This window comes from Oryza sativa, chromosome 2 (genome assembly GCF_034140825.1).
Source record: "Oryza sativa Japonica Group chromosome 2, ASM3414082v1".
NCBI lineage: Eukaryota > Viridiplantae > Streptophyta > Magnoliopsida > Poales > Poaceae > Oryza > Oryza sativa.
Window position 1 is genome coordinate 5,684,855 of NC_089036.1, and position 282,194 is coordinate 5,967,048.

General features: G+C 41.6%; 26 protein-coding genes and 2 long non-coding RNA genes across 65 annotated transcripts in view; 10 read left to right on the forward strand and 18 right to left on the reverse strand.

The window, feature by feature from the left end:
- Positions 1-14,447: 14,447 nt before the first annotated feature.
- On the forward strand, positions 14,448-15,602 carry LOC4328653 (ethylene-responsive transcription factor WIN1). The gene is made up of 2 exons (NM_001409391.1): positions 14,448-14,768; positions 14,890-15,602. Exons 1-2 carry the CDS (start codon positions 14,686-14,688, stop codon positions 15,422-15,424), a joined length of 618 nt encoding a protein of 205 aa, NP_001396320.1. The 5' UTR covers positions 14,448-14,685; the 3' UTR covers positions 15,425-15,602.
- LOC4328652 (DEAD-box ATP-dependent RNA helicase 41-like) lies at positions 15,315-23,667 on the reverse strand. 5 transcript variants are annotated; one of them, XR_010738992.1, is made up of 5 exons: positions 23,530-23,667; positions 23,064-23,164; positions 20,561-22,385; positions 18,470-18,569; positions 17,375-18,166 (listed from the first exon to the last, which is right to left on the reverse strand). XR_010738992.1 is itself a non-coding variant. In NM_001409392.1 (3 exons), the coding sequence occupies exons 2-3, from the start codon at positions 23,131-23,133 to the stop codon at positions 20,845-20,847; spliced, it is 1,611 nt and encodes a 536-aa protein (NP_001396321.1). In that variant the 5' UTR covers positions 23,134-23,164; positions 23,530-23,667; the 3' UTR covers positions 20,495-20,844. The 5 variants fall into 5 exon arrangements, 1 of the variants encoding a protein (NP_001396321.1); XR_010738991.1 differs by lacking the exons at positions 17,375-18,166; positions 18,470-18,569 and adding an exon at positions 15,315-15,486; XR_001543850.3 differs by lacking the exons at positions 17,375-18,166; positions 18,470-18,569 and adding an exon at positions 15,315-15,489.
- Positions 23,668-32,470: 8,803 nt separating this feature from the next.
- On the forward strand, positions 32,471-34,955 carry LOC4328654 (SPX domain-containing protein 2-like). Its single transcript, NM_001409393.1, has 3 exons — positions 32,471-32,848; positions 32,935-33,052; positions 34,164-34,955. Exons 1-3 carry the CDS (start codon positions 32,549-32,551, stop codon positions 34,586-34,588), a joined length of 843 nt encoding a protein of 280 aa, NP_001396322.1. The 5' UTR covers positions 32,471-32,548; the 3' UTR covers positions 34,589-34,955.
- A 720-nt stretch (positions 34,956-35,675) lies between these two features.
- LOC4328655 (nuclear pore complex protein NUP205) lies at positions 35,676-58,045 on the reverse strand. Of its 2 annotated transcripts, XM_015770532.3 has the most exons (45): positions 57,796-58,045; positions 57,587-57,682; positions 56,487-56,561; positions 56,295-56,399; positions 56,099-56,209; positions 55,294-55,453; positions 55,037-55,119; positions 54,804-54,926; positions 54,459-54,683; positions 53,556-53,645; positions 53,303-53,458; positions 52,345-52,461; positions 52,066-52,272; positions 51,253-51,354; positions 51,045-51,176; positions 50,247-50,377; positions 50,059-50,178; positions 49,672-49,792; positions 47,801-47,998; positions 47,594-47,712; positions 47,321-47,471; positions 47,123-47,235; positions 46,970-47,051; positions 46,801-46,887; positions 46,636-46,713; positions 46,379-46,561; positions 45,397-45,489; positions 45,218-45,331; positions 44,977-45,135; positions 44,836-44,891; positions 44,677-44,749; positions 44,386-44,576; positions 44,148-44,280; positions 44,000-44,077; positions 43,380-43,544; positions 42,485-42,655; positions 42,273-42,407; positions 39,724-39,867; positions 39,529-39,651; positions 39,339-39,431; positions 37,453-37,578; positions 37,156-37,256; positions 36,377-36,496; positions 36,209-36,284; positions 35,676-35,920 (listed from the first exon to the last, which is right to left on the reverse strand). In XM_015770532.3, exons 1-45 carry the CDS (start codon positions 57,943-57,945, stop codon positions 35,837-35,839), a joined length of 5,550 nt encoding a protein of 1,849 aa, XP_015626018.1. In that variant the 5' UTR covers positions 57,946-58,045; the 3' UTR covers positions 35,676-35,836. The 2 variants fall into 2 exon arrangements, with proteins under 2 accessions (XP_015626018.1, XP_066163325.1); XM_066307228.1 differs by lacking the exons at positions 35,676-35,920; positions 36,209-36,284; positions 36,377-36,496; ... (3 more) ...; positions 39,529-39,651; positions 39,724-39,867 and adding an exon at positions 40,923-41,274.
- A 4,307-nt stretch (positions 58,046-62,352) lies between these two features.
- Positions 62,353-64,624, forward strand: LOC4328656 (adenine nucleotide transporter BT1, chloroplastic/amyloplastic/mitochondrial). Of its 3 annotated transcripts, none has more exons than XM_015768435.3 (4): positions 62,353-62,512; positions 62,580-63,209; positions 63,286-63,447; positions 63,821-64,624. In XM_015768435.3, exons 2-4 carry the CDS (start codon positions 62,613-62,615, stop codon positions 64,337-64,339), a joined length of 1,278 nt encoding a protein of 425 aa, XP_015623921.1. In that variant the 5' UTR covers positions 62,353-62,512; positions 62,580-62,612; the 3' UTR covers positions 64,340-64,624. The 3 variants fall into 3 exon arrangements, with proteins under 3 accessions (XP_015623921.1, XP_015623920.1, XP_015623922.1); XM_015768434.3 differs by having other exon boundaries at positions 62,355-62,512; positions 62,583-63,209; XM_015768436.3 differs by having other exon boundaries at positions 62,361-62,512; positions 62,586-63,209.
- A 1,651-nt stretch (positions 64,625-66,275) lies between these two features.
- Positions 66,276-68,329, reverse strand: LOC4328657 (uncharacterized protein At2g34160). The gene is made up of 5 exons (XM_015767927.2): positions 68,015-68,329; positions 67,722-67,770; positions 66,829-66,891; positions 66,686-66,750; positions 66,276-66,594 (listed from the first exon to the last, which is right to left on the reverse strand). Exons 1-5 carry the CDS (start codon positions 68,165-68,167, stop codon positions 66,487-66,489), a joined length of 438 nt encoding a protein of 145 aa, XP_015623413.1. The 5' UTR covers positions 68,168-68,329; the 3' UTR covers positions 66,276-66,486.
- Positions 68,330-70,741: 2,412 nt separating this feature from the next.
- On the reverse strand, positions 70,742-74,000 carry LOC4328658 (uncharacterized). The gene is made up of 8 exons (XM_015767941.3): positions 73,765-74,000; positions 73,445-73,573; positions 72,963-73,078; positions 71,930-72,011; positions 71,720-71,779; positions 71,528-71,635; positions 71,402-71,447; positions 70,742-71,199 (listed from the first exon to the last, which is right to left on the reverse strand). Exons 1-8 carry the CDS (start codon positions 73,861-73,863, stop codon positions 70,982-70,984), a joined length of 858 nt encoding a protein of 285 aa, XP_015623427.1. The 5' UTR covers positions 73,864-74,000; the 3' UTR covers positions 70,742-70,981.
- A 295-nt stretch (positions 74,001-74,295) lies between these two features.
- On the reverse strand, positions 74,296-75,391 carry LOC136351080 (probable serine acetyltransferase 1). The gene has a single exon (XM_066307726.1). The coding sequence runs from the start codon at positions 75,331-75,333 to the stop codon at positions 74,437-74,439; it is 897 nt and encodes a 298-aa protein (XP_066163823.1). The 5' UTR covers positions 75,334-75,391; the 3' UTR covers positions 74,296-74,436.
- Positions 75,392-76,354: 963 nt separating this feature from the next.
- On the reverse strand, positions 76,355-79,507 carry LOC4328660 (protein FAR1-RELATED SEQUENCE 5). The gene is made up of 3 exons (XM_015771248.3): positions 79,177-79,507; positions 77,210-78,794; positions 76,355-77,128 (listed from the first exon to the last, which is right to left on the reverse strand). The coding sequence occupies exons 1-3, from the start codon at positions 79,360-79,362 to the stop codon at positions 76,734-76,736; spliced, it is 2,166 nt and encodes a 721-aa protein (XP_015626734.1). The 5' UTR covers positions 79,363-79,507; the 3' UTR covers positions 76,355-76,733.
- Positions 79,508-80,941: 1,434 nt separating this feature from the next.
- LOC4328661 (F-box/kelch-repeat protein At1g55270) lies at positions 80,942-83,932 on the reverse strand. 2 transcript variants are annotated; one of them, XM_015771250.3, is made up of 2 exons: positions 83,641-83,932; positions 80,942-82,461 (listed from the first exon to the last, which is right to left on the reverse strand). In XM_015771250.3, exon 2 carries the CDS (start codon positions 82,419-82,421, stop codon positions 81,204-81,206), a length of 1,218 nt encoding a protein of 405 aa, XP_015626736.1. In that variant the 5' UTR covers positions 82,422-82,461; positions 83,641-83,932; the 3' UTR covers positions 80,942-81,203. The 2 variants fall into 2 exon arrangements, with proteins under 2 accessions (XP_015626736.1, XP_015626735.1); XM_015771249.3 differs by having other exon boundaries at positions 80,942-82,487.
- Positions 83,933-86,450: 2,518 nt separating this feature from the next.
- On the reverse strand, positions 86,451-88,955 carry LOC4328662 (transcription factor HY5). Its single transcript, XM_015768225.3, has 4 exons — positions 88,776-88,955; positions 88,418-88,607; positions 86,902-87,058; positions 86,451-86,758 (listed from the first exon to the last, which is right to left on the reverse strand). Exons 1-4 carry the CDS (start codon positions 88,858-88,860, stop codon positions 86,693-86,695), a joined length of 498 nt encoding a protein of 165 aa, XP_015623711.2. The 5' UTR covers positions 88,861-88,955; the 3' UTR covers positions 86,451-86,692.
- A 12,558-nt stretch (positions 88,956-101,513) lies between these two features.
- LOC4328664 (cyanidin 3-O-rutinoside 5-O-glucosyltransferase) lies at positions 101,514-103,427 on the forward strand. Its single transcript, XM_015767494.3, has one exon. It carries the CDS (start codon positions 101,722-101,724, stop codon positions 103,225-103,227), a length of 1,506 nt encoding a protein of 501 aa, XP_015622980.1. The 5' UTR covers positions 101,514-101,721; the 3' UTR covers positions 103,228-103,427.
- A 7,372-nt stretch (positions 103,428-110,799) lies between these two features.
- On the reverse strand, positions 110,800-115,042 carry LOC4328665 (uncharacterized). The gene is made up of 2 exons (XM_015771332.3): positions 113,565-115,042; positions 110,800-113,212 (listed from the first exon to the last, which is right to left on the reverse strand). The coding sequence occupies exons 1-2, from the start codon at positions 114,609-114,611 to the stop codon at positions 111,137-111,139; spliced, it is 3,123 nt and encodes a 1,040-aa protein (XP_015626818.1). The 5' UTR covers positions 114,612-115,042; the 3' UTR covers positions 110,800-111,136.
- A 5,918-nt stretch (positions 115,043-120,960) lies between these two features.
- LOC136355115 (uncharacterized) lies at positions 120,961-121,482 on the forward strand. Its single transcript, XR_010739196.1, has 3 exons — positions 120,961-121,153; positions 121,244-121,309; positions 121,400-121,482. It is a non-coding gene; the product is annotated as an uncharacterized lncRNA (long non-coding RNA).
- Positions 121,483-124,764: 3,282 nt separating this feature from the next.
- LOC4328666 (uncharacterized) lies at positions 124,765-132,355 on the reverse strand. Of its 6 annotated transcripts, none has more exons than XM_066307903.1 (5): positions 132,240-132,355; positions 132,062-132,125; positions 126,005-126,431; positions 125,219-125,289; positions 124,765-125,115 (listed from the first exon to the last, which is right to left on the reverse strand). In XM_066307903.1, exons 3-5 carry the CDS (start codon positions 126,418-126,420, stop codon positions 125,102-125,104), a joined length of 501 nt encoding a protein of 166 aa, XP_066164000.1. In that variant the 5' UTR covers positions 126,421-126,431; positions 132,062-132,125; positions 132,240-132,355; the 3' UTR covers positions 124,765-125,101. The 6 variants fall into 6 exon arrangements, with proteins under 6 accessions (XP_066164000.1, XP_015627516.1, XP_015627518.1 ...); XM_015772030.3 differs by having other exon boundaries at positions 125,191-125,289; XM_015772032.2 differs by having other exon boundaries at positions 132,062-132,271.
- A 5,578-nt stretch (positions 132,356-137,933) lies between these two features.
- Positions 137,934-139,335, reverse strand: LOC4328667 (uncharacterized). Of its 2 annotated transcripts, none has more exons than XM_015768638.3 (2): positions 138,571-139,335; positions 137,934-138,239 (listed from the first exon to the last, which is right to left on the reverse strand). In XM_015768638.3, the coding sequence occupies exon 1, from the start codon at positions 139,298-139,300 to the stop codon at positions 138,572-138,574; it is 729 nt and encodes a 242-aa protein (XP_015624124.1). In that variant the 5' UTR covers positions 139,301-139,335; the 3' UTR covers positions 137,934-138,239; position 138,571. The 2 variants fall into 2 exon arrangements, with proteins under 2 accessions (XP_015624124.1, XP_066164114.1); XM_066308017.1 differs by lacking the exon at positions 137,934-138,239 and adding an exon at positions 138,428-138,468.
- Positions 139,336-142,383: 3,048 nt separating this feature from the next.
- Positions 142,384-145,179, reverse strand: LOC9266610 (uncharacterized). Of its 2 annotated transcripts, XM_015768230.3 has the most exons (3): positions 144,427-145,179; positions 144,295-144,327; positions 142,384-142,681 (listed from the first exon to the last, which is right to left on the reverse strand). In XM_015768230.3, the coding sequence occupies exon 1, from the start codon at positions 145,069-145,071 to the stop codon at positions 144,439-144,441; it is 633 nt and encodes a 210-aa protein (XP_015623716.1). In that variant the 5' UTR covers positions 145,072-145,179; the 3' UTR covers positions 142,384-142,681; positions 144,295-144,327; positions 144,427-144,438. The 2 variants fall into 2 exon arrangements, with proteins under 2 accessions (XP_015623716.1, XP_015623715.1); XM_015768229.3 differs by lacking the exon at positions 144,295-144,327.
- Positions 145,180-152,115: 6,936 nt separating this feature from the next.
- On the forward strand, positions 152,116-160,316 carry LOC4328668 (peptidyl-prolyl cis-trans isomerase CYP95). Of its 4 annotated transcripts, none has more exons than NM_001409394.1 (14): positions 152,116-152,306; positions 153,186-153,283; positions 153,575-153,629; positions 154,603-154,691; positions 155,009-155,033; positions 155,487-155,525; positions 156,158-156,275; positions 156,699-156,865; positions 156,997-157,360; positions 157,431-157,543; positions 158,027-158,219; positions 158,303-159,181; positions 159,258-159,341; positions 159,536-160,316. In NM_001409394.1, exons 2-14 carry the CDS (start codon positions 153,206-153,208, stop codon positions 159,876-159,878), a joined length of 2,547 nt encoding a protein of 848 aa, NP_001396323.1. In that variant the 5' UTR covers positions 152,116-152,306; positions 153,186-153,205; the 3' UTR covers positions 159,879-160,316. The 4 variants fall into 4 exon arrangements, with proteins under 4 accessions (NP_001396323.1, XP_015626221.1, XP_066163095.1 ...); XM_015770735.3 differs by having other exon boundaries at positions 152,124-152,306; positions 159,545-160,217; XM_066306998.1 differs by lacking the exons at positions 152,116-152,306; positions 153,186-153,283 and having other exon boundaries at positions 153,606-153,629; positions 154,589-154,691; positions 159,536-160,217.
- An 828-nt stretch (positions 160,317-161,144) lies between these two features.
- Positions 161,145-164,833, forward strand: LOC4328669 ((6-4)DNA photolyase). The gene is made up of 14 exons (NM_001409397.1): positions 161,145-161,703; positions 161,831-161,902; positions 161,982-162,062; positions 162,162-162,332; positions 162,418-162,489; positions 162,645-162,731; positions 162,828-162,926; positions 163,033-163,116; positions 163,193-163,279; positions 163,420-163,491; positions 163,754-163,867; positions 163,969-164,056; positions 164,135-164,230; positions 164,349-164,833. Exons 1-14 carry the CDS (start codon positions 161,359-161,361, stop codon positions 164,534-164,536), a joined length of 1,656 nt encoding a protein of 551 aa, NP_001396326.1. The 5' UTR covers positions 161,145-161,358; the 3' UTR covers positions 164,537-164,833.
- A 2,864-nt stretch (positions 164,834-167,697) lies between these two features.
- On the forward strand, positions 167,698-175,835 carry LOC9266462 (DUF724 domain-containing protein 3). Of its 19 annotated transcripts, none has more exons than XR_010739607.1 (9): positions 167,698-167,822; positions 168,845-169,269; positions 169,541-170,334; positions 171,145-171,258; positions 172,169-172,276; positions 173,897-173,967; positions 174,334-174,496; positions 174,980-175,314; positions 175,384-175,835. XR_010739607.1 is itself a non-coding variant. In XM_066307906.1 (4 exons), exons 2-4 carry the CDS (start codon positions 168,871-168,873, stop codon positions 170,017-170,019), a joined length of 693 nt encoding a protein of 230 aa, XP_066164003.1. In that variant the 5' UTR covers positions 167,698-167,822; positions 168,845-168,870; the 3' UTR covers positions 170,020-170,581. The 19 variants fall into 19 exon arrangements, 4 of the variants coding, with proteins under 4 accessions (XP_066164003.1, XP_066164004.1, XP_066164001.1 ...); XR_010739600.1 differs by having other exon boundaries at positions 168,848-169,269; positions 169,541-170,508; XR_010739598.1 differs by having other exon boundaries at positions 169,541-170,508; positions 171,145-171,254; positions 172,169-174,496.
- Positions 175,836-188,551: 12,716 nt separating this feature from the next.
- LOC9268939 (cytochrome P450 734A2-like) lies at positions 188,552-191,678 on the reverse strand. The gene is made up of 5 exons (NM_001424275.1): positions 191,089-191,678; positions 190,568-190,791; positions 190,209-190,459; positions 189,705-190,122; positions 188,552-189,577 (listed from the first exon to the last, which is right to left on the reverse strand). The coding sequence occupies exons 1-5, from the start codon at positions 191,408-191,410 to the stop codon at positions 189,119-189,121; spliced, it is 1,674 nt and encodes a 557-aa protein (NP_001411204.1). The 5' UTR covers positions 191,411-191,678; the 3' UTR covers positions 188,552-189,118.
- Positions 191,679-233,008: 41,330 nt separating this feature from the next.
- LOC4328671 (large ribosomal subunit protein bL19c) lies at positions 233,009-235,430 on the reverse strand. The gene is made up of 6 exons (XM_015767466.3): positions 235,333-235,430; positions 234,877-235,056; positions 234,574-234,765; positions 234,383-234,469; positions 234,169-234,302; positions 233,009-233,298 (listed from the first exon to the last, which is right to left on the reverse strand). The coding sequence occupies exons 2-6, from the start codon at positions 235,027-235,029 to the stop codon at positions 233,196-233,198; spliced, it is 669 nt and encodes a 222-aa protein (XP_015622952.1). The 5' UTR covers positions 235,030-235,056; positions 235,333-235,430; the 3' UTR covers positions 233,009-233,195.
- A 945-nt stretch (positions 235,431-236,375) lies between these two features.
- Positions 236,376-237,850, forward strand: LOC107278366 (uncharacterized). The gene is made up of 2 exons (XR_001542814.3): positions 236,376-236,481; positions 237,590-237,850. It is a non-coding gene; the product is annotated as an uncharacterized lncRNA (long non-coding RNA).
- Positions 237,851-238,531: 681 nt separating this feature from the next.
- LOC4328673 (BIIDXI-like protein At5g11420) lies at positions 238,532-240,054 on the reverse strand. Its single transcript, XM_015768682.3, has 3 exons — positions 239,871-240,054; positions 239,294-239,794; positions 238,532-239,212 (listed from the first exon to the last, which is right to left on the reverse strand). The coding sequence occupies exons 1-3, from the start codon at positions 239,956-239,958 to the stop codon at positions 238,662-238,664; spliced, it is 1,140 nt and encodes a 379-aa protein (XP_015624168.1). The 5' UTR covers positions 239,959-240,054; the 3' UTR covers positions 238,532-238,661.
- A 4,771-nt stretch (positions 240,055-244,825) lies between these two features.
- Positions 244,826-249,495, reverse strand: LOC4328674 (26S proteasome regulatory subunit 8 homolog A). The gene is made up of 9 exons (XM_015771429.3): positions 249,124-249,495; positions 247,879-247,976; positions 246,994-247,218; positions 246,858-246,920; positions 246,615-246,778; positions 246,327-246,483; positions 246,144-246,242; positions 245,946-246,056; positions 244,826-245,252 (listed from the first exon to the last, which is right to left on the reverse strand). The coding sequence occupies exons 1-9, from the start codon at positions 249,338-249,340 to the stop codon at positions 245,112-245,114; spliced, it is 1,275 nt and encodes a 424-aa protein (XP_015626915.1). The 5' UTR covers positions 249,341-249,495; the 3' UTR covers positions 244,826-245,111.
- Positions 249,496-250,534: 1,039 nt separating this feature from the next.
- Positions 250,535-255,938, forward strand: LOC4328675 (uncharacterized). The gene is made up of 7 exons (XM_015771426.3): positions 250,535-251,006; positions 251,974-252,109; positions 252,673-252,754; positions 253,613-253,788; positions 254,435-254,572; positions 254,658-254,797; positions 255,387-255,938. Exons 1-7 carry the CDS (start codon positions 250,889-250,891, stop codon positions 255,623-255,625), a joined length of 1,029 nt encoding a protein of 342 aa, XP_015626912.1. The 5' UTR covers positions 250,535-250,888; the 3' UTR covers positions 255,626-255,938.
- Positions 255,939-256,137: 199 nt separating this feature from the next.
- On the reverse strand, positions 256,138-258,918 carry LOC4328676 (3-ketoacyl-CoA synthase 11). Of its 2 annotated transcripts, none has more exons than XM_015771423.3 (3): positions 258,812-258,918; positions 256,883-258,198; positions 256,138-256,643 (listed from the first exon to the last, which is right to left on the reverse strand). In XM_015771423.3, the coding sequence occupies exons 2-3, from the start codon at positions 258,190-258,192 to the stop codon at positions 256,394-256,396; spliced, it is 1,560 nt and encodes a 519-aa protein (XP_015626909.1). In that variant the 5' UTR covers positions 258,193-258,198; positions 258,812-258,918; the 3' UTR covers positions 256,138-256,393. The 2 variants fall into 2 exon arrangements, with proteins under 2 accessions (XP_015626909.1, XP_015626910.1); XM_015771424.3 differs by having other exon boundaries at positions 256,864-258,198.
- A 21,918-nt stretch (positions 258,919-280,836) lies between these two features.
- The window catches only part of LOC4328677 (UDP-glycosyltransferase 73C3), a 2,324-nt gene continuing 966 nt past the window's right edge, over positions 280,837-282,194 (reverse strand). The window contains exons 1-2 of the mRNA XM_015767289.3: positions 281,568-282,194; positions 280,837-281,306 (exon numbers count right to left, since the gene is read on the reverse strand). The exon at positions 281,568-282,194 is cut by the window's right edge and continues 966 nt beyond it. Coding sequence (XP_015622775.1) covers positions 281,604-282,194 — 591 coding nt within the window. The 3' untranslated portion in view covers positions 280,837-281,306; positions 281,568-281,603. The remainder of the gene's footprint in view (positions 281,307-281,567) is intronic.

The window sequence follows — 282,194 nt, forward strand, 5'->3', positions numbered from 1 at the left end:
CATGGTTGAGTTTGACTATGGCACTACTGGTTAGAGGACGGCACGAGTCGTGACGGACGGGGGTTAAAATGGAGACATCGGAGTAAAGATGTAAACTGGTTAGATTGCTCGATCCTTGATATGATCTGATTGACAAGAAAATCGACAAAGACGGGAGACGACTAGTCCCTGTGCATGAGAAACTATCCAGAAAGACGGCCGGAACATTTATAGTACGTATATACAGTGCTACCTCCATATTTTAATATATGACGCTGTTGACTTTTTGTCTAATGTTTGACTATTCGTCTTATTAAAAAAAATTATTTAATTATTATTTATTTTATTATGACTTGATTCGTTATCAAATATTCTTTAAGCATGACATAAATATTTTCATATTTACATAAAAAATTTGAATAAAACAAATGGTTAAATGTTTATCGAAAAGTCAACGGCGTCATATATTAAAATAAAAATACGGAGGAAGTACTAATTAAGCCAAGACTCTATGTACAATACTACCTTCGTTCCAAAATTACTTTTACTTTTATATGTGAATCTGGATAAGTGATTAGTTATACTCGTGTGTAAAAGTAAAAAACTTGTTCTGATTCATGTGTAATATATAGCTGAAGAGACAGATGCTGTTGACGAATTCTTCATCATCAAATTACAATCCTATTGAAAATGCATTTGCGTGTACATGACTATATATAGTGTTTATTTTGTAAAACACCAGTAAGAGAAATTAATTTTAAGTACTCCCTCCATTCCATAATATAAGACACAAACCATTTTTCTTAAATGTTCCATAATATAAGACGTGCATGCAAGCATACAATTAACTATGACATCTTCTCTATTAAATTATAATTTAAATCATCTACTCTCATGTTATCTAATCTTATTAGAATGATCTAAACTAATACAAGATAATATAATAATTATTTTTTGATCTTTAGGTTAAGGATGTTTGTGTTTTATATTTTGGAATGGATGGAGTACCTATTTTGTATTTTCCAAACAAGTACTTATTAACGACGTACACATGCCGACAAATCACGTCGACAATACAGGCTGCCTACAACCATGACGTACGTTAACCGAGATTTAACGCATATACGTACCCCTACATCCTACCCCTCCGTTCTAAAAAAAAGTCTAATCCTAGCTACGAACCTGGACACATACGTGTCCAGCTTCATAGTCAGGGTTTGGCTTTTTTTTAGACTAATACATTAATTACTTAATTGATTATCACTCCTACTCATAGGTTGAAAGCGATATGTAGAGAGAGACATGGACTAGACGAAACGCAAGGGCAAATTAATACCACTATAGCTCGCTCGATGTACTAGTGATTAATGCTTGGCTAATTAAGCTAGCTAGATCTCCAAGTTGATTAATTACATATATATCTCAGCTGATATATACGTACGTACAGCGCATAGATCAACCACCGATGGATCGAGGAGACAGCAGTATTAATCGTGTACGTACGTACATTGGGTGCCTGCAGGCTTAGGCCGTAACAGCCTAATTGATCTTGTCTTCATGTACACCCATTTTGATGATCTGCATCAAATTAAACCTATTCCCTCTGTAAACATTTCTACTTTGAGAAATATCTACTACTCCTATTCATTTGATCTGCATCAAATTAAACCTATTCCATCTGTAAACATCAAAGTAGTAGATATTGAAGTTAAAGGGTAAAAAATACTTTGATGCCCCTCGTTAGATGTAGAATGAATAGATGCAAGAGGATAAGTGATACTACTCCCTCCATATATTTTTGATAGTCATATTTCCAAATCTAAAAAATTTATTTTTGATAGACATATTTCAATTCAACAACCTATCATATTAATGATTTTCTTGGATTTAATGCATGACTCTCCATTCTTCCACACAAGATTGGCTATATGGGCATTGAGAAATGTAAACATTAATGAATCGTTTATTTACGAGGAATAACTAGTAGCATATTTAAATGGATGATAAGTAGAATTACTTATTCTTGGTCTATGTGCCAAGATAAAATATGACTATCAAAAGTAGATGGAGAGAGTATTAAGATGGGAAGAAATTTAGATGAGAAATAATATATTATGGAAGAATATTTGGACAACAACGCTATCATTAAGTGCATGCATGCACAAATAAGATATATTCTGATAAAGACTTTTAGTTAATATATACTATATTCTCGCTTTCATAATTCTTAATGTTTTGGATAAAATCGAGTTCAAACTTTTATAACTTTGATTATAAATAACTTTCAAAATATTTAGTTTAAATGCACTAGAATAACATATATAGATTTATCTTACAAAATAATATAATAACAGCAATAATGTATGTGTGTGTATTATAATAGTAAAACATAGTTAAAGATATATTTTGAAGATCAAGTCATTATCTAAAACGTCAAGAATTATAAACCTAGAGGGAGTATCACTTAGAGACTACTCTCTTACAATATTTGAGACAAACATCTTGTTTTATCAAGAACATATAGATGATTTTATATATTGCGGTCCAAACTTACATGTTTTTTAAAAATATATCATAAATATAGGAGGAAAATATATAATAGAAGTATAGAAATTGATCAAACTGCATAGTGATAATAAGAGTTTTTTTTTTCTCCTCTCAAGATTTTTTTTCTTTCTTTAACATGGCCTATTTTTTTTTCCTCAGGACCATGAAGCCACCATCTAGATTGATACGCCACCAAGCTTTTAAAAATTGTAACAACGTTATAATATTTTAAAACTATTCTAAAGACGAGCCTAACCATATCACTTTCAAAAGCTGAATATTTGAAAAGAAATTGATGAACAGAGCTTAAACATATTGGCTGCACGTATTCTAAACTTTACTTATTTGTCACTGAAGGGAGTATAACTTACTACTATCTATTACTCTCCCCGTCTCTCGATATTTGACACCGTTAATTTTTTTAGGCATGTTTGACTGTTCATCTTATTAAAAAAATTTAAGTAATTATTAATTCTTTTTTATCATTTGATTCATTATTAAATATACTTTTATGCTACATATAGTTTAACATATCTCACACAAGTTTTTGAATAAGACGAATGGTTAAATATGTTTAAAAATATTAACGGCGTTAAATATTTAGAGACGGGGGAGTGTATACGTGCTTGGCTACGTACTTAATTTCTCCTCCGACTGCAGCGTACGTAGTGCCGATCGATCGATCGAATTAAGTTAATTAAGTGGATCGGTCCTCCATGTACGCATGACCGAGGCTAGCTTAGGTCACTATCGCTTTAAACACTCCGATCGATCAACCATAATAAATAACGCTCCTTAATTGATTGTTGCATGTGTGTAGAACTAGAATCCAAACGGAGGATCGACACAAGTACTACGCGAGTATATCGGTACGTACGTACGTCGCTTGACACGTGCACTGTCACGATATATGGCACGTCAGGTGCACGGTCGTTTTCATATTGCATTGGTCACGAGCCAGACACATGCGCGCGTCCATCTGCATCCATCCATCCATCCATCGATTCATCAATCGATATCGGCATGACCTGACGCTGACTGCATACCATGCAAGAGCTCTCTATGGAGACCCGGTCCGCAATTCCGATATGTTCTTAATTTCGGTGTGTTTAGAAGAGTTTAAGATTCTAATAAGTAATGGGTTAGTAATAAGTTTCTAAGAATATGGAGAAATAGTTTCTCAGTTTTTGACTTTTAGTTTATTTTCTGGATTCTACAACTATAACTTCTTAGAATCTAAACTAAAAGTAGCTTCTAATTATGAGAGAAGCTGCAACAATTAAAAACTCCTCTGAATAGATCTCCATTAGGATTTACCAAACTATTCGTGAGCCAAAAATCAGAGGCTAATGGTTTTCTTTGGTTTTCACGAAAAACTCTGGTAGAATCAGGTTAAATTTTGTCAAGAATAAAATTTTGTTTGATTTTTTAAAAATATTTGATAGGTAAACGAAGCGATTTGAGTTCTCGAAGTCCGGTTTTATATATGTATAAACCTCTTCATTGTGTCGTCGTCTTCCTCTCGATCGGTCTCTCTTATCCTGTTGAGCTAGCAATCAACGCCGTCGATGGAATCGAGGAACTTATAAACGTAGCCGCCGCAGAGTGCAGTAGCTCATAGCCTCATACAGTACATATTTTGGTTGTTGCATTGGATGCTTCATGCCGGCTGCAATCTGGAGCTGAACGTAGAGGGCAAGTAGTCTAGCTCGGACACGTACTCTCGCAGGATATATGCTATCACTTGTGGAGGTGGAGAAAGGGGCTTTACTCCTGGTTCGTAACCCCCTACCAATCCAGGACTAAATATCACTATCTTTAGTTCCGGGTGAAAAAACCAGGAGTAAAAACCCATTTTTAGTCCCGGTTGGTGAAAGATAAAGCCTTTTTTAGTCCCGGGACTAAAGATAGAGCTAGGCTATCTAGATCCGGTTGTTTTATTATTATTTTCTTTTCTTCATTGTTTTTAATATATTGATTTCACCCCATCCCCATCCCAAAATCCCAAATAAATTAGAGTTAATTTCACTTTGGGCCATGTTTTATTGCCAAAGTTTCACTTCGGACTACCTTTTGTCTAATCTTTTCACTTTGGACTAGGTATCTTTACCTTTGTTGCACAATAAACCACCCCAAACTACATTTTCAGTTCTTCGATGACTTCGAGCAAACTGTTAACGACATGCCAACAAATTTTCATACCTAAATGCTTGCCATACCTTTATTAAAAGAGACGCTAGACATCACTAATGTAAAGAGTTAGGGTGGTCCATTATACAACAAAGGCAAAGTTACCTAGTCCAAAGTGAAAAGATAGTGTAAAGGGTGGTCCGAAGTGAAACTTTAGTAATAAAACATGGCCCAAAGTGTAATTCACTCAATAAATTATCCCCAAATCCTCAAATCCTCAACTCCCCAAATCGATACATCACAGATACATCACAAATTTTACAAAATTCATCATAGATACATCACATTCACATCACACACAAATCAAATACACAAATCCGAATCACAAATTCTAAAAAGAAGAAAAAAAAAAGCTCGTTGCCGCTGCCGCGCCGGCCGCCGCGAGGCCACCCGGCCCTCCGCCGCGCCGCCCGCCACCGCGCCGCCCAGCGCCGCACCGCCCCCAGCCACCGCGCCGTCCGCGAGGCCGCCCGGGCCACCGCGCCGCCGCACCGCCCAGCCACCGCACCGCCGCACCGCCCAGCGCCGCGCCGCCCGCGAGGCCGCCCGGGCCTCCGCGCCGCCACGCCGGCACGCCGCCGGCCACTAGGCCCGTCGGCGCTCGTAGAGGAGAAAGAGAAAAATGAGGAGAGGAGTTAAAGGAGAGAAGTTAAAAGGAGAGGAGGAAGAGGAAGAGATATGGAGGAGGAAGAGATAAGGCCAGGGAGGAGATAGGATATATTAACTGCTCCTCCTCCTCGATTTGGCCTCGTACTCTCTGCCGCCCATATTGCGCATGCCGATCTTTTATTCCGGTTGGTGTTACCAACCGGGACTATAAATAGATCTTTAGTCCTGGTTGGTAACACCAACCGGGACTAAAGATAATAGGGATCTTTTATTCCGGTTGGTGTTAACCGGGACTAAAAATAGATCATTTGTTCCGGTTGGTAATACTAACTGGGATTAAAGATAAAAAAAACTCTAACCTTTTGAACCGGGACTAAAGATATCTTTAGTCCCGATTTTTATTGTAACCGGGACTATTGTGTATTTTGGCCGACCGATTAAAGATGGTTTCTCCACCAGTGTATGTCATTCCCAAGATGGTTTAAGATCAAATTAACTTACTTTAAAATTATCATTAATACTTTTTATGTACTTTGGATTGGAGGTATGGAAATCATAGATTCAAGATTTGTCTTCAACATAGGGAAGCACTGGTAATATGGTGGTGGAGTCGTGGGTGCGTGACTTCATTCACTAGGGTTCAAATCATGATGCCCACGAATATTACGCACATACAGGTGGATTTTAATAGGGCTTCAGTGAGATTAGCTAGAGATGTACTACCGCCGGTTTCCGTCTCTTAGAGCATCCGGGGTGTGAGTGTGCGTGAGTGTGCGTGTGCATTTGCTGTGCAATCTAACTATTATAAAAAAAATATATTGCTTCGTTTACTTTTCTTGGTTTATAAAGCGGCAGCTCAACCAACGAGGGAAACAAGTGTTTGCGACCATCTGAGAGAGGATATACCTAATTATCTACTTCCTCTGTTTCATAATGTAAGTCATTTTAAGATTTTTCATATTTATATCGATGTTAATGAATAGACATATAAATGTGAAAAATGCTAGAATGAGTTATATTGTGAAACGGAGAGAGTATAGAACAATTAATTATTTCCGTCTATCTCTCGTCAATCAAGAAATGGACGGCAGCTAGCAATCGAACTGTCATCCGTCGTTCGGGAATGGATCATACGTTCATACGTCGATTGATCGATCGATAAATCCAATGCAACGCAGCTACCTCCTCTATTCCCTCTAAACTACTCCTAGCTAACTAGTACATGTACTCTTTTTGTCTATAAAAACAAATATAATATGAGATGTGGTAAAAATTGTAATACTATGAATTCGAAGTGAGAATATATACCTAAAAAAAATCCAAAAAGTGCTAACTCTACGTATATATGCTATACGCTGGGACAAGCACATGAACGGCATGCTACGTGTCTCTATATACGTAGTAGCAACCGTGATAAGGTGGAAAAATATACGGTGGAAACTACCTATCACTGGTGGAGAAAGGGGCTTTACTCCCAGTTAGGAACCCCCCCTATAATCCCGGTTATACAACCGGGATTACGAATCCGGGACTAAAAATACCCATCTTTAGTCCCGGGTGAAATAACCGGGACTAAAAATCCAACCGGGACTAAAGATGGTTGAGCCACGTGACTGACGCAGGCATCTTTAGTCCCGGTTGATCTTACCAACCGGCACTAAAGACTTTTTTTTCCTCCTTCGGTTCTTTCTCTTTTATTTTTTTTTCAGTTTTTTCTTTCGTTCATATCGATTCATTCACAGTAAACATATTCATTCACAACATCACAAATACATTCACACAGATTCATTCCCAACATATACATTCACAAAACCATTCACATAAACATTCGCAAACACATTCACAAATCAACATTCAGAAATCAACATCCACAAATCATCAAAAAAGAAAAGAAAAAATCATCCACAGATCTGGGCCCGGGAGGGGTGCGAGGCCGGCCTCCATCCTACCGCCCCTTGCCCAGCCGGCCTCCCATCCCGCCGCCCCGTGCCGGGCCGCCGCTGGCCGGACTCCATTCCGTCGCCCCGCGCCCGGCCGGTGCCGGCCAGCCTCTCATCCCACCACCTCGCGCCGGGCCGCCACCAGCCGGCCTCCATCCCACCGCTGCTTCCGTCGCCGCCCGCCGGAGGGGAGGGGAGGGGAGGGGAGGAGGAGAGGATGAGTGGGGGAGAGGAGAGAAGGAGAGGATCCTCGGCACGTAAGATGGCGAGGAGAAGGGGATCAGAGGAGATGAGAAGAATAGATAGGGTGTGAGGAGAGGAGGAGAGGAGGAGATATTTATCTCGATACGAGTCACGCGTACGCCTCGATCTCTCCGCGCATGCCGATCTTTTTTCCCAGTTGGTAACACCAACCGAGACTAAAGATATTAGAGGGGTCTGACATCACCTATCATTTTTTGAACCGGGACTAAAAATGATCTTTAGTCCCGGTTGGTAACAGATCAAAAAGTAGCTCTAACCTTTTCAACCGGGACTAAAGATAATCTTTAGTCCTGGTTTTTATTGCAACCGGGACTATTGTGGAATTTGGTCGACCGACCAAAGATGGTTTCTCCACCAGTGTACACAGTAGAAACATGAAAACTATTATTGGATTGAAAAGTAGACGTCTAAAATTCATTCCGCACCTTCACAAGTAAAAAAAAATTACTCATGATGATGTGAACGAATGTCAGACTTTCATTTTCAACTCAACGGTAGTTTAAGATCAAACTTACTTTAAAATGATCATTAATAACTTTTATGTACTTTGGATTGGAGGTATGGAAATCATATATACAAGATTTGTCTTCAAAATAGGGAAGCACTATAGTAGTAGTATGGTGGTAGAGTCATGCAGCTCTTGATGCCCACGAATATTACGCGCATATAGGTAGACTTCAATAGGGCTTCAGTGAGATTAGCTAGGGATGTGCCACTCGTTTCCGTCTCTTAAAGCATCCGAGGTGTGAGTGTGCGTGTCCATCTGTTGTGTAATCTAACTATTTAAAAATAATAATATACTCCCTCCGTCCTAAAATATAACTTTTAGCCCTTAGAGCCCTTAGAGCAGGTACAATAGCAGGCTATAAGCCAGCTATAAACATATTTTAAAGAGATAAAGGAAGAGAGAAAAGAGCAGCCAGCTGCAGCACGGATTCTAAGACGTAATGTGTGTGACATATAGGACCAGTTATTAATAGTATAGTAAGCAACTATTGTATGAATTGGCTATTAAATTGGCTATTGATGTTTTGGAGCTATAATATTAAACTCGCTCTTAAGATTTGTCCCAAAATATAACAACTTCTCCACCAACATTCTCTTTCCAACTAATCACAACTCTCCACCATTCACTTTTCTCACCTACCTCCACTACTCATCCAATCATAACCCTCCACCACTCACTTCAACCTACTTTCTTAATAATCGTGTCCGACTCTAAAACTTCTTACTTAATTACCAATAGAACAATTAATTATTTCCGTCTATCTCTAGTCAATCAAGAAATAGACGGCGGCTAGCAATCGAACTGTCATCCGTCATTCGGGAATGAATCATACATTCATTCGTCGATTGAACGATCGATAAATCCAATGCAACGCAGCTACCTCCTCTATTCCCTCTAGGCTACTACTAGCTAACTAGTACATGTACTCTTTTCATTCTATAAAAACAAATATGATATGAGATACGATAAATTCTAATACTAGGAATTCGAAGAGAGAATATATACCAAAAAATCCAAAAAGTGTGAACTCTATGTATGCTATACGCTGGGACAAGCACATGAACGGCATGCTACGTGTCTCTGTATACGTAGCAACCGTGATAAGGAGGGAAAATATACGCTGGAAAGTGGAAACTACCCATGTAGTAGAAATATGATAACTATTGTTGGATTGAAAAATAAACGTTTGAAATTCATCCACGTCATCACAAGTAAAATAATTTACTCATGATGATATGAATAAATCTTCAGACTTTCATTTTCGACCAACGGTAATTTCTAGGTTTCTACTGTATATGTGATTTGCATGTATATTTTCTTGTGATAAGTAACGTAGTATGTGTCCTTATATGTCTTTTATACACTTAGGGCTACTTTAAAACACATGATTAAAAACCAGATGAATAGAAAAAATATACATAATTTTGATGGGAATACATATGTAAAACACATGAAACAAAACTAATAAGAGAGAGAAACAAAGAATATATTTTTCACGAGATTATAGCACTTGCTAACTTTTTACCAACGTGTATACAATGTTGTGCACAATTATGGACGGTACACTCTGAACCTAGTTCTCCCGACTTATATATAGTGAACCACAAAATCTTGCACTCACTACAAGAATCCATAATTTTCATGGCGACCAACTAATTTCTTTGGCGGCCAAAAAAAACAGCCGGCGAGTTTAAATATATTTTTGGCGGTTTCAAGAGTTCATAATCTTCTTAATTTGCTTAGCAGTCCGACCACCAATAAGACATTTCCTTATGGTTAGTCGCCAAGAAATCTTAATATCGTTGACTTTCTAGACTTAGCAGTGTTTACTTGACGGTAGGCTAATGGAATAATTAACCTTGACGGTTTCTTGACCGCTAAGAAAATTATGGATTCTTGTAATGTTTGTAAACTTCCTAATTAACCAAGGGCAAGATACATAATTCAAGACATGACCAAAATGCAGGGCAAATTCGCTTTTGATCTGCATTATATTTGAAATCAATACATAATTTGGCATAGATGGATCAATACGTACGGTTCCAAACATTTCTTCGACGACGAACGTTTGTGATGGCGTGCATGCACGAGAACGGGAAAGCAGTAATTAATTGGAGATCTAGTTAATAATAAGAGTGATTAAAGAGCGTTTTATTGCGTTGTCCCCATATTTGTCCTTTCATCAACTTTAGAACAAACATAGCAGAGCAAGTATGGTACTACAGTACTCAACGGTAGCTAGAAAGCTGCTAGTGGGTACTGTAGTACCAACGCACAGCTGCACTTATCCTACTTACTTCCCCTTTCTATTTCCTTCACCAAACCATATATATACTTTGATGTTCAGATCTTAGCACGGCCAACAGACTAATAACGGCAAGAAGTTATTTTAGGAGTAATTAAGCTAAGAGATTAATTCCTAATGTAAAGTTGGGAAGCATCCAACCACTCGATCAGCCTCATTGCTTATGCTTATCATCCAGAATTTGAATTTCCAACCTTAATTTAAGTTGATTTAAAAAAAAATTTACCGTAGTTTATTTTTCAGTTTTTTGCTTTTAGATCGTTAAGAACACGTATATAAAAGTTGTATTCACAAATTATTTTTCATTTGTAAATATGTCGTTTCGTTTTTTCCTCCGTCATCTGAAACGATGGGGTTGGATGTCCCTCGATCAGGTTCCAAGCTAATGAAATCAGTTTCCTAGCATTAGCTACTAGGTTTCATTTTGAGTGCCAGCATGTAGTAGTATTTTTTTTTCCAAAGCTACTTGGCAGACCTTTTGCTTAAAAGACAAGACATTTTAGGTAGCTAGCTGCTCATAAAACCTCCTCTAAAGGATCCCTTGGAATGTAAAAATTTTATAGGGTGTTCAAGGAATCTTCCTTAAAAAATCTTTCATTTAAGGGCTTGTTTGGTTTAAAGGAAAGTAAAGGATTTGATTTCTTAAGAATTAATTCCTATGAGCTTGATTCAATTTGTAGGAATGAAGTATAGGAAAACCCAAGAAAATTTTTCTTTCCTACAAGTTGTAGATAATAATTAAACGTAGGAAATTTTCCATTCACTCAAATCTTTTAAAAAAATTCCTATGAAGTGCATGCATTTATATTCCTTCATTTTTTTGTTCTATTCCTATGGGTTAAAATTCCTCCAAACCGAACAAAAGCCGAAAGCTAAATGTGACTTATATAATCCTAAAACAAAACGTTCTCCCAAGCACCACCCATTTACTCTACATGTCCGCCCTTTCTTACAGCCCCCGCTTCATTGCAAACTACAGTAACCCTCTCTATATATCCACCACCCTCCTATGCCACATAAGTTCTAACATCTTGCTTTTTAATCTACTACTCCCTTTGTTCCACATTGTAAGGTGTTTTAGTTTTTTTCAAAGTAAAAAATATAAATTAGACCAAGTTTTTAGGAAAATAATAAACACCTATAGTGCCAAATAAATACACTATCAAGATATATTTCATGGTCAATTTTTAATAATCTAATTTGATGTAATATGTGTTGGTGTACTTTCCTATAAGATTGGTCGAATTAGGACAAAACTAAAACACCTTACCCTACAATGGAGGGAGTAATAGTAACAGTTAAGGAGAAGCATGATGCAAGAAAAATGCTGAGACTGAAATTGTAAAGCAAAGAGTGTACGCCATATCACCATACGTAGAGTTGCAGAGTACTTGTGCCGCAGATGGTGACAAATGTATCATCATGATCATAGTCATCGATTGACGAGGTCCACACCAGTTCATCAGACACCTGGTATAGCAGACCAGAGAGCAAGATACACCGGCCGGCCAGCTTCCGATATCCCGCTAAGGTCCAGAATTTTGCCGGGAATAATTCATGGAACGATCATGATCGATAATATATTTCTATCTTGCAAAAAAATATACAAAAAAAATGTTAGAAACAAGATAAAGAAAAATGAAAAATGGCACATGAACACAAGACGTATCTCAGGTACAGAGAAAACTAGAGATAAAATCGCTTGACAAGCTTCAAATGATCAAGTGAGGCCTGTTTAGATCCCACGTCAAATTATTTCACCATATCACATCGAACGTTTGAACACCTACATGAAGAATTAAATATAGGCTAAAAATAACTAATTGCACAGATTGTGACTGAATTGCGAGACGAATATTTTAAGCCTAATTGCACCATGATTTGATAATGTGGTGCTACAGTAATTCGTCTCGCAGTTTACTGACGGATTCTGTAATTAGTTTTTTTATTAGTGCCCGAACACCCATGTGACACCTTATATAATATCTGATGTGACACGCCAAAACTTTACAGCACCCCCTGAATCTAAACACCCCCTTACATTATTACTAGTACATGATCATATTTCTGACTCTGTACTTTTGCTTTAAGTGGTTTGCAGGAGGAAAAGTACTACAGAGTGTCAGAAGAAGATATGAGACAGAAGCTTCTTATCCAGTAAGAACTCTGGCACAGATGTCTGTGGAGCCAAAACAGTAAAACCAATGCTGCACTGTACATACCTGTTCCTCTCATTAATTAATCAGTCGACAGGGGCAACGAACTTCCATCAATCTGAATCACTTTTACAGAACACATCTGTAGCAGCAAAGGACAGTTGATTAGTGAAATATGACGAGCCGCCAATTATTGCAGGCAGACTGTTCAGATACTTCAATGTTGATACGGTGTACGAAGTACTCTTGCCATGAAATGGGACTGCAAGCCTGTAAATAGATCAAAGGTCATAGTCAGGAACACCTCATATCCGTAGAAATACAGAATCCAGGCTGGATCATGTCCATTACAAATTACATACTAGAATTTTCGGACTTACATAAAGGAGTGACATGCATACAGAGAGCATAATTCCTCAAATGTGCGAAGAGAGCAAAAAAAGAAACAGACCACACCTCAAACTTATTACAGTTTATACGTTACACAAATACTTCAATGGCAAACAAGATGCGTGAAACAACATGTAGCTGCCAAACAGAAAAGGTAACAAATATGTTGGGATAGCCACAAAAAGGTGAACTTGCAGACTATACGAAGCACAAGAATTCAGTTATTTGATCAATGAAAGATTATAGGCACAAAGAGTAGAGTGTTACTCTTTGCTCCTACTTCATCTTCCTGATGTCTGCTACTTCTGAATAAAATATATTATCATGTTCTGCACCCAGTAAGGAGTTACTTCTAACTGTATCATGAAGAAATATAAACGTGTCAGAAAATATTAAAAAATATAAATGATTCACCAGCTAAGAGCGTCGAGCAACACTCAGCAGTGAGCACACACCATCATCATAACCAGGCTGTGTACATGGAGCTACCTTAGACAAGCTTAAATGCCAACCAACTCCAAGCAGTCCCAGATCAAAAAGCTCATGACAACGGAAAACTTGAAAAAGAAAAAAAAAACTTTACAAGTCTTAACCAAAAAAACTCTAAATTTACACACACACACACACACACACTAAAGGCAACACATTCTTACACATTTCAAACTCCAGTTCTATAGCGCAAAACAAGACTTGAGTGTTGAAATATGAAGAAAGTTTCCCAATAAGACGAGAGAAAACTGAACACGTCATCACAAATAAAGCACGAGATATTCCCAAACGCAGTTTGCAGCATAAGTCTTGCCATATGAGACGCCTAGTTAAGAACAACGTCCATGCATCCACTGGCACTCAAAGCTCATGACTGGACCATATCCACACCCCACCATAGCTGTGGAAGAATTATGGCCATGGAGTTGATCTGACACAAATGCACAATTGCTTTGCAGAACAACTAGCCTAGCTTATACTAATGCTCTAGGAGCTAATGTGCTAATGTGAATCAACCCGGGGTTGCCCCACAATTAATGTGGCTACCATGGGCGTAGGTGAGAGTGTTAATTACCAATGTCCTAGCAGAGAAGGTGGTTATGCTAATACCCGCACAGTTCACCGACAGCCCCCACTGCGGGCCTTGTGGACTGGACCACCTTCACCTTCAGTTGCCCCTCCCCTGAATTCTCTCTTCACCTCTACTACCTCTGTCCCGAAATAACTTTATTTTTCACCTATCCCGTACATACCAATACAAAGACAAAAATACCATAATGTCCTCTATTTTAACAAATCACAATGCAATTTTACCCCACTTTAACAAACTCCAATGCATTTGTCTCCCACTTCCATAGATTCAATATAATGATTTACTTAAAAGATAAAAGTTATTTTGAGACAAATAAGATGGTAAAAAATGAAGTTATTTTGGGATAGAGGGAAGTATCTCCAGTCCTGCCTTACTTTTATCCCTTGGCACACACCTGCTAGTTGCTACTGCTTGTGAACCCAGCCCTTGGTGATGTTCAGTGAAAACTAGGCCAAACACAATCTCTTTGATTCTCTCTTTCTATCTCTGTATCTCTGATACGTACTATTTGACCACCTATACGTCTCACCACATTTAACGCGGCACTGTAGACGCAAGTACAGGCCGCAGCAGTTTATATTCACTCAAACAAGTGCTTTCCTCCTCCCCCACACCTCCTCCGTTCAGTTCAGAGGCGCCTAGCAATAGCAGCTCATTGCCTCATCTCTGCCTCCCCTGTCCTTCTGGGGGCAGAGAATCTCTCCACTGCTGGAAAAATGGTACAGCCAAAGAAGAAGTTTCGTGGAGTCAGGCAGCGGCACTGGGGCTCCTGGGTCTCTGAGATCAGACACCCCCTCCTGTAAGCTCTTCTATCAACATCCCTCTAATTTTCTGCTAATAATGTTATGTTTTGATGTGTCTAATACTCTAATCTAATAAGTAATAAGTCTCAATGCATATGGTGTTTGCAACTAATGCAGTAAAAGGAGGGTGTGGCTGGGCACCTTTGAGACGGCCGAGGAGGCTGCGCGAGCCTACGATGAGGCTGCTGTGCTGATGAGTGGCCGCAACGCCAAGACCAACTTCCCCGTGCAGAGGAACTCCACCGGTGATCTCGCCACGGCCGCAGACCAGGACGCCCGTAGCAATGGCGGTAGCAGGAACTCCTCCGCGGGCAACCTGTCACAGATTCTCAGTGCTAAGCTCCGCAAGTGCTGCAAGGCGCCATCTCCGTCCTTAACCTGCCTCCGCCTCGACCCCGAGAAGTCCCACATTGGCGTGTGGCAAAAGCGCGCAGGGGCCCGTGCTGACTCCAACTGGGTGATGACGGTGGAGCTCAACAAAGAGGTAGAACCAACTGAACCTGCAGCTCAGCCCACATCAACAGCAACAGCTTCGCAAGTGACAATGGATGATGAGGAAAAGATTGCGCTGCAAATGATCGAGGAGTTGCTGAGCAGGAGCAGTCCAGCTTCACCCTCACATGGAGAGGGAGAGGGTAGCTTTGTCATCTGAAAGGCTTGGATGAAACGACGGCATAACGAAGTCACCACTCTAGACCATGGTTCCAGAATTTCCTGCTGGTACACAGGCAGTTCAGATTACTTCAGTACAATAGAAAATATCTATTACTTCAGACAAGTAACAAGACATATAAGTTTGCAACTATGTGTAGCTATATGTGTTTATGAAAAGCTATATATACGCAGTCTCCATCAACATACTTTGTTACACATCAATGTCAGTTATATAGTTTCTCATAAAGGAAATAAATAGATTGTTATTCTGTGTTAGTGTCCATCTTTTGTTCAGATGCCAATGTTGGACTCTGTCAACAAATCTCAAGAATATGATGAAGGTGATATTTGTGAAAAAGACCCGCTTTAAACGACATAATGATTCAAAAGGACCATGGACTTTTTTATATAACAAAATATATATGAGAAGAAAACACCAATTGCTTTTGTGTATTTATGCCAGCTATATATGCATTTATTGTGAGAAAATACAATTATAAAGCAAATAAGACAAAATAAAAGCAGCTAAAGTGATATAAATGAACACACAGTCCTTCCATTGTCTCAACTAGCATGTCACTTTTTATCAACCAGTAAATGAGTAATTCTAGCCTTTCTAGGCTCTATGAACTTAGATAAATGAATGAAATTCAGTGAGGACAATTAGATGCAAATTAGTTTGCTAAAAGTAAGTCATCTATATTCGATGCTTGGGTCTCTGGTGATACCATTCCATATGCATATCAAGGGCAACACATTCTGAATGACAATGTACCATTCTGCATTACCATAACAGAAATGAGGAAAGATTTCTTTTCCGATACTTCTTTATGCCAATCTTGTGTCCATGTGTTGATATATAATAACATGACCAACATCATGTAACCATCAAATGCTAAACTAAGGGTGTGAACTATGGACTAAATGCATGGACCATCAACAGATTATTTGAGTACAGGTGTACAGCAAACACCTCAAAGGCCTTTAAGTTGTATTTCCCCTCATTCAATAAGGAAATGCAACATGAATGATATCCATGTTAGGCTGCCATCAAGATAATCGAAACATTTGCCTTCAGACAAGGAGCATCTGGTATTAGCCTTGAAATGATAATTATGACATAGACCAAAAGAAAAGGGCAGCTCAAGGCCTCAAGCTCATGTCATTTATGTGCTAAAAAGACAGACATCTAAGAAGCTGAGTCAGTGAAACTAGATTACATACTGGTTAGTGGTTATCATCCCCATTCAGTACTTTGGTAGTTAAGAGCCATTCGGCAATCATTGGCAACTACAAGAAAATACTGAAACGGGTGAACCTTAATATTAATGGTCTGGGATTTTCAGTTGGGATTCTAACTCAAACACTAGCAAGTAAAAGAAAAGTTCATATATACTACATACGTATAGATATTGAAACAGCAAACGATAAGTATAAAGATAGACAATGAGTAATGAAGAGCAAGGTCCCCTACATTTCTTTTCTTTCCAAGCTTCAGAGCAAGAACACATATGAACGACAAAAGAAACAAGTATCAGCACTGTAATTGAGGTTTACAGGTTGGGGGAGCATATCCTATACACACAGGCCCTCGCGTGTACACACCGTGTACACCAACTAAAAATTATCACAAAAAATTCTAGGAAAATTCATACATGTACTTTCAATAGTATTACATCTATGTGCAAAGTCGCATCTTCAAATTCATTCTACATAGAGAATAAAAAAAAGATAAAATTCTGACAAAATTGCAACCTTAAAACTGTCAGATTTTTTGTTTTTTTTGTTACGGCTAAAATATAATGAATTTGACGTTAAGATTTTAACCCTAGGTGTAATACAATTGAAAGTATGTGTATGATTTTTTCTAGATTTTTTGGTGATATTTTTTAGTTGGTGTGCACGTGTGTACACGTGAGGGCCTGTGTGCATAGGATATGTTGCCTACAGGTTGGTGCAAGGCATGCAGTCAATGCATAAGGGCCCAATTCAGTTAGTTGATCAAGCCTAATGTACGACTGTATAAAAAAAACAGAAATAATAAACATAGAAGGAAACTAGCTGCCAACCATAGCTGCTTCACAACAAGTACTAGTGAACAAATGGCATTACATTCATTGTACATAACATGACAAAATAGAATTTGAGTAAAGACCTATATGTCTATGAAATATAGCAAACTTATTGAATTTGGTTTCTTATATTACTTAGGTTGCTCCTTTTTTATCATCACCTCTCTATACCAAATGGAAACTTTTTAACTTGTGTCTGACTGACTCTTGTGCTCTCCCATTTACCCTTAATCATAAATCCATGTTTTATACCGGTTCTGTTTGATGACCTCATTTCATTCGGTAGGCAGTTATTTATGCATTGATAATTTTCAAAAGCTTCTATAATTACTGCCACTGTTTCAAATCTCAGACATATTTGTTGCAACAACCAAAATTTGTAAACCTATTTCTTCAGCCAGTGCAGGTAACATTATTTGCCTTATTTCTAAGTCATTGTTCTATGCTCTGACTAGCAGTGTATTGTCTATGCATAATTCTAGCATCAAGATTTAGAAGTGAGATGAACACCCAAAATTTTCCACTAATCTGCGGTCAATATTTTTTCTGGTACCACATTAGCTGGTCAATGAACTTCCATATTGCGAAAGGATGCAATAAATTTGTCTCGCCTAATAGCTGTTATGGACTTCTGGTCCCCAACATTAACTCCATCCTTTGCTTCAATCCTATTCAAATCAATCAGTGATATCATCTTAATTAAGATAGTAAAGCATACAGTGTTAAGTTACTTGCTCTGTAGCAGTGATAATAGTTATATAATGGATCTACCTGAAAAGATTCAAATAAGCTGACAAATCAAATCACATTTAAAATAAATCATGTTCTAGTTGAAGTATGCTAGAATACAGTTTGCAGCACCAGCAGGTATTGAATTAATTGACAGAATATGTTATAAGTTGTAATGGCTGTAAAGAATCATATTAAAAGAAATACTGTGCACAGCCTTGGTAAATTAGAAAAAAAAGCACCTGACAGCAGTTCCCAAGTCCACAAGACCACAACCCATCAGACCAGGCTCCCCAAATCATGAACTTGGTGTAAAGGAGCAAAGAGAAAGCTATGCAAAGCCTGCAACCAAGCCAATGTTGTCAATGCAGCACAACTGTGGCATAGATAGATGACAGCAGTGTGGAACTGTGGATTCTCATGACAGGTTAAGTAGTAATCAGAGTGATTAGCAGGGAGAAGGGTGGAGGCTGCAGGGTGGTGGTCAGATGAAGTTAGGCAGGTGCAAACCATGTGGTAGTGGTGCATACAAAGATGGGCTGTGGCAACCATCAGCTCCAATGGCAAAATTTCAGCCGATTCAACGGGGGGCTATACATAGCAAATCAATACATGATCCTTCGTGCTGCTACTTAGTCTAAATGCAGGGGTGGCCATGGCCAATGTTGTCCTCTCTAATTCTCCGCCTCTTGTCAGTATATTGAGATTGATATAGGGTTTCCACAGCCCAAAATCTAGGATTACCAACATCAGAGAGTTAGCCACCATCAACACAGCTTACTAGGACCTCATGTCCCATGCTCAGTGTGTCCTCAACAATGCTTGATCGCCACAGGCAGAGCAAGCGTCAAAACTCCATCTCCATATCTGCACATCATGCTACCTTTCCTGCCAGGGCAAACCAGGCGAGTTGAGTGACAATACCACCAGTGTCAGCTTCACTAGATCTGTTGCTAGTGCCACCTTGCCAGACTCAAACCTTAGCCTGCCACATGATTTGGGGGAGGATGTTCTGTGTGAATGTGGGTTGAGGAGGGGGAGACAGATCTTCACAACTTAGTAAGGCTGTGGGCAGGGTTTCTGAAATTTTACATTGAAGTTGGAGAGGAGTAAGCCATCTAGACTTGTGCTGTTCTCCCACAATTGTGCAGCTCACAAGGGATAATTCCATGATTAATCCTAAGTGCCCTACATGATAGTTGCATGTGATATGTTGCTTTTCATATGGGTAGCATGCTTGCGCTTATAACAATCACAACATGCTCCCCACGCATACATCAAATATGCAAGAAGCAAACAGCAAATAATATTTTTAAAAAACTGGAAATTTTCCACAAGGGTTTGAATCAAATGTGAAAAAAAGTCTAGCTAGATTAATCACCTATCCAACATTACGATAGGCACGAGCCGACCCACAAGTCCTCCTTGACCCACTCTAGTTCAACTAAATGAACTAAAATATCATGGATCAGCCTGCGCTCATCCCTATCCAGCAAGTTAAACTGCCATATTTAACACAGCATTCTTTGGTCAGCAACAAGCTCCAGACAGCTTATCAACCTAATCTATACCTTTGGTATGAGTACCACTACCACTAAAGTCTAGGATCCAACCTGCCTCATTCAATAGGGTTCAGTAGTATAATAATGTGGCCCCAGACTTCTGGTATTGTTCAAACTTTGCTAATTATATGTGCAATTAAATTGTTTATTGATGCTTGATTTATCTATATAATGAGATATTTATTGCCCATACTTCTCTTTGGAATTGAATTATTGAACACAAGTAATATTGAACCTGAACAGAATAATCAATACTTAAGGAGCTTTCAATAATTTTTCCAATTCAGTGGAGTCTTCCTTCATTCAAGTTATCAAATGCACTCACTTCCCATTGTTGCTCCAGGACCTTAAATATTAAGACTTCATTTTCAACCCTACTGGACATTTGTCTAGCTGAGTTTGGCGGCAGAAGAATTTATGGGAGATAGTATTCTGCGAGTATATGAGGAAGACGACACCAAAGTTAATTGGCGTTTGACATTAAATTTGCTACTAGAGATTATTTGGAGGGTGGCTAAACTACTCATAAAAGCAGTTAAAACCCCAGCAGAAAAAATTACATAGAATGCTGGAGAACTCTTTATTTAGTAGGTGAAGACATCTGTGCAAATGTAGCATTTAACTTGGCAAATGACCCAGTAAAAAATGATTCAAATGAAAGCATAGAAAGTAAAATACGTGAACCAGAGCCTGAAAGCCATAATGTAAGAATGAACAGTGCAATCAAAGGATATGCAAGCAAATCCATTGGACAGAGCCTTTTTAACTTACAATTTGCTGACATTTACATGTGCCATAGATTCTTTTACATTTGCCACGTACGCTGATTTCATGACTTCATGTACTTGCCCTGAGAAATCGTGTTGGCTCAGGAAAAGCCTGGAAATTTGACAAGATTGAATTCTAGACATATCCAACTTATCCACCAGAGATGATAAGATGCATTTGCATTCCCATGAAGATAAAAACATAGCTAACATTCCAGGTAGGCATACAATTTTTCCATCCTTAAGAAAGATTGACCGCCACTCTGATATTTACCCTGGTCAAGAATGTCACCTAGACTTCAGCTTTCTCTTCTTACCACCACCAAGGGGTATACCGGTTGTGTATTTTGAATTTGCAAGTTCCCTGGGAATTGGAGCACCTGCAGTCTTCAGAATCTGAACAAGCTCTCTGAAAAGATTCCTGTCCTCCTCATTAACAAAGACAATAGCCATACCCTCCACACCCATTCGAGATGCTCTTCCAACTTGGTGAACATATTCATCAATGGAATTTGGCATGTCAAATAATATCACCTGACGAACTTTCAGGAGATCCATTCCACGTCCCAATACCCCAGTACAAACAACAACAGACACTTCTCCTGTGAGAAACCTTCTCAAGCTTTCTCTTCTCTCATTCATTGTCTTATCACCATGAATAGAAACCACCTTCAATCCAGTAGCAACAGTAATTGCTTCGGACAACAGATCAGCGCCAATTCTAGAACTCACAAAAACAACAGCGGGAGGTTTAAAGTGCTGTTTACTTGTCATTATCTCAAAAATTTTCTGCTTCTTCTGCTTAGACTCCACCCAAATGACCACTTGTTTAACTGATTTGTTTGGTCTGCTTGGATTTCCACAAGAAATATGTATCGCATTCTTAGCCAGTGAGTTTGACATCTTCTCAACTTCTGAATTTACAGTTGCCGAAAACATCATAACCTGGGGATGCGAAAGTGCTTGGAAGATTTGCATGACCTGATCTCTGAATCCCCTCTCTAGCAAGCAGTCCACCTCATCCAAAACGAATACATCAACTTTGTTAAGATCAACATTGTGCTTCATGAGTAGATCAATTAGCCTCCCAGGGGTGCCAACAATCAACTCGATGCCATTTTCAATCCTGTAGATTTGCTGAGCCAAGGGATCTCCACCAACAACTAGAGCAGTCTTAAAAGGTAAACCCTTTCCAAGCACTTTTGCTTGTTCTTCCACCTGCAGACATAGCTCTCTAGTTGGAGCAAGGACTATAGCTAATGGCCCTTGCTTGTCTGTGCATCTCTCTGATCGCACGTGTGAACAATGTGCAATTATGGGAACAAGAAAAGAAGCTGTTTTCCCTGAACCAGTATCAGCAGAGACAAGTAAGCTTCTATTACATATTGATGAAGGGATGACTTGCATTTGCACTGGAGTAGGCATTACATATCCCGCAGCCTCAAGATTGAGCACAAGCTTCTCAGGGAGACCAGAGGAAGAAAAACACATGATTGGATCTGGAACATCCTCACCCTTGACACAAATATCAAGTTTGCTTCTCAGTGAAGCAATCTGACCATCGTGCATACTTGGTATTTTAGGAAAATTTTCGTCCCTAATACAGAAGCTCTCGTCGCCAACAGGAAGATTTACACGCTTTGCTGCTTTTACTACTGGCCTTGTTTCAGCAGAAAGTTTGGAAAGAAGAATTGTCTTGCATTCAACACTACATATGTCATCGTCAGTCTGATCACATATGTATTCACCATATCGGCCACAAATAACACAGCGAGGCTCCCCAACAAGGGCTTCTCTCTGCTCAAAACACCTTTCCTTTACAGATGATTCTGTAATAAGGAAGAAAATATATCAGTTCACTGATTGAAATACAAGGAACAGACAGAAGATCTGCAGTTCTTATAACACAAAGGAGGTGCATGTGACACATTCAGCCAGCATGAAACATTTACTCTTTCAAAAGATGGCAGTGGTTGTGACTGCATTTTTTCAATTGGCCCTCAAAGTATTAGCTCAAATTTAGCATGGAAAGGTCCAAGAGGACTGAATTGTCACGCATATAACAAACTGAAAAAAGAACACATTCATTTGATTTGGACAATATTAGAATATGTATGGTTAATTTTTGTTCTTAGAAATGACGGGGCATGTTTTGCAGAGGATGGCATTTTGTTTGTAAGAATAAAGAACAATAGAAGTACATAAATGGATAAACAATATGGCCATCAGCCAATAAAGCAAAAGGAAGAAGAAAAGAACAGTAGGCATAGAACATGAGCTTTTGTGATTGGATTTCTTGAACTAATTCCTGAGACATTTCGTTGAAAACAAACTTGCCTATTTCCTTCTAAAGTTTCTCGAGGTTCATGAAATGCATTTTCTGTAAAGAAAATCCTTTGTCACGTTTTTTTCTGCTATTTATTTCATTATTTGTGCATGAACAATGCATACTCAATTTGTGCGGTTTTTACATCTGTACGAATTGAAGAATAGTACAGCCCAAGTACCTTCCAATTCGTTGCCATTACCAGGTTGAGCAGACAAGTGATCAGCTGAATGATTCTCTTCTTGCTCCATTCTATTGATGTTGGAAGATAAATCCACAAAACTGCACAGAAGAAAAGAAAAAAATTTCAGCTGAGACACCTTAAAGTTGAACCTTGGCAAGGCTGTGCATGCATCATAACCAGCATTTCATTTATTTTCATCAGAAACTAGTAAAAGCGAGTTTGCGCACTGGATGTTTATCAGGGGCGGATCCAACTTGGGACATTGGGGTTTCAGTTGAACCCCCAAACTTTTTGGGGGAACAAACAAACTGTTACTTGTATTAAGGTTAAGGTTCTGAAATTAAGAGAAGAGCTTCTTCCAAATCTATAAGAGAAGCTAGGGTTTACGCAAAGCAAATTCCAGACAAAAGTAGTCCCGATGGGAGAGAGATGAATCAGAAAGAGGATGTGGATGGATGCTCACCAGGATCCCCTCCCCTCCCCTGCTCTGCTCGCCGGATGGAGATCGGCGCCCCTCCCCTGTTCAGCCGCGCGCAACTCGTCTTGGCGCGCAAGGAGCGGAGGAGACGACGAGACGGGAGATTTCTCTTTCTTTTACGCCGAGGGAAGGAAGGGGAAGATACTCCACCGTTTTATCTTAAATTTTTCACTTTAAAACTAGCTTACGTTATCTAATCTTTACAATGATTGTTGGCCCACACGTTAAAAAAATACAAGCTCGGTTAGGAATTGTATCGACGGTAAACAAAACCACCGGCAACCATTAGCTACCGCTCCACACACCATCACTATCGCTCTTTATCCATGAGCCACCATCGTTCCTCATCTCCGCCTTCGTATGCACAGTCATATCCTCTAGCCATCAATATTTGCCTTCTCCTCCTCGTTCGTTATATATGCTATTGTCATGATCGTCGTTGAGGCCAAAGATGTCGGGCTTGCAGGAACTCGAAGAGGCAGGAACCGACACGATGGAGAGCGAACACGCTAGATCTAGGCTCCTTTTTACTGGATCTGGTGGTTCCCCAACTATTGGAGGGAAAAAGAAAAAGGGGAGAGAGAGAGAGAAAAAGGGGAGAGAGAGATAGTGTGCGAAGTTTGTGGCAAAGTCACTGGACTTGCTGGACTTGGAGGTGGAGCGGCGGTGAAGTCATTGGACTTAAAGATGTATAGAATGGGGGTAGTTCGAATTGAAATAAAAATGTAAAGTTAGCTGTCGTTAAATAAACGATGATATAATATGAAAATTTTTAAGTATTTTATTTTTCTGCAGCACAATTAAAGATGAGTTGTCCATATCTAAACAGTATGATTGGACCGTTCTGTCAGGGTTACGGGTTGGGTATACCCTTTACCCTTCGATATACGTTACATATCGATATGGCATACCCACGCTCATGCGGATATTTCCTATATATTCTAAGGAAACATTTCACGGAATCTACAGACGGGAAGAATCCTACTCGGACAGAACTGGGTCGTTGGCGTATCGTATAGGGTCTGATACCTCCGACTTCTACGTGGAGACCTCCAGATCTGCGATATAAAAGGGACCCCCCGGGGAGGGTTTAGGGCATCGAATCTCAGAGCCAACACAACCTACACAGCCTACGAAGCCGGAGCCTACGAGGAGCCAAGTCATCGAGAGCTAGTTGAAACAACTTGACTACAATCTCGCCGGATCCGACAAGTTCCCTTGTTCCCTTTGTAACCTGTGTTTTCTACCATATAATCCCACATCAACTGGATTAGGGTTATTACCTATCAAGGGGCCTGAACCAGTATAATTCTTGTCTTTTGTTTGCTTGATGTCGTACTACGTAGATCCTTGTACCAACGTACCCCAATACCCTCTATATCCGGTCTACGGATATCACCTGTTGACACGTTCTACTTAACTACTACTGATAATCTCATGATATGTTAATATTCGAATACTGATTTCAGCTAATATATAGTTAGATAGAATCGGCTAAAAACATATAATAATAATAATAATAATAATAATAATAATAATAATAATAATAATAATAATAATAATAATAATAATAATAATAACAATTTTGCTCGTGAGAAGCAACAAGTAGCATGCACCCGCGAGCTTACCTTGTACTCCCTCCGTATTTTAATGTATGACGTCGTTGATTTTTCGATCAATGTTTGACTATTCGCTTTATTCAAAATTTTTATGTAAATATAAAAATACTTATGTCATGCTTAAAGAATATTTGATGATGAATCAAGTCACATTAAAATAAATGATAATTACATAATTTTTTTTAATAAGACGAATGGTCAAACGTTGGAAAAAAGACAACGGCGTCCATGAAGGTAGTAATAACCTTGCGCCGTAGCACGCCTACGGACGACCACGAGCCGCCGGCGATGGCGGTGGCGGCGGGTCGGCGAGAGACCCATTAGAAGGCCCAGCTAGGACATGTGGTGAGATTTTGCGAGTTTGGGCTGGAAAATTACTTCCGGGCCGAATAAAATGGGCTTTCTTTTTCAAAAAATGGGCCTGTATACCCGCCCTCCAGTCTATTGGTCGGCCTGCCAAAGAAGGCCTAATTGGGAATTATGCCTAGGCTAGTTCCTATTCTCTTTTTTGTTTTTCAACTTTGCTTTCTGTTTTTTTTTTAATCGGATTCTTTGTCTTTGAGGTTCGTCCAGATTGTACTTTAATTCTTTATTTTTCCTCTCTTCCATCGATAGCAATCGGCGGGGATGTAGAATCGATGGATGCGGTGAACAAGAAGGCACAATTTGCTTTTTTACCATGCTCTTTTCTATGTTACTTTTTGTTTTACTTAATATGGGCATGTTTGGCATAGCTATAGCTTCAGCTCAGACAAACAGTTTTAGTTCCACCTAAAATGGAAGCGGAGCTAGATGAAGCTCTCTCACAAAATAAACTAAAGAGGTAGAGCTAGGTTTAGGCAGCTCTATAACTCTACTCCAGACCCAACTCCTGAAGCTAAATTTAGAAGTTAGAGCTCTACCAAACAGGCTCTATAAATCATATATAAGATGTCATAGGGAGTCTTTGTTAATAATAAAAAACAAGAAAGATTTACCACGCGTGCATATTTCTAGAGTAAATCCAAGAAAGATTCAATGAGCAGATAAGCATGTAACCAGAGATGCAAATACTCCATTCATCCCAAAATATAAGGCATAACCATTCAAAACACAAAGACCAAGAAAATATTTAATCATCTTCTTAGTTGAATCATATTGATGCATGCAAGCAATGTGATTGGGAGGTTTGATGGTATAAGATTTAAAACAAATCAATTTTATAAGACCAAGAGATGATAGTTAATGTATGCATGCATGTACGCTTTATATTACTCCCTCCATTTACTTTTGATAGTCATATTTCTAAATCTGAAAAATTTATTTTTGGTAGGCATATTTCAATTCAACAACCTATCATCTTAATGACTTTCTCGGATTTAATGCATGACTCTTCATTCTTCCACACAAGATTGGCTACATGGGCATCGAGAAATGTAAATATTAATGAATCGCTTGTTTACGATGAATGACTAGTACTCCCTCCATCTATTTTTGATAGACATATTTTCAAATCTAAAAAAATTACTTTTTACAGGTATATTTCAATCCAACCACCTTTCCTCTTAATGACTTTCTCGGATTTAATGTGTGACTCTCCATTCTTCCACACAAGATTGGCTACATGGGCATCGAGAAATGTAAATATTAATGAATTGCTTGTTTACGAGAAATAACTAGTAGCTTGTTTAAATGGATGATAAGTAAAACTACTTATCCTTGGTCATCGTGCCAAGATAAAATATGACTATTAAAAGTAGATGGAGGGAGTAGCATGTTTAAATGAATGATAAGTAGAATTATTTATCCTTGGTCTGTGTGACAAGATGAAATATGACTATCAAAAGTAGATGGAGAGAGTATGAGACATGAGAGAAAAGTGGTTGTGCCTTATATTTTGGAATGGATGAAGTACAGCCTACTGAAGCTAACCCTACAACTTTTCACCATTATAAGCTCTATTTAGAGGCTTAGAGCTGAAGACTCTAACAAGCAGCAGTTTAGTGAGTAGTTAACTGATTAGAATTTAGAGACTTCTAGCTTTTGGTTGTTTTGCGAGAAGACGTCTCTCCACTTCTAGCTTTTGGTTGTTTTGCGCTGAGATTCTCAGAAGCAGTCGATACGTACATCGCCAGTTGGTAAGAGTATGAAAAAGCTAAATATCTCGATTTATGGCTTTTAGTTTTTTTATTTTATAGGTATATTGATTCTCAAAATCTAAGTTAGAATTTATGGCATGTTTGAGGAGTTTCTAGCTGCTACGGTTTCTTCCATAATCATAAGCTCTTCTAAACAGCCTAGCTTTTTATCTAAATTCTGACAAACTATAGCTGTATAATCTAGAAAATTAGCTAGAAACCAGAAATTGAAAAATCTAGTTTTTTAAATAATTAAAAACTAATTACCAACCAGCTGTTTCTCAAAACTTTGAACTCCCTAAACAAATTCTTCGACCCGTTTAGAAGAGCTGGAAATTTTTGAAGGTGTAAGCTTCTCCAAGCAAGGCTTAAAAGTCTACAATTCCACGCTGGAGTCTGTAGATCACACAAGCGATTGGTTACGAAAGGCGACTCTTTGGTTTCAGCTAGAGGGGATGATTCCGGACAGTTACCATTCAGCATTCATCATATATCCCCATGACAATATGCAAGGAGTATTTTTCCGGTTTTATCATAGCTAAGGTTCAGCTGATTCATCAGCAGCTCAGCTGTGGGCGGTCGCTTGCTTCACGGATCGAAAAGCTCTGCGCTGATTGCTCCCAGAGGCTGAGAAAACCAAGCCAACAATCAATCTGATTTGATCTTTTCTATCCATCTGTGACTGACAGGCTGCCAAATGGACTGCATGCATGCAGCATGCTGAGTGTTTATTTTGTTTCTCCCTACTTCTTTTTTCTCCTTTGGCAAAACGTCATATCTTAAATCAATAGCGATTAAGGCAGACGGAAAATGATCGAAAATTGATGAAAATGTTAAAAATGAAACGGGGTGAACCGGTATCTTTCGGTGCTATAAAATAAAAAACGTGAACTTTTGATACTATATGACCAATTTTGCCTCTCCTTTTGTCTTCTTTATGCAAACTTGAGATTTGATTTAGTAGCTGTTTTGAATTTTGTTATGCCTGTGTTCCATAGTTCAAACCAGCTTGTTGTAGGGCTACTTGGCTTGTCAGAATGGTCAAAGGTCTATAATTCAAGCATAAGAAACATTTTGATAAGTAATGTGTGTGGTTTTTAATAATGAACGGAAATCCGACCTTCATATTTATAAGTAGACATGTACGCAACCAAAGTAACACGAGTGCATATTCCTAGTCTCGAACAAAACGAAGACTGTAAATCTAAGGCCGAGTTTAGTTTCAAATTTTTTCTTCAAACTTTCATTTTTTTATCATATCAAAACTTTTCTACACACATAAACTTTCAACTTTTCCGTCACATCGTTCCAATTTCAACCAAACTTTTAATTTTGGCGTAAACTAAACACACCCTAAGCTCCAAGCTTTTCCTCTTGCTTCAAACTTCATAGTATTGCGAGGTTGGAATATATCATATCAATTACTCCATCTATCTCATTTTGATTATCCCCTGAGGATTATGAGATCTTCTCAAAATGATCAACATCTAACAAGTGTCTCTTTGTTTATTTGTGCAAAGAGTAAATGTGCTTCATTCAATGTGTTGCATGCAACTAATAAAGATTAATTTTTATTGGTGTAATGATATGCAATATTTAAAACATGAGCAATCCATGAGGCATAGCGATGAAACACCTTAACCGAAAAGGATTAATTTGATAATAAAAGATATTTTGATGTCCTTGATCTTCCGATATCTAACTTACGTACCGATTCGTAGCCAGAAGTTCGTTTTTTAATGGGACAGAGGGTGTAAGTTTCAAAACACCGTGAAGACAGCAGTTACGTTGACCTCTCTATTAAGCTCCGCCGTTAGACAAAACCTATATTAAAATAGTACCACGATATTGTAGGATTCTCGTATTAGAATCTATTATCCTAAGTGACCGGATATCACCGCTGACCCATCACGTGACAATAATATAATATGTTTTCGTGTGGACCACATAGACTTGACCAATATCAATCTCAGTGCACTTTTCGCCACGACCCACACTACGGGACAACAGAAAACATTATCATAACCCAGTCTCACTCGAGTGACTATAGATCGTCGCACACACACGAGAACTCGCGAGAAAACACACTTCAAAACACCTTCGTTTAAGGAATCTCTTTATAGGGCCCATAATTTATTCAGCCCCCTCACCTCACATGTCACATCACTGTTCCAGCATACAAGAGCACACGATCCAGTCAACGTGTGGCCGGGCCGGTTGACCCGGCTGGGCCCACTCACGGCGTCAGCCCGCCGCGTCTGGCTGACGTGTGGGCCCAGCCCCACCCTCGCGTCGCCGTCATCCACGCCGGCGTCGCGTGGGCCATGGCTTCGACGGGATATCCACCGGCAGGAGAAGCGCAGATGCTTCGTTGATTTTTATTTTCTTCTCTTCTTTTTTTTGGAATTCGTTTGGATTGGATTCATCGGAAGAAGCGAGCGGGATATCCGGCTGGATATTCCTCCACCCGGAAAACGCACCAAGGAATATGCTCCGAATCATCGGCGCCGTACGATGTGCCCAAGTTTTTTTTATTGTTTTTTTTTGTGTACGAGGGAAAAATCGCCAGATTAGCCTCACATCGAGCTTACTACTGTACTAACTACTGTAGCATTTTTGGCATCAGTAGTTATCTGATCTCTCCCGTTGGATTAACGCAGCTAATTACTAATCGAATCGTCTCACTTCTCATAGAGTATAATAACATGTGGTTCCGTTTTTTTTCCACCTTTAAATTATTGTACTGACAGTCTGACAACGGTTAAAAAAATAATAATTACCCCTTCGCGGGAAAAAAAATTAATTCATAATGAATTAATACGGCCGTGTCGTTCTTGTACTGGATAGCTAGCTTGTATAATATTTTCAAATTTGTTAGAGAAAGTCAATGTACAGAAGCACGTTGATTGGATTATGTGAGACGAGTGACATCCATGGTGACACGGCAAATTGCTGGATTTTTTTTTATGTCAGGAGCTTGCTTGATTAACCAGAATAGCATCTGATTAATTTAATTACGAACCTATATATAGAAGAAAAGTTAATATTTAAAATTTTCGTGGTCCACCTACATCGAGTGACCAATCGAAATCGTTGTGATCGTCAACGCCGATGCACGAGAAGGAGAAGATACCACTTCGATTAGTTGTGCGATATCTCGTCAGAATTTAATTAATCTTTGATTAATAAATTACTAGTATATGCTTATTCTAAAGAGTAGAATATTCGATGGGAAAAATTCAACGTCTCGCCACAATAAAAAAAAGGGAGTATTTCTTGTTGCCACTGCAATTTGCAGTTGATAATTTGGACAAAACTTACAGCTAGATACGCAGCTAGTTTTGTTGGATGGGCATAACCGTTTATGCTTCGTTCCTGTGTTAATTAGCTAAATTAACCAGTTGTTAAAAAGAAGGGTAATTTGACAGATTAGGAGGAAATAACTAAACTCGTGGATCAGGATCTAACTAATGGATCTTTGAGGGAATTAATTGGATTTAGCAACTTAGGAGTATTTGGCTTCCTACTAGTTTTGGCCACATCTATTTCAATTCCAATTCCAATTCCAAGTATATGATCATAATTTGCTCCACTCCACTATAAGTAAAAACAACAAAAGTTATTATAAATCTTATGTGCAGGTTACCCCCGATTATTACAGTATTACTTGCTACCATATCTCAAACATCGATGGCTGTATTACTTGTTAAAAAGAAGGGCATCCACAATGTGAAGCAAAGCAATATTATATTCTATTCAGCTACCTATTATCATTGTGCAACTAGTCCATAGAGAAAATAAAAAAAAGGTATCCATAAGCATATGGACTACCCATAAGGAATAAATAATACTCCCTCCATTTCGAAATGTTTGACGCCGTTGACCTTTTTATCACATGTTTGACCGCTCGTCTTATTCAAAAAAATTTAAGTAATTATTAATTCTTTTTCTATCATTTGATTCATTGTTAAATATATTTTTATGTAGGCATATAATTTTACATATCTCACAAAAGTTTTTGAATAAGACGAACGGTCAAACATGTGCTAAAAAGTCAATGGTATCAAACATTTTGAAACGGAGGGAGTACTATCTATCTCTATTTCTCTCTCATCTCCTAATGCTCTATAGTTAAAGTCTCTTTATGTGGGTTCTCATCTATATGGATCATTTTTGCTATATACATTTGTGATGACTTTATATTTATAAGCGAAATGTTTATCACGTTACGTGAGGGTCTGTTCGGATGACTCGATGGACGATGGATTATCATGGCCACACTTCTCAAGCTCATCAAAATAATTTCTCCGACAACTTTGTTGATCACCGTTTACTTGTAACATTTTCCTTTAAAAAAATAGTTTTCAACTTTATAACATTTAATTCTTTTCATACATGCCGTCGAATAATTATCTGAATCGTCCATTATCCATCATTCATTTATCATCTACCAATTTTAAAAAAACAGCATATATTCGATTGGATATAAATGTCGGGTAAAAAAAATCCTTCTCAGAGTTAGAGGAGAAGAAGTCGATGCACGAATCTTGACATAGATCCAATGGTCCAAAATATGTAAGGCCTGGTTTAGTTCCCAACTTTTTCTTTAAACTTTCAATATTTTCATCACATCAAAACTTTCCTACGCACAAACTTCCAACTTTTCCGTCACATCGTTCCAATTTCAATCAAACTTCTAATTTTAGTGTAAACTAAACAATTTCTGTCGAATGATATATATAGTACTACCTCCGTTTTTTAATAGATAACGCTGTTGACTTTTTCTTATATGTTTGACCATTCGTCTTATTCAAAAAATTTACGTAATAATAATTTATTTTGTTATGAGTTGTTTTATCACTTATAGTATTTTAAGTGTGATTTATATCTTTTATATTTGTATAAATTTTTTAAATAAGATAGATGTTCAAACATATGAGAAAAAATCAACGGCGTCATCTATTAAAAAAACGGGGAGGGAGTATTTCCGAAAAAAAAAGCCTCTTCGTTGCACCTACCATTTCCCATCGCAACCCCTCAAAAAAAAACTTCCAACCCGGACGAATTCGTCGGGGAAAGCGGCAGTGCGCCACGCCGCGAGATATCCCCGTCACGAATATTCCTCTTCCTCCTCCTTCTCCCCACTATTTATCGCCATCATCTCCTCCACCTCTCCTCCACCCCCCCTGCAATTTCCATTTCCCCCTCGATCCCACACAATTCGATCCCAATTTCCGGTTTTCGTGTGTGAATCTTTTGGAGAGATCGATGAAGTTCGGCAAGAGCCTGAGCAGCCAGATCGTGGAGATGCAGCCGGAGTGGCGCGACAACTTCCTCTCCTACAAGGACCTCAAGAAGCGCCTCAACCTCATCTCCGGCGGCGCCGCCGGGGAGAGGGCGAGCAAGCGGCGTCGCGTCGGTGGCGCGACGGCGGTGACGGTGACGGCGGCGGCGGCGGGCGGGATGACGCTGGAGCAGGCCGGGTTCGTCGGCCTCCTCGACGCCGAGCTCGACAAGTTCAACTTCTTCTTCCTCGAGAAGGAGGAGGAGTACGTCATCAAGCAGAAGGTAAAAATTCGAATTCCTCCGTGTTCCCCTTCGCGCTTCGCGTTCGTCGCTGTTCCTGATTGGTTCCGACGACGGGGCGCGCGCAGGAGCTCCGGGAGAGGAAGATGGCATCGGCGGAGGAGGTGATGCGCGTGAGGAAGGAGATCGTCGATCTCCACGGCGAGATGGTGCTGCTCGAGAATTACAGCGCGCTCAACTACACCGGTGAGCCGCCCACACTCTGAATTTTTCTCACTGAAATTTGCAGCAGTTTATATAATTTTCAGAGTTTTTGTACTATCCATGCCAGGTGCTATCGCGTACTGTATTCGTGAAATGGCACTTCACATGATATAAACATGGCTAGTTTTACTTTCTTTTTTTTTTCTACTGTAGTTCTTAGGACACATGGGAATTGAAGCTGTTGGGGCCTGCATTTGTGTGGTTTTTGTCACGACGCAGCATTTTTTTGTGTGATTTTTTTTGTCAGGATGTGTGAATAGGTGAAGCTGATAAGTTTTGTGAGTCAGTAGTACAATTTGGAACCCATATAATTCGTCTAAACGGTTAAACGAATTCTAACTTTTCAGACTGAATCCATATAGTCCATAAAATCGGAGTAGGATAGAAACACCAGTAAAAAACCAGGACACGTGGACCCATGGTGGGTGCCGCCTGTCCTTTTCAGAAAGGTCAAGTTTCCTGAAAAGGGGCCAGTCAATTGTTTAATATCATTTTATGGGACATCAAGCGTGCGTGCTGATAAAAATAAGTGTGGTGCCCACTAAACTATGTTAGATAAGACATGTTTTCCATAAAGAAATCTTGGAGTTGAAAACTCGCTGACTTTTATAGGACCACGTGGGCCATGGCACTCTACTTTTTGTAGTTAGATGTTTTTCTATTACTATAAAATGTATAAACTTGTTCTAGCATATTTTTAATGGGAGGGACCAATAAAAAATGTCTTTTCCTTTGTGGGATCTTGGATTCGTCATTTTGTTGTGAGAAACATACTTGCACTCCCTAAGGAAGGAAATATTTATCGCTTCATGCCGTTGAAATGACTTGCACCTATTTCTTTTTAGCTGTTGGAAACGACAGAAAATTGTGACCGGAGGGAGTATAATATTACACTTTCTATAACTTTTACATCTGATGATGCCTATAACAATGTTATAATATTCCGCAGATTTTTGGCTTAAATTACCGGCATTTCTAGCTTGATATGCTTGCTGTTATTTCTGTTTTGTACTCTTATTTCTGGATATGCTTCTACATATAAAAATTCCCTTTTGGTGCAAAGGCTTATGTTACACATGTTCCTCTTGTGCAGGATTGGTTAAAATCCTCAAGAAGTACGACAAGAGAACCGGCTCCATGATCCGTCTCCCCTTCGTCCAGAAGGTGCTGCAGCAACCCTTCTTCACCACCGACCTCCTCTACAAGCTCGTGAAGGAATGCGAGGAGATGCTGGACCAGCTCATGCCGACGAACGAACACTCGGTAGCGAGCGAAGATGGGAAAGATGACAGCGAAGGGGAGGAGAAGGGTTCAAAGCCCAGCTCCTCCTCCTCGGCCAACGGTGGAGCCGTCCCGGGAGAGGCCGAGGCCGAGGATGAGAGGAGCACGGACATGAAGAGCACCGTCACGGCGGCGCTCAGGGCGCTGAGAGAGATCCGGAGCGGGAGCTCGACGGTGAGCGTCTTCTCCCTGCCGCCTCTGCACGGCAGCAATGGGCAGGATGAACCGGGGAGGTGAAAACGAGAATGGGAAAGAAAAGGAAATGATCTTGACGCTGCGTTCGGTATCGTTGTTTCGCCTGCACTTCTGCTCAAATGCTCAGTGATCTTGGCACTTGGTAGGAGTTTGTAACTGGCTATCAGTTCATGTTTCGTTTTAACTTGGGTATTTTTCGTGTAATCTGTTTGTTTCCCACCTGCTGTAAAAATGAGAGGGAAAAATAGATTAGTATAAAGTTCAGGGTAAACATAGATCTCAATGTGCAGCCTGACTACTTTGTCACTTGATGGGATGATTTTTTTTTGTTTATGTGCTTCTGTGTTTGTTAGATGGTTTGTATGGCTGTATATATATATATATTTTTAGTAAATTGCAGTTTGGGTCATCTTTTATTATCAAAGTTTCACTTTGGATCATCCTAAAACTAATCTTTTCACTTTGGATTGGGTAACTTTGCTATTTTTTTTGTTTGGAGCACCCAATTCTCTTAATTATTCATGTGTATCCTTTGTTCTGGTAAAGATATGAGTTGCATATAAACGAGGAAGTTCACCATTGCACCGAAACTGATTTGGTGATGAGCGTTGAAGAAGTTGATTGGGGTGGTCCAAACTGAAAAAATGAAAAAAATGGTAAAGTTACCCAGTCTAAAGTAAATAAAAATTGATTTAAGGGTGGTCCAAAGTGAAACTAGGCAATTCTTTTTTTTATCATGCATTGTACAATGCTGCACGAGTACATTTACGATGCACTGAGACAATTTGGTCAGAAATTGGTTGGTGTGGCTTGTGGTTCCTACATTTACGTCACAGATTCACACTTTGCTGATTAAAAAAAAGAGAATGAGATGCTGGTTCCTCTTGTTTGGTGTTTTGGAGCTGGCAATTTAATCTTTGCACCCGCAGAGTTGTCAAGTTGATGATTTAGGGATCATGTCGTTGTAGATTTTTCCTTATGGAGCAGATAGAACTCAAATATTCTATATTTTATAGGTTTCTCAGGCGCATGATGATAAACCGTACTTGTTAGCTGCAAAGAGTTCAGGGTATGCAATCTTAAGACAAGATCAGCAAGCTGAAGTTAAAAACTGTGATCTCGGTCAGGCTTACCTTCAAAAGATGGAAACTTGCATCTGGCTAAAGCAGTATCATCCAAGTAACATTATATTTCAGTTGTAACCTTATACAACAACAGGGCTCTACAGCTTGAAATCTATGCTACAAAAAACAGTTACATCGTATACATCTTTCAGTCGTTCTTCACAAATCACAATGACATGCTTCTGATGGTCATCTCTTTTAGAGTGGTTACAGATCGGTGAAATAGCTTGAGGCTACGCCCGACCTTGTCCTGCCCAGCCAATTTAAAAAAAAATCATTTTCAGAGCACATTAAATAGAAGCATGAAAGTTTCAAGTATATGAGAAATTTGTTGGTAAACATCTTTAGGCAGAAAATATGGTAATACATCACATTTTACAGGGGTATATCTTTATAATTGCATTTGCATACAATTAATTAAAAATTTATTAGGCCTAACAAAAAAAAAATGCAGATATGCACAAATATGAGAACTCACTAGCTAAGTGAGCAAATGAAAAGACTAGAGCAATCCACAATTTATTTATGAACACTATACCTCCGTAAAATGCTCTAGCCTCTCCAGGATAGGAAGCAACTCATCAGAAAATGAAGAAATATCTTTTGCACAAGACCTACAAAAAGTACAGAAATGCAATAGTTCTTAAGCTTAAGAACAAAAGGACCAAGACAGTAAAACCTCTGCAGAACAAACAATTATTCATACTCGTCTTGAAAATGAACAAGGAGAATAGTGACAGCGCATTCTGCGATTTGGAGTAGAAGGGTTATGAGCTGGCCTCGGTTGCCGGCCATGCAACACAATTCTATCATTGCAATGAACCTCCTGCAAGAGAAAAAATGTTACATGTACTGCAACATGTATAAAAAAACCTTGCATGGAGTAGATGACTATTGCAGCAAGATCTTCCAAAAGGCAAAAAAAAAATCATGTCCATTGGGTCAACCAGGGCACTGTGGCATGCAGCTATTGTATAACGTTAACAGATAAGAAGTTTACCAAGAATTGTTTGGTTATATTCTTATTCTCTTTTTATCGTTAGAGACTGAGGTGGTGCATTTCTCCCAGGATTCTAGACACTCATTTAGTCTCCTATTATCCCAATGGACTAAATGAAGCCATAACCACGCTATCCTGTAGAAACATAATATCGGAGTAGCTATACTCGATTGCTCATGCATGCATGATGCATCACAAGCTGATAAAAGAGATTATTCATGGCTACCACTTAACAATGCATAGTTCAATGCTTAAAATAGTTCGTCTTCAATGGGCTGTTGTTGAGTATTGCCATGCCAAGCAGAATGAGGAAAGGTGGAGGGGTTAGGAAAAAGTTTTACATTGTTAAATATATTTCTGCTTTTTATGTGGTTACAGGTAAGATCAAAGATCAGAGATCAACAAAAAGCAAATGACAATGAAGTCTTCATTATTAACCCAAGAACGTTATGGACAATTGTTGAAAAAATGAAAGCATCAAGTACCTTTTACGGATGTTATCGTTGGGAGAGATACAATCTTGTTTCATGCATAATTTTATTATATCATCAACCTCCTTCCTAGATAACTCATTTAAGTCACGAATCTGTGCAGGATAAAACAGACAGTTAATGCATAGTTGCACTGAAATCATTATGTTCTGCTAAATGTTCAAATGAACTCCTACTGTGGATCAATAATTCAACCTCAAACTTTAGATTTAGCACATACTTTCAAAACTTGAAATTTCCCCAATAATAAAGCATACATAATGAACAGGTAAACATATTCGCATCGGATACCTTATTTAGCAACATATATTTTTCTTCAGCTACTCTTTCCATAGCAACTGTTATTGAGTTTAGAAGATCTGAAATCAGTTGTAGTGTTGGTTGCTGCTGACCTTCAGTAGTATCATCATACGAAATCTGCAAGTTCAAGAAGCTGATTATGCGAACTTGGATATACAAAAATGAAAATATCAACAAACAGTTAACAGAGAAATTGCATGCAGACATAATTTTATATGCAACCCCCACAACCACTTGACAATAAGAGAAATTGCAAAGGTAAATTGGGGGCCATATCACTTGTTTTTGGGCATGAGATCAACAGATAAAAATCACGGAAAATTTTAATGTAGTATATTGAATATATTGCATGAAAATGTATTTGGCGAGACAAGGAAAATAACCAGCAAATTAAAAATTGGAAGTAAAATAAGAAATTAAAGTGTTCTTGTTCTGGTGTACTTTTAGTTTGAAACTGAAATTCAATCAAGGTATATTCTATTAAATACTTAATTACTTTGGTGTAAATTGCATCATAGATTCAAAATCAAATCCAAGAAATTTGAGTATATGGCTAAAGTAAGGTTATCAGATCGTTTTGCTAGCCCCTGTGGAACCACAGGTAGTCATGTATTGTGTGTATGTTAGCTGCTGATGTGGAAACAGTGGAAATACACACAATCACGCTATATGTTTTTAATCTAGCTACAGAGAGCACTTGTTCAAACTATCAGATCTTTACAGCAACAGCTATATGTTTTTAATCTAGCTACAGAGAGCACTTGTTCAAACTATCAGATCTTTACAGCAACAAATCTCATAACATTTAATAAAAAAAATGAAGTTCTATAAAAGATTTGAACACACAAAATAAAATTCATATAACATCTATTTATGCACTCCCTCTGTCCCAAAATATAAGGGATTTTGCCTATCTAGATTTGCAGTACTAGGATGTGTCTCATCCAACCTCCCTTATATTTTGGGATGGAGAGAGTATCTTCTATCTACCATGCCCTGCCAACTGACTCATCATTGGCGGCTGCCGCTGGTAAATAATCATGAATAATTCATGCACATGACAGAGAGCAAACTACTCATCATTTTCCATGTTTATCTGGTGCTCCATCCAAAGTTATTTGAACGATTACACCTAGCTATATGTTAGAAGTTAGCATTACATATCACGTGGTAGATTCTAGTATTAGTAGAGTAAATTGCACTTTGCAATGGGTAATGAACCTCATTTCACAATATTATGATCATGCAGGTTCTTAGCACATTACTATAAGAAGACTATTCAACATGCCTACATAGAATAGCAATTCTACTATCCAAAGTCCCAAGAGCACTGTCTGCAAGCCACAGGTTACCCAGTCAATTGGTGGTCCCAACTTTTTTGTGGTTTTGAAGCAAATGATCAGCACAGATGAATGTATGCCATGGTTTCTACTCCTTACAATTTCAGTCATTCAAAGTTCTCACGTAAGTCAAGTTCAGAAGCTAATCATGTACACATAATGACATAAATGGTTTTTCATAATATAATTTGAGAACCATGGAAAATGATTAATGCATATGTACCTACAGGTATTTAAAACATTCAATTCAATGCTTAAAGATGTAAAGCAAAAAAAGCTGATTCAAATGCTTCTTCACAATTTTAAAATTTTGGAAATATCGATTTGAATCATATGTAGTGTAGCTAACTAAGAATTCACTAACAATTCAAAGTTAACCAAAACAAAATTTTACATTATCGACTATTCAGAAAAGGTCTCCCCCTTTGTTATCATGGCTCATGGCCAAAGCAAGAGCCGGGAGATTTGGAGCAGTGTTACCAGACTATGAAAATATTAATGAAAATTGAATAGGAGCTGCTAGAAAAAATATCTTACTTGAAACCGCATATCCTTCTTTGTAGCCAGAACATATAGGTAGGAGATAAGGCTGAAGCACAAGGCAAACACTATCAATTCTGACTTCTGATTCTGGTAAGAAACAACAGTTGCAAGCATTAGAAAAGTCTCAGGGTGCATGGATATGCATAGTTGTAATGAAACTATGTTAAAGAGAACTAGATTGTACCTCAATCATGTTTGATGATTGCATAAAGTTGAGAGACCCAATATCAAGACTGAAAAGAAATTGCATCATGGAAAATAGATCTTGGACAAAGCTGCATTCATCATTTTCCTCATATGCCCATACCTATAAAGTGGTAGCACTTGTGAAGACACATTACGAAAAAGACCAGAATCAAATGAGAAGCAAATAGCAAACCTTGCCAAGAATAGAGACCACCATATTAAGCCGCTCCAAGTTGAATATATTAGCTCCAGATATACTCTCTCTTAAAATGATATTAAAAACAGGCTGATGCTGCTTGGCGAAGTCTACTAACTCCCGGACAATTTTGTTCTTCACCTGAGGAAAGGATTAAATTAGTATAAAGAAGAATGGCATATAGAGAGATTACAGAACATGGAAATATTGCATTTCAATAAAGCTCATGGCAAGTAATAGCTCCATGTAATTCCCCAACATGGAACAGACAAAAAGTTTACCAATGAGGTAAACTGGTAAAACAATATTATACGGAAGTAATTTTTTTTCTCGAAAAAGCAGGAGAGCTGCATTTCATTTCATTAAGGTGAAGAAAAAACAATACAAAAAACACAACACAAAGAAAAAACAAAGTAGGAGTGCCCGAGCCCTCCTACCAAGACCCACACACACTAGACAACCCGGGGAGCTTAGTTGCCTAGGTTAGCCGTCCCACTAAGGAGCTTTTGAAGGCGAGAAGCTCCAGCAACACCCCAAAGATGGCCCTCATTTTCTATCACTTGCAAGACCGTCGCTACTCTAGGATTGGCGTTATTGAAAACGCAGTCGTTGCGGTGCTTCCAAATCTCCCAAGCTACTAATGTTACCAAGGAGTTAATCCCTTTCCGCACCTCCTTCGGCTGGTTCTTCGTTGCTTGGCTCCACCACCTCAGAAAGCGGTCGGTAGAGGGCTGAGGCGCAGCCTCAGCTAACCCTAGTCTCAAAAAGATTGCCGTCCAAACTTGGCGAGAAAAAACACAGGAGATCAAAATGTGTTGGATGGATTCTTCACTTTGATCACAAAGGGGACAGATCACTGTGTGCTGCAGCCCACGCTTAGCTAGACGATCGGCTGTCCAACACCTATTATTGATGGCCAGCCAAATGAAGAATTTGCACCGGAGGGAAGCCCAACATTTCCAAATACGTTTCCAGGAAGTAATGGAACAAGTCCATTTTACCTCTCTTGACAAAATTATCACCTGAGGCCAAATTTTCATCCTCTAAAAACCTGTCAATTTTCACCAAACTGTTGATAAATGTCATGGCATGGCCAGGACAGCCCTTACAGCTAATTAGCAGGTTAATCATCAAATTAGGAATAAGTCAAATAAAGGTAGGAGATTATCTAGTTAAGACAGATAAAGCTTGTCAGTAAATTAGAGATAGATCAGATTAGTGTCTATAATATTATAGATTTGTTCCTCAGATGTCAAATCAATCCTTCTTATATATAAAGGGAGCCCATGTACCCCATCATTAATTAAGCAGGAAAATCATAAAGTTAGGTTACTTAGGTAGATTGATCAGAGTCTCCTGAACATCGGACAAGCCAATGCCAATGAGAATGATATGGACTTTATCCCAGTCTTCAGACCATTACCCGATCCATGAATCAGCGTCCATAACATAAATCAAGCACAAATCAAACCCAAGCCATGGACAATCAGTTCTAGCTGATGTGGTACCTCCGTAGGCCAGAATCTCATAATACCAGGCCTAGCACAACTACAAAGTTATATGAAATATCAAGTCATGAAATGATAAAATTCAGGATAAAGCAGTATATGCAAATATTTACTTCGCCCTGAGCTAATAGCTAATGATAATGCTCTTTTACAACTGGGTTGATGTAACTATGGAGAACTATAGACATTTTTCATGGGTTCTCACCATACCATATGTTGCATTTATAACCCACAAGCAAACAATGCTTGAAATGTACCGCAGCATTCAATAAAGCTATTATAAGAAAGTATCTATCCAATGCAGCTTGTGAATGATGCTATTCCTTCACACCTGCCTAAAAAACTTACTATCAAGAAAAGCAGGAAAAAGGAAAACACCACACCCAGCAAATAACTTAGCTTTTAACAACATCCTCACTTCCTGCAGGGACTGAGGTGAGACTACCTCAGTCCCTGCAGATCCAATTTGGCCAAAAGTGCTGTGGGGTAATGACAAATTAACAATGATGTAGGTGTAGTGTAGGACCAAAGAGTTGGCCGTACAATGGGCTGGGCAATATGGTGTTTCCTCTAGTAAAATATGGGTTTTAAAAAGTGAAATTCTTCAGTAGGGCGCTCCAAACTCCCGATTATCCAAAATGGCTATGTTTTCATCGTTTCATTATAGAGCAAACAAATTTTGATTTCCAGATGTGCCACGACCCAAGGCCATGACAGGATAACCACCTCAGAGAGATAGCAAGTGGTGTTGGCTCTTGGAGAAGGAATGTAGACTTAGGTTGGGGAGAAGAACATTAGGGGAAGAGATTAGACTAATTGATTTTCATTGCTTAACTCCAAATGAATACAATCCCATCCTTATCTTATTTCCCAATTCCCTAATCTTATCTCCTAATCCGCTGCCACAGTACCCACTGCGCTGTTCATCTGCCCTAGAGTTGGCTCCATGGGCCTTGGCCTCACGGCCCAAATGCCCAATTCCCATGACAAAATGCAAGTGCGATGCAGAAAATATGGAACCTCCAAAAATTGGCTAACCTCAAGAAAATCAGCGGAGTCCACAAGTGAGGTGAAAGATGTGACTATTCTAAGTATCGGTGCAGTAAGTGATCTCCTCTTGTCAATTTCTCCAGCTCGCTCTTTCACTACATTGGAGTTGAGCCTTGAATTTGCCTAAAACATAAAGATATTGTAAGTATTTTTGAAGAGAGGATAAGCACTCACACTGGTAACAGAGAGACAGAGTCAACCTTTTTCTGCGAACCCATCAGGTTGCACGACGAAAGATTATGTAGAGCACCCATGGACAACAGAATCTGGGAGCCATGTTTCCCATAGTGGTGACTGATTCTCAGAAGTAATGACAATTGAGCATCAATAGTGCAAAATCGCTGTGAAGACTCTGATGAGAATGATGCTTCCTAATAAAAATAAAAAAGAAAGTCAATGACAAATGGCAAAGGTATAAACGCAAGAAAGAGGACTGGTAGAATTAATACACTCATTGATATGCTAACTGATAGTACAAAATTACTGCAAATATGGAAACATAAAAGAACAGATTATCACAACAATCTTACTGTGGAGTACCGTCAACCGTCCACCCACATAACTACATATTCAGCACGTGTATTACATGAAAATTAAATGGAAAGATTCATAAAATGATTGTGTGCAGTCTTTCAGGAAAAAAAAAAGGAGCATAACCAAACTTTTTAATTTTCAGAAGAGGTCAACTGGAAACCATCCTTGTCGCCTTGAAGCAACACTGATGGCGTAACAATACTAGCCAATGGGCCAGGCTTTGATGATTTAGCGTTGATCATCCAATAATACCCAGAAAAACACTGAGCAATTTCACCTTTAAATACCCCCCATAACTTTGGCAGTACAAAGCATCCATCAATATCCAGACCACTAAACAATTTCATCTTAAATTCCTAACCTCATACTTTGCACAAAAATGGAAGTTCTCTATAGAGGTCTACAAGCAGAGCCACAGCTCATTTTCAAGTTTTTTTTTTTTGGCAGAGACATTTTCAAGAATATGTAAAAATGTGATTTGCATGACCATGACAAAACAATGCCTTAAAACTATAACAGCAGATTTCTTGGGAAGAAGTAAAAGGGAAATGAAGTCTAGACCTTAGACAAGTAGTTGTTAACATCACTTAGACATGATCTGAGAATTCCTCGACTCTGAATTTGGTTCAAAAAATACTTGTCATGGTCAATACTAATCAGTGAATCAAGAACGTAGAATGAAATTGCTTTCCCTGCTTCACTTCCATGGATCGCATCCTTGGCAACCTGTGATGGAAACAAAATTGATCTCATGTTTGAGTTATAACTGTAGCAATTTCATAGAAAGCAATAATCTCCATTTCAAAATTCATATTAGATCTAGGTTTATGGGGTAACATGAGATCAAATCACACCATTGCAATTTCATATTTTTCAATGGCGTGTTTTGAGCCTTGCACGTGTAGGTGGATAATTGATCTAATGTTCATATACAAATTTAAGATTTGAGGAAAACTTTTTGCATTTTGTTTTGACTAAATGTTTGCACAAGTGCATAAGTAGCTGGATAATCTGTCTCTGATCATATACTCAATTTTAAATTTTAGGATAATTACTCTTATGTTGCAATTTATGTTGTACCCTCAAGTATATTCACATAGACATGCAACACCGCTGCTATAAACATAAGCATTGTGCAAAACATTTCAACTATTTTTTACATAAATAGAAGAATGACATACCAAATCAATAACTGCTTGAGCTTCCTTCCTTATGATAGAGAAGTTGCTGCGTGCTAATTCATTTTGTTCCTTGAGAACCTTTAGAAAGAAAAGGGTAAGGAAAAGGAAATATTCCCATCAAGACACAAAGATAATTAATAGAAAGGACCTTTTGAAGACCAAGTTCATCATCATCTCCCTCTTGTTCTTCAAGTAGTAAGAACCGAAGAACTGGTGGAGGGACATCAGAGTCAAGGGTGCTACGGCAGTACTGAAAATAACTTAACAGTAATGCATATTGGCTGCAAAAGAGAATTTAAAGTCAGCATATATTTTGTATGAAAGAGAACAACGAATGGAACAGAAATGTTTTTAATGATCATAGTCACTAATGATAGGGAAGTTACCGTCTTCTCAAGGTCTCAGAAGATTCATTTCTTAGTATTGCCATCGTGAGTTTGAACAATAATGAAGTGCAGGCTGCATTTGACAACTGCTTTGCTGAAATGATGTCAAGGCAAGTAACTGCATCAGAATCGGCACCGGTTGGGCATATGAATCTTTCATCCCGCAGTTTCGCCATACAAGTCAATGCCACCTTGAAAACATCAACATGCATAAAATTACAAGTTTGCAGTAGGCGAGGAACTTTATTAAGAGGTTAACACTTGATACAAGCCGATAAACAACAAACTTACATTGGTTAAAATATATGCCATTTTCACTGAACAATCTGGAGATGTTGTGGCACTTAATGAAGCGTCAAGGAGCCTGCAGCATGCAATATGCAATCAGTAAAGCTGGTACATTTGTGACAGTAAGAGTTTGTATTCTTAGAGAAGGGAGACAACACTCACTCAAACAATAAATGAGAACGATCTTCAAGTAATGACATCCTTCTAGATACTGCTATCTGTAATTAGAGAAAAATAGCAGCGATCTACATAAAAATTCGCACCCTAAGAAAAGCTAAGCAGACAAACAAACAAAAGACTAACTTCAACAATTTGAGACCAGCCAGTCAACATGTGAAGCTGGGCTGCTTGTTCTTCAAGATTTTTGTTATATCTCCAGGCCCATTTCAGCATCTGATGGAATGATTCTTTTAGCTCGCTTTTCTCAGATTCACTTAATTGTGGGTTCAATAACTGAGACATCTGTAATAAAAGAAGCAATCCATAAAAAAAACCATAGGAAACATAAAAGTGTAATAACAACGAATAAGGCTGAAAAAATGACCTGGAGAAGTTTTTCATGAAATGCATCAAGATCAATCAATCTATCGCCTCGCTCTGAATAATAATATACACCACCAAATTCAGATGTCGCGGAATTCCTTAGGATCTCTTCAATCTATTAGCAGAAAGAATCAGATGATAACTAATCGAACTTAAAAAGTTGATGTTTAAAGGGCAGACCTTTGATTCAAGTCTCAGGTTAGAAAGCATCTGGGGGTATTTAATGGAAGTGTCCGGACATCTGAACTGGACAACTTCAAGCAAATCCAAAACCTGGGTGAAAAAAATAACACATGAGATTTGCAGCACGGAAACATAGTTAACATTGTCTTATTTGCCAAGTGGGATATTTATGGAGTTTGTGATGTCCTGACTCCTGAATGTTGCGCCATCATAATTGCTCCAAAAAGACCTCAACATAGCCATCTAGCCCCTTCATCCCTAATATACGGAGACTGTCTTCTAAAAGTTGGCGCTAGGCACCCCCTATATGGTGCATTAGGTAGCTGAACTTGCTTGGGTGGTATTTAGTTGCTATTTTGGTGTTATATAACTAATTTTCATGTTATGCTTGCTAATTTCTTGGATCTGACTATCCGACCTAGGCACCCACTAGCCGCCGCCTAGGCCTGACTAGCGCCTTCTTGAACCATGAAGGGATCCATTGTGGGAAGGTGGTTGGGGGTAAGATTGGATGAAAATTAAATGAGGGGTGGTTGATTGGGGGAAGTAGGTACTCTAGAATCCCTTATATATTTTGGGACAAAATTTGAATCCTTGGATCCCTGATATTATGGGACAGGGAATAAGATGACCCCACTAGATGCAAGCTTCGTTACACTGACATGCATTTTGGAGTGTTATTAATCATGAGAAACAGAAGTACAGTACTTCCATAATCCAAGTGCTCTGAGTAGATGGGAAAGGCTTCCAGTAACATAAGAAATTGTAGGCCCTGCCCCCAAAAAAAACTTTCTTCACAAGTACACATTTCCCTTAAAGATGGAATGCATTGACTGTGGATTTCCCTTAAAGATTTCTGATCAAAATCTGATAGAAGCACAAAGGAATACAAGCAAAGGCCTGTACAAATAAAACTACATGGCACACCAATAAAGGGCCATATAAAAAAAATAGACAGATAGAAGTTATTAAGCATTACCTTGTTTCCATTCATTGCTAAATTGCTACTGCCAGGAGATTGTAACAGGTTTGCACTCCTTAAGTTCTCAGCACAATGGCCAAAAGTATGACATAGAATAGCCAAACAGGACTCCCGGTATAAGGACGATGATATATCAGATACATGCAATGCCAATGCTAGCATCTTTAGCAACCATGCCCTCTGAAATTAACAAGTTGTAGATTAACAGGATGAAAAATGGGTGGCATCAAGAAGTTTGTGCCTACAAATCATACCTCATGGAGCATGCTAATACGAAGAGATTGATTGTTGTTCCTTCTCGGAAGTGGTGACACACCAATGGTTCCAACATGCTGGGAACAGTAAGCAAGAAAAGAATTATGACTTCCAATTCAACATTTAGCTATTTTAATTTAAAAGAACAAAACAAGAATGTGTACCTTAGAAAAGAACTGGTATTTTGTTGTGCTCAGGAGATCCATGACAGGCCCACAAGTTAAAGGGTCAAGGCATAACTCGTAGAGAAGCTGAATTAAAATGAGTCAAACGTACATTTTGACACTAAAGGATTAAAATAAGGAGGTGGGTTCTATCCCTGAGAAAACAAACCTGAAAACCGAATTCATGCAGTAAAGCATTTATATCTGGCTTTGTCACCTTTTCAAGATTGTCAAGAATTGTCTTTAAACAACTGTGGCACAATATGATAATTCGTCAAACAAACCTTATGGCTATACAAAAAACAAAGAGCCTCGAGCTAACCTGTAGTGTGACTTTGGTTTTAAAACTGTCCGTTCTATGGATCCATTGACATCGAATCTTAGGAGTAGATGTGTAATGTTGGGAGCTGGACGACAAATATTGTCGATAAGTAGCTGCATGACAAAATGGTTATTACAGTTAGAAGATAGGCATATTAAGTACACTACATAAAAGAAACACTAAAGCTGAAATAACGACCTGTAGTATTAGGACACCAACGTCATCTTTTGTGTTCTCTATGGCCTGGAAATCATCAAAGCGGAACTCCAAGCAAGCAGCATAATCCTCAATTACCGATTTAGCAACATCTGCTTTCAGAAGCAACTGGACAAGACCAACTATTCTAGAACTGCATAAAACAAAATGGTGAAAAGATTGGCACATTAATCTTAATTACTCTGATTGCAGGCGTAAACATGGAAAAAGGTAGACTTCACTAAATAGTAATCTGGAACATAAATTTGGATATACCTCAGAATTCCCATAATTTTTATAGAGCACTGTTGAATCTGAGGAAGATAATCATATCGTACAAACTCCAGTAAAGCTATAATATGTCTATGATTCTGAGCTAACACAACATCCAACGGCTGCATAGTGCAAAGAGTAACAGACACATCATTAGATAGAGAGAGGCATGACGAGCAAAAGAAAGATATTGACATAAAGAAAGAAAACCTGGTAGAGTGGACGGAAAACATCAGCAAGCACCAGATCTCTCTCCATCACAAGAATAAATATTTCAAATGATAGATGGACAGTTTTCTCCAGAAGAATCCCATAAGTTTGGGTAGTTCGCTCATTAATAAGAGTGTCCACACCCACTGATACGATGTTCATAATATTCCGGAAAGCAACTTTCCCACTCATGAAATCCTGCATTGGAATTTTACAACCCAATATTTATACAGAACACATAGACACATATAGAAGTTCAAACAAAATATACATATCATTAAACATTATTAGAAACATCAGAATATTAGATGTATCAGTGAGATTGATATACCCCATAAAGCAAGAGCAACCAAGAAATCACATAAGATTCATATAAACTGAATTGATTGTCACGTGTTATCTGAATCTTACAGGATTATGCTTTATTACAGGAATTGCAGACAAAATCACATGTGGGAGGGATAGAGTGCAGGACTTCTAAAAAGAGAAAGTAAAGAGCTATAAGCTCATGTTTATTTTCCTGTGAAATAGAGGCATAAGAAACCAACCCATATTGGTTTTTCCCGATTCTATTCCTTTCTTCCAAAGGCTGCATAAACTTTTCCCAATAAATGAAATCTTCCAAACAACTCTATGAAATTCCTTCAAATCAAAGGAGCCTTAGGGCCTCTTTGTTTAGGCTTAGGCTCATTGGCTTAGACTTTTAAGTTAGCTTTTTGGCTTATATGATTTACAAGGCAATGGATTTGAAATCCTAAGTTTAGTGGTGTAGTTATACCTCTATCTCACATAAGCTAAAAAAGCTTCTCCAACCTAGCTTTTGGCTTAATAGTGTAAGAGTGGCTTATGGCTTTAAAAAAGCCAAACGAAAAAGCCGTTTGTTTGTTTAGGCTTAGACTTTTCGGCTCAAAAGCTGGTTTATAAGCCTAAACAAAGAGGACCTTAATCTGTTGAGAACATGAGCTGAGCAATGCAGAATCAACAGGTAGTAAATTCCTGTCAATTGTTGTTTTTTCAAACTGACAACATTGTTATAAAGGTGGAATACGTGGAAACAAAGCTCATAGGCCACCAATTGACAACTGCGCTCGATGTCCATTTTCCAGCCATAATCCAATGTATAGTAGTACTGTTTCTATTAGGATGCTCAACCTTTCTAGTTATGTAAAGTACACACTAGGTGCGCAGTATGATGTACTAAAGGTGTCCTGGGCCAAATCAAAATGTACTGGATAAACACACAGGACAATGAGTGCAATAAAAAAGAGAAGTATACTATGCCATCAAGTTTGCCTGGTTCCTGCCCCCAAAATTAAATAGAAAATAAATAAAGTTTGCTCCATGTCTGCAATACGACATCAACTCCTCTCTTCCTTCTATAATAATAAGCCATTGCCATCAATTTTGGCACCATTTGTGCAACTCAATGACAATATACACCTTGCCAGGCCTATGAGCGCTCATCGGCAATGAGCTTATCCCCGATAGCTAGAATACTCTGATCAAGCTAAATCTAACTGTGTTTCAATGTTTCTTGATTACAATTGGGCACATGGGTCCATTTAGAGGAAGAGTTCCCCTGCCAGTATGAGGGTACTGCTAATGCACAATATCATTAACATAACACCCTAGTCACTTCCTCTATTTCATTTCCCCAACCCCTCCCTTGCTCACTTGCCAGTATGCTGTGTGTGACTAGACCTCCATGAGGCCATTTTTGGCCATTTGGAAAAGCTAAGGTAGCTAGCAGCAACAGAACAAACTCAGGAACAAAATATTTTTATTGCAAGAAAATTATAGTAAGCTTGCCAATATTCACATTCAGCTTGCTTAAGATGTTAAAGCCACATGAGATCAACAATTGAACATACTTTGAGTAGCTCAAGCACAGGGAGCTGTCTGTCGATTGAGGCATGAGATGTTGTTGAAGGTCCAGATGCGTTAACAGCAGCATAAATATCATCATCCTTGATGTCATACATGCTTAAAACCCTGCACATTATCAATTGGCAATTTTTTTTAGAGCACCGTTGCATTGTATAACACATATGCATAAGTACTGAAGATGGCCTGTTCTCTTTGAGGAAGACATCAAACTAATGGGATGAAAACTCTGAACACTTTGTGTACAACTTGATGTGCATTTCTTTGAATATATTATATCAATAGGGTTCCCAACTATTTGTCATCCAAAAAATGACAAGGTAAAAGAAAAAAAAAAAGCAAGTAATGGAACATATGCCAATCATTATGCTTACATGCGGAAGTGCTCCAAGCAAGCAACTGCCAGTTCCCACTTCTCCCGAGGATCGGCATAGGCTCTTTGAGGGAAAGGCCCAAATACATCTTCGTAAACAAACTTAAATATACCCATAAACCTGTTAACAAAAGAATCTGGATCTTCAAAATGTTTCAAGAGCTAGCAAAAATATAGAATAGTTAGTACCTCCGGCCCTTGTCACTTATGTTTCTTTCTTCTGCAATTAGAGCATTGACTAAGTTGAGAAATGATATTGTGGATGGATAACTCTCCCTCATTGCTTCAACTTCATTCAACTCAAACCTCATGTCATAGATCTGCCAAACACATTCTTCCATCAGCAATTTAGTTTACAGCATTAATCAACCTGCCAAAGTGCCTTCTTTTTCCAAGAACAGCAATGCCTCCTAATTTAAACAGAGTTGCAAGGGATAGACTAATCCCACCTGAGGGTAAGGTAATAACTACTAAACAACTTATCTGATGAGTAATGCAGCCAATGCAAAAGTATCTGAAAGGCATGTGCTCAAAAAGCACAAGATAGGTTGTGTGTGGCAGACAATTTCTGTTAGAACACAATATCCATTTTTAATTTATTTCTCAAAAAACATCTGCCAAAACACTAAAATTTAGAAAGCTGTTCTAGGCTTCTCGCAAAAAAGAATACCAAATTCCACACCAACTATAGTAAACTCTATAAAATTTAACACATTCAGTAGTTTGATATCTGGCATCAGTCACAGCACATAGATTAAGGTCCTCAAATGGCAGAGAAACAAAACAAGGACATGTGTAACTAACAAGATTTATATCCATTTTATATATGTGTTAGTTACAAAAGCATCAAAAAGATCCAATAGTTAAATATCAGAGAAATATTCACTTGGAAATAGGTCTGAAAATTTGTCCCCATAGTACTTGATATCATTCAGAGTTCAGACAAGTTCAAAAGATAAAAGTGTAGCAACACAGCAAACTTGATACCTGTGTTGCATTATGCTGACCAAGTGGAGGCGTAACCACCGGAAGATCATATTGTTCAAGATAACTCCAAATAGCATCCTTCAACAGCGGTGATACTTTGATAAATGCAGTGATCGAATTCCTCAAAGCCCCCTGTTCATGAATTTTAGTATACATGAATTTAAAAGCAAAACCTCAAAATGATATCAAAAGTAAAAAAAAAATGTACCTTCAAAAATGGTGGTACATTTTCATAGCTGAGGAGCTTAAACAAAGGCTCAATATCAGGGAACCATTTCCTTCTTTCAGTAGTATTCCCATTTTCAACAACCTACAGCATATTCATAATTTATGTAATAAAACAAACAGATATATGTGGGTATTGCAGACTATTGCATCATAAAGAACATACCCATGGGCAAAAGAAGAAACAGGAACAGATTATTATGAATATGCATGAATGTTAGAAACAAAAGCGACACAGACCAATTTACGATTGAATGCATCTGAGACAAAAGGTAAACAAGACTGGAGAAAAGTCATCTAGCTAAAATCCAAAATACAGAGAGTAAAACATATGTCAGACCTAAGCACAAATTGGGCCAGAACATGCTAGTTATTAAGAATCCAAAAGCAGAATAAATAGCTAAGATAAATGTTAACAGTTGACAAGAATCCTACCATGATAACCTCTGAGGGAAATAGCATAACCATTTAAGGAGTTACAAGACTAGGTATGATTTCCTAGCTATAGTTTTGAGTACAGTTTCTCTAGCTTTTTTTACTTTACTATATAGTCAGTATTTCTTCACAAGAAGAGTGTTAGGCCATAATTAACTTGTCAGATCAAAATAATGAAATCCACCACAAGAGCACATAAGTAAGGTGAAAATAACCATTGGAATACAATGCTCTTGCTGGGCAAAAAAAAAAAAGCATTGTGTAAAAAAAATAGGTCAAAGTCCTTAAAGATTTCACAGCATTGCTAGAATATGTTTGGATGGAACCAAGATAATATGACAGTATGCTGAGAAGTGAAGACCTTCTGGAGAACAGCTAAATACGAAACAAGTGCCTGTGCATCCGCTTCAGGAAACTCAGGCATCACGCTTGCAGAAGATTGAAGGGATTCTTTGAACTTTTCTTCATAAATAGATAAGCAATCAAACAAAGTGCTCCAACCAAGTGAACGGTAAACTTTTCCCTGGAGCAGTTCGTAGACTTTGGCAGCACCAACTTCACTGGAAGCCTACAAGACCAGATTGTTACAAACGGTGTAAAAGATTGAATGTGCAGCAGTGTTATGCAACATTTTGCATACCAAAGTACTAAGAAGTCCAAGGAATGCCACAAGAGTTAGTGTATTGGTGTGATCTTCTCCTGCAGATATGACAAAGGTCCAAAGTTCCTCGTTTCCATGCACTAGCTCAGGTTCTTTCTGGCGAGAGCACATAAATATCAAATAAGTGATGTCCTTGAAATTAGAGCTTAGTAAAGTGAAAAACATCATGGGAAAGCATACTTGAACGCCTTCTATTTACAGCAATAGACATATTCTGTAATAGAAAAAAGGAAGAAAAAAGAGAACAGTGCGAGCATGTAATGTCCAAAAATTCAGAATTTCGCAACTAGGAAATGCAGATCAAGGTTGTCATAACTCAATAATATAAAAACATCCATCCAGTTCAAAATTACAAGAGTTGATAGCAGCAGCTAGAGAAGAATTTTTTTAATGGTGCGGCACCACTCAAGCTCACATCTTAACTCAACTTAGAATATTTGTGGTATGGCTAAATTACGCAGCAATTGGCAAGAGTCCCTATTTTATGCATTCTACAGATCTTTTAAGCATTATTGTCTAGAAAACTGTCACATGCCACATTTGTGATTTGCCCGGTTGCCCAACATCTACATACAGTTATATCATAGATATATATACCTATGTCAAACTAAAGGTTGCATCTGTTTAGAAGTCAAACTGTGGTTAAGACAGATATGCTCAGAATTGACAGAGCAATTGCCTAGAACTGTGTCGAACTTGTGAAGTTTTCTCCCTAGAACCTGTAGTTTGGAATTGCAGTAGTTTGTTTCATAAGGAAGCACCAAAGCACAATCATACCAGCACAAGTGTTATAGTCTTACAGAAATAAGAGTACACAAATTATACTTAGTGAAACTAAAGGGGTATATAAACTTCCATAGTTCCACGAAAATCAAACTAAATCATGTATGTGCAGTTTGGTTGATACTGTTGAATATATTGATGTAAGAAACAATACCTGGTATATTTCTCTAACTAATTCCAGGAGAGATATGAAAGGCTGATTGGTAGGCTGGCCAATTTGTTCTCCAGTTCTGCTAGGGTCTTCTCTATGATCTCTTATTGACCCATATGGACTGAGGGCATTCATTGTTTTTTCCTTTATTTCCTTTATCTGTTATCAAGGAGACATGTCACTATTGGCACCCATGAACTCAAGAAAGGCATTAAACATCTCGTTATATAGCCGTATTTTGAGCAACTACTCTAACCTTGTCTCTAGAAGTTGGATGGGAAAGAAAGCACATCATCAACTTGTGCATGTAGCCAGTGTACATGTAAACAATGTCCTCATCGTCATTCTGCATCAAATGAGAAAGAAACAGCAATAGCTAGAAAATTATATGATACCTCCATATCTAGATAACAGATGTTTGGAATTCTTGCAAAGAAACTTTGACCAATATAATATATGAAGAGCGTAAAGACAGGCAACAAGAAATACTGAACTCACTTCATGTGTCCAATCTACATACTTATGCATATATTAGTGATCAGAGTTTGCCAAATATGATAGGGAAAAAAATAACAGTTATTGCAGTAGGTGCCGCCAAGAAAGCGGTGATTGCAGGCTGGGATATAGCACCCATAGTGTAGGAAGTTGTATTTGCAACAGATGTCACAGGATATGTATGCTTGGTGTGTCCCTAAAATCAATGCATAGTATGTAGTTCACGTTAATTTCATAGAACACATTATACACACAAATTTAAAAATGTCAATATTTTAGATTATGGTGTGGGAATATGGCGTATGCTATCCAGCAACTACTTGTGCTAACATGGCCAAGCACTTCGTTTTAAGGCATTAAACTAACTGAAAGTACTAATATAGCCATTGTAATCATCTGCAACCATGCAAAATCGCATGCTCTATTTCAACTTACGCTCAAACAAAAGCAGTACACCTTCTGATCTCATGAATCATGATGCAAAATTTCATGAACTCAAATTCCTGGGAAGCAGCAACGTACTTACTTCATACTTACAGGTCAAACAGGCAAAGCCACATTAGAGTGATAGGGAATAACATGATCCATACTTTTATGCACGGTAGCAACATACTTTCTTTAACCCGACAACCCAGGATGCTAGCATAAAGACAGTAATAAATACCTTGTAGGCAGCTGTTTGCATAATACGTTCCTGCAAAAATTGAAAACTATTCTGGCGACAGATTATCTCCAGACATGCCCATATATCTGTCACATCTCTCGAAGAACTAGTGAGAGTATCTCTTGCACTGCTTCGATCTTGAGTTAACATCAAATGAACTGCCCATGCAAGTCGCACAACACCAACAAATCCTTCAATAGTCAAATTGTTATCTGACCTCATCACCTGACATGTTAACAATGAAAGCATGCAATGAGCATGTTTTTTTCCATATGTTCCAACTAAACAAATAATAGGAAAGAACTCATTGGAAATATAGTCAGGTTGGGCATCTGTAAAGATTACCAGCTCATGAAAATCACGCCTGAACGAAGAATCGGAAGATGACAAAGATGGTTTCTCATGGGAAGTACTTAAGGCATCAGAAACAAAAGTTACTACAAGAGAAAAAAGAACGCCATAGGTGATCTGCAACAATAAATGATAGTAAGAGTTGTACAACAACAATAAACAATTCAAATTATACCAATAGCATGTCTACAAATGCAATTTCAAAGTCATTTGTTCAAACTTCAAACCTGAAGCTCCACGCTAGAATTTTCATTAACTTCAGCTGCACAGTCTTTTAACAATGAAAATACATCCTTAACCTCCCTGGGACCTACATAAAGTTCATCATTAGTGATGGTTCTCTATCACTCAGAAAAACTATCAAGCTTCCTATATTTGAATTTCAGGGAAAAATATTGAAATGATGGTCACTCAAGTCACTAAGCGGACACATCAGAAGGTCAAATCAGGTGATATTAGCAACTATACAGAGCATTTAACTTACTCATCAATTTAATAAGTGCAGAAAGAGCAAGGCAGTGGCTCAAACTTAATCTCTCGCGAGAAACAATGGCACGCCTCTCCACAAGAGCCCCTCTGAAATCAAGCACATAATGCTCAGAGCTTGGTTGGCCAACACCAGTTGATTCTTCACGATTAAGTTCCTTTATGGGGAGAAAAGTTAAAACCGTCAATCTTAGTTTCACCCAAAAAAAAAAGATGATATGAAACCTTTCCATATTCACAGCACAATAAATTTTCCCAAATATGATACGCCCTTTGTTATAAGTGATGCCGCAGACATGACACAGCTTCCAACAAGAGTGCAAATATGTCGAAGAATAATAATAAAAGAAACACTATGGTATGTTAAATGTTCATAAAAATCTAGGTACGAACCTAAATAAATATAAATAAATCAAAGCTAAGAAAGTTTACTAGAAGTCTTATAAAATTGCTATATATTTTTCAGTGCTTAATAGTTCCAAAGAAGTGCTGATGGAACGTCATAACTTCAGATTGAACTGCAAACATGATATGAATAGAAAATGTCAGAACAGCACCAATATTTGCTAGTTCCCTACCCACATCAATTGCTTCAACTATTTTTAAGCCTACAAGCTAGAGTTCAAATGCACTCTCCAGTTTTCCACATTTATCACAAAAATAGGTTAAGCCCGTACATTGCATCTGTCAAGAGAAGACTCCAAATCTGCATTAGCCTTCTCATTGTTACTACAGCATTCGTGTTCAACATTGCTCATTAAATAAAACATGAAAGAGAGTACACAAGCTCCATCAAATCTAACCTTTACTAGTGTAATTATACGCTGCCCGAGACCCTCAATAAATAGAGCCTCCATTTGGTTTTGTATTTCATACATCAGATCAGCATCAAGCCCTTGGTCAAGTACAACAGACTGCAGAAGATAAAGAGAACTATTAAATGCATCATTCAAAACTCAGACTAGTTAATAACTGGAATGAGCACGATCAATAGACTACCCGTAACAGAATGTACAAAGAGGTTATAAGATCCCTTCTCTCCATGTACCAAAGGCCAGCTGCGAGCCTATATATTTCCAGTGGCTCTCGGCCATATAGAACCCACTATAAAACCACCACCGCACAAATGGTCAGGTGAAGTAAACATAGATAGTATAGAATTAGAGATAACTATTATACTGAAAAGTGTACCTCCCTGTTGGCGTCAACTAGCAATCGAACACACTCAATCTCATTAAGATTGAGTTCATCACTCAATTTCAGGGCCTGAAAAAATGTATATGAGCTTTGACTTGAGTGAAGAAAACAAAAGGAAGAGCCCTCAAAATAATGTCATTTATCTGGGGACAAATGATGATCAACAAATAAATGATAAATCACGGGGATCTACATTATAGGTGAAAGTGTGCAAACAACAGCCATCCCAGATCTGATCCTTCAATATAAAGAAGCAAATAATGGGTGATGCAACCAAATGGTAATGTTTCCACACTAGCATAGCAGACGTAGTGCACATGTAAAGACTTGTCAGAATAGGTTCAAGAATTCAAACATTGCACTGGATGGGCAGTTGGGCACTAAGGCTTGTTTTCTCTAGCATATATCTTAAGCATAAAAAGAGTGGTGTCATAAGCCATGTTGATGCTTACTGTATTTGAAGCACAACAGTAATTTCTAACGGTTCTTTGGTTGGCCAGTATCAATTAAAAAAATCAACAAGCTCTAGTCTTAATTTTACTTCACTGTGTTAATTAGCATTTGTTTTGAGGGAAATAGGCACCTAAAGCAAGTAGTGTCATATGCGATCTCAGTTAGTCGCCTTAAGATAAGGTCACAGCTCAAGAGTTCACAAATTTGAACAATTGTCCTACCAAAGATACATGTCTGTCATTGATACATTGCATAACAAGCTACCTCCCACCCAAAAAATCACCTCCAGAAACATATTTGACCACAAAGCCACCAGATTTTATAGAAAGCATTTCATTGTAAAACTACAAAGAAACAAAAGCACTAAATCAACTGAATACTCAGGAAGAGATAAAATCGCACTATCTCGCGGGCAAAATTACAGCTCATCTCAACAGACTTGATACTATTTTGCAACTATGACCCCACATAGGATCTCTACCAGAGACTAATCAAAAGTTTCAAGTTTCGCCCAACATCAGGGGTACATAAATCACGTGATGCTCACCTTAAGCAGAAGAATTACGCATTTCTCACATGTTCCAAGCATAACCAGGTAAATGCATAGCGCATCACACCAAATGGTTGGCGAGGGAGCTTACCGTCTGCACGTCGGTGTCATCGAGCGTTATGGGAGGCATGTCCGGGAGCCGCACTTCCTTGGCCTCCACCTGAGTCCGATCCGACGCCTTCGGCCCCTACCAACACAAACCACAGAGACGCCCAAAAACCCAAAACACCCCGAAATCAAAACCGAGCTCCCGGACGAACACCGAACGATTCCTACCGCTAGGGGCGGCGAGGGGCTCACCGGGTAGGAGAGGAGCGCGCGGAATGCGGGGGCGGCATCGCGGACGGCGTGGAGGAGCTCCACGCGCTGCGCCGGCGACGGCGGGGATGGCCCGAGCAGCGCCGCCTCGACGACGGCCAGGAGCTCGCGCGGCGGGGGCGGCGGCGGCATGGCCGGGGTGGAGGTCGCTCGCCGGAACCCTAGGAGGAGAGGTGGCGGAGCAGGTGGTCGGCGGAACGGGGGAGGGAGGGGAGATGGGTTTTAAAACCCTAGGCGAGCTCGCGGCGCGGCTTCCGGGTTTTTGGGGAGCTTTGAGTTGAGGCCATCGTGAGTTGTTCCGCGCGACCAAATTACTAACAGTGGCAAATAATTAAAAGCTCCCTTATAATGTGACCATAAATCTGTCGCTCTGACGGCTCCGTCCAAAATTTGTTGTCGTGATGTTTTATGAGTTTTTTTCCTTTAAGTTCTTTATTTTCTTTTTAGAGGGTTTCTGAATTCTGATGCTACGAGATCCATTGGTGTTTTCAAAAATTACAAAAGTTTGAACTAGTAGAATCTAAAACATCAATCATAATTAAAAATAACACCTAATTATATTATACACTGAAAAAGCGTGCGATCTCCATAATAGGAGTAGCAATCGGTGATGAGACTGTAGGAGAACAAACACTATGTGAAAAAAATAATGGGAAAAGGTAGCCATAGGCTATATGGAGCATGGAAGAATGTGAAGGAGCGCATATAAGTATGTTTGGTTTCGTACAACAAGCTTTACCCTATCCTACAACATATGGCAACATCTTGTTTAGTTCCCTTTTTTTTTGCGAGACATGTCTTTAAACATACAAAATGAAGGTTTTTGCCTTGCGGAAATGAAATTCAAATATGTTTCACCAGCCTACATGATGTAAGCCAAAAAAGGTAGGCAGTGTATGTTGTCTCGGGACAAAACTTATTCGATACAAGTGTATATCCAAGGAAAAAAACGTGGGAGCGAATTTCAAGCTAGGGTTTAAAAAATTCCCTCGTTGGTCACACACCTAAGCATAGGTCTAGGGCCCGGCCTAAATCGCTTGTCGTTCTCACATATGCTACGGTGTCGTTTGTGTAAGAGTGGGCCAAAGGTTCGGAGCTTTTATCTAACAGCTTGAGAAGGTCTTTTTCTTTGCAAAGTGCCCGGGCTTACCCCTCTCAAGTCGAGTTTTTTTTAACTCATATATAACCAACCGTCACAGTTGTTGACGAAAAAATCAAACACACTGGCCTGGGAGATCTGCTTAACTCCTGTGCAGGTCCAAAGGTTGGTGAGATGCGGGCGTGCCAGTCAGTTTGATCCTGCAACTGACAAGATATGCAAATAGTAGATCAAACAGTCGATCAGCTGACAAGCCGACGGAGTAGTTCCAGCCGATAGCCGATAAATAGCCGATGCCGATACCAGCCGATAGCGATAGGGTTTAAGCAATCGGCTATATGTCCAATGTAGATAATGATATAAAGACAATCGGTTGATGATGATGTATATAACAATATGATCCAATATAAACCAATCGGCAAAAAATGATATGATAAATAAGCATCGATTCGAAGGTTAAAGCATACATCAGCTGGAGATCCGATGTTATAAAATCCACAAGATTATATTAAACAATTAAATCTTTATTGCGATCGGCTAAATCCAATATGTATACAATCCTTGTAAGCCGATGCAACGCCTAGATAACTCATCGGCTGAAACCCCGATGAAACCCTTATTGGCAGTCAAAAAACAGGCTAGAGATTATGGTTCTAAGCACGAATTAGTAGATCAAACTTAACTGATGCAGCACTAAGTATGAAAAGAAACACAATATCTAGACAACCAAGCTGTTGACTGATTTTCAGGGTGGTAGATGCCTAAGCTAATCTAATCTAGCAAGGTGATTTAGCCGATACCGGTAGAAACCCTAAAGCGAGAGACAGCCGATAGAGCTAAATTGAGATGCTAGGACTAGATTAACATAGACATATGATAAATAGCCAGGCAAATATATTATCCAAACCAGAGTAATCCGAGAGGTCGAATGTACTGATGCAGCCTTGAACGACGCCGACGTAGATGATACAATTGCCTGGACCGGTGGAACATTGGACTTATCCCTTCGCCGGAGATCGAAGACGATGCAGCCCCGCGTCGGGTTCCAAATTCCGCCGGAACGTAAAAACAAAAGTAGAAGTAAAAAGGGTCGCGATGCGCCAAATTGTATTGATCGTAGCGATAGATTACATAGACCCCGGGTGTACATATACCCATGGGTATAAAAATCCTTGTCGGATAAGAAAGAAACCTTCCTAAAAATAAAAGGAAAAGATAAAGTCTTATAGGACACTAAACACACTTTCCTAAAGATAAAAGGAAACTAACAAACTATTCCTAATTAATAGATAACTTGCCATACTGCATTCTCTTTGAACTCAGTCTCTTCTGGATAAGCTTCCTTTAGTAGATCAATTTCCTTAACTGAATATAGCAAGAATCTGACAACTGACGACTTGAAAACTCTCATCGGCTAATCTCAGGACGTCGAAGCCAACGCTGACTCTAAGCCGATGACTATTCCGGGCTTATCGAATTTCACTGTTAACAACAGTATGGGTATAAAATTAGGATGAGTTTGGTGAAACGGCTAACTCGGAACTAAAGGCATCCTTAGTGACGATGAGCCGGTAACAATACATGACAACACATATAGCATAAAAAAACAGCATAATAGTTAATTACCTTTGAAGTTAAAGGTTGATGTATACGTCACCTTATAGCGTGTAGTTGCGTTGGATCATGACAACGAGAAAAAATTGTGCCAAAGGCGAATCTTTGGTGGCATGAGGATGAAATAAGTTCTAAGTTATTGCATCATCGCCTTTTCGATCTTATGGTCCCATAATAATTTTACATAGAGTTGTGTGCTACTCATTCGTGTATTCATACAAATAGGTCCATCATGTGTTCATCACATTATATCAATAACACTTGAATTTAACATAACAATCCATCACTCATAAAATCAATCCATCCTCTATAAGCATTCGAAGGAAAGACAAGTATAAGTGTTGAGTGAGTTGGAGTGATGATGGTCCTTGTCAGATTCTATCATCGTAGTGGCATAAATGTATGCAATACCCAAAGTTTCAAGTGAGAAAAGAACAAATCTCACATTTTGAGCAGTGGCATATCCACTGTGTGGGTTTTGTCAACCGTACCACTAATAGTTTTTCTATACCAACACTAGTTAAAGACTACGATCGAAATCCTGGTGATAACTATAGCTCCTAATCTAATGGTCGGTTGCTCGTTACTAGTCCAAAGGGATATTTTTTTATCAGTTACGTCTTATTTTCTTACAATATTACTATTTATCATTTCACTTCAGAAGGGGAAAAAAACTCGCCTTCAATTTTGAAATTGTATCACAGAAAATGAGAGTTTTTATTTTTCCATTGTCTGTTAAGACCTTGTAACCAGCTGAATATCATCTTGCTAGGATACCGATACTCTTCTTATTTTTTTTATCGAAACCACTCTTTGAGACCTGTGTGGCCATACACAAGATTACCTAGATGGTGACAACCGATGTGCGATATTTGTCCGCACAATTCATTCACATATATACATTCTGACATAGAGTCTGCATGGATTCACGAAACCAAATCACCTTCCAAAACCGCTATGAAGTCCGTTCCCTCTGCTTTTCACGAAAACCATCTTAAAAACCATTGACTAGCCGTGAAATTCAATTAACTTTTACCAAAACTTTAAAATCTAGTTAAACTCTTTTTTCCTAGCTCGACCAATTTACTGAGCGGTTTTGTGATCTCAACCCAACAAAAAAACCTATTTAAGTTTCCGCGAAAACCAAGTGGTTTCGTAATAAACCATCTGCGCACACGCACAGAAGCCCACAACCTTCCCCGCGCGCGAGTACCAGCCTCGTCGCCGGGCAACCCAAACGTGCCCCCGCGCGTGCGCGCGCGGCTCCGTGCTCCGCTCTCCAGCCACCTATCTATTCTAGCCCCTTACGTTACGGCCTTTTACGTTACTACGTACAGCTAATCTACCAGCTCCGCTTTCCATGAACACCGCCAAAAAGCCCAAAACCTCCCTTGCTCTTTGCAGCTCATGCTCTTTCTTTCTTTGCCCGACGCCAAATTGCCAATGCTTCGATTCACGCCTTCCATTCCATTCCATCCCAGCCTCCTAACAACCAGTAGCACATTGCTTGCATGCCTACCTTCGAAAATCGCAGAGCACATGAATGCACCTGCCCAGGACCACGGCCACTGTCCGTTTCTTCCTCCTCGAGAAGGAGCAACTGATCGAACTGCGCACGCACGCAGTAGCTAGCATCGCATCGCCCGTTTCTGTTGCGAGAAAGAAGCAAGCAAAGCAAAGCGAAGCGCTGATCATGCGCGGCACGGCGCAGCCTGCGGATTCAGTGGCATCGTGCAGCCGGTATTGCAGATGAGACAAGCCGGGAGATGGATGCCGTTGGTGGAGTGCCCGGCGGGGAGCGGGGCTTGCTAGCTGTGTGGGGGGCTTTTCGTCGCGAGGAGTGCACGCCACCGTGCAGGTGGTGGACGGGACGGAATGGCTATAAAATGGGGGCGCCATTGCCAAGAATCCCAAGAACACCAGCCAGGAATCAGAAGCCAGAAGCAGCAACGCTCGCTCTGATTCTTTCTTTCCTCCTCGAGCTAGGTGCGTAGTTGTCATATTTGATCGATCGGTTTTAGTTCTTCTTGTTTAATTTTGATTGCGCTTGTAGCAGCAGGAAGTAGTTTTAATTTTGGTGTGATCGATGGCGGCGATGATGGCGGTGACGACGATGGTGACGAGGAACAACGCCGTCGGCGGCGGCGCGGTGGCGGTGGTGGACAGGAAGGGGTGGTTCGTCCCGGAGGTGTCGTTCCCGTGGAGCTCGGTGGAAGGGGAGTGCATCAACAGCAGCAGCAAGAGGTTGGAGTTCCCTCGCCGGACGGCTGCGCCGCCGCTGTTCGCCAGCGTCGGGCTCAGCTTGCCGTCTGCGGCGAAGGGCCGGGACAACTGCGACGTCGCGCGGCAGCTCGCCGCCGCGGAGGCCGAGGAGGCGGCGGGGAAGAAGAGGCAGGGCAGGAAGATGAAGGGCGGCGGCGGGCTGCTGTCGCTGAGGAAGGTGAGGGTGAAGATCGGGAACCCGCACCTTCGCCGGCTGGTGAGCGGCGCCATCGCCGGCGCCGTGTCGCGCACCTTCGTGGCGCCGCTGGAGACCATCCGCACCCACCTCATGGTCGGCAGCTGCGGCGCCGGCTCCATGGCCGAGGTCTTCCGCTGGATCATGCGCACCGAGGGCTGGACCGGCCTCTTCCGCGGCAACGCCGTCAACGTCCTCCGCGTCGCCCCCAGCAAGGCCATCGAGGCAACCAACTCAACCTCACACCCTCCACTTTGTTTTTCTTTGAATTTCTCGTGATCGAATCCATGGCGTCCTGCAGCATTTCACCTACGACACGGCCAAGAAGTACCTCACCCCGGAGGACGGCGAGCCTGCCAAGATCCCCATCCCCGTCCCCCTCGTCGCCGGCGCCCTCGCCGGTGTCGCCTCCACCCTCTGCACCTACCCCATGGAGCTCGTCAAGACCCGCCTCACCATCGAGGTAAACACAAACACACACAAACCCCCATCAAAACCTTCAAAATCGATCAAACTAATCACGAAAGTGGATTTTTTTCCCCCTCCAGATGACATCCCCTAGTTTTGTGTATGCGATTCAATACATGATATATCTTTTGCAAATATGCAAGTTAAAATTCAACTTATACAATTCGAAACAAAAATAACAAATTTGACCCATAAATTACGCGTTCTACTCGTACAAGTTAAATTTAAATTTGCATGTTTGTGAAGTGACATATCTCTATTCTACTAAAATTTTTTAATGATCTTTTAAGTGACATGTAAAAATGAGGAGATATCCCAAATTGAGTTTTCCAACTAATCACCACCGCCATTGTTGCGTTTTCTTGCAGAAGGACGTGTACGACAACGTGCTGCACGCGTTCGTGAAGATCGTGCGGGAGGGCGGGCCGGGGGAGCTGTACCGCGGCCTGGCGCCGAGCCTGATCGGCGTGGTGCCCTACGCGGCCACCAACTTCTACGCCTACGAGACGCTGCGCCGCCTGTACCGCCGCGCCACGGGGCGCGCCGACGTCGGCCCGGCCGCGACGCTGCTCATCGGGTCGGCGGCGGGCGCCATCGCCAGCACGGCCACCTTCCCGCTCGAGGTCGCCCGCAAGCAGATGCAGGTCGGCGCCGTCGGCGGCCGGCAGGTGTACCGCCACGTGCTCCACGCCATGTACTGCATCCTCCGCGGCGAGGGCGCCGCGGGCCTCTACCGCGGCCTCGGCCCCAGCTGCATCAAGCTCATGCCCGCCGCCGGCATCTCCTTCATGTGCTACGAGGCGCTCAAGAAGGTACTCGTCGAGGAGGAGGCGGCGCCGGAGCTGGAGGCGGAGTGCGCGGAGGAGATCAAGGAGAAGGTTGCGTGAAGTGGTTTGGGCTCGCCGGCGCCGGAGAAGATGGTGGCTGATTGTGCATGGGTGTGATGATGGAAGCATGCAAGAAAAGAAGAAAAAAAAGAAGCAAAAAATGGAGAGAAGTTTGTGGTTGCTGTGGTTTGAAGTTGGATGAATCATCGTAGGATTCGATTTCCTCTGTTCAGGAGGCATATGGTGTGTTTTCAATGAAGTGATGCATTTCAAGTTTGTTTTCAATATATCTATGTATTGCATTTCAAGTTTGTTTTCAATAAAATCTATGTATTTCCAGTTCAATTTAGTTCAACTAGCATGATGGCCCGCGCAGATTGCGCGGCTAGCATCATTATATTTTCTCTCATATAATAGCATATATGTTTTCTCATTATATTATTCAAATATATTAAAATGACAACATAATTTTAAATTTTGCAATAACTTTACAAAACTACTAATGTGTAATATTCATATTGCATTTTATATACGTGTTAGTTATTAATTATTTTTAAGATAAAATTTTAGTTATTTGTAAATTATATATATTCATATATGGACTCTAGACTCGTCTTTTAATATTTCTTTTTTCTGTAAATTGTATTTCTATATAGACTATATGTTCTTCTTCTAATATTATTTATTTTTATTTCTGAAATTTTATTATTTCTAATTGTATTTCTATGTGGACTCTAAACTCATCTTTCAATATTATTTAATTTTTAATTTCGAATTTTAGTTACTTCTAAATTGTATTCCTATATTAGCATTAAACTCTTCTTCCCATTTTTTCTTAATTTCGAATTTTAACTATTTGTAAATTGTATTTTTATACGGACTCTAAACTCTACTTTTAATTTTATTATGTTTATTCCAAATTTTATTATGGACTCTATACTCTACTTCTAATATTCCTTATTTTTAATTCCGAATTTCAGTTATTTCCTAATTGTATTTCTACATGGACTCTATACTCTACTTCTAATATTCCTTATTTTTAATTCCGAATTTCAGTTATTTCCTAATTGTATTTCTATATGGACTCCGGTCTCCTCTTCTAATATTCCTTATTTTTTAATTCCGAATTTCAGCTATTTCCTAATTGTATTTCTATATGGACTCCGGTCTCCTCTTCTAATATTCCTTATTTTTTAATTCCGAATTTAAGCTATTTCTAAATTGTATTTCTATATGGACTCTGCTTTTTCTTTTTCTCCGATTAATGTGAGAATTTCTAGGCCATGAGAGCGAATGTGGAGGCTCCTTTTTCTATTCCTTTAATTATATAATAGATTTCAACTTTTTAGACCGATGTACCTGCGATGTATTGGATGGTATTCTGCATTTGGAGATGGGTTTGTTGTGATTTGGATTTCTCTACCAAATGTTTCAATTTAATTTAAGTATTTGCAGATGGGTTTATGTGTCTGATGAATTAAGGCCCTGTTTGTTTCAGCTTAAGACCTGTTTGTTTCAATTTAAGATTATTATAATCTAGATTATTAAATCTAGATTACTCTAAGCTGGATTATAATAAGCTGACATAAAATAAGCTACGAGTTGTTTATTTTTCTGGATTATTAGAGGCATATAAGGGTAGTGGGTCTTTAGCCACTCAATAATCTAGAAAAAGCATCTCTAGAGGAGATTATTATATTATAGTAATATGGCTTATAGATTATAATAATCTAGCATAATAATCTACTGGTTTGTTTCAGCTTACAGTTTCATCTTACTCATAATAATCCAGATTATAATAATTCTAAACTGAATCAAACAGGGCCCTAAGTTTCGTTCCCAGCACATGATTTCACTATCTGGAGATGCAGCTGTGATGCATCTGATCCCTGTATTTCCAGTTTGATTTCACTTTTAGCGCATGATGGAGAGAAGCATCCATCAACTACACAAAGAACAAGACTTTTAAAGCAATTAGACATCTTCCAAATGTAAATTGGGGCAAATCAAGATGAGCACCGTACTCATACACCTTCACTGTCATAAGTTGGCATCAAAACTTAACCAATCAAGTAAAAGCACACCAAATAAGCTGTGCCACTAATTGATTACACAAGCCCTTGATGTATCAAGGAGTTCCAAATACAACACCTAGCAGCAGAATACTAAAATTAAAGCTACAACAGGAAGCTTTTTGGCTTCTAATATTAGCTTTGCTCCTCGGCCTCAGCCTCCGCTGCCGCGGCCTCCCTCTCTTCCGCGGCTGCTGCCATCAGTTCGTCAAATTTGTCCGTCTTGCCCAGCACTATTTCAATCTGGCCAAGACAATCATAGGATTTCAGGAAACGCTCACTTATACATCTGGAAAAAGTAAAGATCTACGTTAAACATGGGAAGAACATTAACCTTGGCTTTCTGCATAGGGCGACTCCTCGAATCATCTTTGACGTCAACAGTAGATGTCATAATCTCTGCACAAATTTTGGAGTAAGCTACGAGAACAGAAGGAGGATGCAATCAAGTTATCAATTATGAGAAACAAGACTCACTCTTCTCGACAGCAAGGCCATTATTTTTCAGAATTTCAGCAACAGTCACCACAGTTGCAATAGCTGTCAGGGAGAAAGTTAACAGGTAAGGAGAGCATAAAGGAATTCATGTATATGAACAAAGCATAAGTCCAAGGGGGAGAAAAGGGAAAGCACAACGAACCAAGTTCACGTCAACACTTTGTCCGAAACATTAAAATACAGAAAATGTTTCACGCCAACATTAAGGCTTTTTTATATATAAATGGTATACTAAAATCAATGTGAATTGCAATCCTTCGGTGCCAAAAACATGCCATAGCATAAGTAACTTATCACTTTGCCTTATTCAAGTAGACCAGACAATCGTAAATTGCAACAAGAAGCTACAAGGGAGGGCAAAAAAAAAAATAATGGTGAACATGACATTGGTAGTTTCGGATTTGGTCAAAGGATCAACACAGATCATTTTTTTACAGAAACAAAAAATTGCTATGATTTTGCTTGTTAAGAACAAAAATACTGACGATTGGGCACATTATTCCATCCGGGAAGCCTAGGCAGAGTAACCCCAAGAATTTCTACTGTTATAAAAGAAAATACTGATCCATTGGTCAATAATTTGATGCTTTTAGTAATACAGACACTATCTATCTATCTATCTATACTTCTCAAGCTAGTTGGTTTCCATAATAGAAAAGCCTGCAAAATTCCTACATTTGAAAGACCTCTAAAAATACGAACAGTTATAAATTAGCAATCACCCACCAATTTGCAGGTGTTTCTATAACCAAAAGGTAATTCTGATCTACATTTCAACTAATCACTAATGAAGTAGCTTAGTGAGATTAAATCAACAGAACAGGTGCGCCTAAATCAATAAACATGAAAAGCATCCGGAGGAAAGCACATACCCATGCCGAGTGCCGAGAGCTCCACTTCGTTATGCAGCTGCATGTACCTCTGCAACAAAGCAAACATCAAGCACCAAATTAGCTATCTCCGTTTCAAATCCAGCCAAATCCGCAGCCATGAGCCCTACCGCAAGCGGGGTTTATCTAGGGTTTAGATAAACCCCACGGAGAGCAGAGCAAAAACCCATTCCAAATATACACCCTCATAAGCCAAGAAACGCAACAAATCAAAATCCCCACGAAACAAGGCGCTTTTCTTCTCGCCTCTCGATTAATCTTTCTCCCCCACTTACCTTGGCGAGGTTGACGTAGAAGAAGAGCGGCTTCTTGGTGTTGGAGACCTGGATGCGGTTCTTCTTGTGCGCCTCCGCCGCGCCGCCGCCCGCCCCGGCGGCTTCTCCCGCGGCTATGGTGAGGTTGCCGACCGCCTCCGTCACCTCCTCCATGGCCGCCGCCCGACGAGTCCCCGCGGAGCACCGTGCGCGAGTGAAACGGAGAGCGCGAGGCGGCGAAGAAGATGTGGAGGATTTCGGCGGCGACGGAGGTAAGAGGGAGGGGGGAGAGCCCTATCGCCCGCGTGTGTGGGATTTTATACGGGGTAGGGTTACGGTTTGGAGGCTTTCGGTTTTTCCCCATTTCTGTTTTCGGAATCAACTCAGCTCTGTACTCTCCCCCCCCCCCCCCCCCCCCCGTCCCAAAATCTAACCTCATTTATTTTTTAATAGAGTAGTAATGCTATATTTGTGATTATTTTTAGTCTTGTCGACACTCTTATATAATTCAAGTGTATATCTTTACGCATATTAAATACATTTACGTGGCACCACTAATCATATCTTACTGTAAAATTGATACTCACTAACTTATAAAGTTTAACATGCAAGTATATTACATCAGCATCCATCCCTCCACCACATCATTGTACTGCCCATTAATGCTCCTATTCATCTACAACAAAGTCTCCCACTATGTCCTCCCTAAAATATCATGACTGCTTGATGATTTGTGATAAAGAGGAGTCTTTCAAGTTAAAGGTTAAAGAAAGAAGAATGATAACTAGAATGAAAGAGGAGGAAAAGGCAATATAATAATAAAAAAAGACAATAAAGGGTCAAATAAAAGAATAAGTAGTAAGAACTAGTTAGTATAGATTCTTATCCCGTGTGGTTATGGCTCATGTGTTGGATTCAACTCCAGTGGGTAAAACAGTCCAAAGTAACTACGTGGAGGCCAAAACATCAAGATTTTTCATGTAATGGGTCTAAGGCCAATGATTGCAAGTTGCATATAACACCTTGTATTTCTCAAACCAGGAATCAAATATCTCCCGAAACAATGGATCTACGTTAGAGTATATTTCTTTTTATTAGCAAGTGCACAACTAGAACATCTTTAAAATATGGTCCAATTGTTTGATCTACAGTTAATAAGCCATAGTTTATGGGCACAAAATTTATATTTATGTTATTGGAGGTTTAAAGAAAGATAAAACTACGATAAAATCTTGAAATGACATTAGTAAGACAACAAGCAAACAATGAGGAGCGCATACTCTCTTTTTATATCAAAAAATTGAGTGCTTATTGTCTTGTGTAAATGACATATTGGGCCAACTAAGAGCATCTTCAAATCTCATTCTCCAAATGCCTATTCGGTCAGTTTGACAAACCAAATGGTAGTCTAATTTACATTTCACCCCAACAACCTCTATTACACTATCCAAACTAAAAGTGGGTCCCACCTGCCAGCCTCTTTACTATTTCACCCCTTCTCCTTCACCCCTCCTCTCTCTCTTCCTTTTCTCTGTCGCACCACCGGCTGAATCCGCGCAGGGCTGGTGGTGGTGGAGGCCGTGCGGGGGTGGGGGAGTGGAGGTCACTGCCACCGTCCTCATTGTCTCGGGCATAGGCGGTGGAGGCCGCACGTGGATGGGCTAGTGACGAAGCGATGGCGCGGATTCGGGCGAATGGCGGCGACGTGGATTCGGGAGGACGATGACGACGCGGTTTCGGGCGAATGGTTAACGCGAGACCTCCTGCTCGTGTCCGCAAGGGCAGTGGCAACGATAGGCCGACGAACAGCAATGGTGGTCCTGTAGGGCGTGCTGCTTCTTCTCCGACTTCTCCTAAGGGGCACCGCCGCCTCTAGAGATCTCGCTGTTGGCTTGCCAGTCTGAGTGGACCGGGTCCCTTGCCTCCATCGGGTCGTTGGAGATCTCACCATCATCGAGCTTCTGCTACCGGACACTGGCTCTCCCCCTCGGCCACGCTGCTCCCGAATGAAGGAAAAATGAATAGGAGGTGGTGGGACCCATGGATGGCAAGTAGGATGGCCAAGTTTGGCAAGTGAAGGAAGAAGTCGATCATCGGATGGCTTGGAGTGGGATGGAGATGCCGTTGGAGTGTAATTTTTGTTCAAAGTTGCTAAAATTTTGATTTGGAGAGTGGGATGGAGAGGATGTTGGAGATGGCCTAAGTTTCACGCTACTCCCGAACGAAGGAAAAGTGAATAAGAGGTGGTGGGACCCATGGATAGCAAATAGGCTAGCCAAGTTTGGCATGTGAAGGAAGAAGTTTGATCATCTGGATGGCTTAGAGAGTGGGATGGAGATGTTGTTGGAGTGTAATTTTCATTCAAGTTGCTAAATTTTGGTTTGGTGAGTAGGATGAAGAGGCTGTTAGAGATGCTCTAAGTTTCACCAGGCTAAAATAGGAGAACCAGATGATATAAGAGCTCCTTCCGACCGCAAAATATTTACTGGGTTTTAATAGGAATCATCTCAATTTCCGTAAGATTTTAAAAGGTCCTACATTACAAAGAGGCCTAATTTTGGGGGTTTCTCAGGATAATCCTTAGAGATAAAAAGGATTCATAATAGTCCTTAGCCGTGACAGTACTTGACAAACGGAAAAAGTCCAGTTTTTTCATGTATGCTTGAATTTAAACACTTTTCTGACACACCGGGGAATAATTAAGGGACATGTAACAGGTTATACCAGTAGACAGTTGGGGAGAAAAAGTGAAAAAACAAAGTAACGAACTCTATAAGGACTGGTACGATAAAAATCCTTTGTAGAGAAAGGGGATCAACTCAAGTCTACCTTTTCAAGGAGTTGGGCCAGATATCAAAATTTACATAGTGCTTGGATTCAATTACATGATTACAGTTGAGAATCTGACGTTCTACCTGTATAGTGTGTATGACAAACGCATGTCAACATAGAGCAATGCCGAAGTGAAGCAAATCATTTCGAAGGTGGTCATTGCTGGATTTGCTTTGGTTGTTCTTGCTGCTTTTCATAATCCCCAAGCCTCTTCAGCCATCGCAAACCGAGATCACATCCAGCTTCAGCTGCAATTTGAAACTGCTCCTTTGCTAGCTTCACTGGATCCTGCTGTATGGGCCTTTTTCGCATCTTTCCAGTTGATGGACTCTTACCTGAGTTGAACCTGGTAATAACCTCAGGCACTTCAGCACCTGAACAATCACAAAATGAATGAGCTTCGGGATAATACTATTAACATTAACTTTCATAGAATCAGCTAACAAGTTTTTAATGGTGGGATACATAGCTTCACCGCCAGCTTTAGAGAGCCAAATGACCAATATTCCACAACAAATAGTTATATGTGATTTGCTCCTTAGTCATGACGCACTAGAGGGTTACTTTTGTACAAACCTTTTAATAGAAGTGATCCATATGCAATTGCAGCTCCAGAGTGTCCCTGCAGGTGGTGAGCAGAACAAAGAAAATCAAGTTTGAGTTGATATTCTATTCACAAGCAAGTCCAAGAGAAATCCCTACCTTTTCTGATGCTCTGTGGAAACACCACATTGCTGAAGCTATATCCCTCTTAACACAGTCTCCAGTTAAATATACAGCACCTAGAAGATACAAAGCACCAGGGTGCAACTGCAATCAAGCATTAAGTGTAATTGAGAAGATTCAGCAAGAAGCATACATGGAAAGATGTGTTCAAAATTCAGAGAAGCAAACCTGGTCAACAGCTTTCTCAATGTAATAAAAAGCCTGTTGGTCAGAGTGAACGTAGTCATTCTACAAGAGAAACAAAGGTAAACCATCAATTAAAGTAATGCAATGTCTGTGTGAATCAATCTGTATAATGAATTGCTCAATAGCATAACATAAAACTGCATGATTTAATCAATTAAGTGGAAGGGAAAAGTGCGAACAGAGCATGAAAACCTCAATTCTCAAATGGCATCCAAGTTCATACTGTGCATCTGGATCACCCATGTTTGCAGCTTCAACCAACAGAGCAGCACCACTGCACCCATGAAAAGTGAAGAGAGAATTGACTATCGAAAGATACGTGTGCAAATCTATCAACAGTAAGTTCTGTGCTTGCAGCAAATTAAATAATGTTCAACGAGAAGTCCTAGAGAGAGAATTCCTCTAGAACTTAACTACCTACCTGAGCTGATCCATGCAGCACACTTACTAACTATTTTTGTTAAGTCAAGATGCTAATCTCAAATATTTTGTAACCCAGTTTTTGCCAGCTTTAACTGCTGTGGTAGTGAACTTTGATGCAGTCAATTGGATGTGCACCCAATAATGAGTAAATGAGAAACACATTAAACGGAAAATACATGTCAGCATCTTTTCTTTGGGAGCCATATCAACTCCTACAGATTACATAAAAAAAGAAAACAACACCTACTGACATGTTCAATTTGTGTGGGCTCTTATAGAAGGAAGCAGTGGCGGAGCCAGGGCCGGCTACCATGGGCAAATGGCCTAGGCTCCACCAGGAGCATGCAGCAATTCACCAATTGATTAATGCCTAATAACCTTGCTTAGTCACTGGCAAGGCCGTATGAAGAAACAGCACAGCAGAAAACATGCTTAACACAAACTTATACTGCAAATGCTCACGCTAAAATGGTATATGAATTATATAGACTTGTATATACTTCATTTGTTGTTAGTCTTGCCCAGGCTCATGATAAAATTTTAAACCCGCCACTGGAAGGAACTACCTAAACTTAAAAATAATTCTTCAATTACCTCAAAACAACAATACTTAAAAATAATTCTTCAATTACCTCAAAACAACAATAGAAGCAGTGACTAAGCTAGCTTTTGCAATGTGCTTGCAGGTTCTTGGAATAAGAATGAATAGGAAATAAGAAAATGACCACGATGCAACTTGTAAGACATAATAGCAAAGAAAGCTGTGCAATACTAACATTGCCAGAAGTGAAAGTTAACCCACATGGCCTTACAAGCTCCAGGAACATGATACTTGAAATGCATCTTGGCAAGCCATAATCTCGCATGAGTGTTCATATTGTCGATCTCCAGAGCCAGCTCAAAATTTTCCTTTGCACCCTAATGCATAGCATCGAGAAGATTTACACAACAGAACGTAAAAAAAAAACATTGGTCCAAACCAATAGCTGACGCACTACACTATATGCAGGTGGTGTGCAACTTGTAAAGATTAGCAAGACAGTTCGGCACAGAATATCTCCAGACTTCAATTGGCAATGGCAAGAACCAATTGGTACTTGGTACACATTGGCAAATGAACGATTGGAAATAATAAAGGTCCAAACAATCGGGTTAGCTGGTTAAGTACCATTCAACACTGCAACACAAAGTTTCATTTCCTAGACTTAGGGCTTAATTCTAGGGCACTTAGACTATCGTGAATAAATGGAGCAAATGACAAAGACGAATCATCCAGAGCTGTACCCTGAGAAGTGGGATCAGGCGCTTGTCGTTGCGGTCGGCGTAGTCGATGACGCGATCAACCTCCTGCAGGGCGCTCCACCCCTTGGCCACCAACTCCATCGCCTTCTTGTTCCGGTCATGGATCCACCTCTACAAAGCATAATCACGTACAGAAAAAAATCACCCATTATATCGTCAAATCCATCACCGAACGCCCGAGCTACAACGCCAAAAAAAAAAAAACCCCGCTAGGTTTTGCAGCATTCCCGATTGGGGGAGATGAGATTGAAACCAAAAAAGATGGCCAAATCCAAGCCGTGCCATTTGACGCCCAGCCTCACCTGCGGATTCAGCGCGTGGGCGAGCTGGTTGGCGAGCCTGGAATGGGAGGACGACGCGGCGGCGGCGGCCGCCACCCGCCGAGCCGACGCCGCGAGCATCGCGGGCGGTGCCCCTCCCCTTCCTCCGCAAACCCCGGCTGAGCTGCGCCGCCGCTAGGGTTTGTGCTTCGGTTCTCTTCCCCAACTGCTCGGAGGCGGGCGAGGCAGCTCAGTCCGTGGAAGCCGCAGACACTGGCAGGTGGGGCCCAGTGTCAGACTGAGAAATGAAGCTGGATCTGTAGGCCAGGCCTTAGCATAGGCCCAGCTTCCGATGTGAAAACTAGGCCCGGTTTTACAGGCCGGATTCACAGAAGGCCCTACTCGTAAAAGAAAGTCTAAAAATCAAAAGCACATATGCCGAAATTTTAAGGAACTTTTGCGAAATTACAGGTGAATTTTCAGTACATGTGTCGGAAGCAAAAGGTTCACAAAACCGACAGTAACTGCTCGGTTTTCGACCTTATCAACAGGGCGCGTATTGGTATAATTCGATGGGATTCAGCAGAATTGGTAAAATTCGACGAAATTCAGGTGGTTACAAGCTAACTCTGCTTACACACTTGCATTTACAGGCAAGTACAAACACATGGCTAAGGAGTAGTACAAATGTAGTCCGTACGATGCCACTCCTACTCAAATGGTGTAATCCGACCACTCCAGCATGAAGGAGGCATGGTCCATGGATTCACCGGCCGGCGCGCCGCCGCGCTGGTCCCCGCCGAGCAGCAGCCTCGCCGGGTTCCCCACCGCCGTGGCCCCCGGCGGCACGTCGGCGAGCACCAGCGACCCGGCCCCGATCTTGGCGCCGGCGCCGATCCTGACGTTCCCGAGGATGGTCGCGCCGGCGCCGATGAGCACGCCGTCGCCGACCTTGGGGTGCCGGTCGCCGACGGCCTCGCCGGTCCCGCCCAGCGTGACGTGGTGGAGGATGGACACGCCGTCGCCGACGACGGCGGTCTCGCCGATGACCACCCCGGTGGCGTGGTCCAGGAGGACGCCGCTCCCCACGGCGGCGGCCGGGTGGATGTCGACGGCGAAGACCTCGGCGACGCGGGACTGGAGCGCGAGCGCCAGGGCGCGGCGGCCCTGCGCCCAGAGCGCGTGCGCGACGCGGTGGGCCTGGACGGCGAGGAAGCCCTTGTAGTCGAGGAGGCAGTGGGAGAGGCGGCCCGCGCAGGCCGGGTCGCGGGCGCCCGCGGCTAGGAGGTCGGCGGCGGCGGCGGCGCGGAGGTCGGGGCGCGCGGCGTGGGCGGCGGCGAAGAGGTCGTAGAGGAGCGTGGAGGAGAGCAGCGTGGAGGAGGAGGCGAGCTTGTTGGCGAGGTGGAAGGCGAGGGAGCCGGCGAGGGTGGGGTGGGAGAGCACGGTGGCGTACACGAACGACGCCAGCGCCGGCTCGCCGTCGGCGTCGCGGCGCGCCTCGGCCTTGATCTGGGACCACACCCGCGACTCCTCCTCCTCGTCGTCGGCGTCGGCGTCCGGCTCCGGCGGGGACGGGTCATGCTCGTGCTGGAGTGGCTGGGCGGTGGTCATCGCTGAAGTCTCGTCGTCGTCGGCCGGTGACGTCGACGCCGGTGAGGTCGCCGTCGCCGGGCGGGACGCGCGCGGGAAGAGCGAATAAATAGGCGTGGAGACGGACACGTCAGCCAACCAATCAGAGCTCGAAGCTGGTGTGGTGTGGTGTACACGATGACGTGGCACACGGACACGCTTCGACCAAGTGATCCAACGGCGCGAGCTGCACCTAGGCTGAGGGCACGCAGCGGCAGACTCTGGTCAACAGCGACCTTGATAGCCAACAGAAACTAACGGATTTGGATCCGGTGCAACACCTAGTGTGAGCAGTCACACTAGGAACTTTTGATGCAAATCCAAGGGTCTAGAATCTACAAAGTACTGTTCACATCTGAAAAAAACTGCAGAACTACTGTAGCAGCAGCACTATAGCATCAGATCTAGACCGTTCACTGGAAAAATGGATGACTGAGATGATGTGCAGTTCCTAACTCGCAGCCACAGTTAGGACTGCAGTGGATCTCAATTCGAAACTAACACATTGCACATTTTGGAAGATAAATAAATACTCTCTCAGATTTTTTTAATAAATGACACCGTTGACTTTTTTCAAAAGTCACATGTTTGACCATTTGTGGTATTCAAAAAATTTACGTAATTACAATTTATTTTGTTGTGAGTTGTTTTATCACTTAAAGTCTTTTAAGCATGATTTGCATAAAATTTTTAAGTAAAACGAATGATGAAACTGAAACGTATGTTTAAAACTCAATGACATCACCTATTAAAAAACCGAGGGAGTACTGTATATAGGCAGAAAGGCAACAGAGAACCAGAATACTATTTTCATTGTGCAGAGCTACTCCTAAACAAGTTACTGCTCCTACGCACTTGTTCCTTACATGTACTCTTCGTCCTAAAATATAACATATCGGACATTTTTAGAACTATCCTACGCTGCTATATTTTGAGTGCATTTCTAGCGGATCACCAAATTAAGCACAGCAGTTCAAACGCAGATGGCGAAACAACATCGGCAAATCACCGAACTAGAGTTTTATGGACTCTGCCTCGCTTTGGACGAAGACGGAAGTGGTAGGAAGTTAACTCCAAGTAGATGGAGAGCTGATGATATGCCCAGAATTATGTATGATTCATCCCTGAACAAAGAGGAGAAAAAGTTAAGAGAACTACAGCAACTAGAGAATTGGATGCCCTCTATCTATGATGAGACCAACATGATTCTCTTTGAATTTTTTTTCCTTTTTGGAGTAGTGCCTCACACAGTTAAGAACTGAGATTTGAATTTAACATAAACAGAAAATAACAGTTGATTGTAGGTGCCTCTCCTTCTAGCAGTGCATTTCCATTTTCCTCCTTGAGAACACTTTTTTCTAGTATTTTTGCAGGTTAGGCGGTTAGGCCCCTTCGCTGTACATTGATTCTGAATGGCCTAAACTTTCTGCCATTGCACCATTGCAAAAACCAGAAGATTGACCGGTATCATTTCCATTTCCATTTAAGTTTATGTGACTAAGTAAATTTTCTACTTCACATGTCAACTTATCTACCCCACTTTCCAAAAACTGAAGCGCCTTTTCTGACATCGAATATCTTAGAGCAACTGAGTGCATCTTTTGAGATATACGCGCACATCTTAACATCGAACTTCCATTGCCGCTTTGGGAATTGTTTCTGCAGCCAAATAGTCCGGCTTTTGCATATTTTGTCCACCTTTTGTAAACATAGTGTGAGGGGAATGTAAAAATATTGCTGTAGTTAAGGACTCGCAGCGCGTGCTTGCATAGCATACCTACAAAAACATGCAATCTCCGATTATAGCAAGAAAATCAAACTTTTACGTTTTGGAAACATAACCAATATGGTAGCATACCTGTGCACTCATACATCCTGCAAGAACATGATACTGTTGTATCCTCAGAATTAAAAACAACATATGCTTCTTCTTCAGAATTTAAAGGTGTCAATTTGTAAGTACTGATTGTTCTGTCTTGTGATAGCAACGAACAAGACAGAGTGAACAATTTTTTGAATTCTTCTTCAAAATGCGAATACAAATTCCTTGTATAGGACTCAGCAGCCGTCTTCAACATAGGCAAATCAGGAACATAGGGAACCGGACTGGTTTGACGGGAATTATAATCTGCTTCTAGTTCATTTTGGCGGAAACTAGTTATGCACTTCTCATACTCCTCTAAGAATTCTGGAAGGCAGAGTTTCCTCCGAAAATTCTTCAATGCATCACTTGTGCCTTCAGCATTTTGGATTGTCATCATGTCAGCGTAAAATGAGTCACGGGAATACACAGCAGCCCACTTTTCACGCATTGCATATAAATTATTCATCCAATCATTGCCGTCTAGATTATATGCGTTAACCAATTCCTTCCACTTCAAGTCAAAGAACGTTACAGACCTTTCTTCATAGATACGTCTCTTAAAATCAGATAGAAATTCTGGATGGTTGCAAATTACGTGATTCAAATGCTTAACAGCATTATGACAGATATGCCGCAAACACAGGCGGTGACTTGAGTTTGGAAACACTAACCTAACAGACTTTATTATTTCAGCAGAGGGATCTGTGAAAATTGTTGCCGGTTGCTTCCCAGACATTGCCGTAAGGAAGGTTTGAAACAGCCAATTGAAAGACTCTGAAGATTCATCATATATCAGCGAAGCTCCAAACAAAATGGGTTGTTTGTGATGGTTAGTCCCCACAAATGGAGCAAACGGCATTTCAAACTTGTTTGTTTCAAATGTTGTATCAAAAGACACGACATCACCAAAACAAGCATAATCCACAATAGCTTGACAATCTGTCCAGAAGAAGTTTGCTATTCGACCATCATCATTCAGCTGAACTGCATAAAAAAATGAAGGATTTTCTGTTTGTTTGTTCTTCAAATACTCAAGCAATTTCTGTGCATAACTTGGTTGGAGGTACTTTCTCTGAGTATCTTTCTTCAGAAGATGCACATTTTCAGCTCCCCTGGACCATTGCCGAAATACTCTTTGCATATCAGCTGCTGTAATACCTTCTTGCCGCATTTCATTCACTATCTGTTGATATGACGGTGTCAAACGGCGCTGGGACCTTAACATGTGTGACTTATCAGGACTTACGAGATAGTGCTTATGATCGAGCTCAACCTTCTGCACTGTCCAGATACCTTCTCGGGAAATATAGAACTGAAGACGAGCCTTGCAATCAGATCTTGTTGAAGAACGTTTCTTCCGCCCCGGCTGGGTAGTGCTTGCCACCGGCTGCCCTTCATTGCTGCACAGGAAATATTTGGAGCAAAGACTCCCATCCGCCCTAGTATTTGCGTGGTTCTTCCGGATACTAAACCCAACATTTCTAGCATAGGAGTTGTAGAAATCATAAGCTTCGTTCTCTGAATTAAAGGTCATCCCCACTTTTGGCACACAGTTAGGTAAACCACCTTGATCATGATCCTACACAACATGGATGGTAAAATAAAAATAAGAAAGATGTTCACTTTAGGGACAACAAAAATACTAACAATGTTCAAACTGTCAAGGAATAATTTGGTTTGGTGACACCGAAAGATCAAATTCGTGTATATTGAACATAGAAATATCCAGGTACACGTGTCCACTTATTTTTTTAATAAAATACTTCATCCGTTTCACAATATAAGACTTTCTAGCATTGTCCACGATTTATATGAACGTGAACAATGCTAGAAAGTCTTACAATATGAAACGGAGAAAGTACATAATTGCTGCAAGCAAAATCATTCTACTGCTATACCTCAAATGAACAATGAGCAATATCAAGAGGACATCAAAATCAAGCCAAACCAAAGGTCATTACCCCAAGCTGAGGAGTCACCGCGGGGGGCAGCCCGCTAGCGGAGGGCTCACGACCGCCGGCGGGCACCGACGAGGAGGGCGCCGGCGGATCGCTAGCGGCGGCGGAAACGGGGAGCGGGCCAGAGCCAGGGGAGGGCTCGCAGGGCCCTTGAGCCGTCCAGGCGAGGGGAACGACGGGGCCGGACATCGCCGCCGGCCCACTCGCGGTCGGGGGCGCAACGTCGCCGGCGGCGAGCGGTTTAGGGCACGGGCGGAGAGGGAAATCCTGCGGACGCCGACTCGCTTCGCCCCATGGCGTGGCGCGGTTGTTCACTTCCGCTCCTCCGTCAAATGGGCCGAATGAGTTGGTGTGCTGGGAAGATATTGTGCCTGAGATAAGAGCAAGTTTAATAGTATAGCCTACCATGGGCTCCAAATCATCTGCAGGCGATTTAATAGCCAATTCATATAATAGTTACATATAAATATATACTACATAATTAATATCTGGTTCCATCTGTCATACACACATACATCTTGAGTCCGTGCTGCAACTGACTATAAATCTGTAGCCCGTTGCTTATCTCTCTCATCTTTTATCTTCTCGAAATGTGTTTATAGATGGCTTATAGTCTACTATTGTACCTGCTCTAATAAGGATAGATGAGAACCCAACAATGTATATAAATACAGTACATGTAACTAGAATATTACTTGTATGCAATTTTTAAAAATCCCAACGGTATCATGCTATTTCCACGAATCGGAGGTCGTGGGACCGAATCCCTTCACCTATATGCATGTTGTGATTTTCTCTTCCTTATTTGCACGAATCATGAAGCAAATCCAACTATTCAAAATCACACGAAAGTTACATAAAAGTCACGGTGTAATTGTATAAAAGTTACACTACGATTATACTGTAATATTTAGGACAGAATTTATCGATAAATATATAGCAAAATCGAAACTTATTTGGATTACACAAGAAAATTGAAACAACTTTTAGGTTTCTAGACTGTAAAATTAATATAGTTCTTGTTTATAGGGAAGAGCGCGTGTGCGTTTATACAAGCATTTTACGTCTGTGCTTAAAAAAAAAAGCTCTTATAATTTGTATGGTGGTACTAGCAGTTGACATTCTCTCAAATTTAAAATCCGAGGGAGTATTTTTTTTAATTACATGACGGATACACACCACTGCACATGCAAAATTACACTCATACTCCGCATATGCACTTAGGGGTGAAAATGGTCGGAATCGTACCATCTCTTTGGAAACGACATTTGATTTAACCGGTAATTGATCATAATTATCATTTAAACTACTCAATATCGACATCACTATGATTTAGAAAGAAATTAGAAAAAACAAAATTTATATATAGCCAAAAAGGGTAATGGTCGAAAACGGCGCTCGGTCGATTGGGAATTTCCGTGACCATTTTCACCCCTATCCGCTAACACACGGATTTAAATCCTAGTTGGTGGAGTCATGCACCCACGATTTCACCATCATATCATCCCCCAAGGGAGTATTTTTGTTAATGGTTAGAACATTTCGTGCAGTCATTTTCGCACTTCTAGAATACTAGCCGTCGAGACGTCGACGGTGATATGATATCATATGATCCTACGAAAAATCATCCATAGAAGAGTTTCTTCCTCGTCATGTGTCAGTCGCATTCACTGCGTGGTCATGGACTGCAACTGACTTGGAACATCTTGTCAGGTCAGGAGCACATTCACAAACTTGCCTAGTCTTTCCTTGACGATTCAGCAACAACGACCCAAAAGAAACCCAGATCTTTTCATGATTATTTCACCGGACAACTCCCATTTCTGTACGAACTGTACACCGATCAAAGTTCAAGAAACCCCAAAAAAAAAGAGAAAAAATACTGTACATTAATCGGATCATGCTTTGGAGTTCTTCAGCTCAGATGTATTTGCCACAATAGAATGTGCAGAGAACACGAAAAAAAAGAAAAATCTGATTTCTGAACGTTGATGAGAGCAGCAGAATCGATCACTGTGTGAATGTGAAGCTTAGGCCTCGAGGACTTGGCAATGGAGGACGCGGTTCTTGGCGCGGCCGCGGCCGCCGGCGATGGCGGAGAGGAGATTCGCGACGAACGCCTTCATCTGCCCCTTGCCGACGACCGTCTCCCACCGCGGGCTTGCGGCGGCGACGTCGACGACGGAGACGCTCATGTCGTTCCGGACGACGCAGAGCTTCCCGTGGAGGGCGACCATGGCGGCCGCCTCCACCGCGTGGGAGCTCCCCGCGTGCTGCCCGCCGTCGACGCGGCCGCTCCACGCGCCGGCGGCCTCGTCGTAGGCGCGCAGGCGGCACCCGTCCTTGCAGTCGGCGGCGTAGAGGCGGCCGCCGAGCGACGCGCTCGGGCTCCTCCACCCGGTCACCATGGCATCGAGCTCGTGCGCCGCCGACCACGCGTCCGCCTCCGGCGAGTACACCTGGCTCATCACCTGCCGCTGCGCGCCCAGCCCCTTCACGTACCACCTCCCGCCGTGCACCGCGCTGACGAACGGCATCAGCGACGCCGCCATGTCGGACACGAACGACCACCGGTTCTTGGCCGGGTCGAACACCTCCACCGACCTGAGGCCACCACCACCACCGCCGCCAACGCCGCAACCCTCGCCGCCGGCGACGTACAGGCGGTTGCCCATCACGCAGCACCCGAAGCCGTGCCGGCGCCGCAGCATGTCCGGCGCGCGGTGCCACCGGTTGCTCCGGGCGCTGTAGAACACCACCCGCCGCATCGGCCCCCGGCGCGGGTCGCTGCCGCCGAGCAGGTAGAGGTGGCAGCCGCCGAGCACGGCGCAGCCGAACCCGGCGGCGCCGGCGTACTCCCCCGGAACGGGCGGCAGCGCGCGCCACGCCAGCCGCGCCGGGTCGAGCACGTCCCACGACACGCGCCCCTCGCCGTCGCGCTTGACGGCGTACACCCACTGCTCGGCGAGGCCCAGCCGCCGCCGGAGGCCGTAGAAGTAGTTGCCGGCGAGCAGCCGGGACCACCTCCTGCACACCAGCCTCAGCTTCCAGTGATCACCTCGCGGCACGCGGATGAGGCACGCCACGGCGAGGTCGTCGGGGAGACCCGGGATGAGCGGGCACTGCCGGCCGCCGCCGCCACCGGCGCCGCCGCCGCCGCGGTGGTCGCGCCCCGGCGATCTCTTGGGCTTGAGCGGGTGGATGGACGCCCTGAGGCTCGGCTGCGCGCACGCCTTCGCCCTCGGCATCAGCCTCGCCGCGGCGGCGCCGGCGACCGATCTCTCCACTCTGCACAAGCATGCTGAGCTATCAACCTATATCCAATCACAAACACAAGCAAAAGAGAGTTTCAGGTAGCTGAACAAAATATCACAATTTTGCATTTTGTATGCAAGTTTGTAGTGCAAAAATGCCGCGTAAATCTTCTGCGTGTTCGAAAAAGAAAAAAAAAACAATGTGAGGTAGGCAAAATGTTTTTCACACAATGGATGTGTGTGTTATAATTTTTGTGCCATTTGGGGATTTTTTTTTTTTTTGGTTTTGGTACAGTCATACAAACCTGGTAATTTGTTTACATAATTTACATTTTGCAATCACAACTTCACAAGACAAGAAAAGGAGTTCGGGTAGCTACACAAATATTGCAATTTTGCATGCAAATTTGTAGTGCAACAATGTCGCGTATAATCTTTTGCGTGTTTGGAAAGAAAAAAAACAATGTGAGGTAGGCAAAATGTTTTTCAGGCAATGGATGCGTATGTGTCATAATTTTGGTTATTTTCGGGGATGAAAAATCCTGGTTTTTATTTCTTAAAAGTGACTGCTAATTGGTGAATGATACCTAGAATGATGAGACAAGAACATAAGACAGACAATGGTGTCATGAAACAACAGCTACTTACAGAAACAGTTGAACTACCCTGTGGGGGACCATGTCTCTTGTTGTTTCAATTTCTAACCTTCTAATAAATGATTAGCACTCCCAACTATTCCCAAATCTAGTGTTACCATCCTGCTAATTTTGGAGTTTGCACGGCTAATTGAAGAGATTTTCCCTTGAAGAAAAAGAAAGTTGCTTTGATACAATCATGCAAACCCAGTAATTTGTTGACCTAATTAATTTACAATTTGAAGTATGAAATGGATTTTCCTATCCACAAACAGTTCAGGTTCTTTCAATATGCAGTGCTCTGAGGAACTCTATGTGAACTGATCAACCAAAACAACTTCACAGTTCACACTGATGAGCACAAGGCATGGTGTATCTTCTATTCTTCTAACACAAAAACACCAGCCAAGCAAGCTGAAAAATTCAGTCCAACACAGAGCCATGAAACCCTCTAAAATTTCTGACCAAAAAAATCAATCCTAGGATGGCACATCCATGCAGAAACATGCAACAATTTCATGGAGAAAAACACAAAACAAATACAGAGAAGAAAAAAAAAAGAAAGTAAGACTACTCACCGGAGGAGCTTGGTTCCTTCTGTCCATGGCCTGTCCCTGAAGCAAAGTATCAAGAAACCACAGCAGCAAGAACAACTACTCACCACCAATCACCCAGATATATATATACATAATCACACCAAAATCATCACCATGCTTCTACAGCTCCAACACCCATTGCACATGATTCATGAACAGAAGAGGGTAAGAGAACTGCAAAACCTCCCAACCAGAAGCCTCTCCTTTATGCTGGTTGATCATCAGGAGGAGGAAGAAGAAGAAGAAGAAGGGTCAAGGAGAAGACATCAGATGAGAAGGTGGTGGCACTAATAAATGGAGACCACCTCTCACATTAAAAGCCTGGGGCCTGACATGTGGGGCCCACTGCACAGTCTCAGGTTACAGCACGGCCATGGACAAATCTTCATCCCTTTCTCTTGCTTCACAGGTCAACCACCTTTGTTTGTTTGCTTCGTTAAATTTTCTCTCTCCCAGGATAATCCCCTGGGTTATTTTTTTAATTTTTTTTATGCACACCATAACAACATGCTTTGCTGCTCTCTTCTCCTTTCTGTTATTCAAATGTGACTTTTTTTTTAAGGTAGCTTCTACTCCCCTCTAGGTAGTGACAGTTTCTTTGTTCTTGTTGCTGTCTGTACGTTTGACTGCTGCTGTTCTTGCAAGTTGATTTCTTTATTATTAGAGGCCTTGATTGCAATTTTCCTAGCCAGTAGCATCACTTTCTGGTTATGCATGATTGACCCCTTCTGCATGATGATGGCAAAGCAAAGAACATTTAGCAAAGAAACTGGTGCATGATGACGGAACCTTTCAAAGGTGGCAGAAGCAGACAAAGAGAAGAACACCAAGAGATTAATGTCAAAATTGTAACTGATCTAGAACAAGCACACGCCATCAGCTTGAGTTCCTTGGGATCAAAACAAGGGGAGGAATGGATGGATGAAAGAGGTATCAGGTCACAGGGCTGCACCTGCCAACACCAGATGTGTGGGGTTCTGATTGTGCAAAATTTAAGTTAATTTATTTTTCAGGTAGATAGATTAGATTTGTATTCAGAAGTTTTTTTTTAAAAAGTTGGATAGATCAGATACATAGCCAGAAGTTGATTCACTTTGAAATTAAGGGAGTGAAAATTTGTGAGAGTCAGGGAGGACGGTAAAAAAAAAAACAACATGCACGGTTTAGTGATGTTCACATCGTAAGAAATTTGACTAAAATCATCCCAAGACGTGTCAACACATGCCTATCGATTAAAATGAAGAAGAAATCTGACTAAAATCATCCTAAAATGTGTCGACACATCTGTGAGTGGTTCAGATCTATTTTGGCATATGCACGAGAGACCTTTTCAAAGGGGGCCTGGTTAAATTGACACTTGACCGTTGATGTTTATTTTACTGTTCCAGCATGACTTTGGATTTATCAAAGCCTAAAACGACGTTAAATGCGTGAAAAAACCGGCAAATTTCGTGTGTTAATCGCGATAATTGCATGGAAATTCATGGGTTCTGCTAACTGTGAGCACTAGTACGCATCAGCCTGGGTGAAAAATGCAACCAAAGCAAAGGTGAAAATGAAACAGAGATTGACAATTACTGAACTCACAAAACTGTGCAGAAGCAAGGGAAATCAAGTTCAGTGTAGACTGTGCATGCATTCGTCACAAAAATGTCATGTAAATGTAACGCAAATCGAACACTACATTTCGGAATTCTGAACATTGGATTATGTAACATAAATAGTCCTAAACATCAGGTAGTTTGGTATATTATCACCATCTGCACAACCTAGTATATTTCCCATTTAATTACCCCAGTTTCTTTCCGAGAACTTTTACAGTACATTGTAATGTAAGTATATACTACCAGTATATAATAGGGTAGATTTGGTATTTGTTAAAAATCTTAAAAGGGTTGTTTAGTCATTTAAAATAGAGATTTATTTCCATCGGGTGAATTTTAATTCCTTCGTTTCTTTTTTTTCTGGATCTCGTGATCCACGTAATTTGAGCAATTTTTTGCTTTGTAATTTGAGCTTGTAACAGCTGTTTATTTCAGCCCAACTCTATACTGCATTGCTCCAAAAAATTGTGCTGTCTGAACATTCTTCTTTCAAGGCCTTCTCTGGAAGACTAGAACGTGGGAGTTGAATGGATAGTAGTCACAGAATTGTTCATACATTAGTTATATTGGTATGTAACCATGCTAATTACATTAGTTATGCTAATTATGCCGCCCTGCCGCTGCCACCTGCCGCCGCCGGGCTGCCGCTGCCCTGGTCCTCGAACGCGCTGATGATGCCGATGACGAAGGCCGTGGAGAAGGACTGCATCGCCATGCTGTTGGGCGTCCTGTGGAACTGGAGCAGCGCCGGGAAGAAGGCGTGGCCCTTGAGCTGGTTCGTGCCGTTGGTCAACATGAGCAGCCCGTTCGGGGTCACCGTCGCCATGCCATCGAAGCTGAGATTCGCGGCGGTGAACCCGTTGAGGACAAACTTCTCGTCGCCCTCCGCCTCCCGCAAACCTCCGCAGCCCGCTGGTGCCGCCTCCCGCAGACCCGATTTGGGGATTTTCAGAAGAACTAGGTTTTGGGTGAAGAAAGGGGGAAGGAAATCGAATCGATTCCCGATGGCGGCGACGCCGATTGTGGTTGTCGACGGCCGCGCGGCGCGGCGTGCTCGCAGAGGCAGTCAGCGACGGCGGTCGCCCATGCGCGCGGCTTCAAGAAAAAATCGCTTTGACTGGGCGCAAAAGGCCAGATCTGACTAGGTGAGAAACGCGAATTTACAAAATTACCCCTCACGCAAATAGATAAAAAGATAAATATACCCTATTCAATTTATACTGCAGAATAATTGGGAGAAATATCAGATGAATTTACACCGTTAGATCAAATATACTGGTAGTATATACTTCAAGAAGAATGTACCGTAAAAGTTCTCTTTTTTTCCCTGGGTTAATCCAACCAAATTAAGTTCCAAGTTCTAGGATCAATTCAAACCCAGAAGCATATTCGAGCATAAAGTGTTCTACTACTTGCTGTCATCTTCTCCTCTATTGACCCTCTCCACTAGCAGTGCTACCTGGCCCTCTTCTGCTCACAGTTGTATTCTTCAGTATCTGCACAAGGAATCCGGAACATTTTTCATCTGAGGAATCATTTTCTATGGTGCTTAAAAGAAGAAAAATAAACAGGAAACAACTATTTAAACTTGTAAAACTTGTACCACACGAAAAAGATGCATTAGAATTAGGAATTTTACCTGTCTGAGCATCTGGTTCTCATTCTGTAGGGTGGAGAATCTTTCTTCCAACTCTGAGTTCTTCTTCTCCAAGTCCTTCACCTTCACCTCAAGATCATTCAAGTATGCCTTCTTTCTCTCCCTTGCCTGCTGCGCTGATACCCGGTTCCTCAGCAACCTTAATATTTATAGACACAATAAGCAAACCATATTTGACACCAATCCTACATTACTAACAATGTACACAGATATCTTTATTCTAAACTAAAATGTACACAAATGTATTAATTTAAAACGAGTTGACCAAAGAATAGAAATTTGGAGATTGACAATTTTTACAATAGATTTTTTCAGGAATATGCAAAAGATTTGTATATCATTGTATTGAATTTCAAAGAAGTTACAGTAGGCAAATCAAAAGGCCATACTCTCGTGGTACAATTGCAGGACCAAACAATTGAAAAAAATAGATTATATACTCTAAGCTATCATACAATTCATATTATTATGACAACCAATTCAAAAATAGAGTTCAAATACGACACAAAGAAAGCTGTCACCTGCCTTTGGGATGGCAAAACAAGAAGTTTATTATGTTAATTCAAACAAATTGTTACAATAAACAGCGGCAGGTTAACATAGTATAGTCTTAGCTAAAATAATATATTTGTCCATTACAATATTATGTGTTTATATAAGTGTATCAGTGTGCAGTCATACTGTTGATGTTACTGAGATAACTAACTCAAGTTTCATGTGGTAACAAACTGTTGATATAATGGAAGCACATTATATTATACTGATGCAAACATAACGTGACACTCCTTTCCTTTTTACAAGAATATAACACTACTCCCATTGATATCAAAAGCTCAAAATTGGCTGCATAGCATGCATTGCGATTTGCAACACTGAATGAGATAGGTTGGGGGGGGGGGGGCAATTTATAGTGAGATATCAATAGTATCATATATGATGTGCCCACAACTGTTCTCTTCCCATCCACTTGTTTCCCAACCTAACTATCTAGATGAGCACGCATGCGACACATGACATCGATCGTACACTGCGTCCAACTCACCATGAAAGCTAGCTAGCTAGGAGCAATGCTTTACAGAGATATGTAACCTAACCCCATCGATTTCATCAGGATTTAAATTCAACCCCTCTTTTCTTCATCACTCCTAAACTCCAAACTCCAATCAACACATCATACTCCAAGATCTCGCCGTTTCGATCGATTATCATCGCAAATTCGGTGTTCTTGCTCCATATTGTTTAATCTTAAACCATGCATGAGCCCAAGCTCAACAAGCATTAACTATTTTCATATCTTAATCTCCATCGAATCCAATATGATCTAATTCTAACCACTAAGTATTAAATATAGATAGCCATACACAACTTACTCCAATGATCACAGCCCTTTTGGTTTAATCTCATGAACAATTATAAGCAAAACAACAACTGTATTTGTACACATAAACACAAAGGGAAGAACTATCAAAAGTACTCTAGTAAATATAAAGGCGGGCACCTTTTGAGGCGCTTGTGCTCCTTATCCGCGGGGCTGCGCCCGCGGCGGCGCGCGCTGGCCTGCGCCGTCGACGACTGCGCGCGCTCCGCCCCGCCGCCGCCGCCGCCGGCCGCCCTCCCCGACGTCGAAGCGCCGCCCGGCTCCAGCCCCAGCTCCGGCACTCTCCCTATCTCCTCGTCGCTCTCCATTCCTGCAAAACCAAATCAATCTCCCATACCACACAAGAACCAAAAAAAATTTCTCTTCCAAGAAACAGAAGTAAAATGAAAATCAACCAAAGAATCCGAACCCGAAAGAGGAACAGTAAAATGGAAATCAAGAAAGGGAAGGAGAAGGGATCGAAGTGGCGCTTCCTTGCCTTCCTTGATCTCCATGTGGTGGCCGCCGGAGCTGGACGACCTCTCGGAGCTGGACGGCCGCGAGCTCGTCGCCTGCTCCTGCATTCTCGCCGGCGAGGAGGGATTCGCGTGCACTCCTCCGCTTGCTTCAGCTTCAGCTTCCCCACTCTGTCCTCTCCTCTCGTCCTTGCTGCTTGCGTGAAGCATGGACCATGAGAGCTTTTTGGCTTTAACTCCACATGTATATTTCACAAAAAACCCCCTTAAAAATACAAGTACTCTACATATGTACCCTTACTGTTTTACAATATAGTCCTTACGTTGTCTAAGTGGAGAGGGAAAAGGGGCTATTTGATGATTGTACGAGAGATAGAGGGGTTACATGGAAACCCATCCTCCAGCGACGGCATTTATTGCGTCCGTGGGGTTTGGGTTTTAAGCCGCGCGATCCCAGCCGTCGAACCCGGCAAGATCCGACGCCCCCGAACGCCTCCACGTGGCCACCCGCGAGACCATGCAGCGCGGGGCGCCATCCAAAGGCGCGGAGGCCCGCTACGTGGAGGCGCCGCGGCCGTTCCCGCCCCCGCCGATCACACCGACACGCGGGGCCCACGTACGCTCTGGCCCATGCGTCAGCGACTCGCGCGGGGCGCTTTTCACCTGGCGCGCGTGCCGCGGGAGAGGGAAGGAGGGGATCGGTGAGAGATGCGCGTGTTGTCGCCATGCGTCGCAGGGCTCGCATTCACGGCGGTAAGAGCACGTAGAATAGCAGGGCTATAAATATTTTTTAAAAAGATAAAAGAGCACGTATAATAGTAGGGCTATAAATATGTTTTAAAAAGATAAAAGAGCACGTACAATAGCAGGGCTATAAATATATTTTAAAAAGATAAAAGAAAAGACAGAAGAGTAGCGGGCTATAGATCTGTATCCAGCTATAGCACAGACTTCAAAACGCAATGTGTGTATGATAGATGGGATCATATATTAATATATTAATAGTATAGTAACCAACTATTGCATTAATAGACTATTAGATTGATGAATTGGAACTAACATTGGGTTATACTATTAAACTTATTGCTCTGATAGCGCGAGGAACGAACGAACAACAGTGGGAGTGGTGGGCTGGTGGCCTGGCCTGCACATGGGCTAAATTTAGGCCCTGTTTACTTTGCGGAAAGAAATTTTTTGGTATTACATCGGACGTTTGATCGGATGTTGGAAGGGGTTTTCGGATACAAATAAAAAGGCTAATTTCATAACTCGTCTGGAAACCGCGAGATGGATCTTTTGAGCCTAATTAATCCATCATTAATACATGTGGGCTACTATAGCACTTATGGTTAATCATGGACTAATTAGGCTCAAAAGATCCATCTTGCGATTTCCATGCAAACTGTGCAATTAGTTTTTTGTTTTTATCTATAGTTAATGCTCTATACATGTGTTTAAAGATTTGATGTGATGTTTTTAGAAAATACTTTTTGGAAACTAAACTGGGCCTCATGAGTGGGAGTCTGCTATAAAAGTTCGTTCAATCAAAGTGAATTTACCTATGTCTATCCACACTGGGCCTGTTACAAACACGACGTGTCATTCCGGAGCACGCCGGCGGTGAGCAAGCGGCAAGAGCACTACCAGTGGGTGGCGCGCAAAGATAGCCGGGACAGAGAACTCGATCGCCGGCGACGCCCACGGTGAACACGCCGGCGCCATGTCCTGCGCCCGCCCGGGACTCGTCTTCTCCGGCGGCGGCGGTGGCTTCCACTGGGCCTGGTTGGGGCAGCCGACGACCGTGATGCTGCGCCGAACCTCTTTCTTTGCTGGGCTGGAAGGAGGAGAGCAGCCCACTACTCCTATGGATCTTAGGCCTTCACCATTTGTTTGTCATAAACTTATGTACCGACCGAAACCATATATCCAACACGATTTTGCTGTACATCTATCGATGAACTCTCATAAAAAAAAACTTTAGTACTACCTTCGTTTTTTATGTGTGTGTGTGTGTGTGTGTGTGTGTGTGTGTATATATATATATATATATATATATATATATATATATATATATATATATATATATATATATATATATATATATATATATATATATATATATATATATATATATATATATATGACATCGTTAACTTTTTGGTAAATTTTTATAAAAAAGTTACGCCCAAATAACATTTGATAATAAATCAAGTCACAACAAAATAAATAATAATTACATATTTTTTTAATAAGACGAATGGTCAAACATATATTAAAAAGTCAATCACGTTATATATTAAAAATAGAGGAAGACTATATCATTTTATGTAATTTGAACAGTTAGACACTACTTAAAAAACCATTTTTATAGACGATGACATTTTTTTCCATGCGGGTAGGCCTCTCAGAGCTAAATGGCTGCCTATGAAAATGACAACCGTGGGCGAGATTATCGTCCGCCTGCGAAAATAGATTTTCGTAGGAGAGATCTGCCTGCAAAAATACCTTTATTTTTGCAGGCGGACCTCTTAAGAGATCCGTCTGTAAAAACGGATCGGATAATATCCCATCCGCTCCGCTCCAAAACGAGGATATGGTATGGGTTTTTAGAAATCTGTCGCATACGAATGAGGATAGTATGAGGCGGATGCGGATGCGGATATGGTATCTCTAAAATATGGCGGATGCGGATTATCCGACATTTTTGTCGGATTATCCGATAAGCCGTTTGTCAGATAATCCGAAATTATCAACATATATAACCACTCTATCTATTGCATATAACATAAGTTGGTATATCCAATGCCCAAATTCATCAATTAACATAGATTTTTTAGACAAAAGGGCATGTAGCCTAGTGGTTAAAAGAGCTTCAGTAGCACCTGAGGTCCTGGGTTCGACTCCCCATGGGAGCGAATTTTCCATGATTTAACGGTGTTGTCCTTTCAGTGGTCGAACTTTCCATGATTTAACGGTGTTGTCCTTTCAGTGGTAGGCGACGTACCCGGCTCCTGTGGTAACTCTGTCAATCTCTCCAGGATTTGCCAGCCCAATCTTCGAATATGCTCATAGGGGTAGGGTTTGTGTGCGTGTGTTCATAGGGGTGAGTGCGCGTGTGTTGTGAGTGTCTGCGTTGTACTGTGTAATTCTCAAAAAAAACATAGATATTTTAGTCTAAGGCTTTTATCGTCGCATGTAGCTATATTTTTTATATTATGGACATCATGTATTCATGTTGTTTAGCACTTAATCGTATAATTATTACGATGGGTCATTTATTGATTATTGTATTATTGTTCCTTGGATTGCTAACTCGATGTTGCATTGATTGCATATACATGTAACATCCGATAAATTTAATCCGTTTTCGAACTGATTGCGCACTATTTCCGACATCCGAAACAATCCGCTCCGCATCCGCATCCATACCCGCTTCGAATTCGCTTAAAAAATATGGTTTAGGATATGGTATCAGCACTATCCGATCGAATCCGCTCCGTTTTCACCCCTAGATAGAGGTGGGTAGGGCGGGCGCGCGTGAGGTTGGGGTGGTGTCAATTTTTTTTTATTCGCCCAAAATATTTTTGCAAGCGGGTGGCTATGGCGCCTGCGAAGATGGAGATGCCTCCTGCGAAAACTTGTGCTTACAGGCAGGCCTTTCTCCACCTAAAAAAATGATTTTTTGTTGCTTGGGAAAACGATTTTTTGTGCTAGTGAGATTTGTTTTGAGCTTCGTGTAGGTAGGGAATGAAAAAAAAATCATGGCATGTGAACGGGTGAGGGCAAAGCATCCACGTACACGTCAGGCAATGAACCAGAACATCGGGTAAATAAACCTGAAGATAATTGGAAATTGTTTTTTAAAAAAAGATAATTGGAAATTGGAAAATGCCTCAACCTGGGTGGGCAAAGGTAGATCCTTTTGTGCTGCGTACCCGTGCCATATTAAAATGAACCACGCGGTACTACTCCCTTCATTCAAAATATATAAATCCAAAATCAAATTTGACATATAATTTAAACAAGCACCAGTTCATATAACTACGATGTCAGATGGAGTAGTATCAATCGAGCCAACCACCACCGCCGGTCGCCGTGATCTCAACGTATATTAATTAAACACAGACACAAATACTTCTCACCAACTCCAAGTGTTTGGTACGGTGAACAATTGCGTGTTCTGACGAGATTGTACTCGTACTCATCTACTCGTCACATGCCAATCTCTTTATCCATAAAGAAGTACTCACTCGCACAGTTGTACCTGTAGACTGTAGTACTCACTTACTCCAGAAAATTATCTTTTCTTTCTTTTTTTTTGACTGTCAAACGAAGAGTTGGATCGTCATAATCTTTGTTTGGTTTGGCTGCTTGTGTGTGTCAGCCAAATATAGTTTTCAATGTTGCATTATCAAAGTAGCTGACATACTCCCTCTGTCCAAAAATATAAGCATTTTTAGCATAGTAACAAGTCAAACATTTTAAACTTTAACTATTAATAGCAAAAATATAAAAAATATCAATCATGTAAAATTGATGTTGCTAGATTTATCATTAAATAAACTATCATAATATGCAACTCGTTTTATTTAAAATATCTTACTTTTATAGATATTGTTGGTTAAAATAGCATCTCGGAGACCGTGTCATAGTCAAAAATACTTATATTTTGGGACGGAGGAAGTAGATTTTATTGTTGAAGGTTGGATGACTAGAAAATAAGAAGAAACAGTAAGTCAAGTAAATTTGTCAGCAGGGCCTATGGGCGAACCTTTCCACGCTCCCACGAGTTGTTCCCCGCGCGGGTGGCTTGGGGCTAAAAAAACCCTAGCTGTCGCTGCGGCACCCCTCCCTCGGCCATCCACCTCGCCGTTGTCGGAGTAAGTCGCTGGACAACCGCGCGGTGAGCCATGATAGTCGTGGTGAGGTCTTTTCTCGTTGGCGAGCTATCCCTTGTGCGAGAGAGACGGTGCGGTGGCGCATGCGCATTGTAAGGCTGAGCAAGATGGCGGCGTGCGGCGAGGCTGTCATGGCGGTGCGGTGGCAGATACGCACAGGCTACGAGGCGGTTGCTCCCACATCCTCACTTCTCCCAGGCGAGCTCAACAACGGTGGGGCCGGCCAGATCTAATGCCTCTAGCCCGGGTTCAGAACTCGGTCACCGGTGTGGACTTGTCGACGATGGAAGTGGAGGTAGCATGAGGCGGCTCGAGGCAGAGGGGATCGGGGCAAGGCGGCCGGATCCACCCCCCTCAGCCGGCTTCGACGTCCCAGCGGCGTCTTCGCCGGGAGGCTGCAAAGGAGCGGTCGGTGAGCGCGAGGAGGAGGCATGACCGACGGTGGCGGGTGGCCGGTGCGGTGAGCGATCCTGCGGAACCCTGCGACAGATATGGCCGAGCGGCGCGGTAGAAACACGACAGCGGTAGCGGCCGTGGGAGAGTCAGTGATAGCTGCGAGAGGCCAACACGGTTGGTGCCTAGAGGTTGGTGTGGGCGACGGAAGGGATGTCGGCCCGACCGACAGCGTGGGAGGTCAACGCGGCGACGGCAGGGAGGCTAGCGTCGTGGCAGCAGGGAAGCCGGTGATGGTGGGTATGGAACATAGGCATGCGGAGGTTGGCCAGCAGGGGGGTCGGTTCAATAGTGTCCACGCACTATCGAAGGATGACGGGTGGTGGAGCGATGGAGTGATAGCTTCGGATGACAGGGGATGGGCAGTAGGTGAAAACCTAGCCCGGCCTTGCTGGACCGTCAACGACGACATTCCGAGTGTCGTTCTCCGGCCTTCTGGGGGCGTTGTCGAGTTGTCCCTCTTCCTCTAGTGGGGCTGTCGAGCAGAAAGTTCTCCTAGTTCTCTTTGAGACCTCGACGAACGGCGGTGGTGGTACTTATCGTCGCTTTTCTCCCTAGAGACATCATCTAGGAGGCCCCCTAGTCAAAACGTCTCTCCGATAACTTGTGTGTGATCTCTCTAGATGTTCGTCCTCTTGCAGCGGCACCCTAGCTTTTGCAAATTGACCATGTTGGCGGGTCTTGTGGGGGATAGCGGTTCTATTCTTCTCTCTCACCCTCTCTCCTTCAATCCCAAAGGCGTGGATAGAGTTGAGTGTGGTGCTTGTCTGTTAGGGTTTGGTTTTGGGCGGACCGACTATAACTTCGTTGTTGGTCTAGCGGCGGTCGGTCATGCTTAGTGACGGCTGGCCCGGTGCTAGCCTCTCCTGGGTTGTGTGTAGGCGCTGTCAGTGCGTGATGGTGATGTTTTCTTTTTTCGTTCCTGGCTATTGTTTTCTTGAGTGCTAGTCTTGTAATATTTTCCTACTCTATTCAATGAACAACACTATCTAGTGCTGTTCGTTAAAAAACATCTGTTAGTAGACTTCTACCGTTTGTTTTTCAGCTTATTCATCTAAACCAAAATTGAAATTTTTAAATCTTAATTTTAAGTTGATTTTAAATTTTTATCATAATTTATTTTTTATATTAGCTTTTAAATCGTTGTATAAAAGTTTTATTCATAAATTAATTTTTTAAGTATCATGGTCTATATTTAACTGCAAGCAAAAAGGAGGGACTATTTATTTTACTTATTGAGTGAACAACAACAATTTTTAACAAATCATAACCAGCCCCCTCCACGCGGGGTATATTTATTTTTTCACATGGACCATAAGTGCCGGACTGAAAACGCTAGGCTACTTCAATTCGTATACTTATGTCTTAATGAAAAAAATGGTCCATTTTACTTCTCTGATCTATTTATCGGGAAACATTAACCCTCCATCCAAAAGCATTAAAAAGGGTTCACTTTACTTCCTAACACTTTCTCATTTTTGTTTCTCTATATATAAGTGGTATTTTGCATTGAAAGTTTGTAGCATCGACACCTGCATGAGTACCTTTTAATATTTTTCTTATTTTTTCCTATTGTTTAAGGCGACGGGTTATATCCGACAACGATATTTGTAGAGTATGGAATCATCGGCACCAAGATATACGCAAAATTGTTGTAAGGAGACAAAGAGAAAGATTCTTATACTGGTTTAGGTTCGAGTAATAACTTACTCCAGTTTATATGTGTATATTTGAAAAGTATCACATTAATTATAATGGGAAGCAGGTTAGATGTTCTAACAGCTAACACGCCGACTAAGATCCACCGATTACGTCTCCACGAGTTGATGTCCGCGACTAGGCCTTATCTTCCTCCTCGCTATTTCAATGTGGCTCGGGTAAAGTGAATCATTTTTAATAATTTAGGGTTTAAAATGAGTCCATAGATCATTTAGATCCGATGAAATATTTCATGGAGTAAAATAGACTGTTTCTTAATAAAAAATATCCATATTAATCATCAGATGTACATAGTCTACTAAAAAAAATCTTGAAGTTAGAGCTACCGTTAGATTAAGGTTGTTACGTGAGACATTTTATCCATAGATTAAAATAAGAGAATCAAGCAACTTTAATTTTATAAAGTCTTTTTTAAACAAAAATCTACAGGCCAGAGCCATGCCAAAATGAGCATATCATATCTCAGGCCAACTTTTGTTCCATCTATATCAATTTTTTGTCCTCTACCTATTGAATGCACATATCATCCACCCCTCCGTCCTATAAATCGTAGCTATGATTAGTTTTTATGAAATGTGTCCAGATTTATAGCTAGAGTTATCTTTCTATGGGACGGAGGTTCTGTTTGGAGAACTAACCAAGAGTTATTTTGAAAGCTATTTTTTAAGTACATAGATATAGTTCTAAGTTGTTTGGATCCAAGGGTTATTTTAAGAGCTTTTTAACCTTTAATGTACCTTCACATGGAGAGAGATAGAGAGAAAAAAACACTTTTTTCAGTGGGCCTCATCTGAAATAACCCCAATTAGCACATCTTGGGTGGGATAGTTTTTTTGGGTGGGTTATTTCCAAATAGCCCTAAAATAGCTCACCCTTTTAGATCTTTTTAGGCTGTTTAGGCTATTTGAGGGAGGGTTAAAAAATATTCCTCAATTCAAACAGGGCCGGAGTAGTATATCAACTGGACATTGGATATTGATGATCCAACATTCCAACGGGCATGGAAAAAGTGATCCCTGGGGAATACAATTGACAGTGGACACAACATATATTAAAATATTAATTCCTACTAGTTAAATAGGAGAGAAAAATGACATGAAAGACCAAAAAAAAATCCCTAAACCCACTTGGCATATTCGTTTTGAAGGATTCCTAAAGGAAACTCAATTCCTTTGGAATAAGCACTATTCATTCATTCGGTTTCTAGGATTCAAAGGAAAATTTTTCATAGGAACACTATGCCAATCCTCCACAAATCCTCCAAATGTACTAATTCCATAGGAATAAAAACATTCACTCCATCCTCTTTTGTTTAGCTAAATGTAGGAAAAATTCATGTGTTCCAATCCTTTGTTTTGTACGTGCATTCCTACATTATTCCTACGTTTTTTCTATTTCTGTGATTTGAAAATCCTGTGAACTGAATAGTCTCTAGAATTGGGATCAGGTGCAGTCACAACGTTAGCAACTGCACACAACGTGGAGCGTCCATTTTTATAATCAACGGTCCAAATCTAAAGCTACAGTAGCTATGTGAACAGTATCCTGCGCTACAGTAGCTGCTCGATCCAGGCCGTTCGATATGTATCCGACGATGAAACTGCACCTGATCCAAATCCTAGTCTCTAATATCTCATCTCTCCGCCCGCTGCACGCGTTCGGTCTTCAGTGGCGACTGGCGAGGACGCCCGCCCACCCATGATGCCGACGTGGCCTCGCATTTGAATTAACCTGTACCAGTTTTCACCTAACCGACTCCGAATTGTTTCTTTTATATTAACACATGCAGTGTTGTAATTACAAATCTGAGCACATGGTACATCGAACTAAATCAATGGTGAGGGAGATTAAGGTCCCATCGTTTTGTTTATTTGGAAATAAGACAAATATCATATTTGCAAACGAGAAATAATTTATGAATAAAATTTTTATATACATGTTCTTAATAATGATTTAAAAGCAAAAACTGAAATTAAAATAAACTTCGATGAAAAAAAATCCCAAAATCAACTTCAAATTCAAGGTTAAAAATTTAAATTTTGGCTGATAAGTATAAATATAAGCGAAAAAGATGAGACTGTAAGCTCGTCACAACCTTCGGAGGGGAACCTGAAGCTTAAACTTTGATGATTCCTACCAGGAAGTTGGAAGCAACGAAAGTTGGAGGATGGGGTTTTGTGGGACGTGATCATAGTGGATGCTGTATGCTTTGCTGGGACAGGACGAATGGAACCAGTACATGATGCATTGTGTGCCGAAGCTGAACCATGCATGCCTCGCTGTGCCAGTACTACCAGCCCTTATAGTTGATATTGGAATTGAATCCGATTCGGCATTGCTGGTCACGGCGCTGAAAAAGCAGGAGTCAGGACTATGATCAAGCAACGGGCAACCCTATTTTCCGAGAAATAAAAGCTTCTCATCTAGGTATGTTTAGTTCATGCTAAAATTGGAAGTTTGGAAGAAATTAGAACGATGTGACGGAAAAGTTTGAAGTTTATGTGTGTAGAAAAGTTTTGATGTGGTGGAAAAGTTGAAAGTTTAAAGAAAAACTTTGCAACTAAACACGGCCCCAGTTAGAGTTTTCAGGGTTGATATCTCTTTTATTTCTAGATCTTTGTAATTTGTGTGCTCATAATTTAGCCCAAGTGGGAAGGAGCTGGGACCTGGGTCAATCTGCTATATGGTTGGACCCCCTCCCAGAGTTTGTAAATGGCTGGGTGGCTTGTGATATTGCTGAGCCAAGTGGTTAATAAAGACAGAATAGCGCAGCTGTTTTGGCTCGCAATAAAGCTAGGGTCCTGATCGAGCAAGACTACGTCCTATCTATGATTATAAAAATTCCGAAAAGAAGAAATGGTTAAAGGTAAAAAAAAGGTACCACTGCTGGCACTAGAGTGGAAGAGAAACAATATGACAAGTGGGTCTAGTTGTATTTTTTTACTTTCACGTTGTTTCTCTCTTCTATTTTATTAACTAGAAATTAATATTTTAATAGGTATGATGTCTAGCAGTAAATTACCATATTTTGATAATGTATTTCCCCAAAGATTGATTTTTCTATGTCCAACAGGTAAAATCGCGAAATCGCGGTGTCATATAGCAAATTTTGTCTTTTTTAACAGGCAACAGATGTTTCATTCAATAGAGCGAAAAAAATGACAACTCTAAAACCCTAAAAAGTTGTATTTGGAAAAACAAAAATAGATACACCACCACCACCACACACCGACGTCGCCTGCACACACAGCTGAGGAAAGGACTAGCGCTAGACCGGTAATAGCTAAGCGTACGTGACCAGCCGCCGCTAGCATAAGGAGCTACAACCATACCACCCAACACCGAGAGGGTGGGAGCAAAAAAAGATCCCTCTCCTGTGCATGGACCCGTCAACCTACCTCCATTTAAGAGCTTCACACAGAACCGTGTGAAGCGGGATTTGGTGATAATGGGTCCTCCTAGATGATGTCTCTAAGGAGAATACAACATAGGGAGCACCACCACCGTCCCTCCTGGTCTCTAGGAGACTCCAAGTATTTCATCATGATGTCCTGTTAGGAAGGGAGAGGTGTCTTGACAATGCTCCCAAGACGGAAAATGACTCCCAAAGGCATCATCATTGTCGCCCCAACAAGACCGTTCTAGATTTTCACATGTCGGCCACCCTGATGTTCTGCTGCTCCAAGCTCCACAACCAGCCTCCCACCATTAGCACGTAAACACCATTGTACCAACAACCCCCCTCCTGCCTCCACATGCTAGTGTTGCAAATGCATCACACTGACAGCATCTTAGGCCTACCACCAAAAGAAATCATTTTAGCTAGATCTTCCAAGGGGATAGGCACACCCACCCTTCCTCAACATTGATCTAGTGCACGGCGTCGTCAGCCCCGCCTCCTCCACCAACCCTTCTGTCACGCTAGCTACGGAAGAGAGTGCACCATCCAACATCTCACCAAGGGTCTAGAGGGTGCAGCATCACCCCATCGCCTCCTCGCCTTGCCACTGGTCGCACATTGCCTTTGAGCCTCCAAGATGTTCGCCTCATTTCCATGTCCATATTCCACTGCCTCGCCTCCAAGGCTACCCACTCTACATCCTGCTGCCTCATCATTGCCGCTCTCAACCCCGATGCCGGGGTGATGGATTCGACCATGAGTGCGATGAATCGGGTGCGTCGATGTCAGATCTAGCCACATACGACCCGCACCCTCTTCCAGCTTAAGGGTTGTGGTGGCCACCCAACTCGGCTTAGAGAAGCCTTGCCGTTGTCTTCACTATGGCTGCACGGATTTTCATTGGCTCGCTTGGATAATGGTGAAGCGGGAAGTGGTCAGAAAGAAGGAGAAGAGATGGGGGGTGGCGTTTGTGGGTTTTGCTCGTGTTGCCTCCAGAGACAACGTGGGGTATGGGTGGTTGCTCAGACAGATGTTTAAGGTACAGGTGCCAGCTTGATAAATACTAGCCTCACTGGAAGAATAAAATTAAATGCAACACATTGGATGCATCACAAATTCATAATACCGACGTAACTTTAAAAGTATGACATGCAAGCACACAACAAACTAAGAGTGCTCTTAAATTAACGAGGCCCACTCACAGATCATCAAACCTTGTATTATTATTGCACCAATATGTTGAATATTTCCAAAAAATGTAATGTAATTCCATTATATTAAAAAACTTGAATTTTAAGTTACAATTACATCAATATCTTGGTTTATACGTCATTTCTTTTACATGAGACATAAATTGGATTGGATGTATGAAAATTCGTACATTTAAATTTATTTCAAGAATTGGTTACCCCACTCATAGATCATCAAACCTACTGTTGTTACATAAAGATCTTGAATGTTATGGTGTCTGGTTAAAAACATATTGGTTTAGATGTCCTTCCTTTCAAACAAGAAGAAGAAACATAAATCTGATTGGAGTGTGGAAAATCGTGCATTTAAATTTATTTCAAAATAATACTACTTTCATATATAATACTAGCCGAGTTTCTAAAAGTAATTTGCAATAGAAATTAACGATAAAGTTGTAGTTCGAAAACCATCTAAATATCTAAAACCACGTGTTTTATGATCACGAGGTGTGACTTTTTATACTACTGGCTAGTACTAGTAACATGCACCATGCAGCCACATGGACAAGGTTTTTTACTACACTAGTGTCTAGTGCATTCGCACCAGTCATTTGCATAACTTAAATACCTATAGAAAAAATGAAAATAAATTGGTAATAATTATTAGGATGATATAAGTCGATAAAAATATATGAGAGTAAATTCAATCTATAATTATATAGACCAAAATAATAAACTCGGACCGTAAATAGGATTTGCTATTTTTATGTAAATTCATTCGATAATTATATAGATAAAATTAATAAACTCGGACCGTAAATAGGATTGCTATTTTTATTTTATTTATCTACTAGAAAAAAATGCTCGTGCGTTGCAATTGGAGAATATTATTTTAATCTTATTATTGTTATATTGGTTAATTAAGGTGAAATTCACTTTGTTAAATTCGCTTGGATATATTTTTCGTTAGAAAGTCATGAGCTGCAATTAGGAGTCCGATTAGCATGTGAGTTTTTCTTAAAGAGATTTCTTATACGATTCCTTCTATATTTTCAAAAGCGAATAAACTTAAAAACTGACTCATACACGGATGGATGATGTACCAAAGTATCGGCAAAAACATCTTCAATTTTTATAATAGCAGAGAAGAGATAGATCGAATTTAGATTTATATGTTTACAGAGTGATTTAATCATCATGATATATCTTGTTAAATCTTATCAATTTTTTCACAACTACTTATCACACATTTACACGCATACACTTGGCCACTTAGGTGTAAAAGAACAGCCATATATACTGGCAGGCAATGCAGGCTACATCTCTCAACACCCAAAGCTTGTCTTTGTCGCGAACACAAGCTACCCCAACTCCGGCCATGGCGCGCCAGCACTTCCTCGTCGTCGCGTACCCTGGCCAGGGCCACATCAACCCGGCCCGAGCCCTCGCCGCGCGCCTCGCCCGCGCCACCGGCGCGCACGTCACCCTGTCCGTCGCCGTGTCGGCGCACCGGCGCATGTTCCCGTCCCTCGCCGCCCCCGACGAGGAGGTCCACGACGCCGACGCCGGCGGCGGCGGGATCTCCTACGTCCCGTACTCCGACGGCTACGACGAAGGGTTCCGGCTGTTCGCCAGCGACGGCGAGGCGGCGTGGCGGCACTCGGAGACGTTCGGGCGCGTCGGCCGCGAGGCGTTCGCCGGCGTGGTGGACCGCCTCGCCGCGCGCGGCCGCCCCGCGACGTGCGTCGTGTACGCGTTCCTGATGTGGTGGGCGGCCGACGTCGCGCGCGAGCGCGGCATCCCGCGGGTGCTCTACTGGATCCAGCCGGCGACCATGCTCGCCGTGTACTACCACTACCTCCACGGGCTCGAGGAGCTCGTGACGGAGCACGCCGGCGAGCCGGAGTTCACGGTGGACATGCCGAGCCTCCCGCCGATGGCGATCCGCGACCTCCCCAGCTTCTTCACCGACCTCGCCGACACCAGGCTCGCCGCCGCGTTCCACGGCGTCCGGACGACGATCGAGCAGCTGGACATCGATCGCCGGAGCAGCAGCAAGCCGCCGATGGTGCTCGTCAACACCGTCGAGGAACTAGAGCTCGACGTCCTCGCCGCCTCCTTCCCTGACCTTGACATCCTACCCATCGGCCCGGCCGCCACCTCGCTCGACGGCGGCGGCGCAGCCGCCGCCGCCAGAGCGTCGCACGACCTGTACAGGCACGACGAGAAGGGCTACATGGAGTGGCTCGACGCGAAGCCGGCGGGGTCGGTGGTGTACGTGTCGTTCGGGAGCATGTCGGTGGTGAGCAGGCGGCAGAAGGAGGAGCTCCGGCGAGGCCTCGCCGCCACCGCGCGGCCGTACCTGTGGGTGGTGCGCAGCGACGACAGGGACGACGGCGACGGCGACGGCGACGGCGGCGGCATGGTGGTGGAGTGGTGCGACCAGGTGCGCGTGCTGTCGCACGGCGCCGTCGGGTGCTTCGTGACGCACTGCGGGTGGAACTCGACGCTGGAGGCCGTGGCGTGCGGCGCGCCGATGGTGGCGGTGCCGCAGTGGTCGGACCAGGACACGAACGCGCGGCTCGTCGCCGGGTGGGGCGTCGGCGTGCGCGCCGCCACCGGCGCCGACAGGGTGGTCGAGGCGGGCGAGCTCGCGAGGTGCGTGGAGACGGTCATGGCGGACACGGAGGCGGCTGCCGCCGTGCGCCGGAGCTCGGTGGCGTGGAAGGCGAAGGTGCGGGAGGCCGTCGCCGAGGGCGGCTCGTCGGATCGTAATTTGAAGGCTTTCTTGGACCGAATTGCAAATGTTGCGTAGATAATCCAATTCACCGTTCGTCAGGGATGATGATGATGTCTGGCTAAGTGTCAAAATGGCTAAGGTTGGCGTGTCATTTCAAGTGAATTAAAAAAAGGTAAAAGTACGTGACGACGATATATGGTTTTAATTTTGTAAAATGTTAGTAGCATATCCTATTAATATCGTGAATAATAATAATATTTTTTTAAATTGATTAAGTCACAATGGCATCGATCAAATTAACCTAAAAAATTAATCCTTTGACGTGAAAATGGAAATAATTTACAACCTCCGCGTAACGTGCACACAGGAGGGTTGTCGTTGTGCATGCGGGAAAAGTATTTTTTTTACATGTAGATGCAATCCAACATAGTGTATCTATGTCACCTATGTAATTAAATAAATATTTCATAAAATTTGACAAGGTAGATAAAGATGATATAAACCACTATGCAAACATGCACATCGAGAAAATAACAAGTTCTATTTGTGCTAGATAGGTACTGTTTACAGTCTAATTTTATTATTTTTGTTTTTCTGATTATATATTGATTTTAGGCTTGCTCGATTGTGTATAGACTTGTGCCATTGTGAACAATACTATCATTTTTTTCTTTCATATTTTTCCATATCTATTCAAGTCACATGTAAATGATTAGGTGGGATTGCACCTAGGTGAAAAAAAAAATCCATATCCTTAGTGACAGGTCTACACTCTGAAGTGAACACTCCAAGTCTCAAAGAGCAAGTTTAATACTCCTATGAGGGAATCAATGGGATCCCGGGTTTGTCACTTTGTCTTTCACATGATCACATCACCATTGGCAATTTGGCATTGAGTGTTGCTTGCTATACAGGCAACAGTGTTGTTCATTAATGTAGTATTGGTTTGCAATTGCATGGACAAGTTTTGTATTTCACATGATCACATCACTATTGGCAATTTGGCATTGAGTGTTGTTTGTTAGCAGCAACACCGTTGTTCATTGTAGTATTGGTTTAATTTGCAGTTGCATGCACAAGGACATGGATTTCTTGTTATGGTGTGGGATCCCATTAATTCCCTCGTAGGAGTATTAAACTTGCTCTTGTAGACTTGGGGTGCTCATTTCAGGGCGTAGACATGTCATTAATCCATGATAGCCACGCTCACACATAATTGGGAACCTACAGTGACATCTATCTATGCAAGTACGCAGCTAATGCCTCAGGAACTTGGCTGCAGTTGAACCCTTGTTAGCTTTCTGGCTCCGAGTACGTAATGGAGGTTGATAGATCTCTGGATGATATGAAGGTATTTAGTTTATCAGTGAGATGAATGCTGTGGGCACTTAAAAAGTGATATGAATGTTGTGGGCACTATAAAGGAATCAATGAGAATTATCTACAGTACCATTAGTATAATAACAGACACTGAGACCATAAGACGTACACCTGAACTACTGCTACTATATCATGAGCACTAAAGAGGGTCTGCATCCGAAAGGAATACAAATATATAGTAACGCCTTTATAGTTCCCCATCCGAAAGGAACGCATGGTGGGGCGTCAGCGTGTGTGCCGTCACCGGCGCCGACAGGGTGCTCGAGACGGGCAAGCTCGCGAGGTGCGTGGAGACGGTCATGGTGGAGACAGAGGCGGCCGGCCACCGTCGTTCGCCGGAGCTCGGCAGTGTGGAAGATGAAGCTCCGTGGTCGAGGGTGGCTTGTGGCACTACTAAAAAATGATTATTCCTGGCTCCACCTTATTTTCTTTTGGCGGACAAAATAAGAAACTCTTGTAAAAAGGGCAATCAGAGGTCCCTGATTAGAAACCGCTTGTGAAAATTTACTTTTACAAGCGATCATCTTAAAAGGGCCACTTGTAAAAATAACACGATTTTTACTGGCGGATGGCTAAGAGCCTAAGAGCGGTTCTCGTAGCCAGTCGCTATAAAAAATAAATCTCAGGCGCTAAAAAAACACATTCCTCCTCTCAACCGTATGTCTTATCCTTATCCTCAGCCTCTCTTCCCTTGCTCCCTCTTCCCTCCTTTCCTAGCGGCGGCGCACCCAGGGCGTTGAGGGCCACTGGCGGCAAACTCGAGCATGGGCCACTGGCGGTAGATCTCGAGCGCGGGCCGCGGGGTCGTGGGCTACGGGCGGCGGACTCAAGCCCGGGCCAGCGGCGGCAGTGGCCACTCTCCCAACTCCTCCCAGATCTGGCTGGAGGAAAATTGGATGAGACCAACAGCAGGGTGGGGGAATGGGGAAGCGTCCTGGTGGCACGGTGGGTGCTGTGGAGGAGGCCCGACAACACGGTGGAGATGGGGAGGAGGCTAGCGGCAGCGAGGTCAAGATCTGGTAGTAACAGGGCATGTCTGTGGCAGTGGCGAAGGGATGCAGCAGTGGGGCTAGGAGGGCTCGCCGACGGCAACGGTGCGGGGAGAGGGTGGCTGCCCTGTCCAGATTCAAGGGGTGGCACGTCGGCAGTAGTGGGGGGAGGGCAGCGACATCTAGATCTAATGGGGCTCGTCGTCTTCGGCTCTTCAGATCCGGCCACCTCGGCAGAGCAACAATGCCGGCAAAGGCGGTGCAGCAATGGAGACGACGGCCTCGGCTTGATTCCCCTCACTTCTTGAGCTGTTGATCTGTGATGCTGTTGTCCATTGAGCTGTGATGATATGCTGTTCTTATTTTTATGCCAAAAGAAGTTTGTCGGCCTGAAAATTTAGGTTTTTTAGGTGGGTGACTTACAGAACGGTTCTAAAATTTTGATTTTCACTGACCTTTAATCGTAGGCAGAGCGGTTGGTCGCCTGCAAAAATCAATTTTCGGCCATAGGCGAAAATGATTTTTTAGTAGCGTGGGATCATAATTTGAAGGCTTTCTTGGACCGAATTACAAATGTTGCGTAGATAGTCCAATTCAGCTCTCGTCAGGCGTGATGTCAGGTCTACTGGAGTGTCAAAGCGTCAAAACAGCTCAGGCTGGAGTGTCATTTATAAGGGTTATCCTTGAGGGAGGCGATGATCCTCATAGCAAATACAAATCTGAGAAGATTTTGATGTTGCCCTCTTCCTTCACCTTCCCCTGGTTGTCTCTCTCCCCTTCTCTGGCTTATATAGGCGTAACAGCATGGGTGGAACAACAGCAGCAATAGAGCAAGATTGTTCGGGAAAATAAGTGGTGAAAAAGTGGAATGTTCACGTCATCACGAGTAAAAATTTTACTCACAGATTTACTCATAAGTACTCATGGTAGCGTAGACGAATCTCAGACGTCTATTTTTCGATCCAACAATTGTATCTAAGTTTCACTAATTTAAACTACATATTTTCATGTGTAACACGAGGAGAAGACGAGAAGAGACGTATGTGGGTTTGAGATGGATGGATAGAGTAGAAAAGTACCTCGTTTTTCACACGCACGCTTACTAAACTACTAAATGGTACTTTTTATAATTTTTTTATATAAGAAAGTTGCTTAAAAATCGTATTAATTCATTTTTAATTTATAATAGTTAATAATCAGCTAATCATATGCTAATAGCTCACTTCGTTTTACGTATCTTCTTAATCCTATCTTTTTCCTCTTCTCTCGAACACAGGTGAATAGTTAGAAGATAGATATCTCTTTTCCTCTTTTATCTCTTCTGTTTTTTTATACTAGAAAAATGCCCGTGCATTGCAATGGGTGAAGGATATTGTAATCTTATTATTGTTATACGGTTTAGCTAGGGTGAAATTCACTATGGGGATTCACTATGGGTGAAATTTAGCCGGGTCAAAATTACTGGGATAGGGAAAAGTATATCCGAGATCCCTTATCTTTTCACCGAATTACAAAATCGTCCCTAAATCAAAAAATCGGATATATGACATCACCCAAGATCCTTAGGCAATATTGACTCTGGTTGACCCTGTTTTGTCCGACGTGGCAGCTGAGTCAGCATGAGACCCACATGTCAGTGAGACCTCATGTTCCCCCATCTCTTCCATCGATCGCATCGAAGCCGCACGGCCGCGATCACCGTCGATGCCTCGAAGCTTTGCCATCACGCCCATGCAAAGTCCTGAAGCCGCCGCGCCTTGGTGTCGCACACCGTCGTCACGACGTGCGCCATCGCGAGCCCAACCTCCTCCTCGTCGTACTAGTCGCCGGCGCTGGCGCTTGCCCCTGAGAAATGCTGCTGCTAAATATAAACACGGGCAACAGAACCACCTCGTCTTCCTCGCCTCTCCACTCCCCTACCCTCTCCGACGATGAGGTCGGGCCGGCATGGTCCGCTGCTGAGCGGATCTGGCTGCTCCTTGAGGAGCGACGTGGCCGGCGAGCTCTGGCCGACACGGATCGAGGGGGTGGCGTGACCGACGAGCTTCGACCGGAGTAGACCGAGGGGCGGCACGGCCTAGGCACGGGGTGACGGCGTTGGACGTGGAGCGGGGCGGCGACGCCGGATGTGGAGTGGGACGAGGAGATCGGGACAATACCGGCAAGCAACGAGCAGTTCAAGGCGACGCAACCTCCGCATCATCGTTGTTGTCCTCGAGATACACTTGGGATGTCGCTCCACAATCGACCAACCTCGCTCCCATCCTCGTCGCCGGCATGCCTCCATCTCGCGGTGAATATGGGATCGGGGGCAAGCGCGCGCTAAGGAACAATGGAGAAACCACTTGCTCCATGGCACAGCGGCGACGCTCTCTCCTCATCCTACGCGTCCTTGATTTTGCCAAAGAACTCGTGACCTTTTTTGAACGCGAGGTCTTCAGGTTGGTGAGCCCTATTGTTTGGCTTATTCACGGATAATGACATATTTGCAAATGAAAAGAAATTTGTGAATAAAACTTGTATATACGTTTTCATAGTGATCTAAAAGTAAATGCTGAAAAATAAACTTCATTGAAAAAAACCGTTAAAAATTCAATTTTTGGATGATAAGCAGTATAAGCGAAAAGATAAGACCGGTTAAAAATTCAAATTAGCTGATTAGCAACCTAAGCGAAAAGATGATACCAGTAGATTCTCCTCGCTTCACCGACGTGGATCGTTTGGGCTGAATGCCAACCCATTGCACTGTGAACGCCCTAGCTGTCAGTCTCGTGAGGACAATCTACACTTGTTTGTATTTCTTGTAGTCTTCCACAAAAAATATCTTGTTTGTTTTTGACCGTTCACATAGAGTTGGATCGTGATGATCTTTATTTTGGTTTGGATTTTTGTGTGTCTCAGCCAATTGTCGCTTTCAATGTGTTTCGCTTTGGTTATGCCTACCTGTACTGCTTATTAATAATAGTATAATTTATAGGTATACGTCCCTTTTAACGATTCAAAAGCAAATATTTATGAATATACTTACAATGAAAAAAAAAATCGACCATGAAATTACATCTTAAAATTTAAATTTTATCTTATAAGCACATGTATAAGCAAAACCATAAATCTTGACTTGTGCTATATGCTTCTTCCGTCTCTAAATATTTGACGCCGTTGACTTTTTTAAACATGTTTGATTGTTCGTCTTATTTAAAAAAATTTAAGTAATTATTAATTATTTTCCTATCATTTGATTCATTGTTAAATATAATTTTATGTATACATATAGTTTTATATATTTCACAAAAGTTTTTAAATAAGACGAATAGTCAAACATGTTTAAAAAGTCAACGGCGTCAAATATTTAGGGACGGAGGGAGTATATATTACTATTAAAGTAGCCGACGGATATTTTTATTATTGAAGTTTGGACGACCCAGAGAATCAGAAGAAACAGCGAGCAAGTAGATTTGTCAGCTATTGAGCTGGCCTAAATTTAACATGTCGAATGAACAACAGTGTTTTTCATTAGTCCCAACCAACCTCTCCATGTGGGGTATATTTTATTTTTCGCATGAATCAGGAGGGCAGCATTGAAAACTCTTAATAGTTATTAATTATCTCCTATAGTTCAGTTTTTATTAGTTATCTCAAGATGCTGGAGTAAGCATATGTATATAGGAAATTTAGAAGATCAGTCCTAAAAATGATTTTTTTATCATTAAACAAGGTACTCTTTCAGCTCCACATTATAAGATGTTTTGGACTCTTCATCTATCTTCTATCTTCTAGATTCCCTGATATCCATATAAATATGAATTTGGACACATATATGAAATATATACATGGATCAATGTGTAAATATATTTAAAACCCAAAATATCTTATAATTTGAAACAGATGAAATAGCACATAAGCAAGGATACTCCTAATGGGCAGGTGATCGCTCCTTCCCCTCCCAAGCGATCACCCGCCCTTCTCCCTTACTACTTTACCTCCCCTTCTTCTCTTACTACTACACCATACAAATTTGAATTAAAATTCAAATTTAAAATGGGTATGTAAACTTTTTACTTATAAATTTTGGGTCTATAAACTAATATTTGAATTCAAATTTAAATTCAAATTTGAAATGGGTATGTAAACTTTTGACCTATAAACTTTGGGTCTATAAACTAATATTTGAATTTAAATTCAAATTTGAATCGGGTATGTAAACTTTTGACTTATAAACTTTGGGTCTATAAACTTTAGATGTATAGAAATATTATATATAGAAAATATTTGAATTCAAATTCAAATTTAAACGGATATAATTCAAATTCAAATTTGAATCGGGTATGTAAACTTTTGACTTATAAACTTTGGGTCTATAAATTTTAGGTATATAAACTTTAGATGCATAAAAATACTATATATAGAAAATATTTGAATGCAAATTCAAATTTGAATCCCGATATAATTCAAATTCAAATTTGAATCGGGTATGTAAACTTTTGACTTATAAACTTTGGGCCTATAAACTTTAGATGTATAGAAATACTATATATAAAAAAATATTTGAATTCAAATTCGAATTTGAAACGGATATATAAACTTTTGACTTATAAACTTTTGGTCTCTAAACTTTAGATGTGTAAATTTGAGGTGTATAAACTTTAGATGTGTAAACTTGAGGTGTATAAACTTTAGGTGCATAAATTTACTAAAATAGAAAAATAATGCGGTGCCAAAAAAGGAAACCAGGTGGAGGGAGGGAGGGGGAAGGGGGATCGATCGCTACCCTTGTCGCCGGGCGATCGATCGCTACCCTTGTCGCCGGGCGATCGATCGCCCATTAGCACTTCCGCATAAGCAAACCTAATGACGAGGGCAAAAAAAAAAAGGAATCAGCGGGGATTGTACGTAGTACTAGTGGGGCAATAACTGACACTGACGTATAGATCCAGACCCATATGTCAGCCACCTCTACTACACCATCAGTGCTATAGAGGATCTATATCTGAAAGGAATGCAACTGCAAGATGAGTGGTTGTGATGTGATCCATCTCTGCAATAATAGCTACAACTAATACAGATGACTGATGAAAAGAATTTCACCCGATAGTCATATAGGAAAACCGTGGAAATTTAACGGAAGTTTAACATTTAGTAAACATTAAGCTTAACTCTAGCTGATCCAGAAAATTCTATGCATTCCAAACATTATCCAAAGTGTTTTTGCAACTCATGAAAATGCATTTGGACCCATGAAATGATTTGCGAACGTAGCGAAACGATTGCCACGGTGCACTAAAAAAAAATGGTTGTCAACCTGCATAGATGGTATAACCAGTCAAGGATATTTCAGTATCATATACATCAGATTGGATTTCTGAAAAGCAATACATATAAATGGGATCTTCTTCAGGTGTCATTTGGTTTGATGATGTTTACGATTCCTTGGATGGTCATTGCTAAAATCCTGACCAAGGATGTACCTACGTCCAAGACCCAACGATCACACACTATAAAGTTGAACCTGTGAAGAAATCTCACTATTGAATTAGTTTTGAGTAAATTATCTAAGTGTGCAGCAGGCGCCATCAGGTCTATACTTTTAAAGTTGCTGCATTTGGCAGAAATTTTTTCTACTTTTTCCTCCTGCTGCTGGCTCCTTTTTCAGAAATGCAAGCTTCCACAGAGGCAACTAGACTTGCTTCCAGATCATGACCTCTTATCTCTGATCTCACTTTCCTCAGAATCTGTTGCTTCATGACTGATCTCTCAGCAGACTGGACGTTCTTGCACATGTTCAACCCCTGCACGTATCTTGATACCGCTCCACTGAAAGACCCACCTGCTTTCTCGAGTGCCACAAATTTCTCGATGATTTGGGACGAGAGCATTCTTTCGATGCAAGGTTTGGTTCCGACCACCGCAATGTCTACCAGAAGCTGCATTGTTAGTTCCTTTGTCTTTGAAGACTTGCGGTCAAGCAAGTTAACCAATTTTTCAATGGTTCCTGCTTGTAAAAATCTCTGTAATACAAGTGATCCCCCCTTCGCAAAGATAATCTGGTGAAGGGCATAGTATGCTGAATCCTGGAGATCGTTGATGTTGCACTGCATCATGTCAATTAGCTCATGAACAATGTTAGCCTCTAAGAACCTATGGACATATGGTTCCCCTCCAGTGCAGGCTAATTTCATCACCAGAAAAGCAGTGTGAGACCTCACTTGGTTGCTTTCAATGTCTCTCCGTTGCAGCAGCAGTGCCAACCCATTGGACATATTGCTTCCCAAAAGGAGATCTTGCACCCTTGAATCATTAGCCCTCTCAGCGAGAGGTAATAAACCTTGGATCGCCTCAATGTTATCTTTGTTGTCTCTGTGCAGTATCTTGTGAAGAATCAACTCAAAAGATTGTTGAGGCTTTGGTGATGGAGTTACATTTTGGTCAAATAAAACAAATCTCTCCAAACTGAGACGAGCATGCCAAGGCAAATGAGTCAACGCTCCAGGTCCCATGCACCCCTGAAGTGGCGCACCAAGTTCACAGAATGTTTTTAGCATGATAATCGCATGATGCTGTGAGATCTCAGAACCACTGCCTAGAAGAACAAGAAGCTTCTTGTCAATTCCTGATTCGATCATTGTCTCAACAGCCCTTAACTTTCCCACCTTTATCAAAGATGCTAGAGTTGTAAACACAATTTCATGCCATTCTTCATTCTCAGGAGAGAGTAATTTCGCAATTTGGTCCATAGGAATGGTTGCCAAAATTTCATCAGCAGTTGTAGCATCAACATGCTCAGATATCTTGGCAAGAACAGTAGAAACATTGGCTAGAGTAGAAGAATCTTCACAGCCACGAAGAACATGAATTAATTTATCCACAGAACCTGCTGTTTCAAGAGACTGAGCAAGCTTAGCATAATCTCCTTGGAAAAAGATTACTGTAATAGATTTGGTGACAGTAACAATGAGAGATGTTGACCCCACAGAAATTAACTCCGCTATTCGAGGACTAAGTATTTTGCTGAAGTGAAGCCTGCTAGCCTCAAATTCAGATATGGATTTGCATTCCATGAGAGCTTGGGTGGTGCTTCCTAGTAAAATCTCTATCTCCATGAACTCTAGCAAAGAAAATAATGATCTTATCTTCTGTTCAGCTCGCTCTTTTGCGCTCTCTTTGCCAAAAATGAAAAGCCAAGGAGACACCAATGCAGCATATTCAGGAAATGAACCGAACAAAAGAGTATGAACAGCGTTGTCTGTTTTACTCTCGAGGTAAAGCGAAACCATGTCATGCATATGATACATCGATTGGTCTTCCAGTTTGATAATGAGTGAGCCTTCTACTAGTTTCGAGACCACGAGGGGGAATAAAGTGTCCTGCATGAGTGCTGACCACATGGATTCAAGGCAAGCCTCTGGAACAGGTTCATCCCATGAGATAGCTGCAAGCACCATGAAAAACCTTCTTGAATTTTCTGGCATTGCTTCTAAGCTGAACTCAAAAGACCCAAAGATGGTCAATGTGGTTTCCACTTCTTTCTCATTCACATATGAAACCGGTCCAGGTGCACAAGTTGCATATGTGGAAAGGTTGGAGATTGCTCTATCCCATTTTTCGACTCTGGTCTCCTTTCTGAGAGCCTTACCCATGACAGCAACTGTAAGGGGATGGTGGCCGCAACGATCCAGCAAGTCGTACGCAACAGGCTGTAAAGAACAGGAATGTTAACCATACAAACCCATAAAACTAGGTCTTTAGTAGTTCTAAGTTCTAAGTTACATATTGAACATCTCTTGTATGACAGATACACATATAACTAATTACTTTAAGTAGACTAACATGAATATAAATAGTTGGCTAACTATATTTGTGTACTTTCCATGTTAAACATGAAGGATATTAAAACGAAACCAATGTTGAAATGTAAACACATATACAATCCACATGAAGATGATACCTTAGCTGCAGGGTGCAAAACAATTTTATCAGGTAAAACTAAAATAGGCTAAAGTGCAGGAGTATTCAGTAACCATGAAAGATGCAAATAGAAGAGTATACCGGGAGCTCTTCAACAGTAAGAAGGCTATGATAGAGAAGAATGTCCTTGCCAATTTCTTTGATATCATCTTTGGATATTTCCACCTTTTCAGCTTCTGCAATCTCATAAATTGCCTCATCCCTCGTTGTCACAAGATACCGGCAATCATTATCATATAGGTTTGTGAAGCGATCAACTATGTCTTGCTCCCAGACATCATCAAGTAGGATCAGCATGCTCCTTCCTACCAATGCAGTCTGAAGCAAGTAACAGACATCTTCAAGATCTTTGCCCACATCCTCATTGACAGTCATGGAACCAATCTGCACAAGAAATTTACATATTTTCCGAACAAGACGCTTGTGGTATTCATCCCTATTACCATTGCATGCCGCTCTACTGCACCACCGCCCAAAACTAAGCTCAATTGCACCATCCACAAAATTACCAGGCGGGTCAGAAGCTATTTGTCGAGCAAGACACGACTTCCCAATACCAGATAACCCGACAATCAGGACAACTCGATGACTACCATCATTGATAAGCAGCTCCCTGACATAGCTGCACTTCTTTGACACTGGATAGCCATGCTCCGACTTGACTCTCACCAAGGATGGCGTACTCTTAGCTGTAGACGCTATGACATTGCCCACACTCTCTGTTAGCTTCTGTAACTCAAGCCACCAGTTGAGATCATCCCTGATCAGCTGAACATACTTCATCAGAGGGTCCCCTGTCACCGAGCTCCACACAACTCTGGCCAAGCCCTTCTTCCCTTTGCCTTTCTTCAACACCCGCCTCGCCTTTGTGATGTTGGCATGGAGCTGGTCCATCAGCTTGCCTAGGCTCTGGAGCTGACGCTCGAGCTGCGGCGCGTGCATCTTGTGCGCGTGCTTCTGCTTGGATTGCTGCATCAACAGCCCAAGGTCGGACACAAAATCCTCAAGAACCTGGAGCCTCCTGGGAGCCTCGGCGAAGTCGGCAGCCGCCTGCTCCAGCGCGCCGACCGCGGTGAGCATCGCGGACACCAGCTGGGTCGCCGAGGCAAGAACATTCACAGCATCCATATGGCCTCGCTTCCGGTCAAACAAACCACTAGAGCAACAGCAACGAAGCTCCAATCTCTCCCCTAGCAAGAATTCAATACTCAGAGCTGGCTGCGACAATCCGACGAACACATGGCGTGCGTTCTCCTGGCCGCCACCAACTCCAACACCGAATCCTCCGGTCCCGTTCCTTCATCAACCTCGACATCACCAACCATTCCCCTTTCCCCCAAACTCCCAATCCACCACCAACACGGACGGATCACAACCACAGACCAATCAAGAACATGCAATTCATAGCGAGCAAGAAGCCAGCAATTACGAGTGGAAAAGGGGAATTGATTATACCCAAGGAAGCTCTCGCGGCCGCTGCCGAAGCAGGTCAAACACTCAGCGGAGTGAGGGAGTTTGGTGGGTAGCCGATCGATGGCAAGCGGATTGAGAGGAAGACCAGGAGAGCAGGTGGAATTTGGGGATTATTTGAAAAGTAGTACGCGTTCTTCCTACCCACATCACGTCAGCCGCTCGCCGTCTCCGGACGGTGGAGTGCGAATTTTTTTTATTTATAATTTTTTTTATTAAAAGTTTTACAAAAATAGTTTTCCATTTTGAAAATTGACGGAAGTAGTCGCCTACCGCCGCCCTCTCAGAGGGCGGCGAAAATGACGTGGCAGACGGCCGTTCGCTCTCGGGCGACGGCCGTCAACGAAATTTGCAGGCGGCCCCCTTGCCGCCCTCCGCGAGGGCGATTTTGTACTGTGCGGGGGGCCGCCTGCAAATGGGCGGCGAGGGGGGGGCATGGAATTTTGCAGGCGGCCCCCTTGCCGCCCTTCGCTAGGGCGATTTTGTACTGTGCGGGGGGCCGCCTGCAAATGGGCGGCGAGGGGACATGGAATTTTGCAGGCGGCCCCCTTGCCGCCCTGGGGGAGGGCGATTTTTGCCCCCCCCCCCCCCTATAAAGCCCAGCCCCTCCTCTGTGAAATTTCATTATATTCACTAAAAATCCAAAAAAAAACGAAAGAGAGAGGGGAGGGCAGCAGAAGGGGAGCGGCGAAGCCCTGCTGGTTCGCTCACTTCATCACAGGTATGCTCCCATACATCTTTTGCATTTGTACTAATATGTTATGTTTGAGTATATATGTTGCGTTTTAGTTTTAGTTCCATATATTTTAGCACATCTGTAGCACACAGCACATATGTGTAGATCCAGAGCATAGAATATAATAGTATGAATTGAGACATAGACAGTAGTGTTAATTGTAAGATGTAGTTTAATTTGATCTGGAGAATGTAATGTACTTTTAGAAATTTAGAGAACAATATTGTAGAGAATGTAACTTAGGGCGTAGTACAGAAATGCGAGGTTAACGCAGTTATTGTTTTCATCAGGCACAATGTCAAGTAAGGTCACATTTCAGATAGTTCACGGTGAAGGAAATATTAGATTTGGTCCAGATGGTGTTGATCTGTCAGATTTTGTAATGACATCTAAGGGCATCGATAGCCCTGCGGAGAGAACATTTCAGTCAATTTATAGTTGGTTGTTGAGAGGATTTAGAATAGACCAAGAAGTCTACACAATGTCAGTATCAGTTGTAGTGAGTCGTGCAACAGAAGGTTATTTTTGGGAACTAATGCCGATGGACAGCACTGCTGCTTGGAGACGGTATGTGCAAATGGCTTTTGAACGGTCATGGCCCCTCGTTATATTTGTGTCGGTACAAGAGAAAGATATAAATGTTTCAATGCAAACCGAAGATGTAGAGGGTCCTATCAATGCAGGGGATGTTGTTGGACCATCGATGCAAAATGAGGAAAATCAACCAAGGGAGGAGCAGGCCATGGGTATGGCGGATGAGGGGGAGAGAGTCCGTATAATTGTTGATGAAATGGAGAGGGAAGATTCGGATAATGAGGAAGCGGACGACGACGCATCATCCGATGAGGAAGGTGATGTAATGGCCACTGATTGGGCAAATGAGGACTTCTCTGGACTTGTTATATCAGAGGGTGATCATGTACCCTGGGAGTATAAGGAGAACGAGGTAATTGAGGGTGCAAGGTATGCTCATAAGGATGAGATGAAGGAGGCGGTGAAGCATTGGGCAGTTTCCTTGCAGAGAGAGTTTAGGGTGGTCAAGTCAACAAATTATGTGTATGAAGTGAGGTGCATGAAGGAAGATTGTCCGTGGCGTGTCCATGCATATAAGGGTAAATGGAATGATTATTGGAAAGTTAGCATTGTGACCGAGCACAAGTGCTACTTACAAGGGGTGGAGAAGTATCACCGAAACATCACTTCAGCTTTTGTGGCAAGTGAGATGTACAGCAGTGTTGTTGGTAACATTGGCTTTGAACCAAAATCAATTATTAGGCACATCGAGAACAAATTCAAGTACACCATAAGCTATGCAAAGGCCTGGAGAGCCAAACAAAAGATCATTGAGATGAGGTATGGCACATTTAAAGCTTCTTATGATAATTTGCCTCGTTTGTTAGCCACCATTGCCCAGAGGAATAATAATACTTACTATGACCTACATACATTTACATCGGTTGATGATCGAACAAAGAGTGTGCTGCAAAGAGCCTTTTTCTCATTGGGTGCTTGCATCAATGCTTTTATGCATTGTCGACCTGTTCTATGCATAGATGGAACTTTTATGACAGGTAAATACCGAGGTCAGATATTGACAGCAATTGGGTGTGATGGGAACAACCAGGTTCTACCTATGGCTTTTGCATTTGTAGAGAGTGAGAACACTGAAAGCTGGTACTGGTTCCTAGAGAGAGTGCACATTGCAGTGGTGCGTATGAGGCCCAACGTTTGCCTTATACATGATCGTCATGCGGGTATGTTGCGGGCTATTGACTACTTGCGGAACGGTTGGGATGAGAAGGGACTTCCAGCTAAGTGGCCTGATGTTCGGAGTCGGTGGTGCATGCGTCACATGGGTGCAAATTTCTACAAGCAATTCAAGAACAAGCATCTTATGGAGCTCTTTAAGAGGCTCTGTGCACAGAACCAAGAGAAGAAATTTAATGAGTTGTGGGACAAGTTGGATGAGTTGACAACGAAGCAAACAGATGAGCAATCTCGCAGACCACAAGTTGAAGGTGACGAGCCTCCCATACCTCTTGGTGCATTACATGATGACCCACCAACAATGAGAAGGAGGTCAGGGTCGTCCATCAGAAATTTCACTCAGTGGATTGAGAATGAGCCTAAGGAGAAGTGGTCTCTATTGTTCGACACCGATGGATCTCGGTATGGCATAATGACAACCAATTTGGCAGAGGTGTACAACTGGGTAATGCGAGGAGTTCGGGTACTTCCATTGGTTGCTATTGTTGAATTCATCCTTCACGGCACGCAAGCGTACTTTAGGGATCGATACAAGAAAATTGGTCCGTCCATGGCCGATAACAACATAGTGTTTGGCAACGTAGTGACAAAGTACATGGAAGATAAAATCAAAAAGGCACAGAGACATAGAGTTGTTGCTCAAGGCACACAAGTGCATCGGTATGAAATAATGTGTGTTGATAGGAGCAGGCGTGGTATCTATCGCAAGCAAGTCGTGCAGGAATGTGTCTTGAAGGCGGATGGTGGATGTACCTACAGTTGTATGAAGCCGAAGCTTCATCACCTTCCTTGCTCACACGTTCTTACTGCTGCCGGTGATTGTGGCATATCTCCCAATGTGTACGTCTCAAATTATTTCAGGAAAGAAGCAATCTTTCATACATGGAGTGAGGAGATATATGGGTTCGGGATCTCAGGATCTTACACAACGCTGAGTGCCCAAGTTTTTTATATTCCAGATCCATCTAAGTTAAGGGTGAAAAAGGGTCGACGCCAAACTAGACGCATCAGAAATGATATGGATGAGTCAGAAGCAGGTGGGAGGACTTTACGCTGCAGCAAGTGTGATCTGCGCGGCCATACTTACAAGAAATGCCCGAAGAATGCAGAAGTTCCAAGCGGCGCAGATGCTAGTCCATCTGGACAGGCAAGTGATGGTAGGCGACCACCTGGTGAAGGAACAACAAGCAGGCGCGCAAGGCCAAGGCGTCGTCGTGCAGCAGGCGATTCCATGGTATAACAATGCTTTCGATTTAGGAAATAAAATACTGTTGTGATGTAATGAGTGTTCGGACTAAATACTTCTATCGTGTAATTTCAATTCAATGTTGTTGTAATGAGTACCTCCGACTATTGTTGTACAAGTAGTATTGCGAACTATTCGGTGTTGTATCATAATGTTATCGTGATGAGTGTTCGGACTAAACACTTTTGTTTGTTTGTACTCTTGTTTAATATGTGTGAGTCATTCGCTTATGAACATTTATTACTTATGTTGAACTAATTATTTATATGTTTCTGATCAACCTATTTGATGCAGGTATGGCGTACGACACACCGGCGCTGTTGAACCGTGGGATTGACAGGAACCACCGCTCGTTCCTGTCAGCAGTTGAGGGTGCACAGCTCGGCACCTTCCGTCCACGCACGTCGCGCGAGTGGTTGCGTGTCGACCCCCGTCACGTTCCTTGGTACGCGTATGTTTACATTTCAACTCAACTTTGCTTTGTGTTGTACTTATGTTTGAAGTTTGCTCTATACAGGTTGCGTGCGGCAGGCCTTCTACCACTTTGTAGGCTTGTTGAGGCGGCGGCGGACGACCGTGACCCAGCGAAGCGGTGGGATGCAGACCGGTCACTCCTTGCCGCTCTTGTAGACCGCTGGAGACCTGAGACGCACACGTTCCACCTTCCCTGTGGGGAGATGGCTCCGACACTGCAGGACGTGTCGTACCTGCTCGGGCTACCGCTGGCGGGAGCACCAGTTGGTCCCGTGGACGGTGTTTTTGGGTGGAAGGAGGATATCACTGCGCGCTTCGAGCAGGTGATGCGCCTTCCACACCTAGGACCGGCCAACACCCTTCCTCCGTACTCTACAGTCGGGCCTAGCAAGGCTTGGTTGCTCCAGTTCACTGTAAGTAAATAAGTTGTTTATTATCATACATGCTTATTTGCGACCGGATGATTGTTTTGTACTAACATTTCATTCTTAATTGTAGGCGGACCTTCTGCACCCTGACGCTGATGATTACTCGGTCCGACGCTCCCTTGAGGCGTACCTGTTGTGGTTGTTCGGGTGGGTGATGTTCACTAGCACCCACGGGCACGCTGTGGACTTCCGGCTGGTCCACTACGCACGGTCCATCGCGGATGCTCAGCCACAGGACGTGCCGCAGTGGAGCTGGGGTTCTGCCGTGCTAGCAGCCACGTACCGTGCCCTCTGTGAGGCGTGCACGAAGACTGATGCGGGAGCGATCATCGCTGGCTGCCCTATGTTGCTTCAGCTTTGGGCAGCCGAGAGGTTTGCCATAGGTCGACCAGTGGTGGACAGCGCACCCTACGGGGTTGGTCGCAGCGCGCAGTGGCCAGAGGACGGTCCCACGATGGGGACTTACTGGTGTCGACGTGGGGTTAGTGCAACTTCGCTGCGTTATAAGTTTATCAGTCGTCTTCTTTTTTTTTCTTCACATAACATGTCTAATTCCGATCATGTTTATTGCAGCGTCGTTACGCTCACGTCCAGGTGAGACGTGGTTACCCGGACTTCGTGTTCGAGTTTGACCGTCTCCAGCCGAGCGACGTCATCTGGGAGCCGTACACAGAAGAGGCCGTCGCTGCGAGAGCACCGCTAGGACTTTCGTCCTTGTGCACACGCGACCAGGCTTACTGGCTCACCATCCTGCCGATGGTGTTCGACATTTTCGTTGAGCCTCACTGCCCGCAGCGTGTGATGAGACAGTTCGGACTTAGGCAGGTGTTTCCGGGCAACGTGCAGCCGACCGTCCTCCCTGCCGACCACTCGTGAGTTCGGATTGTTCATTTCTAAATTTTTATGATAAATACATCATCGAGCCATATAATTTAACTCTCTTCACAGGTTGACTCGACGGGGACAGCTGGCAGGCGCACTTTGGGCTCCACGTGTACAGCAGTACGTTGACGACTGGGTGTTAGCTACAGAGGAGGTGATCAACGAGCTCTTCCCACACACGGAGGAGAACTACCGTGACTACCTTGGCTGGTACCTTCCTCGCACTCGTGCGCGTGTGACCTTCACTCCAGACGCCCCAGAGCCGCACGTTGCCGCTGTCACGGACGCGTATCCCACGCACCGTGACCGAGACTACTTCGTGGCGGTACGTCCAATTTGTATTACTTCTTACAATTATTTCATTTATCTTGCATAATATAGGACAACTACTGAATTTTTTATTTCCATCTTGCATAGGCTGATGCCGCACGGGATATCAGTGCCGATATCACCGCAGTCCAAGTGAGGTTGAACAGAGGTTTGCACTTGACTGACGTTGAGCAGAGGGTGACCTTCGACCGGATGCAGCAGAAGATGCGTGCGGTCATGCGCGTCTTCTCCTGTCGCAACGCCGTGGACGTCGTACCTCCAGCTGGTCCGGTACAACCACGGCCTCGCGCGCCTACCGTCGGAGCAGGACCTCGACCTACGGCACCTGTTTCGCACGGTACTGCTCAGCCCAGAGGTTTCTTAAGTTTTGTTCCTGTTTTTGTACGAAAACATCACCCCGTCATAACTTGATGTTCCATCCTCGCAGGACCTCGTTTGCCTTCGAGCGCCCCTAGCTTCGGAGCAGTGCGACCTACAGCACCGGTTTCGCACGGTACAGTTCAGCCCAGATATTAGTTCATTTTTGTTTCAGCTTTTGCACGAATATGTCACCATGTTTTAACTGCACGTTTCCTCATCGCAGGACCTCGTCTGCCTTCGAGCGCGTTCGCAGGCACGACCGGCGCTTCCACGAGCTCCGCAGGGGCGTTCGCCACCTCTTCGAGCGCGTTCGCCAGCTCTTCCTCTCACGGAGCGTCGATCCCTCGCCCACACGGTACTTTACTTTTTATTACTACTGTTAAATACTTGTACGAAACTGATGGTCCTTGTCCAGCAGGATTTGCAGCCGGGATCTTCGGTACTGGGGCCTCTTCGTCTCACGCCGGTAGGACTGGTCCTACTAGCCAGTTCTACGACGACGACTTGCATGGTGCACACCACCACGACGTCCTAGGCTCCTCTCAGCTTGGAGGAGCTCCAGAGGCGCACACTCAGGAGCAGCCAGAGATCACACCTGTACAGGCAGGACGGGTTGGCCGTGCCGTACCCCCGGACCGACTCACGTACTCCCAGGGGCACATTAGGGCGCAGGGTAGGAGGGATAGGGGTAAGAGGCCTCGTCAGTAGTGTTCTACCTCTTCAGTCCTTATGTGACCGTTTCTTTTGGCTTACAAACTTATAAAGCAGTACTATTTTTGCTATTACTACTGCAGTACTACTTGTGTTTGTCTCGTCTACATAGTTCTTTTCATTCATATGGTGCTAGAACAACTTATACTCACGACAACACACTTTCGGCGCTTCACGGTAGTGTCAGATCTAGTAGCGCGCACAGTCCACAACAGCACACATGAAAAGCGGCACCTCGAGTTATCACTATCAACTTTCGGCGCTGCCTGTTGACATAAAGTGAATCACGCCCACGCGTGATCGTCTTGTCACATCTAATGAATAATGTATCTCATTGAGTTCACATATATTGCAGTGAAAACGACGCTATATAATTGACAATCTGAAGGCAACCTCTTCATATATTCTTTCCCACTAGCACACCACACACGAAAATGGAAGCCTATTCATTGGTAATACGTAATCTAGATTTGAGATTATGTAGAACATTTTTCACTACAATTTTACATTTTGGCAGCAAACCAAATATGATCAAATGCAATTTTACCTTACCAAATATTTGGTAGTGCCAAAACTTGCTTATATTTTGGCACTAACAAAATATTTGTACGGTAACAATCCAAATATGCCCTAAAAAATAATAAAATTGTATTTTACCAGTCTTGGAGATTTTAATCTTGTATAGTTTTCAATATAAAAAGATTTGATAACTATTGATATTTATTAAAAAAAATATAGAGCACAGTACAAAATCGCCCTCCCCCAGGGCGGCAAGGGGGCCGCCTGCAAAATTCCATGCCCCCTCGCGGCCCATTTGCAGGCGGCCCCCCCACAGTAGAAAATCGCCCTAGCGGAGGGCGGCAAGGGGGCCGCCTGCAAAATTCCATGCCCCCCCTCGCCGCCCATTTGCAGGCGGCCCCCCGCACAGTATAAAATCGCCCTAGCGGAGGGCGGCAAGGGGGCCGCCTGCAAATTTCGTTGACGGCCGTTGCCCGAGAGCGAACGGCCGGCTGCCACGTCATTTTCGCCGCCCTCTGGGAGGGCGATTTTTAAAAATCGCCCTCCCAGAGGGCGGTAGGCGACTAATTCCGTCAATTTTCAAAATGGAAAATTATTTTTGTAAAACTTTTAATAAAAAAAATTATAAATAAAAAAAATTCGCGGAGTGCAGCGAGGCGAGCAGCAGATGCTCTCCGATCCGCGGCGTGCGTGCGAGCCGAGACCGACTTCCCGGCTCACGTGCGAGGCCCGTTAACTGTTGGGCCGCCACGGCCCACGGGACCACCCACATACATACATACATACACACATGCTGATATGCAACCACCGTCTTGCTAACCTAGCACAAATGCTACATGACGGTATCTCATTCGGACGGTATCGTCTAAAATGTGAGTATCAACCGATGTATATACCAGATATCAGACAATATCTAGAAGATAACATTCTGTTCGAACGAGATATAAACCGATATTTATGAGGTATCGGACGATACTACCTCAAATATATCATCCCATTTAAACGGGATATATACATACCGTCGTTTAGCATTTCCCGATAATAAAGCACATACACATGAGACGGTGGTTGATCTCCAAACTCCAAAGGCAAATGGCCGGCCGCAGCAACGAGCTGATCGATCGATCGCTCTCGCAACCGCGCCGCGCCGCCTTTGACACGATAAAAGCTGGCGAAGCTAAAGCAAGTGGCCGGAGACGCAACGCAAGCGCGCGGCGACGCGGCCGGCGCAGCGCAGCGAGCCAAAGCTGCTGCGTGCGCGCGGCCACGTATAAAGCTCAGCTCAGATGGCTTTGCCGACGGCGAGCGAAGCCATCTTTTGACTGCAGCAGCAGCATGCAGGGACAGGGATCCTCGTCTCCTCATGCATATCAGCAAACGCTGCATATGCATGGCACTGCTGCTGCTGCTGCTTCTTTTTCTTTTCTTTTTTTTACTTGCAAAAGAAAAGAGGTAGGAGGAGGAGGAGGAGGAGGAGGAGTAGTCGGGAGTAAAGACAAGAGCGAGGCAATATCAGTGAGTGCATCTCAAGGGCATCCAATGCAACTTTGAAACTTTTTGACAGTGAAGTTTCACCACCCATGCACCCTTGATCATGCATGTGTCCCCCTCCACATTGGACTTCGGGTCTAGTTTCACCGTAACGGTAGTGGTGTTCCGCGCACGTGCTGGCGCAAGGTTTTGTAAAGAGTTGTACAACTACTGCTAGTAGTAGTAGAAAAAAGAGTACTTACTATTACAATATACTTGTATACTAGTGCGGCTACATGTGACGGCGCACCGGACGTAGCTATGTCCAAGTTTGCCATACCTTACTAGTTCCGAATGTCATAGATTTCACACGCACGCTTACTGAATTTTATCTCTATATAATGCTGATCTCACGTGCAAACATTGTAAATTTTATCTGTGTTTTCTGCTATACTTGGCATCAACTGGCTCAAATATAAAGGATTCTTAGGAATACATGGGATTTCGTTGGTCAATTCGTAGTAATCTCCCTAAAAAACTTCGGCCGGTTTACGCCGCCCTGGAGAAAAACAATCTCTCTAAAAAAAATTATATTCCAAAGTAGACCATAATCAATTTTGAAGGACAAAAAATGCATTTATTTGATTGCTCCTAACAGTTAGGCACATCTCTAAATCCACAAGAGTTGATTTCTGCAAATGGCATTGTCCCCCAACCAAACTATGGTACTGCAATATCCCGCTTTGACATTTCGCATTCGCAGTACACTTCTGGTTATCCCATTACTGTCCGATAAGATAACATTTTTTAGATACTAAAATGCATATAACAAATACATCAAACAAACAATTGGATAATGAAGTGAACACGATCGAGCAGGGCAATTAATTAAGAAGCAACATACTAGTTAATAATAATAATACTTCTCAAGCGCAAGCGTTTCGGGTTACACGACTCGATCGAAGAGCAAACATGCCGAAAGAAACAGGAAATAAAACGGGTAAAACATAGATAATCAGGGGTCGACGGGTCCTCCCAAATGGGAATCAGAACCAAATCTAAAACGGGAAGAAACAAAACTAGTAAAACCATGGGGAGATTTCTTTTGCATTCTACTTTCTTCTTCTTCTTATGTAGACATCACAACTCTTAACGCTGCTTCTGCTGCTCGTCGTCACTGCTGCAAGCCTCATCGGATCCAGATCGATCGGACACGTACGGCAAATTACACCTCAGTGCCTGCAAATGCATAACACGCACGAGATCAGATCATGACATGAGGCAGGAGACAAGGGGAGATTCACGATAATTTACAAGTAATTTTCGTATGTCATAGCGCTACCGGAGTCCCGCGGTGCGTTGCACCTGAAGCACTCCATCCTGCTGGCGAAGTTGTGCTCATTGCATCCAGACCTGTGATCAAACATAGAAAATACAAGAGTTAACAGAAAGCAGAGTTCATTATTAGACACATATATTGCGAAGTTATGCAAATCCAGCATTGGAGATGTATGGAACATGCTATGCTGCTACAGTTGCCAGGGAGCTAAAAATGTGACATAGACACTTCGCTTATCAGTATAATATTTAAAGCGACCACATCATCAGTGATACTCGAGGCCTAGGGCCGTTCATTCAGATTTTGAATGAAACTGTTCAAAAATAGGCCATACTGATCAATTTGCCGCATGCTACGATAAATATAGTGTCATCTCAACTACTTCCGGTTTTCCACAGATTGAGAAAACCATGGATGAATACCTCTAGTTACAACTACGGTACTATACATAAGCTACTAATATTCTCGTGCAGCATAACAGAACCACTAGCTTTCTCATGAATGATTGAATGAAGACAGGCAGCATAATTAGTTGATCCTCCTGTCTCTTCTGAAGAAACAGGACCCCCCCCCCCTAATATGCAAAAATGGTACGGAGAAATATTACAAGCTTTCAAAAGTCCGTAACTACCACTAAATTAACCATGTAAATTATCCATGCCATGTACTGTCTTATACCATAATAAGGGCTGGGAAAAATCATATATTGGCTATGAATAGTTGATTTGCTAAAGCAAACAGATATTAAAACCAAAAGAAAAGGATAGCCTAACTAGTGATGACACGCACCTGGTGCAAATCCAGTCGCCAGACTTCCAGCCAGGGCGGCTGGCGCGGACGGCGCCGCTGCCGAAGCCGTAGCCCCGCGAGCGCGACATGTCCCCACCATCAAAGGCACCAGCGCCGCCACTGTTGACGGCAGCATCGTCCTTGAAAGCAGCGCACTTGAAGCAGCTGGAGCGGCTGGCGAAGTTGTGCGCGCCGCAGTTGCAGTACCAGTCACCTGGGCGGACATCAGAGCCAGTGCCAAAGCCTCCACCGAAGGAGGAACCACCACGGCCGCCGAAGTTGGCGTAGTCACCGCCACCACCGCTGCCGCGATCAGCGGCGCCACGCGGCTCGCCGCAGCGCTGGCATAGGTCCCGGCGGCTGAAGTTGAGGTGCTGGCACGCCCTGCAGTCCCAGTCTCCTGGCTTCCTGTTCATCTTGTCTTACCCTGCACATCAACAATGTACCACTCATTAAAGATTATTGGATCAGAGCAAGGGCGAAGAAAAAATGATCAAACTGAAGCCCAGAAGCACACTTGACTTATAAGATAACCCAGCTGTTCTCTCTTTGCAAAACCTTTTGCATTCAAGAAATAGGAAAACCACAACCAACATGCTTACATGCATACAAAACAAATGAACAAACACTAACAGGAAGCTCAGTTACCTAAACAAGTATCAGCTGCTGTGTTGGTGAGCTCTAAGGTGGAAAATGCTGTGAGGTGAAAGGGTGATGCAGCGAGGTGCTAATGTGCAGGGGTATTTATAGTGCGGTGGCAGGGGTTGCTGAAACCGAGGGGCGGGTTATCTTTGTGCCTTTGGTTCTTTGGTGCACTTTGGCCCGCGAAGAACAAGAGAATCACGTAAAACTAGAAAGAAGAGGGGAGTTAAAGAAAAGAAGAGAAAGCCATTAAAGGGCAAAAGAAATATGGGGAGTTTGAATGCTTCCTTTACCCTGCATCTCTGCCTGCCTTGGCAACATCTTTTGAGACATGGGGTGGAGGGATGGCACTAGTGCGCAATATTCTTGTGCTTAGGAAATTAAGATGCAATTAGTTATGTAACAGTGGTTATTCGACCAGAATATTTTTAGCAAAATACATATAGAACCAAAGCCACCAAAGCTAATATGGAATGTCAGAGGAAGAACAGAAAATCATTTCAGAAAAATGGAGCTAATGGTTAGTACAAGTATTATCCACTATTTCTGTTTTCAGGGAGCATTATGGACCAACAATAAGAGGGGACTTTAGATCAGACTGGAAATTTTTAGAAATAAATCTACACTCAATTAGATATCTCCTTTTGTTCTTTAAGTACAGCTTGAGTCAAAAGTTATTGGTCTCATGAGAAAACAGTTTTGCAAGACTGGTGCGTTTGACATTTCCCAAATTTCCACATGAAAAGGATTGTACATCTTCAGGTCAAGTAAAAGACTGATTCACAGTGTTGGAGCTAGTGATAACCAATATTCTTGAAACTGACACATCATGGTTTCAAGAGGAAAAAGAAAAGACTCGAAATTAGGTCCTGAATTATTGTGCTTAGGTCGATATTTAATTTTGGACAAGCATGGCTGAATCAAGAAGTGTTTCATGTCTAAAAATGGCAAAGATTCTAATTTGAGTATTGACTGACCTTTTTCTGCTTTTGATAAGAGAGATACAAATAGTTTCAGATTAAGTCTCAGAGAATAAAAGGGTGATCCTGAGGGTTTTGATTTGATTGTATCTAGTTCAAATGTTCCAATCAAATGAGGATAACTGAGACGAGTCAGGACCACATGATATTTAATCTGTGTTCACCCGAGACTGACATATCAGGAACTTTATGGACAGCGAATGTATAGTTTCACATCAAGAATAGGTACATATTTGGTTAGACATGCAGTTGAGGCCTGCTGTGTTAACTGTTGTGAGACAGAATTCCTGACATTCCAATTTTCCAAGGGCCAACACATCACCCTCTTCTTTAGCAGATTCCAAAATGGCAAGGCAAACCATATCTATTCTAAAAGAGTGCAAAATCTAATTAGTTATGCCTAATAATGCAGCGTATCACACTGAATTGTGCAATTGTGCTACCGGTGCTCCAGAGCTATCCACACACGTGTGATGGAACCAGAATACTGCATTTGCACAACTATTTCAAGCATTACACCAAACTTATGAAAAGAAGAGAAGCAGAGTGTAAAAGCAGCACTTATTATTGATTCTACGAGAAAATGGATATAGACCTAAATGAGTTAATCTGTGAGGTCTCAAAAGAGCAAGTCTATGAGGTGACAAGAATGGTGGTTATCATTCTGAACTTATGCTATATCTATTGCTATATAACTATCCATTCTTGCAACTATAAAAAGCTATTCTCATCCCTTATATTCGATGCTAACTTTGCCTTCTTTCACTAGCAATAATTGAGGAAATTCCATGGCATCCATTCCAACAAACGGTCACATCGGCTCAAGCCTAAAACTATGTCCGGTGAATTATCCGCCAAAATAGCAAATCAACCATCCGTTAGTGTAACATAGAACAGTTTATCTAAACTAGGAAAAATCCCATGACTCTGGTGTAAGCATAATTAACCGGCTAAAGCATTTTTTGTCACTAATTAAGATGGCAGAAATAAATCAGTATAGACCAAAAAAAATAGATATCAAGCAGAGCTCAAATGAAGTGTGACTTTTTTATAGATTACAAATAGACTGGCTAAAATTTTGGATAGGAAGGAACAAGCATGAATTGATCCATGATCTTGTAGACCATGTGAATATTCGAGATGCAAGGATAGAAAGGGGCATAAAACTTTTGTCAACATACCTACAAGGTGAACATCTACATGGAAATGACATGATGTGCAAGTTACAAAGCAAAACTTACACTAGTTTAAAACCATGAAAGAAGTATCATCTCAACTAAAGTTAAATCTACCGAACGAAACTCTTTTTTCTTCAGAGAGAATATCTCACAGTGAATAAGATTTATTCTGAGATTGGGATTAATTAATATAGTTCTTATGTTGACAAGAGTAACAAATAAAAGTTTGATAACTATCAGTTACTTGATGCACTTTTGCTCAGTCATTGCCTGAGCTTATTTGTTTGGAAGGACATCCTCGGAACCTTTCAGAAATTCAAGCACCTCTTTGGGCCCCTTGTGTTCCCTCTCTTATCAACAATAAGGTGCTACGGAAACACAACTTTGTTCATATTAACTAAAAATAGTAGCCTCTAGCCCTCTAGTCATATCCATAATAGAGTTGTGCAATTTTGTCTAATGCAAACCCAAAGCATACTGACAGGGAGTTAATACTGCTGACAGGGGTAAGTGAAAGAAAAGGAACCACTTGAAATCAAGACAGACATAATGGATTGCTGAGCTGTAAGTGGTGAGCAATTGGCTTTATCCTTTTTTATAAGAGGAAACATTGAGAAGGAATTTCCGAAAACAGAGAAAGATCCCATCATCTTAAATTAACCTTCATTTCACAACCCAAGATGAACATGATGGCAGAAAGCAAATAGAGATGGCCTGATGCATAACTGATAATAATGCATGAATTTCAATAAAGATAGAGAAATCAAGAGGCAGTAGTCTTCAAGGGTGCCAGTGACCATCCTCTTTAGAATTCTTTTTCACCTCCTTTTATTTCCGGTTGTGTTTTGCATCTCTTCTGTTGTTTCCTTGCCCCTTTACTTGTGCTCATCCTTGAGGTTGAGGCTTTACATCAGTGGATTTACTTTTGCTTTTCATCTATCTATTTTTTCTATTATGTCACTGTACTATATTTGCTAGCACTAGCACTGGTGGTAGACTGATAGTAGATGCCAGGAGGGGATATGTAGGTTTCAAAACCATAGGATGATATGCCTTCTCTTCCATTCCATTCTCTTGGGTGAAGTGAAAGCAGAAGCAAATACAAATCATGGAGTCCTTGGGAAAAAAACTGAGGGGCCAAAAGCTAGCTTGGATTCTCTCCTAGGGAAGTGCTTCCATGCATGACCATGACCAAACTCCAAAGGAAGCGATCACTTGATAACCTAACATGCTTTGATTCTCTGCTTTTGCACAACCAAGAAGAACAGCTCAAGCCTTTTAGCTTTTGTGTTAATAAGCGTACTAAAACCAGTATGAGTACTACTGATAGAACACCAAAAATCTTCAGCAATAGTCCCACTGTCAAAAGTATCTGTTTGACTGGTGCGGCTAAAACATGACTAAGCTTCTAAGTACCTGAGTTCTACATGGGAAATTACTAGGTATACATTAATAAACTACAAAGTGCAAACTAAAAATCCATGTTAGCGTTCGACTATATGTAGCAGAATATGATTTTAAATCTTGGTAGATAGTCAATTGTGGGATCAAATCACCATTTATATAAACTTGAGGTATTAAACTGCTTCTGATTTCACTAAAAAATTAAATTGCTTGTGATCACAGGGATACAGATTCCACAATGTAAAGCACTAGTCCCCTATGTGGGTGAGGAAAGCGTGTCATGGATATATGAACGATATATATGAACACCAGTTGAACTTGATATAAACAACAAAAATTCATGCCATGCGGCACCTACCCGGACCTCATTGGAGCTCACAGAATAGTCAAACAGTCATAAACAATCATACGCTGTCCTCACTTTTGCAAACATTGGTTTAAGACTTAAAGTATGCTCTTATTCCTAGAAATTGAATGATTAGTTGCACTTGAAATCTTGCATGGAGTATCTTGGCCTGTAGATTCCAAAGACAGACTGCAGAGCACATCTGTTTCCTAGTCGTTCATGCACTAATTCCTCACTGAGAACAATTGCACGAGCATAGATCTGGTTTAACTAAGTGTCTTGCGCCATTACCCACATAGCAATGGGAAGGCACACGTATGGGCTAGGATGAAGGCATCTACCCAAAACAGAGCAACACTACAGTACACAAACCTTTAATTATATATTGTTATAAGTTGGATGCGCAGTTGCGCACACCATGGGTACAATAGATTCCATGGCATGTGTGCTGTATTGATTCACCACACTTGCATGCACTACTATAGTTTCAGGATGACGTAATCTGGCCTTGACAAGGTGAAAGTTAGCCACCACCCAGTTTGGCTGACCAGCTTTCTTGTATACATTCGATGTGGTGCACTGCAATGCATCATGGAGATGAACAAAAAGATCTAAATCCTCTTTAGGTTTAGTCCTTCAGGGCATCAAAGCCCCAGTCAGCAGATGGACCGTATCATGAACAGTGCACAGCATGATAGCACATCATAACCGAGCGTTGCGCGTTGGCAGCCACAGCCCCGCACACATATCCAGACGCGCTCACCGTGCTAAATCCTATTTATTTCTTAATAGCACATAACATCGATGACTAGACATGGTTTCATACTTTCATCTAAGCATGACTTATACCTTACTTAGTATGACAAACAAGAAAAGTTTAAAATGAGTGACAGTCAAAGGTAATCACATAAGACAAACTACAAAAGCCTAAAAAAAAATTCAGAGCACACAACAAACCCACAGCCAACATAGCTATCACTTTTCTCTTGCAACTAAAGAAGATATGTACCAGTAAAAAATCCACAAACCCATAGCTGTAAGTCCCTATACTCTACAACAAGGATCATGCCCCCACTCATCCAAGGCTCCAAGAGCAAAAAACCACCACCAGCTCTGCCCCACCCCTCCCCTGCGGCGCGCACCCACATCGAATCGGATGCAACAGCTGTCGAACGATCAACGGCGGCACGAATCTCGACGCCGGGGACCTCTCCCCCCACAAACCCTACCGCGCGCGAACGAGACGTTGCTAATGCTCGCAAGAAAAAAAATTCGACACACGGAGGAGATAGCCAGGGGAGGGAGACACGCCATCATCGCCCGCAAAAATTGCACAAATCTACCCTCGATTCCGTGAATCCGCCCCCCTCCTCCCGCACCGATCACCCAATCCAACCCGTCTCCACGAACAGGAATCGATCAAACATGCAAATTAAAGCGCATCACCCGAAACGAACGAAACAAACCGAGCGGGAGAAGAAGAAGGGGAGGGAGAACGCGCACGCACCTGCTCTCTGGAGACTCGTCGGCGTCCTCGCACCTGCGGACTTCGGCGGCGGCGGCGGCGGCGGCTGGAGCAGAAGCGATCTCGATCAGGCGGAGGAGGGAGGAAGACGAGACGACGAGATAATAAATAAATAAATCGCACGAAACGGGGTGAGATTTAAGCCAGCATCAAAACCTACCTCTTTAATCCAACCCGCGGCGTTTTTTCTCCCTTTTTTTTCTTTTTTTTGGAGGTTTTTATTTTTCTTCGTCTTTCTCTCGTGTTCGTCTCGCCTCGGCCCACGAGGAGGTTCACGCGGCGGCACCGACGTCGAGGCGGGTCAAAGGGGGCCTCGTCCTCCCGTGGGGCCCACGTGTCGGCGGCTGCCCGGGGCCTCGTCCTCCCATGGGGCCCACGTGTCGGCGGCTGCGCGGGGCCGCGTCGCGCGTCGCCGTGCCGTGCCAGGGCAAGTGTGTCACTGACAGGTGGGGTCTCGTTGTGGTCCCCTCATGGATGGCTCGTATAGTCGGGGTAGTACACGTGTTTTGGGCGAGGAGAAACCGGGCGTGTCACGTCGTGATCTGGACCGTCCGTCGGGTGATTGACGTTGGCCCCCGTCTTTGGCTGATACGCGACGAAAAATATCAGATCATAATCCTCGTGCTTGTTTGGGTCGCTGTCGATGCTGCTGATGTTAAGGTGGGTGTTGCTTTGGCTGTTCGTGGCATAATTGGTCATGTTTTCAAATATGTTTGAGTCGTACCCGTGAAATTATGCTTAATTACAAACGTACACTCTCTATTAGTTCTTGTTTCGCAAACATGTCAAATTTAATATTGTTACGTGGTAGAAGTAACTTGGAATTCACAAACTAAGTGCCCCTTTCAATCAAAGGGTTTGATTTAGAGGATTGGGGTTTTCCAAATCCTATAAAACGGTTTTGGAGAAAACCTAGCAAGAGGTTCAGCATCTTGGAAAAAATACTTTAGTCTATCTCTTTCATCCGATTCATGTGTTTTTCTGCGGTCCAATCAAACAATCACTTCTGTGTTTTGCAATCTTCCGTTTTACACATGCATTCCTATCGAATCAAACAATCATTCATGTGTTTTGCAATCCTCCGTTTTACACTTGTATTCCTATCGGAATTATGTGTTTTTCCTATTCCTTTGTTTTTTTATTCTTATAACTCAAAGAGGCCCTAAGTAGGGATGAAAACGGTACGAAAATGGACGGAAACCACCTTTATCGGTTTTGTTTTCATATTTTTTTTCGGAATCGGAAACCCCGGATACGAAAATGGAATCAAATATTGTCAAAACCGAAAACGGTCCAACGCTGATACGGTAATGAAAACTTATCGGAATAAAAAACCCCTCAAACTAATCTTTAAACTATGTCAAATCCAATTATCAAGTCTCAAATATCAACATTACATCATAAAACACAATCATATAAGTCCAATTCTCAAGTTTGAATTGGGTGTATTGGATTGGGCTGAATTGAGTGACTTAGGAATTAGGATGTTGATTTGGGTTGGACTGGGGAGGAATTATAGACTATGGTATAGGCCTTTATAATTTCGGAAATTCCGATAAATTTTTCGGAAAGTTTCCGACCGATTCCGAGTTCCGACGAGGGCTTCCTTTATCATATTCAATTATGTTTTCGAGAAATTATTTCCGAATTCATTTTCGTTTCTGAAAAAATTCCAACCGACAGATTTGTTTTCGAAAATAGGTCCGGAATCCGAAAAGTTTACATACCGTTTTCATCCCTAGCCCTAAGCGTAGTTGATGGAGCCTACTCACCTAGTTTCATGTCATAACCTGAACACAAGTGTGTTGGTATTTACATGGTATCTGTTAACAATAAGTTTTCAGTCTATAACAAGATGTTTACGGTGACTTCGTTAATCTTAAGTTATGCCTCTTTCAAGGTGCTTAGTGCATTCATATCCTGCCTTAGTATAAAGTTGATGCCCACTAACTCCTAAAACTCAACATGCGACCATAAAGCTGATGGTAGCTTTGTTAATCTTAAGTTATGCTTCTTTCAAGGTGCTCACTACATTCATATCCTATCTTATTATAAAGTTGATGCTCACTAACTCCTAAAGCTTAAGATGCAACCAGGGTTTACGATTTCGACAGGCCCTTCCGTTTCGGGCACTAGCGGAATTCGGAATTTCGCGAAATCCGGTGGAAAACCGGAAAATTCCGAACAAATTTCATAAACCAAAATTTGAATACAAATTCCCTGATTTTGCTGACAAGTTCTTGAAAACCGGTCGGTTTTGGCGAAATTCCGATCGAAATCATCGAAATTTCGATCAGTAATATGTAATTTGGACCAAAAATATGTAATTTGGACCAACTACTTACTGGGCCTAGTACATGCAATCCGGGCCATGTAAGTGTTTTCCTTTTTTTAATTATTTATTCTTTTCTTTACTGATGTAAGTTTCAGTAAATACACACAATATATCATTTTTTTCAAATATTTATATCCCAATAGATTCTATTAATATCATATTATAAGATTTTATTTGTTTCTTTCCTTTTTTATCAATTCAAATTTGAATTTGGATGAAACTCCTCGAAATCTCAAACAGTTTATACTTTCAAGCCTCGTCGGAATGTCGAAATTTCGCAAAATCCGACCGGATTTCGTTGGAATTGTAAACCCTGAATGCAACTATGTCACATCATCACCCACTAGCAATAGTTACATATTTAACCTTATGCAAGCATACAACATCATGTACTTCCTCCGTTTCACAATGTAAGTCATTCTAATATTTCCCATATTCATATTGATGTTAATGAATTTAGACATATATCTATCTAAATTCATTAACATCAATATGAATGTGGGAAATGCTAAAATGACTTACATTGTGAAACGGAGGGAGTATAATTTATTTAATTCTACAAATCAACATGTAAGTATATCTGATCATCACCCTCACTTCATTTCCACAATATTTTAACAAATCTATCTATCATTTTTATAATATTTAACATACACTTGTCAAAATTGCAAGTATCATTTGTTTGTTTTATAGAAGTATTGATAAACCCTCACGTTTTATTTTTTTTCTTTTTACTTCTAGCTCGATTATCGAAAAAAATATATTGAAAATTGGTTAATAATTCCCGCAGCAAAGCGCAGGGATACACCTAGTTTCATAGGGATGAGTGTGCCAGTGTGTATACAACAGGCCCATTTTTCAAAGGCACTTATTGCACATGCAACTTCCTAGAGGTAAGAGCAGGTACAATAGCAGGCTATAAGAGCATTTACAATAGCAGACTATTAGCCAGCTATAAACATATTTTAATGATATAAAAGATGAGAGAGAAAGAGCAGCGAGCTACAGATCTGTAGCCAGCTGCAGTACGGACTCTAAGATGCGATGTGTGTATGACAAGTGGGACCATATATTAATAATTTAGTAAGCAACTATTGTATGAATTAGCTATTACACTGGCTATAGATGAATTGGAGCTAGTAGTGGGCTATACTATTAAACTTGCTCTAAGAGCAGGTACAATAACAGGCTATAAGCCAGCTGCAAACATATTTTAAGTAGATAAATAAGAAGAGAAGAGCAGCGGGCTACAGATTTGTATGACAGGTGGGACCGGGTATTAATAGTGTAGTATGTATTATTGTATGAATGAGCTATTAGATTGGCTATAGATGAATTGGAGCTAGTAGTTGGCTATACTATTAAACTTGCTTTAAGCTAACTATAAACATATTTTAAAGAGATAAAGGAAGAGAGAGAAGAGCAGCGGGCTACAGATCTGTAGCCAGCTGCAGCACGGACTCCAAGACGTATTGTGTGTATAACAGGTGGGACCAGATATTAATAGTATAGTAAACAACTATTGTATGAATTGGCTATTATATTAGCTATAGATGATTTGGAGCTAGTAGTGAGCTATACTATTAAACTTGCTCTAAGTGTGTACGCGTTGTACTATATTTCATGAGTGTACGCACATGTACACGAGTACCTATAATGTGTTTCGGGGGAAAAAAAAGAACTTGGAATCCTTCTATTGTAATCCAATTTCCTTGGTACAACCAAACCACCTGGAATCGTTGAAGGCCGATCCAGCAACTTAAAGCTAAGGATGTTGTTTCAGACCAAATCACTTACCAGTAAGTTGCTGTCATTAGTCATTACAGTAGGATAACTGACCGTACCCAGCAGTCTTTTGCTCATGCAATACTGCAAGTCTGCAGCTTAAGACGGTTAATCAGTTACAGTTTGGTGCTGACACAATGAGATTTATCTGATCCAGCTATGATTATCATGTTTTATACTCCTAGTTAGTTTCCTGGACTGGCAAGCTTGTACTGTGCCTGACATATTTAGCATAGCAGTCCAAGAAGATCAATCATGCAGAGATAAACTGTATTCCCTGTTCAATAATCGATGAGTGATTCAAAAACCTGGCTAACAGTGCATTTGCATTCTTTTGCAGTGAAAAACAACCAGATGTCCCAGTAAAAAAAAAAAAAAAAAAACCAGATGTGCCAATGTGCAATCTCTTCTCAGCCACAGAGAATAAAATGGAGAAACGCCAACATATATGCTGTGGGCAGGATCAAATGGGCCACAAGAGAACAGGAAGCTGAGAGGTAAAAGTATAGATGGGCCACAAGAGAACAGGAAGCTGAGAGGACATGGATGATTCACATGTAAAATGCAACTATCAAGATAGAAAGAAAATACTCACCCCATTATTTGTCAAATGAATGTCAAACGAGAATCAAATATATAGTTAGCTATTTGTAGCCCAACAGCTGTAGAGATAGATTAGTGAAATGCTGTAGAAACATCATTCAATATGATTTCCCTTTGACATTATCAATATTGTTGATCTAATCTTCTAGACATGCTGAACAAAAGTGGTTGTTTGAGTTCTTGCAGTAGTGAAAATAGCATCGTGTGTACAGTGTGAACATCACATATTGCAGAAATAAGCTAATAAAAATATTCACCTGGATACATGGTCCAAGTACTTGTCATTGAAAAAACTGATGCCTTAGCTTATCCAAGCTTCTCCTGGTTAATTTACCTTGCATTGTATTGAGTATTGACAACTATGACTAAATCGAGAATAGTATATATAAATAAGTAGTAGCATGCTTTCACGCAGTTTAGACTATTCTCACTGATCTTTAGGTAGCATTCTAAAGTTTCAGAATTCCAAACTTCTGCTGGAACAATGAAATGCCGTAATAAGCTTTATAATGCAATTGTTTTGGTGTTTGATGTTTCAAAGTGCAACACTACTAATGTTTAGATGCTCGTTACTGTTCACTTTTGAGTGATGATGCGACTATGAGTCAATAGACAAAGGAGTTGGGATGCCCATTTGTTGGCAGGCTGCCAATACTTAGTTAAAAAGTGTTGTATTGGCCATTTTGTATCATGGTTAATAAATTCAGCCTTCATTTCTGATTGTGTGAGTTGTTGCTGAGTTATAGTTTTATTCCTACAGTGCTTGCTGAGATGTGGTACGTATTATTTCCCTTCCAATCCTTTCATGTTTTGTATCCCAGTTTCTCTCTCAGTGGTTATTTAGACCATTTTTGTTTTCAGATAAGGAAATCTGTATTGAGCTCACAAGCTTTCTCAAAATAAGATGCATCGACATTGTTGAGAATATAGCATTTTTCCTATATCTGAAGAGTGAATCAATTCTTATGGCCTGAAGATGGATCATGACTGTAGAAGCTTGTTGCTTGTTACAAAGTATCTCATTGTTTGAATATCTAACTGACCCAAAAACAAAGTTTAGAAAAGGAATCAAGGAATATTAGAAGCACATAGTCTGAATTTTGCAAATATTCATCCAACGTAGGTTCTGGGTTAGAAAAAAAGACAGAACAACTATAATGGGGGCAAATCCAAAAGATACAGATATAGCATATCTGAACTAAATCCACAGGCATACCATCACCTGAATAGTATGTAAACTGGGTATTTTCCATTCTACTAAATCCGCATATCCACTAATATACAACAATGGAGCGAGGTAAGTAACAATGTTTGAAGGTAACCAACCACAAAAAACCTTATAATATTACACATTTACCATTGTTGCCATCAAGACGGTTGTTCATTCCACCCGAGATACACAACAAGAGTTAGAAATGTTCACCCATCAGCAAGTTCCTGCAAAGAAAGAAGCATATACATCTTTCAGTTAAAAAATAACCGAGATAGCCAGTGACATATCTCAATACTAAAGGCTTTCTTGTTACTATTGTACAAGTAATAAGTTCAGAGCTTAATGTTCTAAGCACAAAGTTCTTTTAAGAATTAAGAGTATTATCATCTATATTGCTCTAAGCACATACATTTTCAAGACTTCTTGTAAGACCACACGCATAACAGTTCTAATCTGTACCAAAATGTCATATTGTAAGATTTGCTGCAAACACAAGCAATGACATTGCAAGCAGCACAAGTTCAGAAGAGGAATTGAGATTGTAAGCTTGCTTACATCAGTCACTGTCACTCTCGACGCCATCATCGCTCCCTTCGGTCCGGCGGAGAGCGTCGCGCGCGGCGGCGAGCGACGGGTCGATGGAGGCGGCGGTCTTGAAGGCGTCCAGGGCCTCCGCGGCCATGCCCTTCCGCTCGTAGCACTCGCCGAGCAGCGCGTGCGCGCGGGCGTTCTGGGGGCTGAGGCGGACGGCCTCGGCGAGGTCGTCGGCGGCCTGGTCGAGGCGGCGTCGGTGGCGGCGGTGGAGCGCGAGCGCGATCTCGGCGCGCTTCGCGAGGGCGTCCCCGCGCTCCCGTGGCTCGAGGGAGCGCGCGAGCGGCGGGGCGAGGGCGGCGTCGAGGGCGCGCAGCGCGGGGAGGCGGTGGCCCTGGAGGTCGAGGGCGAGGGCCTTGAGGATGAGCGGGGCGGCGTCGCGCGGGTCGAGGGCGATGGCGCGGTCGGCCTCGGCGAGCGCCGCGCGAGCGAGCGGGCCGGGTGGCTTCTTGGTCCCGCCCGCGGCGGCGGCGCGCGCGCGGGCGAGGAGCTGGGCGCCCTGCGCGAAGTGGCGGCGAGACTGCGCGGCGGCGGCGGAGGAGGAGCCGGCGGAGGAGGCGCGGCGGAGGCGGTGGGCGGCGCGGCGGGGGAGGGAGTGGAGGGCGACGAGCATGGCGGCGGCGAGGATGAAGAGGAGGCACAGGACGATGGCCTCCGGCCAGGTGGCGGCGGCGCCCAGGGCCAGGGCAGCCATGGCTCTAGCTCGAGGGAGGACCGGGGACTAAGTTTAGTTTTTTTTCCTTTTCTTTTCTTTTTTTTTAGTTGGGTTGGAGTTGGAGAGTGGATGTCCGATCTCGGATCGGATGTGAGTTGTGACCGGACCGGCCGGCTTTGGACCTTGGAGGAGGTGGGACTGGGACCGTGCGAGCTCGGCTGGTGTATACTCCCTCCGTATTTAATGTATGACGCCGTTGACTTTTTGTCTAACGTTTGATCATTTATTTTATTTAAAAATTTTGTATAAATATGAAAACATTTATGTCATGCTTAAAGAACATTTGATGATGAATCAAGTCACAATAAAATAAATGATAATTACATAATTTTTTTAAATAAGACGAATGGTCAAACGTTAGATAAAATGTCAACGGCGTCATACATTAAAATATGGAGGTAGTAGTTACAAAGGTTCACCAAAAGATGCGGTTATCGCACGGTTATCACGCGTGGTAACTTTTTCAGTTTTTAAAACTACGGTATATCTCTCGATAACCGTGTGGTTTTCTCGATAACCACGTGATTACCTTGGTATCCACCAAACCATGCGGTGACAGTAACCTCACCCCCCCCCCCCCCAACAGTTTGGTAAACCCTTGTACAAGTACAGGCCTATTGTGAGGGATGCAAGCCGTCAGCAGTTCTACTGACATGTGGGTCACACATATCCTCGGACTCACATGTCAGTGAGCAGTATTGTATGTGCGTATTACATAGGATCTTAATTGCATTTTGAAATAACTGAAATGGATGAATTAATATTAATCTTATACTCCCTCTGTTTTAGGTTATAAGACGTTTTTTGACTTTAGTCAAAGTCAAATTGCTTCAAGTTTGACCAAGTTTGTAGAGGAAAAAAATATTTTCAACTAAACACAAATTTATTATGAAAATATATTTAATTATTGATTTAATAAAACGAATTTGGTATTATAAATATTATTATATTTGTGCATAAACTTAGTCAAATTTGAAGTAGCCTAAAACGGAGGGGGTATTTAGGATATCAAGGCATCACATTTCCTTGAAAAAGGTGTTCAAGAACAGTTTCTAATATTTTAATGAAGGCGGAATTAAAAAGAAATATGACCAAGAGGGGTGCAAATGTATATAGAACGGACTTTCTTTTTTCTATTTCCCACCACTACTAGATAGTGGGCATAAATCTCAAGATTCATGTATTTGTCCAAGTAAATCCATTATGGATAAGATTTAAAGATATTTTCCACGAACTAACTAAAATTAAAAGATTCAAGGAAGAAAACAAAAGGAATAATTTAAGAGTAGATTTCATAAAACTACATAGTGATCAAATCTATCACAAATTAAACTTACTCGTGTTTGTTCAAGTTACAAGAGCTTTAAGTTCATATATAGTTGGAGCCTTGAAACTCACTCGTTTTAGAGTGTGTTCGACACTACAAACTTATACTATTTTGTTTTTTACGTGCACGTTTTATAAATTATTAAATGGTGGTTTTTAAGAAAAAATATCTATAGGAAAAATACTTTTTAAATCATATTAATTATTTTTAAAGCTAATAAATAATGTACTAATGATTTTTCTCGTTTTTCTGTACGGACGGGAGGAAGTTCCCAACACTGAGTCGCTATAACGCACGCAACCTAGAAGGTTTTCTAATGAAATCTTATGATTATGACTTACAATATGTCATTTAACGTGGGGTTGGCAAGCCATCACCAAATTAACAATCCCGTATGAGTTAGGAGAATTGAGATCGGTTGCAGTTGCACTTGTAACTGTAAGATAAAACTGTATATAATTTTGGCCATCCATTTTTACGGTTTAGACCGAACGCTACAGTAGTAATGGCTACAGTATTTCGTGCTACAGTATTTTTCTACAATACCAGTACAGCATACAATCTGGACCATCCGATTTGCATCCAATAACATGCACTACTACTGCTTAAGTTGCAGTCACAATAGTGACTGTAGCTGATCCAAATCCGAGTTAGGAGTACAACGATATCAAAGGTTGTGTCCCTTCCCCAGTTTTCCCATTTCGTCTCTCTCGTTTTTCGCGCGCATATTTTCCAAACTGCTAATCAGTACTCTCTCCGTCCCAAAAAGAATCTATGTCCACATACATCAACCTAGAAGGGGTCACATCCTCTTGTAGGTTGATTCTTTTTTGGAGGAACGAAATATGTTTTTTTTAAAAAAAATTATATGAAAGTTGTTTTAAAAAACATATTAATTATTTTTTAAAAAAATAGTTAATACTTAATTAATTATGTAATAATACGTACTTCGTTTTGCGTGTGGGGGAGAAGGTGTTCCCAGCCTAATTGTTGGGTCTAATCCTCTATGCATACCGAACTGTTGTTCACTTGTTTGAGCTATTGCTGTAGCGAAAAAGCTCACTTATGTGTAAATTAACTATGAACATAGCATACTGCAACACAGACAAAAATATCATGCCCTACTTGTCATTGAAAAACAATTGATGCGTTAGCTTATCCGTGTTTAAATTTCTAGCTCCTGGTTATTTTGCTTTGCGTTTGGATAATATAGATAAACGAATGACATGCTTTCCCCCAAATTAGACTATATCAAAGATTAATGACATCACAAGTTTCAGAAATCTAGATGATTTTTTTCCTAAAACAATGGGATATGTTCTTTCCACCATAATAGAATGGAATAGGATCTGTTTGGCACAGCTCCAGCTCCAGCTCCATCTCTCCTGAGCTAGAGCTTAGCCAAACAGTTTCAGCTCCACCTAAAATGGGAGCGGAGCTGGGTGGAGCTCTCTCACAAAATAAACTAGAGAGGTGAAGCTGGGTTTAGGCAGCTTCACAACTCCACTCCAGACCTAACTCCTGGAGCTAAATTTGGGAGTTGGAGCTCTACCAAACAGGCATGCTCGCTTCCCGAGTTTCTGAACGCTACGATATTTTTAAAAAAAACTTTTTGAATGCTTTAAATTTTAAATATACTTTTCAGCGTATAATAATTAATCCATCCATTTGTACCCTCGGATCATATATCTATTTAACATTCTAATCCATCTGGCCTAAAAGAACACGACCGAACTCATCCAACACATAAAAAATAAAATATCACATACTCCCTCCACGTGACAGGAATTATTCTTAAAAGTACATTTATTCCAACAGCCACAGGCATCACTCCACCAGCAAAGACCGGACGAAAAATGGTCCAGGAACATATTGCTGATAGTATTTATTGGTATGCTGATCACCATAGATCATACAATGCTAGCTCGATTGGGATTTGGGAAGGACGAAGAGTGTCCAAAGCTTGCAAAAGCTAGCTCCATCCATACTTGTAAGAGATCGAGTCTCTTCTCGATCACCAGGTCTCGACTCCACTGATGAAGAGAAGAAATAAAGCAGAAAATCGATGTCAGTAGAGTTATAAAGAGAAATTTATTCTGAAAGATCTTATATATAATCCCTTGCAAGCCATAGTTTAATTTCCAACACACAGAAGCAAGAAAAGCAATTTTCACCCTGTGCACCCCAGCTTTATCGATCGGCATTCGACAATGACAATAAAATACTGTTCAGAAATCAGATCAATGAATAAAGTCCCACCCAGAAGCATCTCTACAAACATGCCATGCAAACTAGACATTTGAAGAGGACATGCTTAGCATTTTCAGGCTGGCACAAAGAACATATATAGAGTGCTGATCACCTGATATCCCAATTCTTTTTTACCAATCTCACAGTAGACTGAATCCTATTTCTACAAGCAAGCCATAAAAAAAATGCTTAAACTTCAAAGAGATTGGTGCTTGCCAGATATCGGATATGTGAATAAGATCCACCACACCATGCATGAAATGATAAAGCTCTACATATGGACTTAGACACGACAGTAAAGATTAGTTCTTTTCCTAAAGCCCAGTCAATAGAATAACCAGAATTAGAGAACTTTAATAAGCTCTACATATGGCAGAGGGAAGGAAATACAAAAGCCCAACCACATATACCCAGAACCAGATATGTTTTCCATCGCCCATTGTCCATTATATATATTCACCCCACAATCCAGATATGTTTTGCTGAAGCCCTTCCAAAACTGAGAAGAACCCCAAGGATCAGATCTACTTTAATTTTAAAAGCTCAATACACACATGACTATCCCCTGACTATAGCTAGTTTGCAATAACAATATTCATTTTGCTAGTTTCACAGTGAAACCTAACCCCCAAACTCCTTAAGAGAAGGAAGATTTGCTATTTAAGCATATCATGTTTCTTTTCTTTTTCAGTAAGAAGGAAGAGTTGCTCATTTAAGCATATCATGTTTCCCCTTTTTTAGTAAGCCCAGCACAATACTAGAATCTTCTTCTAATAGAATCCATTTTGTAATAAATGGCTTTAGCATGATATAATCCCATAGGGTAGCTAGATATGGAAAATAAACACGAAGTAACAGAATAGCATAGACATAATATCTTGAAGACATTTTTTTTGGAAACTCTCATCGATATGCATAACAGAAGGGGAAATTATCGAATTAAGGAGCATTAGCCACTTAATAGATGCTAAGTTAAGCGTTTTTTTCTTTTTCATTTTACGCCCTAAACGCCAGTCCTCTATCTATTTCCTGTTTGAAGTGCCATAGCCTCCTGTTATCCTACGCGTACGACGTTTGCGATGGTGTTTAGTTAACCTCGTGCATCTGTTTTAGTGACAGATAATTGATCAAAAACTATTTAATGGCAAAGATCAAAATCTATTTCAGTGACATCTACTAATGACTTGCAAAATGTCATCTTGCAAAATATGGTTAAATAATGTATGCTGAATGTGAGCACAAGCTATGGCTTGTTCCTAGCTACTTCCTCCGTTTCACAATGTAAGTCATTTTAGCATTTCTCACATTCATATTAATATTAATGAATCTAGATAGTATATATATGTCTAGATTTATTTACATCAATATAAATATGAGAAATGTTAGAATGACTTACATTGTGAAACGGAGGGAGTAGATAAGTACTCCTCTGCAGTAAAAATAATAGTAACATCTTGCAAGCAGCAGCAGAAGTTGAGTAACAGTAATTAAGACAGTAGTAATTGAGATTAATTGTAAGAGGGCTTACATCAGTAATTAATTACTTCACGGCGGCGTGCCCGAGCCAGATCCTTCTTCTTGTAGCCGCCCTTCTTCCTCGAGCACTCGCCGAGCATCGCGCGCGCGCGCGGGCGTTGTCGGGGACGAAGCAGAGGGCCTCCTTGAGATCGGCGGCGGCGCGGTCGAGGCGGGCGGGGCAGGGGAAGAAGCAGCGGCGGTAGTAGTCCAGGTTGATCTCCGCGCGCTTCACGAGCGCGTCCCCGCGCTCCCGCGGCGGGAGGCGGCCGGCGAGGGCGCGGAGCGCGCGGCGGCGCTGCCCCAGGGCGTCCAGCGCGAACGCCCTGACGACGAGCAGCAGCGGTTTGTGGAGGCCGCCCCAGGCGCCGGCGGCGATGGCGCGGTCGGCCTCGGCGAGCGCCCCGGAGGCGACCTGGAACCGGTGGTGTGAACGCGGCGCGGCGCGGCGGATGTCATCGAGGAGCTTTCTGCAGCGCACGACGATCGGCGGGAGGGGTGGGAGTGGTTGGTCAGGGGTAGGGAGAGTGAAGGCGACGAGCACGGCCACGGCGCCGCCCGCCGCAAGTGCGCCGGCGGCGGCGGCGGCGGCGTAGCCGGTCGGGCCCATGTAGGCGCCGGCGGCCACCGCGTTGCTGGTCGACATCGCCGCCCCCATCGGCGGGAATGGTGGGATCGAGTGGTGCTCCGGTTGCAGCTTCGGTAATCGGATTTCGGAGTAGGGTTTATAGCGATTAGCGAGCGAGGACACAGAGAAGGGGAAAGTGTGTTTTTTGGTTTCAAAGTGCGGTTTATCTTGTCTTATAAACTCACAAAACCTATTTAAAAAATTCGTAATTTTCCAACGTGTGGGCCTTGGGTAGCCAGGCATGTTGGGTTGGCATGGCTGGTCCAAAGAAGGAATAAGTTTACTTTGGGCCTCTTGACTTGGAGTTCGACATTCATCCCTAGGCTGCAAAACCGGATACAACGCATTCCCCAACTTATAAAACCACGCAAACGAGGTCCATCGGTAATATTGTCTCCGGTAAAAAACTTAGCTTGTGTTTGTTTGAGTTACAAGAGCGATAAGTTCTTAGCTGGAATCTTGGAACTTACACAATTTTAAAAGTTTCTCGAAGAAATCTTACACAATATGCTTTTTTACATATAGTTTGGCAAAGTTAGCCATCAACCGAACAACTTCATATAAGTTACCATTTTACTATTTCTAGTTATTACTATCACAGTAAACTTCCGCAGCAAGACAAGAGGTTTAACCTAGTATGGCATATTGCAACTGACAAAAATATCACGTGCATATCATGTTCAACTTGTCATTAAATTTCTAACGTTATTTTGCTTTGTATTGAATAATACAGATAATTGATTGGCATGCTTTCTCCAAATTAGACTATGTTTTGACTGATCATTAGATTAAGGCTGTGTTCGGCACACCCTTTCACATCCCCCTCTCGTTTTCCGCGCGCACGCTTTTTAAATTGCTAAATGGTGCGTTTTTTTGTAAAAAGTTTTTATACGAAAGTTGCTTGAAAAAAAAATCAAATTAATCCATTTTAGAAAAAAATAGCTAATACTTAATTAATCACGCGCTAATGGACCGCTCCGTTTTCCGTGTTTACTGTTCCGGTTGGGAACACCTCATGGCGAACACACCCTAAATAACCTCACAAGTTTAAGAAGCTTCAGAATTCCAGATGTTCTGCTGTAACAAAGGGCCCCTTTATTTTCCCATAGTGAAATGGAATGTAAGAATATATATGCACGCTTCTTGAGTTTCTATGGGGGTTACGATTTTTGTATAAATTTTGTACATATAAATTTTTAAAATATTATTTTAAATCCACTTTTGAACTTATAGTAATTAATTCATTCTACCCTCAAATCATTTATATATTCAACATTCTATTCCCTTCTGTCTAAAAGAACACACCATTATCCAACACATAAAGATAAAATTTCACATGCTCCCTCCACATGACAAGAATTATTTTTAAAATAATACATACATCAGTAAAAAGACACATTTATCCCAATAGCCACATACATCAGTAAAAAGACACAACGATACAGACCAGCAAAGACAGGAACAAGTGGGCTAGGAACATATCACTGGTAATATTATTGGTTTGTTGATCAGCAGATCATACAATGTGCTAGCTCGGTTGGGATTTGGGAAGGACGAAGAGTGTCCAAAGCTGCATGCAAAAGCTAACTCCATCCATCCTTCTATCAGAGTCTTCTCACCAGGTCTTAACAAAGGATTCCACTGATGAAAAGGAAAAAATAATGCAGAAAATTAATGTCAGTGGAGTCAAGAGGAAATTATTGATTCTGAAAGATTCAAACATTCCTTACAAGCCATAATTAAGTTCCAACAAACAGAAGAAAAAAAACAATTTTCACCCTTTAGCTTAGCCCTATCTCTATGGACAACACTAGTAAAATACTCCCTCTATTTCCAATTAATCATCATATTTTTTTATTATTCCTAAATAATCATCATATTAGTATTCATTCACTAAGTATATTTATTATGCATAGAAGTATATAGACATTGGTGTAGGAATCGCAGCCATATACACATACCCCTTTGCAACCACTACAATGTTTTGGTTGGTTATTGGCTTAAAAAATAGTGAGGATGATACATATATCGAGAGTTTGTGACCGAAGTAAATATAGTATAGAAGAGTTATTGATTTTTCTTGATCATGTAATATGATGAACAATTGGGAACGGATGAAGTATCGTTCAAATTCAGGAATGATGTCCTAAAACCCAAAAGCATCTATACAAAACACGCTGGGCCATTGGACACATTTGAATCAAACTGGGCCATCCGGCCATTATTGGTCATTTAAAGAGGATGTGTTTAGCATGCATTTGCAGGATGACATGCACGTACAAAGAACATAGAGAGCTGACCCCCAAGTCTTTTTACTTTACCAATTGCACAGTAGACTAGCTGAATCCTATCTTCGCAAACAAAACCATTTTTAACTTTTGAAGCCACTTTGAAGACCCCAAGGATCAGATTGAAAAAAGAGAGAAAAACCCACACGAGATTGATATATGTGTTTTATTCTTCAAAGCTGGTCAGTACATAAACTACTACCCCCCTGACCATATATATAGTATGCAAATCCATTTTAGACAAAAGAACAATAAAATGTTTATTTTCCTACTAGTTTCAAACCCCGAATTCTTTGGATCGAGTAAGCTCCTTCCTCAGTTCTTCTTGCTTTATCAATTCCTCCAAGAGATCGACATGACTTGTCTGTTGACTGTTGCCAAGAGTCAGGTCGCCCGTGTAGGTCAAAAAGGCTAGGAAGCTATGCTACACCTTGATCTTAATCACGGAGGGCAAGATTAATTAATGGTTGGAAATTATGTGTGCCCGGTGTTTATTAGTGGGTAAACACTAGAAAAATTGGGGAAAGTGGTGCGCTTTTTGACAGCTTTTTTTTATTGATAATAGATTAAACCGGACTTACATCTAAAGAGGCTTCTGGGAGTAATTAACCTTGCGTCTCTAGTATTAATAAGCAGGTTTCAAAATTCCCAAAAGGTTTTATTGTACACTCGATATAATATTATTTCGACCGAAATTTTTTAAAAGTTTTTATTTTTTGAATTTGACAATATTTGTTTAAATTTGACCAAATTTTATTTTTAAAAATCAAATAACTCGGACCGAAATAACCGACACTTCCATATTGGTACCCGATACAAATGCCAAAAACGACATATTGAACCCTGGTATTAAGTGGCAGATAATTAATTAGAATATATATTTCATGGCAAATAGCATTATTTCCCCCACAAAATGTTTATAACTTGTTAACATACTGTAATATAATATCTTCCGTGAAAGAAAAGAAAGAAACCATAAATATGCTTGTAATTAATTAATTAAGCAGAAGCAAGCAGCAGCGGAGAAGAGATAAGTTCAAAACAGTACTACTAGTATTAGAAAGAGAAATTTACTTATTAGAAAGACCCTATCATTCCTCACAACCCATAAGTTCCAACAAACAGAACCAAGAAAAACAATTTTCACCATGTTACCCTCTGCCTCTATATATCAACAAACCCTAATAAAATAGTACTGTTCAAATTCAGCAGGAATAATGTCCCACCCGGATTCGGATCAGTGACTGCAACTTAAGCAGTAGTAGTGCATGTCATTGGATGCAAATCGGATGGTCAGATTACATGCTTTACTGCACACAGTACTGTAGTAAAAATACTGTAGCACGAAATACTGTAGCCATTACTACTGTAGCGTTCGATCTGAACCGTTGATCGTAAAAATGGATGGCCAAAATTATGTGTAGTTTTATCTTGCAGTTACAGGTGTAACTGCACCCTATCTCAATTCGTCCCACCCATAAGCATCTCCACCCCCAAAAAGCTCATCAGGATATATAGACTGAACCCTATACCGGTCCGTAAGCAACCCCAAAAAAATGCACCTTCAAATTAAGATATTGGTGCTCGCGAAATACTCCACCAAATTAATATGTGAAGATCCACTACGTACACCATGAAAGAACATAACTCTATGTGGACTTTTAGTAGAAAGGATAAAGGTCTATGCATGGAATTAATTAGTAGAGTAAAGATAATTAGTTTCCCCCACCGTACCCCCACCCCTAAAGCACAGCAAATTAAATAGAATCAATAGAATAAAAACTATACTGACTAAGAAATAACCACTACTCTTCTCATTTATCTGTTCATGGCAGCTCTAAAAGAGGTAATAGAAATATTATTTTCAATGGATCAAGAGCACAGCCACAGTTCAGACCAAAATATTACGGAGTACTCATGTTTAATGACCCACTTTCCATGCACTGTATATACCCCAACCAAAAACATTATTTAACTTGCTGTCCTTTTCAAAACTAAGCTGATCCCTGCTGGGATTAGATTGAAAATAGTGTAAAATTTCAGAATAGTGCTACTATTATATCAAAACTATCACTTTACTGTAACTTTAGCTGGGAGTTTCATAAGACTACAAAAGTGGATAATGATTTTATCATAAAACTGTAAACTTTATTGAACTATTAGGCTGGGTCCACCTATTTCGCACACATATAATAGCTTCATTGTTACATATATTGGGCTCACTCATCAAACACATACACATGTAGGGATAAAAGTTTAAATAGTAATAAAATTTATTGCTATTGTTGCAGCTTTATGAAATACTACTATCTAGCTAAAGTTATAGGCTCATAGCAAAGTGATCGATAGTGGTAGGATATTTGCAATCCAAGCAGATAGTACGTCCTGCAATCCAAGCATGCAGTACTAGAAGCTCAAAACAAACAGCTACTCCCTCCGTTTCACAATGTAAGTCATTCTAGTATTTTCCCCATTTATATTAATGTTAATGGATCGGGTGTGTTTGGTTGCAAGCCACACTTTGCCACAGTTTGCCACGCCTAAGGTTAGTCAAATTTGACAGGTGTTTGGTTGTAGCCACAGTTGTGGCAAGATTCCCCTCCAACAAATTAGGTCCCACATGTCAATGGCTCAAAAAAGTGTGGCAAGATTCTCTTAGGCTTAGTAAGTTGTGGCTAACAATTTGATCACCTCACCTTAGGCAAGGTGTGGCAACTTTTGTTGGCAAGTAATGGTAAAGTGTGGCTGGGAACCAAACAGCCCCTAGACATATATATCTATATAGATTCATTAACATCAATATGAATGGGGAAAATGCTGGAATGACTAACATTGTGAAACAGAGGAAGTAGTATAACTGAGAATTAATTGGAATACTTTAGTTTAGAAGTCACTGGCCAACCCAACGCCACCACCATCGATCACTCCCGCCAATCTAGCGGATCGTGCGGCGGCGACCGGCGACCGGCGAGCGAGTGTAGATGAACGTACCGGCCGGGATCGACATCGGCGGCCAAGTCCATCGGTGCTCTAATAATAATTAATTGTACTTCAGGAGCAGCGCGTTGGCGCGGCCGTTGTCGGGGCAGATGCGGACGGCCTCCCTGAGGTCGGCGATGGCCTGGCCGCGGTGGCCGGAGTTGAGGAGGGTGCAGCGGAGATAGCGCACGAGCTCGATCTCGGCGCGCGCCACGAGCGCGTCGGCGCGCTCCTCCAGCGGAAGGAGGTCGTGGTAGCCGTAGCCGTAGCCTGTGCTGAGGGCTGCGTCGAGGGCGCTCAGCGCGTCGCGGCGGCGCTCGCCCAGCAAGTGGAGCGCCCCAGGCCCTTGACGGCGAACGGCGACGGGTGGAGGCGGAGGAGGGAGCGGCCGATGGCGATGGCGTGGTCGGCGGCGCCGACGGCCGCGAGGGCGAGCTCGTCCCGGAGAGCGGCGGGCAAGTCGGCGTCACGCGCACCGGCGAGGTGCTTCCTGCCTTCCTCGACGAAGTAATCGTGGGCGTCCTGCAGGTCGCCGTCGCCGCCGCCGCCGGAGAGGATTTCGGCGAGGAGGCGGAAAGGAAGAGAGAAGATGAAGGCCATGAGCTCCACAATCTCCGCGAGGAAGTGGCACACCCAGGCTCCCTGACTCATCGCCATTGCTAAGGGTCGAGCCATCGGGGAGAAAGGCGCCTGGAGGGGACTTATTTATACTGTGAGCAGCGCGGTAGGTGGGGACGTGGGAGGGGGGCAGTGTATGGGAAACTATTCTAATCCGTCGAGGGAATGTTCCCTCGTTTGCTCAAAAACCATCTAAATGGTTATGAAATATTCTGAAAAAATTTGACAACATTCATACAACACATATATACAACTTCACAAAATCTTAATTCCAAACTCAACTCACACGTCGAGATATAAAAAAGACAAATTCAGCGTATGAATAGTAGCGTATTGTTTATATCTAAATTTGTCTTTTTTGTTTCTCGATGTGTAGATCGAATTTGAACATGAATTTTTGTGGACTAGTAGGTATCATTATACTCTACACTGTCATTTTTTTTCAGATTTTTTCACAACTATTTGCATCGAATTTGGAAGAAAAAGGTATACGAGGGGATGGATTAGAATCCACTCCCGGCAGTGTATCTAGACTCTGGTAGTGTACTGGTTCGATTGCTTGGTGGTTGGGACAAGAGGAAAGGTATCTACTGGTGGTGGTTGGTGGGTCGGATTCCCGCATTGATGGGCTGGAGAGTTACCTATTGAGCTTGAGTTGGGTTGGAGACGCCTGGGCATTTTTTTTTTCATTTCTCTTCTCTGCTACTCCTCCTTTCGTTCCAAAATAAACGAATCTATAATATAAGATGTGATACATTAGTTTATTTTGAAACGGAGGGAGTCCCTTAAAAGCGTAGTCATTCTTCCGTCATCTTATCACCATGCGTAAGAGGTCGTGCCTAGGTGTTAATAGTGAAAGTTGGTAAACTCCGAAGTCATCATCGGTCTAGAGTATCGGCCTTCAGAATCATGGAATTCAGCCAGATTGGATTTTTTTTCAAAGCGTACATGTTTAAAAGCTGAGCCCAGCCCAGCCATCCTGCTCCCGGTGGCCCGGCAGATGTCCATCTGCCCACTCGACGGCCCATTAAGCCACACCGTCAAACCACCCTCACTGCGCCCTGGGCCCATCCATCCGCCTCAGCCCCCCACGTGGCACGCGCAGTGCACGTAGCGATTTCACCTCCTCCCAGGGGCAAAACCGTACTTACCCAAGCGAGGTAGGTTAACGAGAGACCAGCTTCCTCCTCCTCTCCTATCCCCACCCCTCCTTACTCCTCCGCTCGTGCGGCCGCGTGGTGGTGGAGCCTCGCGGAGCTCTGCCGCCTCACTCCGCCGCCGCCTGCGTTCGCCGCCGCCGCGCGATCGACGCCTCCCTCCCTCCCTCCGCGCTGGGGGTGGATCCCGCCGCCCCACTCCCCGAATCTCCCCTCCTCTCCGGTTCGTACCATCATCCCCTCCCATCGTCGTGGGCCGGATCGCGCCGCCGCGGGTTTCGGGGCCTCCTCGATCTGCTGCGCTGGATGGCTTGGGTGATTCGGCTTGGTTTTGAGGGTTGGGATGGGGTCGGCGGTCTACGGGTTGGGGTTTTGCGGGTGGCGGTAGGGTTTTGAAGGGGAGGGGGGGTTTAGGTTGGTGCCGTTGCGTGGATCCTGATCTGGGGTCGCGGAGGTGTGTTGGGAGTCGTGGTACCGAGCTCAGTTGGTAGGTTGAATGGAGCTCAGATCCCCACTGGCGTCACGCTTGGATGCCCGTTGCGTGATTTTCTTCAGAACGCCGCGGTCACTAAGCATGGCGGTTTTGTTGCTGGCTGATTATTTATTTATTATATGGTGGATGATATTCGTGGAAGATAGGAATACTTGGTTATTCGTTATAAAACAGTACCCATGCAGGGGTCGTTTTGTATAGATGAATTTTGGTGGCCTTGTTACTTGGCATATTGAATTTTGATTGCCCTTTTTGGTGCATGCTTTTAAGTAAGAAGCTGTTTTACTAGTTTGAACAATAAGATGCACATTTATTAGGGCCAGTGTAGCTCACGGAGAAAAGACACTGTGGAGGAAGGAGGTTGAATATGTGGGATTTTATTCAATAAATGCATGGATATTTAAAGTTATTTTATCTGAAGAGGGATATAATCCAATTAAAAGAAGTGATAGCTTCTGTAATTTGCATGATCTGCATATATATGGGGATCAATATGAAAAAAATATTGAAATTGTGATGAATTCAGTACTGTTCTTATATCTCAGTTTGTTTTGTACCATATCTATTTCCCTTCATTTTATTTACTTTGAAGCATTTGCTTTGCTCCAGGATAGTGCTCATCTGAGAAGATGGCAAAGAAGAAGAACCCAATTGTCTTTATGGATGTTTCGATAGGTGATGAACCTGATGAAAGAATGGTTTTTGAGGTACTGTGTGGCTCTGCTTCATTATTACCTCGTTGTCAAGGCTGAATTATATGGTCAGCGTTCGTAGTACATTTTCCCCATGATTTGCTTAGGGAATTTGACCAAGTTAGGCTAGTTTTTGGTTAGTAACCACAACTTAGGTGTTAGGTACATAGATAAAATTGTTCCTTTACTGAGATGATTTGCCATGCTAGAAAGATTCTGGCAAATGGCAATTCAGCATTCTTAGGATGTAAAACAAAGAGGCCTGTAATTTGTTTATTGGTGATAAATTTCCCTTCTTCCATGCAGCTGTTTGCAGATGTTGCTCCCCGGACAGCTGAGAACTTCAGAGCATTGTGCACAGGTAATCCTTCATTTAGCTTGTTCTCAGGAAAATATATGATGTTATCTGAAGAAACATATGTTATATAATTTTCTTACATGTGATTAAACTTTGTCTCAAAATCCTGAGCTGGAAATTGCATAGTCTGACAATGTAAAGAATCCTACGATTAAATGGCATTCTATAGATCAATTCAAGCATGTTAATATGTTACAGTTTTGCTATACATTTATCGACAAATTTTCTCCTAAAAATTTGACATGTAAATATAGCACAATCGTAGTGTAATTACATCGTAACTTACATGTAACTACAATGCAACTTGTATGTAATTTTCAAAAATCTTGCATAACATGCTATTTTCACGAAGCAGAGGTCATGGGACCAAATCCCCTTATTTGTGTGTGTGTTGTGATTCTTTTTCTTCTCCACTTGCATGAATCTTGAAGCGGATCTAACGGTTTCAAAATTACATGTAAGTTACATTGTAGTTACATGTAAATTACAATGTAATTACACTACTATTGTACTATATTTATATTTGACTAATTTTTAAAAGAAAATTTGTCGACAAATGTATATATAGTCCCATATGTTATACACCTGTCTGGACTGTTTTTTTTTTTTGAAATTTATTTTTTGTCGCCACATCGTGATAATATGACTGGTGTGAGCTGGAGATATTCAGAAATCACATCCTATACAGCAGGCGATGCGAATATAAACTGCTGTAAGCTTGTGACTGCTATTCTGGTCTAGGAGTTATGTTCTGTACCATGAGCATTAATGTTTTGTTTAGATATCTACTCATTATCTGCTATGTTGAAGTCACGTAATAATGTCGGTGGTGTTGGCATTTATTTACATTTTGGTCTAGTACTCTAGTGCCCACATATTCAAGAAGCACTTTAGGGACTAGCCTTTTATTTAAGAAGTCCCACCCTCCCTTATTTGTGACACTGTTGCTCTTGCTAATTAAGGTTGTCATCTCCAGGTGAGATGGGAATTGGACAAACATCTAAGAAGCCATTATACTATAAGGGATCACTCTTCCACCGTGTAATCAAGGGGTTCATGGCACAAGTCAGTTTTTCTTCTCCCTTCTTTCTTTGTTGTTTTATATACCGTGCTTGATAATTATAGTAGATCATACAATGATTGTATTATGGCTAGCATTTGTTTGTGCTATTTCATTCGTTTTTTTAGCCAGTTTCCTTTCTCCTGTATAATGTAGGATGCAAGACAGATGATCTCGACTGCATTTCTTATCATATAGTTTTTTAAGGTTGTATGTTGTGTTACTCTTAAATGGTTTACATTCTAATAACTACAATACCAGAAAGACTTATTTGCTTTGTTATGCATGATTTACTAACTGCTTTACTTACTTTTTTTTTCAGGGTGGTGACTTCTCAAATGGCGATGGTGAGTTACACAACATTCTTTCTTCTATACAATTTTTCATGTCTCTTTCTTTCCTATGAGAGTGGAATTAACCGTCTGTTCTTGGTTTTCTCTTGTCTTTTTCCTGAAATAACATAACGAATTTATGTTTCAATTCATATAGAGAGTTCGCATGGGCACAATTGATGGTTGGGATGGGATATTAATTCTGGTTAACCTGGTCAGTTGTTTCTGTGTGTAACGACCTTAATTCATTGGGATGCATTTGGCATAACTAGAGTTGTGGATAAGGACTAGATCTTTAGATGGGAGGAAGAACGAAAGACTGGAAAACAAACTTTATTAAGTCTCCCATGATTGTGTATTTTCATGATATCTCTCATGATAAGATTTTCTCCATGCAGTTGTATTTATTCTTACTTTTCATCCTTTTTTTTTTCTAAATAGTTGTGAAATGACTTAATATACCTGCAGGATCTGGTGGAGAAAGTATATATGGTGGAACATTCGAAGGTATTAGCCTTTGAACTCAGTATGACATCAATTCATTCCAAGTTTAATAGCAGACAATCTCTAGATACTCTATATATCCATTCAGAATGTTCCTTGCACAATCCAAAGCTCAGTTTGTGTTTTCTGTTCTGTGTTGTGCTTATTTTTTCAGTTGCTGCTGAAATATAATTTTTTCGTCAAAGCCTCAAGTTTTGGTTACTGTGTTATGTTGTGCTTATATTTTTTAAGTTGATGCACAAACATAAACTTATCATCAAGGCTCAATTTGTCGTTGCTATTCTGTGTTGAGTTGTGTTTATTTTTTAAGTTGCTGCAGAACCATAAACTTGTGCCCACTGTGATTTATTTTTTTGAATGCAATAATATGCCTTTGCTAACTTCCATTAAAAGAAAAATAAGTTAACCAAACACCCAAACGGCTAGAAGCAGTCGCACCAATTGAGATTATGGTGATCTACCTCAATGCTAAACAGGGTCTAATACTAATCATTGGAGTTGCCATTTTTTTCCTTGATATAGTACATGCCATGGTAGTGTTGATTTCCCTGTTGGCACTAAAATTACTGTAGTTCTCATCCACTTATGCTAATTATCATTGTGGTTGTATTGAAAATTTGCGATTTGCATTTCAGATGAAAACTTTGTCCTACGCCATGATGAACGTGGTCTCCTGTCAATGGCAAATGCTGGACCTAACACCAATGGGTCACAGTTCTTCATAACCTTCAAACATAATTCTCGTCTTGACAGGTTTGTTCATATGAGTACTATTTGAACACAAGTCTTTAGGCTTTACAAAAAGAAACTAGCAACTTAGGATTAAATGAATTATACTCTGTGAATGAAGTATTTGTGTCTGAAAACTTGGAAACTTTTTGTAGCTAATCAGTCTTGTGCAACATTTATGACAACATAGTATTTTTATCTTGAGATGTCACATACATTTTTACACTAAGCAGTGTGGCTGGAATTATTGTAGATTAGTCTATTTGAATTTTGGATGTTCAATTTTATTTTAATGTTAAAGACTAGGCCACTGGATTAACATGACTGAGTTGAGGTGTAATGTTTGATATTGTATTGTAACATAGCAAGTTAACAATGGCAAAATGGCCACTGATTTCTAACTTAGTACTAATCGAGTGAGTTTTGGTAATATCTTACTATCTGCAGAAAGAGCACTGTTTTTGGTAAGCTTATTCTTGGAAATGATGTGCTGAAGAGAATCGAATATGTTGATGTGCATGGTGCTGGTTCCACACCTGTTGTTCCAGTAAGAATAGTGGACTGTGGAGAGCTCGTTGATGGTAAATGTCTTGGATCCATCACGGTTGAAAACGGTAATGCTTGTTCTTTTGGTATCAAATTTTCAATTTTCAAATACACCTAACCTCTATCTAAGCATTTGAGAATTGTTACTCTTGTAAAGACAGGAGTGTACTTATATTATTTTATGATATTCATACTGCAGATAAAAAGAGATCTGTGAAATCAAAGTTATCCAAGGATGAATCTTCTGATGAGGAAAATAATGAAGGAAAACGCAAGAGACACCACAAGAAATCTTCGAGGAGGAGAAGGAAGAAGAAGAGATATTCTTCTTCAGAATCGGAGAGCTCATCTGAGTCGGAGTCTGAGTTGTCTGACTCTGATAGTGAGTCTGATACTTGCTCCAGTGACTCATCTGATCTCAGCAGCTCAAGTGATGATAGACGAAGGCGCAGAAAGAGACACTCCAAGAAGGATAAACACAAGCGTGGAAAAAGAAAGCGTGATCGTAGGCGTGAGAGAAAGCGCAGAAAGCGTGACAGGAAGTCAAAGCAAAAGTCAAAAAGGTCTGTTTGCATAAACAAATTGAATATTTTGTCATTCCCTGACACTTGACGTGTTTTTTTAAATAAGCAGAATGTTAGAGAGTGATAGTGAAACCGGAAATGTGAGTGACAGCAGCTTGGAGGATGATAAAAGTAAGCGGCACCATCGTGGACGGAAGTCTAAGGCCTCATCCCAAGTTTCAGGTAATTTTCTTTGGTGACTGCCGCATCTGTTAAAAGCTATAGCTGCTCATATTTATGTTTCTTAATTATTTAATTGGAAGTAAATTGAATTGGAGTCCTTATTCCCAAACCTGTACTTTCCTAGGCCAATGAACCTTTTAATATTATTGAGATTCCCATAAACTTGCACTACTACATTATGCCATATTTTATTATAACAAAAAAATATGCCCTTTGCGCCTATTAAGCTCCACAATCATCAGTTATGGATTATGGAAGCCAATGTTGAACCTTCTGTGAATCGTTCACAGAGGACCATGCATGCCAACATAAGTACTTCTCTGTTATATTTAGATAAACATATGAATCTTGTCGTGACCAGAATATTTCAAATGAGAGTAGTGGAAGATCCACATGTCAGTAACTATGTGGGATTAGTATTTGTTTGTTGGTTGGCACTTACGGAGTTCTACAACTAACCAGCCTATACAATTTTATTGCCAGGTGAAAATCACACAGCATTAGCTGCTTTGAAGGATGCCGCTTCAACTCAACAAAAGAGTGCAACGCCAAGGAGTCTAGCTCAAGAAGACAAATCTCCAAAGGAGAATGGAGATACCCGTACAAATGGTGTTACTGAATCAAAAACTGAAAGGAATGCCGATATTGCTCTAACCAGCAATCGAAGCAAATCTAGGTTTCCTATATTTCTTCACACATCAATCATTCTTTGTGCTTACTGCGTCCACGAGCAGTGTTTCATCTGACATTGATAAGCAGGAGCCAGAGCATGAGTGCTAACCACTCAATGAGCAAGAGTATGAGTATCAGTCCAAGGAGAAGCCCAGTCAAAAGGTCAGCCATCAGCCCGAAGATATCATTGATAAGCAGGAGTCCTGATGTCCAAGGCCATGGTAGAAGTCCTGTCCGTGCTCCTGAAAGAAGTGAAAGCAGGAGCCCACCTCGAGAGAAGAGCATCAGCATGAGCCCTCAGAGAAGAAGTGCGAGAAGAAGTAAAAGCAGGAGCCCACTCCGAGAGAAGAGCGTCAGTATGAGCCCTCGTAGAAGCATGAGCAAGAGTCTCCCTAGAAGTGTAAGCAGAAGCCCTGTTGCTCGCAGGAGCAGGAGTCCTGTTAAAGCTCGAACTAGAAGCATCAGCAGGAGCTCAGCTAGGTCTTTGCAGCGCAGGAGTCGAAGTAGGAGTCTGGAAAGATCTCCTGTACGTAAAAGTGTCAGCCGAAGCCCTCCAACTATGGACAAGGGAAGAAGCATTAGCCGAACCTCTGGAAGATTACCATTGCGAAGGAGTATTAGCCGGAGCCCAGATAGGCCTTATAGGAGGATTCCAAGCAGAAGTCCTCGAAAGAACACTCGAAGAAGCATCAGCAGAAGCCCAGTTAGACTATCTAAAAGGAGTATCAGCCCTGTAAGAGGTGGTCGGTCTCGCAGGAGTGTCAGCAGAAGTGCCAGCCCACCTCGCAGGGCAATATCACCTGCACAAAATCATGGTAGGAGCCCATCCAGGAGTCCCTCTCCTGATGGGTCAAAGCGGGTAAGAAGGGGGCGGGGTTTTACTCATCGTTACTCATTTGCAAGACAATACCGCTCACCTTCTCCTGATCATTCATTCCGTTATGGTGGAAGAGGTGATCGTGACAGGTAACTGACTAAACTTTTGGATTCTAATTTTTTTTTTTCATTTCTAGAAGTTCAAACTTAAATGTATTTTTTGTAGACACATGAGTTATCGAGGCTCCCGTCAGCGATCGCCTCCTAGACGGTATAGAAGCAGCCCACTTAGAGGACGAGCATCACCAAGGTACATTAACGGCAGTATCATCTGATTGCAACAATTTTGTGCTTTCTCCTCATCACCTAGCCATGTCTTTTTTTACATGTTATTGTTGTTAATGTAATGTTCATCCTTGAGCCAATGCTGTAGCCTGTAGGTATGCACTGCCCTAGTCTAGTTTATGGTTCAATTCCATGATTCTGTTTTGTTTGTCCCTTGAGGCCTAACAGGTACAGGAGGAGGAGCCGAAGCATCTCACGAAGTCCTGTTTATCGAGACAGAGGAAGGGGAGGTGGACGCAGCAGGAGTCCTGTGCGCAGCCGCTCTCCTGCTGGTGGGAAACTAAGGTCGCATGGTGATCGCTCGCGTTCAATGTCAAGGAGCAGGAGCCTGTCTGGGTCAAGATCAAGGTCTCCACCACCAATACACAATCGCTCCCCACTTGCTTCCCTGTCCCCAAAGCGAGAGAGTAATGCAAAGTCCCGGTCACCCTCTGCCAGTTCTGAAGGGAAGAAAGGTTTGGTTTCGTATGGAGATGGTTCCCCTGATTCTGCTGGGAAGTAGGAATCCATGAATGCATGTACAAGCTTTGGCCGTTGCTCAACCCATCTGCATTGCAGTATTGGGAAGCTTTGGCCGTTGCTCAACCCATCTGCATTGCAGTATTGGGTTTGAAATGCTACGGTTAGAGAAGCTATTTTGAGGTGCTGCAGAAGCTGTTTTTGTCATCTTAGAGATGTTATATATTTATGGATGGTTGTGAGTTGGTTGAATCTTGTCTAGACGATCATAAGCCGAGGTTAGCTAATGGTTTCTTAAACTTGCAACACAGTTTTTCTGGCTGTAATTCTTGTGCGCCGTGGCAGTTAATGAGTTAAAACCTATCGAGGTACTTTTGTTGGACTTGGTGGAGATCTGAGTTCCCCGTGACCTTTTCCAATCTGGTGAAACCATTGCTGTGTTCACGAACAATGATCGTTAGCGGTCAACACTGGTTCCATAGCTCATTGCTGTGCTATTAGTTTCTCTGCTGCTACCTGAGTATCAGGGGTAGAAGTTTGCCGCTTTGTTGTTCGCCAGTCGTCACTCGTTAAGTTTTATTGGCTTTTAAATACTCCTACGCACACAATGCAACATCTGATGTTAAATTTAATACTAGTGTCTTATTGAAGGGCATTTGTGTCCCCTTAATGAAGGGCTGATGACGATGCTTGACTTGGTATTATTCTTTTTTGTGGTGACGGCATGACGCTCTCGGATGTTGTCATCAAGTTATTAGCTTTGTACTTGTTTCGTTCTAAAATAGCTTTGTACTTTCGTTGAAAAATACTACACCTTCGTTTCATAATATATGACACTATTGATTTTTCGTTTTTAATATATAACACTACTGATTATTAATGTTTGATCATTTGTTTTTTCTTTTATGTTTCATTATTTGTCTTATTAAAAAAATAAGTAAATTTCTTTTCTTTTATTATGGCATGATTTATCACTAAAGAAACTTTAAGCAATATTTACATTTTTTTATAAAACAAATTATCAAATGTTATAAGAAAAATCAATGACATCATATATTAAAAAGAAAAGGAACGAGTAGTAGTCTAGAGTCAACTAGGTTAGATATATTATACTACTCTGTCTACAAAATGATAATCCTAGGCACAAACTTGAATATGCATATATTCAGTTTCATAGGTAGGATTTATTTATTTTTTTGGGTCAGAGATGGTATGTACGGATATGTGGTTCTTATATTTTACTAAGTGAGTAGAGTTTTTTAGGAGTACTTTAAATTCTGAACATGTGCCATAGAAAATGCCACCACAACCAAGTGCCACACGGGATCCACAAGTCGAGAGAAAGGAACCGAGACGTGGCCACTCTCGGCGCCAACCGCTACGGCCACCCCTTCCCATTCAAATCTCCACCATCCGATCCCATATCAACGGCTGGTGTTCCATCCACTCCACCACCATCAGTTCCCAACTCCCCCCAATTCGGAAACCAAAATTAACCAACCAACCCAACCCCGCCGCCGCCGATGGACGCCGCCGCGACGGCCGCGACGGCGACGGCCGCCGCTGCGATGGTGTGGTTCAGGAAGGGGCTTCGCGTGCACGACAACCCGGCGCTGGACGCGGCCCGGCGCGGCGGCGCCGCTGCGCGGCTGTACCCGGTGTTCGTTCTCGACCCGCGGTACCTCCGCCCCGACCAGGCCGCGCCGTCCCCGGGCTCCGCGCGCGCCGGGGTCGCCCGCGTCCGCTTCCTCCTCGAGAGCCTCTCCGACCTCGACGCGCGCCTCCGCCGCCTCGGCTCCCGCCTCCTCCTCCTCCGCGCCCGCGACGACGGCGACGTCGCCGGCACCGTCTGCGCCGCCCTCAAGGACGTAAGCGACTACTCACCAATCAATCACTACCTCGTTCTTGTCGCAAATTAATCCCTCGTGGATTTTGCTCGCCAAGTGGAGAAATATTCGGGAAATTAACTTGTTGTTTGAGCTCTTGCAATCGCAGTGGAACATTGGGAAGCTGTGCTTCGAGTCCGACACCGAGCCGTACGCTCTGGCCCGCGACAAGAAGGTCATGGTTAGTGATCAGTCCACACTTCTCAGCATTGGATTTCTCATGAAACCAGAAATATTTCAATCTGTTTTGATCGTGCAAGGATTTCGCGGCTGCGTCAGGGATCGATGTGTTCTCGCCGGTGAGCCACACCCTATTTGATCCAGCAGAAATCATAGAGAAGGTAACCCACAAGATTCAGTACTGTGCAGACATGATCATTTGTTGATCGAAAATCTGGAGTTTCTGTGCTTAGTTTTTATTTTCTTTTGGGAAATGGAAGAATGGGGGTCGGCCGCCGATGACATACCAGTCGTTCGTGGCCATCGCCGGCGAGCCACCGGAGCCAATTATGGAGGAGTACTCCGAGCTGCCACCGGTTGGAGATACCGGGGAGTATGAATTGTTGCCAGTGCCTAGAGTGGAGGAGCTTGGGTATGGGGATATCAGCCAGGTGAGAACAGTAGCACACTTGCTATTTGTTTGAATTTTGATCATGTTGGAGATTTTCTTAATTGGATGGCCAATCAAACATATAGGAGGATCTTTCGCTGTTCCGAGGCGGCGAGACAGAAGCCCTGAAGAGGATGAGAGAATCGCTTCATGATAAGGTGATTCTGAAATAAGCGTTTTATTCATCTGCAATTTGTTCATTACCTCTGAATTTTGATCAATTTGGAAATGGAAATGGAAACATATAAGAGGAGAATGGTTACTCTTGCTATGAATGGTTACACTCTGATAACATAGAAATTTTCTTTTACAGGAGTGGGTCGCCAAATTTGAGAAACCTAAGGGTGACCCGTCTGCATTCCTGAAACCTGCAACGACTGTCCTGTCACCATATCTGAAAGTGAGTCTTACTGCCCCTCATAAGACAATTTTTCTTGGCATCTTTCGTCAGTGCATGTTTAGATTGCAGTGCTGAAATGAATTGTTATTGTTGCAGTTTGGTTGCCTGTCGTCAAGGTATTTTTACCACTGCATTCAGGATATTTACAGGAGTACAAAAAAACATACAAATCCACCTGTTTCATTGACTGGCCAGGTGAATTTATTTATTTATTTATAAGAGTAACTAACTACATTGATTCGCTCTGAAAAGAAAGAGAATCTAACATCTGAATGTTTGACTTCTGTTCTTGCTGTTGCAGTTGCTGTGGAGGGACTTTTTCTACACAGTGGCCTTTGGCACTCCTAATTTTGATCAAATGAAAGGAAACAAAATATGCAAACAGGTCTGTTTCATTTCATCCTATTACCTCCTTTGCTACAACTTCCTTTGTTCATCATGCAAATACCTTGTGGTTCCAGATTCCATGGACAGAGAACGAAGAGCTATTTCCTGCGTGGAGGGACGGTCGGACAGGATATCCTTGGATTGATGCCATCATGATTCAGGTTTGCCCTCACAAATCCATAGCAAGTCTGCCAAATAATGTTCCTTGCTTCCGTCTTTGCTCCACTTTCTGTTACTTCCACTTGCATCACCTGTAACTACCAAATCATGTGAAGTTCCTGCTTATTTTGTTAACTGCCAGCTGAGGAAGTGGGGTTGGATGCATCATCTTGCACGCCACTCTGTTGCTTGTTTTCTAACACGGGGTGATCTGGTATGTATGATGATCTGTATAATATCTTACTCTGATATTGATTGCTTGAACATTTTGTGGCATGTTAACCTTTTAGTTTTTAAAGATCCCTACTCATTCTGATGGTAAAACTACATCTTGACTTCGTGTAAAAAATGTCATTTGTGCTAATAGAGCCGTCCGTAATAACACATCTAAGATATTTATTGGGTAAGATCAAAGCAACGTAGAAATTGTAGATGCTAACGCCTACACAACTTGTCAACCTCTCTTTCACATGAAGTTTATCCACTGGGAGAAAGGTCGTGATGTCTTTGAAAGGCTACTGATAGATTCTGACTGGGCTATTAACAATGGCAACTGGATGTGGCTCTCCTGTTCATCCTTCTTTTACCAGGTCAGCAATGAAATGGTCTTTTCAATCACTAATGATCTACATATTTATTCACTCTACTAGTTTCTTACTTTCTTTACCTTCCTGCAATTTTTTTTAAACAGTATCACAGAATTTATTCCCCAACCTCTTTCGGAAAGAAGTATGATCCTAACGGAAACTACATCAGGCATTTCATCCCGGTGCTGAAAGGTACTTGAGCACACCATTTCGGCACTGGAAAAAAAAGATCTTTTCATATATTCAGAACTAATCTCAATTTTGCATTAGACATGCCCAAGGAGTACATCTATGAACCTTGGACTGCACCCCTCAGCATTCAGAAGAAAGCAAACTGCATAATTGGCAAAGACTACCCAAAACCAGGTAAAAGAAACTAATTTTTTTTTCGCCGGGAAGACACTAATATTTTCAGGTGCTCAAAAGGCATAACTAGTACAATGGCTGTGTATTTATTTATTTAACTTCATTCTGATCGTTCCAGTGGTTGATCATGCGATTGCAAGCAAAGAATGCAAGAAGATGATGGGAGAAGCTTATGCGTCTAACCGCCTCGATGACGATAAGCCTGACAAAGGGAAATCCTCCAATTCTTCGCGAAGAAAGCTGTCTGCTGGCAGCCAAGTGACCCCTAACTCATCCAAGACTAAACAACTGAAAAGAAGCAGCTGAGCTGAATAATTGTGCAGCATGAAAATTGCTTCAGCTTCACACTAACCGCTTCATTTCCAGCATGAGAGAATTTCAGTTGTGAGTCGACAGCGACAGACAGCCTGCATTCTCAGTTGTAGCTAGTGTGGTGACTACTGAACTAGTCTGAATTAACAGCAAAAAAGACTAAATAAACTGTAGTAACATTTAACCATGTAATTACCATCAGTTGTAACAAGTAGTGAACATATATCTCTTTCTAGTTTACATGAACAAGAGAGGTTATCTTTCATAAGTACAAATCCTGCCAAACTCGAACTCTATCTTGTCACATACTTAACTCTGATTGATGGACATGAAATTAATGAATGGATGGTTTGGTTGCTTTGTACGAAACCAGAAGCTAGACCTGACCAAACACGTGAAGCCAATACATAAAACGGGCATGATGAACAAGCCAGCTCTAATCTGACAGTGCAAGGTGACGACACGGATAAACCCATCTTTACACATCAAAGAGAGAAAGAGATAAAGAACACTAATCCAGGATTAGCACCAAAGTTCGTTTTCGAGGATAAGATGACATCAGACAGAGACCAGAAAGGTTTAAAAGAATTACAGTTCATTTTTCATGGTGGGTTAAAAATGGCAGTGAATTAGTTTAGTACAGACACTGCATGATAGAACTATTTATCTGCATATTTATATTTATTTAATTCCCTTTCTTTGTGTCCCAACAAACTCTGACCTGATTTAAACATGGGATGGAATTGAAAGGGATGAATGCCCAACTCATGCCATCGACCATGCTTGTGACATGCAACAACTGTGAAGGATCTCATTATTGTTAATCAATGAACACATCTTCCTTTTAATTTTTGTCCAGGAAGATGAACACAGCTTTCATGCAGTTATTATGTTGGATTAGAATCACTTCTTTTGTTTTCTCCCCCCAGGTTATCTTTCCCTGCACCACAAGAAAAGGAAAACCATGAAACCAGCTGATCCAAAACCATGGGACAAATGGAAAACAACAATGCGTGACCAATAAGCCTGCCTTGCACTTGTTGTTTTCCTTTGTACAGTGGCCCTGATTACAATATAAATCAATGAGTCACTTTTTGTTTAGGGAGATTTATTTTATTGAGAAAAAGCCAAAGTTGTTTTAATCTCTCTGTCCCCAAATATAAGAGATTTTGAATAGATAGAGCACATCATGGTACTAAATCTAGACAAGGAGCTTGGATATATCCTATCCATTCAAAATTCCTTATATTTTAAGATGGAGAGAGTATAGAAGGGATGCTAAGAAACTTCAACTTAAAGTTTGAATTGTACTTGTTTGAGAATACGAAGGTTTGCCTTAGCCCTTAAAACCGAGATTGCTATTGGGCGATCAGTCGCGCGCCTCCCTCCCCGCGCAACTGGACACGTGTCGCGCGCGGAGAGGGGGCGGCGACACGCCGCGAGGGAGCGAGTTTTTCGTTTTTTTTGTTTTTTCCCTTTTTTTCGTTTCTGTTCGGTTTTTTTTCTCCGGGTTTTTCTTTTCTGTTTGGTTTTTTTCTCCGGTTTGTTTTTTTTTCCCGGTTTATCTTCTTTCGGTTTTTCCCCTTTTTTTTTTAAGATGTATAAATACAAAGTTTGTATTCATATATATACCAAGTTTGTATTCATATGTATAGAACTTTCTATACGCGCATACAAACTCTCTATGCACGTATACAAACTTTCTATACGCGCATACAAACTTTCTATAGGTGTATACAAACTTTCTATACATGTATACAAACTTTCTATAGGCGTATACAAACTTTCTATATATACATACAAAATATATATACGCGTATACAAACTTTCTATACGTGATGTATTTTCTATTTTTTTATTTTTAGTGCGTATACAAACTTTGTGTATGTGTGTATATATTTTTTATGCATTGAAATATATTCATAAATATATATATACGTATGTATATACTATATATATATATACACGTGTATATATATAGTATATATATACGTATATACATAAGATGTAAATAGTACCTATGAGATAATAGAGGGGGGTGACTGACCGCGCGCCTCCGCGCGCGCGCGGCTGATCGCGTATCAGCACCCCGCCTTAAAACTCACTATCTTGGCATCCACGCAATTATGAGTTTATAAAAAAATCTATAAACCCTTAGTTTTTGGTGTGTCAAAAGGGTTATTGAGTAGTTTTTTTTTTAAAAAAAGAGTACTGTGTGTTCATCTTGTCAGATGTACTCTTTCAGAAAACTTTAATGGTGATGGTGAATGATGAATCTATCACGATTCACCACTAATGTCATGTGGGATTCAAATCAGTAAGTAGGTGCAGATATACATACATATTTAGTAGTAGCAACCTTGGCATATATATGTAAAAAAAATAATGCCTTTATTGTTAGCAACCTTGGCATATATATGTAAAAAAAATAATGCCTTTATTGTTTATTACAATGGGAATATTTATTATAATTTTGGGTTTTAGAGTGCACGGTGGGGTTGTTTGTTTTGAGCAAATGTTAGAACATGAGATGAGAAAAGCCCCTTAGCATAAATATTTCAGATGTAAAAGTATATCTCCCACAAGAATCCTATGAAATTCTTGTGTTCCAAGTGGTGTCAAGGTGGATTGTAATTTGACAAATGGATTTATTTGCTTCTTTTTTGGGACCATCATACATAATGTGATAATAGGAAATGCTCAAATCTTGTCGGATTTAAAATTCAAAAAAAAGGAAAAAAAGCATATTAAACGCTTAAAAATAATTTCAATATATTTTATGAAAAAAAACCATATAAATTTTGAACAGTGCAGTAGGAGAGCCACACCATACAGTCACACCATCTGTGCCAAGAACCGACACAACCCAAGAGAGAGGAAGATACCGCCCCCAAACCAAGAACCCCGCCCATCCACGCCGTCCGATCCAAATCGGACGGCCAGGATCGCACGCCGAGGTGGTGGACCGGATGCGGTTCGGATCCAACGGCTGGGATGCGACTGAAAGCGCCACCACGCAACGCAACCCTCTCTTCGATTACACGTATATAAATCCAAAGGGATTCCCCTCCCCCAAAAAAAAAAAATAATTACTAAAAAAGAAACTAATTCCCTGCTCTTTTATTTCTTCTTCCACTTCTCGATTTTCTCTCCTCGTCAAATCCGCGCCTCGTAGAGGGAGGCAAGAATCGAGGGGTCCGGTGTTTTTTCTGCGGGATCGTGGGGGAATTTTTCCTCGGATTTTTCCGTGCTCGTTTCCGCCGCGGGCGGCGTCGCAGAGGTTCGTTGCTGTTCTAGTTTTTTTTTTCTAGTTTTTTTTTTTACGTAAATCTTTTGGTTGTTTTTTTGGGGGGGAGGCGTTTTGCTTGGTGTATCCGCGCGGGGATGGAGGCGGGGGCGAGAGGGTGGGGAAGAGCATTGGTTGATTGATTGGGTGTTGGTTTTTAGGTGCGGTGATTTCCTGCTCGTCGGTTCAAGTTTTTTTTTTTTAAAAAAAATTAGATCGTTTTGCTGCGCGGATTTGGTAGGATCTTTGTCAATGTCATGTTTTTTTCCCGAGGATTGCTGATGGTAAAAGTATGAACTGGTTGGCAAATTCGCTTGTGGTATCGAGTCACCCTTTGATGGAATAACCTGTTGGTTTGTTGATTTGTTCACCTGTTGGCTGATACGTTGGTTAATTATCTTTTCTCCCTCCTGATAACGCTGGGGAATTGTTTCTTCCCGATACGATTATTACTTGGTGTAGATGTTCGAAGCGATTGCTGATGTAGATTATTTTCGTTTAGAGTATTACCAACGATCTATAAATTTTGCTATATTTTGGGAAGCATGTAGTATGATTTTACAGATTTGACGTATGACTTGCACTTGTTAGAGAATTTTATACTATCTGGCACCTATACTCCTTCCATCCCTTGCAATTAGACAGCATTTTGCATGGAAGTTCTAGCTGATGTGTTCATCTTCGGATTAGGAATTTGGTACACCTGATTCCATTTAATTAGCACTTTGAAATTGTCATAGTTTAGCCTAAAGGTTGCTTACAGCTAAATTATATACACTAAATTGATACACTTTCGGGATGCAGTAGCCGAGTACCATTCTGTAGTGAATTTAATGGAGTGGGAATATATATCATCCGTGCTTTCTTCTGAATGCGCTAGTCTTGTTGCGGCGTCGTGCCATTTTGTTCTATATCTATATCCTGTTTAATATGTTCTACAGGTCTAAATCTTTGTCATGTCTTACTGACAATCTGAATAATTCAGTTACTAAAATTTCTTCTGATCTTGTTCACAGCAGTGTTTGAGAAATAATACGAGTCAATGAAATTCCGCAAAGGGACAAAGGTGGAGGTGTTGCAGAAGGGGGGTGCGCCATTGGGTTCCTGGAGGCCTGCTGAGATTGTTTCTGGCAATGGACACACCTATCTTGTAAGCTATGGCTCATGTCCAACTCAGGGTAGTGTGGCTGCGGAAAGGGTGCCAAGGAAGGCAATGAGACCTTTGCGCCCACCCTTGGATGGTATTGTATGCTGGGTCAAAGGTGAGATTGCAGAAGTCTTTGACAGCTACACATGGAAGGTTGCGGAAGTGGTGAGATTGCTTGGTTTTAGTTACTATCTCGTCAGGCTCCTTGGATCCTCCCTGGAGTTGAAAGTACATGCATCCAATCTTAGGATAAGGCAGCTGTGGGAAGATGGCAAATGGGTTGCTATTCCAAAGGTAAAGTTCACCCCTTCAAATTATCAAATAACAGTTATTTGTATACAAACTATAACCTATGCTAATTGATTTTTCCAATGCCTTTTATGGAAATTAAATTAAGTGAAACAGTTGATATCACCTCGTTTTGTTGTTCCTTAAATGGTCCAGCTCTATTATGGAGCTTAACCGCTTAAAAACATTTCTCTAGTGTTCTATTTGTGATCAGATAAACATTATAGCACTATGCACCAATTTGCATTTGCTAATAAATCTTGGTAATTACTTTCAGGATTCTGCAAGATTCCCTGGTGATTCACCTAGAAGCCAGTTGAGATGTGGAAAAGTTGGCCATGAGTTGGTGCATACTTCAAGGGACAACCGTCTTCTACTGAAGAAAAAGAAAGTATATGAGGGCAATACTTCTCAGGGCTTGAAGAGAAAATCATCTGCACTATCAGCTTTCCCCATGCAGTACAGTGAAGTAAGTAAGAGATTTCAGACATCACATAGAGATGGAAGGTGCCTGCCTGTTGTTCCTGGAGGTTCTCTTCATTTGATGGATAAGGTAGATGCTGTTGATTCCCAATGCTTAGAGCTGGGCGAAAAATACATGCATGATTCCTTAAGTAAAAGAGCAAATGGCTTTCATAAAACAAATTTGGCAGCAGTAAAAGCTAATTTTGATTATCTGGATCCTGCTGTAACAACTCAAGATAGTGATACTGATAGTGTCGTTTCCTCTGTTGGTAGTTGCAATCCCTGCGGTAGCCCCTATGGATCAACACATCCTCAAGAGTATGATTGTGCAGATATTTGTAGTAGGACTGATGATGCTGAAGTTTCTGTATCTGGAAGAGAATCGTTTAGTAGGACTGATGATGCTGAAGCTTCTGTATCAGGAAGAGAATCACCTGCTCCTGTTAATGATGGTCTGAAAGAGAAAACCCATTTGCTTGAGTTACATGCTTATCGTGCAACACTGATGGCATTATATGCGTCTGGGTCAATTAGCTGGGAGCAAGAGGCTATGATGACTAATCTGAGGCTTACATTGAACATCTCAACTGATGAACATTTATCTGAGTTAAGGAGTTTGGTTTCCTCTGAAGTTCATTCTAGATAGTCATATGAAACAGTAGGTGTCTGTCTTGGTGGTTATGTAGGCATATCACTTATTTTACAATTGCAGAGTCATGGCCAGTGTTGAAACCACATCCAGTTGGAGTACTTGATGTTCTGTATTAACCATGGAAACAGGTTGTATGATAGATTTACCATAACTTCTCAAATGCTACCTTTGCCCCAATTAACTCAAGGCTTTCTTCTTTAATGGAACTGTCTATTTAACTTCATAGTATCTTGTAATTGTTTTATGCTGCTGGTGTTAGAACTTTTATTTAATGATGATGGCATATATTACACCACTTGATAAGTTTCTATGATTCCCTTTTGTGTTTTACAGTTAAACTGATTATAATTCAATAATATGATATCCAATGAAATTTGTTCTTGAGGTTGTCAACTTCAGCTATCAACTATTATGTTTGCATTGTGTTACTTTAGCGATCCTATTTGACCATGTTGAGTTGTCCATCCTTTGGAATTCTTGTGCCAAAAGGTACATATACTGCTGCACTGTTGGTAGAATACCCTTTAAAACACTACATTATGTGTAACTTATTATCTGAACAACATCCTCCCCTCTTATCCTATCATTATCCTGATACTGATAGATGACTACTAGCTGGTAACAGCATTTTATTCACTGCATTAGAAGCCACACATCCTTTTAATTTCTTTTGGATGATTTGTTTTCCCTTGACAATGGTGCTTGTGCTGCACTAGAACAACAAAGGAAAATATGACATCTAATGTTTCTCATGCATTTTCCAGGGCCGAAGTTGGAGGCTTGTAAAGCATCCTTCGGTAGGTCCATGTTGATGGAGGATTTTGTCACATGGTCTACATGGTGATCAATGTGGCAACATTTCCATCAAACTTTGGTTGGTATATACAATTTTCCATTTATATTATTTCCACTTTTTTCTGCTCCACTAGATTTTGCACGAAAATGAAAAATGAAATTCGTTTTTATATTAATCAACAAATAAATCTGAGTGCTAAAGTTCCACATGCATTGTTGCAACAAGAATGTTAGTATCATGGTAGAGAAAAAAACTACGACCAGAGAATCTCTATCTATTTTGCTCAGAATATGTTGAAATTTCTTATAGTGCTGTGTCTTATCTTTTCCTGTTTTCTTTATCTCTGGAACAAGAATACCAAAAGGAGTAGTTAGATATACTATCAGTGAAAATTTCTTTAAAAATGAGTAAATTTCAGATCACTTCATGTATATGGTCCTAGTTGCAGAGAAAACTTGTTTGCTTGGCAAGTTGCAAAACCCTAGGTTATGAAGTTTTTGGATACCTTATGACCATAAAATCTGCACTCTAGTGAAAATAACCAAGAAAACTGGGTTCTGTACGACTATGACTGTAGAGCATTTTTTTCCGTTGAAACTACCAAGTTTGAACCTGTAAAATGGTCCAGAACAATGTGCATATAGCTTAAGTCGTAGTTTTGTTTATGTTTCTTGCAATCAGCAGGATGAGGAGTACACCATAAATGTAAAATTTAATGTATGTTTGAGTGCAAAATTATTAGTTATAGATACTTAGTTATATAATTATTTAAATTGAAACTTGATAAATATATCATGGTCACAAACTACACCAGTAATAAAGTACGTATGTGTGTTTTATTTTGTGGAGTACTCTGTACTCTGTAGAGATTTGTCCTAGTCATGTTACAATCTTAACATTTCTTTTAAGATTAGTCTCCGAAGTTCATATCTGTCAAAGTCTTGTAGTTAATGTTGTCTTTACGATAGTAAGATTAATTGGCCATATTCCAGAAATTCAGGGAGAGCTTCCATAATGATATACTACTACTATTTTGGCGATACTGAGTGGTGAGCTGTATGGCTGTACCTTCAACATACTTTGATGAGGTAGTGAATCAGGTAAGTAGGCATATTGTTCATTGTCAGGTGTCAGTAGACAGTACTTATACAATATACTCGTATTTGCTAATTGTTTTCCGTGACGTAAACTGTATATCATAAGTACTTCCTGCTACGCGATTTGACTCTGACAAGTGTTAGCACATATGTGGTAATGCAGAAGTTATGTACAGTTTCTTATTAACAGACAACAGTTATGAAGGAGACATGATTCCATATCTGGCCTTGTTGCTGCTGCTGATGGTTTGGTCATTTATGTGCATGTCCTTTTACATGATTGTTCTTGGTGTATATATAATTAATCTGGTTCATTGTTCTGTTTCTTCTTTTGTCTTAAAGAAATTTTATATCATGTCCTGTATAGTGATAACATTCAGTTTTCTTCCTGTGCATATCGTGGCGCTTTAGATCACTGGTATTCTCTGAGAATATCACAATAATGATTCTACATATGAAATGAATATTGGACCATTCAATACACCTAGCCTATGTGTCAACTGGAACATTTTTTTTCTATCTTTACAAATGCAAGAACATGTAATGGGATGGATTTTTTTTTTGTCACATATAAAGTAGTCACATACAAAGGTTGGCAAATAACAAGCTACCAAAGCAGCAACGTGGGAAAATATAACTGAGGAGATGCAGCAACGTGTGTAAAATATAATGGAGGAGAGGAGGATCACTGTGGTGCACAAAAGCTTTTTTTTTTTGTTGTTGTTGTGAAAACTAATTACAACTTTTTATAGCATGTATGTATGTACACAATAAGAGGGTGAAATGTAAAGCATTAACTGAACAGCTGATGTATACATGACTTGTTTCTGAAGCAGTATGGAATATAATCCTCTTTTTCAGCCAGCCTTTTTACTTGCAACTATAAGCCAGAAATGCTTGGGAGTCTGAATCGAGACATTATTTTCAATCAAGACGTAGTCTTAATGTTACTAAACTATTGAAGAGTTTTTTTTTAAAAAAAAAATGGTGACACAAGTGTGGATGAAGTGAACCCGAGCAAATTTTGACTTGTCTATATTTGATACTTAAACCACTCCTGCAATTTTAATAACTCATGATATTTATTTCTATCTACAAAACATACAAAGTTTTGGGAATTCTACAGAAACAAAAATGTATCACTTGCCCTGGGGTAATAACCAAAGTTACTAGTAGAAAAATGCTGATGTTGTTTGTGGACATAGAACTGTACGATAACATTACTTTTTTTTTTTGGTGAAAAGTCATGTTCTTATCCATTTTCCTTGTGACTTCATTACTTGTGCAAACTGCTTTCGATCGCCACAATATTTTCACTTGAGAAAGAAAAGAGAAGATACTGAATAATTAGGTGCTGTGGTTCCCCTGGGATTGCCAACAAGAACAGATTGGCAAATCTTATGCAATAAAAGGTTTTTGGGTGCAACTCCATAGTTGATCTCAGGAGATCTTATCAGAACATTGTGTGCGAACAGAACAGTCACTTTCTGTATTTTTTTCAGCCGACATGTGGATATAGCAGAGCTGATGACTTTATTGTGGCTTTATTGTGACGGCACACTTTGATGCGTTTGGTAACCACATTTGCAGGCTTTTCTAACAAAGATTGTACTATTGCTTCAGGTGGTCTTAGTCTGAAGCAGAGCTGATTGAAGTTGTGCTCCATGTACTCGTGTCAGTACAAAAGTTTGGAGGTAGCTATTCGATATTTCTGGAGGAGAATGTGTGGTTATTCAATATTATAATCCAGATTTCAATTTCGTTTGTACTACTGCTGTCAAGGTAAAAAAAGAAATTCGATGTAAATGCCAAGGGAATTCTCATGGCAGCTTTATTCTCACTGACCTGGGCACCCTGAATTTTCTCCTGGTCTACTCTGTCCCCATTTGGCTTGAAGCATTTTCCTTCCACTTGTTCATGCATTGGAATCCAAGTATATAACAACATTATAATCTCATTTTGGAAAAAATGGGTTGTTAAAATCACTATTTCGGATGATTTCTTGGGGGTGGCATATTTGTTTCCTTCTGGCTGAATCTCTTCTTTTTATGCATTAGCAGAGCACCTGAAGCTGTGCTGTTCATCATGTAACACACCTTTTTCACTGCATCATCCATTGGTGTGTCAATAGCACAGATAAAGCAGCTAGCAAACAGATCCAAGGAGATATACCAGATGTCTGGAAAAGCACTATGATCTGAAGTTTGTGAAGTCATCCATCAGGTATGCACGCAGCAGGTTTTCTACCGTATGATTCAGTTTAGCCACTCATAGATGCGCGTGTTCACACGCAAAGATATACTCACTGTGTGTTATGTAAGAGACCCGCAAAGATATATTCACTGTGTGTTATGTAAGAGACACTTGTTTGATACCATGGTCCTTATCCACCTGCTGCTTCTCTTAGTTCGATGCTACAAAAGTCCATAGTTTTGCAATTCTGCAACACTTACTTGAGTATGATTCTCATTGGTTTGTTTCTGCCGTATCTGTTCGTCGATGATTTTTATTGGATATAGTTGTTGAGGTTCATCATGGTATGTGCTGATAGCTAGTATGCTCATAGTTTGTAAACTAAATAGCAACGCTTTTTTGATTAAGCTGAACCTACCAAATTGGAGGTAAAGAGGCATTTGGATAGAATCCAAACTGTATAGTTCAGAACTTCAAAATTTCAAATGCATGATTGCCAATTTTTGTCAATAGATTGATAAATCTTGGATGTGAGAGAACTGTTGGATGCTTGAAAGAATAATCGCAAGGCACAGAAGTCATATCATTGGGAGTGAATAAAGCTACGAAAGATACTGACTGGATAAAGCTATATATGAAAGATACTTTGGTAAGACAGTAAACTCTTCCTGATCGTTCTAACTGTCCAAGCTCAGAGATTGCAACATGGAAGAACATGTAACAGTTTTTAGCTATCAACTGATTTATTTTGGACGATCACTGTTCTCTTCTGGAGTTTGGGAGGGCAGAATATACAACCATGGATAGTGAAGAAGCAAGAATCATATACAATTTAATTTCCTTGGATGGTAAGGAAATATCTTCTACTTTTTGCAAAATTAATGATTTCTAATTATTGCTTATGGGGGATTCTGCAGCCTGCAGGTAGGATGTGGACTTATTGAGCAAGGTGACCAGCCATACTTGCCCTTTTCTACTGACTTAGACAGCCATGCCTTCTACTGACTTGACAACAATATATGTCCTTTTCCACACAAAAGATGTGCTCATATTCAGGCTATTTATAATAGATGAAAATATGTCAACAAGATTCCTACTTCAGATTGGCTCCTAGATAGGAACAAGAAAAGAGAGTAGTCATGGAATAAAGCTAGATGCTCTAGAGATATCCTTTTGTCCTATGCATGTAAGTCTACTCCTTTCGTCCCAATATAAATGCACTTAGGACCGGATATAGCATTTCATAGTACAACGAGATATTGGTTATACTATGAAATGCCACATCCGGTTCAGGTGTACTTATATTAGGACGGAGGGAGTACAAAAGAGAAATTACTGGCAAGAAAATTTGATTTTCAGGGTGATGGTATCCGCAGGTAAGTTTCACATGCAAATGAAAATGTAAATTGTCTGTTAACGAGTGATTGTGTTAGCATAAATGTTTTTCACATGCAAAACAAGACTATATGCAATTTTGCAGACTTGATATACTTATGCCTGGTATTCTAAGTTTTATATACAGAGTGTAAAGGTTAGACATATTAGCAATTTAATGGTTTTTGGAGATTGACATTGAGAATAAGCTTATGGTTGAAGAAGACAGGGTAGAAGCATGATTGTTCACACAATGATCAGAAACGGAGGCAAGCAAAGTTAACCCAAGAAAAAGGAAAAATCAGTATTAGCTTGTAAACATGGCTAGTTTGCCCCAACATTAGGATTGCCTCAGAACGATCCTCTATATATGCTCAAACATGGTATAATGTGTATTGAGGCTGTGTTCGCATGTGGATGATGGGAACATAGTGCCTCCGCACGGAAAACGGAGCGTTCCATTAGCACATGATTAATTAAGTATTAGCTAAATTTTTTTTAAAAAAATGGATTAATTTGATTTTTTAAGCAACTTTCATATAGAAACTTTTTGTAAAAAACGCACCGTTTAGCAGTTTGAAAAACGTGCGCGCAGAAAACAAGGAATTTGGGTTGGGAACCTAGAGTTCGTTATACTAGTCTTGAACTTGGTGATGCATGAAACTCAATATCGTATTTGATCGAGCAAGGTACCCATATGTAAAGGGTTTCTTCTACAATCCAACAGTCAGGTCCGATGCTAAATTAGGACTGTTAATAGAGCATAATCGGACGATAGAAATCGATCAGTACCTCTAGGAACTGTTCACTCCATTATGTGGTGGAAGGGTAAAACAATATTTTTGCATTAGAAATAAATCATCGTCTATCTTAGACGCTCTTTACGAACGAGGATTGAAAAGAAACCCTTATGGCCTCATCGTTTAGCATATTCATATGCTTATCAGCTAAATTTTGAATTTTTAACATTAAAGTTGGAGCTGATTTTGGGGTTTTTTCATCGAAGTTTATTTTTCAGCCTTTGCTTTTAGATCACCAAGAACACATATTGATTTTCGTTTGCAAATATGCCATTTGCATATTTAGAAAATATACCAAACGATGAGGCTGTTAGTTTTGCAATCTTGAATACCTTAGGGATAGGGTTTGGCGAAGGCATAAGGTTTGATGCTCCTGGAGTCCTCTTTAGCGGTGGTGGTGCAGGGGCTTGGTACTCCTGGAGCTCGGGGGAGGGGATCTACGGCGTAGCGAAGTCTGCGGTACGATGGAGAAATGGGGAAAGGGTTTCAGGACTTGCTTCTCGCCCGATCGTAGCCCTTGGATTCAACAACCATATCAAGCTTGCTACCTAGTGGTTACAAACTGCTGGACCGGAATAATGCTCATATATATAGAAATAAAGCTAAAAATACATTGATGTTTTGGCAAAGTGACCAACATGTCGGGATGCAATTAGTTATTCATCTTGCAAAATGTTTAAACGAGTCACTCATTTTTTTTAAGTAAAGTGACCAGCGATCCATAAACTTTTTTATATATGCTATGCTATTCAGATCCCCAAAATTTAAAAATATGCATCTTGGACATGCTGGTCCAAAATTTTGTTAATTAAAAATGTATCATCCCGGTCCAAAATTACCACGGCACATCCGGGACCGAGCGTTTCATGTCCACTAGCACGGTGCCCATCTTGGACATGCTCCCGAAACTAACATGATCAGCAACTCGTCCAGCAATTTACACAGCAATTTGCAAGATGTGTGACTAAATTACATCCCATATATAACAAACAAGTACAGAATCTCTCTAGCTAGCATTTGGTGTGTTTGTGTGTGTGTGTGTGGTTGTACTGGCTGATCATCGAGGTTTATCCGGCGTGGATGGCCGGCCGGGGTGGTTAATTAGGCAGACATGGACACGACCAAGCCGGGGACCAGGCGACTCCCCTGCGCCGCCCACCGCCTGCCTGCATGCACTGCCACACTCTGCCACTGCAGCAGACGACATGGACATTCAGCAGCAGCAGCAGCAGCAGCAGCCAGAGCCAGCGTAACGAACCTAGCTAGCTACTCTTACGCCTACCTATCTCATCATTCATGGCGCCGCTAGCCGCTAGCTGCTGCAGCTGCACCTGCAATCGCATCCATCCATCGCGTCGATCGATCGATCGCATTGTGCTGCGTGCCAATGGCAATGGCAATGGCATCGCCGTACTACGTTAGCATGGGCGCTACTACTACCGCTCTAGTACTACCTGTGCTTCTTTCTCACCTCTTCGTCCTCTCATGGCCATTCGATAGCTTGCTGCTGTTTCTGCTGCATCTGCAGAGAGTGCAGACTGCAGCAGCGGCAGCAGCAGCAGCAGCAGCAGCAGCGGCTAATGTCCTTGAGCTGATCTGATCGAACATAAAGCAATTAATACACTATGTATATGTGGGCATCAATGATCGAGCAGTAGTACGTGCGTATAGTACGCATGCACCTGCATACACCCACATGAATTCTTCTGTTCATCACACACAACAGTGTCAGTGCAATGCCAATGCCAATGCTAATGCAATGAACTCTCTCGATCTCCATCGACCGATCGATCGCTGCTTCTTGCACTGCATGATTGCATGTACATAGATATGATGCATCGATCGATCTCGATCGGTTGATCCGTCGTCGTGGCTCAGCTCGATCCCTCCCTCCTGCCATGGAAAAGAAAAGCTGCTTCTTGCATCACTTGAGCATACGTACTGCAGCTCTGCAGCTCACCAGCAGCAGCTGCAGCTGTGTGGCTATCCATCGATCAGATTCATGGCTATCTAGCTACCTCTCTCTCTCTCCCATATGGCATTGCCATGGCAAATGTACTGTAGCCTGCAGGGCCAATTGCAACGGTTCATTCATTGGTGGTGCAACTAGCTGGCTAACCTTCTGATCGATCCGTTCATTTAGGCGCAGCAGCTAGCTAGCATACATGTGTTCTGAATCTCTCTGACGACGACGGACCACGCCTAGCTGCTTCCTTGTTTTCATCATGTGGGCTTTAGGCTGTGTTTAGTTCAGTGCAAAGTTTAGATTTTGGTTGAAATTGAAGATGATATGACTGAAAAGTTATGTGTATATGACAGGTTGATGTGATGAAAAAGGACTGAAGTTTAGATCCAAACTAAGCCTAATTTACTTCGTTGTAGTATTCTGAATCGTTTACTAGCATTCACTGCCGCCGGCCATTGGTTACATTGGTGTATATATATGCAGTTTTTCAGTCTTTCAGAGCCTCTGCATGCATAAGCTCATCATACACGCACTTTCACTAGGTACACTTGTGTAAACATCTGCAGAGGCATTGTTCATGATGGTTACGTTCATCATATTAATATCATCGATCGATTATTGGTTTACGCACTACGTGAATCGTACTGTTGGGGAAGAACCACTGGTGTGGTGGTAGAGTTATAGCGCATAACTCTATATACGCATTATGTACGGTTCAAACCATGATGCCCACAAATATGATTGTGTGCATTCTTATTGGTGCAGAGGCCGGAAGTAATACTTACATTACCTGAAAGAAAAAAAAAAACACTACTACATGCATGCAGTGCAGCTGTATTGCAGGTAGATAGCCACCTCTCATGTGCTGGACATGTGATGGGTGTATGGTGCATGGATAGAGCTAAGGGATGAGTAGTACTGTCAGCACAGTGCCACCAGCAATTAGGGTACTGGAAGGAGAGGAAGGGAGATGAGAGAGCTTGTGCCATTTGGCCCCTAGCTAGCTAGGGAGAGGTAAGGGTAGCCCCATGCAGGCATCATCTCCATCCATTCATTCCATCTCTCTCAAATAATTTCCTTGCTTTCATTCTTCAGTGCTGCTGCCCTCTCTTCAGCCAGTAGTGAGTAATGGCAGTAGTAGCACACACACACTAGTACCTCTGGGACTATTGTGTGTGTCTGTGCTAGCAGCCTCTCATCTCTCTCTCTCTCTCTCTCTCATGGTCTCTTTTATTTGTTCTTGGGATCTTGGTCTGCACAAGCTTGGCATTTGGGCAGCTGCAACATTGCCTTTTTGGTAGTGACCACCAGATTTTTCTAGTAGAGGTGCTGGTGTCCTGCATGCTCTCCTCTGGGCTCTCTCTCTGATGATACTGATCATATCTCCCACTGATGATAGCTGATGATGGATGGGGGCAGTGCTTCAGTTAAGATTCTTGTGCCATCACTGCAACTGTGCATGCTAATGCTGTGCTTCTTCAGTACTACACTACTCTGCATAAGTTAACAGCCACTAGTCCAGCTACCACTATACTATATCTACTATCCCCAATTTAATTAGATAACAGCAGCTAGTACTACCACTATATATGCACATTTTTTTAGATATAATACTATGCAAAGACAGTATTACTATTTATCTTTTGTGGCAACAACAATTCCGTGCATTGGAAATCTGAACACACATACACAAGAACCTAGTTAAGCAAAGTTAGTTACTCTAGCTATCTGACTGTCGTTTTCATGCTACTGTCTATCTTATGATAATTTTTTAGATAATACTATGCAAATACAGTGTTGCTACTTTAAAATCTTTTGTGGCAACAACAAATCCTCCACGCATTGGAAATCTGAACACACACAAAACCTAGTTAAACAAAGTTAGTTAATCTAGCTATTTGACTGTTGTCATGCTACTGCCTGTCTTATGATTATGTTTTAGATAATACTATGCGAATACAGTATTGCTACTTATCTTTTGTATGCATTGAAAATCTGAACACACATACACAAGAAACTAGTTAAGCAAAGTTAGTCAAGCTATATATCTGACTGTTCTCCATGCTGCTACTGTCTGTCTTTATGATCATCTTTTAGATAATACTATGCAAATACAGTATTGCTACTTATCTTTTGTAGCAACAACAATTCCATGCAATGGAAATCGGAACACAAACAAGTAATCTAGTTAATTAAGCAAAGTTAGTTACTCTATCATCTACTATCTGTTTTCCATGACACTGTCTGTCTTATGATCATTTGTAATATATATATACTTTATAGTACTACTGAAATAAGGTGCAATCAGCCAAGCAGAGGATGCTTAGGTTAACGGGCCGGATTAGCTGTCAGTAAGTAATCCGGTCTTCGATGATCGCCTTCTCGTTCTCTGAACAAGTAAACAACTCAAAATTAACCATCTCTTTCCTTTCCTCTAAAGAAGAGCAAGTGTGGATGTTGTGTGACACAAAGCCAGATGCATGCTACTATATGCTATTATAGCATGGATCCTTCTCATTCCATAGGATTGCAGCAAATGTTAATTAGTTTTGTCTTAATTAATCGCAGCTAGGGGTACTGTAATTAAGGTGGCCATTTGCCGCTCTTTCCGGGACAGACTGGCTCAAATCAAGGGCAGGCAGCTGCAGCTCAAAGCAGCAGTCCAAAACCAGCATCCTCTACCTCTCTACTCTAGTCTCTAGAGAGAGATTGTGTAGGTAGCCATGGAAGCAAGTAAACAAATTACTCAGTGGCAAAATTGACTAACAAATTAAGTAATTAACGGTGATGGATCAGAGGCAGCAAACGTGGAGCTAGGGGGATTTACATGGGAGATTGCACCATCAGTGGAGTGTACTAGTACTAGTAGTAGAGATCATATTGTATATAATCACCAAGATCATAATTAAATAATTAGTTAGTTAATTAATCAAGTGGTTAGCATGGCTAGCTAGCTAGCTGCTCTCATGTGGCCTATTAATTGGACTCACCTCGGATGTCTCTCAAGCTGAGCTGGAAACCATGAGCAAGCAAAGCAAAGCTAAGCTTAAGCTGCCTTGCACTTGCAGTACTCTCTTGCAGTAGTTGCAGTGCAGTGCCCAAGTTCATGTCATGCCCTCTTGGCGCCATGTGCCAAGGACACTTTCATATATTCCAATGGCGGCCGCCGCCGTATCACCACCGGGATCCATCGGAACAGCTGTGCCGTCGGTTAGCCGGACGATCATGGTAGCCGTTGGGACTTGGGATTACAGGAATTTTACATGAATCAGTTCATTTTGGTCGGGATAATAAAAAGATATTGTTAGTCGTCGTGTTTAGGTAGACGTGTACTTGAACACGACGACGATTATCATTTTCGATAATGAACTAAATTGATATTAAACATTTGTGGAGATGATCATTCGTATTATTATGATATTAGCATTTGGGAATGCAAGAATTTTTGTTAGGATAATAAAGAGAAATTGATAGTCGTCGTGTTTGGCTGAAAAGTATCATTTTCAATAATGATTAATGAAGGATGTAAATCGATGATTTTTTTAAAAAAAAATTGTGGAGATGATCATTCGCGTGATCACTCTCACAATCTCTCTCGAGTAGAAAAGCTAGCTAAGTAAGGCCAAGTACTCATTAATTGTGACCTATTTGGTTTTTAGCGATTCTTCTGAACTCCAAAGGCTGTTCATTAATTGTTCAGATCAGCAAATCCATGAACTATGCAATGATTAGCAGCACGCGAGCGAGCGATCGATCGAGCCTCGAGCTGGCCGTCACACAAATTCTAATAGTACCACAACAATTAATCTAGGAGGAGGACTGGAGGAGACGCCATGGATGTTGTTCTTGGGATGCCAACCCGTTACGTTCTTGGGATCTCGATCGATCGATCGGTTTTAATCTCCTCGATTGCAGAGGAGCAGAAAGAACTAATGTATTCTCAAGATGTCGCTGCGATTCTTGTTCTTGTTTATTTACTGCTGTCACGATTACAGTTTCCAGGAAGCGATGGATCAACGCGAAACCGAAGCAGTTGTGCAAGTTCATCTTGTTCTTGAGACGTACTGCTACTCTCGATCGCTGAACTGGGAAGCTTCCGAGCTGCCATCTCGTGGGCATTCGATCGACCTGTCGCGAGCTAGCAAATTAAAGCATACTCGCATGCAGATTATAGTTTTTTTTTTGTGAGAATTCCAAGGTTTTAATCGAGTGCAGAAGATGGCAACTTGTTGGGGTTTCTCTTGGGAGATGGTGCACATCTGGGACAGCTGTGAGCTCAAAGAAGAAGAATTATTATAATTTATAAACCAGTTTCTGAAAGTACAGTAGTAGTACTAACTAAGAATAAGATCACTTGATCAACACACACACACTGAAAGTCTGAATATGTTGTGGCGAAGGACAGTTCTTGCAGTACTCATCTGCAGATAATTAACCTTGTTAGCCATGATGATTTCAGTTTGTTTATGCGTTGACTTAGCCTGTCAATAAATAGTGCTGTTTTCAGTTGTCACTGAGGAGCTTGGGACCATAATATCTGAATTTTTATCTCTCTCTCTCTGAGTCCCACTGATGAATGAGGAGATTTTGCACTCATTTTATATAAAAAGCTGGCTTCTCTTGTCGTTTATCTCGTGCAATCACAGATAGCAAGATCATTTTCAGTAAGATCAGTAGTGTATATATATATATATATAATGATAATTCCTTGTGCTAATTTCTGAAGTATCCATGCAAGGTTGTTGATTAATCTAGTAAATCAAATAGAGTAAAGCTAAATCATTTCCCTGCCGACACTGTAGAGTGCACTGTTCCTACTTCTGAATATTTTCATTTCTGTCTTTTGATGCATTTCCTGCTCCATGCATTCTTGTGATTAGGAACTTCATAAGTGGAGAATGAAAGTTTAAGTTGGGGGGTCAACCTCCAATATTTGTCGGTTAATTACGCGCTCCTTGAATACCACAATTGCTGTTGCATGCTAATCATTCCAAGAGTTGACCTAACGATCGATCGAATCCCGGTTTTCAATGCCATGGGCTGGTTTTCTGAGTGATTCAGAATCTTTCTTCCATGGCTTGATCATGCTCATGCCAGTTAAGAGTGTCTGGTGTGCTGACTAAGCATGCCAATCCCTGCAGGCATTTTTGCTAGGGCATCATTTCAAGTGCCACCTGGCACTTGTCCTTCATTACTGCATTATAACTTTGTTATTAGGAAGATGATTGCATTGGAAGTTAGAACTGAAATGTAAGACAACCAACTTCTTAATTGCACATGTTGCCATGCCCATATGTTACTACTACTTAAAAAAATCTTTTGGAGTCAAATGCTGCTTGCTTCCATGATACTTTGAGGTTGCCAATGCAATCTGAGAAGCCAGAAGGAAGCTGAGACTTGTGTAGTAGTAGTACCCTCTGAATTTACTGACATACAACGCGTCGAAATGGAAATTTTTTTCAATGCACAATTTGCAATACCATTTTTTTTTCATCGTACGGCGCGTGGATTGGATATTATTATAAACTCTGCTGCAGATGATAGGTGTCATTCTGTTTGCTGAATTATGCAGCACAAGTTGGACACCTCTGGTGTCACTTGATGCATGCAAATTGGGTGAGTCACACAGGTGAGGCAGAGGTTCTGTATATATATATATATTCATAGGAGTTTGTCTGGTGATTATTTTACTTGTGAATCATTCATGCCTTGCTTGTACTATGTCATCCCTTAGGAGTGCATTGGCATTGTGCAAATGCAATTATATATATTTATATATCTTGCAAACATTTATAACTGGGATACTGGTGAGCTGCTGCTGAATTGGAATCATGGAATATTAGCATCATCCCCAACTATATTCTGATCTGCCACAGTTGAACTTTGGGGGTGATAGATAGGCATGAGATGTGCCCCCCAAATATAGAATTGCAGATGGGTTGTGATGGTGTAGGGGCTTGAAGGGACATGAGAATCAGAGTGAGCAATATACTAGTGAACACCCTTTAATTTTGTGTGGTGAGTGGTGAGTAGGACAAAATGCCTAGCTAGTGCCTGCTTGTGAGGCACCAAAGTGAGCTCCTGCTTCCTACCAGCCATCCCTTCCCTGCCATGAAGGGCTATATTTCTGAATCTGATAGCACCATTCCATCCATCTCATCTCCTATCTGAAAACTGTGATCAATAATGCACCCTGTACTGTTCCTTCTCATAACCCCAGTTGTTTTTTTTTCTTCACACTGCAAAAAATGCAATGATGTAGCATATCATGCTTTTGTTTGTCATTAGTAGGGGCTGTTCCCTAAAGCAAGGGAATTGGCTATGCATACATGACAACAAAATCTGCACACTTTCAGGTTATTGTCTGTGACAACAGATCATGCAACTTCATTTTGTACACTAGGCTAGATTGCTCCCCCCTCACATCTTTTCAGGTCACATTTTGCTAACAAAAGGGCACGCTTTGGCTGTCGAAAATGACATCGATTCTTACATACTACTCGTGTCTATTGAATAATTAGAGTGGGAGAGGATGTACTGAGTAATTGTAATTGGATAATTATGTTGAGGCTCAACGGGCCGGTAGACGTAGAGTATAAGAGATAAGAAAGGTGAACTAGAGATAAAGATGACTATGAAACGAATCACTTGTATCCTAATATCTCTTTAACTGCCATATACTCTAACAGTGTCGGCCGAGGGCAGCTGCCATGAACAAAGGGAAGTGCAAAGGATAAAAAAAAAAATCCTTCTGAAACATTGGAGACAAGATTGCACATCTTGAGAGGCTGATCCCTAGCAATAATGCCATGAGCCATTGAGAAGCACATGGCTCCCTCCCTATATATTTTATCAGAGGCCAGGTAGCAGTAACTGCAGAGCAAGTAACCAGGTATCCACCTCTCCTCTCCCACATGCCTTTCAAGGGGACCAGAATTTACACACATGACACAACCAAGCCAGACCACTCTGAATTGCACCAAATTATTGGAGATCTCCCAAAGATCAATGAGTTGTGGGGGGTCAGAACTCAGAAGGGGACCCCCCCAATCTCATCTCATCCTCCTTTCCTCCTCCCTGCAGAAGGTTTGCAGCCAAATGGCAATGCCAAGCAAGAACACACACACAAGAAAATGAGAGGAAAATGTCAATCAAGATGTGCAGCAGCAGCAGCAAGCAATAGCAGCAAACTGAATTGGCATTGTCACCCACAGTGGGCTAAGCTAGCTGTGCTTCAGGATCACCTGGTGAGAAAATGCAACACAACACAATGCAATGCAATCAAGTGTGGTGGCCATTTCTTGATGAGAGGAGGGGCTTTTCTGCTCTGTTCATCAATGATTGATGGCTTCCATTGGACCAGTGATTTGGAATGCCAGGAAAGAGGTGTACTTTTATTTTTTTGCCCGGTGTACTATATAATAGGGCCTTTTGGCTTTGGGGGGCTGCCTGCATGCTGGCAAATATGGGCACCCCTATCTTGGGACCGTCCGTCTTTTAGCAACCTATCCAACGCAAACATCGCCATCCACACTGCTCTCTACCTACACAATGTCCCTCCCTCCTACCCAAGATAATTACTGCCTTATTTTGTTTAGCATGACCACTTTATTTTAAGAAAAATCTGAAAGTTTGTGAATTGAGATGTTATTATACGATGGTCTCTATACTGTAAAAATTGTCATTGAACCTTTAGCAAGGATCATGGTACGTTAGTTTAAACTTATCTGAAATGGGTATGTTTATTTGAGATGGTACCGGAAGTGGTCGCATTCTCTAGCGCAAAACTTGATATCTCTAGGCACCAAAATCTTTAGTGCACTACTGTAAATTTCTGATCCAAAATAATGAAAATGTAATTTTTTTTAGACTTGTAACATTTTTTTACCCAAGAAGTTTTCATTTGTGATGTCATACAAACTTTGCTGTCAGTAGTTTTTTTTTAGGAAAATATATTTATGCCATTGCTCAATAAATAATTCAGAGAGATAGAAAAGGTGCAGCACATGTATAAAAAACATGCCACTTCATTTAAGTGGTTGGACCAGTAAACAACCACACACACACATTTCATTATCACGATATGGTCCAACATAAATCAAATCAACCCTCTGGTAGTAGTACATGGATGTTTTGCCGTTGAATTGCTGGTCGAAAAGCTCATCAACCTCTTGGAAATTCTGTGTTCGATGAGTTCTCACTCCTCAGGATTCATTGGGCAAAAATTACTTCTTCTTAGCGTGCAAAAGAATTCGAGTTCGACATTGACCTCTCTTGTTATTTTCTTCTTCTTTCTCAACCACTCCTGCATCATGTATTTTGGACATTACTAGTAGCTTACAAATTCCGTCGTTATAACCCAGCAAGTAAAGCCTGGTTCCTGGCGTTGAAGCGTGTAAGTATATCGTGTGCATACGAAACCACTTTGCCTTGTCAACAAGAATATTTTCTTTTGACCAGAGTCGACATCAAGAAGTCATACCTCTAGAAGTAATAAAATGACAAACGTCTCGAACGAAGTCAAAACGGCATTGCCAGATCATATCTACGTCTCTATCAACTACGATCAAACTCAGCTTAGCAAGTCTAGCAAAGGATAACATCAAAACCACTCCACAACAAACCCATTTTTCCCCCACCCGGCAACCAATCGTACGCCGTTTGTATGATCAAACATACCACACTTCAAGGTCTAAGTTCAAAATCTTCATAGAAGCAAATTTCAGACTGGATTGTTTGAGGAGCTAAGTTCCTAATTTAAAAATAACGCATATATTCGTTTGGATGTAGAGGCCGAATAAAAAAATACTCAAAAAAAAATCAAACATACCATCCATCATCTACTTTCCGAACAAACGATCTACGCCGCACAATTCATCTACTCTGCAAACGATCTACCCCGCGCAATCATAAGTACCATCATCCTCCTATTGCTACGCACATCGTAAATTCACGCACATGGTAGATCTCCTCTCTCTCTCTCTCTCTATTTCTCTCCATGATCTTCTCCTCGAGATGCAGGGGGGGGGGGGGGCATCACGCAGGCGCTGTCCGTTTTCGCGCAACTGTTTGGAATGCTCCTTGAGGCAGTGGCAGCTAGCTCCAAAGGACAGGCAGGCAGGCAGGCAAACACCAGCGATCCATCGATCCGTCGTCTCTCTTCCCCACCCCCCCACCTGCTCTCGCCGTCGCCATTGCCGGCCACACCGACCCCACACCTCGGATTTTGGCTGCTCCCTGGCCTCCTCGTCCCACACGCCCTAGCTCATCCCCCCCCCCCTGCCTTCGGATTATTATCAGTGCCGGCCATTGCTAGCTGCTCGATCAGTCACTCACTCACTGGGTCACTGCCATTGCCATGCATATGCATCCAAGCCTCAGCTGGTTGATTTAATTGATCTTGTTTTTCTATTTTTGATTTCTTTCATGTGATGGAATTTTTACCTGTGGCTGGATCCTGGATGGATAGTGGCTAAGTAGCACGTGATCAGAAACTCTGGGGTTTTGTTGTTCCTGAGCACTGTAGCATTTTCAGGTTGGCACCAGAAAAATGCAAGTTGGTATGCTTGTGTATATAGTTGCCACGGTGTTCGCGAAAACCTTTTTTTTTCTTTTCTGTAAGTGTTTTGGGATGGAGTGAAATCTTTTTTCATAATATGTATTTGTAACTATCTAACCACAAGTTTTTAAATCATATTTCATGGCCCTTTTTGAAACTGAACCTTTTGGTCACGTCAATAACCACTGAATGGCATACTGCCACACGATGACGGATGCCGTGGCCAAAACCTTACCACTCAACTGGGTTCAAATTATACGCTCAACTTAAATAATACCACCCTTCTCTAGTGAATGTTTTTTTTTCTTTTAAACAAGAGCCCAAATGGTTGTTAAAAAAGAAAACAAGATACTGGGGCAGAGCACATCCAACTGACAGTCGCTTATAAACTTTGTCGAAATGATGAATCTTGTAATTAAGTTGTTGTAGGCCAGGTATGCCTGCACAAATTGGATCACCGAAAACAGAGCTTTGGTTTGTTAATTAGGCAGTTCTTGTATATTAAGCAGGATCACCGACCACAGACACAAAGAAACCGGCAAAAGAAGAGGAATGCCGTGTGGAAGGTAGACAAAAAAACCACACTAAACTCTTTTTTCTTTCCTTCTCCAAATATTTTTTTTCCCTGAATTTTCTTCTTCTCGTATAGAAGACATGGAATAAAACCTCTATACAATTACATACACCAGAAGCCATAGGCAAGGCAACAAAAGAAGGGGCAGAGAGTGGGCCCCACGTTGCTGTGTGTCATCAAATCTTAAAAAAGGCTGGTCTGATCCGGTCTGTTAAGGAGGGTATTCTTGGCAACCTGGGTGGGGCGCCAAGGCACAGTCTAGGACAAAAAGTTAGTGCTTCTTGGCTTTTTGTGTCACTTGGCATGGGCTATACACAGGAGGGGGAGGTGATGGTGGAGAGGGGGGCATTTGGGTCAATTTGGACAATGGAAGAGGGGGCTAGGGGCCCGTCGAATCGGGTGGATGTGATGAGAGCGGGCGGAAGATCAATGGCGCTCCGTATTGCGGGTATAGGAGCATCAGCACTGTCGGGGCATGTACGTAGTTCGGGGATGTCCTGATCTCGAACCGCTGGAGGAGGATGGCCATCGTGAGCTTGGCCTCGAGGCGCGCCAGGTTCTGGCCTACGCACATCCGAGAGCCTAGCCCGAACGGTATGAACGCCAGCGGGTGCTTCGCCGCCTTGGACGCGCCGTTGGCGAACCTTGCCGGGTTGAACTGAGACGCGTCCGGACCCCAGTATCTCGTGTCGTGGTGGATGGCCATGATCGGGACGAGCAGCTCCATGTCCCGCGGGATCATGCACCCGTCCGAGAGCTGGACGTCGACCTTGGCTCGGCGGATGGTGGCGACCGCCGGCGGGTACAGCCGGAGCGTCTCGTTCATGATCATGCCAAGCTGTCACATGACAAGGAATGAACGTATGTTAGCTTGTCAAATGACGAGAATGCCCTTATGCAAGGCAAAATTCGGAGGAGAAAAAAAAGGCATTGAATTTGGAATCGAGGAGGTGGTGGTGGCCTACCGTTTTGAGCTTGGGGAGGTGCTCCTTGGAGGGGAGCTCGCCGGCGCCGCAGACGTCGAACACCTCGCGGCGAGCTCGCTCCTGCCAATCCGGGTGCATGGCGAGGAGCACAGTGGCCCACGTCAGGAGGTTGGTCGTCGTCTGCTTCCCGGCGAAGAAGAAGGTCTTGCATTCCTCCAGCATGTCCTCCACGGGGATCGCCGCCGCCGGGGAGTTCTTCTCGCCGCCGGCGTTGCCGCGGGTGGCGGCGGCGGCGCCGGCATTGATCATCAGGCCGAGCAGGTCGCGGAAGCTGCCGTCGTCGGCCTTCTCGCCTTGCTCGGCCTCGTCGCTCCGCCGGCCAATGAGCCGCATCAGGCTCCGCCGTATCTCCCTGTCCAGCCGCCATGACAGCCGGTTCTTCTTGGTCGGCAAGAACCTGCGAGAACGCGTGGTTTTCTTGGTCAATTCGGGGTCGGATTGGTTGGAGATGGGATGGATCAATGGCGGCGGCGAGTGACGTACCGGTAGCCCGGGACGAGCACCTTGCGGAAGGCCTCGGAGGCGAACGCCATGAGCTGTCCCTGCATGGCGAACACGACGCGGCCGTCGTCGTAGCTGCGGCCGAACGTGGCGCGCGTGATGGCCTCCTCCGTCACCGCCTGGAACCACTCCGCCACGTCCACCTCCACCTCGCCGCTCCCCCCGGCCTCCGCCATCGCGCCCCACTTCGCCGCCAGCGCCGCCACCGACTTGCCGACGTGCGGTATCAACCGCTGCAGCAGCAACAACAAACACAACATGAAACTCATCCACGAGCCCGCCCGCGCGCGCACGCCATGGACGAACACGAAGAAGCAGAGGAGGTAGGAGGTAACACGTACGTTGAGGTTGTCCGGGTAGAAGGCGTCGGTGAGGACGCGGCGGTGGAGCGCCCACTTGTCGCCGTGGAGGCTGACGAGCCCGTCGCCCTCGAGCTGGCGCACGACGGGGTGCGCCTCGTAGCGGTCGAACGCGTCGGCGCGCGTCAGGAAGATCTCCCGGATCAGCTCCGGCTCCGCCACCGTCAACCTCGGCGTCGGCCCGAACCAAATCAAGAACCTATGCCCTGCAACACACACCCACACCATCAATCCAAGGCCCAAGCTCGAACACTTCCATCATCAATGGCGGCGCCAAGAAAGAGAGAGAAAGAAAGCCATAACCCGAGCTGAGCTGACAACTAAGAGACAAAAGCTGTGAGCTCTGGCCACAAGCAGACACAACACAGAGGGAGCAGGGCGAGGAGGGAACAGATCGAGCAGCAGATGCAACCAAAAATCCATCCACTGCGACGCCACCACATGTCCACAGAGCGCGCCGCGCGCGCACATGGCGGCGGCGGAGGCGGGAGCGAAGAACTCACCGTAGATCTTGCGCCAGTAGTGGTAGAAGGCGAGGACGCGGGGGAGCGCGTTGTGGGAGGTGGGCGGCGACATGGGCTTGGACGACGCCTCCGCCATGAGCGCCACCATCTCCCTCACGGAGCCGAGCAAGAACCGGTACGGCGGCCCCCGCACCCCCTGCGCCGCGAAGTGCGCCTCCAGCCGCCGCGGCCGCCACCACAGCGCGTCCGCCATCCTCGCCGCCACGTGCATCGTCACCCACACCGCCGCCGCCGCCGCCACCGCCGCCACCCTCCACGTCGCCCACCCCCACCCCGCGCCACCGCCGCCATCCTCCTCCATCCTCCTCCTCCCCCCCTGTTTCTTGAAACAGAGCTCACACCACCGAGCAGAGCACCACCAATGAGACGCGCTTCGTCGCGAGGTGAGGTGAGCTTGGGTGGGGTGTGGCAATGGCGGGTCGTGGGAGGAGAGGGGTTATATAGTGGGAGGAGGAGGAGAGGCCGGCGGCGATGGGGCCGGGAGGGAGGAGAGAGAGAGTAGAGAGAGAAAGTATAGAGAGAGAGAGTTTAGAGAGAGAGGGATTTGGTTGCGAAGGGTCAACGAGGGTTGGGGTTTGGCACTTTCTTGCTTAATTGACCACACCATGTTTGGGAGATGGATTTATGGAAGGTGAAGACGTGTTTGGTGACGATTTCACTTCACTTTTTTGTTTTTCGAATAAGAGGTTTCACTTCACCTTTTTGTTTTTTTTTCAAGTTTGTTAAATATTGGCAAACTTTTTGGAAAAGGAATTCTTGGTTCGTGAGAACCAATTCGCCTCCTCATGTTTAGTGTTTTGTTTTCTTTTTGCATGTGATCTTTGGAAAAAGGGCGCACACACGCTTTGGTTTTGGAAAAATTTACGCGCGTCTTCTATGTGATCGGCAGTAAAAGAAACTAACATATTACTCCTTTTATATCTCATGATATAAGACGTGATCAAAATTAGCACGATCTCTAAAACTAATCTTTAATTTATAATTTTTCATATACTATAAGCTTTGTAGCAATAAAATTACAACCATATGAAAGTAAATTTATATATTAATCCAATGATATATTTTTTAGCAAGTAAAATTTATTTCATATTATAATAAGTGTTGGTCAAATATGTTAAAATATGTTAATGGTTTAATCTTAAAATGCGTGCTTGTCTTTTATTATGGGATGATGTTTTGCATTTTCGTAATGGAAGTATATGACCTACAAATCAATTTGCCACTAAATAAGTTCATATTGATGTTCAGAAATGACTAAGTGTTAATATTAACATGTATCTGCATGACTTCTTAGTCATATACATACATATATATATATATATATATATATATATATAATTATATCTAATACATTTTTACTTTTTTCCATTTATTAATTTAATAGATCATAAATAAAATACGAGGATGCCCTTGTTGATTGGAGCCGTGATTTATTTTTCTTGACTAAGTAATTGAAATATTTGGAATAAGTAAAGAGATAATTTTAATCGATAAGTCTTATTTTGGTTTCATCATTATTTAATAATTCTTAAATTTATAATCAATAAAGACCAATATGAACACTCATCTCTAATTTTTATTTTCAATATTTATTACATTATTTTAATAATTTTTAATTTGAATTTGATAGTTACCAAGTTGCACAAGCCTTTCTAATCCAAAAAAGTTATAATTCAATCCCCATCTACATGGATGGAAAAGAGCACACCTATACTCTTTTTGTCAAAATTACCCGGTTTATCGTTGGCATACCGAGATGAATTATTTTACACGTCACTCTTAGAGGAAGTTTGATAGTATAGCTAACTATTAACTATTACTCCATCCGTCCTAAAATATAAGCAATTTTAGATATGAATCTGGACAACTGTGTGTCTAGATTCATAGCCAAAAGTTGCTATATTTTGGGACGGAAATAGTAGCTCATACTAAAGCTAACATGTATAATAGGTTAACTATATAGTTGGCTCTATTTTTTCTCTTCTTTCTCTTTTCTCTTGCTATGAATTTAATGTAAATGTATTGGATCAGGTGTATAGTTAGCTTTGGCACGAGAGCCAACACTTCTCATTCTTTTACTTTTCTTTTCCACATAAGCTTATAGTTGGCTTATAGTCCACTATTATCCTTGCTCTTAGAGGAAGCTTATACGAAGCACCAACATCTTCGATATATTAACTTGAATTTTGATTATAGCATGAAAAATGATCGGTCGACATACATATGGAATTATGGCATTGTCGTACGAAGCTCATAAGGTTTTTATGGGAAATATGCAAATCCAAGGCTGTCGATCCCTATTCAGTTTCTTAAAAAAAAACACACACACACACACACATTCAAAACATGAATTTGGCATATGGTTATATATAGGTATAAGACAGAAAAAGGAAATACTCTTTATCCGCAACAAAGTGGCTATTGGGCAGCTTGGCTTAAGCTCCACATGTGGCAAAACGAATTCATGGAAACCAGAAAATTAACTTTAGCTAGAATTTCAATGGGAACTTCAACATATTGCAAGCTAGGTTCAGCCCTACCCTTCATACAATTTTGGCTCCGTCCCTGTATTTTTTTTTTTGAAACTTAAGAACCATTTTATTTATTAATCAGAAGCTGAGTACATGCTGGATAGTACAGTTCGCAGAGAAGTATAGACAAACAATAAACCCAAGAAACTCAGTACACAATGTTTTTCTTCTCTATTTCTATTATAAATTATCATAACACAATATTATACTATATATTGATCAAAAGCCCAAAACTGATATATTAAAAACGTCACTTTCTCTCTCCATATAAACGTTACTACTACTACTCGTTACACAGGCAATTAGCAGCAGCACACAGCAGACAAAGGCACAATGGCCAATAGGAGCGGCGATGGTTGCATGATACGGCGTGATGATTGGCCAGATTCTTGGGAAGACGACCTCTCCTTTTTTTGGGTCCTCTAAACCTGGGAAAAGAGCGTCGCCTCAGCCTCACCTCCTTATTGGCCGCCTTTTCTCAAGCATTTTGTATGCCCTCCCGGTGACAGGCTACTGCTCCTGGATGGCTGTCTGATGGCGAACGGATGACCTCGATGTGCAGCCATTTGGTATACCCCATTTCGTGTGCGTTTTCTGGCGGCAATGTGCTTGTGTGGTGGTGATCTATTTCGTTTTCGTGTGTGCTTGTATGATTAGGGGTGAAAACGGTACTGAAAATTCCCGATCGGTCGAGCATCGTTTCCGTATCAGGGATACCATTTTCGTTTGTACCGTTTTTTTGGCTATTTATAAATTTTGTTTTTTTCTATTTTTTTCTGCATCATATTAATGTTGATATTGAGTAGTTTAAATGATAAAGATACTAGTTGATCTAACATCCTTTTTGACAAGATAACAGTAGCGGTAGCTAGCTAGCTAGCTTCATGTGATTGTGTAGGCGCGTGATCTCGACTGACCCTTGAACATGGGGCCATATGCTTCCGCCAGGGGCGGAGCTACATGTTCAAAGGAGGATACCAGAAACCCGGTCAAAAAATTTTTTTAGCTATAGTTTATCTATTTTCACCGTATTTACGTATACCTCTCTAGTGCAAACTTAAGCACCTATATCAGCTTAAATCTGGTCTAAAACAGAGTAAAGCAAGTATGTAGCATCCCTCTTCATTTCGTTCTTGCTCTGCCCCCGGCTTCCGTGGAGGGTAGAGATATAATCATTTTCATGTTATCTGAGAAACCGATGTCCTATAGTACATATTGTTTTTATCTCCTCTCCAGCATTAAATGACTAATTGGATCATACTGTACATGACAAAGTCATTCGTACTTATAGATAGGCTTTATTACGAATGCCACTGAATGAGCTTTCTCAAATTCCTATGTACAACAGGTTTGATCTAATTAATTCATGTACTCCCTCCATACTGATAAAGGGGAAGTCGTTTTGGACAGCGACACGGTTTCCAAAACACAACTTTGACTTCTTATTTATATAAAAATATTTATTAAAAAGTGATATATGTATACTTTTATGAAAGTATTTTTCAAGACAAATCTATTCATATAATTTTTACATTTTCAAACTCAACAACTTGAGAGTTATTCATGATTTTTATTCCCAAGGTTTGACTTAAATATTGTCCTAAACGACTTCCTTTACGAGTATAGAGGGAGTATATTTTTTAAAATCGACGCCTAAAAATATATTATAGATTCACCGATAATTAAGTACCATATATAGGAATATTGTTTGTTTCTGACTCGTGCACGGTACCTTTCAACTTTTCAATGGCTAAAATAGCTCATTGTAAATATGTCACTATGCCGGTTTTTCCTATTTATGCACAGTAAATCCACTGCTTTAATTTGACCACCCTTTTTCCAAGATAATGTTGAACACATTTTGAAAGACACATATACACGGTGCTTACACTGTTGCCCTTTCATAATTGCTAGAGCCATACGTGAGCACAATTGAAGAACTGTTTCCAGGTAGACAAAATGCAAATGGCACATTAACTCTCTGTTTGTGCCTGCAATGCCATAGCTCAACATCGATAGCGAGAGATCACAGGGCAGCCAGTGCAGCAAGCCTTATCTCTGTAGTTTAGGCACTTGGCACTTTATATGATCAATCGGCTCAGTTAAGGTTTGTGTGTGTGCTAGCTGCTACATGCATGGATGGTGCTCTGCTCATAATTGAACTGTTTTTCCACAGTGCTTAGCACCCCATATACGTGGAAGGATCAACATCGCAAATACAAATAATTTTTAGTTCAATTCTTTTTGGATTTAGGATTTTTGGATTAATTTATAGCAACACGTACAAGTTCAGTTATTCAGAATAAACATTACGGTTTTTTATACTTCTCGATAATTATGTGCTTCGATTATACCAAATAAATTATTAAGCTGTTGGAGAAAGACGAACAAACTTATATAGAATGTAAGTGTTAGAAACTGATCTTATTCTTATTTGTGTCTGGTTTGTATTGTACATGTTAGCTAGAAATATTTATGGATATAACATTTTCAAAAGGTTGAACTGTAAAAAATGTTGAACTTGAATTACTCCCTCCATTCCAAATTGATCTACATATAATTTTTTTTGAGGTTATTCCTAAATGATCTACATATTTGTGTTCATTCATTAGGTCTATTCGTTATTTGTGCATTGGAGTAAATGGACATTGATGCATGCATCCATGCACACAAGCATTTATAACCCACATGCAATATCTTGATTTGTTATTGGCTAGGAAATAGTGGGGATGGTGCATGCATTGAGTTTATTGCTAGAGTAAATATAGTATGAGAGAGTTATTAGCTTTTTTTTTGTCTTGGTGTACCTATGAAATATGTAGATCAATTTGTAATGGAGGGAGTATATGAAAGTACTTATGAGTACGTGTTTCTTCCTTTTACATTAGAGCATTATATACAGTGCAAAACATATTGAGAATATTGATCAATTAAAAAACCTGATAAATAAATTAGTAGCTCAGATCATGCCACATGAACTTTATGCTCATGCTTGTCCTATAACAGATGCTATCATTGTATACAGTACACACTGATCATGCATATGTCCTAAAAACTTGGCCGTCATTGTACACACAGGTCATGCATGCTAAGATCAATCTATTCCAATAAATTAGGGACTTCGTCTTTTCTATTTTGATGTGATTTATCAGGGAAATATCATTATTATGTTGCAGCCTCCAAACCTATGGTACATCTACATAATGGGGCTTCAAATTATATAATATGGATCCCCGGAAAAAATATATAATATGGAGAGTTGTTGTGACAAATTAAATAATTAAAACATGAACCTGCCCTATATTTTTTTAACTACTAACACTAGCATTTTTCACTAAGATTTTTTTTATAAGAAAATTCTTGGCCTGTTTTAGTACTATACCATCCATTATTTTTTTCTCAAAATTATTCTAATCTCAAGTATCCTAAGGACCATAAATAAAATTAAGCATATATACCCAGCATTATATGTTGTAGACGTGGCACGTGCTTGCTGGCCCGGCCCAACTGGCACATATTCCTGCATGCTGCCGAATAGAGCTAAATCTCTCTACACACTACCCTTAAAATAAGAGAGAAAAAGACCATATACACTATTTTTCTGTTCCCTCTGAAAGTATATTAATCATCGTTATGCAACTTTTATTATTAGTTTTTATTTTTATCTGCGTGAATATATTTTCAGAGTCCACATAAAGAAATTAAGGGGAGAATTGAAGTTGTAGATGAAGCAGACATCACCACGGGGTGTTTTTTTTTTCTTTACAAGTGCCAATGTTAATGAAGTAATAAGGGTTAATTAGATCCATGCTACTACAAATTTACCCAATTAAAAAAAATTATTCATCAAAGTGGTTCAGTGTTATTGGTATTTGTTTAAAATTTAAATATTGCCATTATGTATGTCTCGAACGCAGTTGGATTGGCTCTTTTCATACATATTTTTGTACAAGACCAAAAATACCCTTAGTCCTTAGAGGCTGACAAATAGGACCATCTTGTCATACTTATCTTCAACTTCAAGCATCAAGGAAAGGCTCGCCAATGGAGGGGTTGGCGACAGGCAGGTGGTGGAGGAGCTGGTGCTGGAGCTCGCCAGCGGTGACAAGACGAGAAGCGGCCGATGGGGGACCAGATCTAGCTGCTGCGACTAGGCTTGTCGAGCTTCGGATCAGCCACTGCAGTTTCATCCCTAGCCAGATCCCAACCCACCACCGGCCTCATCAAGCTCTCATGCATAGCGAGATCCCAACTCGTTGTTGGACTCGCTAAGCTCCCACGTGCAGTCCAGCCTCGTCGAGATCCCGACCCGCCATTGTCCTCCTCGAGCTTCCTAACTTGCTGACGGCCTCATTAAGCTCCCGTGTGCGGCTAGCCTTGTCGAGCTCCCAACAAGCCGCTGGTCTCGCCGAGCTAGAGGAAGGGTTGGGGAAGAAGATAAGTCTGACAAACGGGTCCCCACTTGTCAAGCTCTAAGGATTAGGGCCATTTTGGTCTATGCGAAAATACGGTATGAAAAAATTTGGTCCAACTGCATCCGAGATGTACATAATGGTAAATAAGGTTGAAATTTTATAAAATATCAATGACATTTAGCTGGTTTGATGAATAGTACTTGTATTTTTTTTAGTGAGGGAAATTTGCAGTGGCATGGATCCAATTAACCCAAGTAACAATATCTCCAGTTTGAGATGCTCCATTGAGTTTTTATAGTGTCCTGAGTGTGATATAGTTATTTCCAATTTTAATCAGGACCTTCTCGATCAATACTAGAAATGCCTATATATATCTCCTAAACTCCACATAAGAACAAAAAAGGCAACTCCATATTATACTAGCAAAATCATTAAGATTCTTGAAATAAGAGAATTTCTTATGTACGCCTTTCAGTTTTTGCTCAATCCCCCAATTTTTGCTATATCCCCCATATCACCTTATGTCTATGAGTTTTCATTTGACCTCCATATCTTCTATTCCTTTAGTTGGCCATGAATTAACCATTAGATTTTTTCCCCCTGAAATATTATATTACTCTTCTCTTGTGTACTTATGCTACCTACTTAAAAACATAAGTATCGATGTGACAAAAGGTTAATTTATAATAAAATCAAACTGCCACAATTATTTGACCCCAAAAATTTAAATTTTCAATGGAAAATTAAAAAATGTAATGACATCTATATAAAAGTTTCTCCCAAAAATTGAAAAAACTAAATTGTTTTCATTTGGTTTAAATTTTGGTGAAAATGTTGTACAAATTTCATCAAATCCGATTTTTTTTAGAATTACACAGTATAACACTCACAACGCATGCACGCAAATCCTACCCCTATGAGCATCTACCACTGAAAGTACAAAGCCAATAAATCCTAGAAAATTCGCTCCCACGGGGAGTCAAACCTAGGACCTAAGGTGCTACTGAGTCTCTTGTAACCACTAGACGATAGGCCCTTTCGCCATCAAATCCGATTTGAAACTAATTAAATACCTTAAATTTTATTTTTAAAATATTTGGTCAAACAATTATGTAATTTTTTTTATATAAATGAATATTTTTCACTGTACGAACTGTGTTTTTGTCAATAAGCTACTAGCACATAAGTATGAGATAATGGTAATATAGTTATTTTGAAAAAATAATCTAACGGTCAAAAAATGAAATGATTGTAAAATATTTCAAAATAAAAACTCAGCATATAAAGAATAATTCAAAATTTAAGGGAACATGAAGGAGATTGAGCGAAAACTTATAGACACATAGGGGTTTTTCTCTATATGGAAATACTAATAAGATCCCTTAGCTTAATTTGATAATATATTGAGTTGTACTAGCATTACTAGCATATTTGATAATATATTAATTTGATAGTATATTACTAGCATTCACTAACTGATTCACCTATAAACGATTAGACTCGATTAGACGACAGCAAGCAAATATCAAGGCTGCTCAGGACCCACGTAGAGTGCACAAACTAATGACTGTCAAAATGATAATATGCATGTGGGAAAAGCCAAGAAGCTACCAATATATGTGGACCAGGTATATTATTTGATAAGCAATTAAGTAGTCACCTTTTCCATTAAGTCAAATATGTGCCCAAAGAGCAACTTGCTTTTCTCACAAAGGACAAATAAATCTATATCTCAAAGGCCAGATAAAGCCAGAGAAAGTAGAGATCTATCATAGACAAATGCCAAAGAAGTAATAAGCCCTTGTAGGAAGAGCCCACACTGTTTTGTTAAGTTGTGCAAAGCAGCCGGTCACTATTATATGAACATCGATCGATCAAAATATGGTTTGGTGTGTTTCGCGCTTTCAAGCAAAACCAGAAAGAACATATATATGGCTCAAAACTATATTTTTTTCCCTTGAGATAGGGTCTGTTTGGGGAGCTTCTGACAGATGGAGATTCTTTTAGAAGCTACTATTGCTAGAAGCTCCCCCAAACAATTTAAAATTTTACTCAAATTCTGAGAAGCTATAGTTATATAATCTAGAAAATGAACTAAAAGCCAGAAATTGGGTTACCCAGCTTCTTTATATTCTCACCAGCTGCTTCTCAGAATCTTAAGTTCCTCGAAACAGAGCCATAGAAAGACGCGCGCGTATGCACCACACACAAACACCTCTACTTAGTGTTACAATTAGCTGACTTTGTTGTTAGTTAGTTACATGAAGAGCTATACTGATTATCTTGTTTTCACTCCTTGTTCAGTTGGCTATATAAGCGTTGGGTGTTAGCTAGTTACATTATGACTCAATTCGGATTAAGGTTTAATCTATCGGTTTCGCGATATCTATCTTTCCGAAATAATTTGAAATTTGAACAAAACTTGGTCAAACTTGGTTTTGCTTCAATTCACAATTTTTTCTTTGAAAATTCCAAAATTTCAAAAAATTTATTAGGGAATTTTGAATCCTAATACAAGCCAATAAGATTTGTTGCATCAAAACAGTTTTTATGAGAACTTTTACCGGTGCATGTATGGAAGCACATTGCAAATCTATATCATTTTACCTGGTATTATGTTGTTTTTGTTGCCACACATTATTTTTTTTTCTCGTCCTCTGCCACTAACCTCTACGAAAGAGGAGGAAGATGGGGGGAGAAGAAAGAGGAGGGGAGTGAGGCAGTGACTGAACGCAAAACAACATCACTACGAGAATCCGGAAGAGCTCTAGCATGCATATCTTATGGAAAATGGACGGTTACATATGTATGTTTGCACTTGACAATTCCTCTCTTATTGAAGCTTTAAGTGTAATTGTAATCTATTAAAATTAGGCACCTATTCTAATATATAACCCACTCCAACGGCTTGTAAACTGAAGTAACATTTTCTTATTTTAATGTAGCATATATATCTCACCTTAATTTAAAGAAAGCTTTAGAGAAAATCCCTTATATACCCCTGAAATTTTTCCTAATCCCTTCTATACCCCTGAATTTTGCTTACTTCCTTATATACCCCCAAAATTTGATTTTGATCCCTTGCATACCCCTCCCGTCAGTTGACCGTTAGTTGACCGTGTATTTTCTATAAAAATGACCATTTTACCCTTGGATGAACAAAGAAATTCATGAATTACATTATTAAAAATATAAAAGCTTCTCGCATGAGACTATTATAGTTATGAGTTTGTTGTGCGATGCATTATTTATCCCAAAAAAATATTTTTAGATAATGAAATAAAAAAAATACGTATTTATTTTTTTAAAAAAAGGTCATAAAAATGAGGAGCATTCATATAAAGATAGGTATACCAATGTTCACAACATTTTTTTTTATGAATGCTCCTGATAAAAAAATCCATTGTCCTATTAAAATTTCAAATAAAAATTTTAATTTTTTACATTTATTTTATTTTCAAAATTTATGTCAAAATTTTCTGCACTAATTATTTAGTCTCATTAGTTTTATAAAATGCACACGATGTGCACTCAAACAAAATTTTCAATTATTTTTGAAGCTTATATTTAAACCTAAAGCATCAAGGGCAAAAAAGATATTTGCAACCAAACGTAACAGTAAAATGATGGAAAATGTAACGGTAGGGGCATGGAAGGGATCAAATTGAAATTTCAGGGGTACAGAAGGGATCGGGTAAATTTTAGAGGTATGAAAGGGATTGAGTGAGTTTTCAGGGGTACACAGGGAATTTACTCAAAGCTTTACTACACGAGATTAGCATCAGCCACTATATAGCCATGCTTCACATCTGGATTCTGCAAATTAATTAACTTCCATCATCTAAACAAACCAAAATGTACGATGACGAAATTAAGGTGGTTAATTAGCTAGCTTGAGAGGCAACATATCCTATGCACACAGGCCCTCACGTGTACACACGTGCACACCAACTAAAAAATGTCACCAAAAATTCTAGAAAAAATCATACACATACTTTCAATTGTATTACACCTAGGGTTAAAATCTTAACGTCAAATTCATTATATTTTAGCCGTAACAAAAAAAAACAAAAAATCTGACAGTTTTAAGGTTGCAATTTTGTCAGAATTTTATCTTTTTTGTTATTCTCTATGTAGAATAAATTTGAAGATGCGACTTTGCACGTAGATGTAATACTATTGAAAATACATGTATGAATTTTCCTAGAATTTTTTATGATAATTTTTAGTTGGTGTACACGGTGTGTATACGCGAGGGCCTGTGTGCATAGGATACGCTCCTAGCTTGAGAACGGGTATCGAGTGCATGAACTAGCTAGCCAGCGTTATTGTTTTTTTCTTTGGTCGATCGGCAATCGAGGAAAGAATATCGATGGATGGATGAACAAACATCGGTCCCGTTTCCTCGGCACGCGACCGATCGAAAGACGAGCTTAGTTGCTAGCTAGCTGCCAATCGAGACGAGATCTGGCCTCGATCGCGCGCGCTTGCATTGCATATATTGCCATCGTTCGGCGATTCCCACGATCTCTCTCGCGCATATAATCGCTTAATTTGCAGTTTGCATGCACGCGCGCGTGGGTATATATCGATCGATCGATAGGCCGATGGAAACGAACCAAGCACGCACAGCAGTTTTCTTTTTCTCCTTTCTCCCTCGCTACTTCTATCTATCATCTTTCGTGGCGCCCCAGGCGAAAGCAAATTAACAACGGCACGGCGGTTTCCGCGGCCGCCGGAGCGGAGCACGATGCTCGGGTTTCCGCCCCATGCCGGCCTCGTCGCGCGCGCTCGAGTACAGAGAATGAACGAACGTTCCTGGCCCTGTGGCTTGGCTAGTAGTAGTAGTAGTAACGGCGTATATATGTCTCGATCGATCGATCGATCTCTTGGGGTTTTCGAGCCACGGATCCATCCACACGCGGCCGGCGCGGCTCGGGCTAGTGCGCGAGTCCCCCCGCCTCTCACCTCGATCTCGCATGCTATGGATGGACCACGTCTTTTTTTTTTCTGTTGTTGTTGTTGTTGTGTTTTTTTTTTTCGAGAGATGACTAGATGAGCACTCTGTATACACATGCAAAAATACTATGCATACGACTTCTATGTACAATCCTTGTATGAATGCTAACGAATTAATAGTGAACTTTATGTGTGGTGCATCGCTAGGAAACGACGGGAACATGTCACGGGCTTACGCTTGGAAACGTTACATCGTACGAGTGTCGTACATGAAAAATCGTATGTATAGCACCTCTCATGCATGTTCGTTTGCTGTCACGAGGTTAGTTCGTTCTCATATTACGTGTCCTTATGGAACAAGTGCGTGTTCATGAAATTTATAAACTTCCAATTTATATAGGAAAAAATACAAATTATTCTTTCCTTTTAAAATGGTATAAGTAATTAATGTATGCACGATAAATATTACTCCAAGAACTTCTTGATTGCCGGTTCAAAACTGGCATCGCTGAAGGTTTTCGATCTGGTATAGTAAGCCGACGATAGTGTTGTTCGATCTGTCACTTCCTGAATTGAATTGGTACGGTTGTGTTCAATATCACCGTCCATATTATAGTTTTGATACTCATAGTAAACTAGGATAACAATCTTGACACTAGCTAATATGTAGTATAATGTTGCCTATATGAAATCCAAGGTAGCTAGTATGCATTTTTTTTAATTGAAAAATTCAATATTTTTTTAATATTTGATTTGCCACACACTTAGGATGGCGTGACAAAAATCACCGGCCATTGTAACAATATGAACAACAACAATATACTTACTACAGTAGTATATTACAATTTCAATGTAGCTAGTATGTGGCGTGGCAACATTTAATTACCTGCCACACTAATTTTTTTTAGCCTCTCATTGTCTGTTTGTTAGTAGCCAAAATATTAGTTTTAAAAACTTAATTTAATTTATAAGAGTTGATTTTCTTGCTTTTCCTTATAACCCGTGAATAAAATAGAAATAAAAGTTTTATCTATATAGATTATTTTTGGCAGCTTTGTTTATTTTTATGTGGCTTATCAGCCATAGATCAATAAGTTTTTAGTTCTTTCTCTGCAAATTAAATAAAAATGTTAAAAAAACAACAAACATACTGGATTATATATCTGTATATGACCACAAGTTTCTTGGATTTATCTCTCCCTGTCCAACCTTTTCACTACACAAATAAGTACTACCACTAGATCTGTTTGCTTAATTTTGTTTTGGTTTGTTTCATGGGGTGCATGGATGATCGATCTTAGTGGTGGTCACAGCACAGGGATAGGATGGTCCAGACTGAGACCGACCAGAATGGCGGTGATTTAGCACTACATATATTATCTTACAAAACAATTGAAAATTTAAATTAATCACACGACGCCTGACCGGCCGGACCGGTCCTAGCTAGGACAGAAGTGCGCCGTTTTGGGGGCGCATCCACTGCATTCGGTGCACCCATATGCATGCATTCATGTTCATCCCCCTTCAAATTTGTTGCTTGCAATCGATGCTCTGATCATCGATCCATCTCTGCAAACCTAATCCACTCCCTGTGTCAACTGTCAACCTCACATGCTGCTACTATAAACGCCCCCATCTAAAAAAACTACTTCTGACTATGTATTTAAACGTAGGATATGTTCAGATACATATCCAAAAGTTAGAGCTTTTGGATGAAGGGAGTATATACCGTTTGACATACTTTCTCTGCTTTTTAAATGCACGAGACAATTTGAGGTATGTTTAACTATTCGTTTTATTTAAAGTTGTACTATAAATATTTTATTTGTTATGAGTTGCTTTAGCATTATAGATAAGACTGATTTATATTTTTTTACATTTGCACTAATTATACTATAAGATGAATAATCAATGTATGTCTTAAAAAATCAATTGCGTCAGATATGTTTTACCTAGCTCTGTGTATTGTGTATATATATATACTTTTGAGCCCTTAGAAGAAGTGGCCCGCATGACTGAAATAATTGTAAAATGTTCCTTTTTTTTAAAAAAAATATTGATTAGTAACTATTAAACCCATATGTAAAAATTGATGGCTTGGTTACGTACTTACGTCCTCGCAAGGATTTAAAACATATAGTTTTCCTGAAAACCTATAATACTCATACTCCATCTTTTCACAATGTAAGTTATTATAGCATTTCCTACATTTATATTGATGTTAATGAATCTGTATAGATATATATGTCTAAATTCATTAACATTAATATGAACGTGGAAAATGCTAGAATGACTTACATACATTGTGAAACGGATGAAGTTCTATCCTACAGTTAAAAACTTGCCGAGCCATATGGAAAACCTATATAATACTAGCCTATAGTTTTCCTGAAAATTAATTGATGCATGCATTGCATATACGTGCCTAGATTATATATATACACTCGTACAAGTAAGGGATGTCTCAACGACGCATATGCACGCACACTCAATTGGTGACATTAATGCACATGGACGAGCCTAATTACAGGAATTTTATCATCAAATTAACTAATTAAGTAAGCTGTAGGCTACATATATAGCTAGCTAGGGTCAAGAGATATATACAGAGACTAGGTAAGACGCTAGTGTGCATAGGGTCAAAACATGTGTTAGCAAAGCATCTAAAACATGTGAGGTCGACTTATTAGTTATCTTAGTTATTTAACTAAGCCTCCAATGGCATCGTATATAGTGTCAATGCTAAGCTAGGAGTAGTTAGAAAGTTATAATATGGAGACCAAGATTGTTAAAATCGTGATCCTGAATCTAATTTCTAAATTAAGATCGGAATTATATAATTGTACATATATATAATTTATATTATCATAAATTCTACCTCTATATAGAATTTTAGAATCAGATACTCCCTCCGTCCCAAAATACAAGAAGTTTTAGAGTTGGACACAGTTACTAAGAAAGTAGGTAGAAATGAGCGGTATAAGTTTGTGATTGGATGAGTAGTGGAGGTAAGTGGGAAAAGTGAATGGTGGAGGGTTGTGATTGGTTGGGAATAGAATGTTGGCGGAGAAGTCCAAAGTGGAATTCACTCTATTTTGGGACAAATCCTAAACGTTAAAAGTTATTATATTTTGGGAAGAGGGGAATATCTTAATTAGAATGGTAGAGTCGTAAAATCGTAATGACGGAATGGATATTTCGACAATCTCTAGCTAGCTAGAGGACTTGTTAGATCCAGTGAAGTGCGTGTGCTTAATAATTTACTTTGGTCTGGCATTTATCCACGATAATCTTGTGTTTGAAAATTTTAATTAAGCTCTGGTTGGGTGAAATTAATTAAGCTGGAGTTGCTAGAGTTAATAAAAAGTTAGATTGCAAGTTGAGACCCGTAATTAACGTACATCTATCAAGCGTGCATATATATGCCTACTTGACACGAAACTTGCATGCACGCCCCAATTAGCTACGAATTCATCATTTGCACGCAAAGATCATGTTTTTAACCTACTTTTAGAGATTTGGCAGCGTGCTAATTTTAATATTACTAGCTAGCCATCTAGCTGGCTAGGTAAAACGTGCAAGTAAAGCTATAGCTTTGTTTTTCATTTATGTAACAATTATCGATCAGCATCGAGTAGCTCCCCGATTAGATCAACCGGGACAGCTAGCTAATATACATTTGCACGAAGGTTTATGTCCATGCAATGCCAGAGTCATATACTATAGAAAGATTTTATGGATTATTTATAATTTGTACTATGAGGATTTTCAGAGGGCAACAACTATCTATGGCTGTGTTTAGTTCCTTCCAAAGTTGAAAGTTTGGGTTGAAATTGGTACGATGTGACTGAAAAGTTGTGTGTGTATGACAGGTTGATGTGATGGAAAAAGTTGGAAGTTTAGATCTAAACACAACCTATATATACCACGAATATACGTGAAACTCTATCCGATCTCTTAAGGGGATGTCCACTCACTTTGCATGTCGCTTAAAAAGTAATCAATTTTTTTTAAAAAAAGTAACATATATCAATATGTGATATGTCACTGCACAAACATGCATATTCAAATTTAATTTATACAAGTAGAAACAAAAATAAGAAATTTGACTACGAATAGAACGTGTAATTTGCGGTCAAATTTATTATTTTTGTTTCGAATTGTATAAGTTGAATTTAACTTATATGTTTTTGGAAAGATATATTTTATATTAATCTATCTTAACATTTTTTTTTTCAAATATCTTAATGACTTTTAAACTCTATACACAAAACGAAGGATGTCCCTCTCGAGAAATAAAAATCCACTTCCCGAATATGCTAGTAGTGAGAGCCTGGGTAGCCATCCGATCAACCCATAGGTGTTGGCTCCGCCATTAATTGCGCCTCATATATCGGCAATGGTTGAATGTGTGTGTTGTTTATAGAAATGATCGGTGATAATTTTATTTCTTTTTTGCAAGGAGTGATAGCGATAATTTTGATTAGCCATATATATGTATTGATCTGATCAGCAGAAAACAACCCAAGAAAATCAATCTGACCTAACTTAGCTGCTACACTACTTGCGTATGATCGAGCATGCTTGCCTAACTGGACTATTATAATTGAGGACACATCATATCTATGCATAGCTATAATCGATCTTTTTTTTTAGAACTATAATCGATCATATGGATGTACATATAGTGATAGTACTACCATGCATGCTAGACATTAGCTGGGGACACTGATACAAATGCACCAACAATTAATGTTGTAGAGGAATATACATTTTTCTTTTGCCAAAATACAGCTTCGTATATTTTATTTCCAGATTATGGTTGTGTACACAATGGTTTTAATGTTGATGCTACACAGAACGATTTTAATGTACTTTGACCCTTGGTGCCAGCTAGTCATTTGACTTCCTTCGTTTCAAAACAAGTTAAATTATTTCTAGCCACTGAACTTCAAACTAGCTAGTACAAGAGATGGGAGGTGGGGAGCCAATAAAATACCCTTTATTAATAAAAAAAATAGTATTGATAGGTGGGTAAGAAATATTGAAGGAATAAAAAAATTCTCGATTTACGAATAAGGGTAGATAAGAAGATACAACTCCCTCCATCCAAAAATAATTTGGGTATAATGAAAAACAAACCCAAAATTAATATGCGTACAAGAGTGTAGACGTGGTTTTCATTGGGCTAGAATCAGTGTGTCACGAGAACGTTTGCTTGCTGAGGGTATGCATCATGACACGATGTGCGGCACCCAAAATGACAATGTAGGAGTACCTCGATTGACATGGTTTAAATTTAGAATATAAAAGGTTTTCATTGTCTTTCGTTTTGGTGCACAACCGTTGTACATGGATTAAAATTATATGGAGGGAATAGAAATGAACTTATTTGGGACATGTTAGAGGCTAAAAATATATTTTTATTTTGGAATGGAGGAATAGATATCCTATGTCAATTGTACAACAATATAATAATTTTGATTGTACGGAATTAAGGTGTCGTTGAGTTAATTCACAGTAACTTATTAAGTGCCGATCGAGTAGCTACACCTATGTAAGACCAAATTAACCTAACACAACATGTACTTATGGATGAAAAAAGATAAATGGATGACAAAAATAATTTGAAAGTATAGTAATGCCTTTGATGACTCTAGATTGTGGAAGAATTGACACATACAACTAGAAGTACTAGAAAGTTGGTGTCTAGTTGGTTTGAATAGAAATTAAGTTAGTATTTCGTTGATGTGACCTAGAATTTCATATTGCGAGCTAGCTATTAGTTAGCTAGCTTATCATCATTATTCATGAGTACTAGAGGAGGATACACCAAACATGGCTAAGAAAATCAATTAATTGATTCTGGAGTATGATGATTGAGCATGGACTTAACTTGTATTTAGTCAAACAATTAATATATATCGACCAACAGATTTTGAATCATGGTCAGCTTATGTCATTCAATTTCTCATCCAAGGTATAATTTTGTCGGCCAAGCGGGTGAAGAATTGTGTTTCTTTGCGAGGATTTATTTTTCTTTGTGAGAGGAGAATAATTGTGTTTTAATTTGGTACTAGATATACTCCTATTTCTAATTAAGAAATTATATATGCACAAATCTTTTAAAGAAACTTGGCGCATTTATTTCTATGAGATCTAGGTTGAAAGAGAAGGGTAGTGTACGTGTCGTTTTTTTTCTATGGGCTGAAATTAATAATGTGCACCACAAGCACATTATTATTTTTATTTTTATGTTATGAGCTTCCATTATTAAACTAAAAGTTATGGTACGTACACTCGACCCCTTTGATTTGTAGAAAAAACATAGAAATTTTGGAGGTTCAATTCTATAGAAAAATTTGCTATGAAGGTCTTTGAAACAAATGATTGAATCCTATCATATCCTTTGCAATTCCTATGGAATAGACAATCTTACAGAGATTTTGGAGGGAACTTAGAAAGAGCTTCAACCTCTTAGAAAATTTCATTTGAGTCTATATATCTCTTATCCCATTCATGTCTATATATCTCTACGATCCAATCAAACGACTATTCCTGTGTTTTTGTATACTTTGTTTTGCATTTGTATTCCTATAAATTCTATGTTTTTCTTATTCTTCCCTTTTTTTTTCATTTCCTGCGATTCAAAGGGGCATAATAGGTCCGTTTCACTTATGCATGAGCAGCCACTTTGCGAGAGAATTTGGTGGAAGACATGATTTGCTTTCTACAACTCCCATTGTTTCAAAATATAAGTATTTCTATGATTCAAAATTTATACCACAGTATAAGTATTTTTTGGTGCACTAATTCTAATACATGGCATATATTTTTAGCTAATTAGGTGCTTGAAAGAAATATCAAGCAATTTAAAATTTGATCACTAAAATAACTAAAAGGAAATATTTTCCCTTAACCCTAGCATATACTTCCTCCGTTTTTTAATAGATGACAGTTGGTTTTCAGAGATACCTTATTTGGCTATTCGTTTTATTTAAAGTTTTTATACAAACGCATAAGATAATCATGCTTAAAATACTTTCAGTAATAAAACAACTCACAAGAAAAATAAAATATAATTACGTAATTTTTTTTAATAATACGGATGGTCAAACATGTTTCTAAAAGTTAACGGCCTTATCTATTAAGAAGTGGAGGTAGTACTAAATAATCTACAACGCTTAATTATTTTTGGACTGGAGAGAGATAACAACCAAAGGTTTAGCAGCTGCATGCACTACAATATAGGAGTTCTTTTTTATGCGTGGGAGTCTTTTATGATTATAGCCGGTCACAAAAATAGTCGTTTCAGAATATGTGTGCAGCTAACAAGCTAACAAAAGAATATGTGCTTCTTGGTTATTTTACCTCGGGCTGGTTGATTTGAATTGGCACGTATGTACATGTGGTCAAAAGTGACAAATAAAACTATTGATTCCTCGATTCATTCATATACAAACAATTAGTAGTGATTAAAGTTACATGTTATCTTATTAAGTATACATATGAAAAGTCGAAATAAACAACATCCTTAATTTTGTAATTGGAGCGAGCATCAAAAGAGCTAGCTAGAGGACAGACTGAGGCTAAAGGGCATGTAGGCTAGTGGTTATAGTGACCTGAGTAGTACTCTAAGGTCCTGAGTTCAAATCTCCTATAGAGCGAATTTTAGATTGGGTTGTTTGCGGGGCTGAGTTCCCTATTTCAATGGCCGTATATATCCGGTTGGACGTAGAGGCCGGGTAAAAAGTACCCTTCTCTAAAAAAAAAAAGCTAGAGGACAGACGGTGAAGCACACATCATATACGTACAATCACTAGACCGCACATCACTAGGCGTAAGCAAAAGGCGCCTACGCACATCCTACGCTACTGCGCTCTCCATCCGGGCGCGACGCGACGCGCGCGACAGCTGCATACGCCGCCGCATGCTAGCTCGCGGCGTCGGCGTCGGCACCGCGCGCGCTCGCTCGCGAGCGCCCGGCCCCCCGGAGTTCCGGACCCCGGCCGGCCGCGCGCGTCGCATGCATACACGCGTGTGAATTCCTCGCGTGTCTACCATGCACGCCACGACGTCGATCGATCGATCCGTCGTCACGCGTCCGTCCATCGATCTCCAGCTCTCGACCGGTCGGTCTCTCGCGCGGCTGTCACTGTGCCATGAAAGGTAGCTCCGAGCTAACAGCTAGCTAGCCACGGCTCAACTGACGACGACGATGACGATCAGCAGCCGGCCGGTGTGCGCGCGTGGTTAATCCCCAAGAGGAAGGAATTGGAGAGGATTTATTTCACACCTATTATGGTGCACGTACCTTACAATTCCGGTGTAATCTGGGCGAATCTTATTTGTTCAGGTTAAGGTATAAAATGTTAAATTAAGTTTTAGTTTCTTTCCAATAAGATTTGTTTGGATATCATCGGTATTTGTCGGTTTATTAGAGGTTCCTGTAAAATCCGTAAATAACCATCATAAACGGATTTTATATTCTGTATCAGGGTTGTGAACCTTGTATGTATGTGATATATCGATCCGTCTCACCTATCTATCTTTCCATGGTTCTATGTACTACCAAGACATCGACATCGGTAAATAGGGTCAGATCACTAACTGAAAAGTCAGCTATTTTGGTCGATCATTGTAGTAGCAAGAGGACGATATGATGACGACGATGTGGATCGTCGCGGAGGCAAGCAGAGAGGGGGGGCCTCGTGTAGGTACGTAGGATCGATCGATTGATCGATCGAGGTAGCAAGTACATGAGTGATTAGTGATGTGAGAGGGCAGAGACGACGACATGGGAGGAAGAACTGAACACTCTTCTCTCCTCATCGTCCTTTCTATATACTCCCTCCATTTCTAAATAGTTGACACCGTTGATTTTTTAGCACATATTTGACCGTTCGTTTTATTCAAAAACTTGTGTGAAATATGCAAAACTATATATGTATATATATAAGTATATTTAACAATGAATCAAATGATAGGTTACTTAAATTTAATGGTGTCAAATATTTAGAAACGGAGGGAGCATATATTTGCATCGTCCAGAATTTTTTTGTTTCTGAATGTGAAGGCATGTAGGTTTGTCTTGTGAGTTGTGAATAGAAATGGTTACGTTTGTCGTGAGATGAGCTGAAGGTACTACACATGCTCGAGATAAGCAACAATAATGCTTCTCTAAGTCGTTATCAGCACAGTATGTGACATTTTTTTTACACAGTATGTGACATTGTATATGTGTGTGTTCAATAATTGGTATTTATATCTCTCTAGGAAACATCCTCCACTGACTTATCAGAAAATGAAAGTTGTCTCAAATTTTGTTTATCGTAGAGTTGCTCCTCAAATTTTAATGTATTAAGAGGGGAAAAGCTTAAAAAAATAGAAAATTATATATCAAATACCTTCACTGTACTCTTACGGTTCATACCTTTACTCCTTGTCATAAATATTTGACAATTAGCATAACATCTACTTAAACTTTCAAAACTTTGGCTCTCAATATGTGACTTTTTAAATACTTAATTTTTTTGATAATTTAAATACTTAATTTATTTGCAAAGATATATTTAGATATTTGTGTTGAAAAAGTATTATCATAATATCATAAAATTATTATAACATAAAATTTTTATCTAAGTTTCAAAAGTTCGCCCCTGAATCTTATCTTAAATATTGAATATTTATGATCAGAGAGAGGGAGTAAGTTTTTCTCAATTCAGTTTGGTTGAGTATTTTCAATGGAAGGTGTAGATAATTAGATATAACATAGAAGTATATGTGCATTTTTTTTGTGGCCGGCATAAGTGTCTACAAACAAGGATATATATGGTGGAGAAAATATGTAGTGAAAACGTGAAAACTACAGTTGTATCTAAAAAATAAACTTTAAGATTTATTTACATTGCCAAAGAGAATTTTACTGGGTGGTTAAATCTGAGAGTAACATGTTTACCCTTGATAATGTGGAAAAATCTGAGACAATGATATTTTTCAGGTCTCTACTATATATGTGCACTACATATATTCCCTGTATTTTCCCTGTATGGAGTGTCGGCAGCTGCTACCTTCCATATGTTACCTTTCATGCATGTAAAGCTAACGATAGACTAGTCAGTTCATGATTTATGTGCCTATATTATTTGGTAGGTCATATATACCATAGGTTAAAAAGTTGCTCATCATAAGCAAATGAATCTTGATCTCCTCTACCAACTATCACAACATAATATTGTCTTCGGATAAAAAGAGTGCAAATCTATCATTTGAATATATATCATTAGGAAACCATAATGCTATTCTAATATTCCAATATATACTTTGTGCCTAAAATTCTCCGATAAGATTCAAATTCTTCTTACGAACTGTCAAATCATTGAAGGGAGAAGAAAAGAATCCCATTAGATCAGACTGAGGTGTTCTCTGGACTTATGAGCTTCACAAATCTCATAGTCTGATTCTGCTATAGAATATTTGCAATTAGTTGCTAGCTACACCCTCCGTCCTAAAATAAGTGCAGTTTTGCACTATTCACGTTCAACGTTTGACCATTTGTCTTATTTGAATTTTTTTATTATTAGTATTTTTATTGCTATTAGATGATAAAACATAAATAGTACTTTATATGTGACTAAATATTTTCAAATTTTCCGCAAATTTTTCAAATAAGACGGACGGTTAAACGTTGGGCACGGATATCCACGGCTGCACTTATTTTAGAACGGAGGTAGTAGTTAGTTTCAAAAGAGTATGGCCATATAAATCTGCATATGCATGCTGGTAGAAGCATAAACTAAATTATATCTATCTTGTTGAAAGTGTGAAAAGTGTTTCCACCGAACCCTATTCTTTTTCGTGGAAGATGTTGTCTATTCATCAATGTTTCTTAGCTGCAAAAAAGAAAAATACATGTTAATCACAAGGACGTACGATTCAGGGCCGGGAGGGGATATATTACTCCACGTACATGGCCTATACATTGATATAATTTCGTAGAACATGCATTAAAAGATTGTTTAATTAGCCATATAAATCAAAATTAAATTATATCCAAATTCATTGTACTAGGATGTGTCACATATACAGTACAAAATTGCTATATTTTGAGATGGATATAGTGAAAAAGTATTGAGAATATTGTTGCAAATAATCGGTGATAGGAATTTGTATCGGATTGCTGGCATATGCTTGCATGTCACGTTGGTGGAAAAACCATCTTTACTCTCGGTTGGAAACCCCCCCTTAATCCCGGTTTTCCAACCGGGAGTAAGGATCCGGGACTAAAGATGGACATCATCTTTAGTCTCGGTTGAAATAACCGGGACTAAAGATGTATTAGTCCCGGTTGGTGGTACCAACCGAGACTAAAGAGACAATAGCGGGCAGCACAGCTGGTCCCTTTTCCTTTTTTTCCTTTTTATTTTCTCCCGAATCAAGTAGGCAAATCCCCAAATCAAACTAACATCCCAAATTCACATCACCAAATCCACATCACAAATCATAAAGTTACTTATACACACAAATTAAATACATCATAATATCCTAAGAAATTACTCAAATACATCACAGATCCAAACAATGAATCACAAAATTACTCAAATACATCACAGATCCAAACAATGAATCACAAATTTATAACATCTCAGTCAAATACATCTCAGTGAATCATCACAAATTAAAAAAAAATGCCGCCGCCGCCGGTCGCCACGACCGCCAGGAGCGGCCCCGTCGGCCGCCGGCCCGTCGCCCGCCACGGCCGCCGCTGCTCGCCGCTGCGCGCGGCACCACCGGCCGCCGCCGGCCGGCCCGCCGGATGGGAAGGGGAGGAGGAAGGGGTGGAGTTGGAGAAGAGGGGATGAGGAAGAGAGTTAGAGAGGATGGATCTGAGGAGAGGGGTGAGATTCGATCCGTAACTGTGGATGAGAGGATAAGTGATAGGGATTATATACTACGTGTTTAATTTTAGTCCCGGTTCGTATTACCAACCGGGACTAAAGTGGTGATCTTTAGTCCCGGTTATTAACACCAACCGGGACTAAAGATCCTCGCCCCCCTGACATACATCTAACAAGGGATGAACCGGGACTAAAGATCAAAATTTTTATAACCGGGACTAAAGATCAAAATTTTTATAACCGGGACTAAAAACAATCTTTAGTCCCGGTTCTTTTTGGATCCGGGACTATTGTGTATTTTGCCGGACTGACCAAAGATGGTTTCTCCACCGGTGTCAGCTACATATGACAATATGTCCAATGTTGTATTCATATAGTTCATTTACACATACCCAAAAGAGAGAATATTATCCCCATGATTAGGATGCTCCGTTGCCTGACGTACATGTGGAATCAGTCTGAAGTGGGGTTAGAATTTAGAGTCTGGTTCAGCTAATGATTATTAGTTTTTTTTGGTGGAACTCACTTTTTGGAAAATTCTCAACACTTTCAGTTATGCATGTATATATCTTTTCTGGTTATGAATTACCTGAAGTTATTCGTTTCCCTTGGCATTGTAGGAAGGATAACAACTAATGCGCGCTGCATTCATATTTGCGTGAACTTCGCTTTTATAAATACAATTTAGGTGCACCAACCTTTCACAAATAATTTTTTTTCCTGAAAATTTTCATAACTACATGCTATGCGTGAGAGTGCAATTAGGTGTAAAATGTTTGTGATGTGTTCTGTTTTACTTGTTTGGCGTGTATCAGTGTGTTTAGGGTGAAGACCTTCTTCCTGATTTTGTAATTTCTTTCTCCTTCTTAATGGAATGATATACAGCTCGATCTCCTGTGTTGTTAAACGAAGGCGTAAAAGCATACACTTCTATGTTTGCGTAGGTTTTATATGCGTCTCTCTCTACTGTCTCTAAAAAAATTCATCACGATGGGATTGTTTGGTGGTTTTGGGCACAATTCGATCTGCAGCTCTTGACTTCCTACTACTAAAAACTGCCCTGGACTTCCTTCAAAAAGTTTTGGTAAATCTCGAAGGTTTAGTTAGGTACTAACACTTTGTTGATTTCCGCACTTCTAATGCTAAGACGTCACATCAACACATTACATATATTGATCTTCTGCTTGAATCACCCACTTCTGATTGAATTAATTACTTACCGAGGAGAAGACCTGACTGAAAATCGTTGTCGAGATATATACATGTAGTGTCTTAAGTCAAAGACGTTAGACGATCAAGTCCGGTTCGTGGGAAATTAACGGTTAATTTGCATGGTTTGACATCTGAATTCGTCTGTGTTGGAGACGGTCGTCACGTATGATGCAAGTATGACAACTTAACGCATACTCATTACACTTTAATATCGATTTTTTGGGGGATTTGACTGCACAATTTAGCATATTAATTTATAATCATGGTTGAAACTTTGTATGTAGGTAACACGATTCTCTGCCCCTGATGCAAGCTAAACGAACCACTACTAGTTAGTCCAAACGTCACGTCATTTAGGCTAACATCAGGCCAGGGTCAGGTCAAACATTTTTCTAGATTTTAATTCATGCGGATTGACATCATTGTTTATGAGCGTTCTTTGTTTTTTTTTCCCCTTGAAATAATTAAGGATTAGTTTTGTGTGCTTGGATGCAAGTGTAACGACTCGACCAGGAGATTAGTTTTAATTTGCCGTCTGCATGCATGTTGACACGGTTTTGGTTTAATTAAGCTGAATCTCGGAGTAAATTAAACAGCTATATATGTTTTCTTTTTTCTTTCTTTCTTTCGTTCTTTTTTTTCTTGAAAGGAACAGCTATATGTTTTCTATTGCATTTCTTATGCGACATGGCATTATTGGCATTTTTATGGCATAAACGATGAGACAACAAGATTCATTTCTTTATTTTCTTTTTGAGATATCCATTTATGTAGCTTTAAGATGTCAATTTATTTTGGGCCTACGATACCTCACACGTCCGGACGTGCCAAGATTTTTTTCCTTTATGTTCTTTTTTAAGATATCCTATAAGATTTTTAATCATAGTAAATCCAGGAGTAAAAGTTTTATTCTTGTATTCATGATGACATACACAAATATTAGATATCTATTTTTAAATCTAACGATAGTTTTCATATTTCTATTTTTGCACTACATATTTTTTTTCTAGATCTTTACATTGACTTAAAGCACCACGCAAAAATCATGAGATCGAGCCTCAAACTGTGGATGTATATTCAATTGAGTCCCCAGGCAAGCTTCTCATGAGAAAGTTTGCAGACCATATGCATTGAAAATTGAAAGATTTGTTGACAGAAAATTGTTGATATATGCGTGCCGCCAATTTTGATCAATCTTTAGCGTGACAAGACGAAGCAAAGTTTGAAAATCATCACGTAAGCAAATTTGTAAGAAGCTTGGCAGACACTGCCGGGTCTATATTTTTTCTGTTCACATGTTAACCTTAAGCTTCAATTAATTAAACATTTGCAAAACCAGATTAGCCGTCATGAATGACCAGAGAAAAAAAATCGTCATCTAAGCAAATCAAATCATTCTGTGTACACGTAATTAAGGCGTTACAATGCAAGGGACAAGAAACTACACTATCTTTTTTTGACTGATCATATAATAATTAAAGTACTCCATGGAGAAAGAATAATCATCAATATTATTTGAAACTAATATAAGGTCTTAATTATCCATTCCTGATCCACACAATTGCCGGGCTTTGGACGTCGTACCTACCTGAGTCACAAACTCACAACAAACCGATCAAAAAGTCATCTAAACTCAATTGCAAACATAAATTAGTTGGGCCTTAAATTTTTGGAGAAACTTTTTGTATTTATTTGGGTGGCGACTACGCGCTTCTTGTTGAATGCGTGGAGCCCAGTGTTGAATTAGCAAGAAGAACTCACAATTAATTAAAGTAATTAACTAAACTAGTCGAGACTCGAGAACATTGGTCATGGGAGTAGCTCAAGAGAGATCATCTTTTTGGACTTCTCTGCCGTTAGCTCGACAACAAGATGACAAATTAATTATGCTCTTCTTTTTATTAGTGGAAGATGCCACACAAATACTACTAATTAATATAGTTAGTGTAATGATTAATATAAGAATGTAAAGTGCTCACTTAAAAGAGGCTCGTGAAGCTTCGGCCGCGTGAAAGAACTGATCAGATTGAATAATTTATGGCTCGTGCATGCATGCAGTGCCTATATAGCTCGCAATTTTTGATTGAATTCATGATTTTTAAATTTGTTTTGGCTTTTGGAGGGAAGCGAATGATTTGCTGGTGTGGGGATTAGTGGCAGAGATTGAGGGGGACTAATTTTGGATGGATCTTGGATTAATTAGGTTTGGTTTAATTTTGTTTCAGTTTGCAACGCATGTAACTGCCGATGGGCCCACGCGTAGCCCACGGACCGGACCAGTTGTAGCCGCGGCCATCCGCTGCGGGCGCGGTCGCTGTCCGTGTCGGCTCGCCGCCCATTTGATTTGCAACACCATATCACCGGCCGGCCCAGCATGCGTGCTTCTGGTGTACTAGTATTCTGGTGTGTGTGTGTGAAGCGTAAATTTCTATCCCTCATTATCATGCATTTTACTTGTACATGTGAGGGGTAGAAACATCATATCACGTGAGTGATTGGATCAATAACGATTTAAGGCGGACGGAAAACGATCGAGAATTGATGAAAGTGTTAAAAAATGGGAACAGGGTAAATTTTGGTTGCTATTAAAAAAACGATTTTGCTATATCTCACTCGAAAGATTTTTTCTTATCTCTCACTCGATTTTCTCACTTAAATTTACAGTGCATTTTCTTGTAAGTTACAGTGTAATTTATGAAACTTACACTGTAACTTTTGTAAGTTACACTGTAATTTTTGAATCTTCACATGTAAATTTTAAATTTTGTATTGGATTTGGTCTTTTTCTTGAGGATATGGTAATTTAATGTTCATTATGGTGTTTCTTAATTGCTTTTTGCTTTTTATTATATCTATCAAATTTTAATATAAAGATTAAAAATCTGTGTGATACGATTATAAAAATCTTTCGAAAGATGTATAGGTACTCCATTAAAAAAAAGTGAACCGGTATGGTAGAAGGTAGTCACGACGCTGAAGTCGGCGGCCTGAACTGGGTCGCAGCCCATTATGCCATCCTGCCGCGGCCGGAACCGTGGATGGCACATTGGGCCGGAACGTTGTCATAGCCGACGTTCGGATCCATTCGATCAGAGAATAAGACTATTTTGCATCCCTCTTTCAATCGCAGAACCTGGTAAAACTCGTCCCCCATCTCCTAAAACCGTTACAAATCAACTCCCCGGGTGATTTCGGAGGCGGTTTTATTCCACATGACATTTTTAACCCTGTTGACTGGCTAAGTCAGCTTGTGAGACCCACGTGTAAGTGACATGAATAAAAATGAAAAATGGAGGGCCCGCTGTCAGCCACGTCAGTTTCTTACCACCGTCTCCCTTCCTCCTCCGCTTCTCTCACCAAATCGGACAAACCAAAACACACTCCTCTCCTCCCCTTCAATCCTTGATAGCATCAAAGGCGCCGGGGGAGTTCTGCATGTACAGCTGTCGTTGCATGACGATGAGGGCCTTCTCGACGAGATGAATCGCTAGGCTCCATCACTTGATCACAACCTCTGCCGTTCGCCATGAGAATAGTAGAAAAAGAGAGACCAGACTGGTAGTTCGACTAGAAAAAACCAGAACCAAAGGTAAGCATGATTCGGTTACCTTCAAAGACTGATATGCATTTGAACAGCTCTGACCCGGCTGAACTGGTCGGTTTTGCAGCGAACCGGACATTAAACAGGCACTGGTTGAACCGGGCAGCCATACAAATGGGCCATAAATGGGCTGTCTAAAGGCCTATTTGTTAACAGCTAGTGTAGCTGGTGGTATTTTTTTTTTTGCAAAAATAGCAAGAAATGGTGCATCAAGTGGGAATCGAACACAGTTCCACGCGTTGGAGGAGCCATGTCCTAGACATCAGACCATCCAAAAGCATGTGGGCATATATTGTATACATGTAGACTATGAACCACGGTTCAACTGCCCGACCCACCGATTGGACCGGCGGACCGCTGAATCGAGAGGTCGGCCGGGTCATTGTTAACGACCAAATTTGGTAATCCAAGGATCGGAGATAAAGAAAAAATCGATATGGAGTTCGAGATGGAAATCGTCCCGGAAACAGAGTGAGGATCGGCTGAAGTCCGAATCGGCTGCGACTAGGATCAGCAGAGATCGAGTGGGACAGGGTTAGCCGATTGAGCTGAATCTGACAATATGACACGGCATACGTTGTCAGGTTAGGTTGACGTGCTTCATGATGATTGCCACGCATGGATAGAGTCCTGAGAAGGCAATTGTATCTATTAATTAGGATATTTTATGTAAATTACTTAGAGATATGTTTGGGCAAAAGTCTGCTGCTAAGACTTATGGTATCTTAGAGTTTGTTAGAGATAAGAGTTGTGTCCGATATGGACATGTTTTGTAATCCTCTGGTATAAATAGACCCCGAGCCCCATGTACTAAAATAACACACGTTCAATACAATCTCGGCACATCGCCACCCTTTTTTACTTTCGTTTTATTTCGACAAGTTCTTGCTTTTTGGTTGAGCTGTATCGGTTTCGATCTTCAACAAGAGGTAAAACTTGTTATGGCGGCTTGCGTTCTCGGGATTAGGGCTTCCATCTTTATGATACTCTAATCTTGTTTATGTAATTCGTCGAGTTATCATATATCTTACATAATCTCTAGCAATATCATTATCTAACCTACAATTGGCTAACATCTGCTAATAGAAGGCAGCCGATTAGGTTAAATACCGATGTTGACCTAGATTATATAGGATATCTACCACTCTATGAAACATCCAACGACTTGATTGTCTAGATATTGCATTTCTTTTCATACTTATAGTTGCATCAGTTGAGTTTGATCTTATGAGTCGTGATTAGAATCTCAATCTCTAGCCTGTCTTTGTTTGCCGATTAGGGTAGTATCAGGGTTTCAGCCGATCTTATCTGATTTAACTATATTTATCTTATATGCTTTATTGACATGTTAAAATCTGCCCTTTATGTTAAGATCTTGTTGCGTTAAAAGTATATTAGGCTTTCTGTTTGATATATTCTACTTGCATTAATATCTTAATATAGAGTGGTATCGGAGTATTAGCCGATACATGCTAGATCTATCTGATCGGCTATGCTATGAACATAGATAGTCTTGTTGTTAGTATATATTTCGATCTAAGTGATTTATACTGTCTTGGCAGGGCGACCGATTTATCCCAATCACTCGATTTAAGTATATATCGACATAAGGATTATATATTGTTAATATCTACAGCCGATTGAGTAGATTTAGTTCTTTCTTATTTATTCATGACTGCTGATCGATGCATATATGACATCGGCTCAAAGATAAATGATATGTCATCGGCATCTAGCCGATCAGCTATCGTTTATGGATTTAACCGTGGTTTCTTTGTCTTTGTTTCTTGTTGATTGCAGGATCAAATCAACTGGCACGCTCACACACCCAAAAGCAAGTTTTGGACCTGCACTGGAGTTAAGCAGATCTCCCAGGCCTCGTGTTTTTACATCAACATCAATAGTCATCCACCGATCCGGCTTTTTTTTACTATATGGCCATGAGCACTCCACCTGAAAAATTGACAGGAACTGCTCCACGATCACAGCAAATTGCCATGGGAACTCGACAGGCTTCTTGACGGAGGCACTCGACGCGCGCCCCACGGTGCTTGCGGGCTGCTTCTGCCTCCAGTGCTGGGGAAGGCAAGGCATAGGGTGTTGGCGGAGAGACCAACTATGAACTTGTCGACGACGAGGCACAGCTCCTGGGAGGAGGTGCTCTAGACCCTGTGGCACAGGAACTCATCCATCATGCGCGACATGGCGACGCGGAGGGCACTGTTGAGGCGGCTGCTTCGTACTCCTGCTCGCACCAGCCGCCACCGGTGTCTTCCGCTGCGGCACCGTGGAATCCGTTCGGCCCCGGTGGCGATACAGACGACGCGGGACAGGATGGGATCAAGGAGATTGTGTCGGGTGGTGTTGGTGTTGGCACCAACGGCAGCTTCGTGTTTGGTGGTGCCGCTCCCGCTACGAGTCAGCAAGCTCCCGTGGAGTAGGCAGTGGAGCGGAGCATGACGTTGAGGGGTAGGTGAGCGGGAGTGGGGCACGAGCTCAACGGCTGGCGGCGGGGTGGGGCGGCAACTGGCGAGCTGGTCAGTCGGAGGAGCGAGAGAGTGGCTAGAGATGAAGAGAAGTGTGGCTGACGATGGGCCCCACCATTTTTCATTTTTATCTTTATCACTGATATGTGGGTCCCACAAGATAACTCAGTCAGTCAATAGGGTCAAAGATGCCACGTGGGATAAAACCGCCTCCAAAATCACCTAGGGAGTTGATTTGCAACAGTTTTAGAAGTTGGAGACGGGTTATACCCGGTTTTTGTGGTTGAGGGAAGAAAATTTGTGGTTTTTGAGGGATGCGGTTCATCTAAGGACATGAGTTGAGGGAAGAAAATTAGACTTATTCCTTTGATCAGTTGGCCCATTCATGAGTAGTTGGGACATAAGGTAAAAGAATCCAATTTGACTCCCTCAAATACTATAGGAAGGATAAACTCCCTCAAATATTATATAGGAAGGATCTAATTCGTCTCCTTAACCGTAAAAACAGGTATAACGACTACTCCAACTAAAAGAATCGATACAACTACTCCAACTAAAAAACCAATACAACTTGACTCCCGATATAGTATTCATGGTGATTTTTGTTGACGTCGTCTACGTTCGTGTCCCCCTCCTTTCATTGGGCTCAAAACCCACCTCTCACCCCAGTTAAAGCGTGGTCGAAGGACGGTCAAATCGCTTCCACATCAGTCAAACCTAGGTGCTAACTTCCCCCACGTCCACCTATTTGATGTCCTCGTCTCATACGAACGGTGCAGTAACAAATATAGTTATGGCGGATCTAGTTTTGTAGAGCTCTTTTTTAAAAGCATTATGGTGAAAACGGTTCAAAAATATAATATGTGGTGTAAGAGATATCATTGTTTAAAGATGAGAATTCAAAAGATATCACTTGCACTTACCTTTACTAGTTCAAGGTGGGTGGTAGGTCATGTACTTGTGTTCGGTTGTTACCACATTTTATTGCAGTAACATTATTAAGAAATTGCAGTAACAAGCAATGTTACTGTAAAAATTACAGTTGTTACTGCACACATACAGTAACGTTATGATGAAATGGTAGTAACTCACGATGAAAAGTAGTAACGATAATGGTTTAGTATTACAACTTATGGAGAGATAATTTTTCAAAGACCAATTTTCAAGAAGAAACGGTAGTAACACACTCGGTTATTGTAAAAACACAGAAATTGTTACTACTTTACAGGACACACAAAGTTACATAGTTGTAGGAAGCTAACTACATGTGTAATTATCTTTTTTTCTCTTTTATAGAAAACTAAAAAATAAATTGGTAAATTCAAGACTTGAATCCCATAATCTCATAGTTCATAGCAAGCTTTTCTAACCAATGCATCTAATGATATTATTTGTTTTATGGATTATTACCTGTTTCTTTTGTATCTCACTTTGTGAGAAAGAAATATGGTGACCGAATCTAATCTCTTTCACTCCCAAAGTAGAATAAAAATAGATATGTTATTACAAAACTAATAACAAGTTACTATGTTTCAGTAGTAACATTATCGTATAAGTACAGTAACATGTTACGTTACTGCAAAACATATAGGATGTTACTGCACTTTTGATAGTAACATCGTGGTGAAATTGTAGTAAACTAGTAACCGAAACAAAAAATAATGAATTAAAAGTCTACATGCTAATCATATATTTGTTACTGCACAAAAGTATTTGTGTTACTGCATAGCAGATACACGTTACCACAAGTTTATGTAGTAACATTGTTCAAGAATTGCAGTAAGACGTTTTGTTATTGCAAAACTTATAATATTTACCACACTTTCGTAGTAACGTCATGATGAGATTGTAGTAACGTACAATAGATATTAATAACACTTATGATATAATATTACTACTTGTAGAGAGTTAAATTTTAAAAGACCAATCTTTGAAGGTTCTCTATACCCTTGCCCCATGAGTAAATCGAGCCAATTCCCCTCTCTCTCCATATTATTATACATTTTTTTCTTACTATACATATTCTTGCAGTAACGTTATCAAGTAATCGCAATAACACACTATGTTACTATGAAACTTATAATTAGTTTCATAATTGTTACTACATCCGTAACGATATGATGTGATTGCAGTAACACATAACAGCCAACAGTAATACTTGATATAGTATTACTGCTCATGGAGAGTCAAATTTTTTTTAAAAAAACCAATCTTTAAAGAGTAATATCTCTCACATCATGTACTACTTTTAAAAACCGTTTGCACCATGATGTTAGAAAAAAGTGCTTATCAAAAGTAGATCCATCATGACTATATTATGAGTACATCTCAATATTGTTACTGCAAGTAAGACATAGTATTACTGCACGATGAACATCACGATACTACGTCGTTTGGAAACGAGAACTGAGAAGAGTAGATGTGGTGGGGAAAGTCATGGGTGGGTTTGACCGATGTGGGGGATCTTTGACCAAGGTGTGTGTGTGTGGGGGGGGGAGGGTGGGTTTTGTCCTCTTGGGGAGAGGGGAGGTGGCTTGGAGGAAGGGGTATAGAATAACTATTCTATATTATTCTATACCACGGGTGTAGAATAGTTTTTCTATATCTCTACTATTATAAAAATTTCAGATGTTTTTGCCGGAACTTTGGTACGTCATCCGTGTATGAGTCGTTTTTTAAGTTCATTCGCTTTTGAAAATATAGAAGGAGTCGTATAGAAATCTCTTAAAAGAACTCGCATGATAACTTGAGACGATCGGATTTATAATTGCAGCTCATGATTTTCTAAATAAAATATATCCAAGTGAATTCTTAGAGTGAATTTCACCTGAACTAAACCTTACAATAATAATAAGATTATAATAGTTTTTCAATCGGATACCAAGTTTTCTCCAACCATACCAATTTCACGATCAGTTTTTATTTGATTTCAGATGCATCAACAAAGGCAGGGGCCGCGGCAACGGTAGTTGCCGGCTGCTATGACCAGATCGATCTCGTCACAATGTGCTGCGACTAGAGCAATGTGCTGAATGCATGGTGGCGTGCTCTGTATATACTGCATTTATATGGAGCGGTAAATACTGAGTTTTTCTTTGGAGGGGTATGTACTGATCACTTTGTTAGACAATAGTATAGAGTGCATTTTCCATAAATATGCTGAACTTTTCAATAGAGGGGTATATGCTGATTTTTCTTTTTACATAAGTATATACTCAACTTTGTGGAGGTGACTAGGGATCGGTCGCCCGATTAAAATCTTCAAAAATCGGGCGCTGACGTCAGCGCCCGATTTACGTGCAAAACTACTTTAAACTAATTTTTCTTTTAAATTAATTATCCAAATCATGATCCGATTGCACCATTAAATTCGTTGCAATTAAATCTTCAAAACAAGACCACACATGCATATATTCTGACGAAATTTTTTTAGCTTATTATTGAATTATTTTTAAATGTTAGACGATGTTCTACCAGGTATATCGGAATTGTTTCACTAAGTAGATCAAAAATGTTTCACTCGTTTAAATCGTGTATTGTTTCACCTTATATAAAAACAATGTTTCAGCAAATAGCGAAAGAATGTTTCAGTTCACTGCAACATTAGATCTATACATAGTGAAACATTGTGAGTACACTAAGTGAAATATTTTTCGGTAAAACAAAAAATAAACCAGATTCCCTTAATAGGGGGTTTCCAAAATATGTGGGTTTTTTATTGCAATGGAATGTTTTATTCACTGCAACACTAGATCTAAACATAGTGAAACATTGTGAGTATACTAGGTGGAATATTAAATAAACCAAATTCCCTTAATAGAGAGTTTTCAAAATATGTAGGTTTTTTGTTAAAAAAAGTATTTTAATTCACTGCAACATTAGATCTATAATAATGAAACATTGTAAGTATACTAGGTGAAATATCTTTTATAGAAAAAGGGGAGAGAGAAGTGGGTGGGCGCAATAGGTACGGACGTGGGGGAGGGGCGCGCTGGGGGAGCACCCGATCCGGCTCCCCCGCGCCGGGCGACCGGCTCTGAGCATTTTCGAGACTTTGTATGTACTGCATTTTTCTATGGAGTGCTATGCTGAATTTTTCTATGGTCGGGTATATACTGAACTTTGTTACACAAAAGTATATACTGCATTTTCCATAGATATGCTAGATTTTTTCAATGGAGTGTCACATACTGGCTTTTTTACACCGAAAGAGTAGTAACATACTGAAAAAAAAAGAATCGTATGTATCCCCCCTCCCAAAAAAAAAAGAACAGTATATACTCATTCAACAAAAAAATTCAGTATAACTACAAATTTAGAAAATTGGTATATACTATAAATCTAGAACAACTGGTTTCTCCTAGTACTATAGAAATAACGGTATAAATTTATTACTAGTCTCTGTCTCTGCTTTTTATCTCGTATTACATGTATTGATGCGTCAAATATTTTCTTACTGATGTTGATCTAATATTTTAATATTTTCTTGTAGAACGGTCACCATTAATTTGGAGTGAGGAAATTCAAACAAATTACTCTGCGTATCTGAAGCTGCAAAAGACCAAAAGCAGAGAGCTACAAACTGCAATTTTTGTAAGGAAAGAAAAGCCATATATACTTGACCACACAAATAAAATCTTCAATGAGAAACGTAGTATATACTGACCAAAGGAGCAGTTATATACTCATTTAACGAGAAATGTAGTACATATTGACCAAACAAAGAGATCTTCAATGAGGAATATAATGCAATATATACTGACTCTTTACATACTGGAAAAAAAGATAGAACAGTATATAGTCAAACAAAAAAAATTAGTATATACTACTAATTTAGAAAAGTAGTATATACCGGTTCCTAGAAAAAGTATATACCTAATCTAAAATAAAACAGTACTAGTAATATGCACGTGCTAAACGCTACGGTATAATTTTATTGAGATAACTATGCCAGTGACAAAGCATGAATTCTACGATATACCATTGACAAAGCTCAGTTCTATAATATACCATCGAACAACTAGTTTTCTTCTTTACATGCCATCGCTGCTAGTCAACAGTTAGTCATATTCCGTTAAGAGTAAAAAAATGTCTATTTTACCCCTAGGGTATCATGCATCCTCATTGATTTCACTAGTCATGATCCACTATTTCTTCTCATTGATGAAAAATAGAAATCACTTGTCTTTTTATCATACAAGATTATTTAGTGCGACATGGCATTGTGTAAAATCTCAATTTTATCCTAGGGGTATAATGGTTATTTTTTCTCGTAGAAAATGAGTTATTTGATGGTATATCGTAGAACTGAGTTTTGTCGGTGGCATATTATAGAACATGCGCTTTGTCGATGGCATAAAATGGATTGACTCAATTTTATTTGTCTTTAGTTTCTCTCCTACCTTGCACCTCGTTAGAAGGTGTATTTTCAGTTGTTGTACTTGTGTGTGCAAACAAGAAAAGAAAACTTATAGTTCGTATAGGTCACATGTGTATAAAAAATATCACAAAGTACAAAATAGTAGACATGTTACAACACCTGAAAAAACATTAGTTACCATCGCGAAAGCACAATGCAACCCATTAACTTATGACAATACATGCCAAAGCAAAGCCATTTCAACGCCACCTTTGAATGTGTACAAAAGTTATGCATTATACATAATTGGTTTATCTTGTCAATCAACTGGCATGTTTTGTACAACCAACACTTCAATTCTAACCAAGCTATTTTGTTGAGCAGCAATATTACTTGCCGTGGAGCAATGAAGATACACTAAAGGAATCAAAGTGGCTAACCTGAAAAGGATAATCAAAGTGCATGTAGTCTAGTGGTTGCAGTGACCTGAGTAATACCCCAAGGTTCTGAGTTCAGATCTCCATAGGAGCGAATTTCAGATTGGGTTGTTTGCGGGGCTAAATTCCCTATTTCAATGGCCGTATATATCCAATTGGATGTAGAGGCCGGGTAAAAAATACCCTTCTCAAAAAAAAAAGTCTTTCCAATCTTATTTGCAAGAGGGATTAATCCAAATTACATAACTTGTCCAAACTGAAATGTCAAAAGGATCCCTTAAGAAACACATTTTGCTTGATCACTTATTTGTATGAACACAAAGAACATAGTGTGGTTAGGAAGAGAAGCTAGGCACAATAAGTAAGAAATTATTCTAAATCCAAACTAAGTATAACATATTCCCGCGGTACAAATTGATATTTTTCAGTACATATAATCTCGTGTAAATTGGTAATTTGACTATAAGTCTATAATCTCACAGGAACCCCATTACAAAAAAATTGAAAATTGACAACCTGCAGTAAAAAAAATTAAGCGAATAAAATTGGTTATACCTTCAATGCAGGGAAGGAGGTTATGTATTTTCACTGATCTGGTAACGGAGGATCACAGATATATGTCAATATATTCATTTATATACCTACCCGGAATAATCCATCAATAGTATATACAAGAATGACTGCAATGATGTCCTCCTCTGATCTTCGTGTCATTAGCAGAATAGTGTCAATAGAACAATCAATAATGGTCACCAAAGAAAATATTCTAAAAAACTTAAAAAGGCTCTCTGATTGGTCTAAAAATGTACCTACAACTTATGTGATGGGTGTTTTGAAGTTACCAGTTAGATTTCGTAGAGATTATATGCAGTTAATCAGAAAGTTTTGGTGGAGGGAGGAGCTGAATCAGAGGAAGGTCCATTGGATATATTGGCATGATTTAATTTCAACTGATATGCATGGCATAAGTTGAAATGAATAATAATAATAATGCCATATAGATTCCAATAAACACTGATGTTATTGTGTAACAAAAATATACTGCATATAAGTTAAGAGAGTGATTCCTACAAACGAGCAGCTTGGAATAGGCTGCTCATACAATGGAAGATGATTCTTAGGAACAAAAACTCTGAAACTGTACACAAACAGGACCAAAACAATTGAAATTATCTGCACAAAGAGGAGATATAATTCAAACCTGACTGGTCAAAGTTTTCAACCAGAGGAGTTTGTATGCATCGATATGCTAGATGATCAAAGAGATATTTTTTCGAAGATCCTCACTAACTGGTTCATGTCTCAACCCCAACCTTACTATAACCCATCATGAGCCACTGGTTCAAATGTGCTTTCAATGGGCTCCTATATTTCCTGAAACAGCCATCCACTGTTTTTCCTTTTTGATAGCAGTCAATGACAAGTTCAATGGAATAAAGCGAGAACCATTAGGAGTAAATTGTTTTATTACCATCATGTTGTTTACACTGAGTAAGGGAAGACCCAATTCCTCTTGATCTCTTTTCACTGGGAAAAAAAATCCATCAAGCAGCTACTCGTAATGAGAAAGGGCTCCCAACCAGGGATGTACAGAACATGAATAGAAATCAGGTTCATGTAGGATTTTCTTTTAATCATTAGAAGAAAACATTGTAGAATTCTCAAAAGAACATAAATAAAAGCTCACTGGTACAGATAACAAGAGCTAGTGTCCGTCCGTCAGTCCCGATCTCTTTCTCTCTAGTGAGCTGAGCTCCACTTTTCACAACTTCTGCATATTGGAGTAGTAGACAGTGAAACCAAAAATCAAGGATTGATCATTTTGCGTGAATGAATACCCAGATTGTTTTCTTAAAAAAAGAGAAAACATGGACTTATTATTGAGGACACTACCACTGGAAGTCTCAGCTAGTGATACTTTATTTGTTAAGGTCATGACTAACTCAACCCAAGAGCAGGTATATGCAGTTGGGCAGTGTTGTGCTGACACTGATATTAGTATCTACAAGAGGTGTGTCACCAAGTCATTACATGACATGCAACAAGTATGTGCTTCAAAGATGGATGCTATGACATTTTACAACTTATGAAGCCTCCGAATTTCTGATGATCTTATGTTCAATATTACACATGGCATGACTACTATAGGTATACATAATGACCCTCCTTTATGTCGGTCAAAACAATTTGTTTAGAATGGTGATTATGTTATTTGTTGATACTCTGGCAAGATAGTCAGCGTACTTATTACAAAGATTTGTTACAGGACAAGAAAATATCATAGGAAATGGATATAACTTTATCATGTATGGCTTCGCACAATGCTCACTTGAGTTAAATCGTTCAGAGTGTCAAACTTGTTTGGGATTTATACCCTCTACTCTACATTTTAATAGGTAAACATGTGAGAGAAGAGCAACAATATGGTGCAATTTGTGATGTCACGATATCCTTTCTTCACATACCTTCCAACGTTGAACCAACTCACTTATCAGGCTACACTTAAAGGTAAGAGATGCAAAACTGATCCGTGTTTGAAAATTTATTTATGCATGATGGTCTATTGCTATACATTGATTATAATATTGTCAGTTTATAGTTCAAAACTAGCTTTTAGGGGTCTAATTCCCACTCGGTGTAAAATTGAAAGGGGGCCAAAGCCCCCACTCGCTGATAATTTTTTTTGGAAAATTTTCAATTAAGCAATAAAAATACAGTAGGTTCTCTGGATCTCCCATTATATTTGAGAGATGAAGTGAATAATTCAAATCATCAAACAAACATAATGAAATATCCGATGCCTCGAGAGAAAAATATTGGAGACATTGCTGGGCCTTTAGCCTGCCAGTCAACTTCAGTCTTATATGTACCCGTCAAACCACTCGAAGGTGGCGACCAGATGTGTTACACATTCAAGAGACCTGACAAAATGGCTAAAGATCTACAACATCTCAAATATTCTTAACTCATACTCATGTGAATCTAGTTCCCAGGATTTGCACTCACACTTTCATCTCAAGCATAGTTATTCATAGCAAATACATCTAAAGCAAATAAAATTAAGATTACAACTACTTAATAGTTACATGGGTCGACTAGCCAAATATAGACATTTCAGAGAACAACGGAAGCTTGTCTACCCAAACACAAGCACACGGACTAGCGGTTTACCCCCATTAAGTTCAAATCCTAGAAGAAGCAGTCAAAACCCCGCATCACTCAAATTAAACAAAGTCTATTCCTACAAAACATAAATTAGACAAAACATGGCAAGAGTGTACTGGCAATAGCACTATCAAACCTACATATATAAAAGCTTTAAGTCAAAGGAAGGCTATTTGTTGTCTCAATTTTTAGCATAAAGCAAATTTTAGTTCACAAACATTTTGGAAAACATATTTAGGCAAGACATCTTAGCAAAATGTAAAGCATAATAATCATGGCATGGTCAACATAAGTAGATAAGCATCATTCCCTTACCACCCAACCGGAAGTAAGGTAATCATACCACATATATAACAATCTCATTATTATCTCAAAATATTTAGTTTCAAAAGCATCTAGAAAACACAAGATTATACCCATAGCACATCATGTCGCTCATGACCGCGAGCACAGCTAGTCGATAAGTTTCTAGAACTCTGCAGAGTTTGTACAGCTTTACCCACATGATATGAACACAAGGGCGGATAGAGTGAATTTTGCAGCAAATGGGGGCAAATGCCCCCTTGACACTTTTTTACTTCTAAGTCTACCTGAGCGATAGATCATTGGCCCCCACTCATGCTACTTTCTGCCTCTGCCTGGCCCCCACTCATTCTATTTTCTTCGCCCCAGTCTACCTGAGCGATAGATCATTGGCCCCCACTCATACTACTTTCTGCCTCTGCCTGGCCCCCACTCATTCTATTTTCTTCGCCCCTAGCAGAACTTAATTACCAGGCCAGCAGCAGAAGTCGATCGACGCAACTCTCCTCAATCGCCCCCTCGCTCACAACCGTCCTGCAGCGCGCGGATCCTTACGCCTGATCAGATGCGATAATTAAGCGGATCGATCTGCACCGTACCACGCCGGCGGCACTAATGACAGAGGAAAGTGTTAGATGGAGAATCAGCCGGTTGCGTTGGATATATAGATATACTAATGACAGAAGTGTTCGATGGAGAATCAGCCGGCTACGTTGGATATACAGATATATTAATGATAGAGGAAAGTGTTAAATGTAGAATCAGCCGGCTGGCATTGGATATACAGATATATATGCATCTCGCTCTCTCACCTGCAGATCCGGCCGGCTAGCAGTAGAGGCGACCTTCAGATCTAACAGCAGAGACGACCTTCAGATCTATCTGGCCGGCTAGCAGCAGAGGCGACGAGTCCTTAAGAGGAAGGGATCCGGCGGGAAATTAATTCCTCCTTAAAACAATCAATTTGTGTTTGCATTTTATTTGTCAATGGCAATTCAGTAGTAATTGTGTATAGCAATTCAGTAATAATTGTGTATAGATCATACAAACGACGTTGGAAAAAAAAGAAAAAGGAAAAAAAGAAAAAAGAAAAAGACGAGGAACCGAGGAAATAAATGGCCACTAATGTAATTGAGAACACTGACGAAATAAACTAGAAGAATAATCGGGCCTCTACACAGCCAAAGTCAAATAGATAAAATCTAAAATGTATATATTCTATAATTGGGGAAGATGGCATGGTAAAAAGGTAAAGTGCACATAAAGAAAAGCATTTAGAAGAAAAATCAATTATGATCAACCGGCATGGTAAGCATGAAGTACTATAGAAGCACATCGTGAAAAGGTACAAAAATCAATATTTTGGCTGTCAGACAGGAAAGGCATACCACAAATTTCTGCTTTGAAGAACTAAGCTTCAAACTATTTTTATCTTAAACACAAACAAGTCTTTAATGCGGGGAGCTTGATATGTGGTCATTTCTATCATCAGAAAGAGGTTACAACATAAAATATAAGATATCAACGCTGTCAATTCAGAACCACGGGAGCAGATTGCTGCCTGCACTGCTTGTGTACTTGAAAGAACCAAGTATCAGAAATACAAACAGTAGCTTTTAGGAGATGGAACTAACAAAATGTGCATCCTGAACTGAAAGCTTTATGTCACAAGAAACCTTGCAGATCAACTAAAAAAAAATAAAAGGGGAGCTAAAGCAGTCTCATTTCTTAAGTGCATTCATCCTGTCCCGCAGGTAATACAACTTTGCTCTCCTGACTTTCTTCCTGTCCAAGACCTTGATTTCCTTGATGTTTGGAGAGTAACTGAGCACAAGAGAAAAGTTGCATCAAGAAAGACAAAAGACAAAACAAAATGAATCAGGTGTAATGATATCTTTCATATTTGATTTCAGCAACTTATGATAATTTTGTATGAAAAATTCAGATGAACTACAAAACAAGGAAGAAATATTGAGTAAATACATGAAAACATCCTATTGCATTACTTCCATTCTACAAATATACCCACAGCACCGCAGGGGTTAAGGAATATATGTTTGCAGGGGTGAAAATTGCAGTTTCGTGAGAGACATGCATATTTATGAAACTACAAGCTCCATGTGCAATGGAGCTCAAACAACACAGGAATTTATTGCACATCTGTACTATAGGTATCAAATCTCCACATTCACTTTCTTAGGATTTTGTTAACCAGGTATTTATCAATATATATATATGATTAAGAAAGTTATACATGGTTTTACAGAATGCAAACAATGAAGGTAGTGTCAGCATGCCACTGTTATCATCAGCCTATCAGGGATATGAGGAAGCCAAAGGATACCCAAGAAACAGACACCAACTTTAAATGAGCATTTCCAAAATTTGCAAGGAACTAACTACACTTCTAATGCAAAATAACATGCATATAGTTCTATGTGCACTTGTGGCCATATGGAACTGAATGTTTGTTTATGCACAATCAAAGAAAAATGATCCTGTCTGCCAAGCAAAAGACTAGTGGAGAATAGCCTGCTCAAACCTTTAAGTATTAAGCATGATGCAAGGCTCTCAAATTTGAATGAGCAATCAGTCTCATGCAGTAATAGAATAGCAAAAAACAATAAGTGCCAATTTCTATATGCACTTTAAAAAAAAGAATGAAGAAAGGGAAGCGAATATTCGCTCACTTACAGTGGAAAGACAGACTCGACTCCAACACCAGCTACTAATCTACGCAGTCTGAAAGTTGTATTGATCCCAGCATTACGTCTTCCTATGACAATGCCTTTCAACGTAGACTCACGACGCTTGTTCTCAGGAACTTGCTGTTGACACACATAATCAGAACAACAGACATGACGGAGCAGGCAAATACCAGTAGTAAACTGAGGATGCAGATGCTTACCAATCTCATTTGGATAATACATCCAGGCTGCACATCAGGAATCTCTCTTTCCCCACGGACCTTGTCAACAGCCTCCTTGTTCAAGATCTGTAACGCAAAATAACAAATATATCGAGCCGCTTGAGGCGCTGATTTTAACAATACTGTTAAAATGAATGTCATATGATTCCTTTGCATAATACTAGGCTTACATTCATAATGTGCCTGGCCGTCTTGTCAGGCCTCTTAAACTTGATGCGCGGAGGATGCTCGACTCCTGGAGAGTCAGAACTTTCCTCCTCGACAGAAACCTCAGCACTCCCCACTGTTGATAGACCCCTCATTGGCATGGTATTCACGCAGAACCCATGGGAATGAACACTATCACCGGAGACGATTGAGTTCTGCGCATCAAGAAATCGAAGCGACAGGCATGACCAAAATTAGCAGGATCACCGACAGCAAAAGGGAAACAGACCCAACTCATAGCATATCCCAGATGCAAAAACACGCACCCCAAATGGACGAATCCAGCTGCAAGAACTCAGGTGCTTGATGGACAGCAGGTTAGCACCCGACTGCGCGACTCCAGAAGCTGCACGGTCCAAGAGCTTCGCCGCGGAGCCATGGCTTCCGGCAAGATAGACGCGCCGCAGCAGAGACTGCATCGTGTATCCTCTACTACTACTACTACCCTGCACAGATAAACCTACGCGTGAGCCGAGATAAGTAAAAGAAAAATCCCCAAAAAAAAAACTGGTTATTTCTACTGCATCACGCATCGAAGAAATCGGCGACAAATCCGACGATCTAATCCATAGGGGAATAATTATCATGGTTTGCGAATTAAAAAAAAAAAGAGACAGCCCAGAAGTTCTAAAACCTCACAAAAATTCAGACCCAGTGAAGAGCTCGTGGTCATTCCGTGGGGCGGAGGAGGATGAGGAGGGAGGCTAGGAGAGGAAGAATACCTTCGATTCGAGGCGAGATGGAGCCCGGTGGTGGGAAGGAGGCGCGCGCTCCGGCCGCCGCCGCCGCCGCCGTCGCGTGGGAGGGGAGGGGAGGGGATGGAAGGAGGCGGAAGGGAGAAGGGAAGAACCGAAGAAATTTGATAATCTGGTACATTGGTTGATGGGCTGGAGAAAGCCCAACAAATCTCGCTGCCGTTGGAAAAAGTCCACTTTAGATCCCAAATTATATATGGTCGAGTTCTTTTCATGTCCGTAAACCATAAAATCAGGTATAGTAGGGAGCCCGCGAATTGCAACGGCTAAAAAATAAAATAACAATAACCATTAATTCATCGTTCAATTTTCATGATTTAAAAAAGCATTTATTCACTTAGAGAAAAAAAAGATAGGATTTCACCACCAGAAGAAATTTATTTATTCTTTGGCTTTAAAGAGTGAAGATAAAACCAATAAAATTTCTATTAAACTGAGAGAAATGCTACCCTTTGTGTTATGGACCATGCAAGCTTCTATGTAGACGAGAATGTTAACATAAGCTTCTATGTAAACTGAGAAAAATGCTGTCGCATAATTTGCATACAAATAGAATTTCCATCGAGAAATCTTTGCTACAACTTCACTTCTAATGAACATGCTAATCTCTCTCCATGTCTCCAGCTAGTGCCATAAGCTCCCACTCCCACACCCCCACATAATCCATCAACTCTTTTTTCCTGGCAAGTGGCTAGTAAACCAAGGCCACACGCTAGAGTGATCTAGGGCCTGCCCAAATGAAATGACATGAAAAGCCACATGAAGAACTTTGGGAGCACGATAGTTCTTCATTAATATCTGCTTTAGGCCTTGTTCGGTTGGGCCGTTCCCGGCCGGGATCGGGGCCCAATCCCCGTGGATCACCTCGGCAAGGAAAAAATCCCGGCCCATGTGAAATTGTGCATTCGGTTAAGCCCTGACGTGGATTTTAGCCTGGCCCACCACGGGGTTTCCCTCTTCTCTAGGCCCGGGAAAAAATCATCTACTCCTGGGGCGTGGAAAATTTCCTCGGCGGCGCAACGAAGACGCGACGGAGGGGGCGGCGCGCGGCGCGACCTGGAGGCGATGGCGACAGCGACGGGAAGGCTCTCTCCTCCGGCCGCCACCTTCTCTCCGGTGAGCACGCTGCCTTTCCCCTTCTCCCCTCCTCTTGCAAAGCTAGGGTTAGGGTTTTTTTCTCTTCTCCCTTTCCCGTCGTCACCGCCATCTCTCTTCTCGCCGTGCGGCTTTCTGGTGAGTGAGCACTCAGTGATTCGTCGTCCTCCTCCTCGTATCCTGCTCGATCTGGTGAGTTCTTGATTTGGGCGTGGAGCTTTTTTTCTTGGTTGGGTGGGGATGAGTTCTTGATTTGCCGCCGCCGCCACACCGCACAACTCTTGTTCTTGATTTGAGTTCTTGATTCACGGTGGCTTTGAGGCAGCAGATGGCGAGAGCGAGAGCTGTACGGTGACTATGGAAACATGCTTGCCTTGATTAGTTTTGCTTAGTGTGGCTGATGATGTGATGCTTGCCTGAGCGTGTCTTGTAAAATTGACTACAAGTTTTTATGGATGTTTCGGTAGGTGATGAACCTGATGAAAGAATGTTTTTTGAGGTACCGTGTGGCTCTAGCTATGTGCTTCATTATTACTGTGTTGTCAAGGCTGAATTGTGCTTCCACACATTCTAATTTTCAGAGAGAGAAACTAGAAGAAGGTTGAGGTGGTCATCCTTTTCTACATTCACCATATATCTGTCTATCCACTATATATGATTTCTGCATCCTCTCTTAAAATTCAGGCAACTCAAAATTCACATATGTTATAGCTCAATCTTATATTTGTCCAGAGAATCTTCTCACATTACAAATGCAGTGATTGCTTGATTAATCTACTTATGATGCGCTGTTTCTGACTCTGAAACTGCTTGCTCTTCTTTTATCTCCATTGCTTGTTGTGAAACTGCAGCACACTTGTATAGCTGCACCTACAAAGTAGTGCTTGTTCCAGAAAAACAAAAGACAATTCACCGCTTTTTTGTTAGCTTCCTAGTTTCTGAACTGTTAGCATTCCATGTAGTGCATCAGCCTTAGTTTGGATATAAGTGTGGCTCTTTGCTTTACTTGTTTGCTCTTATGTAATATGTACTCTGCATCAGTTCAATTTGATATTTGGTTGACAGGAAAGAACATATATGGTGTATTTCTTTTTGGAATTGATCCAATGTTGCTCTATTTTTTTTTCAGAGATGGGAACACTGCAGCTGGTGACTGAAGCTCATGGTGGCATTAGCGCTAAGCTTAAACACTTGCATTCAATTTGTAGTTTAGCTCCTAGCTGGCTACTTCTATTTATTCTAAAAAAACAACTGAACTGTAACCATTTTGATTACTTTGTGACACTTTCATGTATGCATTTGTGAACGTACAGCATGCATGTGTGTTTTCCCTGTACTTAAACAATGTTTTTTTTACCGGATTTGATCTGAGAGAATGCATATTGTTTCATTGCTTGCTTGGAAACGTACAACAGCTGCTTTATTTTTCCCTGTGCTAAACGAAGGCAGGGTTTCTATGACAGGGATTAGAAACGGGCAGGAATTCAAACCCCACATGGTTTGAGTGAGATGGGAGGGATTCACTCAATCCCTCCCTGGATAGGATCCCTTGGGGATTAATTCCCAAGCAACCGAACAAGGCCTTACTGGTCAAGTTGATCACTCAACACATCTATAAAGACTGAAATTATAATACCTTTGATCTTTTGACATCAATTTACTGGTCAGAACACAGCACACCTATAACACCAAGAGAACCAAAATTTGTTACCTTAAAGCAATTATTGGAACATTTAAATAAAAAGGAATGTATTGTGCAGTCCTATGTTTTGATAAACACATGAAATTGAAAATTTTGCAGTTTGATAGTTTGGAGCTAAAACTTGAGATTGTGCAGGCCTGCGTTCTGAGATGAATTAAGCTAGTAATGTGTGATGGGAAATAAACAGTGTGTTCATTAAAAAATAATAATAAACGGTGTGTTGTTTTTTATAGCATATTATTCGTTTTCCATGGAGCTAAGTAAGTAAGTTTTTATTTTCAAATTGTAATTCGAGAGCACGAAATATTGTATTATTATTCAGTCGAACTGATTTTCTAACGCATGCTTAAACTGCAAAATTCAAATATATACCAGGAACCGACAAAATAATAATAATTATATATATTCTCGATCGACCAATTTCTTGGTCTTACATACAAACGAAACAATCAACAACTAAATAGTAGTACGACATCGCGGCAATGGCGCTAGCTAGACCCTAGCCGCGCTTCGCCGCCGGCCGCCGCGCGCGCACGCTGACGACGGCGACGTCGTCGATCACCGGCCCGCAGAGCGAGCTCATGTCGTCGCTCCTGGTGCTGTAGAACGAGCTGAAGAACACGACGCGGGTGCGCGCCGCGGCGGCGCGGAACGGCAGCACGGCGCGCTTGGCGGCGCCGCCGCGGCCAGCCGACTCGTGCGCCACCCTGGTGGACTCCCTCCCGGCGTACGCCTCCACCACCAGCGACCCCTCGCAGCCGTTGCTGGCGTCGCCGACGGTGAACGACAGCGCGTACTGCCTCCCGGGGACGGTGCGGATCACCTGCGCGATCGCGCTCTCCCGCCCCGCCAGCAGCTCGACAGCGCGCCGCCCGCGCGGCACCGCGAAGTGGTCGCTGTCGATGTACTTCACCGCCTTGAGCGACTCCACCATCCACCCCGGCAGCGGCGAGTGCTCGTCCACCACCATGGACGGGATCAGCACCCCCCACCTAGTCCCCGGGATGATGTACGGGCCCTCCTCGAAGTCCCCGTTCTTCACCAGGTTCTCTGCGACACCCGGACGAACACCTTGTCAGCAAACCAAACCACGACGAGGCACACGTTCATGGCGCGGCGAAAGAGACGTACTGTTGGTGCGGCGAGGAGGGTTGAGGGTGCGGATGGCGACGGAGTCGATGAGGGGGCCGCAGGCGGGGTCCTCGGTGACGCCGGGGTTGTGGATGACGACGTCGAACGCGTCGGCGGCGGCATCCCAGGCCCAGGCGTACGAGTCCCAGCCGTTGCTGCTGTACATGGTCTGCATGGGGAGCACCGCCCACTGCCCCGACGCCGACACGTTCAGCCGCTCCGCCTGCGCGCACGTCCGCGCCGCGCTGAACGTGAGCGCGTACCGCGCGCCGCGCGCCGCGCCGGCGAGCCGCTGCCGGATCGACGCCTCGTTCCCGAGCCGCACCGCGTGGCTCCCCTCGGGGACCACCAGCACCATGTCCCCCTGCTTCCTCCCCGACGGGATGTACTCCACGAACCCCGACGTCCGCCACGACGGGATCGCCGACGCGCCGACCACCCGCGTCCCGCGCAGCTGCGACGGCGCCGGCCCGCGCTCGAAGTTGCCGTTCGCCAGCAGCCCTGCACCTCGCCGCCGGCGAGCGTTACACACGCGGAAACGAACGCATCAAACCAAACCAAAAGGCATGCGCGTTACCGTCGGTGATGGCGGCGAGCGCCGTTCCGCTCGCCGCCGCGCAGAGCACCACCATTAGCAGCAGCAGCGACGCCGAGCCGGCCGCCATGGCTAGCCTGGCCGGAGATGGAGGAGATGACCGGTGGAAGAGAGCTCTGAGTTCTTGGAAATGGTGACCTGACCTGACCGGACGAGTGATGTCCGGTGCTTAAATGGATGCCGCCGTGACGAAAATGCCCCTCGATTGGCACAGAATTTACCATTCTGCCACTGGAGTGGCGTTTCCTTGGTGTCAGATCAAGTAACGTGAGGTGAGGTATTTGATGATGCAGGGGTCAAGAACATGAGTCCATGTTCACTTTCTTTAACTAATCTCTCATCAAATTTTATCAGCATCTTCAGGGTTGGCGTTATGCAACAACCTCTGAACTTTTGTACCATTACAGGATTTGAGATTAACTTGTCTCACAATTTCCAGAAAAGCTCTGAGATCAGTGTCCTAGGCTGTTAAATTTTGGACAATTTTGAATCTGTATAAGGTCTGCAATAGCTTGAACATCAGTTGTTTCGTTTGGTCTATTTCATATCCTGATCTGGACAGAAAGCTCTGGCTGTGTTTAGTTCCACGTCAAAATTGAAAGTTTAACTAAAATTGAAAGTTTGAAGAAAAAAGTTGGAAGTTTATGTATGTAGGAAAGTTTTTATGTAATGTAAAAGTTGGAGGTTTGAAGAAAAAGTTAGAAACTAAACTCGGCCTCAGTTAAAGTACTTGTTATCCCATCCAAGATCTGTACTCTTTCCAAGCTGTAATTCGCATCTGATTGTTTGAGCACGTTTTCTGCATCAGTGTGCTGCTGAGCTTGCATGCACATCATGCAGAGCAGATGGAGAACTTCTCTGTGATGCTCTCCCATCTTTTATGGGACCAATCTAATGACGAAAGAACAAGGAGCATAGCATTAGGGGAATCATTTACATGGGGCAATTATGAGTACTCCATGTGATGTTGCCAAGAACTTTGTTTCAAGGGGCTCTTTGGCCATTTCCCTCTCTGCCTCCCAATCCACCGACTATTTCATCTATCTAATTTTACCATATAGGATACAGCAATCAGAATTACCATGGATTTGATTTTCTCTGAATTTTACCATGCAAGAAAACAGATTTACCATGGCCGGATACATCTTGATGTAGAGGCTGGATTGAATTCCATTATTGAGAAGGGAAAAAAAATATCAGTATTATTCTAGACAGATGTCGTGTCAGTACAGAGCATATCTTTTCCGCTCAAATCGATCAGCCTCCGTTATATTTTCACACTCACAGTTTAACTACAATGTGATTTTGATTAGTACACGGTGACCTGGCCTCTTCGATCCATTGATCTGTTTGACACTTGTAACACCAAGCATGCATCAAGAACAAGATAAAGACTTTCGTTCAAAAAAAAAAAGAACAAGATAAAGACTGCAAGACGCAATTATTCAGAGTATTGCACTGTGATCACGAGGGCACGAGTACATTAATACTTCATGACTGACCCATCTTGTTCTTCTGATATGCCTTCAAATCAAGAACTAATTAACTATCACTGTACTTTAATCTTTCATAATCCCCTCTCTCTCACAGCAGCAGGTCGGCATGGACGTACTGCAGTCCATGCATGTGAGCTCCTCTGGAATTATCATGTGCATGGAGTTCATCAAAAGGCTGGGCCTCTGAATGCATGTGCACTTGCAATGTTGGATTTATGTTAAGACCTTATCTGCATGTGTACATGTGTCTGTGCTTCCTAGGTCTTTGCATGACCAGTTCTTGACACATACCTCATGGCTCCAAGGAGATGTACCTGATGGGCAGCCTTGGAGCCTGGTTAAGATTGGAGTTTTCTCTCTGAATCCTTGGAATTCAGCTAAAGTTTATGAGAGTGAATGATTTTTTGGCACTGTTAGGACCCTTCTAGTGGCTCTCACACTACTTTTTTTTCGACGCAGGAGAGCTGCATGTCATTTCATTTTTTTTTCTCCCTCCTCTTACACTGCTCGTCTAATGTTTCAGTACTCTTGGCAAATTTGGCATTTTGATTTTTTTTTTTGGGGAATACACAAAAGGATTGCGCACTTTTGTATTAAGCATTTTGATTTTTCTTTTACCTGAACTCTGTTTTCTGTTTTTTCTTTGGTTTTGTGGGGCAGATCATTCATTCAATTACAGTAGCCTTCAAGGCATAGAGTAAAGGCAGTCTGAAGAGAGTAGGAGGATGCAATAACTAGCAGCCTGTAAATATCCAAGAATCCACAGTGGCACAGTGTATCCAGGACAGGTATTCCTGAATCAGTGAAACTGCAAGTTTGGATCTTGGTGAGCATGATGGATGAGAGAGACCAACAAGACCATATTCAATCACTCAAGGGTTGAGCAGGTATGGGGGTCCATGTTGGAGAGTCTCATGAAACTGTGGCTCTCACTCCACTCCTTTCTTGATTCAAGTGTTTGCTTGGTTTATTATGGTCACAAGAGGAGTGTGCAGTGCATGTGCATGAGACTGCATTGCAGAACAAGTGAACAGCCATTTTGTGGTTCCACTGTCTGTTCAATAGTATTTCTCACCCTGTTTTTCTTTTATCATGTCTCCTTGGGTGTATTATTACTGATGAGATGAAATTATGAGCACTGATGGACATGCCTTTTGGATCTCATGAGATCAAATTCATGACGCTTACTGGAGAGTATTTGTATTTTTCAAGGAATGGAATGATGGGTGAATGCGCCACGTTTTCCCAAGCTTGTAGGCTATGCGACTTTTGCAAAAACTTTCTATATATGGATTTCTTAGGGAACTGTTTTAAATCTATTTTGCAACTTTTAAAATATTTAATTCATTCGTTTGTAGTTGTACCCCAAATAATTATCACAAATTATTTAGCCATTCAAATTGTCTCATAGGATATATTTTCCTGGTTACAGACTTGTAGGTTGTAATAGTAGCAAGTAGTGATTGTGATGAAGTCGATATTCAAGACAGTTACGGGTGCACCTGAATATTTTGGAAACACTGCACATTTTGCCTACTTATGTCAGTAGCATGTGCCGGACATGCTACAGTGCTGCTACTGCCATGCTTTCAGGGTAGTAATCCCAGACTCTCTGTCTAGTCCGGAGGATAATGAATGTCAAGGGCATTAAGATAGATACATCACCCTTTCGCTCGACAAGACTTTCAAGAATTTATAGAGCATTATAGCTCTTAAATCCAGAATGCGGGACTGAGCCAGCAACCATGCTACCTGATGAGGCCATTTGCAGTTGAGGCCACGCAATAGTGTGCCCCAAGCTGCCAAATCGGCCCAACGCAGATAGGCCATCCACTCCACAGTGCAGTGCAGTGCAGTGTGATCTCTTTTGAATGGCCTGAACCCGGTGAGTTGCGAGGAAAACGCACGAGGAGGAGCTCTGAAGAATGGGAGAGAGGAAAGCAAGTGTGCGGTTTTGAGGGTGAATAGGGGAAGAGGAGGACGTGAGGAGCTGACGATGGAAGCCACAAACTCAGCACAGCACTATGATAGGGTCCCCACGACGAGTTGCCTTGACAAAGTTGGGGAACACGAACAGTGGCGGAGCAAGATTTTTTAGCCCAGGCAAACTTCAATAGAACTAATATTTGTTATAGAAATTTCATCATCAATTTACTCATCAGTATTAAAATTTAATCGAGTTTTCATCAACGAGCCCGGGCGGTGGCTTCGCTCCTGAACGCGGACCTTTGCAGAGATACACAGCTCTTCGTAGGGAGCCGAGTGTTGCGAATCTCCGAGCTAGGGCGTCGGGGCAGATTGGGACAGAACACATGCACATTAGCCTGAGATTGGGCACGAGGCTAAAGTACATGTACCTCCAGAAGCTGCAAAGAATTGTGGTCATATTATCCTCTCATCCTCACCTCGCCATAAGGTGAGATTGCAGAGAAGGAGAAGAGGGCAGTAGGCGTAGCAGAGTATGTAATTTGCGGAAGAGAATCCTCTGACTTTAAGTCACTGGCATGCGGACCCGCTAGGTAGAGGACCGTGACACAAGTTAAAGGTAACTAAGTTCGAGGATCTCAATCCGTAATTTGCCATACCCATGAGAGCAGTATCAGCTCTGCCCTAATTTCTTCTCCATTCATCTGCCATCAATTTCACATGCCAATCGTCCACCGATCTAACAAAGTAGTACTTCAGATAGGTAACCGAAGGCACACAAGAATGTAGAGCAAGATCGTCAAAACACACAAGTACCAGACCATCCCGGATGACAATATTCTCCCTCCCGTTGAGAACTTTCGATCCCAGTTAAACAGAAACCATGGGCAACTCCAATCTTTTACACCATTCATTCGTGATGTCAAAAAAGCATCTCCTGATTTGTAAATGAGAAATACTACCCCCGTTTCATATTATAAGACATTCTAGCATATATGTCTAGATTCATTACTCTCTCCGTCCCATAATATAAAGGATTTTGAGTTTTTGCTTGCACTGTTTGACCACTCGTCTTATTCAAAAAATTTGTGCAAATATAAAAAACGAAAAGTTGTGCTTAAAGTACTTTGGATAATAAAGTAAGTCACAAAAAAGTAAATAATAATTCTAAATTTTTTTAAATAAGACGAGTGGTCAAACAGTGTAAGTAAAAACTCATAATCCCTTGTACTTATGGGACAGAGGGAGTATATGAACATAGGCAATGCTAAAAAGTCTTATAATATGAAAATTATCTTCATATTTGGTCAAGTCAACCACCACAAGCAGCTAAGCAGCTGCAAAACCGCTATAGAAGTTCAGAACTGTGCCAAGCACATGGATGCCAAACTTCAGAACTATTGCCAAGCTCACTCCATGTCCTCATGTACCATGAACACTCCAATCAGCACACTGCTGCTTCATCTCAACAGCAATCATGACACAGCAAAACCACCCACATGGCGAAACAGCGGGTGAAAAATCAAATGTTCTGACTTGAGAGATCACAAAACAGGCAAGCAAACAACCCAAGTAGGCAGCGTAGGGGTACATTGCAAGAAAGCAATGTCATATCGTGTATCTAGCCAATTCAATAAATTAAACTTTTCAACATCATATTATCATAGGTGCATCTTAAAATCTGAAAGTTAACCATGGAACAACATATTCTAAAGCACATGGAAGAAGTCCACAACATGCAGTTACATGCTTCCGCTGCTTCAGCGATGCAGTGAAAGCTTAGGCTATTAAGACGTGAGCTTCACTTCCAGAGCTTCCGTAGGGACATGTTCTTTTCCGTGTCTTTCTTCATCACCTTCGCCACTGCCATCTCAAAGTCCTCTTGTGTTACATGCACCCTTCTCTCACGAAGAGCAAACATTCCAGCTTCTGTGCAGACCGCCTGAAGATGATGAAAGAGAAAGTGAATAAAGTTGCATGATCACAAGGTATAGGAGCTATGACGTTCTATAGTGCTGTGTATATATGCACATTGTTTTGAAACTAAATTAAATGGAACTCTTCATAAGTGCACATGCAGTGAAATTCTGCATAGAACATTCTGCTCAATTTTCCAGAGACACTAGTTAAACATTTTGATGTCATGACACTACTGGTAGCGTTAGACCAGCACAATGTAATTCGAACTTCGGTGTTGCTGCCACAATACATCACAACGTTAGCTCAATTAAATCCAGAGTCAATGAACCTTGTTAATCCTTGGACATCTTAATGGAAACTTGAACTACAAGAGAAAAAAAATGGAACGGGAAACATGTATAGATGCACTTAGGGGTAATAGAAAAGTCTCGTCAGGAGCCTTCTATGTAAGCACAATAATAATTTTTCAATGCTCCCTCCATTCACAATTGATCATCATATTAGGCATGTGCAGCGATACCAAGGGACAAATAAATCATGTAGCAATAGCATCGATCAAAGTGGCAATGTCACAGTGTTGGTTCGGTAGCCCGCGCATGGCGCATGACAAACGGAAGTAGCGGAGGGATTTAAACTAATCTCGCAATAATCACTCGTGTGAGACAAATACACAGTACAATGTTTTATAACAGATGAAAGTAAAGACTAAACAAACCTTGAGCTCGGCTCCTGAAGCCCCATTCATCTTTTCAGCGATCTTTTTCAGATCAATACCACGCATCAAGTTCATTTTTCTTGAATGAATCTTCAAGATATCAAAGCGTGACTGAAAGCAAAAGATAAGCGCATCATCAACACAAGAAATCATGGAAAAATTAACACAAACAATATACAGTAAGTTATCAGCACTTACATCCTCATTAGGATTAGGAAATTCAATTTTCCTGTCTATGCGACCAGGCCTCAGAAGGGCCTGATCCAAGATGTCTATCCTATTTGTTGCCATCAGAACCTGCATGGAACATTTAACGTGTCACAATAAACTCCTTCACGGTTATTAATCGGCACATATAACATATGCAAAGCAGTGGCACACCTTTATTTTGTTTGATGCTTCAAAACCATCAAGTTGGTTCAGAAGCTCAAGCATGGTTCGCTGGACTTCACTGTCACCGTTGCCAGTTCCAGACTCCATCCTAGCAGATCCAATGGAGTCTATTTCATCCATGAAAATAATGGATGGTGCATGTTCCCTGTAATATGTTAACCAAACAATTAAGCCTACACTGACAACAGAGTGCATATGTAGAACTATAGTTCAGATTGCAAGCCAATAATGCTTTCACTATAATAGAAGAACTCAGGGTATTTTTGCTCAGTTTACCTGGCCATAACAAAGAGTTCACGGACCATCCGAGAACCCTCACCAATGTACTTCTGAACTAACTCGGAACCAGACACCCTGATGAAGGTGCAGTCAGTGTGATGAGCAACTGCACGTGCCAACAATGTTTTTCCTGTGCCTGGAGGGCCATAGAGAAGGACACCCTGAAAAAAGAGAGTTAATATTTTCTGCTAATACTTAAAAATAGGATCGTTTAAGATGATATTGTTAAGAAGTTCAAACCTTTGGTTGGGCAATTCCAAGACTCTCAAATAGCTCTGGATGTTTGATAGGAAGTTCAATGACCTAAAAGTTGAGTTCATGAGTCAGAATGTGCTATATGCGATGCATCAATAGTACATTGAAATTATATACAAACCTCTTTGATCTCTTTGATTTGCTGATCAAGACCTCCAATCATATCATAAGTAGAATCAGGAACCTTCTCAACTTTCATAAGATTGACCAACGGATCAACTTTGCTTGGCAGGATCAAATGAAGCATATAGCTATCATTTCGAAGAGCAACTCTTGTTGAAGGTGTGATCTTTGTAATATCAATGCTTTTATCAATATCCACCACATATTTGCCTTCTGGATGTACCTGAATAATTATATTGAGAAGTTAATAGCACTGGTAAACAGAAATTTAGGATTTCCATTACAAAAAGGGCTAACAGAACCAAATGACAATGTGACAGATCGTGAGCATGTCAATACAGTCACATCAAGCTATTAATAAATAAATATAAAAAGCCAAACAAGAAACCAAGAAATTTGCACTTCCACATATAGTCACAGCCATAGGCCTAAGCATTCACATTTTTACAATAACAAGATAGGAGTACTTGAGATTCAGAAGCACTTATGGGCTTGCCAGAGTAATAACATGAGTTTCATGTATGGAGTTCTGTGAGTTCTGGATCACCCTTTTTATGCATAACTGCAGAGTTGTCTATAAGAGCAGAAATAATGCTCATTTATGGGCTATTAAATATGACAAGCTGAAGTCAATCAGGATTAATAAGGTAGTTAAGCAAAGTTGACTATGTATGGTGAACTAGAAGATTGTTATTGTCACAGCACATAGAAAAATTTACAACAGAGAGTGAATGATAGACAACCACAAGAGATGGATCAAATGCTAGGTTTGATGCTTCAACCAATCAAAATTAAGTAATAAGTCCATGGACAAGTAATAAAATTGGCACACCTAAAGTATTGATCATAGAAAAGATCATGTAAAAGAATAAAGAGAATGTACCTTCACTAGAACCTTTGATTTACCCATGACCTTCACCACCTCACCAACATACGAGCCAGGTTCTTGAAGCAACTGCAGCTCTTCCCTGAGCATTCTAACTGCAAGATGAAATTGCACAACATATTTAGAGGGAAATAGTAAAGAAGAAAAAGATAACATTTCACATGCATCAAGTAGAACTCCACAAATCAAGGATAGAATATTCACACTTTACAGAGATTCCTAATATAGGTATAGTTCTATATTGCTAGAAATCACACTGAAATGGAAAATAAGGAGTACAGGAACCCCACTTAATCATGTTCGTATAGAGGGAGTTCAGTTTCGGATTCTCAATATGAAACAATGCATTAGAAAGTTAAAAGTAACACAAAATCCTCATCTGAAAGGCAACATGGAACAATTTCTGAAAAACTAAGAACATTTTTGCAACCAAATAAAAGAAATGCTTGAAAGGCAGAACTGCCGTTTATTTACTCACAACTCGAGAACATCGGTGTATACCAGTAGGCAATAGACATTCAATGCAATCAAGAAACTGACGATGTTCAAATTTGCTGCCTAAGTGGTGCCCAAGCGCAGCTAAACAAAACTATCGCATGTATATAGTTTCCAACTCAAACTGACTACGGCAATAGACAGTCTGCCGTTTAAACATCAATACACGACTAAAGCAGATGGCTCCATTTGATGCAAAATCAACTATCCTGTAAAATACTAGACAATGGAGGAAAAGGGAACAATCGAAATCTGACAAAAAGTTGTCAAGATAAGCAAATGGCCAACTATAGCGCAACTAGATTTGGCATCCAAGCGCACATAAACTAACTGATCTAGAGATGCACAACTAAAGCAGATAATAGCTACATCTAATGCAAATCAAGAAAAAATATCCTGCAAAATACTACATAATTGATCAAAATGGGGGCCACCAAAATTTGACGGAAGTTCTAAAGATCAGCATATGGCCAACCAGCAGCTCAACTAACTAAAAAAAAATCATGCCTGTGGCTACAAATGCGTGCCATACAAGTACGCTAGGGTTCCCTAATTGCCTAACGGGTTTGGCCCCGAGAGTTCTTGCCCAAACATCGCAACTAAAGATCGCGCCTTTGGCTACGATCCGCACACACACCCACGGAGTAAACCTAGGTTTTCCACCAACGCACGCGCCGATCCAATTCGGCCACATCAAGCCGCGGACAGCATCGCACCCACACGGTGATACAGCTAGGGTTACGTCACCTCGGGAGTTGAGGTCGTTGCGCTGGGCCTCGAGGCGGTTGAGGTTGTGCGTCTTCTGCCGGATCTGGAGCTGCAGGTCGTGGATGTGCTGCAGGTAGTACTGCCGCAGCCCCTCCCCACCTCCTCCTCCGGCGCCGCCCCTCCCCTTCGCCGCCGCAGCCTCGTCGCCGCCCGCCGCGGGAGGGGGCTTGGAGATGTCCATCGCCACCGTGGCCATCGCCGCCGCCGCCGAGTCGCTCGCTTTGTGTGTGGGGCTTGGCTCGGGTGGGGTTTCTTCTTCTTCTTGCGGTGGAAGAAAGGGAAGAAGAAGACGGCCGCGGAGCGGAGGTGGGTGGGTTTGGGTTTGCTTGCTTGCTGGGTTGGGTCTCCCTCGTGCTCTGCTTGTGTGGCTGCGTGTTTATAGGGTGAGGAACTCGCTGCAAACGAAGCCGCGAGGCCGGCCCATGTGGAATTCGGAATTGGATTGGATCACAATACAAAAATACTGCTCCTACGAAACAAAGAGTTCTGAGAAAATAAAATCTTTTTTTAGGCAATTTTTTTTAAATAAAACATGGTACAAACGAAGGCGCTTATAACGCGCGCACACTCTCTATGAGCATCTATGAAAGACTGTGCCTAACATATCTTAAGATTTGCAAAGTCACCACGGACCATCTTGTTATCGATAGAGGGTGTGTTTGGATAATGGGTTATAAGAGGTGGGATTGAGAAATGGAAATGAATAGAGGGATAGGATGAAATGGAGTGAGAAAAATAGATGGCTAGGATTGAAACTTACCCTTTGAGGGTGGGAAATCATATCCCAAACCCATTATCTAAACATGGCCTAAGAGTAAATTGCATCTTGGGTCTGTTTTTATTACCGTAGTTGCATCTTGGACTAGGTGTAAATCAAACTTTTCACTTTAGGCTAGGTATCTTTACATGTTGGTTCAATTTAGACCCTCTTCTTCTTCCTCCAAGTCTCTCTCTCTCCCTTCTCTTTCTGTATAGCTCAAAGCACGGTAATGTAGCTCAAGCAGGAGCAACACAAAAAAGGAAAAGCTTGGCTCATATGTAATTGAGGCTGAGCATAAGTGCAGGATTCAACTAATCGTACGCTAATGACTTACCAAATTTTACGTATCTTTTCGGTCTTTACATTTTCCTCTCATTTTAATCTATTTATCGTGGATCCCATTCCGATGAAAACAGATCTCTAACTTTATACAGTCTGCAGTTGAGTGTCACTGACATATAGAACATATCAAAAGTGGGGCGGCCCACGTGTCAGTGGCACCAAGTCAGGAGAGTCTCGTCCCATTCGGATGCCCTAGCTCAAGTCCTCAATCAAGGAACAAGACAGCCCCTCTACCACCGGATCAAAATCCAACGGCCACAAAACAACCTCCCCTCCACACACACACACACACACATCCCCGTCCGTCTTCCTCCTCCCCTCGACGCTCCCACTCCCACCGGAGCGCGGCGACCGGAGCACCCCATCTCCGACGCGCTATATAAACCCCTCCTCCCCCCGGCTCTCCGTCCCCCATCGCTGTGATTACCCACCACAATAAAACCAATCTAACCCCGCCTGCAGATCCGCTCCATCGATTCCCTCCCTAAATCCTCCGCCATTTTTTTGTTTGATCGGAGCTTAGGGCTAGCGCTACCTCCGCCGCGCGGCGCCGTGTTAGGTTTTATAGGCAGCAGCGGCCGCCGCGCGGTTGGTAGGGCTAGGGTTTTGGGGGTGGTGGTGGTCTGGAGTTGCGGGGTGGGGATGGATCGGAAGAAGGCGGGGGTGCCGCTCGTGTGCCACGGCCACTCGCGGCCGGTGGTGGACCTCTTCTACAGCCCCGTCACGCCCGACGGCTGCTTCCTCATCAGCGCGAGCAAGGGTAAACGCGCGCGTGTTCCCTGACGATTTTTGCTTTGCTCTGATTGCTTGCTCTGGATTCGTTGGGACTTGGGAGGCCGATGCGTTGCAATGCGATTGTTTTGTAGTACGGCGCCTGATAGATAATGGTATGCTGTATTGCAAATGTGATTGGTGCAGCTCGGCTTTGTGTCGGTTTTCAGTAGGCGCTGCTTGAGCCCTTGAGGTTGGACCATAAATAATTGTCGGTAGCTGAAGCAGATTGACCATGTCAAATAGTTCAGGTTGTTTAGTAAGAAGCTCAATGACCTGAAATTTTGAATTCAAGTAACAGAATGCGTTGAATGTGATGCATCAAAAGTGCATCGAAGGTTAAACCTGAACATACACTCTATTCATTGAGACATGGGACCCATCTGTTAGTTGTTCACATGTCTACAGCATCCATTTTACTTGGATGGTCTGATTTTCACCTATGCAAAATAAAAAATAAAAAAGATGAGGGACCGGTATGATGTTGTGCCCGGCTTGAATGTATCATAGGGAGTAAATTCTTCCTTAAAGAGAAATGGATATTTTTATGCTTATGCTTTGTTTATTTTTTTTTGTCTAAATTTATAATTCTTCTTTGGGTTAATCTCAACAACAATTCCTGCCAACCTTTAGCTTGATATCCCATGTGCTACTCTTATCTCAACAGCAACATTGATCTCTTTTTATAAATTGATCCACTGCGATAATTCGAATTCTAAGCATTAAATAAATTCGGCCACTGCACTGCTATTATTTGGTAGATTCGCTTCTTGTGGATATTGGATACAGAGTCTAGGGAAGTGTACTCCCCCTCCCCGCCCCTGAGACTTGACACCATACAGTGGAAAGTAATGCTGTTAGAATCTTCCATTTATATGCTTCACTTCTTGTTGGATTAATTCTTCTACTCTTTATGTCGTTGATATTGATTGATATTATCTTTCATTTCTTTCCAGACTCAAACCCAATGATTCGCAATGGTGATACTGGAGATTGGATTGGGACCTTTGAAGGTCACAAAGGTGCTGTTTGGAGCTGTTGCCTTGACACCAATGCTCTACGTGCCGCCTCTGGTTCTGCTGACTTCTCAGCGTATGGTTCTTGCCTGTTAAGTTGCATTGGTGTTAATTGTAAATATGTTCTTTCTGTGTAATGCAATGAGTTTTTCTCCGGAGCGAGCATCTAATGATCACTTGATTGTTATCTAGTGTAGTTCTTGGTAGTGTTGCTACGATATAAATGCTGGCATGTTATCCATTGTGGTGGTATTGGAAATTGACAAATATTATGTGTTGTTGTTTCCTGGAGACTTGAGTGGATAGGAAATGGTAGCTAATTACTAGATAGTTCCCACATGTTAATATACATAGTACAGACCATTTTACTTAGTTTGATGTCAAACTGGTATGCTCCCATTGATAGGAAATGTTAACCAATTACTAGATAGTTCCGACATGTTAATATACATGGTACAGACCATTTTACTTAGTTTGATGTCAAACTGGTATGCTCCCATTAAATATTAAAAAACAAAGTTTTATATAGTGATGATGCGAAAGGGCATTTTCCTCAGAGGAACCAAAGCAGCAAAGTCCCTAGAATGTTACTATTTCTGTTACTGAGGGTTTGTTTTAACTTTCTTAAATTCCTTGCAGTAAAGTATGGGATGCACTAACTGGTGAAGAGCTTCACTCCTTCGAACACAAGCACATTGTTCGTGCATGTGCTTTTTCTGAGGTTATATTCTCCCTGACTTACTGTAACCATTTTAAAGCTTCATACCCTCTCCTCTCTCTTAATAAAATCTTTTCATTTCCTGCTATCATTACCCAATTGGTTGCTTTCGGTATGCAGAGAGCAATGGTGATTGTTTTTTGGGTTTAACCTGCAAACACCCGCCACTTCATATTCACTATTGATTTTTTGATTATGTCAAATTGTCAATTATGACAGACTGACATTACATGTGGCCGCATGAAGTGACATGAATTCTATTAGCTTAGTTTCACTACCTAGACCTAGAATCCTATTTTTGTAGGGAACAAAATACATCTGCGACAACTTTATTATATGTTTATTGATTTTTGAGTGCAAATTATACGAACCAGCCCTAGATAGTGTTTATTGAACTATCAATCTGCACATTTCTGGTCATTGCAACAATCTTTTCAAAACACAGGTGTAATTGATATTAGATACCTGTTGATCTGCAGCCTTGCAACGTTCTGACCTCTTAGTTTTTAGAATGCAAAAATTGTACCTTGCAACTTTCCTTGACTTTTATGTCATCTTTCTGGTTCACTCTTGGAATAAGCACAAAATTGTTGATAAACATTGCCTTTTAAGCTCTAAGTGATGACGCACGCACGCGCACACACTTGAAATTTTTTTGAGATGATTATAGAAACCATCTCAAAGCAGCTGTAAGCATGCAAATGTATCCTAATAAATCATTTGAAGATTTTTCTTTAAATCCTTGAGAATAATTTTGTCTAACACTGTTTGTTGCCTATTTTGTCATTAATTTCCACTTTGCTGGTCAAAGTTTTCTTTCATTCATAGAGAAGCCTGATTAAAATGCTAATGTTCTTTCAGGACACCCACCTGTTACTTACTGGAGGTCTTGAGAAAATTTTACGTATATATGATATGAATCGCCCAGATGCAGCCCCAAGAGAGATTGACAAATCTCCTGGCTCTGTCAGAACTGTTGCTTGGCTTCATAGTGACCAATCTATATTAAGTTGCTGCACTGATATGGGTGGCGTAAGGTGTGTCTGAATTTCCTTTTTTTTTCCCAGCTTAGGGTTGCTTTTTTCCTTCCCTGTTATGATTACTGTCGTGGTGTAGAAGTTTGATTACAGTAACAAAAAGACAGACGTACTGTTGCCCACAGAGTCCACATTTTGTTCTGATTTTGTGGGTGTTGGACCTTGTAAACTGCAAGAACAAAATATTAGCACCTAGGGTAACACCTACATCCTTGAATGTCATTTCCTTTTAAATTTTGTGGGTGTTGGACCTTGTAAACTGCAAGAACAAAATTAGCACCTAGGGTAACACCTACATCCTTGAATGTCATTTCCTTTTAAATTTTGCTTAATTTTTTTTCATTATTAAGACTTGCAAGTTTTAGTTCTTCTCTTCTCTAGGAAGCAAACCCTAATCTTCTCTCTTTAAATAGCAAACCTATCTAAAGTAACCAGTGTGTGAATCCATTTGGGGACATGTGTTCAGGACTCCAAGAAACTGGCATGTAGGGATCTGACCAATGAGGTTGACTATTTATCTCCAAGGGATCTTGTCTAAAGATGTAATACTAGAAGAAGCATAAAATATGTTAAAAAACGTTAGTAGATTGTAATTAGCTGTATATTTTTTCTCTTCTTTGATTAACTTTTTGTTGCCTCTGAATAGGTTGTGGGATGTAAGGAGTGGAAAAATTGCTCAAACTCTTGAAACCAAGGCTACTGTTACTAGTGCAGAAGTAAGCCAAGATGGCCGGTACATCATTACAGCTGATGGTTCCAGTGTCAAATTTTGGGATGCAAATTAGTAAGATATTTTCTATTCAAAGCGTTGTTGGTAGTATTAATTGGGATTAGCTCATTTATTAAAATATTTCCTGGTTATTCTTCAGCTTCGGACTTGTTAAGAGCTATAATATGCCATGCAATGTGGAATCAGCTTCTCTTGAACCAAAGTATGGGAACAAATTCATTGCTGGTGGAGAAGACATGTGGGTCCATGTCTTTGATTTCTTCACTGGTGAAGAAATAAGTAAGTACTTATTACTTTTGAGGCTTAAATGAAATGTTTGAGCCCAACAGTTGTTTCTGATTATACCTGCAAAAGTAATTTCTTTTATGGGAACCTGCAAAAGTAATTGATTTGGTTTTCTTAATGATGCCAACTTCTTCAAGTTTTTGGAGTTGTACATGCCCTAGAAATCGTTGCATGGTAGGTTATGCTTTGTTTTGGCCTGCCACCCACAATGAGCCCATTCTGTTATTATTTTGACCTGTGATGACTTTCTCAGGAAGTACGAATGCTAAATGGTCCAATTTTTTTGCAAGTACAAATCGGGCACACACCACACTAACGCGCAGTCGCTGGGTGTGTCCTACCACACTTGTGCATGTGTATGACTTGAACCCGGGTGGGCAGGTCCTCTGTTTCCATTTTCTCCCTTTCGCATGCCTGGTTGAGTTTTAACATGTGGCTATTTGTTTAAATTATGGAATGATAACAAATAAAATTTCCTACTCCCTAAGTCCCTATTTGATGCAATTGTTGTTCATTCAATGTCATCGTTACGGAAGTTTATTATTTTAGAAGCTATGCACCTAACTGTTGTTATTGAAAACAGCTTGCAACAAAGGCCACCACGGTCCAGTCCATTGCGTCCGGTTTGCTCCTGGCGGCGAGTCGTATGCATCAGGATCAGAGGATGGAACCATCCGAATCTGGCAGCTGGGCCCAGCTACCAGTGACGAGCAAGAGTCGCCGCCGAATGCAAATGGGAAGCTGAAGGTCAACACGGTGAGTGACGCTGCTCGCAAGATCGAAGGCTTTCACCTCCCCAAGGACGGCCAGACTGAGGGATAGATACTAGTGCGGCACCGCTTTGATTCATGCCTGGGAATGTGATGGTTTGAGATTTGTGTTGTCAAAGCTGGTGTTGCCTGTCTTGCTTCCCAATTTCCCTTTGATGGATGGTATCCTTCCGAACCAGGTGGTTTTGCAGCCTTGAGAAAAATGGTGGGTTTTAGTAACAGCAATGGTATTTCCAAAAGAAGATAGAGAGAGAGAGAGGCCCCGGGGGGGGGGGGTGAAATTTTGTATGAGGCCTCCTAACTCCAATAGTCACTGCCAATATCTAATGCCAAAAGGTTGAAAAATTATAATTTCGTTTGCATTATTGTTTGTGTTAAAAAGTAGCTGGGTGGCTCTAAACCAGCAAAGCTGCAACGGCTAGAGCCAACTTATCCCGTTATAACCATACAAATCAATCCATATGGGGCAACTAAAGATTAAAGATAACCAACCATACAAAGACTTTCATGTGCCACAATCAGGTTAGAGGTGAGCGTCATATCTCATAAGAAACACAAAAGATGTCGTCCAATCAAAATTCGCCAAATTTGGTCCATAATCAGAAAATTTGGAGGACTGATCACACACCCAAGCTGAAGTGGTGAACGTACAACCACAAGACAGACACAACAACACACTCCTGTTCCTACCCTAACAATAGATTAAAAGATCAAAAACAATTTGCAAGTACCACAAAACCCAACAATCCGTAATCACCTTGGTGCATCCACCTAACAAAAGTGCCAATTCCAAAGGAGCACCAAATTAATCTATTCAAGCTCAGTCGGTTGAAATCCTGGACACCCTGGGAACAACCACGGGGAACCGATCGATCTCATCCATCCACGGGTTCTTCTTCAGCGCCTCCTCCTCCGGGTCCACCGACCGGAGCGCCCTCCACACCGCGCTGTTGCACTTGAACCCGGACCCGAACGCGATCTGCCACACCCTGTCCCTCCTCCTCACCCTCCCCTTCGCCTCGCTGTACGCCAGCTCGTACCACAGCGAGCTGCTCGACGTGTTCCCAAACCTATACAGCGAAAAAAAGAAAAGACGTGAATATTAAAAAATGATCTATTTTAAAATGTAAGTTATTCTAACATTTCTCACATTTATATTGATGTCAATAAATCTAGATAAATATGTATGTTTAGATTCATTAACATCAATATGAATATGAAAAATGCTAAAATAACTTACATTGTGAAAAGAGGGAGTATCAAATAATTAGAATGGACGAGACTTCGAACCAGGTCGTGTTTTTCGAACCTGTACAGCGTCATCCGTGACGGCTCCATCTGCCACTCCCCCAGCGACAAGTTCTTCTCGATCTCGTCCAGCACCGCCCTGCCGCCGGCGTGCACGCAGAAGTGCTCGAACGCCAGCTTGAAGTCGGGGATGTAGGGCTTGACGTTCTTCATCTTGAGCAGCTTCTTGGCGACCAGCGTCGCCATGAACAGGAGCTGCTCCGACAGCGGCAGGACGAGGGGACCCAGCGTCGTGATGTTCGTCTTCAGCGCGTCGCCGGCGACCGCCATGAGGTCCTTGGACAGCGCGACGCCGACATTGCCCTCGCCGTCCTCCTCCTGGGTGACGCAACCGAAGCACTTGTCGTCGCCGCCCTTGTGCGTCCGCACCGTGTGCACCAGCTCGTACTTGGACCGGCGCCTCTCCGACCACCTGTTCGACAGCAGGATCGCCGCGCCGCCCATCCGGAAGAGGCAGTTGGACACCAGCATCGACCGGTCGTTGCCGGAGTACCAGTTGAGCGTGATGTTCTCCATGCTGATGACGAGCGCGTACGAGTTTCGGTGCACCTGGAGGAGGTCCTTGGCGAGATCGATGGCGAGGAGGCCGGCGCTGCAGCCCATGCCGCCGAGGTTGTAGCTGACGATGTTGCCGCGGAGCTTGTAGTGGTTCACCACCATGGCGGACAGCGACGGCGTCGGGTTGAAGAGGCTGCAGTTGACGACGAGGACGCCGATCTCCTTGGCGCTCACGCCGGTCTTGGCGAGGAGGTCGTCGACGGCGCCGAACATGACGGCCTCGGCCTCGCGCCGCGCCTCCGCCATGCTCGGGTTGGGCGGCTCCCGGAGCACGGCGGCGGGGAGGTAGGTGTCGTCGCCGAGGCCCGAGCGCTCGACGATCCTGCGCTGGAAGTCGAGGCTGGCGGCGGTGAAGCATCCGGCGAGCCTGGAGCACCGCATGAAGGCGTCCCGGCTGCACCGGCGCTCCGGCGGCGGCTTGTAGCAGGCGAAGTCGACGAGGTAGACGGGGCGCGGGCGGGTGAGGAAGCGGACGGTGGAGAGGAAGACGAGGAGGGTGGTGCAGGCGACGACGGAGACGAGGTTGAAGCGGAGGTGCGACCAGAGGCCGGCGACGTCGCCGGCGGTGAGCGTGGAGAGGTGGACGGCGACGAGGGCGATGAGCGGCGTCAGGAGGAGGTACACGCCGTTGGTGATGAGGTAGTGGTACCCCAGCTTCACGTACTTGAGCCGCACCGACTGCTGGAAGTCCGGCAGCCGCCGCCGCTCGCCGGCGCCGGCGCCGTCATTCGCTGCCTCGGCGTTGTTGTCCATGGAGACCTTTTGGTAGGGGAAACGCAGATTTGTCAGAAAAAAAAAGTGGAATTTTTTTTTTTTGGGGAGGGGGGGGGGTGGAATTCGTTCTTGAAATCAAGAAGCTAAGAAATCCAATCTTTTCCCTCATGTCAGTAAGTTATTGGTAATAATAATACTGGTTTAAACTTTTTTAAGAATTCAATTTCATTCAGAACAGCAATGAATCACAACTGAAGAAGCACCAGGAAACTTCACAGAAATGAATATTCTCTAACCCAAAAAAATGGGAATTTTCTTTGAGTTATTGGTTGTCTTTTAGTCCGCTTGGACCAATAGACCGAGACAAAATAAGGGCCAACTGGTTACTTCGTGGTGGAGCACCACATACTAATAAAATCTCTGATTTCATTTCCCTTGTCAAAGCTGTCATAAATCTCAAAAAGAGATCACTACTCCAAACAAGATGGAACAAACTTAAAAATCAAATCCTAAAATTTACCCTGCTAATAAAAATTCACAACCCAAGAACATGGCTAGCTGGCTACGAACAGCATAGGGAGAAGAAGAAACCAACGAGCTTTCAACGCAGAGATCACGAGGCAGCAGATAGAGAGAGGTGAGATCTTGGAAACCGTACCGGTAAAAAAACGAAGCAGAACGGAGACCACGACGACGGCGAAGAAGACGCAGACGATCTCGCCGCCGCCGCTGTGTCGCACTGGCTTTTCGCGAGCGGTTGCACGTAGGAGGAGAGGAGAAGACTGGGGGCTCGTATTTATGGAGAGCGTCGGCGAGAGGCGACTCGGAAAGGAGACCGGAAAGACGCGGAATAAAACGGCGATTTTCTGGCTTAGCGAAAACGTGGAATCGGTGTCTTTAGGAGGAGCGGAAGGTTCATGCCTTCTTGACAATCGTGAGGCGCCTTGACCAATCGACGTCGACGTTACAGTACTTTCTTTCTTTCTTTCTTCTTTGTTTGTCCCCAGCATAATTCGAATTACGAACGATTAATAAACGATGAAATTTTCAGAACAGAAACGATGAAAAACAGTAATGAACTTTGTTGTGTTTTATTTAGTTTCGGATGAAGGGTTTGGAGTGGGAACGTGCCAGTTGCCTAACTTGGTGGTGTTTAAAAGTTGGTGTACGTAAAACGAGAAAGTAATTAGCATATAATTAATTAAATTTTAATTATTACAAACTGACAAATATATATATTTAATATTGTAAAACAACTTTTATATAGAAAATTTTGGGAGTAGCTATATTTATGGTGCCATATTTTTCAAAAAAAAATAGTCGGCGTGTATTTACATTGTAAGTCCCTAAATTACATATGTAAGTTTAGTATATTTATAGTGTAAGTTTAGTAAATTACATATGTAAGTCCCATAATTACATAATAATTACATATGTAAGTGATGTGTAAGTGAGATATAAGTGGGGTATAAATTTAAATTTTACATTGGAAAAGTTATAAAACAAAAGCATATGCAGCCCTTACTTTATAGGATATGATCAGGAGGAAATCGAACGGTCGCGAACAGGCACAGCCGAAGACACGTAGTCTCGCACGGAGCAATCGGACGGACATTAAAGCCGACTGAGATCAGCCCAAAAAGATGGCAAGTCCGAAAATTTTTATACGAAATATACCGTTTAGTAGTTTGGAAAACGTGTTAACAAAAATCGAAATAAAATCTAAATCTTACTTCCTCCATTCTATGATATAAGTGATTTTGAAGTATGTGATATCTCTTATTACTACCAGGAATCTGATTAAGTTTCCTGTTCAGGTTCATAGTACTAAAAATATTACTTCCATCTAAAATTTTTCATACTACGTGACAGAGGGAGTAATGAAAACCACAGGCGCGTGACCAAAACCAGTCCATAGTGATTTTTCTCTAGATGCCGATGAGACCACGACGCGTGCTACGGAGTCCTACGTGAACATGTGAGCTGAGGTTCTCGGCGTACGTGGTGACTCACGCGCGCGCGGTGCGGTGCGCATCGTCAGCGATCGAGTAGCTGAGCTAAGCTACCTACCGACCGGCCTGATCGGATCAGAACGGGCGCCAGATATCGCACGTGCATGGCATGCAAATTTCGACGCGCGACGACGCCGCACACGAGACGTCCCGCTTGATTGAGTTGAGCCACACATAGCTTCTAGAAGGCGAAGGTTCATTGTACGGCGTCGGTCAGCCAGGCATTGACCACCGATCCGTCCGTCCGTCCGTCCGCCTCGTGTCACGGCCGTTACGGACTGACGGCGATACTTTTGCCTCCGTTCCGTGAGAGGCATCGATGACGTGTTCGAGGAGATTAGCAAAGCACTCTCGTGTGTGCGTGCGTTAGTTCTTTTTAAAGCACACTACAAACACGCGTGTATAATCAGCCATACGAACACTATGATCATCTATAGAAGACCGAACCATTATGTTTTGAGATTAATAAAATCACCACAAATATTTTGCTATGGACGAATATATAGATTGAGCCAATATGTTTTGAAATTGTGACGAAATCACCACGATGTTTTTCTATGGGCGAATATGTCTCTTACCACTTTAAAGATATAGTTAGCAATAAATACGTACGGGGAAACTCTGATGAACAGTAATTAAACCGTCCGAGCACCCATACGTGCATGCTTTTTCAGTATATTACTGTTACATATTACATACAGGAATCGTTACATATTTGGTTTGCGTTCTGAAAATAAATGTATATATGTGTCTGGGTCTACCATCTCGTACATGTTGGCGTCATTCAGTTCTTAATCTTTCATCAACAACAATAATATAAAATATTTTTTTCTTTTCACGAAAATATAAATACCCCAGCCGTGCTTAACATGCCAGTGGCAAATTCTATTATACCAAAACCGAGAAAACCAGAAAACATAACACTAGCGCCAATTGCATTGAGCCTACCCGGAAAAAGAAAGGAATAAGTTCAGGGTCAGCGAGTTTAAAATCCATTCCTAAACCGCAATACTAGTTACAACGTATCTATCAATTTGTAAAACCGGTGTATCTTAGATCCCATGGGAGTATAGTGTCGGGTTTCGACTGATGTGGTGGTTGAGTTAGCATGAGACCCACTTGTCAGACAAATTCAGTTTAACTAAAAACTAAAAATTGGTGGACCTCACATGCAAGTAACATCTTCTCATTCCCCTATTTCTCTGTTTCTCTCCCTTTTCCTCGGCGGCGTCAGTCCGGGAGAAGGGCGCTGCCGGCGTGAGAGCAGACGTTGCGTGTGGCGCGCGAGGCCACATGGTGTGGGCGGCGGAGAAGGAGGGATGGGGGATCGTAGGATGGCTCCGGTGGCGAGCAGGATCTACCGACGACATCGACATATGGGCATTGCCGTCGACGAGTTCATCGCTGCCGCCGACACGTTGGGAGGAGGAGGACGACTTCCTCAGTGTGCTGCGAGCACTACGCAATGCCGCACGAAGGGTGGAGGCCGCTGCCGCTGGGCGACTGTGACGATGAAGGCCCCGCGTATCACGCGCTTGTGCGTCGGATGCTTGCGTGGATTGGTGTGCTCTCGTTGTCGATTCGGTTTTTGCCGGCCGGCTTCATCATATCCCCGCCGCCCGTGCCCCGCAGGGTCTGTTTGCTCCCATGCATGACGGCATCGTCGATGGTAAATCACTGCTCGGTTTTGCAGCTCCTTGTAGTTAGTGTTCGTGGGTTTGTGGGTGCTTACGAGGGAGGTGGAGATGGTGCAGAGCGAGGAGAGGGATCGCGCGCGTGGCTGGCGGTGTCGCCGGCGAGACCCCAGGCGTGGATCAACCGGGAGAACGTGGCGTGCCCTGCGGTCCGATAGAGACAATGCGGATGCCGGATGCGGATGTGTGGGTGCTACGGTCTGCGCTCGGCTGGTGGAGCTCGAGGTGCGGCTGATGTCCGTCGGTCGGTTCAACCTGTGGCTCTAGCGCGCGCTAGCTGCTGCAGCACGGCGTGTTCGTCGCCATGGAGGCGAAAGCTTGGGGCCCCGGCCGTGGGGGACGGCTGCGCGGCGGTGGTGCTCGCGCTAGTACGCTTGAACAAAGACGTATTCGTTCAGCGTCCGCCTGGCCGGCAGTGCTGCGCGCACTGAGAGAGAGTGGCTGCTAACATGTGGGGTCTACATGGATTTCACTCGCCACATTAGTCAAAGCCGGTCACTGTATTGTCCAGGAATTAAAGTTGGCACAATATCGTGAGTTGGCTATACATGGTATATTGGTTAAGGGACAAAGTTTAGACTCGACGACATATTGGAGGACCTAAAGTAAACGTATTTAACAAAGAAAAAAAAGAAAATACTATATTGGGCCCCAACAATTGCCTAGACAGCATAGGCTGAGACCTTTATAGAGACAGGTATGAGTAATAAAGATGTGTCGTAGCCTCGTAGGTAGTAATCCCTCCATCCTGAAATATAACAATCTAAAAAATAATTGAACACAACCTAGTATAATGTATTTGAATATGAGTGTAGATATATCTATGTCTAAATGTTAGATTATGTCTAATCTTCTTTTAGATTTATATTTCAGGACGGAGAAAGTACATATTAGAGCGGACGATGGTGAAGGCATGAACTGAGTGAAATCATTTTTTTGGGTTGGTGATCAACCTCCCAAGTCCCAAATAATCATGAGTACTGGCTACGTGTACGCATAGCATAGTCATGACAGCTAGGCGAAACTTGGATGAGGAAGCTCGTCAGCTTTCCACTATAATTAGTGATCATCTCTTGATAGATTTGGCTCCTAACACAAGTTATTGTCATTTTCCCTCGAAATCTGCTGGCCACATATGCAATTGCCATTCACACATATACCAGAGAAAATAAATTGGAGCGACAAAATTAATTTATCTGCTCATGTATATAAGATATTGCAGAAAAACAAATAGCAATGAAAATAAGCACTATCTGCATCACCATTAGATAACAAGATGCAATAGAAGATAAACAATCTGCTTTCACCTATTTGTTACATTACCAAAATATTTGCTAGCAATAACTCTGTTAGTTAGAGCGTTAGTTAGAAAATAAAATTAATTTGCTTGTGGTAAGGTGGAAGCATTTTTATTTGGTTGTTATTGTGAAGATGTTGTTACGGAGTTGTTGAAAGGTGGAAGCATCTTTATTTGGTTGTTATTGTGAAGATGTTGTTACTTAGTTAGTAAATTGGAAAGATTAGAGCTTCATTTTTTTCATCTCAATTATTATACCATAATTTTATCATGCTTGAAATTTTAATCTATAAAGAATAACTGTGACTACTTTTTTATGCCACACATGAGATTTGACCGACGACTCATCCTCTCGCTACTCTCAGTCACACCCCACTCATTGTTGGTTGGTGGTGGGCTTAGACTCTGTTTTGCCCATGCCATATTTTCGTTATATTGTAGCACGTTCAGCTCTAGTCGCTGATATCTCTCGACACTATTGCGATAGAATTAGTGAGAAATATTATATGTGTACTACTCATCAATCTATGTGAAGATTACCTTAACAAGGAGGAATACCTCAATTAGAAAAAAAAACATGGTGAACATGATGTTAATTATTGGGGAGATGAGAGTGACACCATACCGGGGAAGTGTACTGCACAAACGTGCGCGAGACGCGAACAGATTCAAAATTAGTTTTTCTACCGCATGGCGAGACGGATTCTAAAGTTCCCTGTTTTGGTTAGCCTACCGTGAGTCCGTGGAGCTGTCAAAAGCGCGAGTATTTCACGAGTCGTGTGTCTGGGCCTTATGAGCTTGACTTCATAAAATTATATATGTCTACTGTGTGATTGGTTAATGGGACATTCTATTAGGTTATTTTTTATTCGAATATTTTTTTAATATATTTTGTATTTCAATTTGCAAATTTAGTGGTATATAAATTTTCTATAGAAACTTTACATATATAAACTCCTTTCATAGAAACTTTACACATATAAACATTATATATAAATACTTTATGCATATAAACTCTCTATATAAAAACAACTTTATATCTAATTAGAAAGTATAATATAGAAAATTCAATAGAGAAAAAAAGAGTTAAAGAAATGATATTTTTCAAAAATTAAAAAATAGGAACGTCCATTGTGAACGAACCATCTCCGTTAACATATGTGAACGTGATTACAGAAAAATTAAATAACATTCTATGTGCGGAAAAATCTTGAAGCAACTCCCACGTGATCATGTCTTGCATGCATAGGCATGGTAAGGCCATTCACAATGCGCTTGTGTGGCGTTTGGCCTCAATACCAAAATCGAATATTCGGTGCCACGTACTCCTTCCGCGCGGCCTCCCCCGGAATGCGTAGCACACTTTGGCCACGTGTTCCTCAGTCGCAGGTGGGACCCACGGCGTGTCAAGGATGAGAGAGGGAGGATAGAGAACGGTCATCCTCGCGCTCCACGCCGCCGATATCGTCAGCCAGAGGAGGAAGGAGCTCCACCGTCCCTCGCTGCCCGATCCGTGTCCGCCGTCCCTCGCCGAGCTCGTCGGCCCCCGAGCCGCCAGAGGCCATCGCCGAGGTGGGGATCCGGCGGTAAGGTGGCGCTGGCGCCGAATGGATGGGGATCCGACCGGAAGAGGAGGAGGGGAGGCATCGTTCGCCGTCCCTCGCCACCCCGATCCACGGCAGCCGGAAGAGGAGGAGGAGGGGAGGCGCTCGAGCAGCCCCGCCAATGGCCGCGTTGCCCCTCGATCCGCGACGGCCAGAAGAGGAGGAGGAGGGGAGCCGCCCCGCTGACCAGCACCATTGAGCTCCCGATCTGTTGCTGGCGTCGTCACCGTATGGGCCACCCGGCGTCGGCGTCGCCGCTCGGGCCGTCTGTGCCGCCGTCGCCGTTCGCAGCGCCGCCGCCGTCGTCCGCCGCGCCGCTCGACGCCGCAGCTAGGTGGGTTGGCACCACCGCTGCCCCGGAGGAGGAAGGGGAGGCGCGGCGGCCGGAGAAGGGGGGATCCGGCTCGCGGGCGGAGATAGAGAGGCGCGCGTGACGCGGGCGGGCTAGGTGGGGAGCCGACTGTGAGGATAAGGGAGAGAGAAATGATTTTTTTATTTGTGTGGCTCCTGTTTGAGGCTAAATAGCACTATGAGACTTGTGGCAAAGTATTATTCTTCCTGTGTCTTTGTCCTACGTGGTAACCCCAAGCTCCGCAAAATGGGTGGCGCATTGCTAATGCCCTAAGGCGCACGAATGAAAGAAAGGTCATGGGAACGGTTCGCGCGACTGGCCACTGGCGAACGTTCGCTTACTAGACCTCCTTCACCATACCTCCGCACATTGGCGATGTGTCTGCCTCGAGGACACAACGGGGGAGGAAGATGGCGTCAAGGGGTACTGGCCTGAATGTAACGTGTCGCCCATCTTCCTGTTGGTGGCTGCCCTTATACCCACCAGCCGCCACTCGCCAGTGGTCTCCTTTCTACCCGCCGCTTGTTGCAATTATCACCCCCGTGGAGCTCCGGAGTAGTGGTCGTGCCTGAGCTCTACTGTGGCCGCTCATCGACACTATCGATGGTGAGGAATGACGCACGGATTTGGATGCTAGGCGGAGAGAGGTAGGAGTGGAGGAGGCTGGGCAGAAGAGGTCCGTGGTAGCGAGACGGAAGCGAAGGTCCTAGGACCTTCCTAGGAGTGACATCATCGTCGCTGCCACCACCTAGCTCCTCTCCACCGCCTATCAGCCTTCTCCCAGCCGGCTGCTGCCCACCAGCCATCTCCTCGTCGGTTGCGTGCACTGGAGACCTGGATAGAGACGGTGAAAAGAGCGGAGAGGGGGAGAGAGAGAAGGAATATTTTGTCACGTTAAATAAAACAGTCTACAATAACTGTCTTGGGATTACATTTGTAATGGTTTTGAAAGATGAGAGACATGCTATATTTGATATTATGATTTATGGACGTGATTTAAACTCCACATATGACCTAAAGCATCAGTCAGGTCTTATCTTTTGAATAACACCACCAACACCAACAAAAATAAATGGTGATATTTTTCCTTTCAATCCATCAAAAAATAGAAAAAACTCAGCCGATGAATGAGCTAGTGGCAAATTCTATTGCCCCCGAAACCGAGAAAATGAGAAAAAGATAATACTATACTGGGCCTCCCCGCAAAAAGAGAGAAAAAAAAAGGTAAACTATATTGGGCTTACAATTGCCTAGGCTGAGGCCTTTGCACTGCAAAGCACAGTACCGGCAACGAGCTAGCCAACTCCTTTTGTGCCGGGATTCATGAGTTTCCTTCGCTTCGCTTCACACGTATGATCAGCAATACCTATGTATGGTCACTTCAAGTTAGGGTGGATGACGGTCAAGGTATGAATTGAAATATGAGTGAAATCATTTCTTTTTTCTGGGTTAGTGAACCTCCCAAGCGATCATGAATTTTGGCTACGTATGTAAACATACCATATTCACGACTGCTAGGCAGTACTCGGATGAGCTGGCGGCCGGCGGACTCCATCGTATGATCGAGATCGTGAAACTCGTTAGCTTTCCACTATAAATATTGAAATTTTGTTCCTAACGCAAATTTACAACATTATTCTTGGGCTCCTACCATTTCCCCTTGAAATCTGTTTGTGACACATTGTCAAGCATGCGTAGCACATGTATGAGAGATACGCCTAAGTCTAGGTCTTAAGCACTAACTAGTCCACACTCTACCCGTGCATGCATATGAGATATTGGAGACAAATAAACAGTAATTAGGAAATGCAGTATCTGCATAACTCCATTCGTCGCTTGTATCTCGCCACGTGCCGTTCAACTAAAGGATGATAAGGGCAACCAATCAGCTGACACAAAGCCGCCACATGTCGCTCAACTAAAGAATGATAAAGGCAGCCAATCAGCTGACACAAAGCCAACAAGCATGACATAGACACTGGTGGAGAAACCATCTTTGATCGGTCTGGCAAAATCCACAATAGTTCCGATTTCATAAAGAACCGGGAGTAAAGATTATTCTTAGTCCCGGTTATAAAAATTTTGATCTTTACTCCCAATTGGTAACTAAAGATGATCTTTACTCCCGGTTCATCCTCTGTCAGATACATGTCAGGGGGCCGAATATCTTTAGTCCCGGTTCACCACTTTAGTCACGGTTCTTTAGTCCCGGTTGGTAATACCAACCGTGACTAAAATTGAACACGTAGTATATAATCCCTATCCCTTATCCTCTCCTCCACAGTTACAACTTAGCGGATCGAATCTCTCCCCCTCTCCTCAGATCTCTCCTCTCTAACTCTCTTCCTCCTCCCCTCTCCTCCACCTCCTCCCTTCCTCCTCTCCTCCCCTCCTCCCCTTCTCATCCGGCGGGCGTCGGGGCCGTGGGCGGCGGCGGTCAGCGGCGGGCGACGAGGGAGGCGGCCGGCGGCGGGCGGCGGGGCGCAGGCCGGCGGGGCCGCGCCCGGCGGAGGGCGGAGGGGCCTCGGCCGGCGGCGGGCGGCGGCAGCCGCGGCCGGCGGGGCCGCGCCCAGCGGTCGTGGCGAGCGGCTGCAGCGACATCATTTTTTTTGTTTTTTTTAATTTGTGATTCACTGAGATGTACAGATTTATGATTTATTGTTTGGATCTGTGATGTATTTGAGTAATTTTTTAGGATTTTGTGATGTATTTGATTTGTGTGTATAAGTAACTTTATGATTTGTGATGTGAATTTGGTGATGTGAATTTGGGATGTTACTTTGATTTGGGGATTTGGGGATTTGGGGATTTGCCTACTTGATTCGGGAGAAAATAAAAAGAAAAAAAAGGGGGACCATCTAGTACTGCCGTTATTATCTCTTTAGTCCCGGTTGGTAACATCAACCGGGACTAAAGAGAGGGAATCTTTAGTCCCGGTTGGTGGTACCAACCGGGGTCCGGTTATTTCAACCGGGACTAAAGATGGACATCTTTAGTCCGGGATCTTTACTCCCGGTTGGAAAACCGGGACTAAAGGGGGTTTCCAAGCGGGAGTAAAGATGATTTCTCCACCAGTGAGATAGATACAAAGGGGAAAGATATTTAATTTGGGAAGCCTCTAGAATATATGTTATGTTGTTTGTTTGTTTCTCGGTATTTCTTTTCTTATGTATCTCTCGCCTAAACCTAGATCTTAAACACTAACGAGTGCACATTCTACCCATACATGCATATGAGATATTAGAGACAAATAAACAGGAATTAGGAAAGGCAGTATCTGCATCAACTCCATCCATCGTTTTGTTTGCGTGCCCCTTTGCCACTATAAGCGCGTACCTGACATTGGACGGAGGAGATTGCCTCTTTGCTACTATAAGCGCTGAACTGCTTGTGTCATTGGAGAGAGGAGAGAGCGACATGGACGCGTGGTGCACTTGTGCTGCATCGACGCCTGCTATGAAAACTGGAGGGAGGAGAGAGTGACATGCACGCATGGTGCACTTGTGCTGCACCCACGCATGTGATGAAAACTAAGAGTTTGGTGGAACGTCGATGGTGCCACGATTGCGTGTTAATGATGGCGCTAGTGCTGTGGAAAACGGATTGTACGGCCGTTAATGCGTCCGTTAATTCGGAAACGGTGAGCAGTCCATCACGACGAGATCATATGGGCTTCATTAATCGGCAAAGAACGCGTAAACCCAGTAATTAGCGACTAATGGACCTTTTTGACTAATCGGCTGTATAATCACCGTTATTACATTGCCCAGCCCACAACAATCCTACCCATTACTGTGTTCTCTAGTATAGAGCTGTACATTTGCACTTCCAAATTTCCCGCAGGTGACAGTAATATGTTCTTTCCATCTAATCCTCTTCCAAATGTAATACGATGTCCAACATCTTATGTTAATCTTTTGTTTAAATTTCAAATAGGTCTTAAGAAAAAAATATCTTAAATAGATGTGAAGTTAATGTCATATCCTGTATTTTCCCTCCTAAGGGCCCATTTGAATCACAGGAATGGAAAAACGAAGGAATAGAAAAAACATAGGATTCTGATAGGAATGTAAGTGTAAAACAGAAGATTACAAAACACAGAAAAAACGTAGGAATGATCGTTTGATTGGACCACAGGAAAAATACAGGAATTTGAGGAGAGATAAAGACTCAAAGGATTTTTTCCATGAGGTTCTACCTCTTGTTAAAATTCCTCCAAAACTTGTATAATTTCATAGGATTCCATAGGGTTCATTCCTTTGATTCAAAGGGCTTTGTAGGAAAAATTTCTATAGGAATGAAATTCTCTAAAATTCTTATGAATTTTCTTTGAATCAAAGGGGGCCTAAAAAGGCAAACTATTATCAACTATGTACATATATTTGCACAAACGTTAAATTCCGATTAATCGACCGTATTCCGATTAATCGTTTGACGGTACCCTCTCCGTCCGACATCCGCGTACCATCTTCCACTACACTGGATGGCGCATGAATCTGCGCAAGAGATTACATATATATGTTCGATGGTAGAACAGTCCCCCTCAATCTAAACTTCGGATGGTGAGATTGCTCATGAAATCTTCGAATGGTCGAACTGCCAAGGCTAAAGCTATCTGCTACTTGATCTTTAGAAGAAATATATTCTATCTCAAGTAATTTACACGATACTCTTTCAGCTAAAGATGAACCCCTGATGGCCACTGCCACTTATTTCTGGTCCAACACCATCAACACTTTTCTATTCAACCAAGGGCCGATGACCCCAACTTTGATCGACATCACTATGATCACAGGCTTGGATGTGACCTCATCGGCTAACCCAATGAGCCTGAACACCAAAAACCAGTTTGATTTCAGAACCAAAAGCATAGGTGACTGGTCTGGTTATGTAGCAGCATATATGGGCAAAGGACCTGTCACCCCCCGAGAACATGTAGCCTTCCTCCTGATGTGGCTTGAAAAGTTTCTGTTCTGTGGATCAAGTTGCGGCCCAACAACCAACTGGCAGTTCTTAGCCGAAGCCCTAGAGACAAAGAGGCAATTTCCTTTAGGTAAAATCCTCCTCAGCTACCTGTATCAGATGTTGAACAATGCATCGGCCAAGATAGCTGTCGGCTCAATCATCGGTGTAGGTGGACCATGGTGGTTGCTGCAAACTTGGCTAAACCTGGTAGCCATGAAAGCTGTCAATCGGCCAGCTATGACAGAAGCTGAATTCCCTAGATTGGAGCCGATCACAGATGATGATGGGGAAGAACGAACCCACCGTAGGTGCATGTCTTATAGAGAATATGCATCCACACCAGCCGATGCTGGAGCAAAGTTATCGGCTGAATTGCTCAAGGATTGGTTTTGTAGCTTCTACGAAGGCTTCCAGAAAGATGCTCGGGTTTGGTTCCCATATGAAGATTCAGCCAATTTGAATCTTCCAGCAGATTTCAGATTTGAGGATATCAACTCCGAAAAATTTGACAAATCCAGAGAAGTCTTCTTAGCTGCTATTAGCCCATGCATTCTCCCTGTCGGCATCCATCAAGGAAGAAACATTCAAGTCTCCTATGAATTCTGTCACCCAATGAGTTCAGCTAGGCAATTTGGAATGGGCCAACTCTCAATCGGCTTGTTCTTTGCCGATAAAATCCAATGCCGAGGAGATATTTTATCAACCCTGATGATGGATCGGCTACTCAACATCCCAGGACCTCCTTTGGGCAGTATCGAGAACATAGAGCTGGCAAGGTTTAGGAGCAAAAATTTTGACAAATGGTGGGGAGAATGGAAGCAACACATATTCCATTAGTCGGCTTCTATGTATATGACAAACCTATTTCCAGATGTCATTCCTCAGGTATATCTTTACTCTTGTCAATTTTGCTTGAATAATTGGTAGCTGACTTGAATCTTGACTAATCTCTCCCTTTACCTTGCAGACAACAGAATCTTCTCCTCCACGCAAGAGCAATAGCCGCAGGGACATAGAATATGCTCCAGGCCTTTTACCAAACGGTGGTGGACTAGCTCCTCCCGTCATCGGCTACCATGCCCCCAAGACATCAAGTCTGCTTCAAGGGCAGATGAGAGAACCAGCCGATATCGGCAGGAAGAGAAAGACCAAGGCATCTGCTATAGATTCATCGGCTCTGGCTCCCAAAAAGAAGACCAAGAAGAATAAGCCTAAGCTAGCCGATGACCTGCCTGCCTTAGATCCATCCATCGAGCAAGCCTTGGATGAAGAAGATATTGAAGAGGATGTTGATCAAGCTGCAGCTGAAGTGACACAGAAAAAACTCCATCGGCTTCACCCAAGCGAACTCCTCCAACTCCTTCTGCTCCAGCTCATTTTCAAGGGTAAATCACTTACATTAATTCCCTCTTGCAATCATTTTATTCATAGCCGATTACTTATAAATCTCGTTTTTGCAGAAAAAGAAGACTACTGTGAAGAAGAAATCGGCAGCAACAACACTTAAACCAGCTCCACCAGTAAGATTGTCGTATATAAATCCTCTCACTTATCTGATCACAGCCGGTATTTACATAACACTTTGTCTTTTTGCAGCCTCCTCCTCCTCTTTCACCACCTGTGCAACAGATGTGAAGCGACCGTACCCCATCGGCTACAGGAAGCCACCATGTTGAAGAAGAGGAACAACCAGCCGCTCCTGCCATCCCAGTAAGTCTTTCATTGACATAAGGACCCAGATCGGCTGAAACTGTTTGATATTTAACTATCTTCAAATTTCTCTTTTGTAGGTCTTGGCTGATCTGTTCTCTTTTGATATCAAGGATTACTTTGATGAGACAGAAAAAGAAACCACAAGCAAGGCTCTAGCCGGATCCGGCGGAGGAGAGGGCGCCGCCGCCTCCCGCTGCCTCCCCTTTTGTGCCACCGCTTGCCGCCTCGGGCATCGCTGCCTCCCCTCCAGCCGGATCCGGTGGAGGGGAGGGCGCAGCCGCCGGCGCTGCTGCCTCCGCCGGGCTGTCGTCACTAGGCCACCGCCGTGCGCACGAGAGAGAACAAGGCCGAGGGAGGCGAGAGAAGAGGGATAGAGATGAGAGAGAGACGAGAGATAGAGATGGAGAGATAAGGTTGTACTGATAAAGGCCGATGCATCGGCCTGGCTCGGCTCGGCAGCTCGGCTCGATTTGGATAGGTGCGGCACCTAAAATTTATTATTGGTGCCGGTTTTTAATTAACCGACACCTGTATTATAGGTGTCGGTTTTTCTTTAAAAAACCAGCATCTATACTATATTAAAAGTGTCGGGTTTTTTTTTAAAAAAACCGGTACCTATACTATAGGTGTCGGTTTTTCTTTAGAACCGGCACATATAGTGGCTTAAAGGTGCCAGTTTTATATGTTTTCAGTCAGTGGATGAGGGAAAAGCACTATAGGTGTCGGTTTTATGTGTTCCGGCACCTATAGTGCCGATCTCTGTGGGCTTTTTTTTATTAGTGTTCACCGGTGAACCGCCAAACCGATGATCGTCTCTGATAGTCTAGGTACCTATTTCTTTTGACACTTCACCGGTGATGCCTGCAATGAGCCTCGACCCTTAATCAAGGTATGCCAGGCACGCACACGCCAAAATTGGCGTCTTAATTTGTTCTGGAGAAGTCCAGTTCGTCAGGCTTGAGAGCCTCCTCACCTATATATTCGATTCTTTAGGAGGTTCCGAGAGAAGATCGTTGGCTTTTCACAGTCTTATTATGTACTACCTCCGTCCCATATTACCTGTTTTTTTTGTTTTTGTTTGTCCATGTTTGATCATTCGTCTTATTCAAAAAATTTTGGAATTATTATTCATTTTGTTTGTCAATTGCTTTATTATCAAAAGTATTTTACATATGACTTATTTTTTTTTATATTTGCACTAATTTTTCAAATAAAATGAATGGTCAAACGTTGCAAATAAAAAGTCAAAAACGTCACCTATAATGAGACGGAGGTAGTAGCCAACAACCTGCTCCTAGTAGTTAGTTAATTTGAATGCGCGATGAACCCCGTCCTCCTCGATGATGCTTAAGGTGTGAAATGAGTGAAATCTATGTATAATTGGATAGATCGATCACTGGTCTTCATCTTGCTTCGCTCTTCATCTCGTCTCTCGCATTTGCAAGCAGCATAAGTTGTGTAGTAGCTGAAGAGGCATCCAATTATTTTGAATATGTCTCTATCTCAAACACCATATTCAGATTGACAACGTCACAGATCTAGAGCACGCCGTCACGAGCGCACATCCTGACTGCCTGTCACCTGTCCATAGCTCTCCTTACAGATACCGCGCCGCCTCTCACTTCGCTAGACCGCCACCGCCGGCTCGTAGCGACCTCCAATGCCATTGCCCTCGTTGGCAGTGGCCTCCCCTCGGTGCCATCGCCGGAAATGGCCCCTCTCCATGCGGTGATAGTCAGATCCAAAAAATCCGGGTGGTGGAGAGGAATGGAAGGGGATGGTGGGTCCAGTTAAGAATCTTCCGTATATATATATAGATAAACATGATAGTAAGGCAGTTTAAGATTTACTATATATGCGCAAGGGTGGGGGTGGATTACATTAGAGTAAAATATTTACTCGAATAAGGGTGGATGGTAGAGGCGCGCGATCGGAGTAAATCGTTTACTCCGACAACGGTGGGAGTGGGATGACGTGACGTGGGGTGGGGTGGGCCTAGACCTGACGTATGTTTAGCGCTCGAAATATTAGAGTACCCCGTCTCCTAATAGTACTACTAAATTAATCTAGATGTAATTATCGTGAGGAACAATTTCTAAATTAACGTAGATGCATGTAATTATCTTGATAACCTTTAGTTAGAACTAGTAACAGTGCACGTGCAATACATGTTTTTCATAAAATATATCGTAGGAGTACATTGAAAGTTTGAAAACTATATATACCAAAAACAATTTATTCAACCAAAATTTATAAAATATATCTCCTGTGTAACTGTAAAAAAATATAACCAGCATTATCGGTACTTGTAAACATGGGCATGACTGTCTATTTTGTACAAATTTTGATAGGAGCGACAAAATAGAACCGAAGCCAGAGGCTATACAAACTAACAAAAAAACAGCTCTCTTCGAGAGAATTGTACCAGCCCTTTTGCTCTGCAGCTGCTTCACTGCTTGATCTCGTAAAAAAGAATTTGTCGACAATTCGCTGAAATGACCATCCCTCTTTCTTGAAGTTTCTATTGTTTCACTCCATCCAAATTCCCCAGCAGACTAGCAAGAAGAGGGTCCTGAGCCCTTTGCATCTTTTCTGATGAAATCTTGTGACTCCCATTCCAATACTGATCAACAGGTCGAGGGAGGGCTTGCTGAAGAAACTTCAGTCAAGCACATGCTTATTCCTGCCCGGATGGCTTTAACTAATCTACTCTTCATGAACAAGTGATGAGATGTCTCGAGGTTCGATGCATAGGGGACAAAACTAATTGTTTGGCCAACCTCTAAGTTATAAATTAACAACAACAATCCATAGGCGATTCTAAGCTAGGAGACAAGCAAAAGATTAATTTGCACCTCAAAGTCGAAGGGGCCTGACTTCCAAATATGTTGCATCAAATCTGATCTGATCAATACAAAAATTTTGCACCTCGATGAGTTCTACAACTTTAGTTTTGGTGACTTTTCCATTTGAAATCATTTTTTAACCCCAATTTTTGTTCGAAGTTGTCAAATTTTGAAAATTCAAAATTTGAATTGTTCAAATGAATTTATTTGTACAAAGGACCGATACAATAGTTGTAGATCTCGATGAGTTATACAATAGGAGATGTGAATGAATGTATATGAATGGGGGATGTTGGGGTGTGACATCATCGCCTAGGGCTTAATAGGATTAATAGGATACTCATACCAACAAATTACAACTACTTTTTCGGAAACCGATCTTCAAAGAACTTTGGACGCCAAAAAATAAGATTTATTTTTTTTGGATTATACTCATCTGTGACGGGCATTAACTTATTGAGATGAGTCATCTGTGACGGGCTATAGTTAATGCCCGTCACAGATAAGGGTCATCTGTGACGGGCGCTAGTTGTGGCCCGATTGAGATAGGTCATCTGTGATGGGTGATAGTTTGACTGGTCGTCTGGGTCAAAGCTATCTGTGACGGGCTTTAATTAGGGTCCGATTAAGATAGATTCATCCGTGACGGTCGTTTGTCCGATTGAGGTGAGGACAAAAAAGACTGGCCTAGAAAAGACGGGACGGCACGGCATGGCTAGCCAAAAAAATAAGATTTATTTTTTTTGGATTATACTCATCTGTGACAGGCATTAACTTATTGAGATGAGTCATCTGTGACGGGCTATAGTTAATGCCCGTCACAGATAAGGGTCATCTGTGACGGGCGCTAGTTGTGGCCCGATTGAGATTGGTCATCTGTGACGGGCGATAGTTTGACTGGTCGTCTAGGTCAAAGCTATTTGTGACGGGCTTTAATTAGGGTCCGATTGAGATAGATTCATCCGTGACGGTCGTTTGCCCGATTGAGATAACTCTTCACATCTGTGACTTGTAGCCTGTGACGGACGCCATGCCCGATTGAGATGGGGCTTACCGCCCGATTGAGATGATGGTATCCGTTCTAGTGAGTTACACTGGTGGAGAAGTGCTTTTTAGTCCCGGTTTGTAACCCTCCTGTAGACCCGGTTTTCAAACCGGGACTACCAATACAGGATTAAAGATCGCTATCTTTAGTCCCGGTTCAGATACCTAGGACTAAAGATCGATTTTTAGTCCCGGTTGGTGTTATCAACCGGGACTAAAGAGAGGGGATCTTTAGTCCTGGTTGATAACACCAACCGGGACTAAAAAGAGGGAAGCGACAGTGAGATGGTCCCCTTTTCTTTTTTTTTCTTTTTTATTTTCTCCCGAATCGAGTGGGATATATATCTCAAATCAAACCCAAATCCCCAAATCAAAATAACATCCCAAATCTTAAAGTTACTTATACATACAAATCAAATACATCACAAATCCTACAAAAATTACAAACATATCACACACATCACAGATCCATACAAACGTGCAATGAATCACAAAACTATCCACACAAATGTGCAAATGGGTTGCCGCTGCCGCCGGCCGCCTGCCAGCCGCCGCCGGGCGCGGCCCCACCAGCCACCGCCGCATGGCCGCCTCGCTCCGCCGCTGCCGCACGGCCGCGCGCCCGCCTCGCTCCGCCGCCACCGCCCGGCCGCCGCCGCACGGCCGTGCGCCCGCCTCGCTCCGCCGCCACCGCCCGGCCGCCGCCGCACGGCCGTGCGCCCGCCTCGCTCCACCGCCGTCGGGCGCGGCCCCACCGGCCGCCACCGCCACCCGTCCGCCGCACGGCTGCCTCGCTCCGCCGCTGCCGCACGGCCGCCGCCACCGTCCGCCGCACGGCCGCCGCGCGGCCAGCTCGCTTCGTCGCTGCCGCCCGGCCGCAGCAGAGAGGGGAAGGAGGAGGAGGAGGAGGCGGGGAGGGGGATCGGAGGAGAGGGGAAGGCCGGAAGGGGGAGGAAGGGGAGAGGAAGAAGGAAGAAGGGGAGGAGGCGGATACCGAGACTAAGTCTCGGTGGTTTTTAACGAAGGAGAGAAAAAAGGGGAGGGGATACCGAGAAGATATCGATAATTTATTTTGGTCCCGGTTGGTATAAACAACCGGGACTAAAAATAGATCTTTAGTCCCGGTTGTGACTAAAGATAATTGGAGATTAACTGTACCCACCAACTTCTTTGAACCGGGACTAAAAATGATCTTTAGTCCCGGTTGGTGTAATTTTTTTAACCGGGACTAAAGATCATAAAGATTTTACAATTATCTTTAGTCCACCAGTGATATATTCCAAGTTGATAATTAATATGGATTTTAGAAACATGGCGAACACATTTCACATCAGATACATTCCAAGTTGATAATATGGTTTTTATCAAATACATTCCAAGTTGACGTTCAGAAGATAATATGGATTTTACAAGTATGAACTTGGAGAGTATAGTATAATATTTCATCCGAATCTCTTTATATGGTGCATCTGTAAAGTTTCAGTACTTAATTGTAACGCCCAGGGCCTAAAACCGGTTTAAGGCCCAAGTGAATGTTGGGCCCATACCTATACTGTAACACTGCGCTTTCATTCTTGCTTCGTACAAAATGATGTGAATCCTGCGTTAAAGTATTCGGCAATCCATCCTTATAAGCTAGTGCTTCTCAGCCCGACCTAGAGAGGTGGTAATGGTTAGGGGTGAAAACGGTAATGGTAATTCTTGGCCGACCAACGTTCGTTTCTGATTTTCTACCCGCCGAGCCATATGGAAATGGTAATCGACCGAAACGAAAATGGAAATGGTAAAAAAAATGGATTGTTTCCATATTTACCGTATTCTTGTGGAAGCTGCCATTTTTCAGAATATGGTAATCACCTTATTTCTAAATATGTCAAATATTTATAGAACATGTCTCTACTTGACACAGTTTAGAGATTGATTGACTCTTCAATCAAATCTCTAACTCGAGTGCATGGCTAAAATGGTGTTAATTTATAATGTGTATAGTATAAGCTTGAATTTATTTATACATATAAAACACTTATGTAAAGTTAAAAATATGTTTTATAGTTTAATGTTTTCGTATTTGTTACCGATTTATGACATGTACCAATATGTTTTCGTTTCTATTGTTCCTTTTCTGGTTTTCCGATTTTTCTGATATTGTTTTCGTTCCCGACTTAACCATTTTCGATTTCATTTGCGAGAAAAATATGGTTATGAAAATGGTTGAGGTTGTTTTCCAATTGTTTCTGACTGTTTTCATCGCTAGTAACGGTATTATCTTTGCTACAGTACCACACAGTACTGTATTGTGCTCACTCACTGAATTTTTTTATTTTTATATTTACATTTAAAAAATAAATTCTCGTTTTAAAGTTTTTTCAGAAATATACTCCTCCCGCCCTGCCGTAGGGTGGGACATATAAATCGTCCTACATTAGAGAAGTCTATGTGACTTCGCACCTAATGCCGGACTTCAGAGGCGGTTTAGGCCATGACATTGCTGATATCGCATAACTACATGGACCTGATCGATGGAGGGAATGAGAACCCTTGGAAAGTGCCACGGGGGAAGCAATCCGCCATGGAGGCCGTCGTGATGCTGGCGAGCTACGACGCCGCCAAGACCACCGTGGAAGAACTCCGGCGGGCGTTCGTCAGGCTCCATGTGATGATCTGCGAAGCTCTGCAGTTCAAGGTGATTTGGAAGGTGTTCAGGGCACGAGGGCGGTGGGAGGAGGAGAGCTTTAGATCAAGCAGAATATATGGTTCATTGGGGACAGCTCTCCCATGCCCTAGTGAGGTGGCAGCGAAATGGATTTCGCCATTGGCTAGATCCAGACAGCGACCTCGGTCAATCCTTCAAGGACATTAATGTCAGCAATGCGAAGGATGCTTGGAATGTACTCCCTCCATCCCAAAATATTTGATGCCGTTGATTTTTTAAAAAATATTTGACCGTTCGTCTTATTAAAATAAACTTAAGTAATTATTAATTCTTTTCCTATCATTTAATTTATTATTAAATATACTTTTATGTATACATATAGTTTTACACATTTCACAAAAGTTTTTGAATAAGACGAACGGTCAAACATGTTTAAAAAAATCAACGGCGTCAAGTATTTAGGGAATAGGGAAGGAGGGAGTAGTTGATTTTCTGGTTCGTCCAGAATCATAACACACTTCTATTATACTATATTATTATAATTGTACGTATAGCTGCCATTGGCTAGCCTAATGTTTACTAACAATAAAAATATAATTTGTGAGTAAAACTTGTATATATGTGTCCTTTGGGAGTTACAAAACAAATGCTAAAAAATAAGCTATGATTAAAAAACTTTAAATCAACTCTAAAATTAAGTTTTCAAAATTAAATTTTTGTTGCGGCTTATGAGCTATAAGGCAAACTTAATAAGTACTAGCTTCATACTCTGGTTTTCAATGCAAGCCGTCATTGATATTTTGATATCTGTTTAATTATTTGTCTTATTCGAAAATTTTGTGCAAGCATTAAAAAAGTAACTTTTTTTTCCCTAATCAAGGTACGCTGGGCACACTAGCACCGTGAACTTATCACTGTCTCCGTGCATGCCCTAAAACTGGAGGCTTCATCCTGGAGAGTAAGAACAGGTACAATAGTTCTACTCAGCAGACTCCAAAATATATTATATCATTAAATTCATGCATGAAGGAGAGAGAATCGAAGAGAGAGAATGTAACGGGCGACTAATCTATGCCCGCCGATTGCGCACTTACACATGCGATTCCGCCATAAAAAACTAGGGACTGTCTATACATCTGTTGACAGAAAATCCTACCTCCTATCTTTCTAATTTTGGACCGTTGGATATGCTTTGAGATTCGTGCACAGCCCTAACCCTAACTTTTCCTCCCGATCCCCCTCCCCCTCGCGCATTCCGCCGCTGCCGCTCCCCCACCGCCCGATCCCCCGCCGCCATCGCCCCAACGCGCCGCCGGCCGCCTCGCCGGCTGGCCGAAGGGAATCAACGGTGCCGACGAGGCTTCCCGGCCGGCCCCCTCCCCTCCCCTCCCTGTCCTCTTCTTCCTCAAGCCGATGGCGGCCGTCTTCCCCGTCTCCGACGGCGGGGCGCCACCACCGGCCGCCTCCTCCTATCAATCCTTCCGCTTTGCCCCCGCCGCTTACACCGGCCCACCGCCCGCTCCCGACCCCGCGGCTTCGGCGGCGCCGCCGCCTCCTCACCGCCCGCTCGATCCGCCGCCCACCGCCGGGCTGCCGCCTCCCACGACAATCCCTATAAAGCTGGCGAACTCCCCACTCTTCCCCCTCCCCCTCCCACCCCTCCCACCCCCACCCCACCCCGGGACCCTAACTTGTCGGCTCCCTGCCGGAGTTGGGGGTATCGCCGGAGCCAGAGAAAAAGGGGAACCCGCCGGAGTTGGAGGAGAAGAAGTTGATGCACGAATCACGAAGCACATCTAGTGAACCAAAATTTACAAGATTTGGAGGTATGTTTTCTGTCGACTAATGTTTAGCAATTCCCAAAAAGGGCTTTGTGGGGCCACACCGAACCCCATCGATACCGTGTGACTTTTTTCCCTACATCGGCTCTCATCACTCTTGCTAACCACTTCTTCCATCCGCACAAATCGCCTACTCCTCCACCTGAGCCCGACCGCCGTTCATCGGAGTCAATTTCCACCGCCGTTGGAAACCACGTGTGCCGCAGAAGCTCCGCCGCTGTTGCCAGATCAAAGCCCATGCACCTTGTAGATCATGTTCCTCTCCTGCTCAGCCATCAGATCGATGCTTGTTGCCCGCTATATCAATGCTCTCCTTATGAAGAAGGAGAAGGCGTTGTCGCCATGCCAGATCTCCTGCCGCTTTGTGGTTGTTCCGTTGATTGAAGCAAACAAGCAGCTAGGAGAAGTGGTTCTGAGTTCTGTTGTGTCGGTGGATTTAGGGATCTTTTTCTCTGTTCCTTTTCCCTTCTTCTCTCGATATATGCATGTTGTTTATTTACACAGAGTAGATGGATTTTAGGAGCGATGCAATTGTGATAAGATTTAGATCTTTCCATCAACATTTCACTAGTAGTAATTATCTAAAGCCTAATCATTTTTTTCGAGTTCTTGTTGATATCACAAGTTCACAGCATACCGATGGCTACACAGATAAAGTTTAGTTTTGATCATACACATTTACGTGGGTGTATAATTAATTATTTAATCAATGAGATGCAGCCTACATAAGAGCTAATCTATTGTACTAGTTATCTTTTATTAGCTATAAAATAATATAAGTGGAGTCAGCTGTTGGCTATACTATTGGCCATGCTCTAATACAGTTCGTCGTTGGGCTTGGAGCCATTCTGCCGCACCTATAGATTTGATCCTTTAGGAAGATATGAGCTGAGAAGTTCATTTATTCTTTCGACCTTTCAGCAGTCTTACTATGTAGCCACTCTAGGCCATGAACTGATTCTCCTCGTTTATATATATCGTTTGTTCGCGAGCCTCTGTACTAGTCATACCCTTCCCTTGATTGGAGCAGAATCACAATGCCGAGGAACACATTTGTCGCAAACTGAAGAACAGTCGTCGAATTAACTAAAGAATCCTCCAAAGTAGTGGCAGATAAACCTTGTTCACTTCACTGCAACAACAGAACAAGAACACAATTCTGTCAGTTTCTTCACCTTTTTTTTCCTGTCCTAAATGTAACATTGTTCGCTTCTATAAAACATTCACATGTAGCTTCTAGACTTCTATTGCAAAAAAGCGTTCCGATATTCCTGAAATTTCTGTGATTTCGGTGACCCCGAAATTTCCGGATTTCGGTGGAAAACGAACCTGAACAAAGCAAGCGACTACTCGGTAGAAATTGCTATATGGAGTATGCAGTTGAAAATCTTACAAGCTCATCGTCTCATTGTGAGATTAACGCGATATCCTATTCCACTCCAGTTTGCGTGAACCTCGCAATGAGCCGCATAACGTTCTCATACGAGGAGCCTCCTTTCGCCATGGCCCTTCGAGCTTGCTCACCGTACTCCTTGGCCTTCCTCCTCCTCTCCTCGGCCTCCTCGCCGCCGCCGTCCATCAGCACCGACACCACCCGCGCGACGTCACCCCGATCAACTGTCAAGTACTCCTCGTTCAACATGCTCACCGGCGCCGTCACGCCGATCGGCACGCCGACGCCGAGCACGTCCACGGCGAGCCGCTCGTTCAGGAACTGGTCGGCGAAGTGTGGCCACGTCGCCACGGGCACGCCACGGGCGATGGCCTCCAGCAGCGAGTTCCACCCGCAGTGCGTGAGGAAGCCACCGACGGCGTGGTGCGACAGGATGGTCACCTGCGGCGCCCACCCGCGCACCACGAGGCCGCGCGTCGCGGTTCGCGCCATGAACTCGTCCAGCCATTCCTGCACCTCCGGCCTGGACGAAGCTTCCGACTCCTTCACCACCCAGAGGAACGGCTTGCCGGAGTCCTCGAGGCCATGGCCGACCTCGGACAGGTGCTTCGGAAGCTTTCGCAGGAC

What these genes read in the sequence shown, in the direction of transcription:
- LOC4328660 (XM_015771248.3), bottom strand. Translation starts at nt 79,362, where the DNA reads ATGTCCGGCCCCGTCGTTCCCCTCGCCTGGACGGCTCAAGGGCCCTGC. An exon ending in CGGTGACTCCTCAGCTTGGG is followed by an intron (nt 78,795 to 79,176) that starts GTAATGACCTTT and finishes CATGTTGTGTAG; the next exon opens with GATCATGATCAAGGTGGTTT. An exon ending in CAGGATGTATGAGTGCACAG is followed by an intron (nt 77,129 to 77,209) that starts GTATGCTACCAT and finishes ATGTTTTTGTAG; the next exon opens with GTATGCTATGCAAGCACGCG.
- LOC4328657 (XM_015767927.2), bottom strand. Translation starts at nt 68,167, where the DNA reads ATGGAGGAGGTGACGGAGGCGGTCGGCAACCTCACCATAGCCGCGGGA. An exon ending in TCTACGTCAACCTCGCCAAG is followed by an intron (nt 67,771 to 68,014) that starts GTAAGTGGGGGA and finishes GCTTTGTTGCAG; the next exon opens with AGGTACATGCAGCTGCATAA. An exon ending in TGGCCTTGCTGTCGAGAAGA is followed by an intron (nt 66,751 to 66,828) that starts GTGAGTCTTGTT and finishes AAATTTGTGCAG; the next exon opens with AGATTATGACATCTACTGTT.
- LOC136351080 (XM_066307726.1), bottom strand. Translation starts at nt 75,333, where the DNA reads ATGACCACCGCCCAGCCACTCCAGCACGAGCATGACCCGTCCCCGCCG.
- LOC9266462 (XM_066307904.1), top strand. Translation starts at nt 168,871, where the DNA reads ATGAAATTCCGCAAAGGGACAAAGGTGGAGGTGTTGCAGAAGGGGGGT. An exon ending in AATGGGTTGCTATTCCAAAG is followed by an intron (nt 169,270 to 169,540) that starts GTAAAGTTCACC and finishes AATTACTTTCAG; the next exon opens with GATTCTGCAAGATTCCCTGG.
- LOC9268939 (NM_001424275.1), bottom strand. Translation starts at nt 191,410, where the DNA reads ATGGAGGAGGATGGCGGCGGTGGCGCGGGGTGGGGGTGGGCGACGTGG. An exon ending in TCTACCCGGACAACCTCAAC is followed by an intron (nt 190,460 to 190,567) that starts GTACGTGTTACC and finishes TTGCTGCTGCAG; the next exon opens with CGGTTGATACCGCACGTCGG. An exon ending in ACCTCCCCAAGCTCAAAACG is followed by an intron (nt 189,578 to 189,704) that starts GTAGGCCACCAC and finishes GTCATGTGACAG; the next exon opens with CTTGGCATGATCATGAACGA.
- LOC4328656 (XM_015768435.3), top strand. Translation starts at nt 62,613, where the DNA reads ATGGCGGCGATGATGGCGGTGACGACGATGGTGACGAGGAACAACGCC. An exon ending in CCCCCAGCAAGGCCATCGAG is followed by an intron (nt 63,210 to 63,285) that starts GCAACCAACTCA and finishes GGCGTCCTGCAG; the next exon opens with CATTTCACCTACGACACGGC. An exon ending in AGACCCGCCTCACCATCGAG is followed by an intron (nt 63,448 to 63,820) that starts GTAAACACAAAC and finishes GTTTTCTTGCAG; the next exon opens with AAGGACGTGTACGACAACGT.
- LOC4328665 (XM_015771332.3), bottom strand. Translation starts at nt 114,611, where the DNA reads ATGGATGCTGTGAATGTTCTTGCCTCGGCGACCCAGCTGGTGTCCGCG. An exon ending in TTACTGTTGAAGAGCTCCCG is followed by an intron (nt 113,213 to 113,564) that starts GTATACTCTTCT and finishes TGTTCTTTACAG; the next exon opens with CCTGTTGCGTACGACTTGCT.
- LOC4328661 (XM_015771249.3), bottom strand. Translation starts at nt 83,667, where the DNA reads ATGGACAGAAGGAACCAAGCTCCTCCG. An exon ending in GAAGGAACCAAGCTCCTCCG is followed by an intron (nt 82,488 to 83,640) that starts GTGAGTAGTCTT and finishes GATTGGATATAG; the next exon opens with GTTGATAGCTCAGCATGCTT.
- LOC4328675 (XM_015771426.3), top strand. Translation starts at nt 250,889, where the DNA reads ATGGATCGGAAGAAGGCGGGGGTGCCGCTCGTGTGCCACGGCCACTCG. An exon ending in GTGCATGTGCTTTTTCTGAG is followed by an intron (nt 252,755 to 253,612) that starts GTTATATTCTCC and finishes ATGTTCTTTCAG; the next exon opens with GACACCCACCTGTTACTTAC. An exon ending in AAATTTTGGGATGCAAATTA is followed by an intron (nt 254,573 to 254,657) that starts GTAAGATATTTT and finishes GTTATTCTTCAG; the next exon opens with CTTCGGACTTGTTAAGAGCT.
- LOC4328662 (XM_015768225.3), bottom strand. Translation starts at nt 88,860, where the DNA reads ATGCAGGAGCAGGCGACGAGCTCGCGGCCGTCCAGCTCCGAGAGGTCG. An exon ending in GAGCACAAGCGCCTCAAAAG is followed by an intron (nt 87,059 to 88,417) that starts GTGCCCGCCTTT and finishes ATAAATATTAAG; the next exon opens with GTTGCTGAGGAACCGGGTAT. An exon ending in AGAACCAGATGCTCAGACAG is followed by an intron (nt 86,759 to 86,901) that starts GTAAAATTCCTA and finishes TTCCTTGTGCAG; the next exon opens with ATACTGAAGAATACAACTGT.
- LOC4328668 (NM_001409394.1), top strand. Translation starts at nt 153,206, where the DNA reads ATGGCAAAGAAGAAGAACCCAATTGTCTTTATGGATGTTTCGATAGGT. An exon ending in CTTCAGAGCATTGTGCACAG is followed by an intron (nt 153,630 to 154,602) that starts GTAATCCTTCAT and finishes TGTCATCTCCAG; the next exon opens with GTGAGATGGGAATTGGACAA. An exon ending in TGACTTCTCAAATGGCGATG is followed by an intron (nt 155,034 to 155,486) that starts GTGAGTTACACA and finishes ATATACCTGCAG; the next exon opens with GATCTGGTGGAGAAAGTATA.
- LOC4328652 (NM_001409392.1), bottom strand. Translation starts at nt 23,133, where the DNA reads ATGGAGCAAGAAGAGAATCATTCAGCTGATCACTTGTCTGCTCAACCT. An exon ending in TAATGGCAACGAATTGGAAG is followed by an intron (nt 22,386 to 23,063) that starts GTACTTGGGCTG and finishes TCCTTATTACAG; the next exon opens with AATCATCTGTAAAGGAAAGG.
- LOC4328666 (XM_015772030.3), bottom strand. Translation starts at nt 126,420, where the DNA reads ATGAACAGGAAGCCAGGAGACTGGGACTGCAGGGCGTGCCAGCACCTC. An exon ending in GGCGACTGGATTTGCACCAG is followed by an intron (nt 125,290 to 126,004) that starts GTGCGTGTCATC and finishes GTTTGATCACAG; the next exon opens with GTCTGGATGCAATGAGCACA.
- LOC4328653 (NM_001409391.1), top strand. Translation starts at nt 14,686, where the DNA reads ATGGTACAGCCAAAGAAGAAGTTTCGTGGAGTCAGGCAGCGGCACTGG. An exon ending in GAGATCAGACACCCCCTCCT is followed by an intron (nt 14,769 to 14,889) that starts GTAAGCTCTTCT and finishes CAACTAATGCAG; the next exon opens with TAAAAGGAGGGTGTGGCTGG.
- LOC4328671 (XM_015767466.3), bottom strand. Translation starts at nt 235,029, where the DNA reads ATGCAGTCTCTGCTGCGGCGCGTCTATCTTGCCGGAAGCCATGGCTCC. An exon ending in GCTGGATTCGTCCATTTGGG is followed by an intron (nt 234,766 to 234,876) that starts GTGCGTGTTTTT and finishes CTTGATGCGCAG; the next exon opens with AACTCAATCGTCTCCGGTGA. An exon ending in GTCGAGTCTGTCTTTCCACT is followed by an intron (nt 233,299 to 234,168) that starts GTAAGTGAGCGA and finishes TCTTGTGCTCAG; the next exon opens with TTACTCTCCAAACATCAAGG.
- LOC4328655 (XM_015770532.3), bottom strand. Translation starts at nt 57,945, where the DNA reads ATGCCGCCGCCGCCCCCGCCGCGCGAGCTCCTGGCCGTCGTCGAGGCG. An exon ending in ATTTAGCTGTTCTCCAGAAG is followed by an intron (nt 51,355 to 52,065) that starts GTCTTCACTTCT and finishes AATATGCTGTAG; the next exon opens with GTTGTTGAAAATGGGAATAC. An exon ending in ACCTGAGACTTGAATCAAAG is followed by an intron (nt 45,332 to 45,396) that starts GTCTGCCCTTTA and finishes TTCTGCTAATAG; the next exon opens with ATTGAAGAGATCCTAAGGAA.
- LOC4328669 (NM_001409397.1), top strand. Translation starts at nt 161,359, where the DNA reads ATGGACGCCGCCGCGACGGCCGCGACGGCGACGGCCGCCGCTGCGATG. An exon ending in GAGAATCGCTTCATGATAAG is followed by an intron (nt 162,490 to 162,644) that starts GTGATTCTGAAA and finishes TTTCTTTTACAG; the next exon opens with GAGTGGGTCGCCAAATTTGA. An exon ending in GAAACAAAATATGCAAACAG is followed by an intron (nt 163,117 to 163,192) that starts GTCTGTTTCATT and finishes TTGTGGTTCCAG; the next exon opens with ATTCCATGGACAGAGAACGA.
- LOC4328676 (XM_015771423.3), bottom strand. Translation starts at nt 258,192, where the DNA reads ATGGACAACAACGCCGAGGCAGCGAATGACGGCGCCGGCGCCGGCGAG. An exon ending in TCACGGATGACGCTGTACAG is followed by an intron (nt 256,644 to 256,882) that starts GTTCGAAAAACA and finishes TTCGCTGTATAG; the next exon opens with GTTTGGGAACACGTCGAGCA.
- LOC4328658 (XM_015767941.3), bottom strand. Translation starts at nt 73,863, where the DNA reads ATGCTCGCGGCGTCGGCTCGGCGGGTGGCGGCCGCCGCCGCCGCGTCG. An exon ending in GCCTGATCCCACTTCTCAGG is followed by an intron (nt 73,079 to 73,444) that starts GTACAGCTCTGG and finishes GCTATGCATTAG; the next exon opens with GGTGCAAAGGAAAATTTTGA. An exon ending in TGGATCACTTCTATTAAAAG is followed by an intron (nt 71,200 to 71,401) that starts GTTTGTACAAAA and finishes GTGATTGTTCAG; the next exon opens with GTGCTGAAGTGCCTGAGGTT.
- LOC4328654 (NM_001409393.1), top strand. Translation starts at nt 32,549, where the DNA reads ATGAAGTTCGGCAAGAGCCTGAGCAGCCAGATCGTGGAGATGCAGCCG. An exon ending in AGTACGTCATCAAGCAGAAG is followed by an intron (nt 32,849 to 32,934) that starts GTAAAAATTCGA and finishes GGGCGCGCGCAG; the next exon opens with GAGCTCCGGGAGAGGAAGAT. An exon ending in CAGCGCGCTCAACTACACCG is followed by an intron (nt 33,053 to 34,163) that starts GTGAGCCGCCCA and finishes CCTCTTGTGCAG; the next exon opens with GATTGGTTAAAATCCTCAAG.
- LOC4328673 (XM_015768682.3), bottom strand. Translation starts at nt 239,958, where the DNA reads ATGGCGGCCGGCTCGGCGTCGCTGCTGCTGCTAATGGTGGTGCTCTGC. An exon ending in GCTCGCCGCCATCACCGACG is followed by an intron (nt 239,795 to 239,870) that starts GTAACGCGCATG and finishes GGCGAGGTGCAG; the next exon opens with GGCTGCTGGCGAACGGCAAC. An exon ending in CCCTCCTCGCCGCACCAACA is followed by an intron (nt 239,213 to 239,293) that starts GTACGTCTCTTT and finishes CGGGTGTCGCAG; the next exon opens with AGAACCTGGTGAAGAACGGG.
- LOC4328664 (XM_015767494.3), top strand. Translation starts at nt 101,722, where the DNA reads ATGCAGGCTACATCTCTCAACACCCAAAGCTTGTCTTTGTCGCGAACA.
- LOC4328674 (XM_015771429.3), bottom strand. Translation starts at nt 249,340, where the DNA reads ATGGCCACGGTGGCGATGGACATCTCCAAGCCCCCTCCCGCGGCGGGC. An exon ending in TTGGAATTGCCCAACCAAAG is followed by an intron (nt 246,779 to 246,857) that starts GTTTGAACTTCT and finishes CTCTTTTTTCAG; the next exon opens with GGTGTCCTTCTCTATGGCCC. An exon ending in CTTCAGGAGCCGAGCTCAAG is followed by an intron (nt 245,253 to 245,945) that starts GTTTGTTTAGTC and finishes CATCATCTTCAG; the next exon opens with GCGGTCTGCACAGAAGCTGG.
- LOC4328667 (XM_015768638.3), bottom strand. Translation starts at nt 139,300, where the DNA reads ATGGCTGCCCTGGCCCTGGGCGCCGCCGCCACCTGGCCGGAGGCCATC.
- LOC9266610 (XM_015768229.3), bottom strand. Translation starts at nt 145,071, where the DNA reads ATGGGGGCGGCGATGTCGACCAGCAACGCGGTGGCCGCCGGCGCCTAC.